We start from the raw sequence: 288,358 nt of genomic DNA, 5'->3' as shown, positions 1-288,358 counted from the left end.
AAAGCTGAAATGACAACAGTCATTTCAATGTGATACAATGCAAATACAATATAATACAATACAATACTACTCCTGTACCACTTAAAAAGTAAATTTTTAAGTGGTACAGGAGCAAGATAGTTTTCACAAGCCTAGATCGCCCTCTTGTGGCTGTAGATGGTAATGTTTGCTCCTTGGTTCATGTTGGTCAATATGAATTACCATTTTAAATCAATGTAGTCACACCTGACTGTAAGTCACAGGATCGGCCAAACTATGAAAAAAAGTGTGACTTATAGTCCGAAAAATACTTCATCTATGGCCTTTCATATGTGATATATTCTTTCCTTTTTATGGAGCAGAGATGCTGTGTGGGGGAGCTGTTAGTGTAAAACAGGGGTTTACTGTTCATTTAAATTAAAAAAGCAAAATGTTACAGATTTTCCGTTTTAAACTGGCTTTAGCTTCTTATGTTAGCAATTAGCATGGGTTGCCATATAAAAAACCTCTGAAGGTGTTTCTGAGAGCCTAAAATAACAATGGAGGAGACAGAAGACACCAAGCTTTGGTTAATATAGTAAACACTCAACTAAACACAGAATATATTGACAGCCCAGACAAGCATCCTCAGTCAATAAAATGCTATGAGCTCATTGTTAGTACTGTTTTTCAAGCATATTGTTTTTTTTTAGCTTGATTTCTGAGGACGATCTGAAGACCCCCACAGTTGTTGACTGGGGACCCACAGATAAAACCGGGTTGTTTTTCCGTTTCTTTTAACACGTCTACATTAATTGCAACCTTTGCACAGCACACGAGTAGAAGCACTAGTAGGTAATATGTTCTTTAAAATTCAACAACATTTGCATGTGTACAAATACTGCCCGCTTAATTCCTATTGATTGCAGTCATGCTGCATATGGCCGGGGCTTCCCTGTACAATCAGATTCTGTTTTTCCTGTTGACACGATGACGGAGATGTTTTTTTGATTCTTGCACTCTGGAACCTGTTATTAAATCGTGCCGTTGTCAGAGGAAAAACACGCATGGTGCAGAAATGCAAGAAAACGTTTCCGTTTTATTGGTCTATACTGGGCCTTAGTCCTGGGTGTCTCCTTTTGGAGGCTGTCCAGGGACACCCACGTCTGCCGGCTTCTTGTTGCCGTTTGGGTCCTCGTCAACAAACTTAGCAGAGGCAATGTCTCTTGCCTCGATTCTGCGTTGATTTGATCAAATTTCAGACTAATTGTCCTCCTATTTTATCCCCCCGAACAAGTGTTTTAAAGGGGACGAATATTGTGGTAACACGACATGCTACTGTTTACGTAAACCATCATCAACAGATGGTTTGATTACTGGAAAACTTTAGCAACATTATAAAACATTATGTGTAAATCTCTATGAAAGTAGAGAGGCGCAAGACAATACCTAAAAACAATATTGTACCGTTAGTTTAGTACTGTCTGAAACAATGTTCCAGTACGAACATTTAAAGATCTTTCGACATTATCGAACTGACTGTAAATAAAATAAATTTCCCAAACAGTAACTGTGGCTGGGAAAAGTTGTGTTCAATGAGGCCCCGTTCTGATGAAGAAACAAAGGTGAGCCTTTACCCAGTTTATCAATTAATCGAGGAATTATTCAATAAATTACTCGATTATTAAAATATTCAGTTGCCCCAGCCTTGGTAAATTGTCAAACTTTTATTGCATCCGACAGCAGTCTGATGGTTGTGTTGATACCTACCAGAATACCTAAAGGACCTCCTTCGTTCTCACAACCCCAAACCCCTCTGCCTACCTCGCTGTTCAGACATGGACAATGGGTGACCGGGTCGTCTCTGCACTGCAAAGTCAAGCTTTCTGCCAGTGCCAGTGTTTATGTTCCCGCAATAAACAAAAATACAAGAGCACTTTAAATGAGCGCTGACTCTTAGCTCTCTGCAGGCAGAGGTAAACACTCGTCACGTCTGTCACCCTTTAATGTTGCCTACAGGAGTTTGTGTCTGTGTGAATTTTTCAGTACAAAAGCAGCGTGCAGAACATACTGTTTTTGTCGGCATATCTAATTTAAATAAAGCCCAGATCGCTCCATGTGTTCTGACGCTGATGGGGCTTTGAGGTGTCACAGCTCATTTTCCAGAAGTGCAGAAATGTAATAATTATCAAGGTTGCAAAGCTAGACTGGAATATGCATATTCATAAAGAGCTTTTCATTGAAACTATAATGCAATTATTCCCCTACTAACAAGTCTGCCGCTGCTTTGAATAAAAAAAGAACCTCAGATTTAATATCTTGTGTTAAAGAAGGAAATCTACCAACTGTGAACGATTTCTGAGCAACACCAGAGAACAGATTGCTGTGTTTATTCATCACGCATTTTAACAACTTAATCCTGAAAGAAAATATTTTTTTTTACAGAAATGCATCAGTTTACATGAGAAAAACCCACCATGAAATATTTTCTTCTGCCCGTCTGATGACAGGAATAATCATCTGACTTGAGAAGAGTTATCAATGTTTGGCACCTCGCAACTAAGGCTGTGGATAAAAATCAATACAAATATCAATGTTTGTTGTAGAAAAGTCCCCGTTGTTCTGTCGGGGGCGTCACCGGGGAGGGGGGGGGGAGGTCTTTGGCACCTCGCAACTAAGGCTGTGGATAAAAATCAATACAAATATCAATGTTTTGAAAAACGATTTGATATCGATATACTGGCTTTCAATATCGATATACCTCCCAACCCCTAGGGGGCGTTATTACAGCGCGCCGTTACTGTTCACAGCGAGGAAGAATTTGCGGGACCGCCGACAGGATTTTAGAAGCTTCTTCGTCCCTAAAAATCAGACGTTTGGACACATTTTTGGTTTCTGTGAAACGTTAAATGCATTGAACCAAATGCACTTTATTTTCCTGTTAATATATCAGTGGCCAATAATTTGAACTTAAATATAATAATTTGCTGGTTTTGTTGATTGAATAACTTTGAGCATTAATTTGGAAGTAATAAATATCGATATTGGAGTCAAATCAAGCTGTGCTATATCGAAAATCGTATTGTATCGTGAGCTATGTATCGAGAATTGTATCGAATCGGCTCATCCTAGATGATACCCAGCCCTTCTCGCAACCACTTTTGAGCATTTTTCTCATGGATAAATTTCACAGACACAAACACCTACAGGTGCTTGGATTCACTTCTATACAGAAAAACTCTGTTATCATCTTCAGCTGTCACTTTATACATGTTGTTTTAAATAATACTGTATATTCTTCAGTGATGGTATCAAGGTGTTGGTTGTTTGTATCTGTAACACTTTATCAGCTGGTTCTGCTGTTCTTATATCTCTCTTTGCAGGTGTAGTAGCAGACTGAGAGGATGTTATATTGCTCTCTACCTCTCCTCTCCTCTTTCTCTTTCACCTTTTCTCCTCTTTTAGCATTTTGTCTCATCTGTTTCTCTCCTTTTTTTCCCTCTTCTACCGTCTTGTTTCAGTGTCCATTGAACATGATATAGTACCAGAATAAAAGCTAATAAAGCTTCTTACATATATAAATCAAGCGGAGCACTATGGTGAAAGCAGTAATGCTCCACCTGTGAAAGAAAAAAATCTGTTGGGCTCTTTTTGGCATTAAGACAACAATTCTTATTGCTTCACTGCCAGACAGGACACAGGTGGAAATTAATTTCCTTTATTTCCACCTGAAAGCTCATTTAAAAATGTATGTTTTTATTAATTTAAATGATTTCTGCTTTTAATTATTTGATTGAAAACATGTCTCAGGTCAGCTATTCAGATGTGTGCCGCTGTTTCCTTACAGCCGAGAATAAAAAAGAATTTAGTGAATGACGTAGAGAGCTAAAAGAAAGCTAGCTGTGTTTGTGTCATATTTAAATAAAAAACAATTAGTGTTTAATGTACTTGTATATACTTAATTTATATAGCTTACACATACTTAAAAAAATCTCTGAGATCATCAGAGGCAGATCTAGGCACACAGATATGAGGGGGCAGGCAGAGATGTTAAGGCAGCATCATTATGTCATCACATTATGCACCAGAAAATGTATGTAGTTTGTGTTTTCTTCATAAAAATAGACTAAGCTGCGTCCAACACCCATGGGAGGGATTGCACTTCAGTTTGGCCTCTTCCCCCGATAACCTGGCCAGCTTGGTGTCCCATCTGAAGCCGACACTCCTGCTGGTATGGCTCTTAGTGTCACCGAGGAGAAAATCGATGCAGAGACACACGGAGCTCTTTAAAAGCAGCTGAGATCAGAGTGGAAAGTGGAAAAAAAGTTTAAAACCGTTGTGTGTTTATCCTCCAAACAGCATCCAGATCTAGAGCCTGGCCGGGGTGAGTTACAGGGGTCTTTCACACGCAGGTCACTGGTGTGACAGTCTGTTAAGCACTGCAGGGACGGGGGACCCGTTTGTTCTGGTGTGATTTAGAAACGCCGCCGCTGCAGGACAGACCCTTAGAATAAAAAACAGGAAAGCATTATGTGGCTGACAGAACAAATAGATGCTGTACTTTACGTTTATTTTTGTTGTTACAAAGCATCTCGCAACATGAACCGTTACTATAAAACGTTGATCGGGACGCTGTTTACTGGGGGGGAGGCTCTCTGCTGCTGACTGAGAACACATCATTCTTCAGAAAAACACAAAGCGAGGAGGAGCGGAGAAGACACAGAGATGCACGGGCGTAACCATCATCGCAGAAGTGAGTGAGGGGGACATATTTATTTCAGAGGTCTATTGACTGATTTATCATCCTCTTGCTTTCAATCACACCTCTCCTTAGTGGCTGAGGAACCACATAATCACCAACAGCCTCAGCACTGCACCGGGGTGATAACTTTAGTTCTTTAAAGGTATACTATGCAACCGGGGTTGATTTTCCAGCGAGGCTCCCTCCAGAGGGCGAAAGTAAAAGTGCACTGTCATAAAGATGCTCAGCTGTTCTGGTTTCTCCGTCAAGCCAGGCGCGGTTGTTTTGAGTTTAGCAGACAGGCGAACGCAACGAAAAGTGGAAAAAACGGCAGTACAAACAATGACTAACACAGTGAAAGTATGAACATCAGGCTTTCCGCAGCGCTATCCGCCTCGCCAGTTTTTTTATTATTATTATTATTATTATTATTATTATTTATTTTTTTATGTTGGCGAGACGCTACCGCCACCGCCTCGCCTCGCCACGGCCGCCGCGGTAGCATCTCCCCAACATAAAAAAAATAAAATAAATAATAATAATAATAATAATAATAATAAAACTCGATATGCTTGCATGTTTATTTGACGTTAACACACGGTTCTTTGTTGTTGCTTTCGCGCGTGCATATAGTGAATGGCAGGGCAAAAACACATGGAGTTCTCGCCGTAAAGCGAGACTTCTGTGTGTGCGGGCCGTGAGCTCTTGCAATTGCAAGTACGGTATTTCCCCCACAGACCCCCAGGGCGGCCGAGAAAACCTTTGTTCGACCTGAAATGACTCATTTAATCATCCAAAACGGTATGGAACACATTAATTAACTGAAAAATGTTGCATAGTATGCCTTTAAATTAACTAAATCTAAAGTTTTAGCTGTCAGATTCTGGTCGAGTTGACACAAAGACCCTCGGACATCTACAGGGTAAGTAACCAGATCATAAGAAGCCAAATGAAAACACTGAATATAAGCAAATTATTACTTATTGCACAATATGAAATATAAGACACATTATTTTTAATTTATTGTCAGGAACATAGAAGGTGACAAAAACACTAAAATCCACATTTTAGTCAAATATAGCAGATGTGAAAAACCAATCAAGATTAATCAAGCTAAAGAAAAACATGCACAGGGCCATCAAGAATATGAGAAATATGATCCCTCTTGTTGATTTTCATCAGAACTCTTGCTGCAGCATTTTGGATCAGCTGAAGGCTTCGAACTGCATTTTGTGGACTTCCTGATAGTAAAGAATTACAATAGTCCAGCCTTGAAGTAACAAATGCATGGACTAGTTTTTCAGCATCACTCCTGGACAGAATGTTTCTAATTTTGGCGATATTCCGGAGGTGAAAAGAATAAACCCTGGAAACCTGTTTAATATGGGATTTAAATGACATGTATTGGTCAAAAATAACACCAAGATTTTTAACTTTATTACCAGAGGCCAAATTAATGCCATCCAGATTAAGTGATTGATTAGGAACTTTATTTTTTGAAGACTCTGGCCCAAAGATTACAACTTCTGTCTTGTCAGAATTTAAATGCAGGAAATTTAAAGTCATCCAGCTTTTGATGTCATCAAGACATGACTGCAGTCGAAGTAATTGATTGGATTCATCAGGATTTATGGATAAATATAGCTGAGTGTCATCAGCATAACAGTGGAAATTAATCCCATGCTGTCTGATAATTTTGCCAATCGGAAGCATATATATAGTAAAGAGAATTGGTCCAAGGACTGAACCCTGTGGTACTCCACAAGTGACCCTAGAGTTTGAGGAAGATTTATTATTAACATGAACAAACTGGAATCTGTCCGACAGATAAGATTTAAACCAGCCTAATGCTTTCCCCTTAATCCCTACAGTATGTTCAAGTCTTTGTAGGAGAATATTGTGATCAACTGTATCAAACGCAGCACTGAGATCTAACAGGACAAGTATAGACACAAGTCCATTATCTGAGGCCATGAGAATATCATTAGTGACCTTCACCAGAGCTGTTTCAGTGCTATGATGAGCTCTGAAGCCTGACTGAAACTCCTCAAGTAGGTCATTACTTTGTAAATGTTCACAAAGTTGATTAGCAACTACTTTCTCAAGAATTTTAGATAAGAAAAGAAGATTAGATATAGGTCTGTAGTTTACTAACTCATCTTGATCAAGAGAAGGTTTCTTAAGTAAAGGTTTAATAACAGCTACTTTAAAAGCCTGTGGTACATATCCATTTACTAAGGATTAATAGATTAATCATGTCTAAAATAGGGCCACTGATCAAAGGGAATACCTCCTTAAATAACTTGATTAGGATTGGATCTATCATGCAAGTAGAAGCTTTAGATGAAGCTAAAATTTTAGATTCTAAAATTTACAATTTCTCAACGTTGTGCTTCAAAGAACACAGCTTTAAATTAAACCAGGGAACCAGCTTTAAATTTTAAAATTGATTAAAGTCTTTTGTTGTCCAACGACCTACGCTGAGTCCAAATAAATCATTGAAGGTAAATAACTAAATATTAATCAATGCCCATTGTGAATGCACTCATCACTGCAGCCCTTTAAAAGGTGTTTTCTTATCAAAGGCCGAGATTGATTCCCACCGTCCCCCTGTATGTTTAGCTCCGCTCGGCTTCTGCTGAACGAGACTCGGTACCTGGAAGCGGGCGTTTTACGTCATCGAGCTTTCTGACAGCAATTTCCTGTCCTTTTAGACTCATAGCAGCTGTAATCATTTAAACCAGAAATGCACAGTTAGAGCGAGTCAAAGGGTAGCTTGAAACAAACAGTAATTATCCTCTATGAGCCACAACCACTCAGCCAACCTGACTTGATATTGTACCTACATTAAGGAGGCACGGCTTCCTGAATATATGAAAATATGTTGGGGTGCTTTAAAGCCCGGCCGTTTCCTGCCTTGCTCTTACAAATGTACTAATAGTTTCTGCCATTTGCTGAAATGCTGAAGGTCAAGATGTACACTTTTAGTCTGGCTTTCTGCTGCGGCTCTCCTTTCCTTTCCCTGCTGATAAAGTGGCGCATCCTCTGTGAGACGGTGTCATGGCAACCCTGTCAGCACCCACAGCTCGGAAACTTAACTTTCCGAGCTGATATTAACGTTCCCTTTTACAGTTTCTGACATCAAAGCAATTATTTTTAGGGTCTTGATAATTTGAAGGACACGTGTTTTTATTTTCCCCCTCGTTTGTTTGAGTTTCTGTGTATTTTTTCTGTGTTCTGCTGGGAGTCGCAGCTATAATGCCAGCCAAGCTCCTTTCGGCTTAACTTGAATAAATTTGAGTTGTCATGGATTCTTGGACCAGTAAGTCGAATAAACCTCTCCATGACGGCCTGTTGCCTCTTGGATTTGTCTCCTGTCTCGCTGTGAGGCCTCGTCGAGGCCTTTGCGTATTCTGCCAGCCAAACAAGATGCCGTCACCTTCTCAGGCGCTCTCTGTCAACTTGTTCTGAAAATAGTCATTAGGCACGGTCGAAGAGCCTCATTAATAGCCAGCTAAAGAGGTCATAAGTTCTTTTTGCATCCTAATGAGAAGTGAAGTCTCACGCTCGGCTGCAGAGCCAGATCACAGCTTCATCACTGTTGAGACCTCAATCAAACACAATGAAATGCCTGTAAGTGTTTCAGATTAGACTGCGCTGACAGGAAGGATGTGCGGTACAATGGGGAAGAAAACGTTGTCAAAATACAAAATTAGAACCAGTTATATCGAGGTGTTCCAAAAAAATGGCGCTTTAAAAATTCCTGATAAACCTTTTCATATGGCATTTGTTTATCTAGGCAACATTTGCATTTAGTAAAATAGGCATTAATCCCCATAAACAATAAAATAAATGCAGTGTAGCCCCTTGGTGAACCGACTCAGTTGTTTTCAGGGAATCAAATACAAACGCTTTAATGGAGCGCAATAAAAGAAGATGGAATGAAATGCGTAATTTCATGACAAAATATAAACCTAAAGATGAAGTAAAACAAAAAAAGCATGTTTTTTGTTGTACAGAGCTCTGGAAAAGTTATAATACCCCTTTTTTGTCATGTTACGACCACAATGTTTGGTTTGGTAAATTGAACTTTTATCTGACAGATGATCAGGTTGTGCATAGTTTTTTGCGGTGGAAGGATAATAGTTTTAATTATTATGATTTTTTTATTTATTTATTTGTTTTACAAATAATAATCTAAAGTGTTGCATGTGTTTTTATTCTACCCCTGTGGCAAACACACACAATTATTAGTGACGACAAAAGAAAAAAAGAATACAAGGGAAGAAAAGTAAACTGTCTAATCTAAAGTTAGTTATAAAGAAAACACCAAGAGTAGAATATAAGAGTAAAAATAAATAAATTAACCCACTTTTTCAACTATACTATTACAACAATATAAAAGGTTTTTAGCCCAACTCGTACCTGCAGTCGAAACAAAAGATGAAACTAAAATGTTCACTGCCTCTGGACACAGTTCTTCTCTCTGGAAAGACGACCATGAACCTCATCAATAAAATTCAGGAACCCAATAAAAGCGAGCTGAAATATTTGGCAAACATCAGACCGCCAACAACCTGTAAAATAGAGGCAATTAAAGTAAAATCTGGAGTAGAAGGGGATTGAATACTTTTCCAAAGCCCTGAATGGTGCATGTGAAGAAGATTCTTTGACACATCGAGCAAACAGGCGCCCTTCATCCCTGCAGCAGCTCACTGCACGGTCCGAAGAGCAAAATTAATCCAGCAAATAAGAATTTATTAACGGCACCCATGAAAACATCAATTAGCTCAAGACCAGGATTTATTGGATTTAAATGAAAGTTGCTTTCAAGAGCCATTATGACGTTTAAGAGTGCAGGGTTGTGTGTTTGTGTCTGTATTTTTAAAGTGCACCTGCACATCAGACCTCCCACGCGTCTCTTTTTAGCCTCGCCACGCAGCGCCCGTCTCAGATATAAGGGGCTTTTAAAATTAAAGCTAGTTAGAGCAGAGATCAAGAAGTCAAGGGGAAAGCACTGTAGTAATTGGCTAGAGAGCAGCGCCTTTTCAGCCTCTGCCGCTGAAGTGATTATGACACCAGTTGCTCGTTTGTAGCGCCGCCCGTCACCTGTGAGCAGCCGGAGGACGTTTTTCTCTGTCTGAGAAACGCTACGTTTTTTTGCTGCAGACATTTTTCATTTAAAACCTTTTCTTTCTGCATTAGAAACGTCGTTTTAAAGCGCTGAACGATTCGCAGCTTCTTATTAAACCCTGCAAGTGGAATTGTTTCAGTCTAGAGCTGCACAATATATAAAATCACAGTCATTTTAATACCAATGTGTTCAATATACGTAATAATAAAAAAAAAAAGACAGCTTGGATCTAATAATTGGTTGTTTAGCATGTGTCATGCATCCACACTTAGCTCACATATATTAATCATGGAACTATATATTTTTGTTGTATTGTAAAACCCTGTTTCTGGTATTCCAGCATGTTAATCACTTTATGCCGCCGCTGCAAATTTAGGCCGAAGCATTGCTGCTGTACGTATTTAAAACAGAACCTTGTCTAGCTTTCCTTACAACAATTTAACAGCCAACAAGAGCATTTAAAACTACTAAATGTGTTTCTGGTGCAGTTATTTTTATTTTTTATTTTTATTTATTTATTTATTTTCACAGATCAAAATAGAAACTCAGAATACATCAATAGAATAAAAAAATAAAAAATGTGATGGAGTGTGACAGAAACCCCTTAGGGCTTATACCAAAGGCCACACCCCTAAACCAACAAAACATCAGGCAGCTCTCATTATGAAAGTCCTTTCATTCAAGAGAGAAAACAGAAAAGACATGTACAGTAACATTATTTTTACATTTTAGCTTTCAGATTTCAGGGAGTCAATGTTTGTAAAATCATAAATCATTGTCTTTTTAGGATAACAGTATTTTTTTCAAAGACTTTCTACCATTTATTTCTGGAGATTCCTTATATTTTCCATATTCATTCCATAGTTTTGCACCACGATGCCGAAAAGAAAATTGCACTTGAGTTTTAATACTTAACGGTAAATGAAAAGACAAAGCTTGTCTAGTATTATAAGAATGCACTTGGCAGTTCTTAACAAAATATTTCTTGAAAGTATCAGGAGACTGACCTTGTTTTATCATAAAAACAAAGGTACATGTTTGATAAATATTAATTTCAAAAATATTCAACAGCTGTAATTTGGAGAAAAGAGGAGCACTAGCTGCATCAACTTTAGAAAATGTTGCTAAACGAACAAAAGCTTTTTGTAAAAGTAGTATTTTTTTTAAATAACTAGATCCCACACAGCCGGATTTCTGGGAAAAGGGATACATTTTTATGCAGTTATGTCTCTCATCCACACGAAAACAGCATTTTACATTCCTAAAAATGGATGATTCTGAAAACTACAGCTGAAGTGGCGATTTATAGATACTCCGGGTGTACGTGAAAAGACGAATGCGTACATTACATACGGGCGGCCATTTTTACAGACAGCCATACAGTGGAGTAAAAATGAAACGCTGTCAAAGAGGTGCTGATTTCTACGTTGTTGCTGTGATTGTTAATAATATATATCTGATCAATGTTAAACTGGACAAATACACTAACCTACGGTAGTTTATTTCCAACAAATGCATTTTCTGTTTTCACCTCGGTGTCGAGACTTCAAAGTAAGAGCGTAAATGCAACGTTGTAAACAGTTCAGTTGGTTCAGAGGCCTTTTATTTGTCTGTGTTAAAAACCCGGCTGCTCCGATACGTTAAGGTGCAAAGGAGAAAAGGATTCCTAAGGTCAGCTGGTTTTACACAAACACAATGCTGTACAACATCGCCTTAGTTTTGAAAGAGTCTGACCGGCTGGCACATTTAAAACAGTCAATTGTGAATTTGTACTGGTTTCTGTGGATGAAAACCTAAAACGATCCTTTGTGTACGGTATTATTTTTAAAAATGATGTGGGGTAGATATTCGTTTTTTTAAAAGGTGCACAAGGCCTTACTGTAGTGCACGCTTCTGTTTAATGATCAAAACGGGACAGTTTTAATCTTCATTTTTATCTCTAGTCAGAAGAAATGTCCTCTGCAAAAAAAATCATATTTGTGTATGTGCCCAAAAGTTTATTTTGCCTTGTAGACAGCTCTTAGTCTTCATTGTAACATTTTATACAGGTAATGATAACATAGAGAGGGATCTTAGACGATTTGGCTTCGCTCAATGTCTCCACATTACCCAGCATCCTCTCTGATGTTCTCCTCAGCTCACCTTTCAGCTTTAGGTCTGAGGACGGAGATCTCTATGGAAGAAGGTTGATTTTGTGTCTAATATTTCATTTTTGTTTCCATTTACCCGCACACTTTGCACTGCTACCCTTTTTTACTATATTTGTAATTAAAGTATCGTAGTGTTTCAAGGAGTTCATGATGCCGTGCACGCTAACATGGTTTCCAGGGGCTTTGGGAGAGACACAGACCCGCAGCGTCACAGATGTTGGCCATGGGGGCTTTTTTGCCAACATGTTTATCCTTTGTTTCGCTCTGAGCAACCTGGATTGTTTGTTTCAGAAAGCTCAATTTTATATCTGTCACACTGTTGCAGATTATAAAAACCCTGAACTCTTGTGCAGAACTAAAATGCAAATGTTCCACTGTGCAACTTTTAGAGACAGAACCAACACAAAGCAGAGGTCCATTCAGCTAAAGTGTCGATGGAAGGAGAAAGGTGTCCTAAAAGGTTTATGTCAGCGGTTTATAATAGTAAGGAGGAGGTTTCATACCCAGATGGTCGATGAATATCGCAAATTTATCGTCACTGCAAAGAATCAGCTGGACGGCATTAAGTGTTGGATAATTATTTAAGCACCCTGCAGTCAGGCTCTCACTGCCCCCCCAATACAATATGTTTGGTGACGTTTATTGTTTGATGCAACATAAAAAGTTAGAGAAGGTAAAGAGATGTTAAGATTTATAAGAAACTACAGCCGAGTTCTTTCATTACCAAAACAGGGGCAGCCTTTTCACTAAAACCTTTGTTTTTTAGTAGCTGGATAGACTACCCATTATCCAGGGTCTAGGTTTGCAGAAAGACATTAACATTTTAATTATTTCTAGGTTTATTGCAAGCTATATCATTTACCAATATTATCACATATCATAACTTTTCCTAATATCGTGCAGCCCAACTGTTTTCTGCATAAACAGACTTTGCACAATAGGAGCTATTGTGCAAAGTCTAAATAATCACAAATACTTGAAAGACATCCATAAGTGTAGAGGTTTTAACAAAATTCAGTAATAATATCTAATCATAAAAACTGCATCATCCTGTTGCCTTTAAATCAGTTTAATACTTTAAAAATGTTGGATACAGTGGTGTTTACTTCATTCAGGTCGATCTGTTGTAGCAGGCCGTCACTAAATGATCAATTCATAGATCATAGTTTAATTTATCATCACTGTTACGGCACAGCTAACATGCTATCATGGGTCAGTGAACAACTGGCTTGCCTTTTGGTTTTTAAATTTATTTTGGGTTAAGATTGTCCATTCTCCCATTAGTTTTGAACTTAGACTTAGACAACTTTATTTGTCATTTTGTATGCACAGAGTGTGTTCAGAACGAAATTTCGATTGCATACAGCTTGAGAATTTCAGTGAATTGCAGTAGATTTCAGAATAAAGTAAATTACAGGATAAAGTGCAACAGTGATTTCACAGTACAGCAATTGAAATGTAAACAATGCAGGACAAATGTGCAGGGGTGATAATACTTTAGCAAGGTAACGAATGTATGCAGCAGTGAAATATCATTTGCCTTCACATTGCAAGGACTATCTGGAGCATTTTCCTGGAAGTTAGAAAAAAATACTGGCTGCATTTCATTGATAAGCTCTGCTTTCCTGTTGGGGGGAAAACCAGCATTCAATCATGAACATTCAGCGGAGGATGTGATTTTGTGTTTCAGGCCAACAAACTCAGAACCAAGACGCTGCGCAACACACTCAACCCCATCTGGAACGAGACCCTGACCTACTACGGCATCACGGACGAGGATATGGTCCGCAAAACTCTCAGGTACGCTCAGCAGGAGGATGGCTGTGTCCGCATGACACGGAGAAATCAGACGCTGGTAATAAATACAAACATGGAGGAAAGTATAGAAACATCTGTGAAAAAAATGAGAAAACAAACGGAGTAAATGGAATTAATGACAGTCGAAAGGGAAGGAGAAAAGACTCAAAAGGGTGAGAAATTGCTTTGAGGAGGCAAACTAAAGTAAATCATAGGAATTAAATTAGCAAGGACAGCAGAATGAAGAGAAAAGAGACTGAAAGGGAAGAATCAGATTAAACCCAGAAAGAGGGAAACGAGGTAAAGTGGGCCAATTAAAGAAAATAACAGGAACCGGGGAGAAAGGGGAAAGAAATGGCCGATAATAAAAAAGGCTAAATGCAGAAAGGGAAGAACAAAGGTCAAAAAAGGTCTAAAAACAGTTGACAAAAACAATTTTTATGTGTGCTTGTCTTTCTCCTGCAGATTTAGGGTGAATAACCATGTTACAGTGTTTACTCTACAACTGCCTTGTTATGTCCATAAATGGGCATCCTTCCTGTTCCTTCAGTTTGTTCCTGTACGTGTGAAAGCTCCCAATCACAACAAGCGAAATGTTTTTGCTCTCCTGCTCGGCTCGGAGGCTCATATGTTTAATTTTATCGTCTTTCCGTTCAATAAGGACACAGAAGGAAAGCCGCGAAGCCAAAAAACTTTTAACTCCCCGTGAAAATGATGACACATTTATGTAATTCAAGTGTTGCTTCGCCTCCACCGGCTCCCTTCTTTTGCACCAAAGCGTTAACAGCGTGTAGTCGAGTGGTTGGAGGTAGGTTATGCAACCATATGCAGAGTTTTCATTTCAGGTGGACTGAGTACAGAGGAGGATGATGGGAGTCGGTGGGAATGTTCTTCACTAAATGCATGAGCTGCTGGACGCTCCAGCTAACACAAGGGGCTCTGCAGCCTGTGGCTCTCTGGACCTTCCACAGTGGAGTTATATTTTTATTATGGTATTTTAATGTAATAATGATAATAAATGTTTTTTCTTGGAATAATTGCTTCTAATTTTCAGAACAGAATGATGCTAAAAGTGCCAGTAATATTTAGTTTTAAATCAATATTTTTCCATTATGTTGGAAACTATGATTTGGTTTTTTTTACGTCATCATCCACAAGTATCAACACCCGTCAATCCTCTTTTTTTTAAACCTCAAAATAGACATAAAAGGGTGTTTCTTTAACGATGACAACATATTTCCTTCAGTAGATCTTTATCAAAAATTATAACTTGTCTTTTTTCAAAAGGCCAGGCAACATTTCAATCTCTACAACACCTCCCTTAGAGTTTAAGACGCCCCCCCCCCCCTCCCCTCTGTAATTGACATTTATTCATTGTTTTGCACTGTTTTGCACATTGTCATTATCACTTTATTTTAGATCTGGAAATATATATATATATATATATATATATATATATATATATATATATATTTTTTTTTTTTTTTTTTTTAGATCTGGAAATATATATATATATTATATATATATATTATATATATATATATATATATATATATATAATTTCCAGATCTAAAATAAAGTGATTATTTATATATTAATATATATATATTATATATATATATTATAATATATATATATTTCCAGATCTAAAATAAGGATATTTATATATTAATATATATATATATATTATATACTAATTTTATATTTATATATATGATTTATAGCTATTATCATATAATATATTATATATATATATTTTTATATATATTATATATCTATCTATATATTATAAATATCTATTATTTTATAATTTCATATATACATATTATTTATATATTATATATATATACTACATATATATATTTATATATATATATATATATATATATGTGTGTGTATGTATATATATGCAGAAAGACCCAGGAGTGTACTCGAACCCAGGACCTTCTTGCTGCAAGGCAACAGCACTACCCACTGTGCAGCCATATATATATATATATATATATATATATATATATATATATATATATATATATATATATATATATATATGTGTACATGTGTACCCCGCCTCTCGCCCAGTGAACGCTGGAAATAGGCACCAGCAACCCCCGCGACCCCATGAGGGATAAAGCGGTTCGGAAAATGGATGGATGGATGTATATGTGTGTGTGTATATATGTATATGTGTGTGTATATATATATATGTATATATATATATATGTATATATGTACTTTGTATATCTGAAGTGTGTAACGCAAATAATTTCCCTCTGGGATTATTAAAGTACTTCTGATTCTAATTTTAAGCTCTGAACGACTTTAATTCAAGTGGACTGAAGTCAAAATGGCTCTTTAGAATGTAAAGCTTGCAGACCCCTGCTTTAACAGAACATTGCAGGTGATGCCGTTCATGCAAGGCCTCCCTTAAACCTTTCACTTAATGAGTTATCAGTTAACATTTATTGTTTAAGACGCACGGCACCTAAACATGAAGCGATGTATTCCGTGTACGTCTACCTCCATAAAGAGACGATGCGTTACATTCCAGCAGGCCGATGCCGTTTTCTGACCCGCGGAGTGGCCGCCTGCCGCTCTTATCGACACCCTGCTGCCACATTAGTGTACGTTACTGATTATTTTGTGTTGCGGAGCGTCGCGCTGAATCACAGCAGCGATCCGAAGCATCAGCATGCAGAGACATGATCTGATCAACCGTTTCAGTGGGCCGCACTCCACGTTCCCAAATAACACAACTCATTTATTTCTGTAAATTGAAACATGATTTCAACACGGCCCTTTCTCGCTGTTATCAGCACCATTATTGATATTGAAAGTCTGATTGCGCGGCATCCCATGCAACCTACAGCCCTATTACATTATGCCGTTGGGCACACAAAGGCGGCGTGTTTTTTTCCCCTCGTATGGCTGCTTATTATGCAGGGAAAAGCACTTGAAACAAGCAGTATTCATCTACACGAGCCTGAGTGCGAATCATGTCATGTCAGGGCAGAGTGCTTACACAGGGGCCGTTCTCTGCATTTATTGGAGACATGCTGCAGGTCTGCTGAGAGCTCCGGTTATTGGTTTCTATTATCACTTTCATCAAATGCTGAGGAGGAATACAGATCCCTGGTCTGAAAAGTTCTCGCTGCTTTTTGTAAGTTCTTTTACCTGTGTGGGATGTCTGTAGAAGCCGTACTTCTACAGCTTTATATAAGCACCCAGACGTTATTCTAGCCTCTTAAAATGGTCTTGGATCAGGATCCAGGTGCTTACAGACTCACGTCTATACAGAAAACTTCCTATTATTATCTTCAGCTCTCACTTTATAAATATTGTATTAAATAATACTGTATATTATTCAATGATGCTATCAAGGCGTTGGTTGTTTGTATCTGTAATACTTTATCAGCTGGTTTTGCTGTTCTTTTTATATCTCTCTTTGCAGGTGAAGAAGCAGACTCAGAGGATGCTATATCGCTCTCTCCCTTTCCTCTCCTAGTTTTCTTTCACCTTTTCTCCTCTTTTAGAATTTTGTCTCACCTGTTTCTCTCCTTTTTTTTCCTCCTCTACCTTCCTGTTTCAGTGTCCATTGAACATGAAATAGTCCCAGAATAAAATCTAATAATTTTCTATATTTCTCTTTGCAGGTGAAGGAGGAGACTCTGAGGATGTATCGTTCTCTCCCTTTTCTCTCCTCTTTCTCTTTCACCTTTTTTGTTCTCTTTTACCTTCTTGTTTCAGTGTCCATATAACATGAAAAACATCCCCTGCATAAATTATAATAAAGCTTCTTGAATATCTAAATCAAGCAGAGCTCTATGGTGAAAGCAGTAATGTTCTGCTTGTAAAAGTAAAATCTGTCGGGCTCTTTTTGGCATTAAGACAACAATTCTTAATGCTGCCAGATTATATATATATATATAGATTATATAATTCTTATTGCTGTCAGACAGGACACTGTAAAAAAAAAGGTGGTCTTGATCAGTAGTTCTTTAGGCTTTCTGAAGATCCCCCAGTTTTTCAGTACAATTTGGCTTCTTTCTCCTCGCTTTCTGTTAAATTTTTGTTAATAAAAATAAATTTTTTCAATTGCGTTTAAAACCAAGAAGCAGATCATCCAATCACAAGGCGGCAACTCAACTCATTTATGCATCTAGACGTGATGAAGAAGACTTGCTGAAGTTCAGACTGAGCATTGGAAAATGGGGAAGAATGGATTTAAGAGACTTTGTATGTTGTTGGTTGGCAGACATTTGATTGGGTTCATAGTTACCTGGTGTGATGATATATTGAGTCGTCTGCATTGTTTACAAAGTTCTGTGGCAGGATTATGATGGATAGATGCATGAGAACATTAGCGCAGTGCTCTGTTAGAAATTATAAGTAGAAATGCTAAAAATGAAGGACTTCCTAGATTATTTCATAGCCTCTGTTACCTGCATCACATTTCATGCTGCTGGATGATGTGCTTACAGACGGAAAAATACTCAAGGACTTCGTTTTTGTGCAGGGAAACCAATTCAGATTGTTCAGTATTTGACCTCCTGATCACCAATCAGAGCCGACAAAAGGAAATTTAGCCGTTTGAAGCGGTGTATTTTTTCTAGAAATATTCTTTAAAGGTGCCGTCCTGTAGTAAAGATGTAAGCTGGGCATGAAGTGTCTCAAAATACGAATCTGTTAACAGACTGAATGTCCCACAGGGCAATTTAATTTAAGCAACGGCGTAAAAAAGAAGAGCACAGAAAGATCTGTTGAAGATGAATAACTGATTTGATGTTAAATGGTTTTTTACATAATCAGGAAGGTTTTTCCACCCAAATGAAACGTCAAAAATCTCTTCTCTTTTGTAAGTATCTGCAGGTCTTTTAATCTGTGCACAGCTTAAAGCTTCCTAACATATAATTATCCCATCATTTCCTGTCATCCTGATTGAGTCTGACAAAGCTCTCCTTTGCTACTTCACTGCAGCGCGACTGCATTTCAGCTGGAAAGGGAAAGTTTTGCCTCAAACTGAATCGCTAACCCTTAAGGCTCATGATGTCCAGCTGGAAGATGAAATGATTTTACGGTTCTTAAACCTCATCTATGCTGCAAAGCATCAATCTGACAATATGAGTTTTACAGTTTTCACTTTTTTTTTTCCTCCATCTTTTCTGATTTTCGTCTCTCAGGATCTCAGTGTGTGATGAGGACAAATTTCGCCACAATGAGTTTATCGGGGAAACGCGGATTCCCCTCAAGAAGCTAAAGCCCAACCAAGTCAAAAACTTCAACAACTGCCTGGAAAAACAGCTGCCAGTAAGTCTATAATCCGTTATGTGTTACGGGGGTGGGGTTTGTGCTGTTATGGTGGACATGGTCATAGACATTATATACGTAGATGCCTCACTGGGCGGGTTCTGCCTATGCTGCAGATGAGTCAGAGCGTCCGCCATGTTGAATGTGGCAAATCTGTTGTTAGATTTAGACACTTAAACATTATCAGAGGGACTTTAATCTCAGAATATACTTAATATTCATAATATTTTTATTTTTGTAATATTACGAGTTTATTTTCGTATCCCTTTGGCTTCATTCTTCTGACTTTATTATCGTAAAGAATAAAAATAATTTAAATAATCTAACCCTATTACTCCAGGACTAAGATAGTTCTGCAAACAGTGACTATTCTGGAAATAACCCCCCTTAATTCTCATAATATGACGTTTTTTATTTTCATAATATTTCCACTTTTGTCTTTTTTTACTTACTTACTTTTTTCTCATATTAGTAATTTCGTCTCTTTAACACTCCCCCAAAAAGTCTGTTGCTATTCTGTGTCTATGCCAGATCTTAAAGGGTGAAATAATGAAAACCACAATGTTTAGATTTAACCAATTGATTTTGATATTCATAACACATCTCTCTCTCTCTCTCTCTATCTATCTATCTATCTATCTATCTATCTATCTATCTATCTATCTATCTATCTATCTATCTATCTATCTATCTATCTTATCTATCTATCTATCTGTGTGTATGTATATATATATATATATATATATATATATATATATATATATATATATATATATATATATATATATGTGTGTGTGTGTGTGTGTGTCTGTTTATTTATATATATATATATATATATATATGTGTGTGTGTGTGTCTGTTTATTTATATATATATATATATATATATATATGTGTGTGTGTATATATATATATACCTCTATACTTGAGGTATATATAAACACACCTATTTATTTATAATACTTTAAAATCTATATATGTGCATCTATATCTAAAAGCATCGATCCAAAGCTCTCTGTTCTGCCAATCTCTATCAATTAATCTATTTTTTTTTTTTTTTTACAAGTATATGTAAGCTCCATCTATATCTTTCTATCTAAATATTTAAAACATATACACAGGGAACATAGACGTTCACTACTTTCTGCCACATACAGTATGGCGGTGACGTCGACGTGCAAACCTGCGCCCAATGAGGCGTCTACATATATATGTCTGTGAACATGGTAAGCAAGAATAATTAACAAAGGGAGTCAGAAAATCAGGAGTTTCACGAGTAATAATAACAATTAAAAATTTTCTTCAGCTGATTTAACTTAACCGAGAATATATAACGATTTTATAATTTCTAACAGCTCTAACTGGCAAAACAAATGAGTAGAAATTAACAACTCATTGATTCTTGTTCCGGTGGAAAAAGAATCCTCCGTTTTAAACGATTCAGTCTTTTTGTGAAAGATTCATCTTCGACAAAATGTATTCATCACAAGTCGCCTTAAACTGGTTGGTTTCTTGAGCATCGTGATGAGTTCACTTTACTCCAAAGGCCTCCAGTGTCCCCGGATGAGAGCAGGTAGGTAGAGCAGCAGATTCACATCCCACAACACCAGCTGCTCCATGCCACAGCAGTGGAGCCTTTTTTCCAGGTTTTACTTTATTCTAACTCTGTTTCCCTTAAACCAAAAACATAGAAACAAAGAGCTAATGACTGGGAGAACAGACAAACGGTCTTTAAAGAATATCCATGGTTCTCTGAATTTTTATGTCTTTAATGTCGAGATTATCGCCACATTGTGTCTCAGGATGGTTATTTAAGCAGTTTGTGCAGCCAAAGACTGAAAGACGGTTTTAAAGATGGCCGAGCTAAGAGTTGGCTCTGTCGGTAGAAACAGAACTGGTACCAATAAACCTCTAGCTCCAGTTTATAGTACAAGCAAGTTTTCTTGACTCTTTAGTGAATGGTTGTGAAATCTAATGATGTCGTATTTACCAAGCTGCATCATATTGAGTCTGTATCCTTATTAGGGCTGTGCATAATACTAAATCGATGCAAAGATTAATATCAATGTTTTTAAAAACGATTTAATATCGATATTCTGGCTTTCAATGTCGATATACCTCCCAACCCCTAGGGGGCGTTATTACAGCGCACCGTTACTGTTCACAGCGAGGAAGTGAGACGAATTTACAGAAGGACAGGATTTTAGAAGCTCCTTCGTCCCTAAAATCAGATATTTGGGACATTTTTGGTTTCTGTGAAACGTTAAATGCATTGAACTAAATGCACTTTATTTTCTTTTTAATATGTCAGTGTTCAATAAATTCAACATAAATATAATATTTGGCTGGTTTTGTTTATTGAATGACTTTGAGCATTAATTTGAAAGTAATAAATATCAATATTGAAGTCAAATCAAGCTGAGCCATATATCGAGAATCGTATCGAATCGGCTCATCCTAGATGATACCCACAGCCCTAATCCTTATACAATGTTTATTTTAGAGCGGTTGAATTTGCTGAACAACTTTTCATGGATTAGGTTAAAGGTTGGAGGCCCACTATCTGGATTTATTCAGGCATTTTTTTTTTTTGTTCGTCTTTATTTAAATTGTTTAAAGCATTTAAAACAAAGAATTAAATCTTAAAGACCAAAACGACAGATTTATTTACACTGTTAAAGATCATTTACACTTAAACATTCCTGTCGCCTAGTTCACTTAAACACGTCTTGACACACGTACTGGCGGTTTGTAGAACTACGCTCAGCGGGCCATTCTTTAGATATAGATGATCCAGATCACACCACTTTAATGTCTTTTAAATTATAAACTGTGTGGGCAGTTTCATAAGGGTGTTCAGTCACAGTTCAATAACACTCCACTCCACTCCTGTGCTCTTGCAACACATAATCCACTCCTGCTCCCCACTTATTGGCTCACAACCTGGTGCTTTAATCTGTTGTGGTTTAAATTAAGTCCTGGTGGAATATACCGCACCCCCATTCCTCTCTGCAGCAACCAGCTTTGTTTCTGTGGAGCACCGAGGCCTTCCTGTTGGCTTGGACGGTGTCTGTTAAAATACCAGATTTAACGCTATATAAATCTGCCCCTGGTTGCAGTGGTTTGCATGCCAGTACCTTTTTAAATTTTATTTTTCCGCATTTAGTCCTCTTGGGGATGACTTTCATGATGAATTTGTACAATCAGGAATAAAGTTCAGCTGCGATTGTAAAATCTTCCTGACATTTTCTGCCTTTAGCTGAAGCCATATTCAACGGCAAATTTACAGACACCAAATCTAGGGTCTATAATCTAGGGTGCATGGATAAATGGATTAACTTTGGTGTCAGACAAAGATAAACCATATAAATACAAGTGATTTCATTTCTCCATAATGCATTTATTCATTAGAAAACTATGTTTTGTATTTACTCAGTTTTACTTTCTTACATAAAACTTGTTGTGATTGGTTTGAAGTACGCCCCGGCCCCCTTGCATGCTTGGGCGTACTTCACTCCACGGAGGTCCGCTCATAAAGGTTCTACGTGCAGAGCTACATTTCTACGACTGCGTACGCGGTGTCACACCATAAACTTCTCGGCGGTAAGGAGTCTTTACATCAAACTGTTTCATATTTAACACTGAGCTTGATGCACTGAGTTGCTCCAAGAAGGTGTTCTCCAGGACGCAGCATCACAGTCTCTCTGTTCTCACTGACAGGTGAAGCCTGCTGGAAAAGAAACAGCTCCAGGTGTTCCACTAGCTAATCACACGTTTTACCATCCATTCTGCCGCTTCGTCCCGCTGGCAGAAAGTCTGGGAATTGTGGGAATTTCCCACTAGAAATGTAGGCAACAGTACGCTGGACTATGAAGGTAAAATGTCCGTGGAGAGTCAGAGCGGAGTCCACTAAGCTCACAGTATGCAGAGTATGTGGGAGCATTTATGCTCCGTGCTAACCTGACCCTAGCCAGATTGATGTCGCTCCGCCTAGCTTCACTCACATCCATCTGGGACCTCTTCCATAGAGAGTGATTTCTCCAACCAATTTTATGGTCTGGCCAATCAGGATGCAGGGCTGGGGTTTCATGGATGTGACGTAGTGGAGATGCGACCATGACGTGAGACTGATTTGATAGCAACAGCGGCTCGCATTGAGGAAGCAAGCGTTAACATCGATGCTGCTATTTCTTCCGTGTTGTCCAATCTACCTAATATTGTTTCATTAAAAGAACATCAGAAAACGCCTCTGAAGGCTTTTGTTGGTGAAAACCATGTTTTCGCCCTTCTCCTGACCAGATTTGGCAAGTTTTGTTTTCCGGGACGCGCCGAGGCGGAGCGGTTAGCAGGAACCATGTTAGAAGGCCTTTAGTCCTCGACGCGGTCGGCCCGGGATCGACTCCGACCCGCGGCGCTTTGCCGCCTGTCTTCCCCCCTCTTCCTGTCAGCTCACTGTGAATAAAACGCCTCTTACTTTCTTCCAAGAGTGACGGCGATTTCTGTCCGGGAATTGTTAACAATTTGTTGATCACGGTGATCTTTTTGGGCCGAATCATAAAGATTTTACAAGCCTTTCGCCAGGTTTGTAAAGACATTTTTTTCCGTATGGCTGAGTATGAGTTTACTCATACTCAGCCATACGGAAAAAAAATGTCTTATTTAATCAGGGTTCCCGCAGATCCTTAAAAAGTCTTAAAAGGCATTGAATTCTGTAACATAAAACTAAGACCTTAATTGGCATTAAAATGTGTCATGTTTTTAGATGAACCCGAACGTAACCACACACAGAGTACAGTTAAAAAGAGAGTTTATTGAAGATGATGAATTGTGGAGGAAGATGACCAGAGTTCAGACCAGGCTGGAGCTGGCGAGCAGGACGGAGCCGGAGCATGAAGACAGCTGGACCAGCAGCACAGCAGCATGGACACTTGGGAACCAGGCTTGATCAGCAGCACAAATGGATGAATACTTGCACAACTGGAGTGAGAGCAGGACCAGAGTCACAGTAGACAGGCGGAGAACTCAGGCTGGATGAGAACAAGATGAGGTGAGCAGCAAAGAGCAAAATCCACAAGAGTAAACAGAAACCAACAGAACGAACCGACAGGGGAGGACTGAATGCAGGGAGCTTAAATAGGGAGGCTGACAGGTGTGCTGAGTACTGGCTGATTAGTGACTGACAGGTGTAGATGATTACTGAGCATGGAATCAGGAGCTGTATGGAAGGTGGAGAGTGCCATGAAATGTCCATGGTGCAGCAGGCAAGGCTGCGCCATGACAAAATGTCTTAAATCAATCTTTCTTAGGTCTTAAAATTGTTACCAGGTCATAAATAGTTTTTATTTTTGTAATCCTTACCAAACAGTAAAATAATTGACACAATTTTAATTTTTTTAATTTACCAAACGGCTCAATGTAACCATTATTGGTTCCGTCCCGATAGCAGAACCAATAAAAACTGTTGCGGCCGGACCATAGCTGCGAAAAAGAGTTGGCACTGGTTATGTAGTGGTTTTAAAAACTGATTTATAGTTTATTTTAGTAGGGAACAAAATAACGTTTGTGAATCCAGTTCAGTAGTTGTTAAAAATATATCTGTAATTTGTGTGTTTTTTAGCTTTCTTCCTATATGGAATGTTTTTCAAAATTTGAAACATGTCTACTGGGCCAGAAAGTAATGGTTTATGTTAAAATAAACATTTGGGTAAAGTTGTCGCAACCAGGTTTATCTTGTTTATCGTGAAGTTGGTCTTAACTTTTTATTTCAAGTGGCATTAAAAAGTCTTAAAAAGTCTTGAATTTAACTTGCCTTATGCTGTAGTAACCCTGTTAATTTTTTGTCCAGTTGTCTCACCCTGCTCGTTGTTCTCCTTTGAACCTTGATCCATTTTGCTGCTCAAACGCCCGCAGGCGAAGCAAAGCTGTGACTTTTACTGGTTCCAGGAACAGTAAAAGCTCAGGGCTCTTGGATAAGAAGGTCTGTCAGAGCGCCGGATGTCGGTCAGTCTGCCGGGACGAGCCGTGGCATCATGTCATGCAGCAGCGCCCAGAGCCTGTCTCGCTGATGGATTTGGCCGAACAGCGGAGCGCGTTGACTGGTGCGATCAGCTCATGAACAAGTCGGAAAGGAGCAGAATAACGACGTGTGGCACAAAAGTCTGACATCTGATTTATTTTAGATTTTAGCAGAGTAGCTGCTGACCAGGATCACATAGAAAGCAGATTTCTATGGCAGCTTTTTTATAACGCAGACGTAAAAACACATGTTGGCACAAAGACTCGGCTCCTCCAACTGGTGCTGAAGAAGAAAAACAACTGCCTAAGTAATCTGGTCATAAATCTGTTTTTTTTTTTTCAGTTGAACCATTAATGGTTTCTGTTAAAAAGGGAGGCTGTTATTGGTAGCTCTCTGTATTATTTTACAAAATAACACCTTAAATTGCAGTTTTTGATGGTATTTAGGTCAGTATTACCCTGTGTAAAAGCTGGGCCTGACCTGAAAGCTCTGCTCTGAGCTGTAACTTTTAGAGCTGTTGCTATTTGTTCCAGTTCATCATTTCTACTCATTTTTAATTATCTAAATCAATAATTTGCCTTTTAGAAAATATATTTTTTTTCTTAAACCATATATGTACAAAGTACCCCCTCCAGATTTAAAAAAAATGAAAGAAAATTAAGACCTTATAACTTACAATAAAAAAAGATTATTCAGAAAGTTTACTATGGAAATAAACAAAACCAGACCTTAGTTTTATTACGAGTGTAACTTCTAAAGGATAAAGAATCAGTCTCTATTAAATCCTTTTATTAAAATTTAATTGCATTAATCATTGAGTTTATCTGGTTTAGCCCTCCTGCATCCCTGGAATATGTCTTATTATTATTATTATTAGTAGTAGTAGTAGTAGTGGTATTTTATATTGCATAACTTTAGCTGTTTTGATGGAAAGTGCATCAAATCTGACCAGGTTGTGTATGTTGGGATTAATAAGAAGTTTTTATTGCTTCTTCTTTTGTTCGTTTTCAGTTTCGTACTAAACTGAACTGCCTTTGTTCATGTATATAAAATATCAATTCTATAACTTTGAATATTGCTGCAAAGTTTATTTCAGTAACTCAAGTCCCTGCACATTCTCTACAAACAGATTAATCACACAAAGAGGATGTTCAATCTTTATCTGTTAATTATGGTGTTTTCTGCTTACAGCTACTTAGCTTAGGCTCAAAAGTTTCTCCCTAATGCTTCCAAATGTAAAAAAACAAACAAACAGCTGATTCACATCAAACACCTGCATTTATCTGACAGGGTGACTTTTGATTTCAATGTTGACACAAGGAAGCATCATGTCTGATTGTTAGATAACTGATGCAGCTCCTGCAGAAACACACATACTTACCTGATAGACTGAGGAGGAAGGTAGTTGTACCTTTTAAGCTGAAGAAAATAAAATATAAATTCAAAGGAATTAGCGTAATGTGTCAACCCAAAGGTGTGGTAGCAGCACCCGCGTGTCACTATGTTGATTTTTGTCCTCAGTGAAACGTTTTCACTGATAATGTCGCTGACATTCATCGTCCTAAGAACATAAACTGATTACGTTGAAGGAGATTTTTGTGCAGCACCACCTTCTTGTCAAATTGTCCCCTCTGAGCTCTGTACCCTTGAAATCATTGATCCTGGTCAGTCAACGAGAGAAAGAAATCTGGACGCTCCAGTTCTGACCTGGTCCTCAAACCGCGGCTTTTATTGTTACTAAATCATCTACAAGTCTTCAACCGTCTAACTGCAGCCACGAAGAACGCAAGTAAACATCTTTAAAAGAGGAATTAGTGAACTGTGAGTCACGACAAAACAAAAAATACAAATAAATGTATATGGAAAACATCTCCGGGTGGTTGGCTAATGCCTTATGTGATGTGTGTGTTTGGGAAGGTAGATTTTATGCTCATGAAATAACAATTTACAGCACAATTGAAAAACAGTAAACCAGGACAGTGCATGTTGTTTAAATGACTTTAAATGTTTAAAGTGAATTGGATTATGCTAGAGAAAAGTCTGCCTTGTTGCCTTAACAGATAACATGTTTATCATTCTGCCCTAGATGTTGGGCCGTCAGGATGAGAAATTTAAATAGGTTTTGATCAATCGTTTATTGAATGAACTGGAGAGAATAAGAAACGCTAAATGAGGTCAAAGCGTCCCATAGAGAGTAAAAAACACCCTGAAGACGAATTACCAGGAGAGCAAATGAGAGTTTATGTATATTTCACTGTATTAAAAAGCAATTAGGTCGCTTTCAATCAGAATGATGTTAGGAGTTGCATTAGAGGTGTCCGGTTATACTCTGCACTTAATTCAATTAATAAACATCCTCCATCCGATCTTAATTGAGTTTGCCTCCAGACTGAAACACAAGTGGCTGGAAAATGTTAAGCCAACAGCGCAGCGCTGCAGCGTTGGAGTGGATTAATGGGAAGTGGAAGACAGGAGTCATTATAAGAGATGGACAGGAGCACAGGTCCATGGAAAAAACTCCATTTAGCTGCTGTCCTTTGGCTGAATGATGGCCTTTTAATTGATGTTCATTTGATTTCTGCAGTTTATTCTTAAAACGCCTGTTGGGAAATCAAATGTGGAGAATGACTTATGGTGCACCTGCAGAGCTAAATGATGACGGCAATTAGAGATCTGTAGCATCTTTTAGCAATTACGTCCGTTAATCCTAGAGAGTATTATTATGATTAACGTTGTCTTGTTAATTCCACCAGACTTTGTCCTTCCACTCAACTTTCCATTAATATGTTTGGATAAAGGACTCTGTGAACAGCCAGCTTCTGTGGCGATCACCTCTCAATGCTTTCCTGCTGGACAGGCGTCACACATCTATATTAAAATGACCTTTTTTGTTGGTAATTAGTCACAAGCCATGATTATCAGCAAAATAAATTCTTGAAATATATAGTTTTATTAAAACAGATAATCTTTTTAAATTGGATCATTGTTCATATAAGTTTTCTATACAAGTTACTTTCCAAAACGTTACTAATAGGTTCTGGAAAGCACTCTATTGGTTTTAGAAAGTTAAAACCATAAGATCCAGAAAATTGTACCCTGTAAGTTTTTAGGAAAGCATCTTATTAAAAAAAAGACTTCCTTTACTTGCGGACCTGTTTTCAGTCTTATCTATTCACAAGTCTTACTGATAATTAATAACTTAATGATATCCTGTAAGCTGGCGGCTATTGCTTTACACCGTGAAAGAATAAATGGAAAGTTTAACTTATGCTAGCTGGAAAAGGCCAGCTCTTTAAGTCCCTGTCATGGAATCATGACTTTATGATATTGTTTCCAGAAAAGTTACTTGTTACTTCTAGGAAAGTACCTACTTGTCCCTGTTTCCTCCCGGATCGTTATGTTTTCTAATTGTTGCCATTTTAGTTTGTAGATTAGATTCTTAGTTAATTCTTGTGTTTATTTTGTATTATTATATCCCCTGCTCCTGTTCATTGCTCTCCTCCCCTCAGTTTCCTCTGCCTTCGTTAGTCTCAGCTGTTGCTCATTTTCCTCCTGATTACCTTCACCCTGTAGCTAAGCTTGTCTGGTTGTTATTGCTCTTTACTTTTTTCGTATATTATTCGGTAGATAGATAGATAGATAGATAGATAGATAGATAGATAGATAGATAGATAGATAGATAGATAGATAGATAGATAGATAGATAGATATCTTTATTGTCATTTTGTATGCACAAAGTGCGTACAGAACGAAATTTCGTTTGCATACAGCTTGAAAAAAGTCACTCTAGAAATCACTCTAAAAATCACAGTAGATTGCACTATTTTTCAGGATAAAGATGCAGCAGCAATTTATATAAACAATTGAAATGAAAACCAATGTAGACAATGCAGGGGAAATAGACGGTGTGCTATTCACATGTTCCTGTCTCCAGAGCTCCTCCATGGGTTCTCCGAGGCTCCCAGCCGGCTTCGGAAATTGCTGCACAGCCGCTGGCCTTCTCTGCTCCGGCACTGCCGTCACCTCTGGCCTCCTGTGCCACAGTTAGTGTCCTGTACTCAGTTTTCTCCCTGTCGCCCTCCTGAAATCAGGGTTTTAGTTTTGTGCCCTCCTTCCTTCTCCCACCTGGTTCAAGGTTACTTTTTATTTTCTGTTTCATTCGCCTCTCTTCCCCCATGTATATAAGCTGCCTGGTTGTCATTGTTCTTGGCTTCCTTCCTGTGTTCTGCCTCATGGTCCGTCACTCGGCCCTTTTCTCTGTTTCTGTAAGTTTCCTTTCCTAATTCCTTCATTAACTCCCTATATTCATCATAAGGCTTCCTGTCTGCACTTTGGTCCTGTTAAAGCCTCACAAAACATGACAAATTCACAACTTCTACCCTTTTAAAGATCTTAAAGATACTTCCAAACAAAAGTTAAAAAAACAAAGCAACTGGACTTGTTTTCCGTAGTTGAAAACGTTTCGCTTCCTCTCCCGAAAGCTTTCTCAATTCAAAAAGTCTGGAGTAATGTGGAGTAACAAGCTTTATACCATTGCCCAACAAAGGCCTTGTAATGGCTTATATAACATGCAAATTCGATCGAAACAGGTCCACCCCTTAGTAATGGGCGGTCTTTGTCCAAAATGTTCACATTTTGAAGACAGATGGTTTGAAAGGGGTGTGAAGGAAGCCATCTACGTTAAGAGAGAAAGACCAACCTTAAACAGAGGAGGAGGCCTTAGGTTCCAACTCTCAAAAACTTACAACACAGCTATAGGATTAATTCCGGCCAACCATCACCTTAACTCTCACCCTCATATGGGTGATCAAAACATTGCTCCTTTAAGCCAAGCCAATAACAACCCTAACGACTCCTCGTTACAAAGGAGTGGACCAGTTTGGGTCCAATCTGCTGGCTTAATGGCTTTAACGACCGCCCATTACTAAGGGGTGGACCTGTTTCGATTGAATTTGCATGTTGTCTAAGCCATTGCAAGGCCTTTGTTGGGCAATGGTATAAAGCTTGTTACTCCTCATTACTCCAGACTTTTTGAATTGAGAAAGCTTCCTGGAGAGGAAGAGAAACGTCTTCAAACTACGGAAAACAAGTCCAGTTGCTTTGTTTTTTACTTTTGTTTGGAATGACCATGACCTGGATGACTGAGAACCTTCACCAGCATCTGAAAGATACAGCTAACAAGTCACCTCATAATATTGCACCATCTCCAAAAATCTCCGGAGAGCTTTAGAAGTAACCAGTAAAGTACCCTTTATGTCAGGGGCCACCAACATGGGGCCCGTGGGCGCCAAGTAGCCCCCGAGGACCACACGTGGTACCTATGTGGCGTTCCCAAGCCTGTTCTAAAGAAAAGTCCAGTCCACCAGTGAGCTGCATCTAAAACTTTATTTTATTCCGTTACTTCCGTTATTTATGTAGATTTTAAAATGACAATATCTATAACAAAGCATGAAAAAAAATATTTATTTTATATAAAGTTAAGGTAAACTCTGACTCTTCTAGTTCAAAAGTACCGGTTGCCCTTCGTATGACACAACACCAATGACGTAGCTCTCAGTTTCAGTTCAGCTACCACTTATCTACAGTATGTCCTATAAAAGTTCCTGCTCCTGGAAAGTGCAACGTATCGCTACCCACTGCAACAAAAACAGCCGAAAGATAACCGTCGTGTTTCTCCTGCTGTACTTTTATAGTTCGTTGCAGACGTCTCATCCCAGCGTCTCGTTTTACTGAAAACCAAGAGGTTAGAAGCAACAGAGGGACCGTTTAGCAGTAAAAACTGAGACTAAGTGGATGTGACAGTAAACCGAGGCCGGGGCTGAAACATGTTGGCATGCCAGATGAGATAGATGGTGAGCGCTCAGGTCCATGGAGACGTCTCGTAAAAGTCATCTGTGATTCATGCGGAGAGAGTCGGTTCCCTGGAGATGTCTGATTAGTACCCCGCTGTGAACACCACGGTACACATTGCTGAGCAACGTCTCCTACAAATGGCTGCGGACATGAACGTCTGTGGGCTTCTCACCAAGCTCGTTACTTCTTCGTTTTACCGTTCATTGTTCTTTTTGGTAATAATGACACTGTTTTAAGATCTAATGACAAATGTGCTTAAATAGTTTAATCCTAACCTGTTTAATAGCTGTAAGCAACAGACTTTTTTCTTCCTTGCTTCTGTCAGTTACAGTAATGAAGATGTGGATTAATAAATAATAGAGTTGAGGCAGTCTTAAATAACTTTAAGTCTTTAAAATAAACTATTTATTGCTAACATAAGTTGTCTTGGATCAACAAAAAGCTGCACAAATGGAGCCGGAACTTTTTTTTTTTATTATTCACAAACAAATAGCTTCACATTTTATGTTTTTGTAAGAATAAAGAGCTAGATTTATTTATTCAAAACTCTGCTAAGATGATGTGAGTTTCACGTTGTTGTCAGGAGCTTGTTTTAAAATATTTCTGTTTTATTGTAGTGTAGACCTTCCAGTTAGTGTCCCACTGGGTAGATGACTGGACTTCAAGTGTTCACTTGAAATATAAATAAAAAATAGATTTATCACATGTTTTGCTTTGCAACATTTTGAAAAACAGCCTAAATTATCTGCAGGCCAGCATTAGGTTTTGAAGATTAGCTCAAGAGTTGACGATATGTTTGAATTATTTGTCCAAAAGTAAACTACTAAATGACTGAATTAATCTGAATGGTGCTGTAGTGCAGGACTGTTGTCCTTGAAGTTTTAGCTCTGGTAGCAAAGATCCAGGTAATAGCATGATGGCAGTGAGACTAAGCAAAGGTTATACACGTTTAAATCTTTAGGAGGTTGATGGACAAATCCAAAGTTCTTATAGTTAAAGTGTTGTTCAGCAGTTCATTATAGATCACATCTTCTAGTATTTTACATTAAAATGTAAACATTTATTGGTTTTCCCTTCATTTCTCTATGGTTTCCTTCCAACTAGCCGGTCCTACTTGTAGCATTTTAAATGATTCTTTGTCAGTTGCTCTTCAGACTTTATAAAGGTGAAAGTTTGACGACTTGGTTTGTTGATTTGGATCTTCAGGCTTTTTGTTACCAGCAGTCACAAAGAGGCCATTTGTTCCCATTTCTTTTAGTAGAATCTATGAAAAATACAAACAATAACAGCGTGATGAACAGAAGCTGCTAGCATACTTTAACTGGTCGCAAAGAGGCGGCCATTTTGTTTTTGAACGATGCAAACTGATAAACTAAACCTTGACAATCCAAAGAGCCATATTAACCCTCTAAATAAAACTGGTTTAAAAGTTGCATGAACTTTGGAAAATAAAAAAAATACAATTATATTTTTTTTAATAAATACAGTGGCCACTCTAGGACATTTGTCATTTTTAAAGAAGCACAATTTTATTTCTATTTTTGGATTTTAAAATACAGGAAAAACATCCCTTTTGCAAAGAGGACAGATATATTTTGTACTTTGGGATGTTTATATTTGTGAAAAAATATTTTATAAAAAGCACATAGTTTCTTGACCTGATGTACTTTTGTTGTCCTTTGGTTGAGGAAATAATTTGAATTGTTACATGAGAAAACCTAAAACCTACATTTGTTATTATAGCTATATTTAAAGACATTAGTTTGTTCCGATGTTATTTAAAGCCATGTGGAAGGTTTAAAGAGCTTCTTGTAGACCTTGGGGCTGTAGGTTGCAGACCCCTGGTCTACAAGACTCTTTAAATTTGTTCAGAACCAGTCTTGTGCTATTTGTGGATAAAAATGTGATTTTATTTTTTTAGATATACCAACTTTGAGCCACAGACAGCTGCTTTCATATTAAAACGTCATTCATTGTCTCTTCTTTACTGTGAGCTGAGCAGCTTCTTTGTTTCTGCTCGCTGGGAAAAGTGTTCTTCTTATTGCCATTTTCCTAAAGAGATGACTTTCACACGCTGTTCATCAGCTGTTGACATTTGTTTTTAGTTTTCATTATTTTAGACTTCTTTTTTCATCGTATCATAAATCCACGTACAACACAGCAAACCTGTCACACTTAGGTAAATGGACTGGATCGAAAATGGGTCAAACAGCTGTCAAAGTCACAATAAATGGTTTAAAAATGGAGAGCATTCATCAAGAACGCTTGTAAAGAATATTAAAAAAAAGCCTGATTGGTTCCAATCAGTTTTTCAGGTTTTCCAAAGTATGAAGAAACGTTTTTTGCACATCAATTTAGACCTGTTTAAAAAAGCTCAGTTTGAATAGCGTTTACCCAACGTTACAGTAAATACATTTTATCATAAAGAATGGTGCAATATGAAGTACGCAGTATGAGGGAAAAAAAGGCTCTTTAATGCACATCAAAAAGCAGAGTGAAAGAAATCAAACCCCGAATGGCCAAATTTCCTCCGGCCCAGACTCTTTCAAGCAGCTCTTGATAAGCCTGAAGTCGTTAAGCTGCTTCGCTTTTTCTCTGCTGATATAAACTTCCTTATTCTGTATAATACATTGGTCTTCTTAAAAGAGCTGAGGTAAAGGAAAACCTAGCGGATATTCACGCAATCAGCAGCGGCCATGGTGTCGCTCGTGAATTACATTAAGTCAGTGAATGTAGCAGAGCGAGAAAAATAACTCACATCCTGCTTTAGGGTCTGAACGCCTGTAAAGTATATATTTTTCTCCATAGAGAGTTTAGAGTACCCTGCATGGGACCAAAACAGCATAAAAGGTTAAATTACGTCCATAGAACATGATTTTATTTTATAGAGGTCAAGCACATGTAATGTCTACTTTGCTATCAACATTAATTCAACTAACAAGCTTAGAGCTGAAGAGGGGAGTTAAAATCCACTTTAAACGAGTGGATGATGACCCATCCAGGTCCTTCTGTTTTTATCCTCACAGATTTAGGCTGCTCATTTAAATAAATGCTGGTTGTATCAAATGCGTGAAACGGAAACATTAATATCAGTTAATTTATTTTTAAAAATCTAATTTTGGTCACTCAATTCATAAAATACCTTCCAAACTGCATCCTGCCCCCTTTTTGCTGCTAAATATCATAATATGCAAATTAGACCTGGAGTCCACAGTGAGGCTTAGGAGCCATTTGTGGCCCCTGGACCGACTTTGAGTCGCCTCCAACGGTAATTCATGATTTGACCCACCAGCACTCACCCAACAGGCGGCCAATGCTGATGGATTTAATTACGGCAAAATTATTTCAAAGTTAAAATCTTCTCCCAATTGAAAATATTCAGTAACACCAAGTATTTGTCTTTTAACCACACATTTTACATTGTTTTTAATTAATTAATTAAATTAATTAATTTATTAGAATTGACTAAATACAGCAAGTGGTTTCAAAGAAATAATGAGCCAAATCCTGTTTTTATTTCTTAGAATAGACCGAGAAACTTTTCAATTGCCTTTCAGTCGAGCCCAAAAGAATTTGCAGGCAGGTTGACCATCTTAGAGCAGAAGTCCAACTTTTTACTGTGATTTACACATCCCTCTCCTACAGAAAATATGACTAATTGGTTTAATTCAAATATTGCATTCTAATATTTTGTGAAGCAGATGTAAAACATATCACCATATAGTTATGTTTTTTAAGTTTTTGGTCCTGAAGTATTTTTGACTCGACAGTTTTGGCCCTCATGGCCCTCTTATCGCACACATTGTATTTATTATTATTATTATTATTATTATTATTATTATTCCTTTATTTAACCAGGAAAAGTCCCATTGAGATTAACAATCTCTTTTTCAAGGGAGTCCTGGCCAAGAAAAAGAGACTGTTAATCTGAAAGGCCTACTGTTATCATTATAAACAGAAACACCTGGTTTTCAAAATAAAAGCTCTTTCCGTTCTTTTCATTTGATATTCTCTCTCATTCAGTGACAAAATACCACCTAAGTCTAAAATTAGATTTAGATAATGGCGCTCTAATGATCCTCAAAATCCTCAGAGTATATTGTAATAATTTGAACACAGAAAGTGGTATTAACTACAAAGACACCTGCAGTCCTTCAAAATAAAAGCACTTCCTGGTTGATTCAATCACCAATTCAACAGGTGTTAGCACCATTTCTCCTTAACAATCATGATTTATGTCACCTTTTTTATAGTTTTAACAATCTACAGCGTTTTGCAATCATTTTTAAACATGTTGAATGAATGTGTCGATAAAGATCATTGTTGATTATCCACGTGTTAAACAAATCGAGTACATGACTGAAAACCCCATAAAGACCCGAGCGTCCTGGTCTTAACAGCCTGGTTTCTGGACCTCCACTGGATCAGTGTCCGCATCACCTTCGTCTTTGTGGTAGGAAAAAAATAAAACTCCGCCACTAATTATGAATCTGGCTCTTCTCCGTGCCTTATGTGAACTTTCCAGGTTGCGTGCCATCTGTGGACTGAGACGAATGTCAGAGGGATTGTGGATATGCGGCGTGACTAATACGGACGCTTTGTAAGAGAAGCAGCAAGTTTAATATTTTTGTCTTCTTCAGGGACAAAACTGATCCTGGACTATAAAAACATTCACACAAAACCCCATGTTGACGTTACGCACACGTCAATCTGTTATCTTCTACATACTGATGAAAATAACTGTTAATAAATTAAAAAAACAGAGACTAACGGGTTACTTTTACACAATGTGTTTTTTATTTTTTTATTTTTAATCTGTGAAATTTATTGTGATGAGGTTGTTGACTCATCCTCAGCACTGGAAATTGCTTCAATCAGTCAATCACTGATTGGCTGATATTCAAGAACCACAAATGTCAAGATAGCAATTAGTTCTCTCACACAATCAGCTAATAATGTGGCACATTTAACAGCTTCTAAAAAGTGACATTTTCCCCTTGATATATAAAATATTATGACCTTTTAACACCTTCTGTTCCTCAGAGGCACCAGCTCCATATTTCTGTGAGCAAATATAATTTTTTCTCTGTGTTTGAGTAAACATCTGTCTATTTCTATTAGGGCTGGGCGATATGGACCAGAAATAATATCTCCATGTTTTTAGGCTGAATGCTGATATACGATATTTATCGCGATATTTTTCTTTTCATATAGTAATTAGAAAAAGGCATCTCTGAATGCCAAAGGCTTTATTATTTAAAATGTCTCACAGGGACATTTTTTAAACAAACACCTTAGGGCTGGACAAAATGGCCAAAACTTATATAACAATATATTTCTTAATTTCTGTCCATACAATATATTTATGATATCAATATAAGTAAAATAAAAGCCTCAGGAAGACTGCCAAAAATCCCCACAAATTCCCCGTGACCAACATATGGCAATAAGTTTTCTATATCAATACAATTTCTCCATTTTAACATTTTAGAAATATTTGCTTTAAAAATTTAAAAACTACTTAAAACCCGTAACATCAGATAGTGTCAATCGCTGTAATCATAGATTGTAATGTATATTGAAATATCGTAAATGTCATATCACTGTTATTGAATAAAGTTATACTGCGATATATATATATATATATATATATATATATTAGGGCTGGGCAACGATTAAAATATTTAATCGCGATTAATTGCCCTGATTAATCGCGATTAATCGCATTGTATTTACAAACTCCAAGAATGAATTCAAAAGTAGTGTAAAGAACACTTTTATTTTAATGTTCTGCTGCCATATGAACAAAAGTGTTGTAACATTTGTAGCACTTATCAGTAACACATATTTAGTGTAAAGCTCAACTTAAACATGTAAAACAAAAAATAGCAATAATAATAAATTAAAGCTTATTGCCACTGACAGGGAATTCTCTTTATGGGGAAAAAATCTACCAAAAACAGGCAATTTCTAAGGTAACCGCAAGGAGCAGCATTACCATTTTATGTTCAATACCAAAGTTTAACTTGGCAGTGGTTACAACTAACTTGTTTCTGTCATATTCCATGCTGGAAGAACTTTAAACTGAAATGCTTGCTAACTCGATATGCTTGCGTTGCTTGCGTTTATTTGACGTTGACACGCGGTTTTTTGTTGTTGCTTTCTCGCGCGCATATAGTGAATGGCAGGGGAAAAACAGGCAAAAACACATGGATACTTTGAAGAGAGAAGCGACTTCACCGACGGCGTCTAAGCAGACCCCCCCCCCCCGCTCCGCTCCGCACAAAACTTGTTCCGTTCGCCAACTCACCGCCTCGCCTCGCCTAAGCTCGCTTGCGGTACCTGCGGGAAACACCGCCTTCCGCATGTCGGCTTTGTTTTTTTCCGGCCAGTATCTTTCTTCCTTTGAATCCGAGGCTTGGCTGACAGCGAGGTTATTGGCGCATTATCGCCACCTACTGTTCTGATTCAAACCCCTACACCGCAGCAACAGACCTTTACAAAATAAAAGCATGTGAGCAACATGCGTTAATGCGCGTTAAAGAAAATATCGCCGTTAATAGTCTAATGAGTTAACGCAAAATTAACGCGTTAACTTGCCCAGCCCTAATATATATATATAGATAGATAGATAGATAGATAGATAGATAGATAGATAGATAGATAGATAGATAGATAGATAGATAGATATTTAGATATAGATAGATATCAGCCTAAAACAGCTGTAACACACTGAAAAATAACACATAGAAGTATAATTATAATGCAACATAGACCATCTTGATATAAACGATATATTTGAATTTTTTTTTATCTCAATATCTTTAAAATCTCGATATGTTGCCCAGACCTAATTTCTATCACCATTTTCTACCCTTCGTATCAGCTGTATCTACTTAAGCAGATACCTCTGAGCGAAGCAGCATTTTACTGAGAAAGGATTAGGACATCATTATGACACCCCATTCAGTACTAATTAAAATCTCTGCATGTTGACGTCTTGTTTTTACTCATCCCAGAAAAAAGGGGGCCTGTCAGAAGGAGAGAATCAGGGCTACAAATCCTGCCATGTGAACCAGCCTTTAGTCCCAATGCTCACTTTCAGCTCTAAGATGTTTGAAGGAGTTCTTGCATGTACAGCTCCTTTAAATTCACCCCACAGCATCTGGAGAGGCCAAGATCTGGGCTTTGACTAGGCCCCCCAGTCACTTCATTTCTTAATGCTCAGCCAGTCCTTGGTGGATTTACTGGTGGGTTTCAGTTCGCTGTCATGCAGCCAAGTTCTTTTCCTAACCTGGTTCTGCTGCTGAGAAGCTGATTGTTGAATAATCTGGCCCTGCTCACTTCAACAGTCAGGAGCGCGCCCAGCTGGATGGTTCCTTCAAAACGTTGAGTAACGAGGGTCTAATCGTCTGGATGGATGGAGGTCCACCAGAGTATCTGGTATGATTGACTAAACCTGAGTTATTCTCGTTTTACTTTCAGGTCAACAAGACAGAAGACAAGTCTTTGGAGGAACGGGGACGGATCATGATTTCTCTGAAGTACAACACCCAGAAGTCTTGCCTGGTGGTGGGCATCATACGCTGCGCTCACCTCGCTGCCATGGACGCCAACGGCTTCTCCGACCCCTACGTCAAGACGTCAGTATTCAGACGCCGGCCTTTTATCTCAAACAGAAACCAGGGTGTCATTTCATCACATGGAGCAAATTTCACAACAATTAGAGCTGCTGCTTTCTCACCAAAATCACCTGCAACTTATGAAAATTTTATCTTCATATAAACCTTATAAAGAGCCACTGAAAATAAATGTAAAATGCTACTTTACTGATATATTTTTGGCTGTATTGATATATTTTATTGCTTCTCTCTGAATAAGCAGCCATAGAATACCTTCATGTTTCACATCTTAGCGGCGGCCATGTTGTTCTTTTATATTGAATTAACTTACTAGGTTTATTGTTGCTAGCGCGTACTCCAGGCTGCCTTACCTGAATGCACTTCTAGTTTAGACATTACAGTCAGGCAGTCTGGTAGACAGCTCAGGGGTCCTCAGGTAGTGACACAGTGTACCGTAATGCTCCTAATATCCATTGAGCGGAGCGACTTCATTGCTAACCAAAGTCGTATTTACACATTTTAACAGATCTTTGAGCGCATTGTACCGCATAAAATCAGTCAGTAAGCACAACTTTAATCATTTGTAAGGTGCACCATAAATTTTTGAGAAGATTTAAGGATTTTAGGTGCTTCTTATAGTCTGAAAAATACGGTAATTCATATTATTATAGATTTATATTTTCATCTGGCAGCAACTCTATTCTCTTAGCTGGGGAAATGTAGCACGACGCTGATACATTTTCTTCCTTTAAAAAAAAAACATTGTTCTGATAAACAGAAAAAGACTAAAACATCAGTTTAATGTAACAAGTCTGCCTTCATGTTTTGATTATTTATTGATTGAGACGAGTGTCACTGAAACATTTGTCTCTAACAGAGAGAGACTGAAGACAAAAGCTCTACAGTGGAAATTGAAAACACCCTGATAAACTGTCCAGTGTTGTCACACAAAAATATCAGGAAAGACAAGTCAAGAAATGCAGCTAATGGATAATAAGTAAGCATCACAAAAATTCAAATGATAAATAGCTAAGGAATGATGATAATAACTAGGTGACAAAACGTTCAAATGTGTAACACTCATTTATTTAACGCCAGTTTAAATTTGAAAATCTTTACAGTTTAGAATTAGAAACAAAGGTTTTGAATGAGGATTTAGAAAATTGTTTCCCAATATTATAAAACTGAGTGAAGAGAAGAAAACCCTCCAACCAGATATTTAATCAATATAAAGACCTGGATAAACTGGCGTCAATTTAGTCATGACAAAGATAAAAACAGCTGAAGTTCAACAATAACTGGTTTTAATTCCTTTTATTATTTTTCTTACAGCATATAAATACCTATTTATAACATTGGGCAAATATTGCATTTGATCAATCTTCAAACTTATATGAATCAGCCATTTTAACAGGTTTCTAGATGGTGAATTAGATGTTGAAACATTTTTAACTGTAACTAAATATTAAAAGACTGGGAGATAATTATTAAGTGTTGAAGTTGTAATCTAGTACAGGTTTGGATCCCAAACCTACAGCAATCCAGGCTCAGAAGTGACCTAGATGTTGTGAATTTGATGAGAAAATGATGAGAGACTTTGACTGGTGCCGAAAAATAAAGACTCGATGAGGAAAATAACTTGTGAACATCTCAGCCAGGAAGATATTTTGGCTTTTTTCTGACATACCAGCCGCAATAAAACAGCCAAAAATGTAAATGTCCACAAAGTTTTGGGATTTGTTCTCTTAAAATAGCTGTGGCACGCGTGGACTGACTTCCCTTCTCATCCGAACGCTGGAAAGCTATTTTTAGCAAACGTGCAAGACAATGTAGAAGTGTTGAAATGGATTATCTGGCAGAGCTGATGTTGTAGCAGAAAAGACGCAGACAGGCTGTGATTATCAGCAGCATGAAAGAAAAAGGCGCGCGCGAGAGGCCACGCGGCGGGCCGCAATTTCAAGGGAGAGTCCTATTTATCGCACCTGAACATTTTTCCCCGCGTCTTTCATCTGGCTGAGCAATGGAAGTGCAATTAATTTCTGACTCTGCTGTGCACACCTCGAGAACAAAAGCAGGACTTGTTTCAGGAGAGAAAGGCTAGCAAAACATTTCTCAGCAGTCCGAGGTTGAGAGAAGCTTCACAGAGCTTGAAGGACGAAGTGCAGGCTTGAGTAGATTTACCGACTGCAGAGGAAATGTGGCCACACTGCAAAAACAGAACTAAAATTAACTAAAAAAATGTAAATGAGTGCATTTATCCTTGATTTGAGCAGGTAAATAAGACTATTTGCCAATGGAGTAAGATTTTTTGCACTTAAAATAGGAACAACTCATCTCCATCATCTTATTTCTAGTCCAACATATCTAATTATCTTATGTTATGGGTCAAAATACTCATTCCATTGGCATATAATCTTATTTACCTGCTCAAATTAAGGACAAATACACTAACTTTTCCCTATTTTTAGTTCTGCACTGCAAAAAGGGAACTAAAAGAAAGTAAAAATTTCTTGAAATGAGTGTATTTTTGCTTAATTTAAGCAGATAAATAACACTACCTGCCAATGGAATAAGATGTTTGCACTTAATACAGGAATAATTCATCTCCATCATCTTATTTCAAGTGCAGGATATCCAATCTATCTTATTTTGGGGGTAAAAATACTCATTCCATTGGCAAATAGTCTTGTTTATTTGCTCAAATCAAGGAAAACTACACTAATTTCAAGAATATTGTACTTATTTTTAGTTCCCTTTTTGCAGTGTGGCAGATAAACGCGGCTACGACGCCTTGCAGTATGTAGCGTTCACAACCCCTTCATCTTCTCAACAGACTGAAGATTATAAATTATTTTATTGCAGTTTCAAGCAAGTAACACTAAGGAGCACAAATGTGAAGAAGAAAGAAAAGCACATATGCAGTATTAATAAAAGCTGGAAAATAATAATAAAGATGTGCATTCATGCACGCACTGCAAAAAGGGAACTAAAAGTAAGTAAATATTTCCTGAAATTTGTGTATTTGCTCTTAATTTGAGCAGGTAGATAAGATTATCTGCCAATGGAATTAATATTTCTACCCATAAAATAAAATAATTAGACATACTGCACTTGAAATAAGATGATGGAGATAAATTGTTTTTATTTTAAGTGCAAAAAATTTTATTTAATTAGCAGATTATTTAACTTGCAGCTCAAATCAAGGACAAATTCACTCATTTCAAGAACATTTTACTAGTTTTACTTCCTTCTTTTGCAGTGCAGATGTAACCGCTTCACCAAAACTGTTTAAATCCTCTCATAATGTGGTTTGATCATGATTGTAGTGCAGGTAAATAGCTTCAGCTCCAACCAAAGCTTTCTAATTGATCTGATGCACGCAGTAAATGCCCAGATAGAATCGTCACATTTTTTTCTTTTAGCATCATAACTTGTGCTGGAAGATTATTTTGCCTGAGGAGGCCACCGGTCCCATCACATGACAACAATTAGGCTCACTGCAGCGTCCTCGTCAGCAACGGCCTCAGCGCCCGCCTCCCTCTGGGCAGAGCTGCTGAGCAATAACCCACTTAGCCTCCCTTAAAGACTCTCTGGCATCTTGGGAAATAACTGAGAGTGTGGGTCCAGTGAACACGGAAAATAGGAAGAATTTCACTGCTGTGAAACTCTGCAGACCTGGTCAATACGAAGCGCTATTAACAGATACTTTATTCAAACGGACAGTTGCTGAACGTGCAGAACGGGAGGCAAACGGGTTTAAATTTGCCTCCAGTGTGAGAAGCAAGCATCCATTCATAAAACGCAGGTCTGTGCACCCGGGGCAACGAGGAATCTGTTTTCAGCGCTGACTCACCGACTGCAGGCGATGCAAGCGCAGAACAAGCAACACCCTGCTGCATGTTTTCAGAACGCCAGCAACACCTCGATAATTACAGGGAACGTGAGGCGGAGCGGGCCGCTTCTGAAACGTGAGCCGCTGCTGCTCACGCTCAGGTTCTGTTTCTCACACTGCAAAAAGGGAACTCAAAGTAGGTAAAATGAGTGTATTTTTCATTGGTTTGAGCTGGTAAATCAGACTATTTGCCAATGGAATGAGATTTTTGCACTTAAAATGAGAACTATTCATCTCCATCATCTTATTTTAAGGCAAGTTTATCTAATTATCTTATTTTAGGGGTAGAAATTCTCATTCCATTGGCAGATAATATTATTTAACTTCTCAAATCAAGGAAAAATATACTAATTTTAAGAAAATGTTACTGTATTTCAGTTTCCTTTTTGCAGTGCAGGATGGTTGTTTGATCCGTTTTATTGTTTATCTGTGCTACGTTTTAATTTCCTCAGTACACGTTTCAAATTTTTCACTGTGGAACAGTATCAGGAAGCATGGGTACCAGCTCGTTAGGAGGGAACCGGCACCACTTACCCGACTAAAACACTTTAACCGTCTGAGCTGACCCACGGATTCCCTCAGAGGAGAACCATCCAGCGAAGCCAGATGTACGCCCCCCAGGGACCCAGAAAGAAGCCCCTGCTTCAAAATCAATTACTACACTGCAAAAAGGGAACTAAAAGTAAGCAAAATATTCTTGAAATGGGTATATTTTTCTTTGATTTGAGCTGCTAAATAAGACTATTTGCCAATGGGATGAGTATTTTTACACTGCAAAAACGGACCTAGAAATAAGTAAAATATTCTTTAAAATGAATGTATTTGTCCTTGATTTGAGCAGGTAAATAAGATGATTTGCCAATGGAATAAGATGTTTGCACTTAAAATAGGAACAACTCATCTTCATCATCTTATTTCAAGTGCAGGATGTCTAAATATCTTATTTTAGGGGTCAAAATACTCATTCCATTGGCAGATAATATTATTTACCTGCTCAAATCAAAGATAAATACACTAACTTTAAGAACATTTTACTTATTTTTAGATCCGTTTTTGCAGTGTACCCCTAAAATAGTATAATTAGATAAACTGCACTTGAAATAAGATGATGGAGATGAATTGTTCTTATTTCAAGTGCAAAAATCTCATTCGATTGGCAAATAGTCTTATTTACCTGCTCAAATCAAGGACAAATACACAAATTTCAGGAAGATTTTACTTACTTTGAGTTCCCTTTTTTTGCAGTGTATCCCAACAAAAGGGACAAGTCGGATGTTTTCTGGAGAAACGTTTGTGTCTAGACAAAGATTGAGTTACTGAGTCACAATGATAAGACGTTTGTTAGGAAGAGTCAAGCTGAGGCTTGGAAACCTAAAAGCATGTCAGGTCAGGCATGGTGGTGGCAGAGTTATGGTAGGGGCTGTTTTTAGCTGCCAGTGGTACAGGAGCTCCGTATAAAGTGGACAGAACTCTCCTCATGCTGCAGATCCACCAGGTTCTGCTGCAGCTTTTTCCCCGTTGCCATCAGACTGTTGAACTGTTGAACTCTGCATCACATTTGCATCTTTATTTAGCATTACAAACATTGCTGATCTTTCTTTATCCATTTGCCTTTTTGCACCATTATTTTTGCACATAAACAAATTCTTCTGTATTCTTGCACACTGTTTTCCTCCTGCGTTGTCACATTGTGATCACTGCTGCACTTTATATTGAAATGTTGCTTTATTCCACCTGCAATCGCATTACACTGTCGTAAGCTGGATGCAACGAAATTTTGCTTTTTATGCACTCTATACAAACAAAATGACAATAAAGTTGTCTAAGTCTAAGAATAATAAGCAAAAAGGATTACCTCCAGGTCCCAAAGACACCAGAGAACCTACCGGTTTAAATCAAACGGTTTCCATAAAGTAGAGCGGTCAGATGTCCAGCAAACAAACATGAGGTGCTAAATAACATTTAACCAAACATCCATAGAGCTGAATGTATGTTTGAGTCTGTTTGGATAATCTTTGTGTGCCTCAGAGAAACAACACGATAAATTCAACCCGCTGCACCCTGTTGTTCAAAATTTAATTAAGATTAATGCTACATTTAATTTATGTAGAAATCCACCTGTCTTATAGTAAAAGCAAACATAAATATGTTGTTTAGAGAATAGAAATACCTTTACTGTCCAACAGTAGGAATATTCGTCTGTGACAGTGGTAGAGAGAAGACTCACACACAAGATTAAATAATAAGATTTTTAAAAAGCTAAAGTTAAGCTGTAAAGCAAAACAAATCTTCTCAGTAAGGGCAAAAAATACTGTGCAATTATTAATAAATAATCCGACATATTCCGGTAAAAATTAAATGTTCAACTTAAAATAGAAGAAAGAAGAAGAAAATGTTGACCCTGAAGATGCCCTCATAAAACATCTAAGACGTTAAACAAGGATTCAAGATTCAAGAAGAGGCTAATTTTACATTAAACTGTAAAAGAGAAATATTTGTGTGTTAAATAAATTACACAATGTACTGTATTAAGATTAATGCTGCATTTGGGTACATTGAGCAGCTTTGAGATCGTTTAATGCTGGAAGGTGAGGCACACTTTCCTCTGTAATCTCATCAGAAACACATAATGATAAACGTTCACGGTTAAAACATCCTTGTGTAAAATAAAACGTCCATCTTGCTTGAGATGAATGGTCTCTAATAACCAGCCAGAGGCTTTTAAAGTCCGTTAATTAGGTGGTTCAGTGGGAACAACGTGCCTCCAGTGTTACCACAGCACCCCCTGCAGGACAGACCGATATAAGCGCGTCTTCTCGTGTCCATAAGAAAAATTAGCAACGCTTCGTACTGCTGGTTACTTTGTGATGCCAGGCTGCTGAAACAAAAGCAGCAATTTTGTCTTTTTTTATAGGACTAACCCTCCGTCTGCTCTGCCTCGTATGCTGCAGGTACCTGAAGCCGGACGAGAACAAAAAGTCGAAGCACAAGACGGCTGTGAAAAAGAAGACTCTCAATCCTGAGTTCAACGAGGTACAGAACCCTGCGGCTCCAGTTTGGGCTGCATTTTCTCTCCGTTTTTGAGCGTGATTGACGCCTGTTTAGGTTTACCGTAACAGCCTCCTGGGAGTTTCAGTATTTTAAGATGAAAAAAGCTGCACAGTTAATATTTTCCTCACTCTCTCGCCCGTCTTTATAACCAAGGCACACCCTGTTTAATCCAGAGGCCCTTTAGCCTTTGAGGTGCTGGTACTGATATCCAGCCAGATGTTGTTTCCTCTGGAGGTCACGGTGCCGGGCGGTTCAGCTCGGAGGCAGCCAACTGTACACAAATGGCCGAACCCTCCCACGTGCCAGCAGCTTGACATTTCCTCTGACATTTTTGCCGCTCGTATTCCTCCTTCACCTCTCGGCCTTTCCGTCAGAGTCCAGCATCCTCCCGGACATCGGGGCATTGATTAAAGGCGAGCAGAAACCTTTAGAGGAACCCCCGGAACCTGGTTTCAAACATTTAAAACTGATGCTGGTTGCATCAACATGGAGCTTTTCTAAATACTGTGGGGGGTTTTTTGGACCATAAGACGCATTAAATATTCTTCCCAAGTGTGTAATATCACTCCACAATGCAAAAAGGGAACTAAAAGTAAGTAAAGTTTTCCTTCACTTGAGCAGGTAAGTAAGATTATTGCATTTAAAATAACAAGAACTCATCTCCATCATCTTATTTCAAATGCAGGATATCTAATAATCTTATTTTAGGGGTAAGAATACTCATTCCAGTGGCAAATAGTCTTATTTAGCTGCTCAAATCATGGAAAGATATACTCATTTCAAATAGATTTTACTTACTTTTAGTTCCCTTTTTGCAATGCGCCCCTCCACGTCCACAGCTCTCTATCCGTCTCTATCAGGAGGACAGAGTAGCTGGACTACACTGCTCTGTTTCTAACATAAGGCCAAAATAAACTTTTATATTGAATTAACTTACTAGGTTTATTGTTGCTAGCGCGTACTCCAGGCTGCCTTACATGAATGCACTTCTAGTTTAGACATTACAGTCAGGCAGTCTGCTAGACAGCTCAGGGGTCCTCAGGTAGTGACACGGTGTACCGTAATGCTCCTAATATCCAGTGAGCTGAGCGGCTTCATTGCTAACCAAAGTCATATTTACACATTTGAACAGATTTTTTAGCACATTGTAACACATAAAATCAGTCAGTAAGAACAACGGTGATCATAGATAAGGCGTATCATAAATTTATGAGAAGATTAAATTGTTTTAAGTGCTTCTTATAGACCAGAAAATACGGTAATGCTACATTATATTTGCAGAGTTAATGTCATCAGGGGTCTGACAAAGTCCTGGAAAGTGGTTTTAATATTATTCTGGTTGGAAAACATGTGGGGGAAACTGAGTTTTGAAAAATGTTTCCAGATAATTATTTTAAAGATTATGAGTTATTATTAACTCATAATATTATGAGTTTTCTGAAAGATAAAAATCCAGAAATATACAAAATATAAGTGTTTATTTTTATAACTGAATTACATTGAAACAACGTGTCTTGAGTTTGACGTTTTAGCCGTCCATCTATTGGAGTTTCAGCTTTTTGGCTGAGAATTCAGATTCAATTCAAAGTTTGGATAAAATTAATAATTTTAACTCAAGGCTTTGCAAGCGAGAAAGATCCAAATCAGTCAAATAGAAGCAAAAACAGGTTAATTTCAATTAATTAGAACATCATCTATAACTTCATTTGTTTCAGTCATTCAGTCCAATGTTTCTTTAGTTGATCTGCACTTTTGTTTCGTCTTCCATTCACGGCCAACATTTTTCCTTCCACTCAATTTTCCATTAATCTCGTGGTTACAGCTGGTGAAAAAACAGTTTCTTTAAAACATTTATTTTGTCTTTGTTTGCTGCACAGCTATCAGGTCTGCAGTCTTCTCATTGACTCTGCATTTCGTAACATTTCTGTGATAAAATCATTATTTTGTTGGACTCTTGTAATAGTCTTGCTTGGTCAGAAACTACATTTTTGGTTTTCATTAACTGGAGCCCACAACCATCAAAATGAGCAGAAATAAACTCCCACTGCATGTAAGAAATAAAATAACACTTTATCACTTGAGATTGATGAAATAAATACACTTTTAATTAATTATATTATAGTTATAATTAAATGATAATTAAATGTATCAATATGTGAATTATTTTCTATTTCCTTCAAGATATAAATCTAAATATCTAAGATGGTTTTATTGAGTTTCCTGGCTGAAAACTCAGATAAACAGCAACAAAAACAAAAAAAAGATTACGTCACTTCTTTACCTTTTTTCCACTTTAAATCAGGGTTTTAAACCGGACCTGTGCTTCTTTAACTGAGAGCGATCTAAAGTGGTTCAGATGTCAAAAGCAGCATTAAAAAAAGCTTTTAGAAACTGAATAAAGGTATCAAAGATCACAAACTGTGCTTTAAAGAAACCATCCTGATAAGAGAAGCTTTTATGTCACAGAGTCTGAAATAGATCTAAGTTGCTCCAGATGGAAACAACGCAGCAGAATAGGTGTTTTTATACATGTATGGACTTTGCAGATAATAAAACATGACTGCTGTTCGAGCGTTTTCACAGTAAAGGTTTTCTTCTGACATTTCTAACGACTGTTAAGAAAACTGCCATAAAAGATCTTGAAATCTGAGCGAAGGGGGGAAAAAAGCCATATTAAAGTGGAGAATGTGAAACTTACTGAAAGCTGCTGCATTTAAAGTTCCTCAGAGGCTCATTTTAACAAAGATAAAGCTCAAAGTGCCGTATTGTCCGACGTTTTTCTCTTTATCCTTTCAACACGTTGCTCTCCACCAACCTGTCGCTCCTCGATGTTTCTTTCTTCATCCAAAATGAAGAGCAGGAGACAGACCAGTGATTCATATGAACTTTAGTGAAAGAAAAAGGGCCGAATCACAATCAGTGCAAAAAAGGTGAGCTAACAATGACCGGCTGATGGAACCTTCTATTGCTGGCAAAAACCGAGAAAAGCAAAATAAAAAAATAAAACCTAGCTTGAAGCTACTCAGTCCAAAAACTGCTCTGCCCCACTGCAAAGCATCATGGGATGCAATTTAATTTAATTTTATTTTATTTATATAGCGCTAATTCACAACATGTCATCTCAAGGCTCTTTCCAAAGTCAGACTCCATCAGATCCTCCAGGTTGGTGAGAAAGTTTCCTCTCTATGGAAACCCAGCAGGTTGCATCAAGTCTCTCCAAGCAGCATTCACTCCTCCTGAAAGAGCGTAGAGCCACAGTGGACAGTCGTCTGCATTGTTGATGGCTTTGCAGCAATCCCTCATACTGAGCATGCATGAAGCGACAGTGGAGAGGAAAACTCCCCTTTAACAGGGAGGAGAACCTCCAGCAGAACCAGAACCAGGCTCAGTGTGAACGCTCATCTGCCTCCACCCACTGGGGCTTAGAGAAGACAGAGCAGAGACTCAGGAAGCTCAGAAGCTCACATTGACCCAGGAGTACTTTCTATGGTAGATGGTAATAGTGGATGATCTGCCTCCCCTGATGATGTCACAGCTAACAGAACGCCAGACCAGGTGTACCTTCTATGAAGAGAAAAATGACAGAGAACAAAAAGTTAAAAGCTGAAATAACAACAAACAATGCAGATTGGAGAGCAGTAGGAAAACTCAGCAGTGACAGAAATAGACCCTGATGTCCTCCAGTAGCCTAAGCCTATAGCAGCATAACTATAGAGGTAGCTCAGGGTAACATGAGCCACTCTAACTAGAAGCTTTGTCACAAAGGAAAGTTTTAAGATTAGTCTTAAAAGTAGACGGGGTGTCTGCCTCACGGACCAAAACTGGGAGTTGGTTCCACAGGAGAGGAGCCTGATAGCTGAAGGATCTGCCTCCCATTCTACTTTTAGAGACTCTAGGAACCACCAGCAGACCTGCAGTCTGAGAGCGAAGTGCTCTGTTAGGAACATACGGGGTAATCAGAGCTCTGATATATGATGGAGCTTGATTATTAAGGGCAATGACCAACAACAGTGAAGGATCACATTCTCCTCTTTTCATTAAATGCATCAAGAGTAATAACACTAACAGAATTTACTTATTTTCTCATTCATTTTTGAGCTTAAGGAGTTTAACAGACAGTAACATTTGAGAGGTGTAAGTATTTTTCACCTGCTGTCTCTTAGCAGCTAAGTTGCAACAATAACTACATAAATGTGCACTAGTGTGAAGAGCACTCGTTAGGTGCCGGGTGCTGATTCAGCACGTATTAGCCACCCACTGCAAACCTATTTTCTCTCTGTCAACCTGTGTTATCTGTGGTATTTTCCACACATCTACCTAAGCAAACGGAAAGAAACCGTGTGTTTGTGACATTATAGAGCCTAAATGATGTTTAAGTCAGCGCCGCTCCCTGACAGCCATGCACTGGACTGAAAATAAGTTTAAAAACTTGTTTGAAAATACTAAATCTGTGTCCGCTAAGTCGGTCTACGCTAACAGTTTTGTCCTGTCCCGACTCCTGCAGGAGTTCTGTTACGACATCAAATATGCAGACCTCACTAAGAAGACTTTGGAGATCACCGTGTGGGACTACGACATTGGAAAGTCAAACGATTTCATTGGTGAGTCTGACGCCGTCAGAGTCTGCAGGTACGTTTCTGCTCTGATTGGTGCGTCCAGCAGCTTCTGTCCAGCTGAGGCTCCTTCTGTGCAGCTTTACCGCTTCAACAGGTCGTTGCTGCATGAAAAAAAACTGATTAAATGTCTTTGGTTCAAAAGTCTGTGATCATGATGAATCACTCTGGAGTTAAATCAGCTTCAGGCTACTAAACAGAGCCCAGCAACAAAATGCAAGACTTTGTCGTGTAATAAGATCGTCTGACCTTTGTTTCAGGGAGTATAAATCATAAATCTATTGGTGCTTTTTTTAATCAATGCTGAATCAGTCATTAATCATTAACAGGAGCGGTAAAAATATGGGCAGTGGGTAACAAGTTATAAAATAACTCCTCCACTTCTTGATCAGCTGTTAGATCTCATTTCTTAAAAATAAAAAATAAAAACAGCTGATAATGTTTGAAGTTTAAAGCCAAAATAACAGATTTTAATCTAAATTTTCACTTTTGAATGAAAAAAAAATCTCCTTAATGGGGGAGATTCCCAACATCAAACATCTGTTCAGAATAATTATAACTGAGCACAATAAGGTGACTGGAGTGTCAAACCAAGATATATTTTACATTTTTAAGGATATTTTTAGTATTTATTCTGATTCTACCCACAAAAAAGTATTTACAAATTATTCACAGTCCCTTTGGGCAGTTTTGACTGCATTTTTTTATTATTATTTTTTACTATTATTAGTATTATTGTTTATTTTTGCTGCAGTTAAAAAGTTGTTTTAAAAAAGACTTGGAAAATCTACGCCGCAAGCTCGTTTTTCAACCGCAACAAAAAAGCATGAACACATTTTAGAATCTGGCAAAACTAGACAGTCTACATCCAACCTGTCTTAGCTTGAGTAATTTTTGCAAAGTAGTATCTGCCACAGATTTAAGTCTTTAGATATTTGCATAACTTCTAGAGACAAACCCCCCAGAAGACATGCAGCTGTAACGGCAGTAAAACGTGGCGCTGCGTACAAATGCAAGCCACACTTTTAAGATTTTAGAACACTGTTCAGCCTTTTCTTTCCCCATTACAATTATTTTCTACTTTATGTTTGTCTATTGCATAAAATCTCTAAAAAAAAAAAAAAATACATAGTTTGAAGTTTTAAACAGACAAAAAGCAAAAGGTTTGCTAGCCTGACTCTCGCCAGATGGATGTAGCTCCGCTGAGCTCCACACGTCCTGCTGGACTCGCTGCCACTGGGAGGGATTTCAACACTACATAAAATGGACGAGCCAATCAGGATCGTCGGGCGGGGTTTTCGTAGCGACTGTTAGGATTCAGACAACAATGGTGGCTCGAAGCGATGAATCAAGGGTGACCAGATGTCCCAGAGTCCCTGTTTTGGATGACCTGTCCCCAGAAATGTCCCCGATTTCAGTGAATCATGATGAAATAAAAAAATTTAGCGCAGCCGGAGGTATTTACCCGGTCCTGCCGCTGCCTGAGCCGAATTAACCTTCTGCACCCGCTTAGCAAAATCAGAGACGTCCGCGGTTTTCATTAGAGAGATCTGGTCACCCGGTAACATCGATGCTGCCGTTTCATCAGAGTTGTCCAACCTGCTTAATGTTAATTCTTTAAAATAACAAAGAAGGCCTGTGTTGGTGGAAACGATGGTGAGTGGTTGAAGCAGCGCCTCAGTAAAGTGGTTTATCCAATCATATGCTAGTATTTTTGATAAGGCCATGTGGAACGACATCCATGTGGCGAGGGTCTGCATGACAGAGTCCAACACTGCAAAAACTAAACTAAAGACAAGTTAAATTTTCTTAAAATAAGTGTATTCGTCCTTGATTTGAGCAGATAAATAAGACTATTTGCCAATAGAATAAGATTTTTCCTCTTAAAATAGGAACAATTCATCTCCATCATCTTATTTCAAGTGCAGGATGTCTAATTATCTTATTTTAGGGGTAAAGATACTCATTCCATTGGCAGATAATCTAATTTACCTGCTCAAATCGAGAACAAATAGACTAACTTTAAGAACATTTTACTTGTTTTTAGATCAGTTTTTGCAGTGAAATAGAAAGTCCTTTCAGAGATCTTTGAGGACTGTTGCTCCTTGACGCGTCCTGTCTGTGCGTCATCTTTCAGGTGGGGTGTCTCTGGGCATCAACGCCAACGGAGAGAGGCTCAAACACTGGTTCGACTGCCTCAAAAACAAGGACAAAAAGATTGAACGCTGGCACACGCTGACCAACGAGTTACCCGGCTCGTTGAACGACTGAAGACCCGACATCCAACCCAAAGGGCCTCCAGCCCCGCCCGGCCGCGCCCCGTCGGCTCTTCCCTCCACCTTTCTCACGTCGGACGTCTAACTTGGGAATATATTTCCTGTCAACAGGGCTCAAATTATATTTTCCACATCTTGCACATTTAAAACACTTCTTGCACGGCGGCTAATGTGTTTCCAGAGAAAAATCGAGTCGTGTCGGGGAACGGCGGGGTTTGTGCCGTTGACTCGTACGCTTTTCAGCTGTCTTTGCATGATCAGTGGAGATAAAAGAAGCAAACGCTCTCTGTTTGATGAGGCCTTTTACAGCAGCTGAATAAATTTCACCAGACAAAAACATTCCTGGACCACCTTAACGTGTGAAATGCAGCAGAAATGTAGGCGGGAAAACTAAAAGAGTAGCAAATTCTTCCTAATGTGCGTCGCATCAAACAAACGTTTCTAGCGTCTAGTGTCGTAACGAAGCCTGTGAGGGGAGATGTTGCCGTTTAATTTTATTGATTTAAAGTTTTACATGACGAAGAAAAGTGCCGTTTAAACATCATCGTCCGAGTCCGACAGTATTTCCTCCTTATTAAAGGGATTAAAATGAGAAGGAAATACACGGTAAGCATGAAAATCATCATCGGTGACAACCCGCTTAAATCTCGCAATGAATCTTTGATCCAAGCCTTCGTTTATAAAGATGGAAAAAATTAAATACTCCAGACATGAACAGTTTCCTATCTTTTTAGCCAAACCATGAAAAAGCTGTTTATTTAATAACACCGTTGCTGGATGTCAGCAGATGTTTTTAAGTGAGACTAAAAACCAACCGCTGACAGATTATGCCACATGTGGGATTTCCCCTTAATCCGCAACTCTGTATAAAACTTTCCTAATCCAAGAGATCTTTTGATCAGATAATCACTGCTGTTTGGTGGACGAAGGGAAATCTGTGGACTTTGAAGAATCTCCTGCACAGAGATCCTTTGGAGAAAGCAATTTATCCATCATTTACACTATCAATCTTATTTTTATCACCACCATAATTACAGCAATGTCATGCTCCCCTGTTCCACATGATATGTTAGGGCTGGACGATAATTCAATAACAATATATATATATATATATATCGATCAATAGACGTACATTATATCAATGATAGAGAAAAAGGGTCAAGGAAAAGTTCAATAGAATAAAAGTTTTCCTTCCTTTTGCAGTTTAGCCATATAGGTTAATATTACAGTCATTAAATCCTCCCAACCAATCACAAACGCAGACCCAGGAAGCCCCGCCCCCTTCAAAGAGTTCAGAAAACACATGTTCTTTTTTCTTTTTGATAAAACTTGCAGTTTTGGTAAAAAGTTGGTTGAATAAAAGGTTGAGTTTGAATTCTGTGTTTGTTCTCTGTCTAAAAATAGGTTGCTAAGCAACAGCATAAAATGGCCAGAGCTGCACTTAAAATATATGTTTTGAATCTGTTGATAATTATCAACATCGATCAACATGATTTCTATTTTATCGATATGCTTTTTTTTCCTATATCGTCCAGCCCTATGATACGTCATCATTCCATATTTGGCCGTCCAGATTTATTTTATTTATAAACTACTAATATCTATAAATTCCTTCTTTCTGTCAGAAACGTTTATGAAAGCGAAACAACAGAGACCCCTGAGATGCACAGAGGGAGGGGCAAGATCATAAAAGTCCCAAAAAACGTTTCAAATTAGGCTTTAAAAACTCAAGAATACCCCCAGATTGTTTACATTAGGCCCTCATTAGTTCCTTTTACAATCTTTTTATTTTTAATTTGCTGGCATTGGTTTGTTCTGTCATTTGTAGTTCTGGCGGGGAATGTGTGCGTCTCTACGCTTTGACAAAACTACAAGCCCCATGATGCAGGGAAGCCATAAACCCGTTCTAAAGGAAATATTCACAGACTCTCAGTGAAACTGGCTTCATTGGGTGTTCAGGCGACTAAAATCAAAACTTCCTTGTTACATTCTTCACTATCAGGGGAGTGCGCGTATTTACTGGATTTTTATGTTATCAGTAACTTCTTCTAAGGTTTACATTGTAGCCATAAAAATGAAGTAATCTGAGTGCAAAAGAAGAGAGGCAACAATTTACTTCAGCTGATTATACGTCTGCTCCAAACTGCAACGGTCGTGTTTTAAATGCCACAAAAAGACGCACACTGCAAAAACTGAACTAAAAACAAGTCACATTTTCTTGAACTTACTGTATTTGTCCTTGATTTGAGTAGGTAAATAAGATGATCTGCCAATGGAATGAGTATTTTGATCCCTAAAATAAGATAACTAGATTTCCTGCACTTGAAATAAGGTGATGAAGATGAGTTGTTCCCATTTTAAGTGCAAAAATCTTATTCCATTGGCAAATCATCTTATTTGCCTGCTCAAATCAAGGACAAATACACTCATTCTAAGAAAATTCAACGTATTTTTAGTTTTGTTTTTGCAGTGCAGAACCGACACAAATTGTGCTGTTTAGTTTATGCATATGAATGTAAATAAAATTATAATTAAAGAGTGACAGACTAAATTTTATCTAAAAATACTGTGTGCTGGACACATTTTCTGCCATTTGCAGCCACAAAGCAATTATGCAAAAAAAAAAAAAAAACAAAATTCAGAAATCTCACAGAGCTGCCCAGGGATGTTAAAAGTCACACATTTATTTGTCATAATTAATTTAGATCACGGGTTTGAAATCAGGCTCCAGAAAGCCGTTGTGGACCCTGATACTAGAGAGTATTATCAATCAGCGCTTGTATTGTTTACACTGACCTGTTCACGCCAAGGCGGGAAACAGGATCTGCCAACAGATCAATGCTGACGTCGCCCCAGAAGGGCAGAGTTTTTAAATATTCCTCTTCATCCCCTCACGTATCAGACAGAATGTACTCCTACCACTCGACCCGCTCCTTTCTCTGAGCAGAACCCGAATAATTTAGCTCTTAATGGTCTACGCTGAGGTCGGAGGGCTGGGATGCACGTCATGTGTTTGTGATCTTACGCCACCTTTTCTGCACGGCCACACTCGTTGTAAATTTCCACCGCGCGCTGAAGCAGACCCAGACAAACCGGGCCGACTGTCCAACGACCGGGGCTCCCGTCGTTTAGGTGACAGCTTCTCGGCCCGTCGTGTTTGTTTTCGGGGGGGGCAGCGTCGACGCTGTCAGCGCGGCCGACTGTTTTACTGATCGCATCATTTTATCTCACTGATTACAGCCGGTCGATAGCCGCCAGCAGCTCTGCTGCCCATTTGCTTAATGATCTCACCTCCTCCGACCACAGCTTCTTTGTTGTTACCGTTTGAATTATTAGATCCCATCCATTCACTTTGACTTTTTTTCTTCGTTATATCACACCTCTACAGCAGCTGGGGATTAAAGTCTTTAATTCATCCCACCAGGCCTCTGTTTTCCCTCAGTGTTAACAGCCTTTCCAGCCGCATTGATTAATGGCCATGAAACCTTGTTGGCATCTCAATATTCTCCTTGACACGGTGATCCCTCTTCCTCTGGTGAATACGTAATGAATACAACCGACACGTGGTTTTGGTTTTGTAACCCGTCTGCCTTTGTGTGCAAGCTCAATATTATGAAACGAAAACAAACAAAACAAAACAAAAAAAAAGTCCTAAATGCATGCATATGTTCATGGTTTTGTCATGAGATGACTTTGCCTAATGTTTGATACTGTTTTCTGTATAAACAAAGAAAATTATATGACTGTGGATGCTCTACAATTACGCTAAGAGTCGGTCTTTCTTCTGGACAACATTTTGTACCTTGGAACACTATCGCATCGCCTGTTTGGCTGCTGTATTGACTATTTGAACGCGTGACTTGATGTGAATTAAAACCCCTCCTTTTGTTGGTTCTCTTTTCTTTTTTAATACTCAGGCACTTGTTTGAAACTTTTCTTTCCGGTTTGTTGAATGTATGAATATAAATGCATTGTATCAAATTATATTTTAGTCCTTTGCCAAACAGAAAGCGTTTTGTGTTTTATTTATTTTTAATTTTTCTCTCCTGGTTTCCGAGGTCGGCTCATGGAGGTGACGGGTCCAGGAGGGAAGCGTAAAGAATTAGATTTCAGTATTTAAGGTCTGGATACGTAGAATGTGACAAATGTTTGTTATATTGTCTAAATGTTGCGTCTGTCCTTCCTTTGTTTTTTCATGTTCCTTGGAAGTATCTTGACCCAAATGCAGAATATCTCACTGCAGAAAGGAACTAAAAGTTGGTAAAAAAAAAATTCTTGAAATGAGTGTATTTGTCCTTGATTTGAGCAGCTAAATAGGATTATCTGCCAATGAAATGAGTATTTTGACCCCTAAAGTAAGATAATTAGATATAATGCACGTAAAATAAGATGGAGATGAGTTGTTCCTAATTTAAGTGCAAAAGTCTTATTCTATTGGCAGATCATTTAAACTTGCTGCTCAAATCAAGAACAAATACACTAATTTCCAGAAGATTTTACTTACTTTTAGTTCACTTTTTGCAGTGCTTAAGTAAAAACGTTCATTAACAACAAAGGGGATTATAGACGCAATAAAAGGTTCTGTAATGTGGCTTCAGCGGTGAGGTTAGATGAAGCAAGAGATGGAACAAGAGAAGATCTCTGAATTGGGTGACTGAAGCTAAATGGCTAGCTGTCGGCGTAGAGGCCGACGGAAAGGATTCAACCTGGGGGGCACAGAGGACATAAAGAATGACCTCCATGACGGTAAGTGGTGGAACATGAAGTCTGTCCAAGTACAATGTGGCTTGACTGGACTAATGAGACCGAACATCAGGCAAAGACTTGATCCAAAGAGTTGTTTTTTTAAGTTTATTTTGGCGCTAAGTTTAAGGCTAGCATGGCTAACAGACACCTAGCGACGTTAGCTTCCCTTTGAGCTCAATTCCCTGTCAGTTTGAGATTATTTTAATGCCTAATATTATGTCGATGGTATTCCCAAATGGGTTCCTCGTATAATGACCATGAATGCTGTTAGAAGTTTTTTAAAGTATTCCATTAACTTTTTTTTTTTTTTTTGCAGTGGGGAGAAGAATATAGCGTTAGCTTAGCTAAGACGTCAAACTGAGTAAAGTCACCTGTTTAAACTGTGAAGTAGAGCCGGGATTAATGAGCTTAGGAGCTTTTTTTTTCTTAAATAAAGAAAATAGATGGTCTTCTGGCTGCATCTTAAATCTTCTGTGCTTAAGTAGAAACCAACAGTTATTTTTTTTCCAGTGTTCCCAGAAAGCACCAACAACGGGCATTAGAGCATCAGAACTGGACCGCTGGGCAATGAAATGATGTGATGAATTACCTTTTCTGTACGGCCAGGTGTGGGTGTGGCTGCATAGGCATGACTACCTAGGGCGCCACCTATTGGAGGGGTGGTGTTGCAAGACCTTTAAAAATTAAAACTAAAATAATGAGAATAATCTGCTGTCCTAACTGGTGCCCTCCCATTTTTTCTGTTAAAAGTGAACAGCCTGTTTTTATTTCTAACTTAGCCCTCAACCTGTTCTGTACTAGAACTTGGTTGATTGATCTCAGCAAAATGTCTTGCCCCCTAAACGAGCTTTAAAAAAGGTGTAAAATATTACTTTTTAACTTTACATGTATTTATAAATTTATGATAAGGGTTTTTAAGATAAATGTGGAAGACTTTTGTGGAAAACTGCTCCAGCTCCTTCATGTTGGATGGTTTTCACTTGTGAACAGCGATCTTTAACCTCAGATTCTCGATTGGATTAAGGTCTGGACTTTTTCAATTCAATAAAATGTTATTTATATAGTGCCAATTCATGATACATGTCACCTCAAGGCTCTTTCCAAAGTCAGACTCCATCAGATCCTCCAGGTTGGTCAGAAAGTTTCCTCTCTAAGGAAACCCAGCAGGTTGCATCAAGTCTCTCCAAGCAGCATTCACTCCTCCTGAAAGAGCGTAGAGCCACAGTGGACAGTCGTCTGCATTGTTGATGGCTTTGCAGCAATCCCTCATACTGAGCATGCATGAAGCGACAGTGGAGAGGAAAACTCCCCTTTAACAGGGAGGAGAACCTTCATCAGAACCAGAACCAGGCTCAGTGTGAACGCTCATCTGCCTCCACCCACTGGGGCTTAGAGAAGACAGAGCAGAGACACAGAAAGCACAGAAGCTCACATTGACCCAGGAGTACTTTCTATGGTAGAGAAGACAGAGCAGAGACACAGAAGGCTCAGAAGCTCACATTGACCTAGGAGTACTTTCTATGTTAGATGGTAATAGTGGATGATCTGCCTCCGCCTGGCCATCCAGATGTTTCCCCTCACACCCTCTCAGGTGTTGCTTTAGCAAAATGCTTCGGGTCGTTCTCCTGCTGGAAAGGTGAACCTCTGTCCCAGATCACAGGCAGACTGACACCAGTGGACACAGAAATGTGTCCACAAGTCATTCCTGTAGACGGAGGTGTGGTTTAATTTCTGCCGTTCATCAGACTCCATGCAAATCGAGCAAACAGCAGGCGGTTCCTGCAGCTTAGTGGACGCCGGTGTTGTGTGTGTTGGCCTGGAGTTCAACAGGAGCTGCTTCACTGCTGTGCTCCGTGTTAATAACAGATCCGCTCATCACGCAAGGCTCTACCTGAAAATTTACAGCTCAGAGAGGCACAACAGAATCACGTTTTTCTACGCTTTTATGTGTCAAGCAGAAATAATTAAATGCACAAAAGCCTCTTTTATTCTGGCAGCACGAAGAACTGATGAAATCTGTGCTTTTTCATCCCGTGTGAAGTCGCACATTTCACCAAGATCTGTTAATTTTTTTTTAATCATCAGCATTACAGAATAGAAATGTTCACTGCAATCTAATGCAAACTAACAAAAAGTTACAACCACAGTCATTGACACAAGAAGAAAGTCTGTTTTAGACAAGAATACCTCCAAATTAGGATTTTATTGCAAAATCTTTTTCTCCTCTTTTAATCCACGCTGAGTTGCTCGCCTGAAATGAAACGTTAAACAACAACAGGTGGCGATTCTTCGTTGCTCGTTTAGCCACCATGGCTACTGTTGTTGTGCAATCAAGCCATGAGGAATAAAATCAGACTGAGTTGGAAACAACGTGAAACTGTTACAGGCACCAAGGGACTGCCTCTCACAGCAGGGGGGCTCACTGTAGAAAGATTTGCTGCCCAAATACAATCTTCCAAACAGATCCTGTGAAGCTAACATCCTAATCAAACCAGCGGTGCTCAGTCTGAGCTGTGCAGGAGAAAGCGGACCTGGGAGCCGAGCCACTATCTTGCAGGAGTTGAGACACCCTCCTTTCAAGCTAGCCGCCTGCGCACACCTGAGAAAACCAGCTCTACGGTGGAACCGGACGCCCGATGCACACGACCAGAGACAACAGGAGAGGTTTGGCCGAGAAATAAACCGGGAAAGCTTAAAATGGTTAAATTAATGTGTTTTCACAATGTTTTTAAAGCTTCACCTTGCTAACATGAAAGCTTCCGTTAGCATTATGGAAACCATGCTATGCTAATGTGGTTTCAGTGTACGGTTATAACAAACTTTATTTCCACAGGACATGTCTCCAAAAAGTAGGGTTTTGTCCCTGAGTGCGTTTGCAAACTGCAATCGGTTTGTTACGTTTCTTTCTGTAGTAATGGCTTCTTCCTCCCTGAGCGGTCTTTCAGCCCATGTGGGTGCAGGACTTGATAACGATACTGTCATGATTTGAGTTTTTGTTGTGGTTTGATCTTGTTCTTTTATGTTATCAGTCAGGGTTTCTGTAAGGTTTCAGTTTGGTTTAACTGCTAGCCCACTTACCTGTCTTAGTTTGTTTTGTGCCATAGTGAGGGCTCTGGGTTTATTAGGTATATTTGATTCTGTGTATGTTATCAGTTTAATTTGCTATTTGTAATAGATTGTGTTTCTTCTACTTTAGTCTTTGTGTTTTGAGTTTCTTCTCGGTTTTTCTGTTATTATGTTTCTGTTTGGATCCCGGCACTGATGGCTGGTTTGATTATTCTGCTCTGCCCCACCCGGCCTGCAATTATCTCTTCCTGGTTTCACCTGGTCCCACCTCCACATAATCCCTGTTCAGTCCGGCCATCAGTGCCAGATCGTCTGCTATAGTTACCGGTGAGCCTGATCCAGCGTCTAATTACCTGTCGATCCTTTCCTGACTTGTGTCCAGCGTTTCTGAGCCATCTTCTTACCTGATTCTTGTTTACCTCACCTGACTCTGTTCATTACTAGTCGAGTTCGGTTTGCTCCTAGTGCTCCTGTGAAGTTTATTCGTTGCCAACCTTGGACCTGCTCTGAGACCCTGGACTGGTTTTTGGATTAAGATTCTTGTTTTCACCTTTTTTGTTGTAATCTGACTGCCTCATCTGTTCTGGTTCCTGTCCCACTATCAGTAACAAAATAAATATATTTTACCAGCATTCCGTTTGTCTGGCTAAATACTGGGTCCTCAATCTTCTGAATCATTACAGTAAACAAACTAAGACAGGTAAGTGGGCTGGCAGGTAAACCAAACTGAACTAAAATCTTACAGAACCCTGAATGATAACAAAAAAGAACACGACCGAAACAAAAACTCAAATCATGACAGATACTCTTACCAGCTTCTCTCTGCAGCCTCATAGAGTCTGCTCCTCTCATACTAGGCATTTTACGTGCATTTTACTTCAAAACACGTACATCTCTGGGACACTGAGCTCCAACCAGCTTCCCTGTCCCAGCTGGGAAAAAAGCTGCTGCATGATGCTGCCACCGCCGTGTTTCTGATACCAGTGCCATCGGAGCAAAGGGGACTGAATATAAAATAGTCACGTTTCAGACTTTAGGCTCTACTTTGTGTTCGTCTGCTACAATAAATAATAAATAAAAATAAATCAATACCATAAATTTAAATTGTATCAAAGTGCAAAAAAAGGTTAAGGGGTGTGAGCACTTTGCCTCTTTATTGTTCAACATTGGGATGTGTTTCTGCCTCTTAAGTGGTTTTAAAATAGGATAACATGGGTAAAGAAAATCAAATGTTTTTTCACAAAGAATTATTAAATTCTGACCCAGATTGTTTAAAATCTTAATTACTAATCACGCCTCTGTAATTACTGCAACACAGGACCTCTGCTAGGAAATGATAAAACCTGAATAGAAACTATAGAGACCAAAGTGGAGTTGCTGTCTGACCGTCCACATTAGAGGATTTTTATTTTATTTTTTGGTGCAGGAAAAAAACTGGACGAAGGCCATTTACCTGACTGTCAGGAGACAGACTCTGCAGATATCGCCAATGTTTGTGATTTATGTGTTTGAAAGCAACCAAAAATGAAGAAATTTGTGCTTTCATCTATCTAACAGATGGAAAATACATAGAATGATGGAACGAGTGCCTCTGGAGGCTCGTTGGATCCTGCAGCCCAACTCTCTGCAGGTAATGAAGAAAAAGAAAACATTACTGCCTGTCAGAAGAGGGATGCAGTAATAAAAACAAGGCAATAAAAATAAAAACACAAATATAAGATTAATAGGTTGCTTTCTCTCTGGTTTTAAGGGTAATATCTTAAGTGGCTGAATTGTAGAAGGGGTTCTTACCTGTTAGTGACTGTGTTTTTACTTGTATTTCTGCTTTATTTAAAAATATACCACTGGTATTGTGACTTCGGGCAACACATGAACACATAATATGGAAGCCCTGGAATAAATTCAGTTTAAGATATTCTCTTTACAGTTCAGGGTTTTTACGTTTATATCAAACGTTGAAGCCATAGCTCCCAGTTTTAGGAAGGATATGTTTTATTTTTACGGCATTTAACGCCTAAAGGAATGAATTACTATAGAGCTCAGAGGATCCTTGAAAAGATGTTTACCCCTCAAAGTTTCCTTTTGTTTCAAATCGTCAAACTAACCTTAATATGAGACAGAGTTAACACTACATGCAGCTTTCGAATAGTCATTTAATAGATTTTTATTATTATTATTATGAATTAGCACTTTAAATACATACATCACAGCCTGACTACTGCCTGATCTGGACAATCAAGAAACCACTAACCTGCTGTGTGACAAAATCAAGTAGGCTAAATTATGTAAAAAAATAAATAATAATAACACATCACAACCCAATATAAAACAATTCAGGACCAAATCAGAAACAAAGATATTGAAATCTGTCAGTCAAAGGGTTATAGAGCGATTTCTGAGGTTCTTGGACTCCATTGAGATTCATAATCCACAAATGGAAAAAAACATGAAAGAGTTTTGCACTTTTCCAGAAGTGGCCGGCCAACCAAAATTACTCCAAGAGTGCATCAGCAAAGACGAGACCTCCGCATGGGGCTGGGCAGAGAATAAGTTACAGTGCTAAAACATAAAACGACTCGTTGTCTTATTTAATGTCCGATCAATCAATTGCAGGGGGAAATCCATCCATCCATCCATTATCCAACACGCTTATCCCTATTGGGGTGCTGGCGCCTATCTCAGCTGTCAATGGGCGAGAGAGTTTATTTTCGCATCCTCCTGACTTTATTCTCGTAAAGAATTAAAATGATTATACGAATCTAACCTGGCCCTATTACTCCAGGACTAAAATAGTTCTGCAAACTGTGACTATTCTGGAAATGTTCCCCCTTAATTGTCATAATATGACGTTTTTCTCATAATGTTACCTCTTTTGTCTTTTTTTTTTTACTTTATTTTCATTTTTTCTCATATTAGTAATTTTATCTCTTTAATACTCCCCCAAAAAGTCTGTTTCTAATCTGTGTCTATACCAGATCTTAAAAGGTTTACACGGTTTTATGAAATAATGAAGACCACAATGTTTAGATTTAACCAATTGATTTTTATATTCATAACACATATATATATTTCTCTCTCTCACTCACTCTCTCTCTCTCTCTTTTTATATATATATATATATATACATCTATAATCTGGACATATACTTACTTATTTAGAATACTTCAAAATCTATATATGCACATCAATCAAAACATCGATCAAAAGCCAATTTGGCTCCTAATCTCTATCAATTAATCTATATATATATATATATATATATATATATATATATATATATATATATATATATATATATATATATATATATATATTTTTTTTTTTTTTTTTTTTTTTTTTTTTTTTTTTACAAGTATATGTAAGCTCCATCTATATCTTTCTATCTGAATACTTAAAACATATATACAGGGAACATAGACATTGACGTACAAACCTGCGCCCAATAAGGCGTTTACGTTTATACTGTCTGTGGTTATCTCACTACCTCAATGTTGTTCCTTACCTGGTACCACTTACCTGGTACCACCACAACGTCAATCCATTTGTATATAAGTCACCTGAATGTACATAAGTCATCCTAAATATCTACTTTATTTCCTTTGTATTTTTTTTTTTTGATACACTGTATATATGTAGACACTCTATATACCTTATGCACTTTTTCCTCCTTTTGGCACCTCTTTTGTTTATTAAGCCGACGAGTAACAAGTGAATTTCTCCACTGTGAGATCAGTAAAGCCTATCTTAACTTAACTTATAAATATCTCTGAACATTTATATCTAACTTCTAAAAATACTACAACAACCAAATTGCACAGTTTACTTCTCCCCCTCAATCCATAATGGACTCTTCCGGAACCTTTAAAAGGTGTTCAGGCCCCCGGGGAATGTTTTAGCCTGAACACCCTGCTGAGCAAGAGACAGAGGTAAGTCGCTCACACAAACACTGAAAACAATCAACAATACTCGTATTATATCAATTGGTTTGTTGACAGGTCATCATCAGTACCAGCTGAGAAGAAACTGCCTAAAACCATCACAACTGAAAATAAAATACTTGAATCACAGCAATTTGTTCCTACACAATATTTTAAAACTGCATGTAAGTGTCCCAGAAAGGGTAATGAAGCTCTTCATTACACAAGCTGCCAAAGATAAAATATAAGATAAGTGAAAATGTTTGGTTGTTCATCACACCGTCCTCCAGGATACTAGAAAGATGGCCGAACAGGCTGGAGTCACTGAGCTATATTATACACTGGAGTGCTGATTTTGACGAAAAACTGAAGTCACTGGCCGCCATCTTGCTACTCCCTACTCTCACAGAATACCATAGCAGTTTTCTGGCTGTGTGAAAACGTTTCACAGGTAATTCTACAGTCAGTGGATGTACTAACACTATCAACTACTAGGAAATTAGGTGCTAAAATATTTTACATGTTATTCATATTAAATATATATATATGTATATATAAGTATGTGTATATGTATGAATCTAGATATATGTATACATATATGTAAATAAATGTTTTTGTATAGTGTTATTTATATATTTATAAATGTTATATATATATATATATATATATATATATATATATATATATATATATATTTAAATAGATAAAATGCAAAATATTTCAGCACATGACTTTCTCACTACTTGATAGTTTTAGAACATAACAAATGTGGAGGAAATTAGGGAGTACCAATATGGCGGCCGGTGGCTTCACAGCGACTCGTTCTAACAGCGGGCGATTAGCACTCCAGTGTATTATATAGCTCAGTGGCTGGAGTGGCGATCTGGAGGGGGGCGTGGTGTGAACTGCCTCCTTTAGATTTAAAGAGACGGTACCTAAACGAGTTGCTCTGAGACGACCCAACACGGGCATAAATGGAGAAAATGGAAGTAAATTAACGAGGAATTCACACCACAGCATCTCAGTTTATATAAACCACAACTGAATGGTTTTAATGTAAAAGAGAAGAACTGAAAAGCATCATATGTCCGCTTTAAGTTTCATTCATCGTTGATACATTTCAGCTGCGCTATCATTATCACTCACACTTTACACAAAAGATTGTGATTGTAATTATCACCCGTCAGCTGGTAGCGTGTCTGCACTCCTGTGAGGTCAAAGCCCACTCAACCAAGCACAATGTTTGCTCAGATCAGCGTTTTGATCTGTCGGGGTGGGAAGTTCGTCTATGACAAAGTCTGAATCCTGCCAGAAGCTCGGTTGTTCTCAGGATTTCATCTGGGTCACAAGGAAGAGATTACAGCTTAACTGGGCTCCCCTTTTTAGCACAAACAAGAGAGCTGGCTGAAATCAGACTGGGTAGCAGAAAGTCTACTGCACAGCCTCCGCTCCAGGCTTCTCAGTTCTTCTGTTTTTATTTTAATTACTATCCAAATGTCAAACCCAGACAATGATTTCATCTAACTCATGACTAAAACCTGGAGCTTGTATAATCCTCCAGCAAAGGCCAAATATCCAAATCGCCTTATGATGGGATTATTTATGATTCATTTGTGTTTTGTTTTTTTTCTGTTTTAGAAAATGTCTGATTCCTTTTCTCCAGGTGGACTCAGACATGAATTACTGATTAATACGTCCAAGCTTAAAACAAATATCATGTTAATCTGCAGTAATGAACACGTCCACATGTTAAAGCTAGAAGGAGCTCAATTTCTAGGTTTTAGTGTCCATGTTTGGAGAGCCAGGCGTCATCCATGGAGTCTTCCTTTCTGCTGGTAAATTCAATCTCCTACTTTCACCTCATGTTAGCAGCAATTATGGGAGTGGTGGTGGTTAAAACAACAATTTTTATTGTTTTAATTTGAAGGTATAATCTGTCTGGTTTTTAAAACAATCCCTCCCCAATATCGTATCTGCAGTAGCAAGTTGGTCATTTCATTTTATAGATCTCAATGTGGTTTAGTCCCAAGAGAACAAAGAATTTAACAAATTTTTTAGACTGAATGACATTAACTGTTTTTTTATCCAATTTTCTTTTTAGCCTGGTGCTTAAAGTCAGTGTTTGAGATATTCACACTGCTGCGTAGTGGTGCGCTAAATTAATTACTAACGACTTCACCGCGTAATAACTACTACAGAAGCCGTGACGTATCATAAATGTCAACATGTCCTCCGTGCATTAGCTACTGCTAATAGCGAATAGCTACGGTCATTGTATGAAATGGTTTTTGACTCTGTTGCCAAGTCTGCTTGTTTTTTTTCTGAAGTCACATATAAATTAAGCGAGTCACGTTTTTTTTTTTTTACTCGTTTCTGAACATGCAGACGCTTCTTTGGGGTCTAATATAACCGACCATAAACACAGGTAGAGAGACCCGGCCTCGATGCGGCGCTACAGACAGTGAATCGGCCGGCTGATATCCCTCCGCCCCGCAGCGTACACACATGCTCACTGGGAGGGAGACGAACAAACGAGTCGTCTCTGCTGGGAGGACAGAGTAGCTGCTGGACCACACAGCTCTGTTTCTAACATAATGCTAAAAATAAACTTCACTGTTATACTGAATTAACTTACCTGTCCAGCAGAAAGCTGCAACTTCCACATCCGTTTTAAATCCCTGCTCCCTCATGAATTATCCCCACCTGGTAATAATAGCTGCGTCAATATAGACTCGTTTCCTCCTGGTTATTACTTCTTTTTCTGTTCTTGGTTATTTACTCTTCCCTCTCACTGGGCAAAGAGTATGGATGGTCGTCAATTTCTACAGAAAACAGCAAATAGAATGATCTAGAATAGAATGGTCTTTGCTTGTTTATACTCCTCCTCCACCAACAACAGCACGTCTTCATATAGAAGACAGATATTTAAAACGGGTAAGGCTGACAAGTTTGTCCCATTTCAGCTGTGTATTTATAAACTATTAATAAAGTTATGGGAATGCTTTAATTTTTGATGTGATATTATTAGACTTTGCCAGAATATGTATTTATAAAAGCAGTGCTTGATTTTTGCTAATTAAAAGCCAAGTCTGTTTAATGAGTTTATATTAATATTGTTGGTCCTACTTCATGTTGTCATCTGGCCTCGTCGTGACGAGTGAAACTGAGCCATGAAAGGTGGTTACACTGAGTCACTCACAGTTAATTCATCATTTAACAAATCAAATCTTCCTTTTAAGACTGCTTTTTGTGTTTACTCGGCTAATCTTTGATATTAAAATGTGTTTAACTTGAAACATTAAATGTGACAAAAACGAAAAAAGTGAAGAAATTAGTAAGGGGGTAATTACCTAACCACTGTACATGGTTACACTGAAAAAAGGGAAGTAAAAGTAAGTAAAATTTTCTTGAAATAAATGTATTTTCCTTGATTTAAGCAGGTAAATAAGACTATTTGCCAATGGAATGAGTATTTGTACCCCTAAAATAAGCTAATTAGATATCCTGCACTTGAAATAAGATGATAGAGAGGAAATGTTCCTATTTTAAGTGCAAAGATCTTATTCCATTGGCAAATAGTCTTATTTACCTGCTTAAATCAAGGAAAAATACATTAACTTCAAGCAAATTTGACTTACTTTTAGTTCCCTTTTTGCAGTGTAGGTAATTAGTGGCATATTCTAAATGTAGCATATTTTCAGTTCGTTTTTGCATAGATGAGGCACCCTGACATTGCAGCCTGTTTCAGACAGTTGTGTGTTATTTATCTGTAGAGTAACAGAGTAATGTAGTCTTAAGTGTCTGCTTTGTTACGTAGAAATTGATTTCCAGATTAAATGTATATAAATCACATCCCAGCAGCATCCTTAGATACGACTTAATGTAATTTGTTTTGTTGACTGTCTGACTGTGGTGTCTGTGTTTCATTGTGTAACCGGATGAGCCATATTTGTGTCTTGGAGACCAAAAAAGAAACGATTTCCAATGATCTTGTGGACAATTTTCCCTCTAAGCTGTCTCTTCCCTCTCTTCTGAACCCGTCTGTGCTGTTGGCATCGTTTGTTTGTCCGCCGGGGCCCAGAGAGCCGCTCAGAAGCGATGCATGAAACACTCGGGGCTTTTTTAGACTTGACCGTCACATCTCATCTGATGCAACCTTGGCTGGCGAGTAAACAATCTGGATTTTTATTTTTCCTCCATTCTGCTACAGCTTTCTGGCAGATTAGTATTTTGGCATCAACATAGACAAGTCAAGGAGTCTATGGTCCATGTTTGTTTAAAACGTCAAGCTCTGAGTTTTCACTGGTTTTATCAAAGCATTAAAGATTGCACGCTGGGTTGGTAGCCTTGCAGCAAGAAGGTCTTTGGTTCAAATCCCAGCCTGGGGTCTGTCTGCATGGAGCTTGCATGTTGTCTCTCTGCATGCACGGTTTCTCTCCGGGTACTCCAGCTTCCTCCCCCAGTCCGAAAACATGACTGTTGGGTTAATTTGCTAGTCTAAATTGTCCTGTGTGAGTGGATGCCTACCTCCTACTTGCATTTTGGTCCTCAAGCATAACGATTTATGACACAAGGAGTAGCACAATAAAAAAAGCATTGGTAATATAATTTTATTTGGCCGCTTATCAAATGTTAAAAGTGAGCCGAGTGTCAAACTCGTTTCTAAATTGGGCCACTTTGGCATCACGACATCATTAAAAATCCCTTTGCATGTGTATAGATGATACTTTTGATTTCAGAATTTCATTTCAGTTCACATAGAAATGTAAAAAAAATGCACAATAACATAAAAGTAGCACCTTAGGCCCAGTTTATACAGTCTATCTGCAAAAAAAAGTTGATATTGGGCCACATTACACTTTAAACTCACCATTTTGCATCACTTTTTCTGGCGGGTTTTATGTGTTGTGGGGGAAACGACATCTAGTGGCAGGAAGCTGTTACTACACAGTTAAAAAAAAATCAACATTCGCTACAGGAGGCACAGTTTTAGCCACTTTCTACACTTTAAAAGGATATATATATCTATTTTATGACATGATATGCCTTTTTTTTTTTTTACTCTTGAGGGCCGTATAAATTGCCTTGACAAGCCAGATTCGGCCCGCGGGCCTTGAGTTTGACACGTGTGGTTTAGACCCTTGGTGTCATTTTCTCCTGTTGCCTTCAATCTGAAAGGTTTCACTGGGGCCTTATATTTCACTCTACTGGCGTCATGTTTTACATGTTTGCTGTTTTTATCAGATATTAACCCTGTTTTGTGATATTTCTGTTATGCAGCACTTTGGTGCAAATTTTTGGATTCATAAAGTGCTTTTTAAAGAAAATTCACATTTTTGTCTCAGTGATCGTTTATAAGCCTGAAACTTTCTGCCAGTCTGTTAGGACTGACAAAATATAATCATATGAAAGATAAAAACATTTAATTCAAGCCTTCATACTAAATGAATAGGGTTAGTTTTAACATATTTAAAAGCAAATAAGTTTTATTGGGGATTTTCTGAATTAGAAATTGGAAAAATTAGTTATTTTATTAGTTGATTTGCGTTTAATATATAAATGTTATACTTTTAATAGATCAACAAGTAGATAGATGGTTTATTTTCAAAATGCAAAATATAAAAACATAAAAAGGAAAAATGGGAGAAAACCTTTTCATCGCTGATTAGACCATATTTATATATGTACCGTTATACAGTACATACAAATTCATCTACATAGACCAGGGCTGTCCAAAGTGCGGCCCGGGGGCCGTTTGTGGCCCCTGTAATGATTTTGGGCGGCCGCACATCTGCATTTCAAAAAAGATTTGGTCCACCAGCACAGGTGGTTAATGTAGATGGAAGATTTTAGTTTTTGATTAGGGCAAAATTATTACAGAAAAGCTCAAATCCTATATTTGAAAATGTTAAGTTCAACACAAAGTATTCATCTTTTAATAAACACACATTTGACATTCTCTTTAATTTAACATTTATTCAATGATATTTAACTACTCAAATGCAGACTTTGGTGCATTAAAATCTGCTTTGAATTATTGAAATTGGCTAATTACAGCAAATGTTTTCAAAGAACAACCGAGCCAAATACTGTTCTTATATTGTTAGACCAAAAAGAGTAATGTTTATTATTGTTACAGTCAAATTAAACTGTTCAAAATAATTTACAAACTGGATGACCATGTTTTAATACGACAAATGAGTGAAACCTTTTTTTTTTATTGTGGATCACAATAATTTACACATCCATTTCCTACAGAAAATCTGACTAATTTATTTATTTGAAATGATAATATTTTGTAGAGCAGGTGAAACATTTAAAAAAATAAATGTGGTTAATTTTTTGGCCCTTGAGTTCCTTTGACTTGACAATTTTGGCCCATGAACCAAAAAGTTTGGACCCGCCTGAAATAAATGTGTATACATAAATATTAATAAATATTTATACATAAATGTTTATAAACATTTCTCCTTTATGATTCATAAGGGAGCACGAAGAAGTAAACGCCTTTCTGGTCACATCCTCCTAAAACAACGACATCGGTCCAAATGACATCCAGAGGTCTCCATCAACAAATTTACACACACTCAACGCTGCAATGTTTAAAAAATTAGTGTTATTATTTTGTGTTTCAAGGACAACTGTGACTTTGAATAATAGGGGGAAAAAATTCACTCAGCCTCCATACAGGTAGCCCAGAGTTATTCATATATAAAACTATGAATCTGTACCTGAGTCATGTATTTTTAGAAGCTAAAATAATAATTCATATTACTTTCCTCAGACTGTGGAAAGTAATATGAATTATTATCTCCTGAAAAGTCTGCAGGCTTAGAGCAGGTTTAAAACAGGAGCTCAGCGTATAGAAAGGGAGCGCCGTGGTCCCAGAGCCTGCATGTACAATTCATCAAAGCGTAACAGACTACAAAAGACAATAAGTTCTTGCTGAGACTTTCAGGTGTAGCCAAGGGGGAGCCACAATGTCAAGGAACAAGCTTTGTGATCAATTTGGAGAGAGTTAATAAAAAGGAAAGGAAGACAAGTCAACAGTAAAATCAGCTTTTAACTTCCTCTTTCCTTGTCGCCTTCCAACAAAGGGATGTGTGTTAAAACATGCATTAGTTGAATCATTGCATCTATTTACCATCATTCTGGGCCTTCATTTGGAAGACCAAGGACTTCTCCATCAGCACTGCAGTTATATTAAAACTGGTCCAACGAATGAACGGCGGTGAACCAGTAACAGCTTCATGAGCAGGCGAGATTTATTAACGCATGTGGGAAGTCAAGGCCGTCTTTTGTCGGCTGATCCAACAGAAACTGCTAAAATAATTTAACAAAAGAATAAATATCGCTTCCCAGTGCTACGTAACTACAGACCAGTTAAAATGGTCTTATCCGTTAGCTGTGGCCTCCTTTGGCAGGATGATCCTCGTTGATACAAAGCAAACATGGTTCAGGATTGGTTTGAGGAGCAGAGCTTCAGCCTGGGTCTCCCTATGCAGTATGTTTATGGTTTAGCTCACGTGTCAAACTCAAGGCCCGCGGGCCGAATCCGGACCCTCAAGAGCAATTTATCCGGCCCTCAAGAGCGAAAAGAGATCATATCATGCCATAAAGTAGAGCCATATATCCTTTAAATTGTATAAAGTGGCTAAAATTGTTCCTCCTGTAGCGAATGTTGATATTTTCTTTAACCATGTAGTAACAGCATCCTGCCACTAGATGTCAGTTTTCACATAAAAAAAACCCCAGAAATGTCCAAAACGAGAAAAAGTGATCCAGAATGATGAGTTTAAAGTGTAACGTGCCCCAATATCCACTTTTTTTGCAGATAAACTGTATAAACTGTGCCTAATGTGCTACTTTTATGTTACTGTGAATTTCTTTTATATTTCTATGTGAACCAAAATTAAATTATGATATCAAAAGTATCATCTATACATGTGCAACCAGCCCTTTAAATGACTTCAAGATGCTAAAGTGGCCCAGTATAGAAATTAGTTTGACACACCTGCAGATAAAGCTGATTAAGCTAATTAGCAAAGTCAAATATGTAGAAGGATTGTTGGGAGATAGATTTTTCTGAGATCTGCACACAGCAGACATTTTTTTGCTGATAGAGGACACGTGGAAATCAGAAACAGCTGTAAATGAAAATGTCTTACCAGAATACGTTTATGTTCAAAAACAACAACTGTGGTCAGCTCAGTGGTCTGGCTGCTGACTCCAGGTAGCTGTAGCACAACGAACTCTGCTGTGTCCCCTTTCCTCAGGTTTGGGTTCTTCCTGCTCCTAAATCCAAGACACCAGTAGTTTTATAATCCTGAGGCCTAAATCACACTGAGCCTGGTTCTGGTTCTGCTGTTAAAGGGGAGTTTTCCTCTCCACTGTCGCTTCATGCATGCTCAGTATGAGGGATTGCTGCAAAGCCATCAACAATGCAGACGACTGTCCACTGTGGCTCTACGCTCTTTCAGGAGGAGTGAATGCTGCTTGGAGAGACTTGATGCAACCTGCTGGGTTTCCTTAGAGAGGAAACTTTCTCACCAACTTGTCTGTTATAATTTAAAAGAAATAGCCTTAAGATGACGTGTTGTGAATTGGTGATGTAGAAATAAACTGAACTCAATTGTATTCAAAGGAGAAACTGATTCAGAATCAGAATTGGAGATACTTTAATAATTCCAGAGGGAAATTACTTTCGTTACACGCTCCAGATATTCAGATATACAAACATTTTTATACATATAAACAACATTCCAAACAAAATAATATAAATATATACCTATATAACTCTCTCTCTATATATAATTATAAATCCAAAATAAAGTGATAGTGACAAGTGATTCTCTTCCCCTTAAAAAGGGTTTGCAAACATTTACTGCTGAATCTTCCTTTTTCTGTGTCTCCAAGTAGACACGCATCTATTTAACATTCCAGTTAAAAATGTCTTTTTTAAACAAAGAAATTAGGTTGATGCTCTGTGTATAACAATAGTCCGTCGGATCAAGCATAGAAGTACAGCTCAGTAAATCTGATTATGTGTCTGATGAGGCTTGTTTGTCAGATCAAAAGTAGATTTAGAAAATAACCTTTAAGCCCAAATCTCTTTTTTAATGTTTTTTTATTGGACTGATGCGTTCTAACCCTAAATGTTTTTCGTTATCTATAAGCGGAAAATCCTAATTGACCGAAACACAGGTTTGAAAACTTCAGTCTGTAATTAAGCCGTCTAATAGGTATCATTTAGTGAATTTAATTACTAAAAAAATTAACTTTTCTATAATATGATATTCACTTCTGGTAATAAAAGCTTTTAAAATTACTTTCTGCTTTGGTAAACATTGGAGAGGCTGATTATGATATTTTATATCGATGACATTTACCCTATAATTTTTTTCATTATACACACAATCGCTCCGATTTACAGGAAAAAATAGAAAATATTCTTGTGGACACTGAGCACTTATACGTGCACACATGTAACAGACGAGTTAACAACGTTATCTCCACAGTCAACAAAGGGAAGCATAAATTAACATTTTCTCCGTCCTTCAGCCGCTCATCACATTATTTATAAAAGACTATAAAGAATTGCTGTTAATAACCTGTAACCCCAGTCGGTCGAGGCAGATGACCGTTCATACTGAGCCCGGTTCTGCCGGAGGTTTTACTTCCCGTTAATGGGGAGTTTTTCTTCCCACTGTCGCTTCATGCTTGCTCAGTATGAGGGATTGCAGCAAAGCCATGGACAATGCAGATGACTCTTCCTGTGGCTCTACGGTTCCCCAGGAGTGAATGCTGGTTGTCGGGACTTTGATGCAATCAACTGGTTTCCTTATATAGGACATTTTTGACCAATCTGTATAATATGATTGAACTTGATTTTGTAAAGTGCCTTGAGATGACATGTTTCATGATTTGACGCTATGTAAATAAAATTGAATTGAATTGAATTGAATATTTGTTAGAAGTTATTTACATATGTTTTGCCTTTTTTTTACCTCTCGTCTGCTTTCAAACAGGCGTCTGAATATCGTCTGCGTGTCACAAACAGGAAACGTTTTCTCTCGTGTGAACCAGTGCAGACACGACAGTCTGAATTATCTCCCTGTTGTGAAGCCGCGGCTCCCGCTCTTATTTGCCTGATGATTAGTTTGTTGTTCGCCGTTACGACTAATTGTTCTTTCCAATTAGAGCCCTGGCGGGAAATGCTGTGAGCTGAGGGGAAAATAAACATAATTCTTCCTAAAAAGAAAGACTGGAGACCCGGTGGTTTTAAAAACGTTCAGCTGAAGCCTATAATAAAAGAAATGTAAAGTTGGGAGGATGAAAAGCGACAAATAAAATATTAAAATTATGTTAAAATGTTGGTGAGTGACAAAGACAATGTTTTTAACCTGATGCTCCAGGTTCGAACCAGGGACATTTTACTGGATCTCAAGGAATTTAAGAAAATATTTAAAATGACTCAGATTCCTACTACAGGTAGAAGTTTTGCTGAACCAGCTCAACTCTTCCCATCCATTGTGACTAAATATTTGTTTCAATGCATAATTTAGTTTTTTTTTCATTGCTGGGGTGTCTTCCTCCATGCAGACAGATGAGCCCCTAACCATGAATAGAGAAAACTTTCTGCCTGCACATGTAAAAAATCTATTCAGTTTATATTCAAACTGCTGATTTTAACGGGAAACCAGTCAAATTAATGGCCCAAAAAAAAGTTATGAAAAACTTAGGACACCCCAGTGAAAGGTTTATTTCTTTAAGAAGTTTGAAGATATAGATTTTTTTCTTTATCTCAGAATAGAGTGATTTAGTTGCCTTTAGATAAGAGAAAATAACATTTTTTAACTTTATTAAACTAAAAGTAACAAGAAAAATATTTTTTTTTTTATTGAAGACAAAGTTAGGACCCTCTTAATTGCAACTGTTACCCCCTTTAGCTGAATTAACAGACCCGGGCTTTGACTAGGCCAGGAGCTTCCATTTCTAAATTCTCAGCCCTTGCTTGTTGGATTTACTGGTATTTTTTTGGGTCATTGTCTTGTTGCAGGGTCCGGTTCTGCTTCCCTCTAGAACGTAGCAGGATTCATGGTGGATTCGACGATGGTGACCGGGCCAGCAAAGCATCCTGGACCCATGATACTTCAGCAGGATGCTGAAAACTCATCTATGCGTTCACCTTTAGTCGAATTGCTTATTGCAGCGGTGTCTTTACAGGGCTGCTGCTAAAGTCCTCAGTAAAACTAAGAAAGTAGAGGACATGGACCCAGTTCTGAAGTCCTGGCTCCCTGTACTTATGAGAATAGACTTTAAATGTTCATTTATAAATCACTGAATGACTTAAAAATACATGAAAGATTTATACATTGTCGTATCAACTTTCCAGACCACTTAGGTTCTTCAGATTCTGGTCTATTCTGCAAACCAGAACCACAATTGGAGAAAAATGCTAAAGTTCTTTTGAATCAAGTTTAAAAACCCCATTTGTTTAGAGTTACCTTTAACTTTCCCATTTAAACTATTAACTGAAACATTAATTTCAGACATTAAGTTACTTTAATTTCCTTTTTGTGCCACTGCAATTAACTTTTGCTTGCTTTTATTTTCCATCGTGTAAATAACTTTGAATTGTTTCGTTGTTTAAATGATACCTCACAGCTGGTACGAGGTTCTGGTTGTGAAATACTGCCTTTGGTTTATGTCCAGCATGTCTCCTTGTACAGGTTTGCTCCCCCAGAAAAGTCAAACTTTCTGCGGTCTCTGATTGTCCAGATATTCACCCTCCTACAGGAACAGTACACTGCAAAAAGGGAACTAAAAGTAGGTAAAATCCTTTTGAAATTAGTGTATTTTTCTTTGATTTGAGCTGGTAAATCATTCTATCTGCCAATGGAATAAGCATTTTGTACTTAAAACAAGAGCAATTCATCTCTATCATCTTATTTCAAGTGTAGGATATCTAATTATCCTATTTTAGGGGTGGAAATTCTCATTCCATTGGCAAATAATCTTATTTAGCTGCTCAAATCAAGGAAAAATATACAAATTTTAAGAAAATTTTACTTACTTTTAGTTCCCTTTTTGCAGTGTAGGCAGAGCTTGCTGTGGGTCCTGTGACGGCGTTTCAGGGTTTTCTGAGACTTTAACGTCTTTCTGTTTTCTCTGAACCTGCTTACATGGCCAAACCTGGGCATGTCTGCGGTTATTTTGAATTATTCACTATTTTCTGTACATAATAAATGGTAATTTCAGAGCTCTTTAAATCCCTTTCCAGTTGTAGACTGTAAGCCTCAGTTGTCTTTCTCTAGGACTCCAGCAGCTCTTGGGATCGCACCAGGATGTTTACTCTCACTTCTAATCCATTCAGTTTCTTTGCACCAATTCACCACACAAGTCATTTCAAGGCACTTTACAGATTCTGTTTGATCAAATCATCCAAAACAGATTAGTCAAAAGGTTTTCTGTCAAAGGAAACTCATTGACTCCTCCTGGATGAGCTTGGAGCCACACTGGACACTTGCTGGTGTTGATTCAACAGTTTTTATTGTGTTTTTATTTTAAAGTGATGACTAAACATGTTAGAAAATCATACACAGGTTGCATATGGTGCAATAATGTTTTCACGTGACTATAATTAAGCCAATCCCTTGATTCAAGTTCAAATAGAGTGCAAACAAATTACACTGTATTCACTGCAATTCCTCGTCCTGACCAAGCATGCGGTGACAGTAGAAAGGAAAAGCTCCTGTAGTAAATGTTTAACTGAGTAAAACTATTGTTTACTTTTCTTAAAAACGCTGAGGTTATTCATAATATATTGTGTAAAAGTGAAATTCATTTAATATAAAAAAATCAACAAGTCCACTTTTATTAGTTCTATTTAATCTTGCAATGAGTTTACTCGTGTGGCCCTCTTGAGATCAGATTAAGCTGAATGTGGCCCCTAAACCAAAATGAGTTTGACACCCCTGCTATAGGTGGTACCAGGTGATCACCATGAAGTCTAACGGGGAAATGAACTTCAGCGTAGGGCCTCATACACTTTAGAGCTGTCTCTGTTCTCTAAAGGAACATGTTTGGATATTTGGGTTTTATGCGACTTTACATAATATATGACTTAACCTCTACAACGCTGCCTGCTGTGGATCATTACCAGTTCCCAGGAAGCAGCCGTTCTCTGCACCTGAGCTGGTCGTCACACACGGAGACTTCCCCAGGAGCTGCTGGTCATCTTCTGCTTTGCCATCATTCAGTCTGTCCTGTGTTTGTCCATCAGTGGCTATGTTTACATGCACAAAACTTTGCGATCAGATTAAAATGTATTTGAATAAAAAAATTTTAAAAAAATTGGATTGTACTGTTTACATGGGCACACAATCATTTAATCTAATCTGTGTGTTTATGCACCTGGATTTATTCAGAATAGAACCACTCTGACATGCGCAGTTATCACAATTTCCTATGAAAACACAGAAGAAGAACCTCCATTTTTGCTGAACAACAAAAAAAGCAGTATTATATGAGTTTTTGTTGTCTTCCTATAGCGCCCAGGCTGGACTTCCACCAGTTTCTAATTACGGGTTAAACATTACTGAATAAATACTAATTTTGAGCTCTTTTAATATTTCGAATAGAGAAGTTGTATCGGGAGCCCCGGCCGTTTTGCTTCCTGGCGTATTTCCGACGTATAAGTGGTGGAAATACGTCATGCATCGGGCGCACATGCACTGGTCAGTTTGCAATATTCAGAATAAGTTGATCCTGACAAGCGTTTACGTCCATGTTGATTGGATTATCAATCGGCATAAACCACCCCTCTCATTTGGAGTACAATTTCTTTCCGGTTGAGTTTAACCTGATCACAATATTCCTATTGGCTTGTTTACGTGATGCATTCTGATTCCGATTACTTTTTTTTTTAAAGTAGCTACTGTGTGGTTTGGGGTTAGCCACAAAACGGGTCCAAATTAAAACAACTAGCTCTGCAGAGAGGACCATCAGTGCTGCTAATATTAATGCAGACTTTTACCTGCAGGGCGGCGCTACAGAGCGGTATTTGCAAAAAAAAAAAAAAAACAGCTGTGTGGGTTCTTGTACTTGCAACTGAGAGGGAACATATTTTTTGTATTTTATCACTAAATAAAGTGAGGATTTAGGGTTAGGTTTAGGATTAAGGTGTCAATTAGGTTTAGGTTAGATATGTCGTATGAATGGTTAGGGATAGGCAATGGAAAAGGTTTTAAATGAATGCCAGAGAAGATTCTCAGTCATCCAGGTCATGATCATTCCAAAAAAAAGTTAAAAAACAAAACAACTGGACTTTTTTCCGAAGTGTGAGGACATTTCGCTTCCCATCCAGAAAGCTTTCCAGAAATTAATTAAATCTTAAATGAATGGAAGACATGGAAAGGTCTTCAGTAGGTATTTGAAACAAGGATATGTGTTTGTATGCATTATATATATGTATGCTGATCGCTGTAATCAAAGTCAACTTCCTTCATTCTGTACACAATCATGGCCAAATAGATGCTTCTGATATAAAAAGTGTCGACACAGGACTGTTATTTCCTTAAATTCAAGCTCATGTCTGGATCATTTACGGCATCTGTGTCAATGAAAACTGCATTACCCAGCATGCCCTGCTGCAGTGCAGACCTACCCCCCTTCGTTTGAATGGCAAGTTGTTTGTTTCACTCCGACCAGCTGCTAACTATTCCAGTCAGTGAGCAAACATGGGGAGCTGTGGTCCTCTGACCAACAAGCTACTGCAGGATTAGTACAGAGTCACTTCCGTTTTCATAGGTTCTCTTCAAAATAAAGGTAGCCTGTTAAAGAGACTGAAATAAATTGTCATCCAAGTTATTTCACTGATCTTGAAAAAGTAGGAAAACCTACTGCATGTTAGGATTGTTGCCATTTTTATTTCTTATATATAATTTGTTCATCTCATTTGGTTTTAACTTTGGTGTTTGGGATTTTTTTTTTTTGTACCTTATTTTGTTTTGTTTGCTATTTTCTGCATCTTTTGTAGGGTTTTTTTTTTTTTTTTTCAAATTTGAGAAATTTCCTTTTCTTTAGGTCTATTCAGTATCTTATTGGACATTTTCTCAATCCTGTCTCTGATAAGTTCATTTTTTTCCCCCATAATCAATTTTAGCCTGTCTCTTGTCTGGTTAACCCAGGCCTAGATAAAGGCTCCCACTGATCCTTTGGCCTGTGACCATACACAAACACATAAACCAAAATGCATCTTGCGATCCAGAAGGAGCACATCTTTTCCAATAACACCCAAATAAATATGAAAAATAAATTAGCTTTCAGTGGTTAAATTAAGACTTAAAGGTAGAGTCGGCTATTTTTCCGGAAGATTCCCCAAGTCCCTTTTTGAATATCCCCCTCTTCCATTCCTCAGGGGGATCACGTGAAAAAAAAATCTCCCAAATCCACTCTGGTCTTTTGTCTTTCTCCTTAGTCCTTCCTCTTCTTCTCTTAAACTTGTACCAGGATTGCTTCTTGTGACTCTCAGCCATATCCAAAGTATTCGGTGAGAGCAGCGGTGCTACAATGAATGGCTAACACTGAAGCTAACTGCTAAGCTAACCAAAGCTAACCATATACATAAACACTAGAAGTGTGCAGCCAGCAAGCGGAAGCTAACAATGAAAGAGCACGCACACTGCTGTTATGTGAGCGCATCAGAATAATGACATGTGGGAGAACCAATAGATAAGGTGATCCACCCGGAACCTGAGGGACAGAGGGGGGTGAGAGCAGAACCAAAACTCTGACAATTCCCTGCCATTCGGTCTAATTGGTAATCCAACAGTATTGCCAGCTATAACCTTAATTATATTAATGAAACAAGAGGGAATATATGGAGCTAAATTGGGGTCATAATGTTTGTTTGAAAAATTACAAATTTGAAATTGAAAAAAAAATGTGAAACTGAAAAAGAATTTAAACTGAAGAGTTATTTTGAAATTGAAAAGAAAAGATTTGAAACGGGGGAAAAAATGCAAAACTTTTTTAGATTCTAATTTTTTTTTTTTTTTTTAACACTTTCAGATTTTTTTAATGCTTCAAACTTTTGGCCCTGTTCTGGCACGGGGGCCGGTGCCTCAGATAGGGCTGGGAATGTTTAGTCCGGCTGGACTAAACATTCCCAGCTGTTTCTTCAAGAACTGTGAACTGTCACAATTTACTTTTCAGCGTAATTTCTTTTTAAGCTTTAAATCTGTTCTATGGAGCCCTTAAAGGGATATTGAAGGGAAATAAAAAAAATAAAAATGTTCTGGTGCTCACCAGTTACTTTCAGTTTCTGATATGCACCAGAAAGTATATATATTTTTTATTATTATTTCCCTTCACTGTCACTTTAGGGCTCCATACTTCTCTTTTCAGTTTCAAAAACACTTTTAGTCACATTTTTTTTTTCAGTTTTAAATCTTTTTTTCAGTTTAAATTTTTTTTTAATTTTTTTCGAACAACCATTAGGACTCTGATTTAGCTCCATAGTATTTTCCGTTTAAAAGCTAAGAACGGTCGATTTATCTGATGTTAGCGGCAGGCTAACAGGCTAGCCAGTTGAACTTTATTCCAGTGACACTGGAATCGTTACAGGTTCTTTTAAAAAACTTCATTAGCTTCAAAAACTGTTTCCAAAAAAAAAAAAAAAAAAAGTCCTTTTGTGAGTATTTAAATCTGGCTAAAACGGTTTGCAAATATTAGCATACATTTTTTTTGAAGCATAAAACAAATATGTTGGTTGTATACTAAATAGTAGCTATATATAGATATTAAACTGTTAATCGGTGTACATAAATTACCCCCAAAAAGTATTAATTTCACGTATTTATGTCCAAAAACAAGATGTTTCGGTTGTTTTTGGGTGGTTTTATTTTGAAAAGCTCAAAGCGGAAAGGGTGTGGGGTTCCGTTGTGGGTTTGACTTCAGGTCCGGGTTTTACCTCAGCTTTCTTTATTCCACCCTACCTCCCCGTTTCTTCCCCTATTTAATGCGTCCCAGCCTGTCGCTTCTGTCTATTTATTTATTTATGCCTTCCTTCCGACTCTGTTTAGTTGTTTTAAGTTTTGAGTTCTGGTCGTTCCTCCAATGAGAAGGCGTAAAAGATGGAGCTTCATATTTTAGAGCACAGCCTGAAAGTGGCGAGTATAGAGAAAGAGGGGATCGAGATTTGCACCCACGGATTAATAAAACTCGCCTTCTTGGCCTCCAAAACGAGGTGGGTAACTTCTGCGTGCATGTTATCCGCGTTAAACTGTTTTATGTGCGTTTTGTTGCTGTTGCTGCTGTTAAGCTAGCCGCCCGCCGCCGGGGGGCTGCCTGTTTACCGGAGCTGCAGCTCCCGGAGTTGCGTTAATGCTCCCAAACATGCCGGTTCTGGGTGTTCTTCTCCGGGCCTGTCCGTGTTCCGGTGGCTCCTTCTGGGGCTCTGCGGGTGGACGCCGGTGGCGGTGTGTGCGCCTGCTCCTGCCCGGATAATTGTAGCCTGATCCGGTGAAGTTCTGCAGGCAGATGAGGGCATTTTAGAGGCGGAAACTTTTCATGTAAAAGCCCCGGTCGCCATGGCCGGATAGAGGAGGATGCGGGCCCCTGGGCTGGAGCCCCCTTAGGGGCCCTGTCACCTTTCATGCATCCAAAATAAAGTTAATTAAGTAAAAGCCACACACCGCAACTCATTTAGATAACATAACATAAAATATGCAGTAAATATGAAATATAAATGTTTCTTTTAAATGGATAAAAGCATGAGAGAAATCTATAAAGCTAAAATAAGAAAATATAAAATGTTAATTTTTATATTTTAAACTCTCGGGAGACGATTATTGTCAAAAAATGCATAAAGTATTTGAAAAATGTTTCATTGTTAACACCAATAATAAGTATTATCATTATCTGAAACTCATTTAAATAAATATATAAAACACACGTTGCAATTCAGGATTCAGAACAACTTTGTTTTAATGCCTTTGTTCACAGCCTTCCAGTCCATATACTTTTATAAAGGAGAATGATGAAAACTATATATATATATATATACACTTTCCTGGTTTGTATATGTATGTATGTATATATATATATATATATATATATATATATATATACACACACACATACACAAGCCAGGAAAGTCACCATTGAGATTAATATTCTCTTTTTCAAAGGAGACCTGGCAAAAAATAAAATTAAAACAAATTAAACAGTTACTACATAACATGTAAGTCATCTTATATAAATAGGGTCCACAGAGACTATATTTAAAAAAGAAAACTGTAAATTGTTACGTCAGACAGAGTTAAAGACACTGACAGTTTAAAGAGGTCAACTCTAAGACTCTAAATCTAGATTTTTATTACCATGCTGCACAACATTTCGCAAATTAATTATTATTTACAACATTATGATGAACTATCAGTGTTGCAAAGAACCGCCTGAGGTGCAATAAATAGCAGCTAATTATAAAAAGAGCCCTGCTTTTAGGGACTTCATGCCAGCCAGTCAGTCATGTCTAATAAATCAGAATATTATTTTAAAAGTTTTACTTTTGTAACCTAATCCATTAAGTAAAACAAATTCGATCAATTACGCAAAGTCTGATGTTTTAAAGCATATTTTTGTTACGATTATTTAATGACATTATTTCATCACACCAATAAATTGTTAACATACAAATATGGGCATAATGAAAATATCTTCAATACCTGCTTAAAGTTTGTTTTCAAAAAGGTATTTTAAATCTGACTAACAAGCCTCATGTGAAAGCATATTTGGATTTATTGAATAAAAACATCTTTTTAGTTGCGTAATTTGTCTGTTTATCACAGGGGTGTCTAAAGTGCAGCCAGGGGCCTTTGGTGTCCCTTGAAACGATTTGTTGCGAACCCCAAACCACAATTTAGCTTTGCTTTGGTGGAACACAAAGTATTTATGCTTTACTAACCATGTTTTTTTTACTTTTATTTATATTTTTTGATTTCATAAATCGAACCTCAGCAACATTTACTCACAATCAGACCTTTTTATTTGATCTTTGCTAAGAAAAAACAGGCGCTGACGTAGAGAGCCGGGTCCATGTCCAGTTCACGTTACCAAGAATTGACAAAATATTTAACAATTGTTGAAGATTATGAGATTACAGAGACCCTTTATAAATATGGAAACTTCTTTGCTTTTAATAAAACACGTTCCATGTTTCAGACCTACGATGATTTACAGAACCCACATCCACAGAAATCTGACCTTCATTCTTTTAAAATGCTTCATGTTTAGTTTATTGTTGAGCTGGTAAAAAAATAAATGACAGTTTTTAATCAGTTAAACCTTTTTATGGACCACCAAAGTCTTCAACCTGATCATTTCGGCCTGCGTGGATAAATTTGTACGTCTCCACGATTTATCACAAGTCATAACGTCAGCGTACTTTAGACCAGATTATACTGGAATAAACATATTTTGATTGGTATTTAACGTTTATGTCTGTTGTAAATTGTCAATATATATTTTTGTCATTGTAATAAAGAAGCGGTAGCATATGTTATGTTACACTTTAAAACAGGGGTGTCAAACTCATTTCTATATGGGGCCACTTTGGCATCATAAAGTCATTAAAAGGGCCGGTAGCACGTGTAAAGACGATACTTTTCATTTCATAATTTCATTCCAGTTCACATAGAAGTATAAAAAATGCACAGTAACATAAAAATAGCAACCTTAGGCCCAGTTTATACAGTTTATCTGCAAGAAAAGTTGATATTGGGGTGAGTTACACTTACAGGTGGCACAGTTTTAGCCACTTTATACACTTTAAAAGGATATATGCCTCTACTTTATGACATGATATACCTTTTTTTTTGGCTCTTGAGGGCCGGAAAATTTACCTTGACGGGCCGGATTCGGCTCGCGGGCCTTGAGTTTGACACCTGTGCTTTAAAAGATTTTCTGATTATTACTATATTTGTTTGGGTTTTTAATCTGTTTTACATCAAACGTTGGACATTTTTTATTTTTTTAACTTTATTGCCTTGAATGCATGTTAACAAGCATTTAGCATCACAGAAAATAGGAAGAGGCAGGCAAACATAAAAGATATATAAACACAAAAGAAATAGGTAAATAATAATAAAATTAAGACAGAGATTGGGTCTAGTCTGTCATGTCTCATCAAGTTCTGTACTCCAGGAGAACAGGGATATTTTAGATTTAAAGAAGCCCTTAATAATAAAAATAGCAACAATAGTAATATATGGATATAGTAAAAGTGTACAAGAGTCCTAAGCACAATATTCAGTAATTGGGGTCCATTTTTTTCAGTTGGACATTTTTTAAAATCTAAATTAGTTTGTAGGGAAAGAGAACCAACTTTTCTCTCTGTTTTTAATAATGTACAGTAATAAATTGGACTTTTTCCTGACAGTTAGCAGATATTTATTGTCAAAGATTTTGTTGAACGTGTTTTTTTTTTTTCCTCAGAATATTTCTCAAACCGATCCACCTTTCAGTGACTCCAGGTGTGATTTTTACTCCGATTTCAGAGTAAACCAAGAGAAATAAATTGCCCCAGGAACGCCGTAGCTGACTCCGTCTTTAACCTGAACGCTTGATCTTAGATTTTCTGCTGAGAAACGATTTTCTAGAAATGTTTTCCTCCGTGGAACGTGACCCAAAACGTTCCAGTAACTCTGCCGGCTGCGGTTCTGCTGCGGTTCTGCTGCTGGTTCTGCTGTTGGTTCTGCTGTTGGTTCTGCTGCTGGTTCTGCTGCTGGTTCTGCTGCGGCGGAGCTCTGTGTGTGACGTCACGGCTAAAACTCAACAATGCTGCTGTGATCAGTGGCTGATTTAAACTCGGGTTAATCTTTACCCGACGGGATCAGAATCAGCTCCAGCTGCTTTGTGCCGTCGGCCTTGATTAGTTCGGCCCTGATGATATCTGAGGTTTTACTTCCTCACCTGATCTGATCAATATTTATCTCAAACTTATTCCCGTTTCTCACATAATGGATCAATTAATCAACCTGGGAGACTTTTTGTCTAATCAAATGTAAGAGAGTTTTTATAGAAGTTAAAGCAAGATGTATGCAAATCAAAAATATGCTAAATAAATAATTATTATAAAACAGCTAAACAGATTTAATTTAATCCAGTGTGTCGATTTCTTTTTTTTTTTTACTACAGTTTAATGTTTTTTAATTGGATGCCTGAGAACATGCTGGAGCAGCAAAAGTTTTGTTCATCTGAACGAACCAAACTAATGCAACACTGCCCCCCCCCCCTTTTTTTTTTGTTGTTGCTGTGCACTGCTGGTCAGCTGGCTGAAAAAGGGCTACTGTGTTTCTAGTAATTACAGAAAAGACCACTTTAGCCGTACCTTTGATTCAAACATTTTATTATAATCGCTTAACTTTTATGTGCCGCTGTCTTCTTCCATTTCTGATGGCGCAAATTAATTTTACAAATTTATTTTGCATATAAAGAATCATTCTAAACTAAAATAAGGCTACATTCTCACTGCAGGTCTTGATGCTCAATTACGATTTTTTTTTTTTTGTTGTTGCTGAAATAGGATTTTTTTTTTTAGGTGATCGTTCATATTACTTGTACCGTATTTTTTGGACTATAAGGTGCACTTAACATCCTTAAATCTTCTCTAAAATTGATGTTGTTCCTTCAATATGTGGACAAAGACGCACAAATACACAATAATTCACTGTACGCCTTTTATAATCCGGTGCGCCTATGGTCTGAGAAATACGGTAAATGCGGCCGTCATCAGACTTCTGTCTGACCGGTTCTAGACCACAAAGCAACCTGCATGCGCGTATAACAGAAGTAACTGTTTACATAAGTAATGGTGAACGTAATTGTTTCTAGAAGTGTTCAATAAAGTTTTGCTAAAAAAACAAAACAAATATCGGCCCACATCTCTCCTTGTTATCATTATAAAGCTGTTGAGCAATGGGAGCCGACTATATTGAAGCCACATCATAGCGAGACGAAGTACGTAAGAAATAAAGCAGCGCAGCTATTAATAACGATCTTTTATGCCATGTGTGGACGTGTAGCGAGGGACGTGGAGGTCGGATAAAATGCATTGAAAAATATCCGATACGTATCAGAATTAGTGGACCAAATCGGATTGTTTTGGGGGACTAAAAGATCGGAATTGAGCCGTTCACCCTACCGTAAAAAAAAAAGACGGATATGGGCAAAAAGATCGGATTAGGGTCGCATTTCCCTGCAGTGCATGGAGCATGCAAATATATTTTTATAGTGCCAACAAGGATCTGGAGCATGTAAATATATTTAGCAGCAGCAGCCGTGTATAATAAATGTCTTTCTGGTCATTTAGCGTAATGATCTCTTTGGTGATCGACTCCAGCAGCCGGTTTCCTGCTTTTCTCTGCTCTCCAGCACAACCTGTGTTGTTATTAGCCACATTCACCTCCAGTGGCTTTACAGCTAAACAGCGAAATGGTTGTTACTCGTTTGGCTCATTAGAGGTCTAATTTCAGCGTAACTTTGACAACTTTCAGCGTAAAAACAGCCCGTTACGCTGGATAAAACCCGGCTTAAGTAATTCTGAAACATCTGTATAACAGCGTTAGCTTAGCATGAAGCGTCATTCAGTGTCTCTTTCTTCTGTGTCTGCCTCACAGGGAACTATACTTTTTTTTTTTTTTGTGTGTTTGTCCTGCTGATTACAGAGCCCGGGAGAGCTCACTATAAGTGATATTTTTTTTTTAGGTCGTGATAATTTGTGAGCACGTTTTCTTTTAATTGAGTCCTCGAATTGATCGAGATCTCGAATATACTATAACGGGCTCATGTTTACATGTGTCAAGACAATATTGAGTGCACGTTTTACATATTGTGGCCACATTTAAGTAGATCGTGCACACAATGTTCTATAACCATGTTCACTAAATTGTGCCCTCGTTTTACTATGCTTAAAATGAGAGCTCAATTTTGTAAAATGAGCTCGCACTATAGTAAAACGAGAGCACAATATAGTAAATTGTGCACACGATTTAGTAAAACGAGCGCACAATGTAGTAAAACGAGCGCACATTCTCTCAACATGCAAAACATTTTGCGATGACCCCTCTAGGGCTGATAAAGAGGTTCTGAGATGTTTTTCTTTCTGAACTCGACATGTTAGCAGAGGCTGTTAATGCAGCGCTGCAGTCTGAAGGAAATGTGAACGGGTCGGTTTTATTATTGTACTGAACTGATTATGTTGAGAATCTCACTTATTTTAAAGTATTATACGTATTTTAGTGTATTTGCAAGCTGTGGACACTAAAACAGGCAGTAAAAAAAACTGCCTTCAAAGCATCAGGTGCTTAAAGTCGCAGACGCTAAACCAAGAACACCAAGGGTCTGAGTTTAGATGGAGTCGTTCCTGATACCAGCAGAATAATGAGTCTATGCAGGCTTTTTAAAAACCTAATTTAATGCAACGCCTACATTTTTTTCTTTTTTTTTGGCTGAAAAAACAAAACACTTCAATCTGTAGATGTTTTATCTTCAGAGTGGTTTGCGCTCTAATGAAGTGTTTAGGTGGATTTGTGTTCTTGTAACCATTAGCCTGGCTTTGATGTAACAATGAGCTTCTGCAGTCTGACTTGGATAAAATGACAGTTTCCTGCAGAAAAAGTTCTCAGAAGTTGTTGTTTAAAACATGTGAGCCGTCTCTTTAAATGCGTCCACATGGACGGTCGTGTGAGCGTTCGTGTTGAATGTGGTTCTGTGTGGTTGCGGTGTTTTTACGCCTGGATTAGCGACTCCTGATTGTTTTTCTGATCTGAGGCTTTCTGCTTTTAGACCCGTCGGTGTTCTGGTGTCCGGTTCATGTCTGAATATGAGCGTCGGTTCAGGTCTGTTAGCTGGAAGTTTTTAAAGAGCATCTGAGCTCCACGATTGAAGTTCCTCCCACACAAAGCTTGATGTTCGGGGCCGTTTTTGTTGTTTTTTTTAAATCCATCCAGAAGGGATTACATAATTTCATATAATTTGACTGGAGGGCCTGGGTTTTTGTACCATTTATTTTTATTAAATTTCTTTGTTTTTCATCTCGTTTCCCTGCCGTTCCTTTGAGGCACCAACCTCAGAGTGGTTCCTCTTTGATGAGCCTCTACAAGTGATTTCTTTCATCTTTAGAGAACAGTCTGTTTTTTTTTTTTTGTTGTTTTTTTTGCAGATATTGATTCGCAGGTTTCTTTTTTTATATAAATATCTCTATCTGCTGTTAAGAATCAAAAACCCCCAGCCCATCTTTTCTTTTTGAACCCATTCACAAAACGAAATTGAAAAAAAAAAAAAAAAAAACCTGAAACGTCCCCAAATGCTCCTTTTCACAGAAACACAATGGAAAGTCAGCAGCAGGTGATTTCATCAAATCCTCGTTGTTGTCAAGCTGTTGGAGGGAAAGCGTGCGTTCTAAAAAGAATCGGCGTGTTTTTCTGCCTCAGAGACCCGGCTTGGGGTATATATTGTGACGACGATAAAAAGTTATACATTCTTTTAAGTATTATTATTATTATTATTATTATTATTATTATTATTATTATTATTATTTATTATTTATTTAAAAACTTTTTTTAGGAAACTATAGCTGTGACTGCAGTCAAAATCCCACAAACATAAATGCTGCTCTTTAAAAAAAAAAAAAACTACAGAGTTTAAAATGGGCAGCTTTAGGACACCTGTTGGATCTAGAAGTGAACTTTAATCGCTAAAGTGCACAGAGTAACTTTATCTAACCTTGTTTTCAGAGTTATTGACAGATGTTGTTGTCATGGAACAATGGAGAAAATAACGGGAAAATCTTGACAATACTGTCAGTTCTGGGTGGTTTCAGACATCAATGAGATTTTATTGTTCTCATTGTGTTAGCAAATTTTATACAACGATAAACGATACGATAAATTAGGGGTGGGTGATATATCGAATATACTCGGTGTATCTCAAGTTTTCCTCCGCGCGATGGTTAAAATGACTGTATAGTGATCATTGAGTGTAAATTTTAATGGCAAGATGGAGCCGCTGTATTTAATTCAGTGTGAGTTTAGTTTTTCCCACATGCAGTGAACGCATCACTCGCTCCTCATCCAAACCAGAAAGCGCTCTGGCGAACACACAACAACGAACCTGTGCGCTTACTTACGTTGACTAGACACCGAGAATTATGGCCACAGTGGGAGCTTCAGGTAAATAAGAAAATGAGTCTGAAGAGAAACAGCGCTGGGTCAATAATCTGGCAGCGGTTTGGATTTCACAAGGATGACGAAAAAAAACGCGGTAATTTGCAAAACATGCCGTAACACCATTGCCACAAAAGGTAGCAGTAGCACAAAGTTGTTCCACTTAAAGTCATCTAGTGCAAAATGAAGAGTCTTGTAAACTCTGCATGTCGACACCCCCCCATGAAGGAAACTTTAATTAAATCAGCCGTAAAACTGGCGTCTTATTTTGCTAAATCCCATATGACAGAAAAAAACGTTTGTTTAAAATTTCCCAGCACCTAAAGAGCGACGGAAATATTTTTGAGATGCTATGAATGCGTAGCTGCGACTGGTCAGTTGATTTTATGGTCATTTGGGATTGTCACATTTTTATTATACAATTTTTTTTTTTTTTTTTTTTTTTATGTCTTAAGCACAAAAGAGCAGCTTTTATTTCAGGTTTATTTTGTGTCAGATTTGTCCTTGGTGTTCCTTTTGGCCGCTGGGATGTTCTGTTTTTTTAAGGTCCAGTGTTGATCACGAAAGAGCTTTAATGTGACAATATTGTAATTTGTGAAAAGCTTCTATGTGCAGCTGTGGTTAAAACAATGGCTAAAATAAAACGTTTTAAATTCATTTTTATTTTGCAATTGCACGTTAATTTGAGATATGCCAATGCAACTTTAGGCACTATTTGGCTTAAAACACTTGTTATTTGAACATATCGCTATATATATATATATATATATATATATATATATATATATATATATATATATATATATATATATATCTATCGTGTATCATGATATAGCTCCAGAAATATCGTGATATTAGATTTTCTTCATATTGCCCACCCCTACGATAAATGCCCGTCCCTATTCCAAACTGCATGGTTTCTCTTATTTTTTTCTCTTTAATATGCGTCATTTAATTATTTAACTTTGTTTTAAACTAGACGTCTTCACCAGATCGTCTGAATCAGCTCCTCGGTATGCAGTAAAGTTCGTCAGAGTTCTGCTAATGACCCGATTTATTGACTCTGTGTGTTGAAGCAGAGACGCAGATAAAAGTTGCAGGACATCAAACCCCGAGGACTGGAGTTGAAAACCACTGTTCTAAACCTGTAGGAGTAGAAATGTTCTTTAATTTAACCATAAAAACTTTATTTTATGAGACTTTGGGTAAAAAAACAACATTCTTTATATGTAAAGAGGGGTGAGACTGGTCCTAGAGCGTCAGTAAAAAGAGCTCCACGGATCAGAAAAGCATGTTTTTAACTCCTTGTGATGATAAAGTTGTTGAAATGGATTGTGACTGGACATGCTGGCCGCTGACGAGCAGAGAGAAGCTCCTCAGAGATAAAGATCCTTGTATAACCGTCAGGTGGTTGGAGCGTGACTCCCAGTGAATGTCAGCACATCTGCAGAATTGGCAAACGGCTCGATAGCGCTAACGACCCGAGGAGGGGGCCGGGCCCTCGTTGGGCTTCTGGCTTGTTTTCTAGAAATATGCCTGATCAATACTAACCTGACAACAGCCAGCTGCATGTCTCGCTCCGCCTAGCTCCACTCACATACATCTGGGACACGGCTCATTGAAAATGATTTCCCCAACCAAATTTTTGGTCTGGCCAATCAGGACGCAGGGCGGGTGTTTCATGGATGTGACGTAGTGGAGAAGCCACCGTGAGATTCCAACAACAATGGCGGCTCGCATCGAGGAAGCAAGCGTTAGCATTGATGCTGCTATTTCTTCCGTGTTGTCCAATCTATCTGATATTGTTTCATTAAAACAACATCAGAGAACGGCTCGGGCGGTCAGCCCGGGATCGACTCCGGCCCGCGGCGCTTTGCCGGCTGTCTTCCCCCCTCTTCTTAGCGCCTCGGCTCGCGGAGCGGGGGGTGGACGACACGTTTTCCGCGGACCGGCTCGCGGAGCGGGGGGGTGGACGACACGTTTTCCGCGGCCGCCTCGCCAAGATAGCGCTGCGGGAAACCCTGCACTACAGCCGCAAACACATAAAAAAAAAATAAAAGTTTTTTTTTTTCCGCGTCGGTCTCATCAGCGTCACGGGTTAGCTTCGGTGTGAGTGGTTGAAATAGCACGTTGATAAAGATGACAGACAAGTGGCTTATCCAATCATATGCAAGGAGTTTTGATAAGGCCCAGCCTTCAGTAAAGGCAATCCCTATGGCCGTGTCCCAGATGTATGTGAGTGGAGCTAGGCGGAGCGATACATGCAGCTGGCTGTTGTCAGGTTAGATCAATACGCCACAGACTGAGACTATTGCCAAAGTAATACTAGTAATGAGTAATAAGGTAATTTTTAGTTTTGGTTTATTATTTAGAAAAATGGTCAAAATGTTTTAGAAGGTCCAAGCTTCAACACTGCAGAACATTTCCATCAGGTCTTTGCTACGGCACAGCAGAAAAAGTACTGCAGTGACTCGAGTTTTCCCTCGGCTGTGTGGAAAAAAACAGTAGGGGCCCTTCCCCCACCTGTTTCTGTGCGTTGCCAGCATTTTGCTTTCTCGACTAACAAATGTAGCCGTTTTTGTAAATATTTCTGGTGCTGTTCAGCAATAGCCTGTAAAGAAGCCATCAGTTGGAATCGGGTGCGTTAAAGTATGAAACGTCTAAATATATATCAAGGTTTAGCTACTGACACCAGGCTAGCCGCCTGAGCTAGCAGCCTGATTATTTAACCAGCTAACAACAACAGTGTTTTGTCACTTTTTAGAAAGCAGGACTTTTCTAAAGTGTAACACTGCACAAGAAAATGCTTAAAAATAAATAGATTTTAGCAGGAGCTAATTCTGTATATGTACATGTTTTATATAACATTAGGTCTGTCACAGTAAACCTCATTAGCTATGTTTACGTGCAGAAAATTTCACGATCAGATTAAAATGTCTACGGATTAAATAACTGATTATATGGGCACACAATCAATTAATCCGATCATAATGTGTGTTTATTATGCACACCACAGAAGAACTTCCATCTTTGCTAAACAACAACAAAAAAAATAGTACCGTATTTTCCGGACTGTAAGTCGCAGTTTTTTTTTATAGTTTGGCCGGGGGTGTGACCTATACTCTGGAGCGACTTATGTGTGAAATTATTACACATTTTTATATCATTACACCTGTTATTTTCACACCAAACCACCAGAGGGCGCTCTAGGCCTATGTTGAATCAGACGTAAGCGACGTAGAAGACGAAGTGCCGCAGCTTCTACGTCCGGAGTTAACGGAGTTTTTTGAAAGTGACACCGAAGATGAAGATTTCACTGGATTTTTAGTTATTTGGAGTGACACGGGCGCTTTGGTTAACTTCTTCGCATGTTATTTATGCTATAGTTATCTGAATAGCTTTTAATATATTATGTTAACATACCAGGCACGTTCTCAGTTGTGTCATATAGCGTAAGCTTACCGTACAATTATTCAGCGTGTTGTTGCCTCCGTTCTATTTTTATTTAAAATTTACTTTTCAAGATGACATGTCTGTTCTTGATGTTGTATATTATCAAATAAATTTCCCCCAAAAATGCGACTTATACTCCAGTGCGACTTATATATGTTTTTTCCTTCTTTATTATGCATTTTATGGCTAGTGCGACTTGTACTCCGGAGCGACTTATAGTCCGGAAAATACGGTAAACCAACCAGTTTTATACAAGTTTATCTTCCGAGCGCCAAGGCTGGATTTGCACAATGTTCTAATTACGATTAAAACATTTAAGACCTCAAAATTGTTATTTATTCTTCAAACAGAGAGGTTTTATCTGGAGCCCCGACAGTTTTGCTTCCCAAAGTATTTCCGCCCCAACATAAACGTCACGTTTAGGTCAGCTCAGTTCCCCGTATTCAAAATAACTTCATCCTGACGAGCGTTTATATGAACTTTGATCTGATTATCAATCGGTTTAAACCACCCCTCTCATTTAGATTAAGTTCATTTCCGATCATCATCTTCCAATTGGCTTGTTTACACAACACATTTTTATTCCGATTTACTTTTGTCCATGTAAACGTAGCTATTGTTGCCTTATGACAATTAGAAATGAACACTTTGAGCTTTGAATCTCTTTTCGGTGCCGTGGTTGAGGATCGTGTAAAGGCTCCGTGTGACGTTCCCTAACACGGTCACTGAATGCCAGTTATGCAAGTCAAACATGCAGAGATCCTCCTAAGGAGGAACATTGTGCATCTCGGCAGCGAATGTCCTCTCTCGTGTTATGTCATTAAGCTCAGCTCACATTAATGTGATAAAAGGAGAATGACTCCGCGCAGACCCCAAGCAACCCTGTGTTCATCGTCTTAATGTCCCGGCGCAACAAAACAAGCTGTAAATCAGAGGGACGTTTGACAGCTCATCTAATTCAAGAAGGAAATACGGCTTTTCCTCGCAGGCAGGAGCCTCTGTGCTGATCTCACCCTGTTGCTTCGCACCTCTCCGCCAAATATAAAGTGTAAATATTCAGCGGCAGGCCGGTGGAGAGCGGGGGGGCCATCACAGGACTGATGATGTTGAGCAGCGTTTCTGCGCATTCTGGTTCTGTTAAAAAAATTTAGTTTGTCTTCAGGCCTGAAAAACATTTTCACACTAAAAAATAACTCTGGCAAGAACAATTAGACCAAAACAGATGAATTTATTTCATTTAAAAAGCACCTTGATGTTGCCTGTTGGTGTAAAAACGTAAACCTTCAGGTATGAAACACGCAAAGATGTCGATTTTCTTTCTTTTTTTACTTAATTTTTATTTAAATTTTTGCAATTTACATAAACATATGCATATAAGCCCACATTTAGTCTGCTGCTCTTCACTTATGATATACTTAAGGCAACTTTAAAAGTATATGCATCAGGTTAAACTTACAAGTAAAGAAGGTTACATGGTTAAATACAAACATAGCTATAGGTGGTAAATTAATTAGCAACGCAAATGAAGATAAATGAGTGAAATAAAATAATTAAATAAAAATAGGAGAAATATAAAATATATTTAAAAAAATATATAAATAATGAGAATCTTACTGCATTAGTATGGTCATGACCGCTTTTCATCTGTTAACAAATGTCTTTTTGAAGCCTCAGGCAAGATGTTCCTTTAATTGAACCCGTTAAAACGTCTCAAAAGAGAACCTGATTCACATCTGGAAGTAAAAGTACCAGAACAGAACAAAAATGGAGAGTTTTTGAATTATTTGTGTTTACCAGGGCGCAACGGTACACAAACATCACGGTTCGGTTTGTTTTCCGTTCACTTGAATAACGGCAAATAAAAAGTGGCCACTGCAGAACTGGCTGGAGATTTGTGTTGATTTCCTTCATTAATAAAGGATAGATGATGCGAGAATAAATCCAAATAAGAAATAAAAGCCGTAAATCCCCTTGGAGTTGGTTTGATATTTACACAACCCAGTAAATTTTATGTGCAAAGTTCAGCGTTCTGGACCGCATCCTGCGTCGCCGCCATCTTGGATGGGTCTCTCCTACTCTAGTCTGGCATAGCAGCCAACGGGAGTAAAAGCAGAGGGAGTAACTTTACCCGTGTTTTCTGCAGCTTACGGTTACAATAACCGGGGATAACTACTGAACGTAGATCATGTGGTGTAGATCACCATTTAGGGCTGAGATTGGGTCTGAAGATGAGTTTTTACTTGGTGAGATTATTGCAGAAACCCAACAGATGGACCATAATGTTATGCTTATTGATTTGTTATCTCTGTATTTCACAAACTAAGGCTGAATCACGTTGCCAAATTAACTATTCTGGAGTTACAGAGTACAAACACATGCAAGAAGCCTTTGTCAAGGGTCTTAAGCTCTAGTCCTAGTTGCAAGCAGGGTAGTGTAAGACACTGGAATGACCTGTAAATTTTAAACAACACTGCCAGGCCTTTAAAAAACTGTGTGCACACCGCGCACAATTAAGGAGAAATTATTGTTGGTGTGTAGAGAAGTCTCAGGATCCTACATGTAAGAGAGGGGGAAATAAATTCAAATGAACAATCCAACTTTTTTATCATTTCTTTATAAAATGTATTAATTTATACGGTGGCGTAGTTCGCCTCTGTTAGTCCTCCCCAGGGCAGCTGTGGCTGCTAGCATAGCTCACCACTGGGTGAATGGGTGAATGACTGTAGTGTGAAGCTTTTTGGGGTTTCGTCGAACTTGATAAGGTGCTATACAAGTACAATTTATTCTGTATTAATATGTAATACCATATGTCTGTTTTTAAGAACATAAAACAGTTTTTCAGCATGATAGCACGTTTTTATTTAAATATTTAATATTATGCCATATCACATGTCTGTCTGTGTTAAATGGCATAAAACAAAGTATTTCAGTATGAAATCATGTAATAATACATTATAATACATTAATTTGCAATTTGTCTGTCTATTAAAGAGCATACATTTATGAAATTTAAAAATTTCATAAAATGTATTTTAGCTTGAAAACATGTTTTTTTTTTTTATGTGTAACATTATTTTGTATCATAACCACAACTCTGCCATTTGTAACAAACCAAACCATGTAAAAATCAGGTTATGTTTTATTTTAGTTGAGCTAACGGCGTCCTCGGTAAAAATAAATGCACTGGAGGCGCGTGAGAGACCCATCCAAGATGGCGGCCATGCTGAAACGTCAGCTCCAGCAGGCAGCGGCAGTCTACCTTTATAATGTCTATGGGAGTCCTCTCTGTTTAATTTTCCCGTTTTAAAGCTTCCCTACAGCAACATCCTGCATGTGTTCAGGTATAAAACAATTTGGATATTTTTAGCAGGAATGGGACACCTGTAACTGATCTATGACGATAGAGATCGTGTTTCTCTTTGAACTGTTTTTAAATCAAAAGCAAAAGACAAAACAATGGTGCTAAAGCCAGCCTCGGTGTGTTGTTTCTTGATTGGTGGAAAGTAAAAACCGCTATAGACTCAACTAGGTTGTTTTGTACTAAAATGTCAATAATCCCCCACAAAAGTGGTCATAAAACTGACGTAAAGACAGTTTTTCATAGAAATGTGATTTCTAATTGAAACCCATCGGGTTAATCATGTCTGAGTGGCATGTATTTGTGTTAGGAGCACAAACTAATCAACACTGGTTAAACAGATAATTAAAAAAATAAACAATTTGGCCAAATAAGAACAAAGTCCAACTACCCAATCGAAGCTTCGACAACAACTTTGTCTATTTTCTCTAAGGAATTATAGTTAATAAATCACATGAAAGCCAGTTTGAAGTTGTAGTTGTTGTGAAAGCCTCGCTGTGGTTGAATAAATTAAATGACCAGGTTTGTATTTTAAAATATTCCTTTTCGTCTTGTTCAGCTCGTGGGCCGGTGTTCTTCTTCTTCTCCTGATCTTTGACATTCCTCTCACAGCAGGGATCCTCTCCAGGTTGCCGGGTAGCTTCCTACTGGATGCAGAACGGCTCTGTGATTTATTAAAGACCTGGATTATTATTATTATTATTATTATTATTATTATGACAAGACGATTAATGGCAGCTTTTCCATCTGTTTTGATCAATAGCTGTTTAATTTCCCAGCTATCTGATGGTTCCCTTTTTTTTTGAATATTTAATGGAACACAGGCAGCTTTAATTCATGGCGATTTTATGTAACTAAAATTAAGTTCCTCACAGCTAATATTCCCCATTTGTCTTTTCTGTCGCAGATGTAAGTTCTTCAGTTTGACGGAGACTCCAGAGGACTACACCATCATTGTGGACGAGGAAGGGTTTAAAGGTGAGGGCCTCTCTTTGTGGGTCTTTAAAGTCACTGTGGCAACCACAGATTGGGCTGCAGAACAGGATCACATTGTGTTTTTTCTCTGATTGCGTCCGCCCCCGGCTTGGGCCGCCACTGTTTGAGCACACTTTGTCGTTATAGATGTGAGGCCAATTGGCCGCTCGTCGTTCTTTGTGGTCGGCTGAGTGAATGAATCGATGTCATTACGCTGCCTTTTCCACAGTGGCCCTCCTTGGTTACTCTGGAGACCACATGCTGGGTGTTGCGTAACTGCTGCAGGTATTTTACACTGATCAGTGCCTCGGGGGTCTGTGTGTGTGTGTGTTTTGTTGGACCAAGGAACGGGGCGAAACGCAAGCAAGCTGTGTCAGATAGCATCGGGTAAACAGGCCGGACGTTTCTGACCCGAACACGGACGAAACGATGCACGTTGCTCATGGGTTGTGAGGTTCAAAACTACGAGGGAAGCACTAGTTTCTCAGCCTCTTTATTGAACGAACATGCTGTTAATCTGAGGCTTGGTTAAATATTGCCAGCCTATTATGACCAAAAGCTTTTATTTATTTATTTTTTTAAGGCTTTACTCTGAAACCTCTTTTTCAACCTTGGCAAATGTTGAAAAAGCTGCACCAATGACGCCTTTTTTCCATTGTAGGGACTCTTCGCCATTTACCCAGGATTTTTAGAAGCACTAGTTTCTCAGCCTCTTTATTGAACGAACCTGCTGTTAATCTGAGGCTTGGTTAAATATTGCTTAGACTTAGACAGCTTTATTTGTCATTTTGTATGCACAAAGTGGGTACAGAACGAAATTTCGTTTGCATACAGCTTGAAAAATCACAGTAAATTGCACTAAATTTCAGGATAAAGATGCAGCAGCGATTTATGTAAACAATTTAGATGTAAACAATGCAGGGGAAATTCACAGTGTGCTATTCACGGTATCCAGGAGAGTATTATTAAAACCGTGTAATATACGAATGTGGTACAGAGTCCATTTGCCAGCCTATTATGACCAAAAGCTTGCTTTATTTTTATTTTTTTTTTTTTTTTTTTAAGCTTTACTCTGAAACCTCTTTTTCAACCTTGGCAAATGTCGTCATCTCAGCTGCACCAATGACGCCTTTTTTCCATTGTAGGGACTCTTCGCCATTTACCCAGGATTTTTAAAGCTCTCTGAATGTTTCAAGACAATTTAACCTGAGATATTTTAGTTTTCATGCTTTCCTTGATTAAAAAAAATATCCTGATCTGGTGGTAGGACCTTCAGGTTTTGATTTGTGCACCCTTACTTACAGTGTTTTCCCGCTCAGCCATCATATTTAAGACCATGTCGTTTTTGCTTTCTTTTTTACACGAGATTCATATCTAAGCGTACTTTTTCTTAGTGTGAATGAACAAAAGGAAGAAGACCTAGGCCATTTGTGCGTTCTCCATCTTGTTTTGTGAACAAACGACGGGAAACAGGCTTTTGAGTCGGCTATTGTTTGTTTGGCCTTTTGTTTCCCAATATCGCCACCCGCTGGCCTGGAGGTGTAGTGCAGCTTTCTTCATGATTTCCCCACATGTCATCAAGCTGATTTTTAAATACTTTTTCCACTTTCCTGTCAGACCAGTGGAAACAGAAAGCACACAAAGGCTTTTAGGTCTGACTACAACTTTATTTGCAGACTAAAAAAAAAAGAAGATAAATTTGCATGTTTGGGGAAAAAAGATTTCCCTTCTTTACCTGCTGTCATTCATAAGGTTCTGATTAATTTAATTTTTTTAACTGAACATCCCGACTGTCTTCCCCCCCCAGAGCTTCCTCAGTCAAACCTCATCAGTGTTGCCGACGCCACATGGCTGGCCCTCAACGTGGTGTCAGGTGGCGGCAACGCTTCCAGCTCGCAGCCCATCGGCGTCACCAAAATCGCTAAATCTGTCATCGCGCCGCTGGCCGACCACAACATTTCTGTTTTCATGCTGTCAACGTATCAGACCGACTTCATCCTGGTGAGTTTCCTATCCTACTTTTTACAGCACTCAGGTAAATTATTTAAAGTAAAGTGAAGACTTCCTTGTGATCTTTTGAAGCAGACCTGCTCAGTAGTTCCTCTGGCTTTTCTCTAGACATGTTAACGTTTTTAGTTAGACTTTTAATACATGATCAGTCATTTTAAAGCCAATCCTTGTCCCTGAATACGGCAGCATGTTAGGCAGTCCATGCTTGGTCGTTTAGAAAAAGAGCAAGTAGGGCCTAAATAAGGGGTGTCAAACATACGGCCCGCCGAACAATTTTGTCCGGCCCGGTGGCTAAATACATTATCATTATTCAAAAAAAATCCAGTGTCCTGTCTGGCAATGTAGCAATAAAAATGTTCTTAATGCCAAAAAGAGCTTATCAGATTTGACATTCACAAGTGGAGCAGTACAGCTTTTGCCATAGTGCTCCGCTTTATTTATGAATGTGAATAGTTTTATTATGATTCATGCGGGGAATATCTCAAATGATATGGACACTACAATGGGAAAGTAGGAGAGGAAAATAAGAACAAGAAGAAAAAAAGAAAAGGTGAAAGAAAGAGGAGATAAAAGGAAGAGAATGATAAAACAATTATTGAAAAAAAAACATGTACTTCGTTTAATTGAAAATCTGCAGTTCCTATATTGTCCACGAGGGGCGCTGTGTTTTAATCAGCAGATGGTAGCACTGAGCTTCAGATGTGGAAAATTGATTTTAAATAATTTCTTAATTTTTATCTGTTTGATGTATTTTGTCATGCAGGACAGTGTTTTTAAGTTCCAAAAAATGTGAATAAATGTTTTTCAACATTGTACAATCACTGTGATCAGTTCTTATCCATAATGCACTTAAGTAAATGTTTAACTGAGTAAAAGTATTGTTTACTTTTCTTAAAAATGCTGAGGTTATTCATAATTTGTGTAAAAGTGAAATTCATTTAATATAAAAATCAACAAGTCCACTTTTATTCTATTTAATCTTGCAATGAGTTTACTCGTGTGGCCCTCTTGAGATCAGATTAAACTGAATGCGGCCCCTAAACCAAAATGAGTTTGACACCCCTGGCCTAAATTAAGTAAGAAGTCTGGAAATCTGAGTCAAGCAGGAAGAAATATCCTGCGAACACCTGATTGAAACCTACGAGCTGCATCCTCCTTCATGTCAGATTTTCAGCTAATTGCATCAGGGATCTGCTCCGAGCACCTTGTGGTTTGCTGTGGTGAAGGAGTGGTGGTTCGGGCAGGAACATGCATGGATTACAATATTTGCAGATGACACTGTGATTGGTAATGAGACAGAGAAACGGGTGAACGTATGCCTGGAAAGGTGAATAGTGGAAGACGAGTGAAGTCAGTTGAAGCAAACAGAATCTATGAGTGGAAATCAGAGAGATGCTGAAGGTGGAAAAGTTTAAGTACCTGAGGTTAAGTGTCCGAAACGGCAGGCAGTCCACAGGAGAGGTGAAAACATCATGGTAGACTCTGTGGAGATGAGGATCAGGGCAGATTTATGATAGAAGCTGTAATCCCTGAAAAGAGCAGCCCGTTCTCCTCAAAAAAAGACTTTACCTTTTAATTTATGTTTAAAACTTAATTATGAACATAAGAAAATCAATTCAGATCTTTAAAGCAACTTGATGCTTACAATAATAAAAAAAAGAAACTAGCAGTAAAAGTTCATCCTATCTAAGGTTTTGATATTCTCCTTTACAGGTACGTCTCAACAAATTTAAATATTGTTTGATTTTTATTTAAAATTTGAAAATGATTTCCTATCGAGCGATATTTCAAGCTATTTTGGCTTAATGCTGATGGAAACCCAAAACTCGCTTTCCTAGAAACTCAGAATATCGAAGACCAACGGAGAAATATTTCTTTACACCATCCTTGTTTAAGAAGCTCGTTGTTCAGTGTTATATCCAACATTGTAACAGAAAGTTTAGTGGAAGGAAAACATGTGTTGAAAATAAGCACGGATTAAACCGCCTTGGCAAGGTCTTAATTACCGAAATAATTAAACTTTTGGTGAGGTTCTACTTTGAGACGAGTCTTTTATTTAAATTATTTTAATCATCCACGGACGCTCCTGTGCTGCAGCGCTCGGCGGTCAGTTTAGGGAACTCAAAGAAAGCACTCGGATGTGATTGAGGCGATGAAAACGCTCTGCAGAGATGGCGACGTTCTATTTTCAAACCTTCGTGGTGATTTGATCAGAACTGGTTGTCGTCGCACACGGAGGCACAGAAGCTGATGGGTGTGTTTTCTCAGAGCTCACAGCTGATCAGCTTTGCAGCCCGCTGTAACTGTTGCATTATTTGTCTGTTATGCAACCACTGGCAGCGCAGTTGTTTACATCCACAGAGGCTGACATGAAAAAAAGGCAATAACAGTGGATGTAATGTACCGGCTGGAGCTGACTGTCTGATTTTAAATTAGAAGGAAATCCTCTCTTATACCCAGGCCTCTCAGGCCAGAGGGAGTCTTTATTTTTACCGCCTCGCTCTTGTGGAAAAACAAGGTCTGATGACCTGTTCCAGCTTTTCTTTTCTTTTTTTTTCTTTTTTTCAAATGAGGGGAAAAATAAAGGCTGTGTGCATGTTTATAATCTGTTACATAAAGAGGATCAGCAGCTCAGCTTCTTGGAAACCAAGGTACCAAACTCAGACCTGCTTTCTGTCTCCACACTGGCTGTTTTAGATAAAAAGGGAGAAATGTTTACTGCACTGTTCCCATTTATATTGTTGTACTTTAGCTGTTGACCGGATCTTTGTGGAAACTAAAAGACAAAATGGATTGAAATTAGTTTTTGCTGCTTTGTTGCTTTGTGTTACATCTATTATTGAATTTATAGCCTAAAGTGTCCCTATGAAGTCACCAGATTGAAGAAGTATGGAGTTTGATTGTGTCTTCTTATATTTCTGGAATAAAATTAACATTTGGTACAGAAAAATCTTTACATTTCCAGACTTTATTCTCTTTCCTATAATCTAAAATCACAACAGAATAATCTTATAAAGAGTTTTTTTTTTGTTGGTCTGTCTGTAAATGAGACGGACACTAAAAGTGAGTTTATGACTGGTTCTCAAACTGTGGGGCGTGGACCATCAGGGGGTCGTAAAGCCATGATTAGGGGCCAGAACAGCCTTTTTTTTTTTTTTTTTTTTCTTTCAGACAAAATCAGTGTCTCAGATTACAAATTTTGCTTTTAAACAATCTGAAATTTATTGGAGGAAAATCCAGTCAACATTTTAAAACTCAAACTGCAGGAACGACGGATCCATTTCTTTATGTAAGCTGTGAAAAGTCCGAAGCCAACTTCATTCACACAGAGAAACTAGACATTATTGTGGTTTTTGTGACCAAAAAACATGTTTAAATGTAAGTCTATTGGGAAAATTGACAATGACCCCAAAGATTAGACATTGTAACAGTTTAACAACTCTTTAAATACCTGTTTTATAGAGAAAATCTTTTATTGGTGTCTTTGCTAGAATAGTCCCTGCTTGTTTCCAAGCGAGTGGTGCGTTAATCTCTGTTTTCACTAGTGCAACAACTTCAGTTACCCTAGAATTATCCGTTTATCTCAACATTTCTGTCTTTTTCTTTTTTTCTTGGGTCATTTTTCGGCTGCAGGTTCGAGAACGAGACCTGCCGATGGTCATGCACACGCTGTCTTCCGAGTTCACGCTGTTCCGGGTGGTCAACGGAGAAACGGTCGCTGCGCACAATCTGGGCGTCACCAACGGGTTTGTGAAGCCAAAGCTTGGTAGGTGCTTTTCCTCCTCGGAGAATACTTTTTATTTTGTGATACAAAAAAGCTAATGGCTGCTGTGCAAAAACGGCCATTAAGATTATACAACCGTACGACAGTGGGGGCAATTATACAAATATAATAGATATCACATAAATCAACCACTTTGAGTAGTAATCCTCAAATATATCCTTCTCCAGCTTCAGTTTAAAGGTAATCCTTTACATTTTGAAAATATTATGAATCTGATCTATCCACTCATTTTAATGTAGGTGTTTTAGAACTCAACCAGTTTCGACCGTTTTAGCAGCGACTAATAATACTGTCATTAGGAAAACATCCGCTTTTCAAAAGTGCAATACAGAGCTCCAAAATACTTTATACAACAGTTGTATCTTATTAAAAAAAAGGTTTGGAGAAAATATCTATCTCTCTATCTATTATCTATGTCAATTATCTATCTCTACCTCTATATCTTTATCTATTTTCTGTCTCTATTTTCTCTCTATCTCTTTTTCTCTCTCTCTCTATCTGTCTGTCATCTATCTGTCTATCATCTTATATATATCTCTATTATCTATCTCTATCTCTATCTTTATCTCTTTCTTTATATCTCTATCTTTATATCTCTATTTTTATCTCTATATCTCTATCTTTATCTCTATATCTCTATCTTTATCTCTATATCTTTATCTCTATCTTTATCTCTATATCTCTATCTTTATCTCTATATCTTTATCTCTTTATCTCTATATCTTTATCTCTCTCTCTATATCTCTATCTTTTTATCTTTATCTTTTTATCTCTCTCTATCTCTTTATCTCTATCTTTATCTCTTTATCTCTATCTTTATCTCTTTATCTCTATCTTTATCTCTATATCTCTATATCTTTATCTCTATATCTTTATCTCTATCTCTTTATCTCTATCTCTTTATCTCTATCTCTTTATCTCTATCTCTTTATCTCTATATCTCAATCTTTATCTCTATATCTCTATCTTTATCTCTATATCTTTTTATCTCTATATCTTTATCTGTATCTTTTTATCTCTATCTTTATCTCTATATCTTTATCTTTATCTCTATCTCTATATCTTTATCTCTATATCTCTCTATTTCCCCCCCCCCCCCCCCATCTGGCTGAGTTCCCTCTCTCCTGGGTCTCTTGTCATGGACCGCTGCTGTTTACAGAATCTGTCCCAGTCCTCTATTGTAAATACAACGTCACCATCTGTTTCCCACCTTCTCTTTATGTAATAACTATCATAATTCCTTGTATGTGTCATGAATTGGTGCTATATAAATACAATTTAATAGAATTCCTTAAATCCTGAAGGCCTAAATACAACTTTGAGATTATATTTTTTTGATACGGAGGGTCTTCATAAGCATTCTGAAAAACCTCCAAAAAAATTACCTTTTAACAAAATGTATATTTTGATAATTGTTTTTATAACAAAATCTCTAAGATGCAAGTACCTAAAATGGTCCTGATATGTTAATCCAAACTTGTCTTTAAGGTTGTGGCTGCTGTTTTTGTGAGAATTGCTGTTTTTCTTCAGTTTTCTGGGGGGGGGTTCATCTATAAAACTTGCTTTGTTTATTCTTCAGGTTAGCAGATGGCAGGACTGACTTCTCTAGCTGCTGTTTTGTGTCATTTCTCAGTGCCCCGGCCCATCATCCACCCTCTGTCCAGCCCCAGCAACATGTTCTGTGTGACCAGCCTGGATCCGGACACGCTGCCCTCTGTGGCCACGTTGCTCATGGACGTCATGTTCTACTCTGGAGGGTAAGACGCCTGCGCTGGTCAGATGAACCAGAGTCTCCATAAACGCTCATCTGAAGGTTTTTGGTTAAGCGTAAACAAAAAGCAGTTTTCTGAGGTTTCTGGACCTCAGGAAGATAAAATGTTGCAGCATTCACTAATTTTTTTTTAACTAAACGTAAATAAATTATAGTGATGACCCTTTAAAATCTGTGATTAATTCAATGTTTTCCAGTTTGAAGCAGGACACGCAGAGGAAACTTTCTCACTGACCAAAAAAACAACCACTTCTCACAACATTTAAATTTCCTGCTTTGACTCTCAAATTTTTTTCTATTGCAGTGAAACGAGATGCGCCTGAAATGTAGCTTCTACATAAAAGTATTTTCTCCAACATTTGACTCGCAATAAAAACAATGGACACCCTCGTTGGAATGAAAGCCATACGATTTTTGCCAAAAAAAAAAAAAAAAAAATAAAAATATATATATATATATATATATATATATTAGGGCTGGGCAACGATTAATCAGTGCGATTAATCGCGATTAAATATTTTAATCGCGATTAATCGCGATTAATCGCATTGTATTTACAAACTCCAAGAATGAATTCAAAAGTAGTGTAAAGAGCACTTTTATTTTAATGTTCTGCTGCCATATGAACAAAAGTGTTGTAACATTTGTAGCACTTATCAGTAACACATATTTAGTGTAAAGCTCAACTTAAACATGTAAAACAAAAAATAGCAATAATAATAAATTAAAGCTTATTGCCACTGACAGGGAATTCTCTTTATGGGGAAAAAATCTACCAAAAACAGGCAATTTCTGAGGTAACAGCAGGGAGCAGCGTTACCATTTTATGTTCAATACCAAAGTTTAACTTGGCAGTGGTTACAACTAACTTGTTTCTGTCATATTCCATGCAGGAAGAACTTTAAACTGAAATGCTTGCTAACTCGATATGCTTGCGTTTATTTTCACGTTGACACGCGGTTTTTTGTTGTTGCTTTCTCGCGCGCATATAGTGAATGGCAGGGAAAAACAGGCAAAAACACATGGATACTTTGAAACGAGAAGCAACTTCACCGACGGCGTCGATGCAGACCCCCCCCGCTCCGCACAAAACTTGTTCCGGCCGCCAACTCACCGCCTCGCCTCGCCTAAGCTCGCTCGCGGTACCTGCGGGAAACACCGCCTTCCGCATGTCAGCTTTGTTTTTTTCCGGCCAGCACCTTTCTTCCTCTTTGAATCTGAGGCTGGGCTGACAGCTAGGTTATTGGCGCATTATCGCCACCTACTGTTCTGATTCAAACCCCTACACCGCAGCAACAGACATTCACAAAATAAAAGCATGTGAGCAACATGCGTTAACGCGCGTTAAAGAAAATATCGCGTTAATAGTCTAATGAGTTAAACGCGAAATTAACGCGTTAACTTGCCCAGCCTAATATATATAATATATATATATATATATATATATATATATATATATATATATATATATATATATATATATATATATATATATATATATATATATATATATATATATATATATATATATATATATATATATATATATATATATATATAATCAACAATAATTACAATTTAATTAGGACTTTGCTCTGTAATAACCACAAGCAACGAAAAGGGCCTGCAGATAAAGATGTTTTGTAAACAAGGACTGTTTAAAACAACAAATTTAACTGTTTTTATTAATCAGAATATTATTATTTAACAGAATAACTTGTTGAGTTGGACATCAGTCCTTGTTAAACATAAAGATCAACCAACTAACAAGTCTATGTGTTAAACAGTCTGACCGCTAGTTAATGCTGTGGTGAGTTCCTGAAAGTTTCTGGTAAAAATGATGATTATATAAACTCTAAAACAAATATTAAAACTAGATTATCTCACTCCCTTCCATGTGGAGCAAACCCAGTTTAAATTATTACGACACTTAAAGAACGCGTCTGATCCATTAATTGTTACAGAGCCAAGAATTGCAGACCTCTGCAATTTGGAAAAAAAGTGGGTTTTTTTAAATTGTGATTATAGTGAATATGCGATTAATTTGTGCAGCCCTACTCTAAATGCAAATTTTAATCTCATGTTCAAAACTCTACAGATTCCAAAATGGTCTTTTATTTAGCAGAAATGGAAAGTAAAATAGAGCAGCGGTGTGTGTGTGTATATATATATATATATATAAAATAAATAAATAAATCTGCTCCCACAGGATTCAAGAGCAGCAGGAGCTTCAGCAATTTCCAGGTGTAAGTTAATGCAATGCCAGGGCGGAAAGAGATCTTAGAGAAGCAACAGTTGCTGCCCAGGAATCCAGGAAGAGTCATAAAACCTTTTCTTAACAGCTTTAAGTCTTGTTGTTCTGCAAAAACAACCTTTATGTGTTAAGAAAGCTGCCAATCCGTTCTTGATTAGATGCTCCAACATCAGCGTTTGGGCTTAATGCAAAAACTTTAAATAACTCAAGAGCTCAAGGCTGGACTCCTCAGGTGACTCGGTTAATATTCGGTTGATATTCATGAGAAGAAAATGAAAAATGCGCTCGTTAACGAGGTAGAGACATGTGACAATCGGCACAAACGCCGCCCACCGTCCGTCAGGCACGGCGGTGGAGGAGTGATGGAAGAGGTCACGGTCCAGTGGACGGTCTCCAAGATCTCCAAACCATCATGGATTTATCTCTGTATAAACTTGCATATTCATGGCCGTATTTACTAAAACTTGCATTTTCATAGCTGCTCTTGTGAAGCCGTATTTACTAATAGAGATACGAATTCGTTGGACTGGTTTTTTTTTTTATGGATCTATTATCAAAACTATTTGGAGCTGAAGCTGCATAAAAAATTATCTGGATATGTTTGTGACGGGGTTTCTCCTCCTCCTCCAGGTCTAAAGAGGTGGGAGCGTCCTGCGAGGACTCGAGCCACATCCGCTTCTTCTCCTTCTCCCTGATCGAGGGCTACATCTCGCTGGTCATGGACGAGCAGACGGCTCAGAGGTGAGCTTAAAAAAAATAAAATAAAAAATGATGTTTTTATTTCTGAAGAGCCCACGCTTGTTTTCCTAAGATGTTGTTTTTCTTCCCATCTTCCACTAAAGGGGTCGTTACGTTGATGTCGGGGGAATAAATTCATGATTGTTATTTGAGGGGGTGATTAGTTTGTTGCTAAGCGATAGCGGACGTCTCGGGTAGACGCGGTGCGCTTAAATCACAGTGGGTGTCCTTCTGACTCATTCCTTCTCCACCGAGTCCACCCCCCCCCCCCCCCCCCCCCACGTCTACGCCCTCGTTAAGCCAACAGGCCGCGAGGAAATGTCTCCGGCTTCATGTCCCACCTCGTCCCCCAGCAGCCCAATCAAAGCCCGACCATTCAGAAGCAGAAAGACACGCGTCGTTAATATCTTACCTGAAACCATAATGCCGTAGAATAAAAACATGGAACAAACTGATGGTTTCTTCTTTAGTTTCTGCAGGATGTGGGTCAGAATTGTCCCCATGTTTTATATGAAAGACGTAATGTGTTGCCTTAAAGGGATAGGTCACCTATTTGTTAGTGTTTTAGGTTTATTTTTAGGGGTTTAATTGGATAATCTACCTGCTGCTCATCCACCCCTGCTTTAATCACTGAATATCTAAATTTTATCTTATCTCTACTGCATGAAAGGGTCAAAAGGGGGAAAAAAATTAAAATATTGTATTGTGGATATAGATTTCTGTGTCTCATTCAAATTCTGTGTCTCATTGAAAGATTTGGTCTTTTTATTTTAGCAATTCTGAAAGATGCTTGAAGATTAAACGTCATTCAACTGTCTGGAATCATTTTTCAGCCATTCTCCAAGTCTAAATTATTATTATTATTATTATTATTATTATTATTATTATTATTATTATTATTATTATTATTATTATTATTATTATTATTATTATTATTAAGGGTAGTATTTAAACTAACACAAGGTTGAAGTAAATTCTCATCTCCACAAAATAAGGCTATATAATACGTGCTCATCTAACCGCTTCAGCAAAAAATATTTTAATTAGACTTTCATGTGAAGTCTGAACATTAAGCATACAAAACTCATTCTGAAGTCTGCGAACACCCAGCTAAACGTTATATTATTTAGCATAAAGACTAGTTGTTGTTTCCTGCATGTAGTGAAGGAAAAAACAAGTTCTCAGAGTGGAAAACATCTCTCTGACTCTCCATAAACCTCACTGGCTCCCTATTACAGCTAAACCGCTCCATTTGGGTCAGATCAATTCAGTTGTACTATTTTCCGAATGCCAATATTTACGTTATTTTACAGAGCAGCTAAATGCAGACTGTTGAGACTGGGCGGGTAGTTTAAAAACCAGCCACTGTTGTTGACTGTTTAGCTTTTATTGAGGAGTAAATGATGTGAAAATCATCCCCTAACGAGCTTTTTAATTATTCATGAGTGGCGCTGTGACCTTGTGTTTCCACAAGACTGAGAACAGTCACATCAAAGAGTTCAATAAAAAAAATTAAAAACAAGGTAAGTTTTAGTCAAATGAAGACAAAATATTATGTTGAAATGTATAAAACTGTATGTAACAGCTTCTATTAGGGATTATCGCAGTGAACTGAAAAATGGGCAGAATGAATGTGGCTGACGGCTGTAATTTCATTTCAATTCATTCAACGCAACGATTCTTCTAATAGAAACCAGTTCAAGTCTTTTTAAAACATGAAGATTTCTCTGAAAGTGTGTATTTATTTTGTGGCGCAGAGTAACTCTGCCTCCGGATGTAAGGCTGGACGGCTTCAGACCTACTCTGCAGCTTCTCTTTCGTTTAGAAACACATGAAATAAAAAAAATAAAAAGATTCAAACAAGTGTTAAAAAAAAAAAAAAATAAAAGTATGGACTAGCAGATTTCTTCCTCTTGCTTTCTTGTCTCACTTAAATGTTTCAGATCATCAAAGTTTAATATCAGGAAATGCAAAATACAGTTATTATAATGATTTAATTTATGGAGGGATTAAACTACCTAAATGTTTCAAGAGTTAAAAATCTAAAAACTGGCCGTGCCGACCTTGGTAGAAACTAGAAACTACTTTCATCGAATCTTTGTGATAACTGACGGGTTTGTGATAACGTCACTGCAGGAATATTGACCCACTCTGCTTTGCAGAATAGTTGTAATTCAGTCTCATTTCCGCCTGTTTAACTGCTTTTAAAGGGAAACGTCTAATAAATCACTGGATTTCTTCTGCTGTTCCTTCAAGGTTTCCAAACAACGTGCTCTTCACCAGCGCCTCTGGCGAGCTCTGGAAAATGGTTCGGATTGGAGGACAACCTTTAGGCTTTGGTGAGAGTTGTTCCTGTGGTTGTTTTTTAAATGATGAGACGACAACCGTCACCGTCTTCTTCTCAGAGGCATCAATTATCGTCTTATTTTGCAGATGAATGTGGCATCGTGGCTCAAATATCAGAACCTCTGGCAACGGCTGACATTCCAGCTTACTACATCAGTACCTTCAAGTTTGACCACGCCCTGGTAAGACCTTCCTGTTATCTGCTGGACTCACTCACTGCTGTGGCAGCCTGAAGAACAGCTCTGTGCAAAAATACTTTCATTTTTCAAAGCTTCTCACAGCTTTTCTGCTTCTGCTGACTTTATGTTGAACCTCAGCTACAGAGTCTTCCTAGAGCTTCACAATATATCAAATTACAATCAATGCAATGTCAAAACCAGCAATATATGGCAGGATATTTCAAGCATTATACATGCAAATAATATATCTGATCTTTTGGATGGACGTTTGCTGTCCTCAAGACCTGCGCCGTGTGTATATTTGGTAGCCAAAATGCTAATGCTCCTAAAAATAAAAAAGTGACATTGAGACAAAGAAAACGTCAGGAAAGAGTTGATCAGTTTTTATTATCATAGTTACATGGTTTTATAACATCTTGCAGCCATAATAAAAGTAAAAATCATCATATTTTGGTCACCAGACGATTTCTCAAACCGCCTCAATTCAGTGTTCTTCCGTCCTCCAGATGTTTTCTAGAAACTTCGGCTGCCTTCCAGCAATTTGCATTTGTGTTTACATTGAATAGCAACAATTTTAAACACTAGTACTTATAGTCAGCAATTATTCCAGAAGTTTCCCCAAGTCCCTTTTACAATCACTGTGCATGTACAAAACCGTCTTACCTTGGTCTTTCACTCTTCACTGGGATCTCGAGGGGAAAAAAAAAAAATCTCCTAAATCCACTCTGGTCTTATTTCTTTCTACTGAGGCCTTCCTCTTCTTCTCATAAACTTGAACACTGTTCACTTCTTTCCACTCTCAGCCATGTTCAACGTCTACGGTGAGAGCACCGGAGCTACAATGAACGGCTAACACTGAAGCTAACCGCTAAGCTAACTGCTAACCTAGCTGCTAAGCTATTCAGACACAAAAACACTAGGACCAAAACTCTGACCAATCACTGCCATTCGGTCCAAACGGCAGGGATTGGCTGCTTATACCACGGTCAGTTATGAAATAAATAAATTATTCATAAAAAGCTGCTAAGAGAACTATTTAATATCCTGTTGTGACCTGTTGCCATGGTAAGCAACGTCAACTGTCTTGCTGTTAGCAGCTAACGTTTGAGTCAGCGCAATAATTTAGAGCAATCAGGCTTTTTTTTTTTTTATTATAGGTGTCCTATAACACTTTTTTTACCGGACACCCTGCAGCCAATCAGAATCAAGTCTTCACCCGGATCGTGGTGTAAAGTGTTTCTGAACAGGATTACAGACTTTTAAAGATTATAGCTTTAAAGGGGACTAGTCAAATTAGCAGACCCTTTTAGCTTATATTTCATTTGTGTTTTTGCTCTACTTGTTTGTATCCCAAGAGCTTTTGTGTATTTGCCGTAGTGCTTTTATTATTGTACAGTCCCAGTACGTGACTAGGCCCCTTTAAGGCTTATTGCAGGGATCATGAGTCCTATTTCGTATAATAAACAGCCTCCTGGTTGCGTCGGAGGATGAACTCTCTGATGTTTTGGGTCCCATAAAGATGTTCTCTATAAAATCAGTTCAGCATCACCTTAGATCCATCACTGGCGATTTACTGCCACGAATACAGAATCACAGGTTTCTGTTTTTGCTTCTCTTCCAGGTTCCAGAAGAAAACATCCAAAGCGTGATCAGAGCTCTGCGGACTGAGAGCACGGCGGCACAGTGAGGAAACCAGCAGAACGATCCCCCCCCCCCCTTTCTTTTTTTTTTTCTTTCCTTCTTCTTCTTTCAGTCATTTCGTTCAAACATTTATCATGCCCAACAAGTGCCAAGAGTGTGTCGGTGGGTTGCTGTGGATCAGCTCAGGGAGGAAGGAAGGAGGAGGAGTCTGAAAGTGAGGGATACCTTTGCTGCCATCACTTTTCTTTTATCCTCTTTTCCTTTCCTGGAGCCCCCCCACTGCCTGTCACTGCTTTAGTTTACTAAACTTGATGGTTCTTTACCTCTAAAAGCTGCTTCCTCCCACTCCCTGACCCCTCCAGCACCATACTGTAAAACCTGCAGAAGTCCTCTCCAGGAGGAATGACGAATGTACTCCAAATCTAAAAAAAATATTTAGTAAGCTCTCCATACTGTAACCCCCCCCCCCACCCCACCCCACCCCACCTGCTCATTTTATCCTTCGTTAAAAAAAAAACCAGCAACGATCTGACTGAGTCCTTCACACCTGAGCGTTATTATGGGATGTTTGGTCTGGGGACACATGAAGGATGTTTGGTGAAGTCACACTGTGAGCAACCTGGCTGTTTGGGGTTTTTTTCGCAACAGAACCACAATTCAAATAAAACTTTTTCTTTATATCTGAGCTTTTTGAAGGCAGGAATTATGAGGCGTTCTGTTGGTCGAGTCGAACTAAAATCTAACGGCATTAATTAAAACTACTTTTTAAAATTGAACGTGAAAGACGTGTAGTTCCTACATATCTACTAATAAAGGACACTCCATTGTTGCATCGTCACGCTTCAGCGCTCTAAGGTCTATTTTACGCCTCCCTCTAAAAGGTTATCCTTTCAGAAAACTTGCTTACTTTTCAGAATTTACGAGTTACTTTCGAAGGTTGTAACATTTACTGTCATACCTAACAGGTCAGTTTCCCCGAATCTAAACCAGGAACCTTTTTAAGGAGAAGGTGTCAAAACGGATCTTCACCAAATGCCCAGCAGGTGGCGTAGTTGTATAAGAAATGTAAACGCTACACGGTAAAATGTTCACTGTGAATCTTTTAAACACCTTTGAACTGCTAGCATTCCCTTTTCGTGTCAGTCGCATGGAAATATTTTTCATTTAGCCTCAAAAACTCACCTTGCTCCGCTAAGTGCTTATTCTTTAAATGCCGTATCAGGTTTGTCGTGTTGAAGGACTTCGAGGTGTTTTAGTTTCTGGACCTGGCCTGTATAACAAGGTGATTTGTAGCAATATAAGTCTCAGTTAATAAGTTGTGGTCCGTCAACGTAAACATGAACTTCCTACAGTAGAGGTTCTATAATTCAATACAAAAGAATTCAGCCAACAGTGTGTTCACTGCAAAAACTGAACTAAAAATAAGTAAAATTTTCTTAATTAGTGTATCTGTCCTTTATTTGAGCAGCTACATAAGACTATTTGCCAATGGAATAAGATTTTAGCTCTTAAAATAGGAACAACTCATCTCCATCGTCTTATTTCAAGTGCAGGGTGTCTATTTATCTTATTTTAGGGGTCAAAATACTCATTCCATTGGCAGATAATATAATTTACCTGCTCAAATCAAGGACAAAAACCAAAATTTTAAGAACATTTTACTTATTTTAAGGTCTGTTTTTGCAGTGTTTAACGCTAACCGTAGTGTCTGAGTCGGGAACGGCTGGCCTGCATGTTGGATGGAGATGAACAGCCGCCGGGTTTTACTGACAGACACCTGCACAGGTACGAGTGACCAAAATACCCAAAAATATTTAAAATGTTTTGATCAATTACTGCAGAACAAGGTGAGCCTCTGGTGGTAGACGATTAATCGCAGCTGAAGGTTTGTCGTACTAATGCAGAAACAGGCGTTCATATGAGCCTCGGATCATTTCTCTCCTGAAAATGGCAAAAATTGCCTGGAGCTATCCAAAACGTCTCATTTCCTTTAACCTTTCTGAATGTTTAATGTCAAAAATGTGCATCAGAAGCAGCAGATGGAAACACAGCTATCAGGGTTGTAAAAAAGGAATAAAATAAAATAAAAACTTCAAAGAGTAGGAGATAAATAACTCCTGCACTACAAAAATGGATCTAAAAATAAGTAAAATGTTCTTAAAGTTAGTGTTTTTGTCCTTGATTTGAGCTTGTAAATCAGATTATCTGCCAATGAAATGAGAATTTTAACCCCTAAAATAAGATAATTAGACATCCTGCACTTAATATAAGTTGATGAGTTGTTCCTGTTTTAAGTGCAAAAATCTTATTCCACTGACAGATCATCTTATTTACCTGCTCAAATCAAGGACAAATACACTCATTTTAGGAACATTTTACTTATTTTTAGTTCCGTTTTTGCAGTGTGTTGATTTTAAAAATGCACAAAAACATCACTCGACAATAACATTTCTAAATAAATGAGGTGCTTCTCATCCAGCTTTGACCTTTTCACTCTTACACCTTTCATGACAAGTAAAAGGAGCATCGATTGCATATTAAAATAATTTTACTATCGACTTAAAGAGGCTGAAAACTGAACGTTTCTCTGCACCATTTTTAGACTTTAACACCAGACCAGACCAACATCGTCTCTAACCCAAACCTCTCACCCGACTGTATTCCTCCGGTTTCCTGTTGCTCGCAGTGTGAAGCCGCGCAGTCAAAATAAATTACTGAGCCACTTTGAAAACACGCTGAACATAAGCTACGGTTCACGCAGGGGAAGCAACGCCTCTCCCTGGTGTCCATTTAGGTCTTGAAGCCGCCCCTCTCCGGCTCCTGTCTGCACTTTAATGCAGGTTCCTCTACTCCCCTCCAAAGACCTGCTGTACTGATGTGAAAACAGAGGGGGGCTGATTTCCTTTACAATGATCCCGTCTACATGGAAGTGGTCATAATGTTTTCCTTTCTTCTCCCTGACTCTCAGATCTGATTACACTCCCTGACAAAAGCCTCGTCACTTATCCGTCTTGTATTAACGGCTTATAATCCGAGTTTTAATTAATCCAGTGGTTTTAGAAATGGCTCGTATGAAAACTAAAACCCTCCCAAATTATGTTCAATACACTAAAATAAGTTTGCTTCACTGAAGGATTGATAGAAAGGTCTGATTATGGCAAGACAAACGTTTTGTACCCAATCCTAGATTCCAGCCTCATCTGCGATCACTAATTGATTAATCAATTAGTGGGTGTGTATTATGCTGAGGTGGCGGACGCCTTCAACGTGTCTCAGCGTCAAGTACGAAGAAGAAGAAGAGTTGAAGAGACTGGAGATGTTGGACCGTGTGTTGGCTCGACAATCCAAGGCCAGCGCCTTTAACGCCATCACTGCAAAAACAGAACTAGAAATAAGTAAAATTTACTCGAAATGAGTGTATTTGTCCTTGATTTGAGCAGATAAATGAGATTATCTGCCAAAGGAATGAGTAATTTTACCCTTAAAATAAGAATTAGATATAATGCACTTAAAATAAGTTGATGGAGATGATTTCTTCCTATTTTAAGTGCAAAAGTGTTATTTACCTGCTCAAACAAAGTAAAAATACACTCGTTTCAAGAAACTTAACTTATTTTTAAGTTCTGTTTTTGCAATGTGTGCAGGCCTGGTCACCTCAAGTCCCCGTGTCAACCAGACCAGCTTGGAGACGTCTGCCTCAAAACCGCCTCGAATCAGTGCCCAGAAACCAGCACCAAATAAAAATAAAATAAAATAAAAAAAACGTGTGCTGTTGGCCAAGGCCCAGCCCGCTAAAAGGATGGTGGCTGCAAAAGTGGCAGAAGGTCGATTTCTCAGACAAATCTGCGGTTAAATTACATCAGACACTGCAAAAAGGGAACTAAAAGTTAGTAAAATATTCTTGAAGTTAGTGTATTTTTCCTTGATTTGGGCAGGTAAATAAGATTATTTGCCAATGGAATGAGTATTTTGATGCCTGAAATAAGATAATTAGACATCCTGCACTTGAAATAAGACGATGGAGATCAATTGTTCCTATTTGAAGTGCAACAATCTTATTCCATTGGCAAATAGTCTTATTTACCTGCCTAAACCAATGAAAAATACACTAATTTCAGGAAAATTTTACTTACTTTTAGTTCCCTTTTTGCAGTGCATCCGCTGCAAATACTGCATTAACCCGAGATTCACCCACAAATCAGGAAAAATCACGGTCTGGGGTTACATCCCGTATAGGGGGGGGGGGGGGGGGGTGCGAGATTTTCAGGGTGGAAGGCAATATTAATAGCCTAAAATATCAAGAAGTATTAGCTGCCGCTTACGTTCCCAAACATAGAAGGTGTCAGGTTTTACAGCAGGATGGCGCTCCAGCCCGGTCCCCAGACATCATGGAGCGTCTCTGGGCTGGAAGGAAGGAGGAATCATAGGAGAACGAAAACAAAGAATCATGATGAACTCTGGGAGGCTTGGAAGACGACTTTCTTTGCTATTCCTGATGATTTCATCAATAAAATGTACGAATCACTGTCGAACCGCATGGATGCAGCCCTTCAAGCTCATGGAAGTCATACAAGATATTAAAAATGGATCTCACAGCATCGCTACTTAATTCACTGATGTTATGCAACACATTTTTGCATTTGAGGTAAATTATTTGTTACATTTTCACATTACACTGTGTTCATTAAATGATTAATCCTTCAGTGAAGCAAACCTACACTGCAAAAACAGACTAAACTAGGCTAAAAATAAGTTAAAATTTTCTTGAAATTACTGTATTTGTACTTTATTTGAGTAGGTAGATAAGATAATCTGCCAATTGAATAAGATTTTTGCACTTAAAATAGGAAGATCTTATCTCCATCAACTTATTTCAAGTGCATTATATCTAATTATCTTATTTTAGGTGTAAAATTACTCTTTCCATTGGCAGATCCTATTATTTACCTGTTCAAATCAAGGACAAATGCACTAATTTCAAGAAATTTTACTTATTTTTAGTTCTGTTTTTGCAGTGTAATTATGTATTGAACATAATTTGGGTTTTTTAGCTTTCATATGAGCCATTTCTAAAACCAATAAATTAATTGAAAGTCAGGTTGTTTCTACAAAATGGATAAGTGACACGACTTTTGTCAGGGACTGTAGTAGAAATCCTCGTTATCAGTGTTAAACCTTGAGGAAGGTGACTTTGTTTTCTGATTGCATTTCAAAGAAACATGTTAAAAGCTTTTCATTTGGAGCTTCTTGTGTGAAAACAAAATAAACAAGCTGTTTTTTGTTACTTGTTACTGTCTTTTTTTTTATTACCTGACGGGCGTTCTTCACTCTCAGCTTCCAGTCTGATCTCAGATCCAGTCTCCAGATTTACTAGTGAAGAGAAAAAGGCAAATTTAACCTTAAAGGAGGAAAGTAGGGCAATATAAAAGCTGTTTTGGCTTAATGTTTATTTTTAATCTAGCTCCCTATGAGGCGAGGGAAATAAAACCTCATCACCTGTTGGTCCAGCGCCTCCTGCAGGTGTCAGCTGGCAGCAGACGGCTCCAGGTCCGGTTCGCTGCTGAAAGGCAGAACCGCTGCTGACAGGAGGCTTTCTGATGGAAAGTGTTAAGTTCACGGGTTCAAATCCGCCTCAAATCAAAAATAAATCTGTGAGGTGACAGTCGTTTAGAAGCACGATGCAAAAGTATTCACACCCCTGGAAGTTTTCGTTAACAGCAGCTTTATTTACTCGGTTTGAGCACAAACAAGGAATTTGACTTTGGTTCCACTTTGCCGTCAATGAAGGGGAAAAAAAGGATGTGAAATAAGCATTTTTATCAGATTTTACATTTTGTCACATTATGAAATTTTCACACATTTTATTGGGCTTTCAACACAAAGTAGAGCTTAACTGGAGAGGCAGGACAAACATTTACGTTATAACTTTTTTTTATAGCACTGAAAAAAATAGGGGCGGAGTCTGACAAATAAATACAAGATCAACTGATTCAGAATCAAATGATTCAGGATAAAGTGATTCAGAATCAATTGACTCAGAATCAAATGACGATCCAGAACCTAATGATTCAGAATCAGATGATTCAGAACTTATTGATTCAGAATCAAATTATTCCAAACCTAATGATTCAGAACCTAAGGATTCAGAATCAAATGAATCTGAACCTAAGGACTCAGAATCAAGTGATTCAGAACCTAAGGATTCAGAATCAGCTTATTCAGAACCTATTGATTCAGAATCAAATGATTCCAAACCTAATGATTCAGAACCCAAGGATTCAGAATCAAATGATCCAGGACCAGTTGCCTAGATCAATTGATTCAGGATCAAATGATTCAGGATGCATTGCTTAAGGATCAAATTATTCTGAATCAATGAATTCAGAATGAAATGATTCAGTGAACTAACAGGTTTCATTTAACACTTGACTCAGCTGCTTGGTGCCGACTCTGCAGAGGTTCTCAGAAACTGACCAACAGAAGAAAAACCCTTATAAAAATATATATCTATGGCCAAAATGGAGCAAACTTCATTAACATCAGAACATACTTATTAGATAATTTTTCTTATCTACTTCCAGAAGGTTTATTAAAGTAACGATTTGCTAAAAGTCTGAGAGACAGATGGCATAAACAGACGTTTCCATTCAGCTGCGATAAAACCTTTCTCTGGTGGATAAGGACCCGTCCAACCATCACGGCCGGTGCTGCTCTCCCTGAATCTGGCCACGAACACTAAATCCTGACGTACCAAAGAACCGAAGCTGGACTCTTCAGAACCAGCTAGCTTCTCCAGCTTTATCTGGATCAGGCAGGAAATGTTGAAACCTCGTTTTTCAGAAGAAACCGTTTGGTGCTTCTTCTACTTCCTTCCCTGCGGCACCATCTCACGTAAACCGAAACTTTACCGAGACATTTAAATCCAGCAAAAAGTCCGGTTCAGGAGACGACGGGACCGGTTCTCCACATTTAGAACATACAGAACTGGCTGAGGTCCACCTTCTCCCTCCCTGACGTCACCGGATGGATCCGAGCTCCGATCCGCAGTCAGCAGCGAGTCTCACAGGAGGGACTTCACCAGCGCCACCATGTGGTCCACGCCGCACGCTACATCCACCACCTGACCCGGGACAGTCACCTTGTGGAGAGAGATGCAGCGATCAGAGGAGGAATCCTGAGGGAGCGTTTATGAACCTCGACGCCCTCGAACCGTTTAAATGCTAACGGACGTCTGTGAAGGTAAACTGAAAGTCTCTCTGGAGGGACGAGCTGATGCGCAGATTTATAACCCAGACGACGTTTTCAGCCGTGAAACGTAAAGTCCTGGAGGCTTCAAACAACATTCAGGGATAAAATGGTTTCTCTGATCCTTCGCCTGTTCACTAAATATTGTCTCAGTCAGGGACAAGAAGTGAGGAACCTGGTGGTCAGTGACTCCAGTTTATCGTTCCAGTGCCAAGCACTGAGCTATATAATACACTGTAGTGCTAATCACCGTCTGTTAGAACGAGTCGCTGTGAAGCCACCAGCCGCCATATTGGTACTCCCTATTTCCCCCCAGTAACTAGGGAATATGTGCGCTACAGCATCGAATAACGAGGATTTTCTCATGTTCAGGGGGGGCTTAAAACTTTTAAAATGTCAAATGCCATATACTTTTATGTTATGTTCTAAAACTATCAAGTACTGAGATACTCATGTGCTAAAATATTTTGCATTTTATTTATAAATATATATATATATATATATATATATATCTCATTTATAAATATATAAATAATAGACAAAAACATATATTTACATATATGTGTACATATACTAGTGTTGCGCCAATGCCATTTTTTGGCCCCGATACCTGGCTGTGCAGCATTGGCCGATACCAATACCATCTGTTTGAAATTGATGTGTGCGTATATGAAGAACTGCATACTACTTAGGGTAGTAGAACTTTTTTTGCCTACCTGGAATGGGTGACAATAGTTTAATAAACTTTTGGCTCTCAAATGCCATAATAGTGCAACTTTCATGAACTTATATAACATGTATAAAACTAGTCAGGAGAGAGAAGGCTGCGTTTAAGTGACATACAAACATAAAAATGGTATCAGTGCCTATTTGTTGGTACTCGCTGATACCGATAACACAATTTTAGTGCTGGATCGGCGCCCCGGCCGATACTGGTATCGGTGCAACACTAATATATACACATACTTATATATACATATATATAATATGAATAACATGTAAAATATTTCAGCACCTAATTTCCTAGTGGTTCATAGTGTTAGTACATCCACTGACTGTAGAATTACCTGTGAAACGTTTTCTCTCAGCCAGAAAACTGCTTGTTGCTGCAACCAAATACTGTGGGATTCTGTGAGAGTAGGGAGCAGCAAGATGGCGGCCAGTGACTTCAGTTTTCCGGCGAAATCAGCACTCCAGTGTATTATATAGCTCAGTGGTACCGACAGAGCCAGCTCCCTGGATGTGAGCCGGTGTCTGTATGTAAACCTCTGAATTTCAAAGGAATTAATAAAAAGTTCCCTCTCTAATTAGTTATTTCTGACACAAATCATTTTTGCTAATCATAACTGACCTAAAAACAGAAAAACTTTATTATTTTAGGTCAAACTGTGAGTTTTATTCAGAACTAAACGGGGCATCAAGTAATAAACATATAACAGCCAGTCAAATGTTGCATCCAAGCAGTCGGGCGTGTAACAAAGACAAAGCAAAACCCTAAATCCCTTAGATGTGAACAACAAAAGTGAAATATTTTACACGAACAGGAAAGGCGGCGTGATCAAAGCTCTTACTCGCCAGGGGAAGAACTGGTCGTCTGTCTTCCCGATGCCCAGGCAGCCTCTCACGTTCTTCCCCCAAACGAACAGCTCGCCTCCATCTGAAAACCAACAGACCGGTCGTTTGTCTCGATTAGATGCTCCGTGGCAGCTTGCTGCAGCCGTGCGTTTAGGTGCAACACTGCATAAAGGGAACTAAAAGTAAGTAAAAATGTCTTGAAATTAGTGTATTTTTTCTTGATTAGAGCAGGTAAATAAGACTATTTGCCAATGAAATTAGCATTTTTACCCCTAAAATAAGATAATTAGACATCCTGCACTTGAAATAAGATCATGGAGATGAATTGTTCCTATTTTAAATGTAAAAATCTTATTCCATTGGCAAATAGTCTTATTTACCTGCTCTAATCAAGGAAAAATACACTACTTTCTAGAAAATTTTACTTACTTTCAGTTCCCTTTTTGCAGTGAACATTCCTGCTGTTATGTTGGTAAATGCACCTCAATAAATAACTCATTTAACAAGAGAAACGTAGAGCCATCAGGGTGATTAGATAGATAGATAGATAGATAGATAGATAGATAGATAGATAGATAGATAGATAGATAGATAGATAGATAGATAGATAGATAGATAGATAGATAGATAGATAGATAGATAGATAGATAGATAGATAGATATTTGAATCAATTTGAAGGTTACGGCTTAAAAGCTTAAAGGAAGGCACAGCATTCAGTTTTTCAGAGCATCAGGATATTATATTAGAATAATAAATTCAATTCAATTTTATTTATATAGCGCCAGTTCATGAAACATGTCATCTCAAGGCACTTTCCAAAGTCAAATTCAATCATATTATACAGATTGGTCATGAAGTTTCCTTTCTATGTCCCAGTATGAGGGATTGCTTTCTTTCGGTTCTCCTCCCTGTTAAAGGGGAGTTTTCCTCTCCACTGTCGCTTCATGCATGCTCAGTATGAGGGATTGCTGCAAAGCCATCAACAATGCAGACGACTGTCCACTGTGGCTCTACGCTCTTTCAGGAGGAGTGAATGCTGCTTGGAGAGACTTGATGCAACCTGCTGGGTTTCCTTAGAGAGGAAACTTTCTGACCAACCTGGAGGATCTGATGGAATTTGACTTTGGAAAGTGCCTTGAGATGACATGTTTCATGAATTGGTGCTATATAAATAAAATTTAACTGAATTGGACCCAAGGTTCAAGGAGATGTTCTGGAGGAGTCTCACCTGTCACGGCAGCAAAATGGCTTAAACCACACCGGACTGTGATGACGGCCACCGTCGGGTTGAACTCGGAGCGTCCGAACAGCGTGGGAGGAATCATCTCCGGCGTCGAAGACTCGGATAGCTTTGGTCCTTTTCCCAGAATGCCGTAGCCCCAAACAAACACTTCTCCCTTTTCTGAAGGTGAGTCAGAACCAGATTAGATGCGCCGACCTGAACGGATCCGCGTCTTTAAACGTTTTCCCTCGATGCGGCCGAAGGAACGGTGGCCTCACCGTTGAGAACGGCCACCTGGGTCCCTCCACACGCGGCCTGGACCACCTTCCCACAGCCTCTCAGCGGGAGATGACGCGGAGAGTTCATCTGAACCGGGAGCACAAAACAGCCTTCATGCCTCCACATCTGGACTGGACTCTGCACCACATTCGCATATTTGCACATTTGCATCACTGCATCTCTATCTAGCATTACAAATGCTGCCGAACTCTTAGTTTCTAAATGCATTCTTGCACAAATGCCCTTTGCACAATTTTTTGTTTTAAAAATGCTCACCTGTACACTGTGATCGCACACTGTCTCTTCCTCCTGCATTGTTTACATTTCAATTGTTTATTTTTTTAAATCACTGCTGCACCTTATACTGTAATTTACTGTAATTTACAAGCTGTATGCAACGAAATTTTGTTCTGTACGCACTCTGCATACAAAATGACAAATAAAGTTGTCTAAGTCTAAAAACAATCGGTTCACTTCATCAACAATATCTTAGTCACATTTTTCTCCTTTCAAACCTAGAGGTTCGGTCCAGGGGTCCGTTCTTCATACGTCGCTAACTCAGTTAGCAGGATTTCATTGTTGACGATTTGGCATGATCTTGGATCGTTTGGTTCTTCGAAAGACTTCCTGCACTTGTTGTCATAGCAACAAGTGCGCCAGCTTAAGCCTGCTCCAGAGCAGGCTTATTTCATGTAAACAAGATTAGATCACGGCTGTATAAGCGGAGGAGATAGGGAAGTCTGTCATAAACAGACAAGCACATCATTTAACAGTGGCTTTTAAAGAGGAAAAAGTGGTGTTAGAGCCATAAATAAAAAATATTTAAATTATTTGTATGATGGGTTGCTTTTTATTTTTATCATATTCAGTAAGAAGATTTGTTGGGCCATTTTATTGTGAAGTTTAGTTTACTTTGAAAGGCTTGCTTCCTGTCGAGCCGTATATTGTATTAGAAAAAACTATGGTTGGATTATCTAGACACGGAGCAATACAGTTTTACCGTGTAAACTGTGGATGACTTGGAAAAGGAAGATTTTCATTTTTTTATGGATAAAGATTTTTTTTTTGTTAAAATTCACAGTTTGCATGTGTTCTTTACTTCCCGTGTCTAAGGAATGACACTGAAATTTGGATCTCTTGACATAACAAGTGCCTTTTTAAAATAAAGTATAATAATTAAAGGCTACCATTTTGTAGAATATTTTTGTATTTCACTTTTACTTGTTCCCATGTTCTAGTGGGTCCCGTGGAGGCTCTGATATAAAATAACAAAGTAAATATGAAATTATTAAAATGCAAAAATACATACTGTAGAAAGTGATAGAAACATCTACCATGGACAGTATTTACGCATTAATTTGTCTGCTGCTTTTTGCCAGCCCTCTCTCCTGGCTTTAACAGATTTGAGGTGTTTTAATTAATGACTCATATTCGGCATAACCTTCCATTAAAAGCTCTTGTTCTGCTTGGGAGAAAAACTGTGGGCGTTTTTTGTTCATGCTGAACAGCCAATAGCAGCGCTGCTGATCATTGTTTCTACTATCGATACATTTCCCCTTTTAAACAAACGCATGAACGCGCAGTTATCTCAGATAACTCAATCCAGCCATACTAATCATAAACAACAGGCGTGTTCAAAGAACCCAATTAGCCGGATCAGGATTAGCCGGATGAAATCATCTTGGATGTGTCATTTGATCTCGGATGTTTTAAGCAACGTACGAAGAATGGGCCCCTGAACTACTTTGGTCCAGAGTGCAGCCCGTGTTTACTTCCTGGTTCCTGAGCCAATCAGATGAGAGTTCCCAGGGTTCCTAACACAGAGCGCAGCATTTTGTACTTTATGTTGGCTAAAGAGCAGCAGTCCGCTGACATGGAAGCCAGAAAGAGAAGCGGACCAGAAATGGGACAGAATGGACCATTATGGACACGTCTGTCAGTAAAAATTCACAACAGCAACACACCATTTAAAAAATGCACATTAGATTGTTGTGATTGACAAGCTGTAGTACCGATTTGAGCCACAAGGTGTCATAATTACTTAGAGCTCCTTTAAATGAACGTTTAAAGAAACCTTAAATGGGCCGTTGTGAGGCTTCCTGCAGCAGTCTGGGGTTCAATTCCTAACTTCAAGACCAAAGGCCCTCCATTAGTTGTTAAAAGTGTTTCTAATCAACTTTTGTAATAAATACTGAATTAATCGCACAATTTTTATTTTATTTTGACGTCCTCGGAACCTGCATCCGGTTCTTCAAGCAAATGAGCCTAAAGTCAGAAGCAGCTTTACAAGTTAAATTAATATATCAATATATCTTTTTTTCCTTCATCTGATTTTTTTCAAATTATAAACCAACTTCTGCAATATTTGTTTTTTTTTTAATAATTTCTAAACGGAAATTTTATTTATTTAAGAGCAAACTTTAAATAAACAAGTTAAAATTTTTCAGACAGGACCACCTTCAAATTATAAACCAACTTCTGCAATATTTGTTTTTTTTTATTAATTTCTAAACGGAAATTTTATTTATTTAAGAGCAAACTTTAAATACACAAGTTTAAATTGTTCAGACAGGATGTTTTCTAACATTTCTAACAAATCTAACACTAATCCAAGTTAAAGTTTGCAACGTTTGATTGGTTCTGCACGTTTATCTTGAACGATTGATGATAAAACCTCAACGACTGCACTGCAAAAATGGATCTAAAAATAAGTAAAATGTTCTTAAGGTTAGTGTATTTGTCCTTGATTTGAGCAGGTAAATAAGATTATCTGCCAATGGAATGAGAATTTTAACCCCTAAAATAAGATAATTAGACATCCTGCATTTGAAATAAGATGATGGAGATGAATTGTTCCTATTTTAAGTGCAAAAATCTCATTCCATTGGCAAATCATCTTATTTACCTGCTCAAATCAAGAAAAGATACTCATTTTAAGAACATTTTACTTATTTTTAGTTCCGTTTTTGCAGTGTGATAAACTGAGTTTTACATCAACACACCTAACCCTTAACAGGAAGTTAGGAAAAACAGAAACCTCCCTGGCGTCTTGGCTGAAGCTTAAAATATCAGCCCAGAAACTCTTCCTCTACCTGAGCAATGCTCTCCTCTCACCTGCGTGGACTCGGTGGCCGAGGCCAGCTGCCGGTACTCGGAGTTTCCCCAGCCGAACAGCTGACCGTCTCTGGAAACGGCCAGGCTGCAGTCGCCATACGTGCTGATCTGCTGCACCTCCACGCCGGCCAGGTCGCCTCCCAGCTCCACCGGGCAGGAGCTGACGTCGTGGTGGCCCAGACCTGCGATGAAGACCAGACTTTAATTAAAAACACCTTCAAGTATAAAATCCTTTGCAGGAAACTTTTACGACCACAAATTCAGTTTATTTTACAGGGATTTTATGTGAAGGTGTGCAATGCTCTCCTCTTTAGTCTCATTCCTCCAAATTAAATCCTGTGCAAAATATTCCCTTCATCGGTTCGGCTGATTAGTAAACAGACCCCTGTGTGCCGTGCATTAGTATTTATCCCCCTGAGTAAGAAGTTCATAGAACCGGCTTTCACTGCAGTTACCACAGCAGCTCTTGGTACGTCTCTACCGGCTTTACACGTCTATAAAACTAAACCATCCTTCATTGGGAAACACCTCTAACGCAGTCAGACTGGATGGAGAACATCTAAACACGAGTTTTGTTTAAATAATTTATTAAAAGAAGCTGTTGCAGAGTTCCTCGGTGCTCTAAGGAACGTTACACATTTGCACATATGCTATATGCTGCTGAAATGCTGAAGCCACAAATAGACTATTGCTTACAGTGTTACATTTCTATTGTTTACATAAATCGCTGCTGCATCTGGATACGTGAATAGCACACCATTTCCCATGCATTGTTTACATTGTTACATTGTTTTTCATCTCAATTGTTCACATAAATCGCTGCTGCATCTTTATCCTGAAAAATAGTGCAATCTACTGTGATTTTTAGAGTGATTCTTTTGAAGCTGTATGCAAACGAAATTTCATCCTGTACGCACTTTGTGCACACAAAATAACAATAAAGATATCTATCTATCGCAGATCCTTCCTCCCAGCAGCTGTCAGACTTTTACTGCTTCCAACAAATCCAAAAAGTGTTCACCTCCATATTTTAGTCATTTCTATTCATTTCTTATAGTCTGCCCTACTCAGTAGCACCTTCTTTAATTTCTTTAGTGCGCTACTTTTAACTAGGGCTGGACAATAATTCCATAACAATATCAAATTAATTTGCCTTGCTGCCCTTCTGCTCACCGCGGGGGCAGATACCCTCCCAGGCCCTGCTGCCAATGCTGAGCAAGCTCTGCAGTGGCGGTAACCCAAGCCTGAGGACACATTACAGCTGCTAAATGTTGGAAGTTATAATAATTATTATTACATTTTAAAAGCATTTACTGCACCTTGAAGACAGCTGGTAAAGGGTGTATTTAAATGTAGGATTGTCACAACTATCAAACAAAGCTAATATAGTTTGACCAATGAACTTCTCGGTCAGAATAGCAACAAAGACGTGAATCCGTAACTTCTTCTCTTTAGATTTCAAAGCTAGAACCGTCTGGATGGCACTGACCCGTCTGACCGTCGGCTCCCCAGCCACAGGAGAACACTTTCCCCGTGTCGGTGAGGAACAAGCTGTGGTCCTGGCCGCACGCCACCTGCCGAACAGAACCCAGAATCAGGAGCTTCCTTCACACGGCAGGGAACGTCCGGCAGCGAGACGGAAACCACGACGATATTCAGAGACCGCTCACCTGGACCAGCCTGCTGCCGAAGCCTTCGATCCTGTGGATCACGTGGCTGCCGCTGAGGAAACAGGAGAAATGCTAACAATGTGCTCAGCGATAAGGGAGAACAGCGCCATCAGGAGGCGCCCCATAGTCACTGCAGGCCCTCTTTACATTTGTCCTACATTAGATTCATCTAAAGCCAGAAGACCCTGACAGTGAAGTAGGGCTGAACGATTTTGGAAAATATTTTCCAATTTTCTTAATATTGCGATTTTTTTCCCAGTTTAATTTATAATGTCTTTTTAAAGATATACAAACAACAAATCAATTTGTTTCCTCGCCATGTGGATTAGTTGCTAAAAGACCTGCAGCATCTAAACTCAGAGCAGAAATGATCGTGTTCTGACTACAATATATTTCAACCTAAATTGCAATTTTGACTTTTCTCCGCATTAACCACAAGCAACAAAAATGTTCTCTAAATAAAGACGTTTGTAAACAAGGACTATTTAAATAAAGAACTTTTAATGTTTCTATTGATCAGAATATTATTCAAGAGAACAGCTTTTAATTGACTTGGACATCAATCCTTGTTGAACATAAAGTGCAACCAACAAGCAAGTCTATGTATTAAAGTGATTGATCTGTACTTAATGCTATGTATGATTATATAAACTCTAAAACAAGTAATAAAATTAGATTATCTCACTGCTGCAACTGTCTTCCCTTCCATGTGGAGGCAAACCCACTTTAAACATTTTATCAACACCTAATGGACGTGTCTAATTCCCTGATTGTTACAGAGCCAAAAATTGCAGACCTCTGCGATTTGGAAATTGCGTTTTTTTAAATCGCGATTATATTGAAAATGCGATTAATTGTTCAGCCCTACAGTGAAGGTATTTAAACAATACATTATAGAGTCTCTGCACTTTTTAATGCTCATCTAAACATTTCTTAGAAGACACTGCAGGCTGAAAACAACAACAACAACAACTGTATGGAAACTTATAAAAACCAAAAATATTGATGAACACTGCTGGAAAACATGGAAACAAGGAAGTCCAGCTGCGTTAATTGAAATATAAAGGACACAAAGGACATTTCTGCACAGGACTAGATATCAGACCAGGAAGGTAAAACGTAACAGTTTTGCTTCTGTAGACAAAAATAAAGTGATAATTTAAAAAGGAGAAATAAACGAAATTTTAGATACAGTTGATCACTTCTGCCTATTTTCATTTTGATGCTGATGATACTGTTTTGTATTGAGCTGCCAACATAATAAAACATGCTAATGAAAAGCTACAAGCAGCTTCCGATGTGCTACAGTCTAATTTAAACAATGGAAATGCTCATAAATCTAAAGTAATGTATTCCAATTCCAAGATAATGTCCAATTCACAGTTGTTGCAGCCCATTAATACTTCTCAGGGCTCTCCAGTCGAAGTAGTGTCTCAATATAAACATTTAGGTTTTATTATTGATGATTCTCTGGGTTTTGCTGCCTATATTCAACAGTCCCCAATTGAACTTGGGTTTTTATTTTAGAATTCAACGTTTGTCTTTTGAGGCTAGAAGGCGTCGTGTCATCGCCTCTTGGACTATGGCGATGTAATTTATATGCATGCATGTTCACACTGGTTGCATATGTTGGATTCTCTGTATCGTTGTCGTCTATATTCCCATGTTGGATGGATTTCCTTCTCCACCCGTAGACTCTGTCACTGGTATAATTACATTTACAAAGCCATCTTTGGTTTACTTCCCTTTTATCTTCTCTCCCTTGTTAATAGAAAATAGTCAGAAGGCTATTCTCTGCGTTTGAATGAGTTAATTTTACTAAATGTATGGAAGTTTCACTCTGATTTTGCAGCTCCCTCAGACTGGAATGAACTGCAGAAGGATTTGGTCTCTTGATGCATTTAAACAGATTTTTAAGCCAGTTTATATATAAGGTAAAGGATTTGCCTAATTTTTAAATCGTTTTCTGCCAAAATTGTATCTTTAATGTATTTCCATGTCTGTAGTTTTTGATTTGAAGTCGTGTGCTGCTGCCATTCTTGGTCTCTCTTGAAAAAAGAGATTTTTAACCTACCTGGATAAATAATGGTTACCTACATACCCCATTGCAGATCAAAATATTGCTATAAGCATTATAAAGTTATGAGTTTGACAACAGGGCATTAAAAATATGCTTTTAGGCGGAACCACAGACCTGTAGACCTCCTCATCGACTATCCTCCTCCCACACTGGCCGTAGGCGTTGTTCCCCATACTGAACACTGAAGACAGACAGCAGACAGGACTCAGAATGCAACAGGATTCATCATTAGGGAATAAAAAAAATAAAATAAATAAATTCATGTTTTATTTGCCTCTGCAGGAGCTTCACGTTAGCTGACCTAATAAACTACGTAGACTTTAATTAGGGCATTAATGTTTAAATCAATTGGAAAACATGAAAGTGGAGTTAGTTTCGGCAACATACACTGCAAAAACGGATCTAAAAATAAGTAAAATGTTCTTAAAGTTAGTGTTTTAATCCTTGATTTGAGCAGGTAAATAAGATTTTCTGCCAATGGAATGAGTATTTTGACCCCTAAAATAAGATAATTAGACTTCCTGCACTTGAAATAAGATGATGGAGATGGATTGTTCCTATTTTAAGTGCAAAAATCTTATTCCATTGGCAAATCATCTTATTTACCTGCTCAAATCAAGGACAAACACACTCATTTTAAATAATATTCTACTTATTTCTAGCTTCGTTTTGGCAATGTAGGTGAAAAATAGAGAAAACTAAATAATTCACTACCTGATGATATTCACCAGAACATTGGTTTGGGTCGGCCACGACTCCTGATTCTGATTTTCTAATTAAAAAAAAAAGAAGCTCAGACCCAGAGGACTGGTGTGGACCTGTTACCTCCCTCCTGGTCGGTGAGGACCAGGGAGTGGGCGCGGCCGCAGGAGACCTGGACCACCCTGGTCTGCTGAGGCTGGGCGAGAGGCAGGGCCACGGGGGACGGCTCCAGGACGTAATCGTAGCTTTTATCTGGACAGAGAGAATGATGGGGAACGCTTCCTCGTCAGAAATTCACTACCTGGCAATATGTCTCAAAGTAACAACAGAGCAAAACAACTTGTTCGTTTTTTAGTTTTTTCCCCGTTTTCTTTTCTTTTAAAGGGACAGTGTGTAACTAATTTGGCTCTTAATTAGCAAAAATCAAGTATTGCTTTTCTAAATACACATTCTGCCAAAGTCTAAGAACATCACAACAAAAAAATGAAAGCTTTCTCATAACTTAGAATTAGTAGTTTATAAATACTTAGGTGGCGTCTTCATTTCGGATTTCAGCAACAACAAAAAAAAGTGCAGAAATAAATGTGCAATTTGACGTATTAGTTTGGATCTATTTAACGTACAGGCAAAATAAAAATGGAGATTTATCATAAAGTGACAAATCAATGTTTGATTTCACTCCCTGGCCGACTAATTAAAGCGACTAAAGCATTAAAAAGGTTTCATGGTTAATGTTTGAGTTTTTGTTTCTCCTGAGTTTAAAGCAAGAAAATAGAGAATATTCAATATTTTCTGAGATACTGAATTTAGGGTGTCAGTTACAATCAAAATAAAAACTGTTGAAATATATCAGTGTGTGTGTGTGTGTAATTAATGAATATAATATACAAGTTTCATTTTGTAATTAAACATTTTGGAATTACTAAAAAAAAATTATTTACTTTTTCATCATATTCTAATTATATGACCCATAATTAGATAACTATATATCAGGAGGTCCCAACAGTTCACTGCTCTCATCAACTCTGTGAACAAAAATATAAAGTTCACAAGGAAGGATGTTCACGTCCCAAAAGTCGACTCCGTCAAGTAATAATAGATAATTAGATATCCTGAACTTGAAATAAGATGATAGAGATGAGTTGTTTCTGTTTTAAGTCCAAAAATCTTATACTATTGGCAAATCATCTTATTTACCTGCTCAAATCAAGGACAAATACATAAATTATATGTATTTCTAGTTCTGTTTTTGCAGTGAAAACGTTTCAGCAGAGAAGAAGCCGCTCAGAGGACCAACTTAACTTCTTTAGCTCCACCTGGATTATTGGGACGCATCAGGACGTTATAAAAGCAGCTTTGTTCCTGCGGCTGTAATCGAACTGAACAACATTTAACGGACCATATAGTCCATTTCTATTTTAATAATTTGTTCTGTATTTATTCTAATGATTCAACTTGGCTTGGTTTTATTTCTGGTATGTTTAGATGTTTCCGTCCTCTAAAATGTCCTGATTGTCCAACCTTTGAGTACTAGGAGTACTTTTTCTTAAAAATATGTTGTTTTTTTTGGGGGTCTGCTGTGTGTTAGTTTTTACAAAGTGTGTTTAAAGCAATCCCTTCTCACTGTAAAGCAATTCTGCCTCTGGGTATCGATAAAATAACCAGAACCTGAGACACAAGGAGAGTCTGAAAAAGCCCGACTGTGTCCCTGCAGAGAATCAGACGCTGCCTGCGTTAGAAAGGTTTTATCTTCTGGAATTGGCCAACGTGTGTTCAGATATTATCTGTTAGATATTATTACATTAAAACAAAATGTCTAAGAGGAGGAGGCGGCGGCGGTGGTATCTTACGCCGGCTGTGCTGGGTGCGCTGGAAGCCCAGCTGGGAGTCCTTGTTCAGACCCATACCCCAAAGTTTGGTCACATCTTGGGATGAAGAGGCCATGAGAGTGAAGCCATAACCGCAGGCAGCAGAAGAAATCTGCAACAGAAGAGCAAAAGTCTTAAAATCATACTAAAAAAATCTAACCTTTGTTCACGTTACATGAATGTGAAGAGGATGGAAATCAGCACAAGGCTTTGAAACGTTCCTATGAATAAAGATCTGAGTTCTGCATCAGCCGCCATCAGTAGATCTGTTGTACACTGCAAAAACGGATCTAAAAATAAGTAAAATGTTCTTAAAGTTAGTGTTTTAATCCTTGATTTGAGCAGATAAATAAGATTTTCTGCAAATGGATTGAGTAATTTGACCCCTAAAATAAGATAATTAGATATCCTGCACTTGAAATAAGATGATGGAGATGAATTGTTCCTATTTTAAGTGCAAAAATCTTATTCCATTGGCAAATCATCTTATTTACCTGCTCAAATCAAGAACAGATACACTCATTTTAAATAATAGTTTACTTATTTCTAGTTCCGTTTTGGCAATGTAGAAAAACTTCATGGCAGCACTACACTGCAAAAAAGGCAACAAAACGTAAGTAAAATATTCTAGAAATCAGTATATTCTTCCTCGATTTGAGCAGGTAAACAAGATTATCTGCCAATGGAATGAGTATTTTTACCCCTAAAATAAGATAGTTAGATACACTGCACTTTAAATAAGATGACTGAGGTGAGTTGTTCCTATTTTAGGTGCAACATCTCATTCCACTGGCAGATAAACTTATTTACCTGCTGAAATAGAGGAGAAATACACTCATTTCAAGAACATTTTACTTACTTTTAGTTACTTTTTGCAGTGAAGGCTCCGTTAAACTAGAGATCTTTCTCTGTGCTTTGCTGCAGAACACCTACGGCTCAAACAGGTGGATGGAGAGCATCTAAGAACATCAGTTTTCAACTCTTCTCAACAGGTTTTACGTCTAGGCTTTGACTAGGCCATTCTAACATGTATTTTCCTTCTAAGCTCCTCACTGCAGCTCTGGCTGCATGTTTAGGGTTGTTATTTTGCTGGAAGATGAACCTCTGCCCAAGTCTCAAGTGTTGCCTCGTTTTGACACTACTAATTATCCCCAGCATGTCGTAGGGATAGTTTCCTAACCATTTACTTTTCTCACACATAGAAAGTACTCCTGGGTCAATGTGAGCTTCTGTGCTTTCTGTGTCTCTGCTCTGTCTTCTCTAAGCCCCAGTGGGTCGAGGCAGATGAGCGTTCACACTGAGCCTGGTTCTGGTTCTGCTGGAGGTTCTCCTCCCTGTTAAAGGGGAGTTTTCCTCTCCACTGTCGCTTCATGCACGCTCAGTATGAGGGATTGCTGCAAAGCCATCAACAATGCAGACGACTGTCCACTGTGGCTCTACGCTCTTTCAGGAGGAGTGAATGCTGCTTGGAGAGACTTGATGCAACCTGCTGGGTTTCCTTAGACCAGGGGTGTCAAACTAATTTCTTTATTGGGTCACTTTGGCATCATGAAGTCATTAAAAGGGCCGTTTGCATGTGTATCGCTGAAACTTTTTATTTCATAATTTCATTCCAGTTCACATAAAAATGTAAAAAAAAAAAAAAAAAAAATGTACAGTAACATAAAAGTAGCACCTTAGGCCCTGTTTATACAGTTTATCTGCAAAAAAAATTATATTATGGTGAGTTACACTTTAAACTCCTCATTCTGCATCACTTTTTCTCTTTTTGGACATTTCTGGGTTGTTTTAATGTGTTGAGGGAAAAGAAATGACATCTAGTGGCAGGATGATGTTACTACATAGTTTAAAAAAAACATCATTCGCTACAGGAGGCACAGTTTTAGCTACTTTATACAATTTAAAATGATATATGCCTCTACTTTATGGCTCATGTAGGCCAAAATGTTTTGGTCTCATCCGACTAAAACTCCTTTGCTGCGTCTCCAACACAGCTTCTAGAAAGCAGGACTTATGGTTGTCCTTTAACGATGTCTTTATTCTTGACATTTTTCCATTAAAAGATTTATGGAGAGCAAACCTTTTAGCCTGAGCATCATTTCTCTGCAGCTCCTCCAGAGCCACCATGGTCCTCCTGGTTCTCTGATTAAAGCTCTTTTCTCCCAGCCTGTCAGTCCAGGTGGACATCCATGTCTTGGTGTACGGCTGGGCGATAAATTGATTTTATCGATTAATTCAAATTTGCAACTCGTGAAGATTTAATTTTGAAAAAAATCAACATTCTTTTATTGCCATCGCACTCCCCTGGTTTTCCATGAAACTTTGCACTATTCAAGTCCTGAAAGGGGAATTGTTTTGGTAATAGCACGAAATGGAAAATATATTGTCAAAACCTTTTTACCCTGAGACGAGGCACTTTAAGTTATTAATTTACTTATTTTTTAAGTTGGTGTGAAGTAAAGCCTGTTCTTAGCAAACAATTTAGTGTTATATTTTCATCATTTACTATGGCAGCCGCCATCTTGCTTTATAAGTGTGTTTTACACTGCAAAAAGAGAACAAAAAGTAAGTAACATTTTCTTGAAATGAGGGTATTTGTCCTTCATTTGAGCAGGTAAATAAGACTATCTGCCGGTGGAATTAGGTTTTCTGACCCCTAAAATAAGATAATTAAATAATCTTCACATGGAATAAGATGACGGACATTACTTGTTTCTATTTTAAGTGCAAAAATCTTATTCTATTGGCAGATCATCTTATTTATCTGCTCAAATCAAGGACAGATACACTTATTTTAAGAAAATGTTACTTACTTTTAGTTCGTTTTTGCAGTGTATAAGGTGCACTTTGAATTCAGCTCATTTTCCAGATGAGATCATTGAAATAAAAAGTATGTTTTTAAAAATAATTTCAACCGTTTTTTTATAAAAAAAAAAATCAATTAGATTCGGTAAAAAAGATCAGATTTGATTTTTAAGCCATTTCGCTCTACTTGGTGGGTCTCCAGGAGGTCCATCCTCTCTAGGTCCAGATTATGAATGGATCAGAGCTCTGGGAGATGTTGTAGAACCTGAAACTGCTTTAAACCGAACCAGAACTTCCTCCCTGACCCGTCTGTTGGGTTCCTTGGTCTCCATGATGCTGCTTGTTCTATAATGTTCTCTAAGAATCTCTGAGGTTCTTAGAGAACAGAACCAGACCTGCTGGATTTGTCCTGAAATGAAACTGAATTTACCACCTGGGTTGTGTCCCGAAGGCAAATTGCTGCAATGGATTTTATTTAGAGGCGTTTTCCTTCAACTTTACAATAAATAACTAAACTACTAAACTCCTGATAAAACACAGGCAGGTTTGCTGTTCCAATTAAACTGTTTCCCAATTATACCAAACAATTAATTTGTTCGCCCAGCTGATGACTGAGCCCACACAGACAGTAAAACTGCTGCAGGAGGTTCTGGGTGATAAAACATTTGCCCTTTTGCGCCGTAATGAATTAACGCTGTAAGCAGAGAGCTGCTGGAAATGACTGTGAGTTTAACCTTTTTAAGCATAACTCGAAAGTCAAACCCATTTGAAATTAAAGTAGAAATAAGCTCACCTTTACAATCTTTGTCACAGATTTTTGAAAATATGTTGGAACAAAACGACGATAAAACTAAAACATTGAGTCTGTGGAGGAAACTGTAGGCACATTTTAAAAGATTTTTTTAAAATCATATTTGATGCTTGGCTGTACAGTGGGTATCAGTCCACTGCAAAAACTGAACTAAAAATAACTAAAATTTTCTTGAAATCAGTTCATTTATCCTTGATTTGAGCAGGCAAATAAGATGATCTGCCAACAGAATAAGGTTAATGCACTTAAAATAGGAACAACTCATCTTTATCATCTTACTTCAAGTGCAAGATGTCTAATTATCTTATTTTAGGGGTCAAAATACTCATCCCATTGGCAGATAATCTTATTTACCTGCTCAAATCAAGGATAAATTAACTGATTTCAAGAAAATTTTAGTTATTTTTAGTTCTGTTTTTGCAGTGTAGCGGGTACACTGCAAAAACGGAGCTAAAAATAAAGTCAAATTTTCTTAAAAATTAGTGTATTTGTCCTTGATTTGAGCAGCTAAATAAGATTATCTGCTGATGGAATGAGTATTTTGACCCCTAAAATAAGATAATTAGACATCTTGCACTTGAAGTAAGATGATAAAGATGAGTTGTTCCTATTTTAAGTGCAAAAAAATCTCATTCCATTGGCAAACCATCTTATTTACCTGCTCAAATCAAGGACAAATACACTAATTTCAAGAAAATTTGACTTATTTTTAGCTCCGTTTTTGCAGTGTAGGTTGTGGGTTCAAATCCAACCCTGGGTCTTTCTGTATGGAGTCTGCATGTTCTCCCTGTGCATGCGTGGGTTCTCTCCGGGTACTCCTGCTTCCTCCCACAGTCCAAAAACACATGACTGTTAGGTTAATTGGCCTCTCTAAATTCTCCTGGTTTACCTGCTCTGCGGTCTCCAGGCGGTACGGAGTCAGCTGGTACTTGCGGGGTCTCTTCCTGCCGCTGTCAGGCACCACGAAGCTGGGAATGCCCAGCGCGCCGGTGAAGCTGAAGCCCCACACAAACACTTTGTGGGTGGGCTTTCTGTGTTCGCCCACGTACTGAAAGACCGGGCCGCCGCTCTTCTCCTGAGGTCTGGACCCTCTGCTCAGTGTGGCGTAAGCGCACAGACGAAGGGCCGGACGCAGGCGGCGAGGGCCGAGGCGGACACATGCCAGAGCCATCCTGCAGACAGGAGCAAAGGAGCCCAGATAACGTTAAAGAAGATTAAAAGTGTCATCTTAGAAAAATAACCCTTTATATACACATCAGGCTGAACTGTAAACAGCTGTTTCTAATTAATATCAGCGTTACCATAGGGATGAACAATAATTCAATATCAATATATATCGCAATATAACTTTATTTAATAAAAGGTGATGACATTTCTGATATTTCAATATACATTTTTCACTGACTGACGTTCTGGGTTTTATTTTTTTTAAAAGCAAATATTTCTAAAATGTTATATTGTAGTTTTATATACATAGTAAAATAATCATCATATGTTTGTACAGGTATCTGTTGTAGTATGCTTGCCAGTCATTTTGTTAATATTGACCAAAATTAAGAAATATATCGTGATATAGGTTTTGGCCTATATATAATGTTAAACAAGTTAATCAAACACAGTGGCAGGCAGCCTACTGCTCCCTTATTAGTGGATTAAATGCAGGGAACACATTTTACTGGGATGTACCAATTGCATTCCCAAATAAAGATGATTATTATCAATAAGAACAACATTTGGAAAACACACTTAAAAACACTAAACACTAAAAATAAAAATTATTAAATGAAACTGCGGTCAATAAACAGGTACAACTTATTGAAAGCTCCACAATCCCAACTGGTTAAGGTAAAGTCAAAGTTTCTCTAAACTGTTTGAAGGTCTGAATGTTTCTGTTGTAAAAAATGGCTGAGGTGCAGATCTCAGGTTTCCCTCCTTAATCTCTGACCGCAGAGCAAGGCACTCCCACACCTGCACACCTGGATTCAAAGCTTGGCTCCCTCATTGGTCTCAGTAGAAACAGGTGACACGCTGAGGAGATCATTTGTTTCAGGCGTGTTGAAGCTGAGCTCACGAAGACAGTCTTAATGAAAACACACCTGCGCAAACTATCCGGTTTTGTTGCTTTAAATTTATCGCTGAATCTGCAACCAACAGTTTGAATATCCAAAAACATCGAGTTCAAACATTCTTAACGTTTTCCAACAGCTGACAATTGACACGCGAAGCACCCCCCAACAATTTAGGATGAAATTATCCCAATTAAGGGAATTCAAAAATAATTAAAATGGTTTAATAGATTGTATCGATGCCGAACTATACAAAAGCTATACTTCAAGTGTATGAATCATTTAAATGTGTTCTAATCAAACCCTACTTTTAGGAGCATGTAAATAAATCTTAAATTGGCATAAAAATGTATGGAATTCCACAAAGCGCTCCGCGTTTTAGCAAAGGAGCCTCTGAACTCACCTACAGTGATTGATTAAGCGGCGTTTCTTCCCGTCCAGCTGCCAAATATAAAATCTAAACAATGTGTTGTATGTAACACAAGGATAGAAGATGTTTTACTGCCATTAAAATTTTGTTTTAGCTCCATGAGACAGAAAAGCAATCATTTCCGGTACGACTCTCCTCAGAGTAAAAATGTGTTCCAGTCACGGACCACAGCGCCACCTGCTGGAGGGGAGTAACCAACGGCACGTCTCTGGATTTGACATTACTAACGTCAAATCCATAGTCAAGAGTATAAATAATAGTTTTATTATTGTTGTTGTTAAATAAATCCCAGAACTGGGCTATAAAATGTTGTTGAACCAATCAGTGTGTAAAATAAAAGTAAAATCAAGTTCATATCAACATCCCAATAACAGAAAATAACACAAATAAATAATATAAGGGAAATAACGCACAACTACTGCCAAAATAAGATTAAAAATGCCTGTAAATGCAATTTGAAGCTCCCTGCATACAAAAGCAGAAATAACCAACAAATAAAGAAATTATTAGATAAACCTGTGAGCAGAGAGGGGCAACATATAAGAAAATGAAAAACAAAAAAGTTGATGTATGGCGATAATAATAAAAAAAATGGAAAGCGTTCCAACAGGATGCAAAGTTTAAGCATAACGATAGAAACCTCCACAATTGAGCACAAAAGCAACAAGCATGAATGAAGACCAAAGTGAAAGCAAATTATTTTTAACCTGATCAGGATTTTACATCTTCTACACTTCCAAGTAAAATTGTAAATTATGTGTGTGCATCTATTTTCTTACATTAAATGTTTTCCTTTTCGAAAAACATTTTTGCAGCACAGAATAAGACTAGAGAAGCACACCTGCGTTCGCTTCCACTCTGCAGAATCAACCTAATGTGCTCTCGTGCCGGATTAGAGCTGATCTGGAAACTAGTTAATGCTGCAGGACAGTCGGTCAGGTGAGCGTCTGACCTTCACCTCACGGCTCATCGGCCTACATCAACAGAGGCTGGCTGAGGTGCCAGGTGAGTCAGGCTGAAGCTCCTCACCTGAGTCACCTGATGCTGCAGCTGTCTGTGCATGGAAGGACGCCACCCATGGAGATAGAGGCTACTTAAAGTCTGTCAACAGGTCAGGCAGAAACTCCTCCAGGGGGGCATCTGAGTGTATTTTCCCATTAAGTATAGTTGTTTATGTTTGCTCTGGTTGTTTCAGGATAAATGACCCTTGACAAGCAGAAAAGGCCTAAAAATTACTCATATTCAGAGAAGAAAAAAGCGTATGCTGTTGACATCAGGTGATCAAAGTCCCAGAAATCATTGCAACATGACACTGTTTAATTTCTTCTTGGTTCCACAGTACACCATGACAAATAAACAGTAAGAATCAAATCATAAAAAAATGGCAAAATAAACAAAAAAGCATCCAAATACAAATAAGAATGTTTATTGGAACAGAAATATCCCAAAAAAAATTAAACTTCTTATAAAATCCTTATTAGATTATAGATATTTTTGAGTGCTCAAATCCAATTCACCTGCTCTGAGTCACCAAAATATCTAAAAGACGTTTTTAAATTATCACTAACTAAATCAATCTATTGTGAACTTCCCAAACATTTTTAGGGCTCTTTCACAACAAGTGTAAAAATATAAAAAATGTATAATCTTAGCAGCAATGTAGCATCTTTACAGCTCGGGCTCCCATGACTGTCCTGCAGGACCTTGTTGTCCGTCACGCTGCAGCTGAAGAAGCATGCTGAGAAGCTGCACATCACTCTGCACCACATTAGGAAACATTGTGATATGCGATTATATTTGTAAATGTTTCAATAACAATATACTTTGTGATAAATGCAGAACAAATTAAAGGAGAGCCTTGATGCAACCTGCTGGGTTTCCCTAGAGAGGAAACTTTCTGACCAACCTGGAGGATCTGATGGAGATGACTTTGGAAAGAGCCTTGAGGTGACATGTATCATGAATTGGCGCAATATAAATAAAACTGAATTGAATTGAATTAACATTTATTGCACTGCAGTCAGTTCTTTGCCTTATGCACATTGAGATATTGAGATATTGAGATATTGTGATAACGATAAAGTTGCAATTTATTGTGCAGCCCTAACTCTCCCCCTGCAGCTCTTTGGACTCACTAAGCATCGCATCACAAAGAGCAACACAAAGCATCAGGTGCATGAAAGTATCTAGTGGACTCTAGACGTGTTCTCCGTAGGGACAAATTGTCCCTCTCTGTCTAGGATGAGTCTGGGTTCGTATAGAATAGGACTTCCTTTTGTGCAGTTTGGTGCCAGACGGGTTTAAGGTGTTGGGCTGCAGACCAAAACCTTTTGGGTCATTTGTATGAACAGTTTGCCCCTTCCTCTGACACCACGACTGCACATCAGAACACAAAGCAAAGTCCATAAAGACGTGGGTGAGCAGGTTTGGTTGGCCCGCAGACCCAGACGGCCTTTTAGGATGAATCAGAGCAGAGAGTGTGAGGCAAGGCAGGTTAAGCCAAATGGCGCCAGTCACACTCAAGGCAATCCAAAACGATAAAAACCTTTCGTCTTTAAAAAGAATAAAAAGCAAAGAATGTTCAAGAGGGCATTTAATTGTCAGCCTCATGATTTCGTCAAATATTTTCCCTCCTGGTATAAAGGAACCAGCAGTTTCTGCACATCTCAGGTTTCCAGGGAGTTTGTTTCAGAGCCGAGGACGGTGGCGGCTCAGTGCTGCCTCACCTCGTTTAGTTCTGGTACCGGGAACTTTGAAGACCAGAGGGGTCTACATGGTTCCTACTTGTAGAGCAGGGGTGTCAAACATACGGCCCGTGGGCCAGTTCAGGCCCGCCGAACAATTTTGTCCGGCCCGGTGGCTAAATACATTATCATTATTCAAAAAAAATAATAATTTTTATTTATTTAATTTTTATCCAGTGTCCTGTTTGGCAATGTGGCAATAAGAATTGTTGTCTTAATGCCAAAAAGAGCTCATCAGATTTGACTTTCACAAGTGGAGCAGTACTGCTTTTGCCATAGTGCTCCGCCTGATTTATGAATTTGAATAGTTTTATTATGATTCATGTGGGGATTATCTCAAATGATATGGACACTACAATGGGAAAGTAGGAGAGGAAAGGAAGAACAGGAAGGAGAAAAGAAAAAGTGAAAGAAAGAGGAGATAAAAGGAAGAGAATGATAAAACAATTATTGAAAAAAACATGTACTTTGTTTAATTGAAAATCTGCAGTTCCTATATTGTCCACGGGGGGCGCTGTGTTTTAATCATCAGATGGTAGCACTGAGCTTCAGATGCGGAAAATTGATTTTAAATAATTTCTTAATTTTTATCTGTTTGATGTATTTTGTCATGCAGGACAGCGTTTTTAAGTTCCAAAAAATGTGAATAAATGTTTTTCAACATTGTACAATCACTGTGATCAGTTCTTATGCATAATGCACTTAAGTAAATGTTTAACTGAGTAAAAGTATTGTTTACTTTTCTTAAAAACGCTGAGGTTACTCATAATATATTGTGTAAAAGTGAAATTCATTTAATACAAAAATCAACAAGTCCACTTTTATTAGTTCTATTTAATCTTGCAATGAGTTTACTCGTGTGGCCCTCTTGAGATCAGATTAAGCTGAATGCGGCCCCTCAACCAAAATGAGTTTGACACCCCTGGTGTAGAGGTAACTCAGAAAATGTATTGCAGCCAAAGGCCATTTAATGCTTTAGAGGAAATTTAGAGATCTATGCTTTGAGATCTACCAACCAGAGTTGGTTTTGATATGATCCGTTTCCTCAGTGTTGGTCGGGACTCTGACTTATTTTTTGATCCAGGACTCTTCCTGGGGAAGATTGGTTTGCTGAATGAGCACCATCACAACGTACCAACCCGCCCCGTCCTAAAAGCAGGTATCCGCCGAGAAGTAGAGGCTCTAATCCTTTAAGAGGATGAACTGTGAGATCCAGAGGGAGGGGTTCAGGATATACTGTCCGTCCACGGGGGCCTGCACACGGCATTTCTGCTAACTTAGCAGACTGAGTGTGCGTCTGGTTGAAACCTGCTGGTCGAGTCGTTATTGTTATGCCTCTATGGAGCAGGAACGAGGATGCAGGCTGAGGACACCTGAGGAAAACTCAGATCAGCATGAACCTAAGGAGAAGTGAGAGCACGGCGAGTTAAGGTGAGTCACACCGTCAGAGACACGACACTTATCTGTTAAAATAAAAACGCTTTGGGCTCAAAAACATTAGGAAATATGTCTGAAAAGTCTGCATAAAGCCAGTTTTAAGTGTAACATATCTTAGCTGCTTTCAACAATAACCGTACTCATATATAGTCATTATTAATACATATTTGCATTGTGTTAACACATTAAAGGAATTATTTACCTTTTTGGCCAAAAATCTGCATTAATACATGCAGCACCTCTGCAACTGTGTGAACCTTTCCACGTTTTGTCATGTCATAACTACAAAACACAAAGTATGCAACAGACTCATACATGAGTGGAAGCAAAATTGTACACGGTTTCAAAAAGTCTAAAAATGTTGCGTGCAAAAGTATTCAGTCGCCCTGATTCACTGCTTTGCAGAGCCTCCTTTTGCAGCAGTGACGTCTCCAACAGCTTCTTCGCAGCTACAGACGGATATTTTCTTTACTAAAGTAGCCCAGGCTCTGTCAGATTGAAAGGAGAGGGTCTGTAAACATCAATTTTCAAGTCTTTGCCACAGATTCACAGCTGGATTTAGGTCTGGACGTGGACGAGGCCGCTTGACCACAGGAATATCCTTCAATCTGAATCTGCTGGTGAAGATTCTCAGTCATCCGTTTACGTTAAGAGAGAAAAAACAACTTTAAACAGAGGAGGAGGACTCAGGTTTCAACTTTCAAAAAACTTACAACACAGCAACAGGTTTGATTCCTCCAGTTTTCACCTCAATCCTCACCTCCACGCAGGTGATCACAACATATCACCTGTAAACCAGACCAATAATGACCCTAACGACTCCTCATTACTAAGTAGTGGACCAGTTTGGGTTAATTTGCATATTATCTAAACCATAACAAGGCCTTTGATGTTATTCCAAAAAAAGGAAAAAAACAAAGCAACTGGACTTGTTTTCCGTAGTTGAAGACGTTTCGCTTCCTCTCCAGGAAGCTTTCTCAATTCAAAAAGTCTAGAGTAATGTGCAGTAACAAGCTTTATACTACTGCCCAAACAAAGGCCTTGTAATGGCTTAGATAACATGCAAATTCAATCGAAACAGGTCCACCCCTTAGTAATGGGCGGTCGTTAAAGACATTAAGCCAGCAGACTGAACCGAAACCGGTCCACTCCTCTGTAACGAGGACTCGTTAGGGTCGTTATTGGCCTGGTTTAAAGGAACAATGTTTTGATCACCCATATGAGGGTGAGAATTGAGGTGATGATTGGCTGGAATTAATCCTATAGCTGTGTTGTAAGTTTTTGAGAGTCGGAACCTAAGGCCTCCTTCTCTGTTTAAAGTTGTTTTTTCTCTCTTAACGTAGATGGCTTCCTTCCTTCAAACCATCTGTCTTCTTTGTTCAAAATGTGAACATTTTGGTCCTCAAAAGAGGACCAAAATTGAAAACAAGTCGGAAAACACGGAAAACAAGTCCAGTTTCTTTGTTTTTCCTTTATTTGGAATGACCATGACCTCGATGACTGAGAATCTTCACCAGCATAGGACTTTGATGGGCAGTACTATAAAGCTTGGAGCTCCACACTATTCCAGACATTTGAATTGAGAAAGCTTTCTGGATGGGAAGCGAAACGTCTTCAAACTTCAGAAAAAAGTCCAGTTGTTTTGTTTTTTTATTTTTATTTTTTTGGTTTAATCTGAATCGTTCCACAGTAGCTCTGTTTGCACGTTTGGAGTTGTTGTTCTTCTGGAAGGTTTCCCTCGGCCCCAGTTAAAATCTTTCACAGCAACTAGCAGGTTTAACTTCCTGGATCGGCCAAAACGTGCCCAGCTTTGCTGTTCCTGCTGTACGGGAACATGCCCACAGCATGATGCTGCCACCACCATGTGTCATCATCAGTGCTAGTTTGTTGTCACACAGGCTAAAGAGCCCAGGTTAGCCTCATTTGACCAGAACACCTTCTTCCTCAGGTTCTTCCTGTGTTTTCTACACGGCATTTAAGAAACTGTGAACAGGACTTGTTTGTGTTTAATGTAGTTTCTATTCTTTCTGGTCAACTATTAGTCATCCTGATCTCTGCAGCTCCTCCAGAGCCACCATGGTCCTCCTGCTTCTCTGATTAAAGCTCTCCTGGTCCAGCCTGTCAGTCCAGGTGGACGTCCATGTCCTGGTGGGTCTGCAGGAGGTCCATCCTCTCTCCAGGTCCACATGATGGATGGATCAGAGCTCTGGGATGTTGTTGTAGAACCGGACCCTGGTTTAAACTGGACCAGAACTTTCTCCCTGACCCGTCTGCTGGGTTCCTATGATGCCGCTTGTTCTCCTTCAAAGAACATCTGCATCAACACTGAGATTAACTGCACTATTTTGCCATTTCAGGTTTTCATTTGTAAAAACCTTTGAAAACCGTGTGTCATTTCTACTTCCTCGTCCCACTGAAGCACCATTTCATGTCATGGTTGGTGGTTGTAATGTGACAAAATGCTTATTACTATAAAAAGGTTCAAACTTTGCAAGAAACCGTAGTTTCCAAAAGGCAATCTATGGTTATTTTCATTTTTAGTAAAAGATTGTTAAACGTAATCATGATTTCTAAAAACGGCATTTGGACAAATGGAGACAAAATGTAATGCTATGTATTTAATTTATATAACTTGGTGCATTTCCCCCAAAAACATTTAGACATTGATTCTGAAAGCATACTTAAAACTTCCCTCAAAAAAAGTAGTTATATTGTGACAGATTAAAGGTTGCATTAAAAGTGTTCAACATCTTTTCTTTAAAAGTGACAGCAGGTGCTAAAACACTAACGCTGATCTTTGTCCATGTCCAGTCAGCGTCCTCCGTCCTTCCGCACCGCCATGCCTGCGTTGGAGGTGATCTGCAGCCTGATTGGCTGGCTGTGTCTCTACCTGTTGTTCTGCTTCGCCTTCTCTCAGCGAGGGCCCGAGTGGAACTGTCGCCTGGTCACTTTGACCCACGGGGTCCTCATAGTGCTGCTGACGGCGTACGTCGTGTTTGTCGACGGTCCCTGGCCCTTCACACATGCAGGTCAGCCGCGCGAAAACACAGAATCCATCAGGGCGCCTCAGTTTGGCGGCAAACACATGGAGCCAAAACAGCGCTCAGCGACATTAAAAAGTCAGTAAAGTTTTAATGCCAGTAAAGAGATCTGGCATTGAAAAATCAAACATTGAACAAATTAAACGTTGAAAAATCACTCGAAATGGCATCGAAAAAGAGATTTGGCATTGAAAAATCAAACATTTAACAAATTAAACGTTGAAAAATCACTCGAAATGGCACCGAAAAAGAGATCTGGCATTAAAAAGTCAAACATTGTTAGACAGTAAAAATTTTGATGATGATGATATTCTCATTTTATGCTGCAGTTTTATTCAATGAGAGATGTTTTCAGCTATGATGTCACTACAAGCTGGCGCTGTTTTGTCGTAGGGGGCGTGACTAAACTAATGGCACCTTCACGGACGCTCCGTTTTTCCGGTAGGCTACTCATCATCTACCTGCTGTCACTGGTTTATCTCCATGTCACTACAACCATTATCTGTATAAGCTAATGAACATAATATTAATGAAAATAAAACCCTTTCCTGTGGTCGAGCAGCAGTACTTGACCGGAGCTTTCCATAAGTTCACAGCAAGTAGATGACGAGGAGTCTCAGAAAAACGGAGGGTCCATGAAGGGGCCTTCAGTTTAGCCCCGCCCCCGACGGCAAAACAGCACCAGCTTGTAGTGAGACTGAAAATATCTAATTCAATAAAAGCTGCAGCATAAAATAAGAATATCATCATGTTTTTTACTTTCTAACAATGCTTGACTTTTCCATGTCTAATTTTCTAAAGCCAAATCTCCTTTTCTATGTCATTGCAAGTGATTTTTCAATGTTTAATTTTTCAATGTTTTATTTTTCAATGTTTGATTTTTCAGTGTTTGATTTGACAACAATGCCAAATCTCTTTTCAACGTCGCTGCAATCTGTCATTGTTTTAGCTCCATACAAACATGGCAGACATTTGGTCAAAGCAAGACAAGATGAATTTGTTTTGAAAGGCTTTTAAAAAAATTAAATTAAAAAAATTCCAGCTGCTAATTTTACATGAATCTGCAGAAACTCTATGCAGGAGAAACAACACATTCAAAGATAAGTTTGATGGTAGACCCGAGAATACTGGCGGCAAGCCACTGATGTTTAGTATTAATTCAGGTTCCTACACTACATCATGCATAATTTAATCAGATTTATCTGTTTATGTCTTAAAAGCATTTGCCAAGGATAAGAGGTAGAGCTATATGTCAAACCTAAAACCTTTAGGTTCTTCATATCTACAGAAACAGATTACATTAGAATCCTGCAAATCTAGCATTCACTTCAGTCAAGGATTGTTTCTGTTTAATAAACATCTAACATTTGTTTTTTCTAGTGGGGTTATCTGGAATAGCAATGAGCAAACAGTATCTCACTTGCAGTCAGTTTCCGAAATTAACTTCCTGAAATTCACCGGCCATGTTGGTCAGTAGATGTAAGAATCAACCCGCTAGGCATATTTTTTACCGGCCAAAATAATAATTCTGATTGACTCCTGCTAAAGATCTCCACATAATCCCGCTACGTAATTAGCCTGAGCTAAACGCTAGCTGTTAGCAAACGGACAGGACGTAGTTGCTGTCGTTTTCACGTGCGAGTCTTTGTGTACGTTTGTTGTCATACGAACATAAAGAAGCATCCACCCACATGACGACTGCAAAACACGATTTATTTGGTGCAAACATTTACTCGTTATGTGGCAGCTAGCCCTCTGAAATATACTCGCCAAACGGAAAAATTAGCATTTGGCGTTAATTTCAGACCCTGCTGTCAGTAGATGATAGTTGGAGTAATTTAAGTTTGGAGGATCAGGCTCAAGTTCTCCGTGTAATGTTAAGCTAACAGCGACTAGAAAGCAAAGCTTAGACATTTCAGTTTTAAAAAATAACGCACAGGGAGTTTGATTGGAAAGAAAAATTGTGTTATTTTAGCGCCACGTTCATCTCCTCAAAATTTGGTAGGACATCTCATTTTTGTTAGAGGAACAGTGGAGGAACCCACATATTTTGGGATTCTTACAAAGCCATGGAGTTGTTGAAATATGTGCAAATAGATATAAAGAGTGTTCTGGGGATTGGTGTGAATTTGGACTGGTGCACATACTGGGAATAGTGGCCAGGGATATAGTAGACAAAGATTATAAATACAGAGAATTTTACTTCTGACGGCCATCAAAGGTATTATATCTACATGGGTGAGACCGAATCCTCCCAAAATCACTCAATGGAGAGATAAAATTTAAAAGGTCTAGATTATGAAAAAAAAAAAATTACAGCTTAAGTTGGAGACCGTTGAATCTAAACAGAAACCAAAAGTTAGATTTATAATCTAGCTGACACCTCTATGTACATATCACATACTTCATGTTTGTATTCTCCTCCTCTTTGTACCATTGTCTCTATTTTATTGCAGTTTTTTGTTTATTTATGTAGTTTGTTGAATTTGGAGAAGGGTATATTTATGAGATGTGAGTTGTTTTTTTTCAGTATACTTGCACCACATATAAAAAGGTTTAATTACATATTTTTCAACTGCTAAGTCTCACCATTTAAATGAATGCTTGTTTAGATGAGAAGTAACAAGGATGCAACGTGTGAACTGGAGCAATGCTGGAATGTTACACATGTTTGCATACGACAGTTTTGTGAGATAAAAAAGTAAAAAATATATATATATAATGGCATGCAAAGACGTCTAACATGCTTTTTCCCCCATTTGCTGCGATGGGGGTATTAAGTAGCCTCGTGAGACCATCCTGATCTCGCGAGCTTTCAAGGTTTTACTCGCAGATCAGTCTGGCTACTCTCCGTTAAAGAAAATTTGGAGCCGTTCACCAAACGAACGTCCAATCAGCGTTGGCTTTGAGGCGGGTTGAGGTGTGACGCAACGAGGAGCGACAGTTCAGTCTAAAGAACATGGCGGCTTCAGCCGATGAAACTAGCGTTAGCGTGGCTATCAAGCAAGTTTTATCGGAATTACAGAGTATTTCTTTGCTGAGCTAATGAGCCTTTACCTGCAGCAGCAAGAGTAGCTTGGCTTGTGGTTGTGAAGCATGTTGACGAGTACGTCATATGCTTCGTTGATCTGATTGGTTTATTTGGCTTGACTATCACCAACATAGGCCAATCAGCTAACCAGTATTTTCGCCCCTTCCCAAAATTACTTCAACGGAAGGTTTCCAGATGGATATGCGGAGCAAATCTATCTGCCGGCGTCAGGTTAGGTATTAAGGCCCATTCATACCCTACGTTTGGTCTACACGTCCGTATTTCTGTCCGTACGTTCTATCCGTTGACTCATTCATACCTCCGTCCGTTGAGGTGTGCAATAACCAATATTTCCTGTAGGTGGCAGTGCTGGGCGCTCCCTAATTGCGGCCCACTTGGACTTTACGACATCCCCTGTCATGGCCGCCTCCGCGATTTCCTGAAAGCTATTCATGACTTTTTGTTTGTCCCTGTGCCCCGGACATGACACATCATATATGTGTGGGTAGTTGCGGACAATCTCCGAAAGTCGTTCCTCAAAACCCGCCATTGTTTAAAGCCCAGAATTCTAACCTTCTTCGTGATTTTGTTGACATTTTGTACTACAAACTCAATAGCGCCCCCACTGTTTCCGGTAGTATTGCTCCGTATTGATCCGTTTCGTCCGTAATCGTAAGCTCCCAATTTTCGCGTCAAAATACGGACGAAATCGACGGTTAGAACGTACGAAACACTCCACACATATCCGTCTTTTACGTGAGGTATGAATGGGCCTTTAGTTTGACAGCAGGTTAAGATACTGACTGCTCATCCCAGCTCCACACAACCCAAAATAGAAAAATGAACCTCCGTTTAATTGTTTTGAACAAACATGATGACTGTATCTCAGCCTTAAAGGATTTGTTGTGTTTAACACAGGATGTTTCTCTCCTCTCTGCAGGCACAGAAAACACCGAGCTCCAGGTATTCGCCTTGGCCGTCTGCCTCGGCTACTTCTTCTTCGACATGGGTTGGTGCGTGTGCTACCGGAGCGAGGGCCCCGTCATGCTGGCGCACCACGCCGCCAGCATCTCCGGCATCCTCCTGGCGCTGCTGATGGGCGTGTCGGGCTGCGAAACCTGCGGCGTCATCTTTGGCAGCGAGCTCACCAACCCCCTGCTGCAGACGCGCTGGTTCCTCCGCCGGCTGGGCCTCTACGACAGCCTGCTGGGAGACGCCGTGGACCTGCTCTTCATCCTGCTGTTCGCCACGGTGCGCGTCGGCGTGGGGACGGTCATGTTCTACTGCGAGCTCACCTCGCCCAGGACGTTGCTGATAATGAAGCTCGGCGGCGTGGTCATGTACCTGCTGGCCTGGGTGTTCATGGTGGACATAGCCAGGTTCGGCTACAAGAAAAGCAAGGCCAAGTACAGGAAGTGGATGGACAACCACAAGCTGGCAGGCGCCAACGAAGAAAAAACGGTTGGACTTACGAACAAAAGGGACTGAGAAGCTAAAAGACTGTGAGATTATATAATTCAGGTTTTCTCTGTGGATTTACGACCAGTAGTAGTTTCCCCGCCTGTAGTACAGGGGTCTCCATCTCCAGTACTTGACCCCCTCTGCAGGTTTTATAGAAGCGTTGCTGCACTGACAGACCTGAACCAAAAGGCCGAAGCACCTCAGCTGCTTGTCGTCGACTCCACCAGACGGGTGATAATTCATTTAAGTTGGCGAACACAGAGGCCTTCAAGAACATACGGAAGAGGATTAGGGCCACTCAAAAAAAAAAAAAGTTACTCAATTCTGACTTTTTTCTCAGAATTCTGGCTTTTTTCTCAGGATTCTGAGATTAAAGTCAAAATTCTGACTTTAATCTCAGAATCCTGACTTTAATCTCGGAATTCTGAGAAAAAAGTCAGAATTCTGACTTTAATCTCAGAATTCTGTGAAAAAAGTCAGTATTCTGACGTTAATCTCAGAATTCTGAGAAAAAAGAATTCTGAAGAATTCTCGATTTAAGAAATTAAGAATTTCTTAAATCGAGATTAAAGTCAGAATTCTGACTTAAATTGAGATTAAAGTCAGAATTCTGACTTTTTTCGCAGGATTCTGAGATTAAAGTCAGAATTCTGACTTTAATCTCAGAATTCTGACTTTAATCTCAGAATCCTGCGAAAAAAGTCAGAATTCTGAGAAAAAAGTCAGAATTTTGAGAAAAAAGTCAGAATTGAGTAGACTTTTTTTTTTTTTTGAGTGGCCCTAATCCTCTTCCGTAAGAACAGGAGCTGGTAAAGTGACATAAATTCTCAGAGACATGAAGGCTACCGCTGCTCAGAAACCATATTTTAGTGAGTGAAAATGTAAATATTTACATCGATGGGACATGATGCTAACCAATTAAATTTTATTTATATAGCACCAATTCACAACACATCATCTCAAGTCTCTTTCCAAAGTCAGACTCCATCAGATCCTCCAGGTTGGTGAGAAAGTTTCCTCTCTAAGGAAACCCAGCAGGTTGCATCAAGTCTCTCCAAGCAGCATTCACTCCTCCTGAAAGAGCGTAGAGCCACAGTGGACAGTCGTCTGCATTGTTGATGGCTTTGCAGCAATCCCTCATACTGAGCATGCATGAAGCAACAGTGGAGAGGAAAACTCCGCTTTAACGGGAAGGAACCAACTACTCATTCACAGGACACGGTGTCACCAACAGTCCTCAGGGATAATCTGATTTGATTTTCACATGAAAAAACATTTTAAGCTGTTGCAGAAATAAATAAAAAAAAACTGACGCAGAATCCAAAGGTTTACCCATTTCTACGTTGATTGAGAAAGACGCAGCCTGCAGCGTTGACATTGAGTCTCTTATCCCAGATTGGGCCGCAGGGGCAACAGGAGGGAAACTTTCTGTCCCTTCGGCTCAATCCCAAATTGTTTCTAGGCCAGATGGGATCTGCAGTCCTTCCCGTCGGTTCTTGGTTCCCCCCTGGGGTCTCGTCCCAGTGATCGGCGCTCATCTGACTCCTTTATATGCGGAGGAGCAGCAGCTCTACTCCACGCCTCCAGCCAGATGATATAAACCACAACAAGGGAACTAAAAGTAAGTAAAATTGTCTTGAAATGAGTGTATTTGCCCATAATTTGAGCTGGTTAATAAGATTATCTGCCAATGAAATGAGTATTTTTACCCCTAAAATAAGCTAGACACGATCCCGCTCACATCCTGCAATCACTGTTACCGTTTCAGAATCCCCGTTTGCAGACTTAACAGACACTAATTTGTCCCTTCCTCAATCAGATTGTAAAATAAAGCAGGTATATAGTATCTCGTCATGATGCTCTGGTCTCATCTGCTGGTCTCATTATGTGTGAATGTGTCAGCTTTTATCGAGCCATATCCGCTTACTTTATTCTATTCAGATTATTTTTATTGTTCGTAGTGTATTTAATTGTTGAAGCAGCTTTGTTTACCTCCATGGGGACAATAAAGTATCTATCCATCTATCTATCTATCTATCTATCTATCTATCTATCTATCTATCTATCTATCTATCTATCTATCTATCTGAGTTGTTCCTGTTTTAAATTAGACTTAGACAACTTTATTTGTCATTTTGTATGCACAGAGTGCGTACAGAACGAAATTTCATTGCATACAGCTTGAAAAATTGCAGAAGAATTGAATTTACAGTATGAGGTGCAGCAGTGATTTTAAAGTGTAAACATCTGATTCATTTAAACTTGCTGTTCAAATCAGGGACAAATACACTCATTTCCAGAAGATTTTACTTATTTTTAGTTCCCTTCTTCCAGTGAACTAGTATCCTATCTCACCAGGAAGCCACTTGGGGGTCTGGGCACCGCTTATACACTACAAAAAGGAACTAAAAGTTAGTAAAATTAGCTTAAAATGACCGTATTTGTCCTTGATTTGAGCAGCTAAATAAGATTATCTGCCAATGGAACTGGTATTTTGACCCCTAAAGATAATTAGATATAAGAGACGTAAAATAAGATGATGGAGATGAGTTGTTCCTGTTTTAAGTGCAAAAATCTTATTCTGTTGGCAGATCATTTAAACTTGCTGCTCAAATCAAGAACAAATACACTAATTTCTAGAAGATTTTACTTACTTTTAGCTCACTTCTTGCCAGAGCAGAGGAGACCTGTGTGGGACGGCTACAGTTATATCGTTAAGCAATAAAAAGCAACGTGCGTGGAACGGATTAACACAGTTGGATAATAAATCTTTAAGTAGTTCGTGTTGGTACATTACATGACGTCATGGTGCAAAACAACAGAGGATAAAACCACAGACGGAGCCGATACACTTTAAGCCGTCATTTTACAATAAACATCTTTACATTACAAACACACTCAGTCCTTTATATAGCTTTCTTTCTTTTTTTTTGTTTGCACAAAAGGAAATGAAGGCAACAGTGGGATCGGTGCAGTCTTATGGCCGGTGAGTCCAACCTTCAGAGAGAAGTCCAAAAACATTAAACCGACCGAATCGATGGAGCTTAATTACCTCCATGCAGCCAGAAGCACTATGAGCCCAAATAACGGCGAGTTTTAGGGAGCAGAAAGCTCCAGTAAACTGTGTTTACTACTAAAACGGCTCTGATTCAGGATTCTGGATCATCTGTGAGCTATAAAAACCCTGCTGAGTAAATAATCACTCTCCTGTCCCCCATATCTGACGTTCTTGTTTTATTTCAAACGCGAAGAATCTGTTAAAAAAAAAACATCTCTGGAATGTAGAGTAGCTGAGATCCTCTCCTCCTGCGATACATTTTCCATTAATCCATCAGTCCTACGACATTCATAACGTAGGCGAAGAGGCGTGAGATCAGCCGGCTGCTAAACGTTAAAACGAGTAAATCAAAAACAAACAGGCTAAAAAAACAAACAAACAGACAAAGACGACATTTATTCTGAGAAAAATGTTCCTTCAGGAAAGAGAAGGGGGACCGGGCTGGGGGGAGAAAGAAGTCTGGGCGTCTCTGCGGTCCGGATAAAACCAGCATCTCCTCACGAATCGTATAAAATCAAATAAAAAGTCCTGCTGTGACCGAGCGCTTTTAAAAGGATCACTTTCCTGTTCCACTGCTTTTAAAAAGCTTTTAAAAAACTCTATGAGGAGCAAATAGAGTAAAAAAACAACCCAGAGTTGGAAACAATGAACAAAATAATCACGTTTGGCTATTTCAACCTGCCTTTTAGAAACATAAATACTGGATGTACATGCAGATACGCTTATGTACATATTGTTTTTACTTATAAAGTTTAGCTGGAACGCGTGAAGTCAAACGGCTCGTTTGTGCAGGTGTTCTCGGCCAATTAAGCCGACTGTGTTTAACAAGGAAAGATTACGGTTCCAACGACTTCAGCCGCATTTAGAATAAGTTACAATTCAAACAGTATAATCATACAAAACATGGTCAGAATGTATTTTCAATAATGTTTTTTTTCCAAGTTAGCTCCACATGATTTTACACCTGCATCCCATTATGCGCTTAAATACCGAATCAGTACCTAATTTAATTATTATTTTTTACTTTTTTTGATATTTTGCAGTTAAATCTTAAACATTTTTTTAAAAAAGCAAACGTCAATGTCAAATTCATCATAAAATGTCGCCTATCTGAATCCCATTAAGTCACTGATTATGTTAATTGCTGCTTTAATATCAGCCTTTTTAATATTGCTTTTCATTTCAGGCTATTTTCTTTCTTTGAGCTGATTTTTTTCATGCATTTTTCCAAATTCTTTTTATGTAGTTATTTTTTTTTTTTTACATATGTTGAACAAGTTTAGAATTTTTAAGATAAATTTAAAGTAATGTTTTCAACTTTAAACCACTAGGGGGCAGTGCAGCAGACAAAAACTACGACTTGATGGTTTTACATTGAATAAATAACTAATCATTACCTTAAATTAGATGTTTTCGTTTGTTTCTTTTTCATATATTTTCTTTTAATTTTTTTTACATTGTTTAAAAAAAACCCTGAATAATATAATTTAAAAACCAAACTTTTCCAAACCCCATTAAATCACTGCACTGCTGCTTCCAACTCCTTGGAAAAAAAGACATAATTATCCTACGAACCACACACATTTTGGCAAAGGCCGTATGATGGAGCCGCTGTCGCCTTGTAGCAAAAAGGTCCTGGGTTCGAATCCCTGCCTAGGGTGTTTCTGCGCGGAGAGTGTTTTATAGACAATGGATGATTTGGTAGGGAGGAGGTGTTCAAGGTCGCTTTTGATGGCAATGCTTGAATTTTTTTAATTCTCACAAGGAAATTAGTTTTTGTAAAGCCTTGGGCTGACTCCATTTAGACAAAGGTCCGACACATGAAGGGTTAACATCAGGAAGTCTGACATCAGGAAGGATCCCAGCGGTGCAAAATGAAACGTGGGAAAACTGGACTCGCCATGTCTGCTTTCAGTGCTCGTCGTTTGTCTAAAATCATTTCCTGCCAGAAGAAACTAACCAAACGGAGGAATAAAACTACCCAGAATTCAAGAGTTTGGCATCAGGTATGAACAGTTTCTACCGTAACTCTCACTTCTGCTTGACTGAATTCACAAGAAACAACGGAGTATTTCAGTTTGTCAGCCTCAGGATTGCTGGAAAGTCCATAATCCAGAAACATCCGAATCCTTTTATCTATGAAGAAATACCATCGTTGGATGGCTGCAGTCTGACACTTTTATTTCCACGCAGGTTTTATTTTATGCTGACGGTGTCTTCATGGAGTCCTGAACTCAAGTTTTCCGTCTCATCCATCCAGTGTTTACGATCATTTAAATGATTGATTTTATAGCAAAAAAAAAGAAAAAAAAAAAAGATTAATTATCCTCCGCTCCAGCTTATTGAGGCTTGTTGAGTTAATACTGACTGCGGTAAACGACTCTGTCCAGTGAGACGCGTCTGCAGCAGCGGTGCAGTAGAAACCTCCGTGTTTCCTGGGGTTAAAGTGAAGCAGAGCGACCCAAAGCCGATCAGGTCTACGATCACTGGAGTCCCTCTGAAACAAAGCAGACGCAGCGTTTGACAGCGCAGCTAAAAGGTGAGGATGTGTGCAGCACTGAGGGATGAAACCCACCGTTGTTGTCGTCTGAGTCTGTGGTTCCGTCGCTGTGGATCCGCTGCAGGTCGTTGTACTTCTGCTCCACGTCCTGCAAGTATGTCGTCACAACAAAACAGTTAATAACGGCAACAGAGGTCTCTGTGTGTAAATCTGGACACATAAAACTTTCCTTTGTGACAAAGCTTATTGTCAGAGTGGTTCATGTTACCCCGAGCTACCTCTATAGTTATGCTGCTATAGGCTTAGGCTGCTGGAGGACATCAGGGTCTATTTCTCTCACTCTGCTGAGTTCTCCTACTGCTCTCCAATCTGCATTGTTTGTTGTTATTTCAGCTTTTAACTTTTTGTTCTCTGTCATTTTTCTCTTCATAGAAGGTACACCTGGTCTGGTGTTCTGTTAGCTGTGACATCATCAGGGGAGGCAGATCATCCTCTATTACCATCTAACATAGAAAGTACTCCTGGATCAATGTGAGCTTCTGTGCTGTGTCCACAGTTGGCGGAGCATTTTATTTTGAAAGATCTTATTTTGAAAAACGTCAACTTCCACCACCTTCATTCGACACACGTCTGCAGTTCAATCACCTCTACAGTCACTGCAACTGAACCACAGCATACTTCATTCTCATATGCCATTTATTTTATTCTATAACCTGCTGTTTACAGAAATATTTTTTTGTCCTCTAAACAAGACTTAGATGACTTCACTTCATAAATGTGGTTGGACCCTCTGAATCTGCTGGCGGTTTATTTGCCATCTCTGAGAAAGATGGCATATATATATATATATATATATATATATATATATATATATATATATATATATATACTCTGTGAGAGTAGGGAGTAGCAAGATGGCGGCCAGTGACTTCAGTTTTTCGGCAAAATCAGCACTCCAGTGAATAAAAAGAGATCAGTGGTCACTACCTGATAGGACCCCTGAGCTGTCTACAAGACTGCCTGACTGTAATGTCTAAACTAGAAGCAGCCTGGAGTACCGCTAGCAACAATAAACCTAGTAAGTTAATTTTATTTAAAAGTTACGTTTATTATGGCCTATAGTCAGAAACAGGGCAGTGTAGTCCAGCTACTCTGTCCTCCCCACAGAGACTGATAGAGAGCTGTGGACGTGGAGGAGTGATATTACACACTTGGGAAGAATATTTAATGCTCCTTATGGTCTGAAAAATACAGTATTTAAGCTTGGAGAAGGCAACACCGCGGAGAGATGCTGCTGGTAACCAGGAAAAAACAGAGTGGAGTTTTAGGTGTACAAATATTCTCATATCAGTCAAGTGGAATGGATTTGTTCAAGGGTCGTCGTATTTTTGTAAATGTGAGGGGATGTGAATAATTTTGAGCCTAAAACTATATTGCTTGAAGAACATTAAGATGTTTAAATATTTAAAATAAAGAAAGTAAATACACCTTTTTGGCTCATTTATTCATCTTCTGACGGTAAAGTCAGTAAGTTAAACACTGAAATGTGTTTAGCCGCATGTCATCATTCAACCGCTGGTTGTCTAGGTGGTGTCCAGAAAACGACGTGGGCTACATTGATAACTGGAGAACTTTCTGGGGAAAACCTGGTCTGATCCGGAGAGACGGCATCCATCCTACTTTGGATGGTGCAGCTCTTCTTTCTAGGAATCTGGCCGGATTTATTAGTCCTCCTAAATGCTGACAACCCAGGGTCCAGACCAGGAAGCAGAGCCGTAGTTTAACACACCTCTCTGCAGCTTCTGTACTGTTACCCACCCATTACCCTATTGAGACGGTGTCTTTCCCACGGCCAAAACTTAACAGATCAAAAACTTATCTAAAAGGAACAAATCATAAAAACCTAATAAAAATCAATATGGCTCACCTTGAACCTAAAAATAAAATAATAAAATGTGGTCTATTAAATATAAGGTCTCTCCCTCCAAAGACTTTGTTAGTTAATGAATTGATTTCTGATAATCAGATTGATTTGTTTTGTCTCACAGAAACCTGGCTACAAGAGGACTACGTTAGTATAAATGAGTCAACCCCCTCCAGTTATTCAAATTTCCACATTCCCAGATCTGTGGGAAGAGGAGGAGGAGTGGCAACTATCTTTCAGTCTGATTAATTAATTAGTCCCAGGCCAACTAATAATTACAGTTCTTTTGAACATTTAACCCTCAGTTTCCCTCATCCAAACTGCAAAGCAATAAAACCTCTTCTGTTTGTTGTTTTGTATCGTCCACCAGGCCCTTACACTCAGTTTTTGGATGAGTTGTCAGATTTCTTATCTGATTTGGTGTTAAATACTGATAAGGTTATTATAGTGGGTGATTTTAACATCCATCATGACACAGAATGTGATAACCTTAGTGTAGCCTTTAAAACTATCCTAGATTCAATTGGTTTTGCTCAAAATGTGCATGAACCGACGCACTCTCGGCTCCATACTTTAGACCTTGTTCTGACATATGGCATTGATTGTGAAGAATTAACAGTATTCTCTCACAACCCTGTCCTGTCTGATCATTTTTTAATAACATTTGAGTTTAATCTAACTGAATTCTCCACCCCCAAAAGAGGGTTCCATTATAGTAGATTTTTATCGGATAATGCTGTATCAAAACTTAAAGAGTCTGTCCCCTTTTTAATATCCTCAGTATTGCAGAAATGCCCTGTAGATGGCAGCATTGCTGTTTCTTCCCATTCACAAATCGATACCTTTGCTAACAATGTGACTTCCTCATTGCGTTCTGCATTAGACAATGTAGCTCCCTTGAAAATTGATGATTATTCACAGGAAGCTGGCTCCTTGGTTTAATTCAGAGCTGCGTTCCTTGAAGCACAATGTTAGGAAATTGGAGAGAAAATGGCGCTCTACACACCAAGAGGAATCCTACTTAATCTGGAGGGACAGACTATTGTTGTATAACAAGACCCTCCGCAGAGTTAGAGCAGCATATTTTTCATCATTAATTGAAGAGAATAAAAATAATCCTAGATTTCTCTTTAGTACAGTTGCCAAACTTACCCAGAGCCACAGCTCTGTTGATCCATCCATTCCCTTAGCTCTTAGTAGTAATGATTTTATGGGATTCTTCATAAATAAAATTGATGCCATTAAAAATAAAATAATTGGCATCCTCCCAAACATGATTACCTCGTCCTCAGTAAGTGAGGCAGCATTGGAGGAATCTTTAGAATCTGTGCAGTGTTTGAACTGTTTAGAAGCAGTAGAGCTTTCTGAGCTATCTAAAATTTTAGCTTCATCTAAACCTTCTACCTGTATGTTAGACCCAATCCCAACCAAGTTGTTTAAGGACATATTCCCTTTGATCAGTGGCACTATTTTAGACATGATTAATCTATCCTTAGTAAATGGATATGTACCACAGGTTTTGAAAGTAGCTGTTATTAAACCTTTACTTAAGAAACCTTCTCTTGATCAAGATGAGTTAGTAAATTACAGACCTATATCTAATCTTCTTTTCTTATCTAAAATTCTTGAGAAAGTAGTTGCTAATCAACTTTGTGAACATTTACAAAGTAATGACCTACTTGAGGAGTTTCAGTCAGGCTTCAGAGCTCATCATAGCACTGAAACAGCTCTGGTGAAGGTCACTAATGATATTCTCATGGCCTCAGATAATGGACTTGTGTCTATACTTGTCCTGTTAGATCTCAGTGCTGCGTTTGATACAGTTGATCACAATATTCTCCTACAAAGACTTGAACATACTGTAGGGATTAAGGGGAAAGCATTAGGCTGGTTTAAATCTTATCTGTCAGACAGATTCCAATTTGTTCATGTTAATAATAAATCTTCCTCAAACTCTAGGGTCACCTGTGGAGTACCACAGGGTTCAGTCCTTGGACCAATTCTCTTTACTATATATATGCTTCCGATAGGCAAAATTATCAGACAGCATGGGATTAATTTCCACTGTTATGCTGATGATACTCAGCTATATTTATCCATAAATCCTGATGAATCCAATCAATTACTTCGACTGCAGTCATGTCTTGATGACATCAAAAGCTGGATGACTTTAAATTTCCTGCATCTAAATTCTGACAAGACCGAAGTTTTAATCTTTGGGCCAGAGTCCTCAAAAAATAAACTTCTTAACCAATCACTTAATCTGGGTGGCATTAACCTGGCCTCTGGTAATAAAGTAAAAAATCTTGGTGTTATTTTTGACCAAGACATGTCATTTAAATCCCATATTAAACAGGTTTCCAGAGTTTCCTTTTTTCACCTCCGGAATATCGCCAAAATTAGAAACATTCTGTCCAGGAGTGATGCTGAAAAACTGGTCCATGCATTTGTTACTTCAAGGCTGGATTATTGTAATTCTTTACTATCAGGAAGTCGACAAAATGCAGTTCAAAGCCTTCAGCTGATCCAAAATGCTGCAGCAAGAGTTCTGATGAAAATCAACAAGAGGGATCATATTTCTCCAATTTTAGCTTCCCTTCATTGGCTTCCTGTTAAATCAAGAATAGAATTTAAAATTCTTCTTCTAACGTATAAAGCCCTTAATAATCAAACTCCATCATATATCAGAGCTCTGATTACCCCGTATGTTCCTAACAGAGCACTTCGCTCTCAGACTGCAGGTCTGCTGGTGGTTCCTAGAGTCTCTAAAAGTAGAATGGGAGGCAGATCCTTTAGCTATCAGGCTCCTCTCCTGTGGAACCAACTCCCAGTTTTGGTCCGTGAGGCAGACACCCCGTCTACTTTTAAGACTAGGCTTAAAACTTTTCTTTTTGACAAAAATTATAACTAGTGACTCATGTTACTCTCAGCTACCTTTATAGTTTTACTGCTATAGGCTTAGGTTACTGGAGTATATCAGGATCTAATTTTCTCACTATATTGAGTTCTACTGTTCTTCAATTATGCATTATGTGTTGTCATTTCTGCTTTAACTTTCTGTTCTCTCTCTTTTCTCTTCATAGTAGGTACACCTGGTCTGGCGTTCTGTTAACTGTGACATCATCCAGAGAAGACGGCTCACCTGCTACTACCATCTAATGTAGAACAGATTACTAGATCAATGTGTGCTTCTGTGCTTTTTTGTTTCTCTTGTTGTGTCTCTGTTCTGTCTTCTGTAACCCCAGGCGGTCGAGGCAGATGACCGTTCATACTGAGCCCGGTTCTGCCGGAGGTTTTTTTTCCCCGTTAATGGGTGGTTTTTCTTCCCACTGTCGCTTCATGCTTGCTCAGTATGAGGGATTGCAGCAAAGCCATGTACAATGCAGATGACTCTCCCTGTGGCTCTACGGTTCCCCAGGAGTGAATGCTGCTTGTCGGGACTTTGATGCAATCAACTGGTTTCCTTATATAGGACATTTTTGACCAATCTGTATAATCTGACCCAATCTGTATAATATGATTGAACTTGACTTTGTAAAGTGCCTTGAGATGACATGTTTCATGATTTGGCGCTATATAAATAAAATTGAATTGAATTGAATTAATTGTCACCAATCCGGTTTATAAATAGATCAAAACCCCCTTTAAATGTGACAAATAGACACAGACGGACTCCTGCTAACGAGTTTCTCTCCTCGTTACCTTCAGGTACTGCAGGTCGGCCTGCAGGAGGCGCAGGTGGGTCATCAGCCGCCTGCTCAGGTCGGGGCCGGCGCCCCCTGCCTGCGAGGAGGAGGACAGCAGCTTCCTCATGTCGATGCCGACGTCGTCGTCGGCGCTGCTCTCTCCGGAGCCCGCCTCAAAGTCCAGACCCACGAAACCATCTGGTTAAAGCGGCAGATCAGACGGCTTCAGAAATCTGGACCAAAGCGTCTCGACTTCACAGGAGAGACGACTTACTGTTAGCTTCAGGCTCCGCTGGGAGGACAGAGGAGGGCTGCGGGTCGTCATTCTCTGGACTCTCGTCATGGGCAGCAGACGGGCCCTCGGGGCTCCCAGGTTGGCTCTCAGGGGCCCCGACGGGTTTGTTCCCGTCCGTCTCCTCCTCTGCTTCTCTGCTCATCATGTGGGAGTAGAGAGTCTCCTTCAGCATGGCCACTGCAACAGAAGACGTGGTCAGCGCGCTCCGTCTGGACCACTGAGCTATATAATACACTGGAGTGCTGATTTTGCCAAAAAACTGAAGTCAATGGCCGCCATCTTGCTCTAAAATAGGTGCCTGCACTACATTTGAGTGTATCCAGCTGAAATCTCCCTCCGCCGTAGGAGCCGACGGTAGTAAAGGCAGACAGAGCAACTCTGCCCGTATTTTCTGCAGTTTACGGTGCAATAACCGGTGATAACTGCTGAAAGTAGATTACATGGTGCAGAATACCATGTCTATCATTGTTTAAGAGGCAAAGAAAATATATCGGCATGAAAACAGGTATTTATTTACACATTTGTTTACACATGGTGTAAACATCAGGGCGTCATGATTAGTCATTTAGCCATTATAGTCCGGAGTTTAACATTTGGCACCAGGATGTTTTCATTCCAATTCTGAAAAGTGCTTGAAAAATAACAAAATAAAAATATTTTTTGTACAAGCATGTATTTTATTAGTGTCATTTATTGCAAAATTGCATATTAAAATGCCCCAACAGGCTATTACACTTTCAGAAATAAAAGGATAAAACATGGGATTAATTTGCGATTAATCTCGAGTTAACTATCGACATTATGATTAATCGCGATTAAAATTTTTAATCGTTTGACAGCACTAATATATATATATATATATATATATATATATATATATATATATATATATATATATATATATATATATATATATATATATATATATGTATATATATATATAAATAAAATGCTAAATATTCAGTACTTGATAGTTTTAGAATATAACATAAAAGTATATGGCATTTGACATTTTAAAAGTCTTAAGCCCCCCCTGAACATGAGAAAATCCTCGTTATTCGATGCTGTAGCGCACGTATTCCCTAGTTACTGGGGAGAAATAGGGAGTACCAATATGGCGGCTGGTGGCTTCACAGCGACTCGTTCTAACAGCGGTGATTAGCACTCCAGTGGATAATATATCTCAGTGGTCTGGACCCTCTGCACCACCGGGGACAGAAACCTGGCGCTCACATGTCCGCAGAGCCTCTTCGGCTTTGGAGGAGGGCGACGTAAACTCCATGTCCTCCACTGCTACGGCGATGCCCTGACGAGAGCCTTCCTGCAGGAGGCGGTCTGCCAGCTGCCCGTCCAGGAAGTCCTCCAGCTCCGTTTCGTCCACCTCGTCTTCCTCCTCCTGCCGCGCTGCGCCTGGCAGCTCCTCTTCCTCCTCATCTTCAGATTTCAAGCCATCAAAGGGGTTGGTTGAAGCCTGGCTGTCAGGAGAACACGGCCCATCTTTGTCTGGGGCACATAAAAAAAAAAAAATAAAACGTTTTGGTAATTTAAAACATATTTATTTATAATAATATTAAAATAAAATCAACAAGTCCGCACTTAGTGGTGACATTAAAGCTTTGAAGACGTTATGGGAAAAGGACATTGGAACTGTGATAAAGGATGAAGAATGGTCTAAAATTATATCAGAAAATGGAAAATGTAGAAGTAAATGTATATAATACAAGATACTACAAAGATACTGCTGGACTTCATTATCATGCCGGGGTTATTCTAACTCACTGGAAAACACAAACTGCTCCAAATATTATCGAATGGGCCAATAAGATGACTACACTGCAAAAACCGAACTAAAAATAAGTAAAATGTTCTTAAAATGAGTGAATCTTTCCTTGATTTGAGCAGGTAAATAAGATTATTTGCCAATGGAATAAGATTTTTGCACTTAAATCAGGAACAACTCATCTCCATCATCTTATTTCAAGTGCAGGATGTCTAATTATCTTATTTTAGGGTCATATTACTCATTCCATTTGCAAATAATCTTATTTAGCTGCTCAAATCAAGGATAAATACACTAACTTTTAAGTTACATTTTGATACGTTTTTGCAGTGTAAAATGGCTTCATATGAGTGCATGCTCAGCAAGTTAAAAGAAAAGGGATACAACTGTAGTTTCAGTATCACGATAAATTATTCTCAGGATGGGAAATGATTCCAACAACATATTAATACATTTTGACCCTTTTGGAGGTTTGGGTTGTCTGGGTCGGGGTTTTAGGCCTCCGCATTTGACCGACTGTATTTAAACTTGAGGACCACAGGAGGTCAGTATGCCTTCACTGCAAAAATGGATCTAAAAATAAGTAAAACGTTCTTAAAGGTAGTGTATTTTCCTAGATTTGAGCAGATAAATAAAATTATCTGCCAATGGAATGAGTATTTTGACCCCTAAAATAAGATAATTAGGCATCCTGCACTTGAAATAAGATGATGGAGATGAGTTGTTCCTATATTAAGTACAAAAATCTTATTCAATTGGCAAATCATCTTATTTACCTGCTCAAATCAAGGATAAATGCACTCGTTTTAAGTTAAATTTTTAGTTCTGTTTTTTTGCAGTGTAAAACTGAAGGCACACTGCAAAAAGGGAACTCAAAGTAGGTAAAATCCTCTTGAAATTAATGTATTTTCCATTGGTTTGAGCTGGTAAATCAGACTATTTGCCAATGGAATGAGATTTTTGCACTTAAAATGAGAACAATGTATCTCCATCATCTTATTTTAAGTGCAGGATGTCTAATTATCTTATTTTACTAGAAATTCTCATTCCATTGGCAAAAAGTCTTATTTAACTGCTCAAATCAAGGAAAAATATACAAATTTTAAGAAAATGTTACTTTATTTCAGTTTCCTTTTGCAGTGCATGTATTTCTTCACGTATATTTGAATCTTTTCATATAATAACAATAAATAAAGGCTCCAGAAACCTCGCATCAACGGATACCTGACGGATGGAGGCTCTCGCTCAGCGCCTCGCTGGGCTCGCAGCTCTGTTTGGGCATCTCTCGGTTCAGGAGCTCCACAGCGACCCGTTCGGCTCTGAAACACACAAACACACACGCTGTGAGCCTCACACGCTGTGAGCCTCACACGCTGTGAGCCTCACACGCTGTGAGCCTCACACGCTGTGAGCCTCACGCGCTGTGAGCCTCACACGGACACGGCGGTGGAGCGTCGTGGCGGGCATCGGCGGACTCACTCTGACTGAGCCGGGGGCCGGATGACGTGGTGAGGTTTGGCCTTCATGGCGTCGGCACACTGCGTGATCAGAAACTGCCACCTGGATGGACAGAGGTGACCCGGGTGACCAGGTGAGACGGGCGAACGCCACGCAGCAAGCTTCGTGTGGGCAAAACACTCACGTTCTCCTGTCGGACACCGTCTGAGCCATCAGCTCGTACATCTGGACGCCGTTCTCGGACATGGACAGGACGAAGAAGGCCTTGTTCTCTGAAGAGGACAGTTGGTTACTGAGGAGCAAATCTGCCTGCAGGAATTATGCTTTGGTGACAAAAAGTACGTTTTGACAATAAGACACAACTCATTTGGGACATAAACGGTGCCAGGGCCGGCCCGAGGCACAAGCGAACTAAGCGGCTGCTTGGGGCCCCCCTGGCCATCTTTTTTTTTTTTTTTTTTTACAATTAAATAACCTAAACAAGTGATATAAATGAATGAATGAATGATGATGAAATAATTTATTTAATATGTTTTGTGACAGTTTGCATTCAGAAGTTTTAATAAAATCGTTTATTTATTTATTTTGTATTAATACATAACCTCACTGTATTTGATTATAATATGCCCTATAACATTATAGCGTGACATTTGTGTCAATGATCTTCTAGCATAGGTGATTCTGCGTGTTGGGAGGGAGGGCCCCCTAATAAAATTTCGCTTAGAGCCCCCAAGAGGCTCGGGCCGGCACTGAACTGGGTACAACAATCACACTTTATAGCTTAAATAAAGTCAGTGGATCTGCCTGGAAAGGTGTGTAACTGTGGTAATGGTATGAAGCAGTGTTTCGCTCTTTGCCCACAGAATGCTGTAACTATAAATCGATGGTTTAAAGGTATATCGCCACGTTATATTCTTAAAAAGACCAAAAAACGTTGGATCATGATAAAATAAGGTTATATACACCAAGCTTCCATCCTGATAATGTTTTGATGGTCCTTTATGTGGATAAATAGCCCCACAATGGGCACAATGAACAAAAATAAACAGACGTGGCGCCATCTAGTGACAGTATCACAAAACTGTCATAATGCCGGTGTGCCTAATTTATAAATCAAAATTAAATAATGACAAACCAAGCCTGACCCTCTGCAATGCCTCACAGTAAAGCAGCGTGATTAAAAACCAACGTTATTAATTAAATAAACTGATCTACAGCAACTTTAAGAGCCTCATATCAGAACATTTACTCACATCAGTCAACTCTGCGTCACATCTGAGCCTCGGCAGGTTTAGTATCTGCTTCAGTAAACACCAACGTTCAGACTGGATTCCTAGAGACTTTCCAGGCTTTTCCCTCCAGGAATAATATTTCTTTATAAAAATTTTTCCACTGGATCTTACACCATTTTTTATTGTTTCGCTGGGAGATGCTAATAGCCATTAGCCGCTTCCTTGTTTAACCCCTGCTGCGCATGCGCGGTACGTACTTACCGCTAATATTGTAAATAAACACAAACTAACACGCCAGCAGGACCTGATGATCTTTCATAAAAACTTTGAATGCAATCAGAGTGAGCCACTGACGAATAAATAAAAAAAAGTCAAATAATGTGGCTATGCACCTTTAAGATTTCAACACTGAAATTCACCATAAAGTCTGAGCTTTAGACTATTTTAAACTGATGTGTCTGACTTAAAATGTTGAAGAAATTCAACTAGCTTCAAATGTTTACTATGTTCCTTCCACCAAACACCATTTAAAAATTCCTGGTAAATAAGAGAGTACCATGTCTCCTTTTTTTCTGGGGTAACTTTCTACGCTTGTAATTATTTTTAACGCTGCTCAATGCAACGACAGGTGGTGGTTTAATGAAACCAGAAAACTACCCTGGTTCCACAAAAAAAGGTTCTTGGAGTGGAAAACAAAGCTAAAGCTAATGTTGCTAAGCTCTTATGTTGTGATCCATTTGCGGTTGGAAATCCGGGCTTCCGATCGGAAAAATCAGCTGTAATGGCCGCTATAGTCGGACTTTCCCCTCGGAAAGTCAGAGAAATCTTTTAAGGACGATTGTTGGATCCAACATGACAGCTCCTTGCATCAACAACAGTGAGCTGTGATAAAAAATATTATTTTACAAGACACCGTTGTTAAGAGTGCGTCTAAAATCCATATTACATGGGTAACTCTGAACGCATGTGGAAAAGTACAGCCTAAAAGACATTTATAATGGGTACTACGAACAAAACGACAGCTTTCCTAGCCGCTATTTTCATTTTCTGAGGCAAATGGAATGCAACATAAGTTCTTCTGTAGACATGAACTACCTCTGGCACCCTCCAGGGGGCGCCGCAGACTCCTCTCTAACATGAATTCCCACAGCCCACTGAGCTATATTATACACTGGAGTGCTAATAGCCGCTGTTAGAACGAGTCGCTTTGAAGCCACCAGCCGCCATATTGGTACTCCCTATTTCCCTCCAGTAACCAGGGAATATGTGCGCTACAGCATCGAATAACGAGGATTTTCTCATGTTCAGGGGGGGCTTAAGACTTTTAAAATGTCAAATGCCATATAGTTTTATGTTATGTTCTAAATAGGGCTGGGCAAGTTAACGCGTTAATTTCGCGTTAATTCATTACACTATTAACGGCGATATTTATTTTATCGCGCATTAACGCATGTTGCTCATATGCTTTCAGTCAGTGTCAGTCAGCAGGCGCGCTGACTGCAGCGCGCTGACTGCAGCGCGCTCTCACGGCAGCACTCTGGTGCTCCCCCTCCCCTCTCGTACATGGCTCAGCGGCGCCAGCCAATCAGCACGCAGGCTCAGCCTGGCCCGCCCACTCACCTCTCACACAAACTTAACAAAGAAACAGCTGAGAGAGACCGCAGCAGCGAAAAAACATGAACAGAGGAAGTAGCACCGTTTGGCTTTATTTTAATACCGTAAATGAAATCAAGCTGTATGTTTTGTAAAAAGCCGGTTCATTTCAGTGGAAACACAACAAATTTATCTAAGCACGTGAAAAAACATCAAAACGTCGAGCCCCAGAAACGGAGAGAGGAGACGAAACTTTTCTCATTGCCCCGACAGACCCACAGACGTCTCTGACTGAGGCGTTTCAGTCCTCCAGGGAACATCCAGGTAGATCAGTGGATGGATGGATGGATGGATGGATGGATGTTACTGGAGCCCACACATAACATGTAATTAAGACCTTGAAAGAACCCAGTACATATATTAAAAAGTGTTATTTAAGATAAGATAACATTAGCTAATCCTTTTTTTATCCCACGACGGGGAAATTTATAGGATTAAAGCAACAGGCAGGTGCACACAACACAGACAAAATTACATAAGGATTGAAATATATAAGAGGTGGATTAGCGAAAAAACACTGAACATAACATTATTATTATTATTATTATTATTATTATTATTATTATTATTTAATTGTAATAATAAAATAAAAACCACAAAACCCAAAAGGTCAACAGTTTCATGATACATCAAGCTTAGGGACTGGCTAATATACAGCAGGTCAAAAAAGGCCATATTTTGGCTGCAGTGCTTGCTGTTCTCCATCCATCCATCCATTTTCCAAACCGCTTCTCCCTCATGGGGTCGCGGGGGGTGCTGGTGCCTATCTCCAGCGTTCACTGGGCGAGAGGCGGGGTACACCCTGGACAGGTCGCCAGTCTGTCGCAGGGCAACACAGAGAGACAAACAGGACAAACAACCATTCACACACACCTAAGGACAATTTGGAGAAGCCAATTAACCTAACAGTCATGTTTTTGGTCTGTGGGAGGAAGCCGGAGTACCCGGAGAGAACCCACGCATGCACAGGGAGAACATGCAAACTCCATGCAGAAAGACCCAGGGGTGTACTCGAACCCAGGACCTTCTTGCTGCAAGGCAACAGCGCTACCCACTGCGCCACTGTGCAGCCCTTGCTGTTCTCTTATGAAGAAAAGATCAAGTAGTGCACTAAATTCAATAGATGGGTTGAAAATATCCAGTATAAAATAAGTGCTACAAATGTTACAACACTTTTGTTCATATGGCAGCAGAACATTAAAATAAAAGTGCTCTTTACACTACTTTTGAATTCATTCTTGGAGTTTGTAAATACAATGCGATTAATCGCGATTAATCGCGATTAATCAGGGCGATTAATCGCGATTAAATATTTTAATCGTTGCCCAGCCCTAGTTCTAAAACTATCAAGTAATGAGAAAGTCATGTGCTGAAATATTTTGCATTTTATTTAGTTATTTATATATATATATATATATATATAACATTTATAAATATATAAATAACAATATACAAAAACATATATTAACATATATACATATACACATACTTACTATATACATATATATATACTTACTATATATATATATATATATATATATATATATATATATATATATATATATATATATATATATATATATATATATATTTAATAAGAATAACATGTAAAATATTTCAGCACCTAATTTCCTAGTAGTTGATAGTGTTAGTACATCCACTGACTGTAGAATTACCTGTGAAACGTTTTCACTCAGCCAGAAAACTGCTTGTTATAGCAACCAAATCCTATGGGATTCTGTGAGAGTAGGGAGTAGCAAGATGGCGGCCAGTGACTTCAGTTTTTCGGCAAAATCAGCACTCCAGTGTATAATATAGCTCAGTGCCACAGCCTTGGCACAAAGTTAGAGGCATTTAGAGGTGACTTACCAGTTGCTACAGGGCGAACCAGGACGGTGCTGAGCTTGATGACGGGGCTGAAGCTGTGCTTGGCGTCCTGAACGCTCGTCATGTTCTTGCCGTGAAACTTCAGAACCAGACGCTCATCCTGTTTCTGAAGTAAAACCATGATGTCCTCCAAGAGAAGCGTGTAAAGCTCTGAAAGGACAGCATGGAATCTCATTTGCATTAATACGTTTTTCACGTTCTGTCTTCTGTGACAAATATTTTTAAATCTAACTAGAGCTTAACGTGTATTTTTCTTGAACGTTTGATGCGTTTATTTACCAATTGTCTTGTCTTTATTGACTTTCCAGGAGAGGGGACCCTCATGTACCATCGCTCTCTTGGTCAGATCCAGATTCTGGAAAAAAAAAAAAACCTGTTCATTGTAGTTATTTCCTTGACAGTTAATTGATCAAATGATCAATTAAACAACCGTGCTTTATGATTAGACCTTTAGTTTTTATAAAGAAATGGAAAGTAAGCACCAACGTAGAACCAAAATGCCTGTTCTGTCTGATCGTGGACATTTCTATATTGGGCCATTTTGGCATCATGAAGTCATTAAAAGGCCCGTTTGCACCTGTATAGATGATACTTTTGATTTCATAATTTCATTTCAGTTCACATAAAAATTCACAGTAACATAAAAGTAGCACCTTAGTCCCAGTTTATACAGTTTGTCTGCAAAAAAAGTTCATGTTAGGGTGAGTTACAGTTTAAACTAAAAATTCTGCATCACTTCCTCTCTTTTTGGAAATTTCTGGGTTGTTTTAATCATGTGTTGTGGGAAAACTGACATCTAGTGGCAGGATGCTGTTACTACATGGTATAAAAAAAAATCAGTGAGTTTGACACGTGTGGTCTAGAAGATCTGATTTGTCTAATTTGATGTTTTTGTAGAAACAAGGTGATAAATGTATGTAGAATAGATACAACCTATTTAAAAGGTCTTCATATCAACAGTATATTTAAAACAAATCGGTATCAATCCTCTGAAAGTCATTAGGACAGGAGAGTAAGCTCCACAGTGGGGCCAAGTGAAAGGATCCTGTTCAGGTTGGTTCATAAACAGTTCAACAGATGCGTGTTTATGACTGATTATGAGGTAGAGTATGATGATTTCTACTGGTTGGTTGGTGCCTGCTACCTTTAAAATTGAACCATGAAGCTAATTGAACATATAGGAAGATAACACAAATAACTGGGGAGGAAATGTAAATTTAATAATTTTGAACCGTCAGCTTCTCTTCCATGAATGAAAACGGACCCTAAAAATAATATGTACTGTAAACCATGAAAGGGCCCAAGATAGAGCCTTGTGGAACTTCACAACTAGGTTGAGACCACGGAGAAACCACAAAAGACTTCTTCATGGCTAAAAATCCATCAATATTTAAAGTTTCACCTATTCATTAAAAGGTTTCGTACCCTCAGCTCCAGGATCACAGGGTTTTCACACTGTTTCAGAGACGAGACGTCTAGTCTTCGCTGATACTCCACTAGCCTCTGTTGAGAAAAAAAAATTTAATTATTAAACTCTTTCCCATGGAGAATCAAGTATCACTACGGGTACAGCGTCTAACTTTACATAAAATAAGGTCCTCACTCACGCTGCAGTGTTTCTCATCCTCCTCCTCCCCATTGACCTAAAGAAGCTGTTCTCTCACTGGGACAGCGCGACTAAATTCTGCCACAAGTGTCGAGACGCGTGTTTTTTCTGTGTACCTTCCAAGCTGCAGTCTGAAGCTGATTAATAATAGCTGGTTTTAAGTTTTGAGATGTGTGTAACATTTGTTACCACTGTGTTGTTTTTAATCATGTAAATGGAGGAAGAAAGAACAATATCGGCTTCAAGAATCGCCCCCCCCAAAAAAAAAAAAAAAAAAAAAAAAAAAAAAAAAATCGGCAGGATATATAGGGTATGTTTGGACGATAATTCAATTACAATATATATCAATTGATAGCCGTATATTGGTGATAGAAAAAAGGGTCAATAAAAAGTTCAATAGAACTAGTTTCCCTTCATTTTGTATTCTAGCCTATCATGTAGGTTAATATTACCATCAGTAAATCCTCCCAACCAATCACAATGCAGATCCAGGAAGCTCCGCCCCCTTCAAAGGGTTCAGAGATTATGTGTTCTTTTTTCTTTTTTTAAAAACTTAAAGTTTTGGTAAAAAGTCGGTTGAATAAAGGTTTGAGTTTGAATTCAGTGTTTGCGTGTATCAGTGTCTAAAAATAGGTAATTAAGCAAGAGCATAAAATGGCCAGAGGTGCACTTAAAATATATGTTGTTGATTGTTGATATCGATGAATATGATTTCTATTTTATCAATATGCCTATTTTTCTAAATCGTCCAGCCCTAATATTGGGTATCGGTCGTATCGCCGTCAGTCTTAAAACACCTGTTTCTCTATTTCATAGCAAATGTACGTGTTTTATCCAGCTGTGCGCTTTACTTTATGACAACAAACAGCCTGAGAGCAAGACGTCGATTCTTTTAGTGAAACAAAAGTCCAGTTATTCTGGAACGGTCGACATTGGCTGGGGACCAGAAGTGAGACCAAAACACACAAATAAAGAAAAACACAAACGTGATTCAGTCAAAGCCAGATTAACCTCACGACTCAATTGATGTGAAAATATGACTTTTACTTTAAACAGTTATGAGACCCTTTGATAACAGATTAAACAACCGTTTATTATTGAACATCTTTCCTTATTTTTCGGCGTGTTCACCTGTTTGTTTTCAGCCTCCTTCACCGCCTGGTTGACGTGGTTGAGGATCTTTTTGCAGCACTCTTCGGCTCTCTTCACCTTCTGCCTCTCCTCACCATCCTCTGTAAAAAAAAAAAAAAATAATCAACAACACTGCAAAAACTGATCTAAAAATAAGTAAAATGTTCTTAAAGTTAGTGTATTTATCCTTGATTTGAGCAGGTAAATAAGATTATCTGCCAATGGAATTAGTATTTTGACCCCTTAAAATAAGATAATTAGACATCCTGCACTTGAAATAAGATGATTGAGATGAATCGTTCCTATTCTAAGTGCAAAATTCTTATTCCATTGGCAGATCATCTTATTTACCTGTTAAAATCAAGGACAAATACACACATTTTAAGAACATTTTACTTATTTCTAGTTCCGTTTTTGCAGTAAACAACTTCACAAGGAACCAAAATGTTAAAGTTCCCCTTTAAACATGCATAAAGTCAGACTCCTACCTGTGTATTTTGCTATATTGTCCAGTAGGAGTGGGTATTTGGTCACTCTTTGCATTTCCACAGGAATGATGTCTTTCAGCTGCAGTCTGCGGCACAAGCGGTTGCTCTCAGCTTCCTGAAAATTAAAAAACATCTGAAGTGACTTCAAAGTCGTCCATTGCGAAACAAACGGGAGAATAATTCAGTTAATTTCTGTTTGGTCGGAGGTAAACTCTGAGCCGACCTGCACGAACACGTTGAACCGCTGGTCCTTCTTCTGCCTGGTCTTGATGAGCTCCAGCGCAGACGGCTGGTTGCTGCAGAACGTTCCCACCGCCCGTTTGATCTTCTCCTCTTCCTCCTCGCTGAACTGAGAAATCACGTTCAAATCATTTGACGTGGCTGCATTTTATCCTGATATCATTTGAGATCTCAGCTGTTTCTGCTAAACCTTGGAATAACACATTAAGAGGAACAACACCGTCACAACTAAGGGTCCATTCATACCCTACGTTTGGCCTACACGTCCGTATTTCTGTCCGTACGTTCTATCCGTTGACTCCTTCATATCTCCGTCCGTTGAGGTGCGCAATAACCGATATGTCCTCTAGGTGGCAGTGCTGGGCGCCAATGATTCGTCATTGATCAAACATGGCGACAGTCCAACACGTGATTTTGTTGTATTTGCTCCGTAAGTAAACTTTTTGTTTGTCCCTGTGCCCCGGACACGACACATCATATATGTGTGGGTAGTTGCGGACAAGCTCCGCAAGTCGTTCCTCGAGTCCCGCCATTGTTTAAAGCCCAGAATTATAACCTCCTTCGTGATTTTGTTGACATTTTGTACTACAAACTCAATAGCGCCCCCACCGTTTCCAGTAGTGTTGCTCCGTATTGATCCGTTTCGTCCGTAATCGTAAGCTCCCAATTTTCGTGTCAAAATACGGACCAAATCGACGGTTAGAACATATGAAACACTCCACACGTATCCGTCTTTTACGTGAGGTATGAATGGGCCTTAAGTGGGAAAAGCCTGGACTGTCCCAGAAGTTGCTTTGATGGAGATTTGACATTAGTTTACAGGACTTTGTACATAAATTCCACAACTTAAAGGTCACTTTTTTCAGGAAGTAAAGGTTACTTTCATATAACTTAGGTGTTACTTTCCTGAATTTACACATAGAGGAGGAGGCCTTAGGTTCCAACTCTCAAAAACTTACAACACAGCTATAAGATTAATTCCAGCCAATCATCACCTTAACTCTCACCCTCATTCAGGTGATTAAAACATTGTTCCTTTAAGCCAGGCCAATAACAACCCTAACGATTCCTCGTTACAGAGAAGTGGACCAGTTTCGGTTCAGTCTGCTGGCTTAATGGCTTTAACGACCACCCATTACTAAGGGGTGGACCTGTTTCTGTTGAATCTGCATGTTATTTAAGCCATTACAAGGCCTTTGTTGGGCAGTAGTATAAAGCTTGGTACTCCACATTACTCCAGACTTTTTGAATTGAGAAAGCTTCCTAGAGAGGAAGAGAAATGTCTTCAAACTACGGAAAACAAGTCCAGTTGCTTTGTTTTTTTACTTTTTTTGGAATGACCATGACCTGGATGACTGAGAATCTTCACCAGCGAATTTACACATTGTTTCAAACACTCTGTACTTTGGAGAGTTTATAGGCTACGTTCTCTGGAACATACATGTTACATTCTGGACCTTACACATTGTTTCCAGAACTTACAAAAGCACTTCCCAGGAACGTAAATTACTATCCTTAAACGAAAACGTCACATTCCCTGAACGTACCGGGTCGTTTCCAGATTTCAGAAGTTACTTTCCCGCTTATTTAGGGAACCTTCCAGAGCTGAAAAGTCACTTTAATCAAAGTCATATTTAAGAAGTAAAAGTTTACGTTCTGAAAGGTTAAAATGATGCAACCCCTGGATCTTAAATGTGACTTACACTGAATTTATTTGGTACTTTCTCTGAACCCAGAGGTTATCTTCCACATATTAAAAGGCCCGTTTTCAATGTGGTGGCATTTTGTCTAAAATCTAAAGGTTACTTCTTGAAACAAGGAGATTTTTTTTTCTTTTGCAGACTATAAATGCTATCCATCAAACCATAATATGTTTTTTTTACACTTTGTCTGGTAGGTTTCTCCAATTAATATTTACTTGAGGTGTAAGGGTATAAACCAATTTGGTAAGTATACAGATTCTAGGTGCATTTTCAGTAAAGCTACGCTTTAATCAAGAAAAATAAAAAAAATTTGGGAAGCAGCTCCAATTTCTGAAACAGATTTGATTTTGTTCTAGTGGAGGCTTAATTAGATTTTGTTATTGAATGGATAAAGAATAATATAAACAGGCATAACCGACACCTGGACAGATTATACAACAATATAAATACTGCACTGCAAAAATGGATCTAAGAATAAGTAAAATATTCTTAAAGTTAGTGTATTTCTCCTTGATTTGTGCAGGTAAATAAGATTATCTGCCAAAGGAATGAGTATTTTGACCCCTAAAATAAGATAATTAGACATCCTGGACTTGAAATAAGATGATGGAGATGAGTTGTTCCTATTTGAAGGGCAAAAATCTTATTCCATTGGCAAATCATCTTATTTACCTGCTCAAATCCAGGACAAATACACTAATTTTAAGAACATTTTACTTATTTTTAGTTTTTGCAGTGTGAAAATAGTCAGAGTGGATGTTTAGATATATATCTAAATAAGACTGAGCCCATTGTTGAGAATAAATCACTTTGGAGTTGTTTTGATATTTAGACAGCCTGGTGTCCCAGCTGTACCTGAATGCAGCACGAGCAGCTGTGGGGAAATCCCCTCTCATCAATGGAGGGACCTGATGTTTGGGCTGCAGGTTGCCATTTGGACCTCGGCTGATTTTTCTCCAGAACCAGGGATGTTTGCATGCAGTGATTCAGTTTCAGCGTAGAGCGACCCATTTACCTTCCTGCTGTTAGGAAACGCTGACCTACAGTTCTGGTCCGGTCCACCTTCCTTCCTCTACTGTAGCTGCATGACAAACCTGCATGTTCCCAGAGGTCAGTGATCGCTGGGAGTCTGTTCTGGTTGGTTCTGGTGTCGCTTTTTTAAAGCTTCCCTACAGAACGCTGCGCTGCTGCACTGAGTTCCCCCACAGAAACACCCTGAATGTGTTCAGGTAGAAAAAGTTGCTGTTTTTATTTGGTACACGTGGTACCTAACCGGCAGGGCGGTACCGGCTGTTTTCGGTAGCAATACATGGACCGTTACACCCGTAGTATTTACAGTGAAGTCTCATTTTTAACACATTCAATTTAATTCAATTGTATTTATATAGCGGCGATTCCTCGCGACCCCATGAGGGATAAAGCGAGTAAGAAAATGGACGAATGGATGGATGGATAGCGCCAATTCATGACACACATCATCTCAAGGCTCTTTCCAAAGTAAAATTCAATCAGATCCTCCAGGTTGGTGAGAAAGTTTCCTCTCTAAGGAAACCCAGCAGGTTGCATCAAGTCTCTCCAAGCAGCATTCACTCCTCCTGAAAGAGCGTAGAGCCACAGTGGACAGTCGTCTGCATTGTTGATGGCTTTGCAGCACACTGCAAAAACAGATCTAAAAATAAGTAAAATGTTCTTAAAGTTAGTGTATTTATCCTTGATTTGAGCAGGTAAATAAGATTATTTGCCAATGGAATGAGTATTTTGACCCCTAAAATAAGATAATTAGACATCCTGCACTTGAAATAAGATGATGGAGATGAGTTGTTCCTATTTTAAGTGCAAAAATCTTGTTCCATTGGCAAATCATCTTATTTACCTGCTCAAATCAAGGACAAATACACACATTTTAAGAACATTTTACTTATTTTAAGTTCCGTTTTTGCAGTGCAATCCCTCATACTGAGCATGCATGAAGCGACAGTGGAGAGGAAAACTCCCCTTTAACAGGGAGGAGAACCTCCACCAGAACCAGGCTCAGTGTGAATGCTTATCTGCCTCGACCCACTGGGGGTTACATAAAGCTAAGAAATTAAAAAACATCTTAAATATGAATTGTAAGAGAATAAAGACAAAAAAGACAAAAGAAAAAGAAGAAATTCTACAAGAGAAAAACAGTTTTTAACCAATATTGCAGAGAATATCATAGCAACAGGTAGTGTCTGAGATTTCTGATCATTTCACATTAAAAGTTGCCTTAAAGGAAAAATGATCTTTAACATAATGTAACATGGATGGAGGCCAGTCTTACCCACGCCAAGAGATCATCTCCAATCTGACCAATCACAGAGGTCTCACTCCTCTTCCTGATGGCGGTCATTTGCTCTGTTATGGAAACTGTAACACACAGCGACAGGCGAGCCTCATTGTTATGGGTGGCATCTTTATCGGCAAAACGTTAATGTCAATGTCAACTTTATTTATAAAGCACTTTAAAAACAGGCTGTAACGCCACCAACGTGCTGTACAGCTTTAATAAAAACACCAATGAACTAAGCACATTTGAATGAAACACAATAAATAAGAACAAGTAGGACAGATAGTTTACAAAATCAGACCTTATTTAAATGCCAAGGAATATAAATGAGTTTTCAGGAGGGATTTAAAATGTTCCACACTTTGGGCAGCCAATGCAGAGAAGGCAACACTGGGGTGATGTGTTGCAGTCAGGAGTTGAGCTGCAGCGTTTTGAATCATTTGGAGACGCTGTAGAAAGGATTGATCCACGTTTTTATATAATGAGGTGCAGTAATGAAAACATGGATCATTTTCTCAAAGACTTTAGTGCAGAAGCTAGATTTCCCCTTTGCTAGAAGGCACAGATTAAAGAAGCTTGATTTCACAACGTAACTTATCTAACTTCAAACAACTATCATAAATTACAACAAATATTCCTAACAGTAGGTTGATATAAAAGGGTCTATGGACCCAAGAAATTCATTAGGTTTACTAATTAGGCTCTTTTGTCCAAACATTATAACTTGAGTTTTATTTTTTATTCAAGTGAAGAAAGTTTTTGGTCCATCCATGATCTAACTTCCACTAAACAGCTTGTTAAAGACTGTAGGGAAGTTTTATTTTTAAACTTCTTCAGGGGCATGTATATTTGTACGTCGTCTAAAAAGAGGTGAAAAGAGATGTCACAATTTCTTAAAATGTGTCCAAGAGGCAACAGGTACAATATAAATAAAAAAAATTTAAATTAAATAAAAAAAAATTATTTACCTGCTCAAATCGAGGATAAATACACTAACGTCAAGAAAATCTGAATTACTTTCAGCTCCCTTTTTACAGTGTGCAACAAGAGAGGACAAGAAATTAGAGCGATTAGGTGTGGTTTAAAACTATTACATTGTTACATTTTATCCACCCTGTATTGAAATTGAGCTCGACCTTTCATTTGTTTAAATTATCTAATTAAGGCTGTATAACATACACTGCAAAAACATAACTAAAATAAGTAATATTCTCTTAAAATAAGTGTATCTGTCCTTGATCTGAGCAGGTAAATAATATGATCTGCCAATGGAATAAGATTTTTGCAGTTAAAATAGGATCAACTCATCTCCATCATCTTTATTCAAGTGTAGGATGTCTAATTATCTTATTTTAGGGGTCAAAATACTCATCCCATTGGCAGATAATATTATTTACCTACTGGAATCTAGGACAAAAACACACATTTTAAGAACATTCTACTTATTTTAGATCCGTTTTTGCTGTGTAGCATTTAAGTAACAACTTAAATGAATAATATGATTCACAATTAGGTAATGAAGCCCAGGATAACATAAAGCACTGAACGTTTAAGCTGTACAGGCACCGCAGAAAACAACAAGAGTCACAAGATTCACATGTTTTTAAAGGCTGTGGATGTTTCTCAGCGAGTGCAGCTGCTGATTTCAGCCCTGCGTCACCAGAGAGCCTCTAATGTAATGCGGTGACATTACCATGCAGCTGAATGATTTCCTCCAGGTTAATGAAGATGTGCTTGATGTCGTCAGGCGGAAGGATGCCGTGTCTGTTCAGCCTCTGGCAGAAGATGCAGTCCAGGACGCGCAGCATGCGCAGGTGAGCCCGCTCCGTGTAGAACAGCTCTAAGAGACGGAAACATGAACCCAGTTTGGTTACAGGCTGCGTTTCTGCAGAGCTGGAGATCAGGGATGCGCTGATATCAACATCCAACGTTAATATTGCTGTTATTTGACTTTATTACATAACTAAAATAAACATTCCATGTTATAAAAATGGGAAATAATTAATGAGAAGGGGTAGAAAGAAGAAACTTTCTTATATACACTGCAAAAACTGAACTAAAAATAAGTAAAATTTTCTTAAAATTAGTGTATCTGTCCTTGACTTGAGGAGCTAAATAAGATGATTTGCCAATGGAATAAGATTTTTGCACTTAAAATGAGAACAACTCATGTCCATCATCTTACTTCAAGTGCAGTGTATCTAATTATCTTATTTTAGGGGTCAAAATACTCATTCCATTGGCAGATAATATTATTATAACAAAAACTCAAATTTTAAGATCATTTTACTTATTTAAGGTCTGTTTTTGCAGTATAGTTGCCTCTCTCTCCTTGCTTACTCACAGAACCAGTACCGATCTGGTACACTGCAAAAACAGATCTAAAAATAGGTAAAATGTTGTGTATTTGTCCTTAATTTGAGCAGGTAAATAAGATTATCTGCCAATAGAATGACTATTTTGACCCCTAAAATAAGAAAATTAGACATCCATCACTTGAAATAAGATGATTGAGATGAATTGTTCCCATTTTAAGTGCAAAATTCTTATTCCATTGGCAGATCATATTTTCCTGCTCAAATCAAGGACAAACACACACATTTTAAGAACATTGTACTTATTTCCAGTTCAGTTTATGCAGTGTAAAACGTAACGATACCAACGTTAGTGCCCAAATATCGAGCGTCCCTGCAGGAAATGATGTCGCCTCACCATTGATGACTTCCTGCCGCTTGATTTCCTTTGAAGTGAGACTCGCCAAGACGCCTCGGCTGACGAGTCTCTGCCAGTTCAGGGGGTCCTCCTCGCTCTCCACCTCTCCTGCCTGGTCGTCCTCGCTTTGGATGTCAGACTGAACCTCCATCCTATTGCCGGTCAGAAACGATTTTAAAAATCCCTTTTCAAGAAATAGATTTGTATACAAACTATTTAAACTCATTTTATTGAAACAGACTTCTGCTATGAAGAAGTATTATAACCTTACTGATTACTACCAGACCTGTAAAAAAATAAATAAAAAAAATCACAAAATCACTTAAATAGGACCTGTTTAACAACAGGAAGTAGGCTAAATGATCTCAAATAGCGTCACATCACGCACCGACCAAAAGGAATACAGGTGAGAAACTAAATAAATTACATCTACTGCTTTGAAAAGGCTTGCAAAGCCATTTCTCAGGCTTTGGGACTTCTATGGAGTTAATTTTGTTCCATTATTGTTGCAGGCACACGTTTTGTAAAAGAAAGTTTTGAAAAAAAAATGCAATTCAGTGATGAAATTTTGAAATTGAGAGTAACTTTACAGTTTTCTCAGGGTTTTATTTTTTCAAAAAGTTATTTTATATATTATTTTTTAAAATTCTTCCCCTCAAATTTTTTACAGATTTTATATTTTCAATTTTTATTTTTTCAAAGTTCTCTTTTTCAGATCGGGTTTTAAGAATTGCATTCTTTTCAAATTGCGTTTTACAGATTACATTCTAATCTGGGGCTTTCCTCTGGAGTGAGGAGCGAAGACGCATTTCTATTGGTTTAAATGGACGTTTTCATCGGTCAATATGCGCGTTAAGAGCGAGAAGTGAAGAGAATATAATCTGTAAAACGCAATTTGAAAAAAATTCAATCCGTAAAATTTTATCTGAAAGAGAAGTTTGAAAAAATAAATAATTAAAATATAAAATCTGTAAAAAATTCAAGGAAATATAAACTTTCTTTATTCCTTAATAAATTAAATCATAATTTCAAAACAGATTTTTGTGTTTACTCAGGTTATCTTTGTCTGGTAAAAAAAAATAAAAATTGGAAAACATTTTTCACAGCGCTGAATGTCTAACAATTTAGGTCTTTTGGTTTGTGAATTCAATCATAAAAACATGTTTGAAGTTAACCTATTTCTTGCGTATTTAACATTATTTGTTCACAATCATAGACATTTTCTTTTTCAAAAGTTTCCTCGGAGCCGAAGCCAAACACCATCTTCATGTTAAAAGCTTAAATTCAAAAGAATAAAAATGGCGAGGTTCAAAAACTACAGCAAGAGCGGTTCGGGGGTAAAACCCGAGGCTTATTTACCTGAAGGCGTCCTGGTCGTCCTCTCGGTGGTCCAGATTGGACGGGCCGAAGTCAAACTGGGTGCTGGTCGGACTGGAGAGGCCGTCCTGGTGTTCTCCAGACTGCAGACCATCGCTGAGTCTTGGCTGGACGCAGAACGGAGAAACACCTGAAGAGCAAAGAGTTTGTTTTAAAAAATATCACGTTTGTAGCTTTTCTACGCGCTGCTTCTGCGTTTCAGCTCGTCTTTTTTTGTTAAATAAAATCACAGTTTGTCATTAACAAGAGATAATTAACTTAATTTTCATACTGACTCAGTTTAAGGACAACGTGAGTTTTTGTTACGTCTGGAACTGTAAATTACTTTTATAGGATACTGCAGACTTCCTGAACCCGCCGGTGAAAAATAAAAAACGTTAAATCTTACTGGAGTCCGTCTCCTGGCCGGTGGAGTCAGACGAGCCGGGACCCAGGGAGCCGGCGGAGACAACGGACTGGCTGCTGGTGTCCGATCCCTGGCTCAGCTGGTTCGCTCGGCTTCTTCCAGAGTTGGTGGCGGGATGGTCGACCGGTTCTGGGATGACGAAGGCCGGCTGAGGCTTCGGGGAGCGCTGCTTATTCAGCTCCACAGCTTTACCCACTGAACACACAATAATAATAATAAAAAACACGCAAAGAGCAAAGCATTTGTGTTTATTAATAGTTACATTCAACGAGGCCAATGAAGAGATGTCAAATAATTACCGGCACATTTCATTGATTGTTCGTTATTTAGAGCTAGAAATAAACAGACGGATGACCTAACATTTACAGGATGCAGATTTCTAAGCTCTGCTTTTAAAACTAACAATGTAAAATATTATAAAACAATAGACATGTAAGCTTTTACTTAATTGGTTAAAATTAAAAATAAATCAATTAATTCTAAATATATCCTCAAATAATTTAATAAATACATTAGTAAATAAACTAAATAAATACATAATAAGATAAATCTGCAATTCGCTGTTTAAGTCCAACAAATGTGTTGTTATTACAAACTCAATGAGTGCTTAATTTTAAGCGGTTGGGATTTCTTAATTGACCAAGGATAATCATGAATATATTTTCCATGAACAGATCAGCTGTATACCACTCATAACCCCATTTATGACAATTAAATAACGACAATAAAAAATAAGTAACCTGAAATAGTTTACCATAAGAATCAACTTAAATAGTTAACATTGAAGTTAAATAAATTATTTAATAAATACACCATAATTACTTTTTATAATTTTGACCTGTTTGTTATTTTAAAATAATGTATTTAATACTTTACAATTATTATTATTATTATTATTATTATTATTATTATTATTATTATTATTATTATTATTATTATTATTATTATTATAGCTTCTGGTCTGAGGTGCATCATGAAGTAATTTCATATGACAAATTTGTCTCTAACGCAGAGAACAGCCATTAAATACATTCACATTTAAGGAGAAAATATTCATCTTCACTTTGATTTTCTATTCATCAGTAAATGAAAAGGATTAGCTACTACTTATATTTTCTCTGCTGGGTCTAAAATAGTAACCTGACTCCGCCAGATAGATTTGCTCCGCATATCCATCTGGAAACCTTCCGTTGAAGTAACTTTGGGAAGGGGCGAAAATACTGGTTAGCTGATTGGCCTATGTTGGTGATAGACGGGCCAAATAAACCAATCAGATTCGGCGTCGCTCTGTTACGAGCGACGACGAAAACACAACCACAAGCCAAGCTACTCTTGCTGCTGCAGGTAAAGGCTCGTTAGCTCAGCAAAGAAATACTCTGTAATTCCGATAAAACTTGCTCGATAGCCACGCTAACGCTAGTTTCATCGGCTGAAGCCGCCATGTTCTTTAGACTGAACTGACGCGCTTCCCGTTGCGTCACACCTCAACCCGCCTCAAAGCCAACGCTGATTGGACGTTCGTTTGGTGAACGGCTCCAAATTTTCTTTAACGGAGGGTAGCCAGACTGATCTGCGAGTGAAACCTTGAAAGCTCGCGAGATCAGGATGGTCTCACGAGGCTACTAAAATAGCTAACAAGTCCCAGATTCAGAATAATTAGTTAAAGTGTCCCTCTCCTCTCACAAATTAGCCTCATAACTTTATGAGAAAAAAGCAACAACAGGTAGGTTTCTTCTCTCAGCTTTCTTAAATATAATTGATTAGAAGTACTGTATTTTTCAGAATATGAGTCAAAAATGCATCATAAAGAGGAAAAAAAAACATATATAAGTCGCACCGGACTATACGCATTTATTTAGACATTTCACACAATCCAAGATTAAAAACTGACATTTAATCTGGTAAACTAACTTATTAATTAACACAGCTGCATTCACAGCTGGCTGAATTATACGGAACATCCCTGGGAGGATGAATGGAGGAAATTAGCATAACGTTACGCTGAATGTTGGCAAAATGATGCTGAAATTAGACCGTGTTTTAGTTTTCACAAGCCTTGAGCGCCCTCTTGTGGCTGTAGACGGTAATGTTTACTCCTTGGTCCATGCTGGTCTATATGAGTCACCATTTAAATTTGGTGACCAAACTATTAAAAAAAGTGCGACTTACAAATCCTTTTATCAATATTGTGATTGAATTTTCGTTTTCTATTTCTGCTGATTTTCTGCCCCCACCCCGGTGTGAGCACCTGAAACAGGCGTTGATGAGTAAACGGGAGTTTGCCTCACCTGAGGTTGAGTCCACTCTGCTCGGACGCCGCTGAGGAACAAGGATGTTCGAGAACCGAGACCTCTTTAACTTTTCGTCACCATCCTTTTCAGGCTTGGTACCTCTCTAATTGCAAAAAACAAAAAAAACAAAAAATGGGGAGAATAGAACATCAGATGAAAGGGGGAATTTACTGGCTTCCTGCAGAATAGGGAAAATTACGAGAATAAGGAGGAAAAAGGGGCTGCACCTTAATTTTGAGCAGGAAATTCATGCGTGCACGTTTTTGTTCCAGACTGCGAGGCTCTTTTACTTTCACCCCCAGGTGCTTCATATAGGTCAGAATCACATACTGCATAGTTTGCCTGCACGAATTAAATAGAAAACAATTTTTTTAGATGACATAAAAAGAAAAACATTTGCACCCTTGCATTCAAATGTTTCAGATCATTAGTCAAAAATAAAGCTGATGTAAACGATGATTTTATCAATAAGTTCACATTTGTTTCGATTAAACTTCACTTGTTTCGGTTACACACCCAGGCCTGATTAACACTAGAACAGAAAATGGACATCGAACCCTTCTGACAACATGAAGTAGGCTAAAACATCTTAAAAAGCAACACATCATGTCCAAATCTAATCCTCCTGGTGCGCAACCATCCACTGAGCTGACTCTAAAATGTTGTTTTATTTGTTTGAAATTACATTATTTTAAAAAAAAAGCATAAAAATGTGTTTATTTTACATAAAGTTAAGCTGAACTCTGAATCTTCTAGTTCAAAGGTCCGTACTAGTAGCCCTTCGTATGACACAAAACCAATGAAGTAGCTCTCAGCTTTAAAAATGATGGAGATGAGTTGTTCTTATTTTAAGTGAAAAATCTCATTCCATTGGCAAATAATCTTATTTACCTACTCAAATCAAGGACAAATACAATGATTTCAAGACAATTTGACTTATTTTTAGTTTTGTTTTTTGCAGTGTATAAGTTTGAAGGTCTATTCCTTTATTTCACAAAGGGCCTGGCTGATTTAATTACCTTTTTTCTATTAATGAATTAAATCACAATTGAAAAGCAGTTTCTTAAATGTCCTCAGATTATTATGGTATTAAAGTATATTTGACGATTTCAACCATTTAAGGGTGATGAAAAAGCAAAAATAGAAGAAGTCTGAATAGTTTTGGTGATAGACTGCTGCATCCTAGATGCTCTAAGGAGCGTTTCTGCAGGTCCTTCCTCCCAGCTGCTGCTAGACTTTATAATCTGCTGCTCACAACAGACTCAATAATTGTTTACATCATTGTAATCGTTGCACAGGTTCTGATCCAACCATTAATTGTTTACACTGTTCCCCAGATACTAAGGTAACCTTAGCTACTTAGGGATGCTGCTGCACTATTTTGCACATTGCATATTGTAGCATTGTGTTTTATTTAAATAGGCTGCAGTTTATTTCATTTTATCTTCGACTGTTAGAGTTTCTTTAGAGCTAATTTTAGATTAGACTAGTTTATTCTTTTTTCATCACTAATAATTGTGTGTAATTGTCGGAGTGTTTCTTACTGTCACTCCCGAATTTCTTATTCTTAAAAGTTTTGCTTCCCCACTAATTTCTCTAAACTTTTCGTTAAGCAGACTAACGGAACTTGAATGCAATTAAAGGTGCTTTTGATTCACAGCACTGTAGGCCAACAACTAGAAACCAGGTCCAGTCCTGGATGAAGATTTTGTCTCAGTAGTACAAAGAAATAAAATAGACTAAACTTCACTACATTAGTACTTTAGGATTTTATGACACGCAGGAAGGTTAACACAAAAGTATCTAAAACAGGCACAATGTCATCAGATTACATATTTCCTGAGCAACAAGGCAAAACTTTACACCATAAAATTGGAAATTAGAAAACAGAACTGAAACTTTTTAAAAACAACTTCTCAACAGATTTATCCGACTGTCCAGCAGCCGACTGATGGTGATGAACGTAAAGAAGAAAGTCCCTCTTCTCACCACTTCTCCTCTTCTGAGGACTGAGTCGTCGGCCTGCAACAACACGCACACGTTACCATCGGCAGATAAAGGAGTGGCCTGTTTTTTTTCCCGTTTATGCGCTCAGCCACTCACAGGATGTCCTCAATCTTGGTGAGGATGTGTTCGGCACAGGAGCATTCCTTCTCCAGCGCCGGCTGGTCTTTCCCTCGCTCCGAGTCCAGCCTGGACAGCTCGTCTTCGGCCAGCGTCAGACCCATGCTGCGCTTCTGCCTGCACGCACAGACCCCCGGTTCAATTCCCGCTCGCAGACTCAGAAAACCTGAGAATGTGTCCGCGGGCCGTTACCTGAAGTCCTCCAGGTTCTTATTGAGGTCCGACAGAAGGGAGTCCTGTAACACCTGAGTGTACTGTTTACACAGCTCCTCTGGGATCAGCTCCAGCCTCCGCTTCTCTAAAACAAACAAAAAACAGTCAACAGTAATTTACGCTCACTGAACGCACCGGTGAGGTAAAAAAAATAAAAAAACGTTTAGTAAAAGAATGCACTGATCCAATGCAAAGAAGACATATTAAGGTAAAGTTAGCATTAGAGGCAGGTTCCATGAAGCCAAAATTTATACTGCAGGATTAAATATGTGCTCTTCTTTGTGTTCAAGCATCATTAAATCATCCTGCACACCACTTTTGGAAATGTCCTGCATTAATTATGGAGGGACAAAAAAAAAAATCCAATAAATAATAATTACTTTGTTAAATAAAAATAATAATAATTATATATATATATATATATATATATATATATATATATATATATATATATATATATATATATATATATATATATATATATATGTACACAAACACACACACACACACACATTTAAATAAAATATTTTGCAATAAACATAAATCATTAAAAAATGCACTGATCCAATGCAAAGAAGACATGTTAAATTAAAATTAGCATTAGAGGCAGGTTCCACAAAGCCAAAATTTAGTGGAGGGCCAAAAGAGTACAAATCCAATAAATAATATTTACTTTGTTAAATAAAAAAAAAAAAAAATAAAAAAAAATAAAAAAAAAAATATATATATATATATATATATATAAGCAACCATTTTGCATTAAACATAAAGCAATAAAAAATGCACTGATCCAATGCAAAGAAGACATATTAAATTAAAATTAGCATTGAAGAAAACAGTTAATTCATGATTTACAAAGGGGGGTAATAACCTTTTGACATAGGGGCAGGTTAGTTTGCATGTTTACCTTCCCTTTAATTAATGAAATCATCATCATTAGAAAACTGCACTTTGACGAAACATATTTCAAATTTTGTTTTAATATATGTTACATTTTCTTTACAGGACATTATTTGTGCTTATTGGGCAATAATTGACGTGCAGTCACAGCCACACAGTTACCTGAAAAAGACTGAAACTGTATATAGTCTTTTATCATCACTTATATCATTATCACACAATACAATACATTGTGATTAAATTATAAGTCCATTTCGCCCACCCCTAATCTGAAACATTTACCAGAAAAACATTTAACAAAAGTAAAAAAAAAAAAAGGAAAAAGAAAAAACAGAAGGAACTCTATAAGATGGTACCTACTTTATTATAAATCTATAAAAATCTTTAAAATAGAATCATAGATACATGATAATATTTTGGCCTCTTACCAAATTCTGCTGCAATTGTTTCAGGAACTGGTACTTTCAGATTCTGGAAAATACAAAAACATAAAAGAGTAAGAATTACGTCCGCAAAATAGGGAAAGAATCGAGAAAATGAAGCGGAAATTCAAACTTACTGCTGTTTTATCTAAGAAGAGGGAGTGGAACTCCATAAAGAAACGACGACTTTCCTTGGAGCTGGTCTGCTTGTGCATTTCAGCGTAGAGATAACAAAGCTGAACAGAGGAAGAAACGCTCCTTAAGTTTTATTTTATTCTATTTTGTAGTTGACACATCAAAATAACCAACAATAATGGTCGCCCCCCCAGGACTCTATATAAGGAACACTCTCTATTGTAAACTTTGACATTTTCAAGTGTTTTCTTATCAAACACTTCCTCTTTTCTAAAAACAGTTGTTATAACGGAAAAAAAAACATTTATTTATATTTAAAATGTATACATGGAGAGCAAAGTGGAGCTGAAATTGAATTCCTTGTTTCTTTTTTCATATATATATATATATATATATCTATATATCTATATATATATATATATATATATATATATATATATATCTATATCTATATCTATATCTATATCTATATATATATATATATATATATATATATATATATATATATATATATATATATACACACACACACTTTGCACTAAACATATTACGGTATTAATTTCATAATTTCTTATTTCCCGTGCTAAAGTCTGACATAAATTAGAACTGTTCACATGGCATCAAATGAACCCCAGCCTTTGGTTAAACTCCACACCACTTTGTATAAATCAGTGTTATTGGGTAAGTAAATGTATAATTGGCAGCACATTTCTATGAAATACTGAAATTAATTCAAATTATTAAAGAAAAATTAAAGAAAATACTAATATAAAACTTAACATGGAATAAATACAAATCATATGATTTTTTTCACATTTACGTAAGTATTTAATACACTATTCAAGGTCTGTATTTACAGTTTTGTTAAAAAAATTATTACACAACTAAGTGTTAATTTATCAACTCGTTTATTGAACTGTGGCCCTTTAAATTTTTCATAGTCAACATATTGACATTGTCAATGTATTATTTAATATTATATAGAAAGAAACCTAATATTAATACAATAAGTCAGCAATACAAATTCTTTATCAAGTTCCTTGAAACTTTCTTTCTTTCTTGAGACCCAACAAGTAACAAGACATTATTTATAAAACATCATATTACAAATAGTTTAATTATATTTCCATATAATTGTGGAATGCTTTAGAAATGCTTTCAGGGATTAAATTACAACAATAACATGTAGAAAATCACTAGTTTATCCTTTAGAAATTTCTAAATTAGTTAGATTACCTTTTAATATAGCACCCCTGTATGTCCTGATTTTATTGTTTAATAATATAATTATTATTAACAAATAATTGCACTGTTAAATTACAGGAAAGGCAGTGATCTGCGTTGGCGTGCGTACCAGAGGAGCAGGCTCAAACTGCGACACCACATGATGAAGGAAGACCGCCAGATGAGCCGGTCGGGACTTGAGCAAGTCGATACTCTGAAAACAGCTGAACTCGCCATTAATCTGAGGATGGAAATCCGTTTAGCAGATAATTACGATGTGGCTCACTTTCTCTGAGGAGTAAACGCAGCTGTTAACCAAACTCTACCTGTTGATACACAAACTCATCGTCCTCCGCTCCGATTATCTGGGGGTTTATGGTGTACGGAGGACTCGCTGCAGACGACTGAAGACTGGAGTCCTAATTGACACACAATTAAAGATTTTAAACACAAGATCGTTAACATTTGAGGTTTCAATTGGAAAAGCAGAAAAATGTTCGCAGCTCTAATCAGAGGTTTTGCAGAAACCTCAAAGGCTTCGTTCACACTGCAGGTTTTGATGCTCTGTAGTTCCAAAGACAATAGGTCTGCTGGTGGTTCCTAGAGTCTCTAAAAGTAGAATGGGAGGCAGATCCTTTAGCTATCAGGCTCCTCTCCTGTGGAACCAACTCCCAGTTTTGGTCCATGAGGCAGACACCCCGTCTACTTTTAAGACTAATCTTAAAACTTTCCTTTTTGACAAAGCTTCTAGTCAGAGTGGCTCGTGTTACCCTGAGCTACCTTTATAGTTTTACTCCTATAGGCTTAGGCTGCTGGAGGATATCAGGGTCTAATTCTCTCACTCTATAGAGTTCTACTGTTCTTCAATTATGCATTATGTGTCTATTTGTTTTTGTTATTATTTCAAGTAAACGGCTACCTCCGTTTGGCTGACGTCACTTCCTGTTTGCGGTAAGGCGTATTGTATCACTTCCTGTTTTCACTGCGTGAGCAACGGTTTGTTGCTCCAGATTCTCTCGCTTTTATCTTTAATCTCTTTGCTGTAACATCTGTTTCTAACACATAAGCACTTTTAAAACATTTTCTGTTGCTGCACATCACGCTTGGGAACTCCTCGTGTTTCACGGTTTGCTCTCTTGGCGTGGTAGAAGGGCGCTAGCCTAGCTTTAGCCTAGCCTAGCTTTAGCTCCACAATGGCTTCCTCTCCTACTATTACTTCAGCTTCTCCGTCTCTAAGTCTCCCCTTATCTCCTGCTCTCTGTGTCAGATGTTTAGCTATTCCTCTGCCTCCTTTAGTGATAATGGTACTTGTAATAAATGTAGTGTTTTTGTAGCTTTGGAGGCGAGGGTGTCAGAATTAGAGTCCCGGCTCCGTGCTATGGAAAGACCAGCTGATAGCCGCCCCTCTGCTAGCGCGGAGCCACATAGACCTAGCGTTAGTTCACTTAGTGGTCCTCCAGAAGTACCCGAGCAGCCGGGTAAGCAGGCCGGCTGGGTGACAGTTCGTAGGAAGCATAGCTCTAGATTTCAGCCCCCAGTTCACCACCAACCCGTCTGCGTTTCAAACAAATTTTCCCCACTCAGCGACACACCCGCTGAGAAGCCGATCCTGGTTATTGGGAGCTCAATAGTCAGAAACGTGGCACTAGAGACACCAGGGACCATAGTTAAATGCCTGCCAGGGGCCAGAACGGGCGACATAGAATCTTACCTAAAACTGCTGGCTAAGGATAAGCGTAAATACAGTAAGATTGTTATTCACGCTGGCGGTAATGACACCCGATCACGCCGATCGGAGGTCACTAAAGTTGGTGTTGCTTCGGTGTGTGAGTTTGCTAAAGCAATGTCGGACTCCGTAATTTTCTCTGGTACCCTGCCTGATTTGACCAGTGATGACATGTTTAGCCGCATGTCATCATTCAACCGCTGGTTGTCTAGGTGGTGTCCTGAAAACGACGTGGGCTACATTGATAACTGGAGAACTTTCTGGGGAAAACCTGGTCTGATCCGGAGAGACGGCATCCATCCTACTTTGGATGGTGCAGCTCTTCTTTCTAGAAATCTGGCCGGATTTATTAGTCCTTTACGTTAGTATAAATGAGTCAACTCCCTCCAATTATTCAAATTTCCACATTCCCAGATCTGTGGGAAGAGGAGGAGGAGTGGCAACCATCTTTCAGTCTGATTTATTAATTAGTCCCAAGCCAATTAATAACTACAGTTCTTTTGAACATTTAACCCTCAGTTTCCCTCATCCAAACTGCAAAGCAATAAAACCTCTTCTGTTTGTTGTTTTGTATCGTCCACCAGGCCCTTACACTCAGTTTTTGGATGAGTTGTCAGATTTCTTATCTGATTTGGTGTTAAATACTGATAAGGCTATTATAGTGGGTGATTTTAACATCCATCTTGACACAGAATGTGATAACCTTAGTGTAGCCTTTAAAACTATCCTAGATTCAATTGGTTTTGCTCAAAATGTGCATAAACCAACGCACTCTTGGCTCCATACTTTAGACCTTGTGCTGACATATGGCATTGATTGTGAAGAATTAACAGTATTTCCTCACAACCCTGTCCTATCTGATCATTTTTTAATAACATTTGAGTTTAATCTAACTGAGTTCTCCACCCCCAAAAGAGGGTTCCATTATAGTAGATCTTTATCGGATAATGCTGTATCAAAACTTAAAGAGTCTGTCCCCTTTTTAATATCCTCCGTATTGCAGAAATGCCCTGTAGATGGCAGCAATGTTGTTTCTTCCAATTCACAAATAGATGTCTTTGTAAACGGTATGACTTCGTCATTGCGTTCTGCATTAGACAATGTAGCTCCCTTGAAAAAGAAGGTGATTATTCACAGGAAGCTGGCTCCTTGGTTTAATTCAGAGCTGCGTTCCTTGAAGCACAATGTTAGGAAATTGGAGAGAAAATGGCGCTCTACACACCAAGAGGAATCCTACTTAATCTGGAAGAACAGTCTATTGTTGTATAACAAGACCCTTCGCAGAGTTAGAGCAGCATATTTTTCATCATTAATTGAGGAGAATAAGAATAATCCTAGATTTCTCTTCAGTACAGTTGCCAAACTTACCCAGAGCCACAGCTCTGTTGATCCATCCATTCCCTTAGCTCTTAGCAGTAATGATTTTATGGGATTCTTCATAAATAAAATTGATTCCATTAAAAATAAAATAATTGGCATCCTCCCAAACATGATTACCTCATCCTCAGTAAGTGAGGCAGCATTGGAGGAATCCTTAGAACCTGCGCAGTGTCTGAACTGTTTAAAAGCAGTAGAGCTTTCTGAGCTATCTAAAATTTTAGCTTCATCTAAACCTTCTACCTGTATGTTAGACCCAATCCCAACCAAGTTGTTTAAGGAGGTATTCCCTCTGATCAGTGGCCCTATTTTAGACATGATTAATCTATCCTTGGTAAATGGATATGTACCACAGGCTTTTAAAGTAGCTGTTATTAAACCTTTACTTAAGAAACCATCTCTTGATCAAGATGAGTTAGTAAATTACAGACCTATATCTAATCTTCTTTTCTTATCTAAAATTCTTGAGAAAGTAGTTGCTAATCAACTATGTGAACATTTACAAAGTAATGACCTACTTGAGGAGTTTCAGTCAGGCTTCAGAGCTCATCATAGCACTGAAACAGCTCTGGTGAAGGTCACCAATGATATTCTCATGGCCTCAGATAATGGACTTGTGTCTATACTTGTCCTGTTAGATCTCAGTGCTGCATTTGATACAGTTGATCACAATATTCTCCTACAAAGACTTGAGCATACTGTAGGGATTAAGGGAAAAGCATTAGGCTGGTTTAAATCTTATCTGTCGGACAGATTCCAGTTTGTTCATGTTAATAATAAATCTTCCTCAAACTCTAGGGTCACTTGTGGAGTACCACAGGGTTCAGTCCTTGGACCAATTCTATTTACTATATATATGCTTCCGATTGGCAAAATTATCAGACAGCATGGGATTAATTTCCACTGTTATGACACTCAGCTATATTTATCCATAAATCCTGATGAATCCAATCAGTTACTTCGACTGTAGTCATGTCTTGATGACATCAAAAGCTGGATGACTTTAAATTTCGTGCATTTATATTCTGACAAGACAGAAGTTGTAATCTTTGGGCCAGAGTCTTAAAAAAATAAAGTTCTTAATCAATCCCTTAATCTGGATGGCATTAACTTGGCCTCTGGTAATAAAGTTAAAAATCTTGGTGTTGTTTTCGACCAAGACATGTCATTTAAATCCCATATTAAACAGGTTTCCAGAGTTTCCTTTTTTCACCTCCGGAATATCGCCAAAATTAGAAACATTCTGTCCAGGAGTGATGCTGAAAAACTATTCCATGCATTTGTTACTTCAAGGCTGGACTATTGTAATTCTTTACTATCAGGAAGTCCACAAAATGCAGTTCGAAGTCTTCAGCTGATTCAAAATGCTGCGGCAAGAGTTCTGATGAAAATCAACAAGAGGGATCATATGTCTCCAATTTTAGCTTCCCTTCATTGGCTTCCTGTTAAATCAACAATAGAATTTAAAATTCTCCTTTTAACGTATAAAGCCCTTAATAATCAAGCTCCATCATATATCAGAGCTCTGATTACCCCGTATGTTCCTAACAGAGCACTTCGCTCTCAGACTGCAGGTCTGCTGGTGGTTCCTAGAGTCTCTAAAAGTAGAATGGGAGGCAGATCCTTTAGCTATCAGGCTCCTCTCCTGTGGAACCAACTCCCAGTTTTGGTCCGTGAGGCAGACACCCTATCTATTTTTAAGACTAATGTTAAAACTTTCCTTTTTGACAAAGCTTATAGTTAGAGTGGCTCATACCCTGAGCAATCTCTATAGTTGTGCTGTGATAGGCCTAGGCTGCTAGAGGACATCAGGGTCTAATTTTCTCACTCTACTGATTTCTACTGTTCTTCAGTCTACTGTTCTCCAGTTTTGCATTGTATTACATTGAAATGACTGTCGTCATTTCAGCTTTTAACTTTTTACTCTCTCTCTTTTTCTTCATAGTAGGTACACCTGGTCTGGCGTTCTGTTAACTGTGACATCATCCAGAGAAGACGGCTCACCCGCTACTGCCATCTAATGTAGAACAGATTACTAGATCAATGTGTGCTTCTGTGCTTTTTTGTTTCTCTTGTTGTGTCTCTGTTCTGTCTTCTGTAACCCCAGTCGGTCGAGGCAGATGACCGTTCATACTGAGCCCGGTTCTGCCGGAGGTTTTTCCTTCCCTTTAATGGGTGGTTTTTCTTCCCACTGTCGCTTCATGCTTGCTCAGTATGAGGGATTGCAGCAAAGCCATGTACAATGCAGACGACTCTTCCTGTGGCTCTACGCTTCCCCAGGAGTGAATGCTGCTTGTCGGGACTTTGATGCAATCAACTGGTTTCCTTATATAGGACATTTTTGACCAATCTGTATAATCTGACCCAATCTGTATAATATGATTGAACTTGACTTTGTAAAGTGTCTTGAGATGACATGTTTCATGATTTGGCGCTATATAAATAAAATTGAATTGAATTATTTCTGCTTTAACTTTCTGTTCTCTCTCTTTTTTCTTCATTGTAGGTACACCGGGTCTGGCGTTCTGTTAACTATGACATCATCCAGAGAAGACGGCTCACCCGCTACTACCATCTAATGTAGAACAGATTACTGGATCAATGTGTGCTTCTGTGCTTTTTGTCTCTCTTGTTGTGTCTCTGCTCTGTCTTCTGTAACCCCCAGTCGGTCGAGGCAGATGACCGTTCATACTGAGCCCGGTTCTGCCGGAGGTTTTCCTTCCCGTTGATGGGGAGTTTTTCTTCCCACTGTCGCTCCCAATATGAGGGATTGCTGCAAAGCCATGTACAATGCAGACGACTCTCCCTGTGGCTCTACGGTTCCCCAGGAGTGAATGCTGCTTGTCGGGATTTTGATGCAATCAACTGGTTTCCTTATAAAGGAAATTTTTGACCAATCTGTATAGTCTGACCCAATCTGTATAATATGATTGAACTTGAAAGTGCCTTGAGATGACATGTTTCATGATTTGGCGCTATATAAATAAAATTGAATTGAATTGAATGTTTCATCACATATATGTAGTTGACTTTGGAAAGCTTAAAAAAAGCATGATAGAAAAACTTTAAAGGTTTATGTGCCAGAACCTTCACAGGAACCTGCAGGTTACATACTCAACTAGTAGACTGCAATGTCCACAACTTGAAAAAGAAATTGGTGACTTTCACAGAACATATAGATTTTTTTTTTTTACTAATTATCCATAACTTGCAGGTTACTTTCCAAAACCCTACACAAGGTACTTTTCCAGAAATGCACTTCTCGAGAATCTCCTGGGCCTGACCTGTAAATTACAGGAAAGTGAGGTTTGTGTTACATTTTGCTAAACAAAACTCAGCTATGCTGGTTATTCAAAAAATTATTTTTCTTATTGTTTCCATAAAAACAATCATGTCAGTTTCTGATTTTTCAGTCCAAGGTTTTTTAATTGAGGAGATCGATGAGATGTTGATGCCCGCAACATCAAAATATTTTCTTTCTCATCCTTCACTAATGCAAAAAAAGTACAGGCACATCTCCAAAAATTGTAATATTGCGTAAAAGTCATCTCAGAAAGTGAAATTCACATTAAATAGTCAAAATTAGAAGACTGTGAAAACATGTATTACTGGCAACTCATGATGTCACACCCTAATCAGCTAATGGACTCAAAACACCTACGAAGGTTTCCTGAGCCTCTAAACGGTCTCACTCTGGGTCAGTAAGCGGCGCAACCCAATGAGGGCGACTGTCGACTGGACAGATGTCCAGAAGACACAAGGAGGGGAAGCCTCAGCAGCCAACAGACAAATCCTACACATGAGCTACCAGCATCTTACCTGGACTAAGGAGAAAAGGAACATAACTGTTGCTAAATGGCCCAATATCCTGTTTTCAGATGGAAGTAAATCCTGCATTTGATTTGGTCCCAGAGTTTTAAGGCACCGCTGAGAGCCCCATAAATAGACATACTTTTGAGTAGACTGATATTTGTGCTTAAAACATCCCTTTTTGATTGGTCTAATGTGATATTCAAATTTTCTGAGACACTAAATTGTGGCTTTTCTTTACCTGTAAGCGATTATGCACTGCAAAAAAGGTGACTGAAAGTAAGTAAAATGATCTTGAAATGAGTGTATTTGCCCTTGATTTGAGCAGCGAAAGGAAAAGGATCTGCCAGAGGATTAAGGTTTTTGCAATAAAATAGGAGCAGTTTGTCGAATTATCTTATTTTATGGGTCAAAACACTCATTCCATTGGCAGAAAATCTCATTTACCTGCTGAAATTAAGGACAAATACACTCGTTTCAAGAAGATTTTACTAACTTTAGGTTCCTTTTCTTGCAGCACTGCAAAAACAGAACTAACAATAAGTTAAAAGTTTCTTGAAACGAGTGTATTTGTACTTTACTTGAGCAGGTAAATAAGATAATCTGCCAATGGAATAAGATTTTTCCACTTAAAATAGGAAGAACTCAACTCCATCAACTTATATTAAGTGCAGTTTATGTCTAATTATCTTATTTTAGGGGTAAAATTACTCTTTCCATTGGCAGATAATCTCATTTACCTGCTCAAATCAAGGACAAATACACTCGTTTCAAGAAAAATTTTGCTTATTTTTAGTTTACAAAACAAAATAAAGCCTGAAATATTTTACTCTATGTGTAATCAACCTCTAAAATAGCCTTTTCACTTTCTAAAATGACTGACACGTTTTATGCAATACTTTATTTACCTGTATATAATAGTAGTAAAAGGCAAATATAATTTTGTAAGGGCAGTACATAAACTTTTAGGGCGTTAGGTGATTTAGATCACACTAGTGGCCACCCAGACTAATGTGTTTGTACGATTATCTCATGTTGCCAAGGTAAACCCAGGAAAATGAGTAAGCATCAGTCTATGTCGCTCCTATCCCTCTAATCTCTGTTCCTAATTGTCGCTGTTGATTTGGCAGAGTTGCTGTTTCTTTTGGGGCACAGTAGGCAATGTTTGATCATTTCAGTGGAGTGGACTAATTAGAGCTCACTGTGGGCTTTTGGGAAGGGGCGTAGCCTCCCTAGGTCGTGCTTTTACAGGAAGTGTGTAAATATGCAGAAGCAAATAGTACTTCCCTTGAGATTTTATGGGAACTTTTAGCTTCCTGGTGTTTATATACAGTCTGTGGTAATGTCTGTCGTCTAATTCTATGTGACTTCTGCCTTTCTCAGACACCCACAATGCATTTTGTACATCTTTTTATAGGTGTCCTTTTTTGTGCAAGTGTCAAATGTGGTAAAACTACTTGTTTGAGATTAACATCACCTTTATCCAGTTTGTCAAGCTGAGAGGTACGAGTCGATGTTATAAGATTTTGCGTTCATCTTAATTCAGTCAGCAAAAAGCAACAGGTGAGGATGTTGCATTACTTTATGCTACATATTACTTTATCTAGCATTAAACTGAAGAAAAAACACACTTCTGTATAATATATCACTGACTTACTTGCAGTAAGACATGTTTTTATTGCTTTTGTTGAGCACAATAACAGCACGAGTATATTAAGATAGTCACTAAAGCACACCACACTAAACTAATGAAAAACTGTGCTAAAAACTATTGTAATCAGCAGTTAGATTGTATAGAAGGAGACAACAACAAATGACAAGTTCACCATTCATATAATAACATGTTGTATTTATTCCATAGTGTTGAAACAAGGGCCAGTATTTTCTATTATTTTGTCACTAGCGGCTTGCTGTAAATGCTTTGCAATGCCTCACATAGTTTGATAAACATTAAAAAAAATAAGCCACCAGGAAATGGTTATTCCCGTTGCTGGTCAACCTTTTCCTATGAATATGCTATACATCGTTCACAGTATTCTGGTGATCTATTTTTTCACAATACTCAATTCAATATTTTCTGTGACATTGAAATATGGGTTTTCATTCTTTGTTTGATAAGAATGACTTAAAAGCTTTTGTTTGACATTTGGATAACTGAAGGAAATGCTGTCAAGTTATTTTATAGGGTGCATTGACATCTGCCCAGTTTTGTCCACTTTAAACAGACCAAAATTCGTTTAAAGCATTCGGCCAAACAATCGGACGGGGACCCACTTTTTAAAGGGGGTCTCGATTCACTTCTGAATGGCCTGTGGTGCAGTTCGCTTCAGGTGTGATGACGAAACTGCCTCAATGTGACCCAACAACAGAAAACATTAGCCCCAATTATGTACGGGACATTGTGAGGGAAAATTGCAGTACCACTCCGGTCCAGCGGGTGGTGGTAAGAAGACAGCAGTCAAACAGACAAATGCAGAGAAGTTTTATCCATATCCTGCCACCCATCTGGACTCCTGAGATACAGGAGGACAACACGCAACTGATGGTGTTACATCTCCTTAGCCCCTTTTACACCGGCCCCAAATCTCGGCGTGGCGAGAACGAAAGGGACGATTTTTTATTTTATTTATTTATTTATTTTTGTGTTTTTCGGGGCTCTAGTGGCTCGCTTATTAGCACAGTAGGCTGACAGGAAGGGGGGTGGAAGAGGGGGAGAGACATGCGGCAAAGGACCACTGGTCGGATACGAACCTGGGTCGGCCGCGCTAACCACTGCGCCCCAACGCACGGCCAACGATTTTTAAATACAGTCACTGCGGCTACTGAACTACCTGATAACATCATCACTGTCGAACTATGGCTGCGAGAGCTATCTGCCATAGTTCACAGTCTAACACACACACACATAACACTAAAACACACACACACACACACACCGCCTCTACTGTGCTTTCTTCCCTTACTCTGCTGCTTTCTGTCTTTAGCTACATCATGGCCGACAACACGCTGCAGCGGCGGGGGTTTCCCCCTGCAGCCTCCCTGGAGAGACCAGTCTGTCATTGGGTCTCTGCCGCTCCCAACAAGTCAGAGGAGAATTAAAATTAATCCTGATGAACCGACTGCACAGATTAAGTTTGGAGGTGTATTTCTCGCCTAAAAAGAACTTTTTTAAATTAAGGTTATAAAATCCATAGGTGTGTAAACTCATCTTCTTACTGCTCCTTAGTACCCCCTTGAGTCGGACAGTTTTTCTTGCTGTACGCAAACCTGCCCCCTCAACAAGCCCAGGAAAGCAGAGAAAAGTACTGGGTGGCTTGAGGGACCAAAGCCCCAGGAAAGTAAAGCCCTAGGAAAGTGAAATTAGCCGGGTAAATGTGTATGGAAATGCTACCCGAGATTTGAAAAGCCCCAGGCATTTGAGTGACAGTATTTTTGGACTTGACAAGCCACCATACACTGCAAAAACAGAACTAAAAAAAGGTAATATATTCTTAAAATTTGTGTATTTTTCCTTGATTTGAGCAGGTAAATAAGATGATCTGCCAATAGAATAAGATTTTTCCACATAAAATAGGAACATTTCATCACCATCATCTTATTTCAAGTGCAGGATGTCTAATTATCTTATTTTAGGGGCCAAAATACTCATTCCATTGGCAGATAATCGTATTTTCCTGCTCAAATCTAGGACAAAAACACAAATTTTAAGAACGTTTTACTTATTTTTAGATCCGTTTTTGCAGTGTAGCAGTGAACAGTACTGAAATCAAACCTGCTGCTTACCAACGCTGCTGCTAGCATGCTAGCGGACTCGTTCGGCTTGCAGGACGCATTCGCCGACGCTGTTCCAAGATTTTAAATAAAATGTTTCCTGCGTTGAATTCGCCTCTTTTGCCACTCACAAAGACTTAGCCGCTGTAGTAACCGGCACAAATATGCAAAACAGAGGTGCTGTAATCAGGATTTCCATGGTAGCTCCCCCCACACACACATTTATGGGTCTGTGCTACGTCCTAACCTAGTCATCTCTGTCCAATGGGACCAACAATCGTCACACATGTGGCTTTGTTTACAAAGTTATAGTTCACTTGCAAAAAGCAATGATAAAGCAACCGGCACCAAACAAGTGGACCAAAGTGCTTTCCTGGTGTGAATACCTCCTTAGTTTCCTTCAAGAAACTATTTCCAGCCGGACCTGAGACGTCTTCTTCCCATCACCACGTAAGTGGGTCGTCACTGAGCCATGTTGGCAAGTAGGTGTGAAGTGGGAGGCAGCTGTCCAATTTAGCCAAAGGCACTGCTGTCGCTGCCTGGCTCTGCGACATCAGCTTCACGTGTAGACGTGACAAAACCAGCTTCACAGGCTCATTTGTTAAACGCCAATGTGGATCAAAAAATCTAACTTGATTCTCTGCAGTGTCAGAGAACCTTGTTGAGTGGCAGATTGAGTATACCCTGGTGTAGACCCAACTCACTTGTAACTCAGAAAAGTTTGCAACAGGTTAGAAGAAGACTCACAGTAACATTGAAATTGTGCTGATTTGAGCGAAATGATTCTACTTCATCATCAGAAAAGAAATGGAGAAGGAGACGGGGAATGTGTGCATTTGGTGTGTGTCTTACAGTGTCAGGGGTGTCTTCGGTGTCGGGGGACGAGCAGAAATTCAAGTCATCCCCGCGGCTCACGTCTGGACTATGAAGGGGCGATTCCCTTTTTCCAGGCGTCTCTGGAGCGGGAATGCTGTGCTGCTAATCCACACAGACAACGACACACATGTATAAACATCACCACACATAAAAAAAAAAGAAAAAAAGAAACAACAGCAAAAGCTGAACCCAAAGGATTGTTTAGTCTGGTGCTGAACATTGGGAAATCCCCCAGAGATCGCTAAGTAGGACCATTTCTTCTCTATTTTTAGATGCCGTGATAAAAGGGCTTTTATCATAAAGGAGCTTGTGTAAGCAGTGAGCTCGCCTTTAAAGCTACAGCTCTGGCTACAGCTTGGGACCAGAAAAACTAAAGATCACGCCTGTAAACCTGTAACAGTGATTTTAATTATCGACGTACTTCTTAGCAGTGTCCCCTTATGGACCAAACATTTCCGTGACAAGTGAGAAAAATAAGCAGCAGGTCAGAACGATGCTTGAAGTCAATTATTTTGTGCCAACAGTAGAAGTTTTTTGGGAACTTTTACTGTGTTGGGTCTCGTTTCTACACCCCCACCTCCCCACAGTGGGCTAAACCTGTTGGCAGCCTGGAGAGAAAACTGCTGCGAAAAAAATCCACCAAAAAAAAGACCAAGAGAGCCTTAGAAAATACAAAAAGCTGCTTTTAAATGATGAGTTACGTCACCAAACAAAAAGCTATTCAATAATAAAAAAAGTGATTGCCCATCTTAAATCATGTATTAAGTGTGACTTTTAAATCTGAATTTAATTTACACTGCAAAAAATAGAACTCATAATACAAAATTATTTCTTGAAATGAGAGTATTTTTCCTTGATTTGAGCAGGTAAATAAGATTATTTGCCAATGGAATACGATTTTTGCACTTAAAATAGGAACAATTTATCTCCATCATCTTATTTCAAGTGAAGTATATCTAATTATCTTATTTTAAGGGTAAAAATACTCATCTCATTGGCAAACAATCTTATTTACCTGCTCAAATCAAGGACAAATACACTAATTTCAAGAAAATTTTACTTATTAAGAACACACAAATGTACAGCAGACTTTTCAGCCTGCCACTCCCAAAGTAACAGTGACAGAGATTGGCGACCCCCTGTTTGCGTGTTTTTTCCTTCTGTGGCGGGAAATAATGAGTGAAGTCGTATTTTATTAAGAACTCTTACAAAAAAAGTGCACCCTTCCCCCTTTAACAAAACAAGAATAAGGAAATACTCTTTTTTTTTTTCATCTCGCGACCCCCACTAAAGCACTCCACACCAAAGTAATGCAAGAATGGCTTCTCAGTGATCTAAAGCAGCAGCGGAGAAGTAGCGTTAGATATTTGGAAAGCCAAAGGGCCACAACTTGTGGAATACCCACTGGTTTCTAAATGATCCTTTTCATCTCCTCGTGTAACGCTGTTCAGTATCATTTGGCGATTGCGTAAAGTCTGTCCTCTTTGGGGACGACTCCACCCTGGAGAGGTCAGCATCACAGGGCAACACAAGGGGGGCAAACAACCATTCAGACACTCTCAGACTCTCAAACCTAAACCCAGTTCAGGGTCTCTAAATAAGAGAGAGAAGCAAACCATGCAGAGGGAGAACAAGAACCTAGGACCTTCTCACACTGCAAAAATTGACCTAAAAATAAGACATTTTTTCTTGAAATTAAAGTATTTTCCTTGATTTGAGCAGGTAAATAGGACTATTTGCCATTGGAATAAGATTTTTGCACTTAAAACAGGAACAACTCATCTCCATTGTCTTATTTCAAGTGCAGTTTATCTAATTATCTTATTTTAGTGGTAAAAATACTCATTCCATTGGCAGATGATCTTATTTACCTGCTCAAATCAAGGAAAATACTTTAATACACTCAGATAAACTCATTTTAAGAAAATTTTACTTATTTTTGGTTCTCTTTTTGCAGTGCCGTGGTAACAGCTGTTACTGTCTACCGTCCCAGGCCCAAGAAATCCTGGTAATTGGGAAAAGTTATTCATTGCTTTTTGTAATGTTAAGTTCCTTATGCCTCCCACTTTGCTGCTGGTACATCAGCGTTCTCCTTCTGTGGGACAATAAAGGACATTTCTATTAGGCCTGGGCGATTAAACTGAAAATTTACCAACACCGAAATTTACAAAAACGATCAACGTAATTTTGCTCACGTCTGCATTTTTGTTATTTTTGTCTTTGTATAGGTAGGCCGTGTTCCTGTCCTTTTAAGATGCTGCGCCACGTGTACGGTCTGTAATCCCGTGGCTCCAACCCATCCAGTTTCAACGAGTTAAAAATGGAGGAAATTTCATGTTTTCATGTTTTAGCGGCGGTGGAGCTGGTCGATGAGGAAGAGGAGCAGCTGTTAAATACGTTGCAGCCGCATCTGATCTCTGGTTCATTCGCACGATGGAGCCGTTCATTAGTCTGACTGTACATCTTGTCGAAACTGCGCACCAGAGCCCTCGAGACGGCATGTTTTCCAGCCGATAACACGAAGACGGTTGGACAAGGTTTAAGCGTGATGCTGTCTGCATGGGACATCAAAGAAGAGGACCTTGTTGTCAGTATTATTACTGACAGCGGCGCAAACTCAGGTAAGAGAGCACATCTTAATGGAGTTATCTTTGAATAATGTTGACCACAGGCGCGGTCGCTCCATAAAGGTTATTATTAATGAAAGCTAAAACTATTGCTCAGTATTCAATGCGGGTACGAGGGCATCGTCGAGGAAGTGTTGAGAGATTATTTCATAAAACATCACGGTAATTCATTTTGTTCACAAAGGGACTGATATCGGACTTTTTGGACTTATCAGACCCTGAAGACTACTTGCACGCTTTAAGCTTCTTATCATAATATTGATTTTAGGCCATAATGCCCAGCCCTGATTTCTATTCTATTCTATTCTATTCTGATCTTCTACTTAACTTCTGCAGCAAACCTTGTTACACAAAGCCCGCTGTCTTAGATTATCCTCACTAATCTCAGACTCCGAATCTGGCTGAAGACCTTCAGAGTGACATAAAACAAACAGCCTTTTTGATATTTAACCAGCATGAAACACCAATAATCTTACCACTAGCATTTACTTAAGTTTCAGAATCTGATGATCTTGTTGCTGATTTATTTACATTTCCTGATGTTCAGCTGTACTTACAGGATCTTTGTTGGCTAGCGGGCCGTCTTCACCACTCAAAGGTGCGGCCTGTTCCTTCAGGGGAGGCCCATCATCTTCATCATCATCATCATCACATATCCTGGACCCCGAAACCTCTTCCTGTAACAGTTGGCAAGCCTCAGGAGAAGCAGGGAACCCCACTTATTGATAAACATTGTGAACAATATCCTCGAGGGCCTTAATTAGAGCTTTTACACTTTTTCCAAGTTAGTTGTGTCATTTGTTGTCCAACTTTCAACCTCATTGCAGAAATGATTTTATTTTATTGAAACACCAGTTTGTTTGATTTGTTCTTTTCACTGCAAAAAAAGGAAACTAACAATAAGTACAATTTTCTTCAAATTAGTGTATTCTTCCTTGATTTGAGCAGATAAATAAGACTATTTGCCAATGGTATGAGTATTTTTACCTCAAAAATAAGATAATTAGATATTCTGCATTTGAAATAAGACGATGGAGATGAATCGTTTCTATTTTAGGGGTGAAAATACTCAATCCACTGGCAAATAGTCTTATTTATCTGCTCAAATCAAGGAAAAATATGCTAATTTCAAGACAATTTTGCTTACTTTTAGGTCCCTTTTTGCAGAGAAAATCAAGTCACTTCACTGCAAAAACGGATTTAAGAATTTGTAAAATGTTCTTAAAGTTAGTGTATTTGTCCTTTATTTGAGCAGGTAAATAAGATTATTTGCCAATGGAATGAGTATTTTGACCCCTAATATAAAGATAATTAGACATCCTGCACTTGAAATAAGATGATGGAGATGAGTTGTTCCTATTTTAAGTGCAGAAATACACACATTTTAAGAACATTTTACTTAATTCAAGTTCTGTTTTTGCAGTGTTTAGACTATTTGGAGACTTTGCAAGTTTTTCTTTCTTCTGTGTTGTTTTGTCCATTAAGTCGACTTTTATAATCAGCTGTAATTCTAGTTTATCTGGGTGACAGTAGCTTGATTGTTTGGGAACGGTGGCCCATTCTTACCCCATCAGACAGAGTGCAGGTGATGTGGTTCTGGGGGCTGCAGGACTGGCTCCCACTGAAAAAGCTGCTCTGCTCCCCGCCTGACGGTGTGGGCGAGTTTGGGGCTGAAAGACAGGGAGGCGTGTCGGCTTCACCATGTTTCTCCTGCTCTTCCTTCGCCTCTTCCAGGGGCATCTGGGGAAATTCTGGGGGCCTACCCAGGACCGTCAGGGCAACATAGGAACCCGCTGAGAGATAGCAAGATAAAAAAAAATTAAAAAATCAGCATCTTTCACAGTTAAATAATTTAAAGAAACTATATGTAACCTGGTCAACATTTAAAATGAACAGTAGTTAAGCATAAAATATAAAAAAGTTTTTTTATTTTATTTATCAGCTGCAATGTGCTGATGATTTTTGTATGTGCTTATTTGAACTTCTCAGAGGTAATTGACAGTCATCACTGTAAAAAGGGAACTAAAAGTAAGAAAACTTTTTTTAAATGACTGTATTTGTCCTTGATCAGCCAATGGAATAAGTTTTTTGACCCCTAAAATGAGATAATTGGATATATTGCTCTTATTCCATTGGCAGATAATTTAAACTTATAGCTCAAATCAAGGACAAATACACTTATTTCAAGAAGATTCTACTTACTTTTAGCTCCCTTTTTGCAGTGAAATAAGTGGACGAGTTTGTTTGATTTACTTATTTCTAAAAATAGTCTTTTTTCCCCATGAACACAAGGCAAATAATATAATCTTGTTTATAGAACATAAACAAGAGCCAGTCAAAACACTGTATTGGTTGCTCTGACCACATTTCTAACCAGTTAATCGTCTGCATGCAAGAAAACCCACTAGCTGGAGGTAAATACTTACATTTGATCAACTTCACAACCTCTATGTGGTTTGAATGAGTAACTAAAGTCCCGTTAACCTGTTGAAAAAGAAAAAAACTGAGATTTAACAGTGTTTTTAACAGGCGAGAGGTTGTGTTGTCCATGCAACTCCTTATAAATTGTTTTTTCATCGTGCACAGTAGTATCTTATTGTAGGTCTGACTGTGTGAGCGTATGGTTGTTTGTCCTGTGATACACTGGCAACCTGTCCAGGGTGAACCCCGCCTCTCACCTAATGACCACTGGAGATGGAATATCTTACGTTAAGGTATTATGTTAGTGGAAAAATTTGGAAAGTAAAAAAGGTGCTAATGTTACGCTAACACACGGGATAACACAAAGCTAATCCTCACACTGCAAAAACGAAAGAAAAAATAAGTCAAATTTTCTTGAAATGAGTGAATTTTTTCTTGATTTGAGCTGGTAAATAAGACAATTTGCCAATGGAATAAGATTTTTGCACTTAAAATAAGAACAACTCATCTCCTTCAGTTATTTAGAGGGCAGAATATCTAATTATCTTATTTTAGGAATCTGAATTCTCGTTCCATTGGCAGATCATGTTGTTTACCTGCTCAAATCAAGGACAAACACACTCATTTCAAGAAAATGTAACCTATTTTTAGTTCTGTTTTTGCAGTGCATCTATCTGGTTTCTAACTTTGTGAATTTTAAGATAACTCGCAATCAGTTTGACAACTGAAAAATGATATGAAGCAACAATAAAAATTGTATCGCCTTATTGGACACAAACATACAGTAAACAGTTGAAAGCCAAAAAAAGTTGCTAAGCTGATGCTAAGCTAATACTACTCTGCTACTACACTTCTGGCATAACACAAACTAAAGCAGCTGAAACCTGTTTTGACACACAAACAATGTAAATAGATTAGTTGGGTTTTGCAAAAATCATCTGTCTAGCCACTATTTTCTGTCTATACGAGATTATGTCATGGGTGTAACTCAGGAAGGAAACCCAGACATCCCCCTTCCCAGCAACACTGTCCTACTTAATCTGGGGAATCCCAAAGTGTTTGTTCCCAAATAGAAAGTGATATAAGGCCTGTTGATAGAAAAAAATATAGAAACAATGTTTGTATATTCAAGAATGTAGGGCTGGACGATAGTCCAATAACAATATATATCCATCAATAGACGTATATCGATGATAGAAAAAAAAGGTCAATAAAAAGTTCAATAGAATAACAGTTTTTCTTCCTTTTGCATTCTATCATGTAGGTTAATATTACAGTCATTATATCCTCTCAACCAATCACAACGCAGACCAAGGAACTAAGCTCCGCCCCCTTTAAAGAGTTCAGAGAGCATGCGTTCTTTTTTCTTTTTTTAAAAACTTGTAGATTTGGTAAAAAGTTGGTTGAATTAAGGGTTGCGTTTTAATTCAGTGTTTGTGTGTTCTTTATTTACAAATAAGTCGCTAAGCAAGAGCATAAAATTGCCAGGGCTGCACTTAAAATATATGTTTTGAATTTGTTAATTATTGATATGGATCAATATGATTTCAGTTTTATCAATATGTTTTTTTTCTATATCGTCCAGCCCTACAAGAATGTCTTAAATATTTTTTTAATATATGAAGGATAAAATAATCCACTGGGATAAACATCTGGATCAGAGATCAGCTTGAACTGATGATAAAATGTGGCATCACAAAGTTAAAATTTAGGGCTTTATGATGAAGCTTTTGCCTCAGCCATGGCGAGAATGACGATAAGGACTTTATAGTGCAAAACCACAGACGTTTGACCGCAGTGAAATACTTTTTTTTTGTTAGTGCAAAACAGACATTTAAATGTAACATATAATCCAAGGGTTGTGACACTGATGTACATAAATTAAAATACAATACAATCACCATTTGCATCAGGTTTAAATTAAATCTTCCCTTACAGTTGTGATAAACTACTGTTACTCCACTTTTCCTCAAATTTCTCTTGTTGTAATCTGATATTAAATGTTATTCTCTCTAGCATGAATATATCATGTAGTGAAATCATTTTTATAAATTGGCTATTGCATATTCGTGTTGCCGTGAACAACTTTTTCAACTGAACACTCTTTAGAGACAAAACTTTTACAGCTTTTCAGCGTGTGTAAAACGTGGGAAAGCCTCGCTAAATTTGTGGATCTGATTTAGGTTATTAAACACAGGGTGTCGTCTTTGTATAGAAAACCGAAAAGTCCTTTTTCTTTTCTTTTGTTTCCTTTAGGCATGGTATAAATAGCATAAATAGCAAAATGATATTTTGGGTTGACCCACTGCGTTCAAAGTTGTCCTTAATATTAATGTCGTTGCTCTTTCATTTTGACTTTTCTCTGGACTTCCTTGGAGAAAACCGTCCGTTTTCTTCTCTTATTTCTGCTTTACTCCGCTCTGCTCACACCTACTCCTGGACAGGGAAGAAAAAGCCAGTCTGGTACTGAAAAACTAAGTAAAATGCTTGTAAAATGGGTGAAACCCTCTAGAGCTGAGCCAAAAGGAGCGTATGCTTCCCTTGTAGCTATTGGGGTCATTGTCCTGCAGGAGAGTGAACATCTTCCCTAATCTCAAGCTTTCTTCAGCGTCTAATAGGGTTTTTCCTCTTTCAATGATTGTTCTGTAATTAGGTCCACCCATCTTCCCATCAGCTGTGTCCACCCTCCTTGTCCATGTTACAACAAAAGCCTCCCCTCATAATCATGCTGCCACCACCGTGTGACAACAACATAACTTCCCAACAGCACTGCAAAAAGAGAACTAAAAGGAAGTAAAATGTTCTTGAAATGAGTGTATTTTTCCTTGATTTCAGTAGCTAAATAAGATTATTTGCCAATGGAATAAGATTTTTGCACTTAAAACAGGAACAACTCATCTCCATCATCTCATTTCAAGGGCAGGATATCCAATTATCTTATTGTAGGGGTAATAAATACTCATTCCACTGGCAAATAACCTTATTTAGCTGCTCAAATCAAGGGGAAAAAACTAATTTCAAGAAAAGTTTACTTACTTTTAGTTCCCTTTTTGCAGTGTGGATATGTTCAACATTTAACAGAATACTTTTGGAAGGCGCTGTATACACTGCAAAAAGGGAACAAAAGTAAATTTTCTTGAAATTAGAGTATTTTTGCTTAATTTGAGCAGATACATAACACTACTTGCCAATGGAATAAGGTTTTTATATAGGAACAACTCATCTCCATCATCTTATTTCAAGTGCAGGATATCTAATCTATCTTATTTTAGGGGTAAAAATATTCATTCCACTGGCAAATAGTCTTATTTATTTGCTTAAATCAAGGAAAGCTACACTCATTTCAAGAACATTTTACTTATTTTTTGTTCCCTTTTTGCAGTGTAGAAATATGCCAAGTGATAACAAAAGAAGAGGAAGATGAGAGACAGCAAGCTTTTCTTACTGCAGTGCTAATTTCACTTTTTATTACAGTTAAAACACATTGTTTTAACTGATCTTAAATTAGGCAATAAAAAAAATACTGAGGAGTTTTTTGATCGTGGAGCTCATTTCTTAACTGCTTATTGGTGTTTATAAGCTCCTGACAGGTTAGAGTTCCCACTTCCTTTTTCTGGCCAAGCTAAAAGTGGGCGCTGAGATAGCACCAATTCTATAATTTATTTATCCTGCAAAGTTACTTCATTTATCCTGCAAAGTTATTTTATTATCATGCAAAGTTACTTCATTTATCCTGCAAAGTTATTTTATTATCTTGCAAAGTTACTTTATTATCCTGCAAAGTTACTTTATTATTTTGCAAAGTTACTTTATTATCCTGCAAAGTTACTTTATTTTCCTGCTAAGTTACTTTATTATCCTGCAAAATTACTTTATTATCCTGCAAAGTTACTTTATTTTCCTGCTAAGTTACTTTATTATCCTGCAAAGTTACTTTATTTTACTGCAAAGTTACTTTATTTTACTGCAAAGTTACTTTATTATCTTGCAAAGTTACTTTATTATCCTGCAAAGTTACTTTATTTTCCTGCTAAGTTACTTTATTATCCTGCAAAGTTACTTTATTATCCTGCAAAGTTACTTTATTATCCTGCAAAGTTACTTTATTATCCTGCAAAGTTACTTTATTTTACTGCAAAGTTACTTTATTTTACTGCAAAGTTACTTTATTATCCTGCAAAGTTACTTTATTATTTTGCAAAGTTACTTTATTATCCTGCAAAGTTACTTTATTTTCCTGCTAAGTTACTTTATTATCCTGCAAAATTACTTTATTATCCTGCAAAGTTACTTTATTTTCCTGCTAAGTTACTTTATTATCCTGCAAAGTTACTTTATTTTACTGCAAAGTTACTTTATTTTCCTGCAAAGTTACTTTATTATCTTGCAAAGTTACTTTATTATCCTGCAAAGTTACTTTATTTTCCTGCTAAGTTACTTTATTATCCTGCAAAATTACTTTATTATCCTGCAAAGTTACTTTATTATCCTGCAAAGTTACTTTATTCTGGAATCCACTGCAAATTACTGAAATTCTCAAGCTGTATGCAAATGAAATTTTGTTCTGTACGCACTCTGTGCATACAAAATGACAATAAAGTTTGTCTAAGTCTAAGTCTAAGTCTATGGGGCCAGAGTCGGTGAAAAAAGCATTGCTAAGGAAGCGGACGCACGCTGGAAGTGGTTGAAGGGGAAAAAGCCCTCTTAGAATTTGGGGCAGGAAAATGGCTTAAAGAAATGAATGACACAAACCTTGATAATCCTATCCCCTGTTTGGACACCAGCTCGCATTGCAGCTCCATCTGTAACAGAGCAACAAGCCGAGTGAGAGTCGCTGCTTCCATAAATGTGCTGCGACGTTTGTCTCCTGTCAGCCTTACCTTCTTTAACCAGCTGCACAAACACGGGGTTGTCTCCACTCACTGTCAGACCGAAACCATTTTCATCTCTTTGGATTATCACACAGCGCTGGACAAGACCTGCCGTTTTACGACAAAGACATTTAAGTGGGTTAAATTCTACGAAGACCAGTGAAGAAAATTAACAAAAGTGTAACTGGGATCCCTTGTTTGTGCGTCTGTAGTCTTTTGGTGTTACTTGTGGGGGCAAAAAAAAAAAAGACTTTGCAGGAAATGACAAAATGACAACCTCAGAAATAGCCGCCACCAAGAACCACCGAGGCTCAATCTGATTGTGAACTGGATGATAATAAAACTTCGTCACCACTGTCCACAGTAATGTCATATTTAGTTCAACATGGACTGAGAGGGTTCCAAAATTAAATATACAGTAAAAAAAAAAAAAAAAAAAAGAACAAGCCAGTCCTTTTTTTAGTAATGCAAGATATATATCTTTGTCTCACCTGTTGGGTCAAATTCATGTTTAAGGGAGACAGAGGATTTCCCATTCTTAGTTTTTTTGTCTGTGAGGTCCTTTTTGAGAATGCTTGGGGTCCTGTGGAGACAAGATGACAAATTCACTGATATATCACAGAAATGTCGCATATTTTTTATTTTTATTTATTTTTGACATACTAAATCTGATAAATCCTCCCTTTTATGAAAGTCACTACTTTGTAACCAAATCACAAGAATTCTGTTATATGGTTCAGAAAAAGTTATATAGAAATGTTGCGCAAAATAAACCAGAATGCACCATGGTTTGAAAAATAGCCCTATGGTATTACAAACATTAGCATGCTAAGCAATTATTATGATTACAATTTTTATTCTCAAATTATTTTCTCCAAAAAATTCATCACATGGTAAAATCAAGGTTCTGTACCAAGACTTTGCCATACACTGGTCTAAATAAACCATAATGCACCATGGCCTGGACTAACCTAGTATGGAAATACTAACATTAACATGCCCATGCTAACATGAACATTATTGTGATCCTAGCTTTAATTTTTTTTTATTTCATAATAACGCAATTTCCAATTCGCAGAGTCTGCAATTTTTGGCTATGTAACAATTAGGGAATTAGACACGTCCATTAGGTGTTGGTAAAATGTTTAAAGTGGGTTTGCCTCCACATGGAAGGGAAGACAGTTGCAGCAGTGAGATAATCTAATTTTATTACTTGTTTTAGAGTTTATATAATCATACATAGCATTAAGTACTGGTCAATCAGTTTAATACATAGACTTGCTTGTTGGTTGCACTTTATGTTTGACAAGAATTGATGTCCAAATCAACTAAAAGCTGTTCTCTTGAATAATATTCTGATTAATAGAAACATTAAAAGTTCTTGTTTTAAATAGTCCTTGTTTACAAACGTCTTCATTTAGACGCCATTTTTTTTGCTTGTGGTTAACGCAGAGAAAAGTCAAAATTGCAATTTTGGTTGAAATATATCGTAGGCAGAACACAATCATTTCTGCTCTGAGTTTAGATGCTGTGGGTCTTTTAGCAACTAATCTGCACAGCGAGGAAACTGGGCACGACATCCAGGCAGTGCAGACGAGACGTTCTGGCACTGGGAGCTTCAACAAGGCAGATAAATATAGGCAGGTGACAGGTGAGCTGAGTTTAGTGGCAGCAGCAGGTGGAACTAATTGGTAGTAATTAAGCATAATTTCTGCGACAGACTGGCGACCTGTCCAGGGTGGACCCCGCCTCTCGCCTATTGACAGCTGGAGATAGGCACCAGCAACCCTCAGGACCCCAATAGGGATAGACATGTTAGAAGATGGATGGATGGAAGTGTAGTTTGCTTAACCCTATTTCCTCTCCATTTCAACGTGGAGAGGAAATGTAAAGTCTTGACAGCACAAAGCCCAAATCATGACAGGGAGCTATTTTGAAAAATGAAATCGATAGACATTTCAGTCTGTGGTGTGCCAGGACAGTAAAGCTATAGCTGCAAAGGTTTCCAGCTGTAACAGCAGCAATAGGCTGTTTTCCAACGCATTGAGCCCAGATGGCCTGAGTCCAAGTACACACCACGCTGTAGATTTTTATTTGCAAAAAAATAAAATAAAAAATGTTTTCAACCCATTAAAGACAGTCCGCTTGACAATTATGCACTACTTTGTGACGTCGTATCACGTAAAATCCCAGGATAAAACACACCGAGGCTTGCAGTCATAAAAATGAAAAAACATGGAAAAGTTTCAGGTGTGCGAGTACTTTTGTTAGGCGCTGTGGTTCCTGCTGTAATCTTGCTTGCTTGAGTGGATATAGTGCAACAAAAGCTCTGAGCGACGTGTGGGAAAAAAAGAGATGCTCGACTAGTTGTAGCATAACGGTGATAACTGCGGGCCTTAAAGGATTTAATATACTGCTGTTGAAACTTAAGTTTTAGCAGATCACAACGCAGAAATCTTTATATTGTTTTGTGTCTGAAAAAATAGCTTTATAAGACCTTAAGAATAAAAAAAAACTAAACTTTGTATTTGTTACCGTTTACCCGATATAACTTTTTTGATAATTTAAAAGGTGGAGGTTCATTTATTAATAGCAGTGGCTCCCTCTCCTCGTTCCCCTTTACTCCTCCTCCTCCTCCTCATTCCAAACGAGGGGATTTTGTTTGTCCTGCAGCTCCTCCCTGGACAATGGGGGCCCTGGAGTTCAAACAATGGCTCCCACGTCAGAGCCTACTTACTATACGGAGACTTTGTGGGACAGATTCCCGGAAACAGCGACCAGGGTTTTTGGCATGGCTTTAGCTTCCTGAACATGGAACAAGGCTGAAAAATAAAACGGGAGGGGGGGTTCTGGAGGGAGGAAGGAGGTGTCTGTGAGGGAAGGCCGAGGCCTACGTTGTGGAAACTTTAACAAAGCTTGCAGAGTGAAGGATCCTGTCTGAATAGGGAAAAGTGGAGGGAATAAATTAAATGTTGAAATAACACATTCAGGGAATTAGAACAATTTTCCTTCGTGTTTAGACTAAACATTAGAAGATGTTTAGTCTAGATTTTAGCCTCACAATCAGAGACAAAAAGACAGAACTGAGCTCGAGCTGAATAAGGGGAACCGAAAGGTAGTGACCTTAAAATTTGAAGGCCCACTCCAAGAGCCTCCTTGCTGTGGCTGGAGCAGATTAGACGCTGATAAAACATGCCGATGGAAGGACCGACGGCATCCTGCTCCGTGGGTGACAGCCTAACATTGAAGGATGTGAAGGAGCCTTTCAGCTTCAACCGTCCATCAGTCGTCTAAACACGCTTATGCTTGCAGGGTTGTGGGGCAGAGTTTGCTCTGAACGGGTCTCCAGTCAGTAACAGGACAAACAACCATGCACACCACATCCCTAAGAGCAATCTAAGCCAAGGGGGGGGGGGGGGGGGGGGGGGGTAAATAGTTACATTTACTCAGTTACCTTTACTTAAGTAACTGAACAAAATGTGCTTCTTACTTTTACTTGAGTAAATATCATGAAGTATTGTTACTCTTAGTTGAGTGAAATGTCTGGCTACTCTGTCCACCGTGAGTAACTTTACTGAATAATGAACAAACTTGTTTCAACCAAAATGCACCAGAGAGACTCGTCTACAGTTTATATTAATGGTGAGACTTCTTGTTTCTACACAAGTTTTGTTGTTTTAATGCTATTTTCTATCTGCTGACCTCATGGAGCCATTAACAGGTGAAGTAACCGTACAGTAAACAGCAGGTATTGTTACTGGAAGCACTTTGCACTGTTCTAATTTACTTTACACACATTAACTGCTTGGTTTCATACGTTTTATGTTGAAAAACATTGTTTAGAAAAGTGTTTCTTCTGCCTGACTTACTTTGTAATTGTTATTGTTTGTAAAAAAAATTATGTTAGTCATAAAAATACCAGAATTTGTACATAATTGAATACTTTTGCCTGACCAATTACATAATTTTTACATATTAAATTAGTTTGTAATGAATATTTACTCAGTACTTGAGTAGCCTTCTTACCAAATACTCTTATTTGAGTAATTATTTCTTTGTTGAGTACTTTTTACTTTGACTTGAAGTAGTGCTACTCTTACTTGAGCGAGAATTCTGGCTACTTTACCCACCTCTGAGTCTAAGAGACCAATTAACCTAACAGTCAAGTTTTTGGACTGAGGGAGGAAGCCAAAGAGAATCCATGCATGAATGAAAACATCCAAACTCCATGCACAGAGGTCACAGGACTTTCTAGCTGCAAGGCAACAGCACTGTCGTCTTTAGCACATTCACATTATCTCTCTTGAGATTTGTCCAAAAAAAAAAAAAAAGTCTTGAAGGACCAGCGTTTGTATGCGTCTGCTCTCTCTTCACGAACCCAGGTTGGTAACCTGAGTTGTTCACACTGAAGTGGGTTTTGCAAGACGTTTCTTCCTCTTAAAAGGGAAGTTGTTCCTTTCCACTATCACCACCTGCTTGACTACGGAGCTAAAACCGTGACATTGAAAAGAGATTTGGCATTGTAAAAGTCAAACATTGAAAAGTCAAACATTGTTAGAAAGTAAAAACTTATGATGATATTCTCATTTTATGCTGCAGCTTTTATTGAATGAGATATTTTCAGTGTCACTACAAGCTGGCGCTGTTTTGCCGTTGGGGGCGGGGCTAAACTGAAGGCCCCTTCACGGACCCTCCGTTTTTCTGGTACTCCTCATCATCTACCTGCAGTGAACTTCTGGAAAGCTCCGGTCATATTCCACTGCTTGACCAAAGGAAAGGGTTTTATTTTCATTAATATTATCTTCATTAGCTTATACAGCTAATGATTGTAGTGACATGGAGCTAAACCAATGACAGCAGGTAGATGATGAGTACTGGAAAAACGGAGGGTCCATGAAGGGGCATCAGTTTAGCCCCGCCCCCGACAATAAAACAGTGCCAGCTTGTAGTGACGTCATAGCTGAAGGAGCTCTGCAGTGACACTGAAAACATTTCATTGAATAAAACTGCAGCATAAAATGAGAATATGATCATAAATGTTTACTTTCTAACAATGTTTGACATTTCAATGTTTGTTTTTTCAATGCCAAATCTAATCGTCGCTGCAAGCTGTCACTGTTTTAGCTCCATACTTGACCACGTCATTCAGGTCTGTGTGTGCAGACCATCGTATTGTTGCACGTATAACAACAATAAACCATGGCTCCCTTCACATCTGAGACAGCTGCACAGACAGAAGGAACAGGCTTACAGCAGAGGTGACCGGGCCCTGTACAAACAGGCCGGGGAAAAACTGACCAAGGAGATCAAGACAGCAAAGAGAAACTAGAGCAAGAAGCTTTTCAGCTAAAGTCTGGAGTGCTTTGAGAAAGATCACAGCTTCCAGGAGCCTGTCCACCCTAACTTGACTCTAGCCATATGGATTTCGCTCCGCCTAGCTCCACTTACATCCATCTGGGACCTCTCCATAGGAATTGCCTTTATTGAAGGCTGGGCCTTATCAAAAATCCTTGCATATGATTGGATAAGCCACTTGTCCGTCATCTTTATCGACGTGCTATTTCAACCACTCACACCGAAGCTAACCTGTGACACTGTGAGAGCGACGCAGGAAAAAAACCAAACTTTTTTTTTATGTGTTTGCGGCTCTAGTGGCACGTGTTTTATTGACAGTGAGCTGACAGGAAGAGGGGGGAAGCCAGGCGGCAAAGCACCGCGGGTCGGAGTCGATCCCGGGCCGACCGCATTGAGGACTAAAGGCCTCCTAACATGGTTCGCGCTAACCGCTAACCGCTCCGCCACGGGCGCGCCCCGAAAAACAAAACTTGTCAAATGCGGTCGGGAGAAGGGCGAAAACATGGTTTCCACCAACAAAAGCCTTCAGAGGCGTTCTCTGATGTTCTTTTAATGAAACAATATTAGGTAGATTGGACAACACGGAAGAAATAGCAGCATCAATGTTAACGCTTGCTTCCTCAACGAGCCGCCATTGCTATCAAAACAGTCTCACGTCACGGTCGCGTCTCCACTACGTCACATCTATGAAACTCCAGTCCTGCGTCCTGATTGGCCAGACCATAAAATTGGTTGGAGAAATCACTCTCTATGGGAGAGGTCCCAGATGGATGTGAGTGAAGCTAGGCAGAGCGAAATCCATATGGCTAGAGTCAGGTTATGTCCACCCACCCTGAGCAGAATACTAGCTTGGCAGCAACAGTTTCAGCTGCAGGTTTTGAAAAGCAGGTATTCACGCCTTCCACCAATCTGACCCTAAGGCCTTGTCCACACAAAAATATGGTTGGGCTGCATCCGACAAACTCTTTAGTCGGACAGGAGGTCCCGTTCAGACAAACAGGCCACAAAACCGACAACATCTGAAACCAGCTCCGCGTAACAAAGTGACATGTCTGCACAGGCGAGCCAAAGTAGACCTCGGCTCTCTCCTAACACGCACGGGCTAACACAAACGAGAATGACGGACGTGAGAGTTGCAGTTGTGTTTCAGTTCTATTTATTGTAGGGCTGGACGATGTAGGAAAAAAAAAAACATATTGATAAAATAAAAATCATATTGATCGATATTGATAATTATCAACAAATTCAAAACATATATTTTAAGTGCAGCTCTGGTCATTTTATGCTGTTGCTTAGCAACCTAATTTTAGATACATACACACAAACACTGAATTCAAACTCAATCCTTTATTCAACCAACTTTTTACCAAAACTGCAAGTCTTTAAAAAAGAAAAAAAGAACGTGTGCTCTCTAAACTCTTTGAAGGGGGCGGAGCTTCCTGGGTCTGCACTGTGATTGGTTGGGAAGATGTAATGACTGTAATATTAACCTACATGGCTAGAATGCATAAGGAAGGAAAACTTGTATTCTATTGAACTTTTTACTGACCCTTATTTTCTATCATATATGTCTATTGATCAATATATATTGCTATTTAATTATCGTCCAGCACTAATTTATTGTGGGTTTTACAACAACACATTTAGCTCTTCTACTGTGTTTGTATGGACCTCCTTGTCGTTGGTCCACACAAACGGCTCGTTTCGCCCTGCTCTTCTTTCTTCTTTAATTCACTGGCAGCGTTACAGCGCCATTCACTGGTGTGGCATAGGTATTACAACGCCTACCGAGACTCCTTCAGCTTAGTGCGGTTTCATATTTACACTCAAACCGTTCTGTGGGGATACAGTATTCAGTCCTGTGTGGATTTGGCCTATAGCTCCCCATGCAACACTCACTCTGCTCTTCATCTCTGAGGAAGATGGCTATTTGAGTGTCAAGAGACCAGGAAACCCACCAGGACAAGATAAGCTTGAGAGCTTGCACTGACCAATTGGTCCAACAGGTTTCTGAAGCTGTGTTATGTTCCCTTTTGCTTCAAACTTTCCACCATCATCCGGTTTCCAAAGAAACACATCTTCATGGGGTTAAATGACTACAGACCTGACAGCGCTGACGTCTATGCTCATTAAATCCTTTGAGTGACTGGTATTGAAGCATCCGAAGGATATCACAGGACAGTTTGAAGAATAGATTTAACTTTTTTTTGGCACTAGTGGTCTTTATTTGACACAAAACTGACAGAAAATGGGGCTGAGAGGGAGCGGGGGAAGACATACAAGGGTCCAGGGACCGGGACCCGAGCCTGGGTGGTGTGCTGTAACCCTGCACCACCGCTGCCCCCAGAAAAAGGTTTACTTTAAACCAGTAAGGCTATAGATTATGACTTTACTGACCCAGTTTAAAGCTTCCTGACTTTCCAACATTAAATGGCAAAGAAACAATGATTTAATAAAATCACAGACTGTATGTGGACTCTTTCAGATTAATTGGAGAATCAGGGTTTTTAACGAACTATGAGCATCAGTAGAGGAAAAAAAAATAGCCTCAAGGTTCAAAATGAAATTCAGCAGCTCTTTACATAATTTTCATGATTGTAAAGATCTAAGTAAATGAAAGTTGAAGCAAACAATTTCCCTTTTGCAGAAAATTATCACACTTGCTATATCTTGGATAAATAGAAAGTTTAAGTCATATATCCCTGGAGCCAGTCTGTAGTTATATCTGCTGCTCTTGATTTTCTTTGCTTGTTTTGTGCCTCGGATGCCAAAAATACCAGACCATTCCTCCGGGATGATAACAGGGCAAGACTAAGCTCCAGGACGCCAGGAGAGCTGGAAGTCCAACAACCTAAAAACCTTCAGGAAGTAAATACAGCACAACTGAAAAACAACAGGTTTTTCAGTAATCTTTTTTTTATACGTAAGCTTTGCTTCTTTACATTCTGCTTGCTTGCATTTTTTTTGTTCTTGTGTTTGTTTGTTTTACAAGGGACTAAGTGAACAATTTCTGAAGTTGGTTTTTCTACATACATGCGAGGGTCCAGTGTTTCAGATTAGCATCATTATTTCCTTTGTTGTTCTTAGAACAGATGAGAAACCACATTGTTAGGAGGAGTAAAATTTGAAGCTATAAAAGCAGCAAGCCAGGTCACCTACTTTACAGTAGTTTAACGCCAGTATGGCGTTTAGGTGTCTGTGCTGTAAAACACTGGACGGCTGCACTGTAAGATGTCCTGAAAGAAACTTTTTGAGATGTTATCTAGAGTTGTTTCAAGAACCAGTGATTTTGAAAAGCAACAAATCCTCCTGAAAAGGCTAAATCTGTCATGTGAAGCGTAATCTTACTGTTGCCAGCAGTTGACTTCCTCTGCTGTAACAAATCTAAGCTACTAATAAGAGTTCTGTGTGTGAAGGTGAGTGCTTTAGGCTTGACACGCTATTTGAAACTCTTATTTTGAAGAATAAAAGAAAGTAGTTCATCTGTTGTGCAATGCTGTTATGACAGAATCTGCTAATAAAAGACTGCAACACTGATCAGGGCTTCCTGTAGGATTTTTTTTAAACTCAGGGGGTGTTTTTTTTTTGTGTGTGTGTGTTTTTCTGGGGGAGTTTTCTGGGGGGAGGGGGGATAATGTCATCATTTAATTTCCATATCTGTTCATACATTTGGGACACAGGCAAAAAAAGGGATTAAGAACTTTGATTAAATGTGTTCAGAACTACTAATGTCCTTCATGAATTGATTTATGAATTTTAATACATTACCTCAATCTACACTACATAAACCAAACTGTAGCAAAAAGACAGATATCAGAGGGACATAAAGTGAACGAGGTGAATAAGCGATTGAAGCTGCGTGTGAATCAAATTCAAGGAATCATTTTAGTGCAAAAGTTTCACACACAAAAAATACTATTTTAAAAACTAGATTTACGTGACGAGGCAGCAGCAGCTGTGGTGTGCCTGTGAGACAGCGCTGAGGGAAGCAGGAACGCTCATAGCAGCTCTCGCTGCTTCCTCAATACAGTGATTCTAGAACGGCTAGTGCTTTCTGTAAAGTCGCCATTAAAAAAAAAAAGTCATCAAAAGTTATTGATGCTAGTCCTTTTTTAAAAAACAAAATTGCTTGAGGTGTCTGAAAAGTTGCTAAAAGGGCAACATTGGACAGTCCTCTCTGGTTTAACTTCTCTCCAGATAGTAGCACTCCGCGCTAGTGTTGGTTTTTCAAAATAAAATACATTTTCACTTCGGATTATGAATAGTATATGTGCGCAAATATGATACATAATATAGGGCAGATGGCCGTCCACACTGACCCTCGTTCTGCTGGAGGTTTCTTCCTGTTAAAGGGGAGTTTTCCTCTCCACTGTCACTTCATGCATGCTCAGTATGAGGGATTGCTGCAAAGCCAACGACTCAATGGCACCGACCGTCCACTGTGGCTCTACGCTCTTTCAGGAGGATTGAATGCTGCAAGACACTCATGTAATCTGCCTGGTTTCCTTAAATAGAAACCTTTTGACCAATCTGTCTGAACTGATTCTGTAAAGTGCCCTGAGATTACGTCTGTCGTAAATCGGCACTATATAAACAAACTGATTTGATTGCTCTTCCAGGCAGGTGGGACTTGTGGAGCGCACGACTGCCGTCTGTCCTCTCAACAGATCCTTCCACCTGAGCTGTGGCAGGCCCGCCAGCTTTGGTGGACAGTCGAGGACAATAAAATGATCTCTTCTGTCTGAGATGTTCAAAGTGAATTTAATTATTTCTCTTTCTTTTCATTCTTGAGTCAGACTCGGGGATTTCCCCCAAATACCATGAATGCCCTGATGTGTCACTGCTAGTTATAAATAAATGGTGTGGTTGATTATTAGAGCTTCCCAAAGTAACTCCTGTCATGTTATCTTTACCGTCTGACATGATTTGGCTACAACTATGAGCGTCTAAATTCAATATAAGCTTGTGAACTCAGCAATGACTTCATAGAAAAAACGTAAATCATTAACAACCATCCTAATTTATTGTAGAGCTTCTGTACTATAAGATAATTTAAAAAGGTGAAAAGACTTTACAGTTAAGAACAAAAACAAAACAAGGAAACGTTGAGCCGAAGTCTCACTGTGCTCGCTCTGTATTTACTGGCTGGGTTGTTCAGGAAGGCAGCAGATCTGATGACCCTTATGGACATTTTTCAGCTGTGATGTCACCACTTCCTGTCATGAGGAGGGGGGTGGGAGTCGGTTACTTTAAAAAACAAAGATCCTCTGAGCGTTTCAGCTGCGTTTGAATGAAAAAGGACTTATAAAACAAATGGGATTAAAGACTCAACCTGACTCCTTCCTTCTTCCCTGATGTCTTGCTCCAGGAACAGAGCAGGGCGGATCGATGCCTACATTCAGCCAATAATTTCATTATAAATTGCCAGATCAAGCGAGGAAGGGAAGTGGCATCTCAACAGGCTGTATGACTAAGAGACAGTAGGTGTTGACCAGCACTAAACATTCAAACCTTGACCTGACTGAAGCTAGGAGGCCGCGGCAGCCGTAGGCAGGCAGACACGATGCATCCCCACAGAGACGCAATGCTGCCGATACAGAGGCAGGTTGATGGTGAAGCACAGGGAGAGACGCAGGGTACTGACCATGCAAAGCCATCAGCAATGCAGACGACTGTCCACTGTGGCTCTACGCTCTTTCAGGAGGAGTGAATGCTGCTTGGAGAGACTTGATGCAACCTGCTGGGTTTCCTTAGAGAGGAAACTTTCTGACCCAATCTGGATAATCTGATCCAATCTATATGATCTGATTGAATTTAACTTTGGAAAGAGCCTTTAGATGACGTGTGATGTGAATTGGTACTATATAAATTGAACTGAATTGAATTGAACCGACCCCTAAACTAGGGCTGGACCATAATTCAATAACAATAAATATCAATCGAAAGACGTATATCTATGATAGAAAAAAGGTCAATAAAAAGTTCAATAGAATAACAGTTTTCCTTCCTTTTTTGCATTCTAGCCCATCATGTAGGTTAATACTACAGTCATTACATCCTCCCAACCAATCACAAACACAGATCCAGGAAGCTCCGTCACCAAGCTCCGCCCCCTTTAAAGAGTTCAAAAAGCACGTTCGTTTTTTTTTTTTTAAATACTTGCAGTTTTGTTAAAAAGTTGATTGCATATTGGGTTAAGTTCAGTGTTTGTGTGTTCTGTGTCTAAAAGTAGGTCACTAAGCAACAGCATAAAATGACCAGGGCTGCACTTAACAATAAATGTTTTGAATTGGTTGAAAGTTATTGATATCAATCAATTATTGATATCAATCAAGCCTGCAACCCAGCAGCCAGGCAGCTGTAAAAGCATCCGGCAGCAGAAACGCCCAAAACCGAGGACGAGGAACTCCCCAAGCGCCCCAAACCCACAGGGTGGGCATCGGTAATTCATTTCACCAGACTGATCAGCTCCAGCAGGACCCCCAACTGGGCCTCAGTCCGTCCCCACAACGCAATCTAACCCGGTTTTAAATAAATCTCTCCTGAATGCATAATCTAAAGAGCTGTTTTTCCAAGCCTAGTTGCCAATGTCTTGCAGATGGTTTGAAGATCTGCATTCATGAGAGATATTGGGCGGCAGCTGGATGGCAGAGTGTCTTTTTCAGGCCTGAGCATCAGACTGATGTTGGTTCAGTGCATATTTGGTGAGTAATGATGTTTCCTGAATTTCTTTAATCATCCATCCATGGGAACACGGGGTCCAGCGGAGACCAGAACTTCCTGTAGCATTCTGCAGTGAAAGCGTGGAGCGTTGCTATTGGCCATGCCGTTGTGGAGCCCAGTTGCTGCTAAAGCAAACTCCAGCAACATTTCTTTTCAGCAGATTAATATAATTAGAAAGTCTGAGCAAAGATTTTTGTAGAAATCTCCAGACGTTTTATTCATTTCTTAAGGATCACTTTTTGATTCAGCGATTGTTGCTTTGACCGGGGATCCCCATGTTAGAGCCACAAACTTTAATGTATTCTATGGTATTTCTGACCCATCCATAGTATCTCTGGCTGTATGTTCAGGGTCACTGGGAACCACCATCCCAGTCTCAGGTCTGTAGCAGCCTCTAACAGGTTTCCTTCCAGGATATTCCTGCATTTAGCTCCAACCATTTTGATAGAAACTCTGTCCAGCTTCCCAGCCTCTGCTGAAGAAAAGCCTCCCCTCACCATGATGCTGCCACCACCATGTTTCACTGTTAAAATGGCGTGTTGAGGGATCAGTGTAACAAACAGCGTTTTGCAAGTTGGCCAAAATGCTTCATTTTGGTCTGAGATGGTTTGAGGATCTTTTCCCACATGTTTGCTGGCTCTCCTACATTGATTGTGACAAAGTGCAAACAGGAATCCCCACGTCTTCTCGTGGCTAACAACAGATTTCTTCTTGCCACTTGTTCATAAAGGCCAGATTTGTGGAGTGCATGACTGATAGTTGTCCCAAGATTATTTTGGTGGGAATTTATAGATGGTAAAATACTTTCCATATAACCCTTGCCTTATACCTCCAAAAGGAGTTGAAGTTAACATGAATGAAGCTAAATCTAGGACAACTGTTGCTAATTCTCCTAAACACGTCACATATGAGCAGCGCAATAAATACCTCAAAGGCAGCTCACTTCTCCTCATGCAGAAGCACTTGAACAAGATCCAAACTGTGACTTAACGCCTGCTGGAGTTCGGATGTTAATGTAACTAAGCAACTCTCCGCGACACGAGCTTGAGCAATACTCTGAATATAGCTCAATGAAATCAAAAAATGCCTGCAGGTAGTTTGGAGATTCACAGAGACGTGAAAGTGACCGCGGTGGGCCAGAGAGGAAACAGAACCTTCACAATCAAATGTCAACGGTGACATTCAAGTTCTGTTCATTTAGAGAAAAACACAAAATGCTTCCAATGCAAAAAAGACAAAAATAGTTCATCTACTGTGCTGTAAAGAGTCCGATATCCATTTCCAGATGGGAGACGCAGACATCGTTAGGGTGTTCGGTAATGGTGGCAACTCATTTCTGTACTCTTCCGTTTGTAGCCTTCACAATGAGTGCGACACACCCAACGATGCCGACACTGAACCCCTGTGACCAACAGTTTCACCAACTGTACGATACAGCATCCCGACATCATTCAAACCCAGAATGGAACCCAATAAAATCCAACAGGTCCAGGTAGGTAAGTGTGATGCATCTGTGTCAACATGTCTCCATTTTTGGTGACCTAAACTCATTGTTTTAACCAACTGTCAGATGACCCAGCAACTGCCTGAAATACGATTGCTCCACTTGTGACGAGATCACGCTATTCTGTCTGGTTTATGTCTCACAGTGCCCTGCAAAAGTATTCACCCCCATTAAACCTTTTAATCATGTCACAAACCTTAATGTAGTTTAATGGAGTTAAATGGTTAACCTGACTTCTGCCAGATGCATTTCGCTCCGCCTAGCTTCACTCACATACATCTGGGACATCTCCCATTGAAAGTGATTTCTCCAACCAATTTTATTGTCCAGCCAATCAGGACGCAGGGCTGGAATTTCATAGATGTGACGTAGTGGAGACGCGACCGTGACGTGAGACTGTTTTGATTCAGACAGCAATGGCGGCTCGTCGAGGAAGCAAGCGTTAACATTGATGCTGCTATTTCTTCTGTGTTGTCCAATCTACCTAATATTGTTTCATTAAAAGAACATCAGAGAACGCCTCTGAAGGCTTTTGTTGGTGGAAACCATGTTTTCGCCCTTCTTCCGACCGGATTTGGCAAGTTTTGTTTTCCGGGGCTCGGTTAGCGGTTAGCGCAAACTATATTAGGAGGCCTTTAGTCCTTAACGCGGTCGGCCCGGGATCGACTCCGACCCGCGGCGCTTTGCCGCCTGTCTTCCCCTCTCTTCCTGTCAGCTCACTGTCAATAAAACGCCACTAGAGCCGCAAACACATAAAAAAAAAAAGTTTTTTTTGTCCTGCGTCGCTCTCATCAGCGTCACGGATTAGCTTCGGTGTGAGTGGTTGAAATAGCACGCCGATAAAGATGACAGACAAGTGGCTTATCCAATCATATGCAAGAATTTTTGATAAGGCCCAGTATTCAATAAAGGCAATTCCTATGGAGAGGTCCCAGATGGATATGAGTGAAGCTAGGCGGAGCGAAATCCATCTGGCGGAGTCAGGTTATTAAATGGTACATTTGAAACAAACTCTGGTTCGTTCCACCCCGTCAGGTATCGTTGAAATGTTAACTTTTACTATACGGTTAGTTTGTGTAGAAGTGAACAGAACAAATGCAGAGAACGGTACCACCATGGTCATTGGACCAGCTTTTGGTACCTTGGCAGTGTGTGCTGGTACCAAGTTGTGAATCATCATCTAAAGCTCGTCAGCAGAAGGAAGTAGGAAGTAATCGTAAATGTCCTGGTAGATGGCTGCGTTGACTGCGGACTTCGGAAAAACCCACTGGACCAGAACCAGCAGATGACATGGCGCCCCAGATCATCACTAGCCGAGTTTCCATAAACGGGTTTTTTTTAATGCACGTTTTGAAGTATTGCATTAGAAAAGGTTGGCGCAATTGGCAAAATTCAAAACAACTTCCTCAATTTCACAAAATAAATTTTTACGCTGGCTTCGGGTGTTTTTTGGCTTTTTTGAAAAAGAGTTACTGCGCAAAACAGGAGATGGAAACACATTTGGCGAATAATTTCTGATGTGGCGAAAATTTAATTCACACGACTGCTCAGCTGTTTCCTGGATGTCCTCATAACAAGTATAGAACCGCATTTCTTTCTCTATGTCTCCGGGCTGCAGGAAACATGACCAACACTAGCTGACATGACAGAACAATTACAACTTGCCCGATAGCAACACATTCCTGAAAACCTCTCTCCATTTGATTTTAGACCATGCTAACAGGCAACCTCTACTTCCCGTTTATTATAGCCATGACGTCAACTTCTGATGAAAATACACTTTGCCTTGGCTTGCTTATTCACTCCAAGCCAGTGGATGGAAACCTGCCTAATTTACATGTTCTTTTTTTTCCCCCTCTCTTCTTATTTACGTCATTTTTAAAGTTTGCTCAGAATTTGACTGTGGAAACTGTGGAAACTTCACCCTGGACTTGAAGCTGCAGGGATTCTAGCCCTCTCTGGTCTTCCTCCAGACTCCAGGATCTCAGTTTCCACATGAAATGCATTTCACTTTCATCTGAGAAGAGGACTTTGGACCACAGAGCAACAATCCTGTTCTGTTTCTCCTCAGCCCAGGTAAGACGCTTGTAGCCCATGTCTAGCATTCGTCTGTGCATAGTTGCTCTTAATCCACAGACTTCAGCCTTAGTCCACTCCAAGGGAAGCGCCACCAAATTCTTGAATGGATTTTGCTTGACAATACTCAAAGCTGCAGTCATCCCTGTTCCACCAATTTCAATGATACTTTTTTCCTTCCACTCAATTTTCTATGAATATGTTTGGCTACTGAGCTCTATGAAAATCCAGCCTCTTTAGCTATTACCTTTTACCTATTAAGTGACAATATTCAAAATATGTTTTGCTTTACTTGCATAACATTAAATCTCGATGGGATATGTGGGAGTTTGAGGTTATGAATTTGAAAATATATATAAAAAGCATGTAAACACCTTTGGAAGGCAACGTAAACCTGCCAGCTCCTCTGTTCTGCATGATGAGCAAATCTCACGATTCCTTCTCAGTTCTTAATTGCTTTTGCTATCATGGATTTTTTTCTCCTGTCAGTTTGAGGCTGGTGAACTAGAAAAAACGACGAAGATCAGCCTCACCTTCCTGCTTTATGTCCTCATAAAGGTGTTGGGACACGTTCTGTACATCTACAGTAGGAAATTAAAATCAAATAAAGATTTTATTCTTCCGCTGAATGACTGTGACTTTAGTGCAGTTTTAGTGCATAATGTCCACCAGACGGAGGTTTTTACGAAATAAAGAGAAGAAGCTGCAAAAGAAATGTAGGCATCTAAAAATGCTAGAATTTTACTTCACACTGGGAGAGATTTTTGACCAGAAAGGGTTGACTGCCTCCCCCCCGCCCCGGTCTGGAGTCAGTCTCTGCCTCAAGTGGAGAAGTTTAAGTATTTTGGTGTCTTGGTGGAGCAAGAGATGGACAGACAGTGATATAGCAGGTGGTTTATGGATGGATGGATGGATGGATGGATGGATTGGTGAATGGATGGATGGATTAATGGATGGATGGATTGAAGGATGGATGGATGGATGGATGGATTGGTGAATGGATGGATGGATTAATGGATGGATGGATTGAAGGATGGATGGATGGATGGATGGATGGATGGATAAATGGACGGACGGATGGATGGATGGATGGATGGATGGATGGATGGATGGATTAAAGGATTGACGGATGGATGGATTGACGGATGGATGGATGGATGGATAAATGGACGGACGGATGGATGGACGGATGGATGGATGGATGGATTGAAGGATTGACGGATGGATTGAAGGATGGATGGATAAATGGACGGACGGATGGATGGATGGATGGATGGATGGATGGATGGACGGACGGATGGATGGATGGATGGATTGGTGAATAGATGGATGGATTAATGGATGGATGGATGGATGGATGGATGGATTGAAGGATTGACGGATGGATGGATGGATAAATGGACGGACGGATGGATGGATGGATTGAAGGATTGATGGATGGATGGATGGATGGATGGATAAATGGACGGACGGATGGATGGACGGATGGATGGATGGATGGATTGAAGGATTGATGGATGGATGGATGGATGGATGGATAAATGGACGGACGGATGGATGGACGGATGGATGGATGGATTGAAGGATTGACGGACGGATGGATGGATGGATAAATGGACGAATGGATGGATGGACGGATGGATGGATGGATGGTTAAATGTTAAATCATTAAATAGCGTTTCTTAGATTGATACATTTACATAAATAAAATAACAATCTTGCTCATAGCAGCACTTCTGATTTGTTTATTCTAACATGTTTACTAAAAGCTGGTTGGTTTTATTTAAAACCTCATTAAATCTTTCCATGTAGACCCGCCGTGAGCTGCAGCGCTCTGCTTGGACCAGGCTTCCGCCGCAGAGTCGCGTCAGAAAGAGCAGAAACTAAACAGGATCTTCATGCAGAAGTCAGAAAAGGCCCATTGTTGTAAAGAGCCGCCCAGCTTCTGCCTCCAGCCTAAATCTAGACATCTAAGAAATCAAGTGACTCTCTGAGTGTCCGGCCACCAGGCAAGCCCATATTTGTGCCTCAAAGAAAACTCCTGATAACAGACGGTAAATAAATATGAAAATAAAGACACAGGGACTCTAAATATTAATGTTGTTCTGGTGATATTTTAACTTTCCAGCAGTTCAACGCCAACAAACTTCACCAACGGAATATTTATTTATATTCAATCTAAAACTGTTTTCCCACTGCTCTGTCAGTGACGCTGCAGTCCTGCTGCTTAGGAAATATTCTGGAGAAATCTGCAATCAATCGGGCTCTTATTTCTTATATTGTGTAAAATGAAAGTAATGTTTTCATACACTTCCCAAAATTATTTTTGACTGACTATTTTTAGGGACGTGGGAACACAAAAGTCTGTTTCTTTTAAGTGTCTTTTTATCTTCGCAAAGTATCAGCTTTAGTGACTAATACCCGTCTCTTTAAAAGGAAACTCGTCCTCAAATGTACTTTTTGTTTTTTCGCTAATAAAAAATTTACATAAATGTCTCTTTAAAAGGAAACTCGTCCTCAAATGTACTTTTTGTTTTTTCGCTAATAAAAAATTTACATAAATGTCTTTTAGTGCTGTCATTATTTTGAGAAATGACTGCATATTTGTTGAAATCCTGCTTTTGGGTCTGAAACTCCTAAGGTTTAACGGGTCTTTTGCATTTTGAACTAGCATTGCTATTGGCTGAAAAGTTATCGTGACATCACCCAGAAAACCTGACCGCAGCAGCTCTGTTGTCGCGGCGTACCAAGCCGCTCCGTCTCCTACGTTCCTAAGTTGTGCGATCCCTCAATCGGTTTTCAGGTTGCTGGTTATTACAAAGTGTTTTGTGCTCTTGTGTGCTAGAATGTAGTGCATTGCCTTTAATGTGGAGCTCTGGAAGCTCGCGCATGGACCCATCCTGTCCTCCACTGCCTCAGCAGCACCGGCTTGAGGCAATCGCTGAGTCAGCACCTTCAGCCAGCGGCTCGAAGTGATAAGGTTCTGCACCAATCCCCCCCCGCCGAAAGACCGATCTGTGGCAAAACCACCAGATGTTTTAAGATGTCACTTTCCCTTGTCCTAACCGCAACGCAGAGCCGCCCACTTTCGTACCATTTTTTAAAACCTTTCTGGGGGCGGGGTTACACCTTTAACTCCACCCCCAGACACATTTTTAGTTAGAAGAAACCTTTATTTGTCATTGCATACCCACATTCCAATGAAATTTGTCTTCTGCAGCTAACCCATCCCTTCGGGAGCAGCAGGCAGCTAGCACAGCGCCCGGGGGTCTTGCTCAGGGAGACAGTGGCAGTCTGCAGGAATCGAACCGGGTACTTGCAACCTGCTGCTCTAACCACTAGGACACCACCGCACTTAACATCACTCCTACGATTTACACCAAATAGGTGCAAGTGTCCCACTTATTTAGCAATGCAGAGGGTCGGCAAAGTGATCAAACCTCTTAAAATGTTCCAATTTATCTACGCTGAAACCGTTAAATCACATTTAATTGTATTCTCATGCTCAATGAACAAATATTAAAATTGTAAATCTATGGCCTGTGTTAAAATTAAACCTTAACGAGCGGACCCTGAAGGGATGGGAGCTTTAAGGTGGATCAGTTTGCTTATGCCTTGAGCCGGCTGGGTGTAAAACCATAAGAGAGGTGACAGATGTCACTTTTTATTTAATTCCAGCAGGTCAAACACGTCTTAGTGTGTTTAATAAGTAAAAAAAAAAAAAGTGATGTTAAACTCCTACCTGTCAGGGAGTGCTGGCTGTGTGCCACTCATTGGGCTTCCCTGGTCAGCTTCCGCAGACTTCACCCAAATAACATTTTCATAACAGCTGCTTTATTGTGTCTCCATCGGCTCGGAGCGCATCCCCAACCAGCCCAGCTCTCCTCAGACACAAGCTTGTCGGAGCTTCTCCTCTCATTGATGTGAAACCAGCTGAGGACCCAGGAGAAGTCGCAGGAATCCTTTCGGGTGTCAGAGTTTCAGAAAGCAGCCGCTGCTTGCATCAGAAGAGACATCTGGAAAAACTTTAGCGCTCAGGCCATTAAATGAGGTTTTTTTTTTCACTCTCCTCGGATAACCTTCGTGTTGAAAGTGGAGAAAATCCTTCATTTTCCCCCAGGAAACACTTCCATGTTGACCCTCCTGTCTTTTCCTGGCGTCCCGGGGAAAATGACGTCAAACTCGGGCTTGTAAAAGTCCAAATTAAGTTTCTGCTGTAATGTCCGCTGCGCGTCCTGCTTTGCGCTGGTCTGCAGGGGTTCGGTTCCGACGCGGTTCCTCCGGCAGATGGATGGTCGCTTTAATGTTCAGGCAGCCCCGGCTGTGGCTCCGCTGAAGCATGATGCAAATGGAAAAAGGAAACGCTTTGCGCCCCCTCCCCAGAAACGCTGAAAAGTGAAGAAAACCCACCTTCCTCCCGGTGCGTTCACGGACTCCTCCGACTTTTCTAAACTCTCAGATTTTAACTTGTCTGAGGAGCTTGATTGAAAAAAAAAAAAAAAAGTGACTGCGCATTGAAAATAGGTAACAAAAATATATCACAATTAAGCAAAAATAAATGTATATAAGTAATAAGAAAGTATTAGTAATGAAATTATAATAAACTGTAGGAATCATTTTTAAAGTAGATATGAACTTTAAAAAATATAATTTATAAATATTCAAGTTATATGTAAAAATAAAACATTGAAACAAATGTATCCTTTAGCAATAATAAATAACTTCATTGAGTCAGATTTTTAGATACACTTTAATAAAAAAAATTAATAATCATAATTACAGTTTACATATTTTTTTATAAGAAACTACATTACTATTTATGATTGTGTTTAAAATAATTTTAAGTTCTTGTAACAATTTTTATCAATATAATTATTACAGAATTTGTGTTCATATAATAATTTATGTATACAAATTTTTTTATTAAATTATATGTATTCATTGCAGTGTTAAATAAATGTTCTAGCAGTTATTAGAATTTATTTTAGTATTAAGTATAATACTAATTTGTTTTTTTTATTTTTATCAATGTTTGATCTTTAAATATTAAATAATAATAATAATGACAATAAATTACAATATCTTTTATATCTGTTATTTCTAGTGCTTGTTTTTCTTTTTCCCTAATTTGAAATCAATTATTTATCTGAGTTCTATAAATCATATTTGAGGAGTTAGTTTTTATTTAGTGTCAAAATAAATATTTTACAGTAATTTTGAAGTTATTCTATTTTCTGAATTTCATTTATTAATTCTAGTTTGTTTTTATTTTTCACATAAATAGTTATAAATATCTTTAAGTGGCTATTAGTCCTTATTACTTTTTTAAAAAAAACATTTGTGTTTACAATCAACACAAATGTTCAGAATATTTTCTTTCAGAATATTTTTTTTCCTAATTGCAATAATATGAACTTTGTTTCATAAATCAGCTTAGAAGAATAAAGTTGTTCATTACAGCTTTAAAATTTATGCAGAATATATGACTTTGTAATTTTCTTCTAAAAGTGTATGTATGGTATACTAAGGTATAAGTATAAATGCAAACTTTTAAAACATTTTTTTATGTATCATAGTGGCCTTTAAAATAGTTTAAAACATATTTTTGACAGTGATTTTTTTTTTATGTTTTGGGATTTTAACAACTCATCACATTTTATTTATGTGATAAACAACACAAAGTCGTGCACTAATGTGAAGTGGAAAGAAGATGATGCAAGAGTTTTAAAATCTTCTTCAGAAAGTGTGGCAAGTGTGGCATTTATTTGTGATCAGACGCCCTGACTCAATACTTTATAGAATCACCTTTTATTGAATTTACAGCTGCAAGTATTTTGGAGTTATTCTTTAAACGCTTTAGACACGTAGACATGAAAATGTCAATATCTTCTCCTTTGAAAGGTGATTCAAGTTCAACCAGATGGGATGGGAAGCTTCTCGGAACATCGGTTTTCAGGTATCTCCACAGATTCTTGACGTTAGGTGTGGACTTTGACTAGGCCATTCTAACAGATGCCAAACCACACTGCTTGCTGCATCTTAATTCGTGAGGAAGGCACTGTGATTATGTCTTCATTAGATGGGAGGTATGAGAGGGAGAGGATAATTATATGTGCAAAACAAGCAGGGACATCCGTCAGCATTAGAGATCCTGAGGTGAGGAGGAGAGGAAGGTGGATGGTCTTTGAAGGTTATTCAATATAACATAGAATGTAGGTACAGGTTTTAGTCTCAAAGCCGTAAAGCAACACCAAGGATGCGATCTGGCCTAAAATACCAGAGAAGATGCCAGATAATTTTCCTCACATGGGTGGTTATCAGGCCTTCCTCTCAGTTCCTGCTTTTTGTTGTTTTCTCTGACAATAGTGATTTACATGGAATTTAAAAAATCTATTTGTGTTTTATCTGACCAGATAGATTTTCATAGCCTTTATAACCAAGACTTTCCTCTGGGCACTCCTTCATAAAAGGCAGATTTATGGGTTGCACTACCAGTAGCTGTGCTGTCGCCGGATTCTACTTTTGGATCTCCACAGGTGTCCAAGCTGCTTCTCTGAGATGCTCTGATCAACACGCTGTTCTTGACTCCTGGAGGCAATTGTTTGCGATGGGTTTTAGTTGGGGATATCAGAGTAAAGGTGGCTGAACACAAAACGCACAGCACATTTTTTTGATTTTTATTTGCAAATGTTTTGAAACCTTTCTATCCTTTCTCTTCTATATTCTCTTCAAATATTAACTACTTTTTGTTGAACTATTACATATTATTCCAATAAAATATGTTGAAATGTGTGGTTGTAATGTGACAAAATGAAGAAAAAAAAAAAAAAAAAAAAAGGTTAAAGGAGTATGAATAGTTACACACGCTGTTCTATAATGCAAAAGTTCATAAAAAAACAGGTAAATCTCAGTAAATTGAACTATGCATTCAGATGAAACTTGTTTGCAAAGATTGAAGGTACACTTTGAAAATAACAACCTGTAAACTAGAATTAAACACACTTCAAGCCCACGTCTGTATTAAAGACGTTATTATTATTATTATTATTATTATTATTTATTTTTTTCAGAATCAGAATCAAGTTTAATCGGCAAGTAGGTTTGCACATACAGGAATTTGACTTGGTGTTGATGGTGCAGACAAAAATAAGAATACAATAAAATGAAATAAAATTGAATAAAATCAATATATATACAGAAGTAATATACATTCAGTAAACTGTGCGTTAATTATTATTATTATTATTATTATTACTATTATCATTATTATTATTATTATTATTATTATCTAAAATGCTAATGTTGTGCTTTAATTAGCCATTGGTGGAAAATCTGATTAACAGTAAGAAAGGCTTGAAAACAATGGGCTTTGTTTAGTGAAATCAGCTACATTTCAATAATAATCTAATTTATTGAGACGTAGCTATATACACTGCCAATATAGAACTAAAAATAAGAAAAACTTTCTTGAAATTAGAGTATTTTTCCTTGATTTGAGCAGGCAAATGAAATTATTTGCCAATGGAATAAGATTTTTGTACTTAAAATAGGAACAACTCACCTCCATCATCTTATTTCAAGTGCATTATGTCTAATTATCTTTTTTTAGGGGTAAAAATACTCATTCCAGTGGCAGATAATCAAATTTACCTGCTCAAATCAAGGGCAAATACATTAATTTCAAGAAAATTCTACTTTTTTTAGTTCTCTTTTTGCAGTGTGAAGTACCCCAGTAAACGCTGGTCGGTACAGTCGCCTGCCTGTAGGTGGCAGCACCACGCTTGTCCAGCACAACCAGCCCTCAGCATCTTCCGGTGAAGAAGACATTTTCAGGCCAGCCGTTGCAGCCGAACAGTCAATATAAACATTGGCACCTCCGAGGATTTCTGAGCGTTTTTATCAACATAAATGTAGCTTTTTTTCCTGCTCTTTTACTACAGATTTGCAGAATGACGCGGTGAAATGTGCAGGTTTTCTCACTGAGCCTTGATTGTGTGAATTATGATCGTACGGAGGCCTTGATGTCCAGCTAACCTAACGGAAGGTAAGAATTGATTCGGTTCATAGAAACAGTTAGCTGGCTAACCAAACGTCGCTGGTGAAACTGGTTTCTGCTCACATTTAACACATTAGCCTAAGACCAACCTAGGAATCACTTGAAAATATCACCAGATAAGTTTAATAAATCCGTTTTTCTGCGGTTTGCTGCAGCGCAGCGGAGGTTTTGATGCGTTTTTTTGACCCGGACTGCGAGGGAGTCGTTGTTCGCTGCAGAACTCGCCTCACAGGATCATTGTCTTTTAATTAGTTCTGCATCAGGTTTACAATGCAACCCTTGCAGATCACCATTTGGAAATGTGATATTGGTAGCCTGTTGTGTGATTTTGGGCCTAAATGTTTTGTGGTGCAGACGGCTGTTTGGGCCTGGTTCTGCCAGGGAGGCCCGGTTCAGGGCTGCCTTCAGCTGTTACTGACAGCTTAAAACCTGCAGCAAGCACCAGCGTTTCATGGCCAGTTCAAATATTCACAAAATATAACACAAACCAAGATGTTCTGCACTATTACTGATGACATGTACAGAGTTTAATCTGACAGCAGCAGTTATAATGAGGTGGGTTTAACTGGAAGAATTTGGCCCGGGTGGGATTGTGGGTGTTTTAGTCTTTAGATTCATGTCTTTATATTGTATATGTATATATATTTTTTATCAAAGATGAAGTTTATTTCAACCTTTCTGTTTTCCTGACAACCATTGAGCTGCTGTTTTGAAAGTTAAGGAATTTTCTTGAGGCGGTTTTTAGAGACGCACCGATCCGATACCTGGATCGGATATCGGCTCCGATATTTACTAATTAGCTGGATATCGGATGATTGCTGCCGATCCAGCATTGCGATCCAGTCGTTTCTTCTTTTTATTAATATCAAACATAGTGATACATTTACGGCGACATACTCACTTCTATTCTATGTTAGCAACGGCCGTCATGCAAAGCGCGCACTATGATATAGAAGAAAAGCATATTGATAAAATAGAAATCAGATTGATCAATATCGACAATTATCAAAAAATATAAAACATGGCAAAGTATACGATTATTTCATCCAACAGTATCGGTATTGGCCCAAAATGCTCAGCCCAGCTATCGTATCAGTTTGGATCGGAAAAAAACTGAATCGGGGCATCTTTAGTAGTTCTGCTTCGTTTTCCCGTCTGTTGGTCTATTGTGCAAAGACCAGTAGGTCTGGGCAATATATGGAGATTTTTTTTAAAAAGAGATATAAGATGAGACTATATGGTTCATAATGAGATGATCTATCTTACGTGTAGAATTATATTTTTATGTTTTCTAGTAAGTTATTCTTCAGCTGTTTCTCATATTTGTCTACAGCTGTTTGTTAAGCGATGAGCCTGGGAGACATTTGGGATGAAGCTTTGATTCAGAGATGCCTTTTTATAATTACTTTATGGAGAAAAAAAAAGCATATAGACAAATACCATATGTCGGGATTCAGCGTAAAAATATCGATATATAATTTTTTTTGGGTCCCTGTCGCCCAGCCCAACCAACAAGTCCCACTGGCAGTGAACTATATGTTCATCAAAGCTTATTTCCATAAACCTTCATCCACTTTTTACTTCTTATTTCAAAGCACTCAGAGTCTCTGTATGAAATATGACTGCACAATTAAATACATTTGCAATATAATCACAATGAAAAAAAAATCCAAATCACAGAGCTCTTGAATTTTTGGCTATGCAACAATTAATGGATAAGACACGTCCTTTAGGTGTGAGTAATAATTTAATTTAATTGCTTTATTGTCCCCCATGGGTGAAAATACGTTTCTTTGCAACCTATCAAGAGAAATAAAGACATGGGAGACAGGTTCACTGAGGGCATGATGCCTTTTGCAGAGAAAAGAAAAGGAAGACAGTGGGATGGGTTTGCTCCACATGGGAGGGAAGAGAGTTGCAGCAAAGAGATAATCTAGTTTTATTATTTGTTTGAGAGTTTATATAATCATACTTTTTACCAGAAACGTTCAGGAATCTCACCACAGCATTAATTAGCGGTCAGACTGTTTAACACATAGACTTGTTGATTGGTTTCACTTTATGTTTAACAAGGATCAATGTCCAACTCAACAAGCTGTTCTATTTAATAATAATATTCTGATTAATAAAAACTGTTACAATTCTTGTTTTAAACAGTCCTTGTTTTTGTTGCTTTGTAGTTAATGCAGAGAAAGGTCAAAATTAATTTGCAATTACGGATGAAATATATTGCAATTTAGATTTTTGGCTAAATCGTACAGCTCTAGTCTGAATTAGATTCAGGTTAAAATTAGTTCAAGGCAGCATTGAGAAGAAACATGTACAGCAGAAACTCTTAGCTGCTTTCTAAACCTCAATTTTTAGGAAACCGCAGCTCTGGGTGCGACGTTTGTAAGCAACGTTTCTTTCTCTGAAACCTTCTAATCGGTAAAACTCAAAGACATCGGAGGCTGCGATCTTACAGAGTCGGTTCCTGTTGTCTTCCTGGGGTGTAGTGATTGGATGACTGACCTCTCAGGTGTCCGTTCTTCCCTCAGCCAATGATCCAACTGGAGAAACCAGTGCTGACTGGCACCATGCCGGTGGTGTGGCCCACCATCCTGGACCTGGGGCGGGACGAGTGTAAAAGAATTCTCCGTAAACTTGGTAAGGTGGACAGAAAAGGAAAAGGGAAACAATTACTAACAGTACTACATGAAGCAGCTTTACTCTGTGTCAACCTCTTCATTTTTTTTAAATTGTTGCAGAATTGGAAGCGTACGCTGGAGTTATCAGCGCCCTGCGAGCTCAGGGAGACCTGACGAAGGACAAGAAAGACCTCCTGGGAGGACTAACTAAAATGCTTGGGTATTTACTTCATGCACCTTCCAAATGTTGCACATTTAAAGGGAAAAGGCAGAGTTTGCATAGATTTAAAATGCTTTTGTTTGTCCTCGTTCTACAAGCATCTCAACGGAGCGTCATCGAGCAGAGGTCCGCAGGGCCGTTAACGACGAGCGCCTCACCACCATCGCCTATCAGTGAGTTCAGATCTGTGGGAGCTTGGAGTGTTTCTCCATTCCAGTGGAAGTTCAACACAGAATAAGAGTGGGCTGATCATTGGACCCAATATATAATAAAACAAACGCGCATGAGATGTCTTAATGTGTTGAGAATTACTACAGCCGTCAAAAAAGACGTGTTAAAAAGCAGCATATTAATATCAACGACACGGTTCCCACAGTCTTTAAAGGTGTGGGTTTTGGGTTTGGTATTTTCCAGGGCTGTATACGTATATAAAAATAGAAAATAAAACATATAAAGCTGTTTGTTATAAGAATCCTCCGCTTATTCCATTTTTTTCTGGGGTAAAATAAATACCTTTCGATTCAAACTAAAATGCTTTGCAAATAAAGGATGTTCCTGTGTGAACCTCTGCAGCCAATTTGTGAACAGTAACTGTTTATTTTAATAATTTGACAAAACAAATGTAATATTGTGCAGAAGAAGACTTGTAAATAAATCATAAACCTGTACGTAAACGCACTAAAACATCTTTCCCTCCATCAGTTCCTTCCTTTCTGTCAATAGTTGGTGATTTCAGTTGAGTTGTAGTTTCTTATGTTATTCTGAATCTTTCTGTTTTCTTCTGTATGGCTGTTTTTCCACAGATTGACACATTTTTATTTTATTTTAAACAGTGTTAAAATGGAAACAACTGTGGCCTGTCACTCACTGCTGCTCTGCCTTTTTCCCAGCATGTCCGGCCCCAACAACTCGTCCGAATGGTCCATTGAAGGACGGCGACTTGTTCCCTTGATGCCGAGGCTGGTGCCTCAGACGGCCTTCACGGCCACGGCCAACGCTGTGGCCAGTGCCACAGCCAATCAGAACGCCTCCTTTCTGTTGCCGGCTGAAACGGGAAACAAGGAAGGTAAAAGAACAGGGAACCTCTGCCGAATCCGTCTTCTGTTGTTTCTGCTCCGACAGTCAGGCAGAAAACTTTGAGGGGAACTAAAACTGTGTTTTTTTTTTATAGGGCTGAACGACTTTGGAAAATAATCTAATTGCGATTTTTTTTTTTTCTTAATATTGCGATTTAATGCGATTTATTCTTTTTTTTTTCCAGTTTAATTTATCATGTGTTTTAAAATGTATACAAAAACAAATCAATTTGTTTCCTCACCATGTGGATTAGTTGCTAAAAGACCCACAGCATCTAAACTCAGAGCAGAAATTATTGCGTTCTGCCTACAATATATTTCAACCAAAATTTCAATTTTGACTTTTCTCTGCATTAACCACAAGCAACAAAAATGGCCTCTAGATAAAGATGTTTGTAAACAAGGACTATTTTAAATATGAACTTTTAATGTTTCTATTGATCAGAATATTATTCAAGAGAACAGCTTTTAATTTAATTGGACATCAATCCTTGTTGAACATAAAGTGCAACCAACAAGCAAGTCTATGTATTAAACTGATTGACCAGTACTTAATGCTTTGTATGATTATTTAAACTCTAAAACAAGTAATAAAATTAGATTATCTCACTGCTGCAACTGTCTTCCCTTCCATGTGGAGGTAAACCCACTTTAAACATTTTACCAACACCTAATGGACGTGGCTAATTCACTAATTGTTACATAGCCAAAAATTGCAGACCTCTGCGATTTGGAAATTGCGTTTTTTTAAATCACGATTATATTGAAAATGCGATTAATTGTTCAGCCCTAGTTTTTTAATTCCTGCATGTTAAATAAATATGTTGCTTTTTATTTTATTTATTTTTTACAGTGGTTGTTTGTTACTCCTACACGAGCACCAGCTCTACAGCCACCAGCGCCACGGCATCAAGCGGAGGCGTGGGAACAACGGTGAAATCTCAGAGACCGGCCAGCCCGTCATCCAACGTGGTGGTGCTGCCGAGCGGGAGCACCGTCTACGTGAAAAGTCAGTGTCCACCTCCAGTCCGTGTGAATGCTGTGCGCTTACGACCTCTGAAGCAGTAGAATCTAAAAACCAATTATCTGAGCAAAGAAATAACCGTTAATGGTGGATTTGTTAGGACAGAGGTCAGGTAGCGTAAACCTGAAGTGAAAGCCAGAATTCTCCTAAAATCACTTTCAAGTTACTCCTGAAGAAATCCGTCCGTCAATGCGCTCTGTGGTTTTTGCCCAATTCTAACTTTACATCTTTATAAATATCTGCAGTACATTCATTGTAAATATTTCTATTTGTACTTCATAGATGAATTTAGAACATGGAAAATCTGTAGAAATTCGGTTTTGCTCAGTTATTTTTCGCCCTTAGTGCACATGCAGATCAGATTAGAAGCTCCTTGTTTCATTATTTAAATTTAATTATAACAACAGCAATAAGGAAACTAAACTTAAAAAAAAAAATCTTTTAGTATCTTATATTGAAACCTCTTAGAAGAGTCCACACACAAGAGTGATCAACAGAAATATTTAGTAAAAATGCTGTGACTGACCTGCAGGGGGCACTAGAACCTTTCCTAATTCTTTGGGGAAGTTTTTTCTGCCATAATCATAAATCTGATTGAATTTCTTCTATTTAAACTTACTTTTAACAAGACTGAAACATTAAAGAGTTACACCACAGGTCAGCAACCTGTGGCTCTTTGGACCTTCCACAATGGTTCTTAATTACTTTGGCTAAAAATTATGAAGAACCAACGATTTGTTTAAAATAAATGTATAATAACAAATTCAGTTTTTAACTGTTTTTCTGTGGAATAATTGGGTTGAATTTCCACAACAGAATGACAATAACCAGTGAGATTTATTGGATCTATTTTTCTTGTAATCAGGTTGGAAACTATGTGCTTTTATATAATCTCCACAAACATCAACAACCCTCAGAAAAAAATTTATCCATCCTCTTTTTGCTAAAGTTTTATGTTTTTCCTTCTTTTAAAACCAATAAATAGAAATAAAACGGCGGTTCTTTAAACACGCCAAAAAATGTCCGACAGTAGATGTTTGTCTGGGGCCGTAAAAATATCGATATATGAATATATTGAGGCCCCCAGAGGATCACGTGATCCTTGGTGTCAGAGCAAACTTGGCTTATTGGTTGTTCCTCGCAGGTGTGAGCTGTTCCGACGATGACGAAAAGCCTCGCAAACGAAGACGCACAAACTCGTCCAGCTCGTCCCCGGTGATGCTGAAGGACGTCACCAAGATGTCCCCGCCGGTATCCAAGAACATCACGGTGCCGGTGAGCGGCAGCCCCAAGATGAGCAACATCATGCAGAGCATCGCCAACTCCCTGCCGCCTCACCTGTCCCCCGTCAAAATCACCTTCACCAAACCCACCATCCAGACCACCAGCAACGCCACGCAGAAGGTGAGCGCCGTTTCTGTTCGTATGGCTCAAAGATTTTCCCCACATGGTTAAACAGATCCTTTAGCTATCAGGCTCCTCTCCTGTGGAACCAACTCCCAGTTTTGGTCCGTGAGGCAGACACCCCGTCTACTTTTAAGACTAATCTTAAAACTTTCCTTTCTGACAAAGTTTATAGTCAGAGTGGCTCATGTTACCCTGAGCTATCTCTATAGTTGTGCTGCTATAGGCTTAGGCTGCTGGAGGACATCAGGGTCTATTTCTCTCTCTCTGCTGAGTTCTCCTACTGCTCTCCAGTTTTCATTGTTTGTTGTTATTTCATCTTAACTTTTTGATCTCTGTCATTTTTCTCTTCATAGAAGGTACACCTGGTCTGGCGTTCTGGTAGCTGTGACATCATATGGGGAGGCAGATCATCCACTATTACCATATAAGATAGAAAGTACTCCTGGGTCAATGTGAGCTTCTGTGCTTTCTGTGTCTCTGCTCTGTCTTCTCTAACATAGAAAGTACTCCTGGGTCAATGTGAGCTTCTGTGCTTTCTGTGTCTCTGCTCTGTCGTCTCTAAGCCCCAGTGGGTGGAGGCAGATGAGCGTTCACACTGAGCCTGGTTCTGGTTCTGCTGGAGGTTCTCGTCCCTGTTAAAGGGGAGTTTTCCTCTCCACTGTCGCTTCATGCATGCTCAGTATGAGGGATTGCTGCAAAGCCATCAACAATGCAGACGACTGTCCACTGTGGCTCTACGCTCTTTCAGGAGGAGTGAATGCTGCTTGGAGAGACTTGATGCAACCTGCTGGATTTCCTTAGAGAGGAAACTTTCTGACCAACCTGGAGGATCTGATGGAGTCTGACTTTGGAAAGAGCCTTGAGATGACGTGCTTCATGAATCAGCGCTATATGAATAAAATTTAATTGAATTAAACCTCTCGTGTTTCACCAGGTGATCATCGTGACGACTTCCCCCAGCTCCGGCTTCGTACCCAACATCCTGTCCAAGTCTCACGCCCATAGCGCCGCCGCCATGGCCAAACTGGGCTCCACCTCCATTCTGACGACCCCCACCCAGAAACAGACTGTGGTCTTCCCGGCCAGCTCCACCACCTCGTCCAACACCGTAGCTGTGACGACGGTGGTGTCCTCTACTCCGTCGGTGGTGATGTCCACTGTGGCCCAATGTAGGTTGTTCTACTTGGATTTACTTGCTGGACATAAACCTAGAGTAGCAATGCACCAATCAGGCTTTTTTTTTTATCAGGCCAGTACCAAATTTTCGGATCACTTCTAAGGATTATGAAACTCAGCACAATGCTACTACCGTATGTTTCGGACTATAAGTCGCTCTGGAATATAAATCGCATTTATTTAGAAATTTATTTCACACAATCCAAGACTGAAAACTAACATTTAATCTAGTAAGGCAATTTATTCAATTACAGAACTGCATCCACAACCGGCTAAATACCATGGAACATACCTGGGAGGTTGAATGGAGTAAATTAGCACAACAAGCCAGCAACTTCAACCGGGAAAGTTCTCCTCAGAGCATTTCGGTCTAATTACGCTGAAAAGAGTCCATGAACATAACGATGCTACATGCTAAAGCTAACAGTACGACACGGATGTTTCAGAGTAACATAAAGCTCATGTGCATCAGAGAAGTTGTAACCCGCCCTGACAACAGAGCTGTAAGCTAGCGCTAGCTGCTATTAGCTTCATGGACAGCCCAGTAACAGGTTCTGTCTCGGTCTGGTTCCTTTGCTCTGCTGCGTGAATGCAGACTGAAACAATTAAACAACATATGTACACGTGTCAGTCTTTGTTGTTTATTTATAAGTTAATGTTTTAATACATTTTTAAGTGGTACAGGAGCAGCATATAATTTTCACAAGCCTAGAGCGCCTTCTTGTGGCTATAGACGGGAATACTTACTACTTGGCTCATCTTGGTCAGTATGAATTAACATTTAAAATCGATATATAAGTCGCACCTGACTAAATTGCAGGATTGGCCAATCTATGAAAAAAGTGTGGCCTATAGTCCGAAAAATATGGTAATTTAATACAGGTGGTTTGCACCAATCTGACTTCTGTGGGCTTCGGGTTTTTCCAATTTCTCGTTTCTTTGAGGTTTAACCAGCAGATTAAGTTTTTTGTTTCTAAATTAGATAAAATAGCTACGTGATCTTTTAGCTTCGAATCAAACAATTCAATTCAATTCAATTCAATTTTATTTATATAGCGCCAAATCATGAAACATGTCATCTCAAGGCACTTTACAAAGTCAAGTTCAATCATATTATACAGATTGGGTCAGATTATACAGATTGGTCAAAAATGTCCTATATAAGGAAACCAGTTGATTGCATCAAAGTCCCGACAAGCAGCATTCACTCCTGGGGAACCGTAGAGCCACAGGAAGAGTCATCTGCATTGTACATGGCTTTGCTGCAATCCCTCATACTGAGCAAGCATGAAGCGACAGTGGGAAGAAAAACCACCCATTAACGGGGAAAAAAACCTCCGGCAGAACCGGGCTCAGTATGAACGGTCATCTGCCTCGACCGACTGGGGTTACAGAAGACAGAACAGAGACACAACGAGAGAAACAAAAAAGCACAGAAGCACACATTGATCTAGTAATCTGTTCTACATTAGATGGTAGTAGCGGGTGATCCGTCTTCTCTGGATGATGTCACAGTTAACAGAACGCCAGACCAGGTGTACCTACTATGAAGAAAAAGAGAGAGAACAGAAAGTTAAAGCAGAAATGACAACACATAATGCATAATTGAAGAACAGTAGAACTCAATATAGTGAGAAAATTAGATCCTGATATACTCCAGTAACCTAAGCCTATAGCAGTAAAACTATAAAGGTAGCTGAGAGTAACATGAGTCACTAGTTATAATTTTTGTCAAAAAGAAAAGTTTTAAGCCTAGTCTTAAAAGTAGACAGGGTGTCTGCCTCACGGACCAAAACTGGGAGTTGGTTCCACAGGAGAGGAGCCTGATAGCTAAAGGATCTGCCTCCCATTCTACTTTTAGAGACTCTAGGAACCACCAGCAGACCTGCAGTCTGAGAGCGAAGTGCTCTGTTAGGAACATACGGGGTAATCAGAGCTCTGATATATGATGGAGTTTGATTATGAAGGGCTTTATACGTTAGAAGAAGAATTTTAAATTCTATTCTTGATTTAACAGGAAGCCAATGAAGGGAAGCTAAAATTGGAGAAATATGATCCCTCTTGTTGATTTTCATCAGAACTCTTGCTGCAGCATTTTGGATCAGCTGAAGGCTTTGAACTGCATTTTGTGGAATTCCTGATAGTAAAGAATTACAATAGTCCAGCCTTGAAGTAACAAATGCATGGACTAGTTTTTCAGCATCACTCCTGGACAGAATGTTTCTAATTTTGGCGATATTCCGGAGGTGAAAAAAGGAAACTCTGGAAACCTGTTTAATGTGGGATTTAAATGACATGTCTTGGTCAAAAATAACACCAAGATTTTTTACTTTATTACCAGAGGCCAGGTTAATGCCACCCAGATTAAGTGATTGGTTAAGAAGTTTATTTTTTGAGGACTCTGGCCCAAAGATTAAAACTTCGGTCTTGTCAGAATTTAGAACAGAAAACAGAAAAATAAATCATCCCCATTAATGGGGATTCCATCCATCCATCCATCCATTTTCCGAACCGCTTTATCCCTCATGGGGTCGCGGGGGTGCTGGTGCCTATCTCCAGCGTTCACTGGGCGAGAGGCGGGGTACACCCTGGACAGATCGCCAGTCTGTCGCAGGGCAACACAGAGACAAACAGGACAAACAACCATTCACGCACACACTCACACCTAAGGACAATTTGGAGAAACCAATTAACCTAACAGTCATGTTTTTGGTCTGTGGGAGGAAGCCGGAGTACCCGGAGAGAACCCACGCATGCACAGGGAGAACATGCAAACTCCATGCAGAAAGACCCAGGGGTGTACTTGAACCCAGGACCTTCTTGCTGCAAGGCAACAGCGCTACCCACTGCGCCACTGTGCAGCAGTGTTCTTAGTTTTGATGTAGTTAAAGTTAAAGAAAATATAAAATAAGAAAATTAGATTTTTAACTATTTGAAAAAAAGTTGATTTTAAAAGGAGAAATCAAGAAAGACTTATTTTAATAGTTGAGTTAAACTGAACCACGGTGTTCTGCGTTCTTTGATAGCAGTGTTTATAAATATAAATGCAGATCAGCTGCTTCTAAAATGGTCCTCATTAAAGCCTGGTGGTCCTTCTAGGTGCAGCTTCTGCAGGAGTGAAGGTTGCTTCAGCGAGACTGCCATCGCCAAAGACCCTGGTGGGCTCCCCCACTCAGATCCTGGCCCAGTTTCCCAAACAGCAGTCGCCCAAGCAGCTGCAGCAGAGCTCGCCGTTAGGAGCGTCGGGTATCAGTCAGGCCCAGACCTCCACCACCACGCCGCCAGGAGCCAAACCCACCATCCAGATCAAACAGGAGTCCGGTGAGATGTTAACTTTTCTCTTTTTCTCTTCTTTCCATATTCCTATCTCGATTTTTTTATTTTATTTTTTTTTATTTCACCTTCCTTTATTTCACAAACTATTCCTCTTTCTTCTTGTCTCTCTGTAGATATCTTTTTATTTGGCAAAAACATTTTATGCGCCTTTTTGGCTTGTATTCAATTTAAAATAACATAATTTTTTTCATTTTTATGAAAGTAATATATCCTGTATTCACATTTTATTAAAATTACATTTTATTAAAATGAAAATATTTATTTCTTTGATTTCTTTTATTAAAATGAAAATATTTATTTCTTTGATAGTATAAAGGTATTTATTCAATATACAATATTTACATTGTGATTAGATTTTATTTCATGAATATGTACGGTCAAATTTTATATTTTATTAATCGTTGTAATATAAATACTCCATATTATTTATTTAGCTGATATTTTTATTAAAATGTTACTATTGTTATTTTCTGATATTTCAAATACATTTTTGAAACAAAAGTATGTATTTTAATATATTCCGAAATATTTTCTTGAATAAATTTGTATATATTCTGTATAATTATTGGTTAATTTATATAATTAATGAATAAATAGTTATTTACAAATTAATTTAATTGATATTAACACATTTTTTATTTAAATATAGTCCATCTTAAATGTATTTGCATAAATATTATCTCATATTTGTGAGTTTTATTTATTAGTCTACTTATTTAACTGATGTTTATGTATTTTCTCATGTGTATGTGAACATATTCTCAGCTATAATCTGTGCAGCGGTCTGTCTGTACTCAATCACTGCACTTTGCGTCTCCAGGGGTGAAGATAATCACTCAGCAGGTACAGCCCAGTAAAATCCTGCCCAAACCGTCCTCTGTGGCTCTGTCCAGCAGCAGCTCGTCGCCCATCATGGTCGTCAGCAGCAACGGCACCATCATGACCACCAAGCTGGTCACGCAGCCCACAGGTCAGGCTCCAAACTTTCCACTCATGCAGCCATCTTTAGATTTATGTACGGCTTTTAACAAAGAGAACGAACCCAGAGATGTATTTACTGACGTTTTATCTCTATGTGCAGCCACCCAGGCAACTTACACGAGACCCACAGTAAGTCCCAGTATTGGCGCCAGAATATCAGCCTCCAGTGGAGGGACCACCTACGTCAAGACCACCAGTGGCAGCATCATCACTGTGGTGCCCAAGTCTCTGGCCACGCTGGGTGGGAAGATCATCAGCAGCAACATCGTGTCTGGTGTGTTTACGTTCTCCTGCTTCGACGTGTCCGTCAGCTTCCTCTTGGGCTCAAAAGTGAAGTTGTTTCTTCTTCTGCTGTAGGCACGACGACAAAGATCACCACCATCCCCATGACGTCCAAGCCCAACGTGATCGTGGTGCAGAAAACTACGGGCAAAGGAGCGACCATCCAGGGACTGCCGGGCAAGAATGTGGTGACGACGCTGTTAAACGCCGGCGTAAGTCAACCGGTTCAGAGCCGTGAAGCTCCTGAGTAAAGAAAAATTCAGTTAAACAACTAGAGACGATATCCAAAGCATCTATTCTGGGCTTCTCGGCTGCAGCACCAGAACTTCCCATTGAGCTTGAGGACTGCAGATGAAACCTTTTCTTCGTAATATTACTCTAATATAAAGTGAAACTCACTCAAAAATCCATTTTTTTCTGCAGATCAGCTGTATAAACCGGGACTAAAGGTGCTTCTTTGACGTCTTTAAATTTCCATGTGAACTCATTTAGTTCTCCGTCTTTGTCTCAGTGCTGCCCTCCCAGGAAAGCATTTTAGTTTTCATGCTAAAAATAAAAACTGCCCTCCTGTGGCAGCTAAAATTAGTTCTTCGTAGAAGAATGAGCCAATTTTCCAATTACTGCAGTTGTTGCTGCAGTTGTTGCTGCAACCGATTTTTAGGTATTGAGGCAAAAACTAATTTCATGTTGGGCCGGGTTGGTTTGGGGAGCGTTTGTCCCTTAATGCATGAAGTCCTCATTTTAAAAAGTCCATTTCGTATTTATTTGGGTAACCATTGGTTAAACAAATTAATTTTATCTGAAACATTTCAGCGTGACAAAATAAAGCAGAAGCGGCTCTTTTCAGGAACCGGATGGTGTCACTGTGCAGATGACGGTCTGAAAATACCAGCTAGATGATTTATGCCTTTTAAGCTATTTATAAATGGAAAAACAATAATAGCATGTTGAGTTAGCCGCTATGCAAATAACAATCTAAGCCGGGCTGGTTCGGGACTTCCTGGAAAGCCTGGATTTACGTTTCTCCTCTCCCTGTTTTGAATGCAAACAAATTACGTGAGCTATTTAGCATTTCTACGTTGTCTTTACTGGGGAATTTCACGAAGAGATACGTTCAGTTCTTCAGAAAGCCCCTAACGTTTGGCAGACTGAAGCCTTCCTGTGGAATCTGGTTATTCTCCCGGGTTTGGGTGGGGGGGGGGCGTCATCCATCAGTAATAGCTCAGTATTGTCAACTTTACCCACTTGTTTATTTCTCCCGCTCTCAGATCCTCCGCGGACATTTCACAGTTACAGACGGGGTTAAGATAATTAATGGATGTTAATCAGAGGCTGGCCCCCGTTTTCTGTCCAGCAGCTCATGTTGGAGCACTTCCTGCTTCCTGCTGCTGACAAGCTTCATGGAGATGCTCATTTCATTGGTTCTTCTTTTGCCACGGTGCTGCTGTGCTTCATTGGGCTGCAAACCGGCCTGACCAGAACCTCGTAGAGAATCTACGGGGTTCTGGTCCAGAGGAAGATGAGGCACCAGAACCAACGATGCAGATGACCTGAAGGACGCAATCAGAACAGCTGGGCTTCCTGAACATCTCAGCAGAACCACAGGCTGATCGCCTCCATGCTGCATTGATGCAAAAGGAGCCCAGACCACCAATCAGAGCACAGAAATTAACAAACTTTTTTTATATCCGTTAAAAATATCCTTTCTTATTGATCTGACGTAGTTTTATAATTTTACGAGACTGTGAATTTTTGGGTTTATACTATCTTCAACACGTTTTCATCAAAAATTACAGTAAAGGCTTGAAATATTTCACTCTGTCTGATAAATCTATCTAATGTGGGAGTTTTACTTTCAGTATTGAGTGGCGGAAAGTATTGAACTTTTTCAAAGCGTAAATCTCTGCAGGAAACTAGAAGCTATAGTTCTCTTTTAAATAAATACAAATTTTCTCCCTAAAGGTTGTAGCAGCACAAATATATGTTTACTAAATAGCCAAGTGATCCCACTGGGTTGCTTTTGATTTGCAACATGATAAATGTATATTACTGCCAATTATCTGAATCTCTGATTGAAATATTTTAATACTTTGTACATCGCAGGGGGAGAAGAGCCTGCAGGCGGTTCAGGGGACCAAACCCGCCATCATCACCACCTCCAGGCCCATCACCAAGATGATCGTCACCCAACCCAAAGGCATAAGCTGCGGATCTCAGTCCACCGCCACCAAGATCATCCCGACCAAGATTGTTTACGGCCAGCAGGGCAAGACGCAGGTGGGCGCTGCTCCGTCAGTCCGGCTAAAAAGCAAAGCCGTCGGTGCTCACAGGGTGAAGTGACGTGTGAACGGCTGGACGCTGCAGCTCTGTAAAGGAAGCAAGTTTAACCTTTTTGAAGAAGTGCAGGATGAGACAAAAGTTTATTCTGAAGAAGTTCTAGCAAACCGTCTGCTGTTGATGTTTCCAGAGAAGCGAGAGTCGGTGAACTAAAATTAGCATGAGAACAAAAAAAATCCCCGGCGCTATAAGCACAGTAATGTATACACTGATGTGCTTAGGCACTTTGCCCTTCCTCACTTCACTTCCTAAATTAAAGGAGAGAGAGACGAGCCGAACAGATACGGCATGAGATTCTCACCGTCTGCCGTCCTGGAGTGAAATTCACAGTTTTACTGTCTTTTTAAACAAAAATAAATCTATTTAAAACCGAGGAAAGATTATTCCTGCTGCTGCTATAATAATTTAAAATAAGTTACTCTATCCTTCTTACACCTGCAGAAAACACGAGTCACTGCAGCTCGTTCTTTGGCATCTCATTAAAAGGATTTAAAAATGTGCGACTGGCATGAAATTCAAGTGGTTTAAAACCTTAACTCTAACACCTTCATACCCCGATGCTGCTTAGTTCTGGTAGTTTCTGAATTATTTAATTTATGATGAATGATTAGGCCTGGCCTGGCTCAGAAAGGGTCAGAGTTCATGGTTCAACATTAAGAGGGAGGCAAAATGGGGGGGGGGGGGGAGGCTCTAAGGTCAAAAGCACTAAAATACAACCGGATGATCTCAAAGATTCTCAGAACAACTTTTAGTTGTTTTTTCTTTAATATTAGAAATTGTTTTCTGCCTTTTGTCTATTTGGGTTTCCTTTGTCTGATATTTAAATTTGTCTGATCTGAAACATTTACGAATGACAATGAAGCAAAGACAGAAAAGGGAGGTGAATAGTATTTCACAGCTCGGGGGATAAAAATTACATAATTCAGACAAACTCTAGCATCCAAACAGTTTTTTTTTCTTCACATTTTCACATTTTAGAGTAAAATGATGAGCAAAGAGTTGGTGGTGAGCTTAGTTGTTGAGACGGTCGTATCGTAACTAAGCAAGAACAGTCGAGAGCCGAATTTAGTAAATCTTTTTCTGCTTTATAACTTTGTTTAAATTAAAAATCCTTAAAATGTCTGTAAAATGCGTTAAATTAGAGGAATTCTGTGATCATTGGGGCACATGGAGAAGTTCAGACTAGTCTGAATATTAAAGCTGGGCAGGATGACTTATAGTAACTTTTATAAAGTTATTGAAGTTGCACACAGAAATGTAAACATTTTTTTTCCTCTCATCTGGATTTTCGTCTGTATGCGACTGCTTAATATGGAGGGCTAAAGATTTGGACTCAGGAAAATAAATTAGGCTATATTAAGAAAAGAGTCTTGGCTACGAGTTCGGATTTGATTGCAGAAGAGTCGCTCCTTCGTGCTTCTGCTGAGGCTTCTTTTGCAGCTTTGATGCTAGCTGTGCTTCCTACAGTTACACAGAAAATTAAAAGTCCAAACGGGCTGACGTCTGCAGCAACAGAACCAGCGTCGGTGCCGGTTGGCCAGGTCGTAGCCGGGTCATGACACACGGAAACGACTCGGTCTGCAGAGGCCATAGGTCGACGCAGTTGGTTGTGAGACGTGTAAACTTTAAGAAAATAGAGAAACCAGCGGCCATTTTGGCTCAATTGTGCATAAAATAAAGTTTTGTAATGAGACTAAGATTGTTCTGAGCACCACTTGGTGTATTTTCAGCCCGCCGACACCGACAGAAGTTTTATGCGGATCTCCTGCGGCCCTCATTACCGACTTCATAACAGAAACTGATTTCACAGAAATGCTTTGGACAACTTGCAAACAACCACCGAAACTTTATCGGGTGTTATAAGACGAAACGACAACTGAAGTTATTCTCAATCCCCAAATTTTTACCGCTATGTTTTTCTATGAGGGAGTTTCACATCGATGACACGGTCGGTTCTGGTGACAGGGTAAATCCCGTCTCGCTGGGTTTGTTTGTTTGTTTGGCTTTTGTCCTACAGTAGAACCGAAGATGAGCCGCGATGGCAGTAAAAATAGACGGTACTAAAACATAAAATATTCCCCCCCCTATTTTCTGCAGACAGTAAGTCACCCTTTCGATGTCTTACGATAGGAGTCTAAAGTTCGTAAAGGTCTGAGATTTTAGTCATCAAGGGAAAATGAGGTCAGTGAGTCGGCTGGCTGTGCAGATCGCTGTACAGTGTATGTTCTGTACGCGCCGCCCACAGTCATGATCCACTCTGCGGTTTCAGTCCAACCCTAAATTAGATCTCTGTAAAATCACCTCAGATATTTCTAATCATTCTGGGTTTCAGCTACAGAAAAAAAAAAATGCTTTCAGTGACGATAACGGTCTCAGTTTCCAGTTTCTGTGATATTAAAACTGGTTTTCCACACAGATTATTTACTCATTTAGATCTGTGGCCTGACATTTAATACCACACAGGGGTGATGGTCATAAACTATCGGTTTTGCTTACATCATGGATCACCGGTAAAGCTTGATTTCTAAAGAAGTCAGAAGTTTTACTATCCGGTGAATTCGTGTTTGTGACGATCCAGCAGCAAAGAGCAAATCTCAGATGCCTCGATGCAGGAGTCATAAGTCAGTCAGAGCAACATGGAGACCCACAGTTTACAGAGACCAGGACTCCATCCGAATATCTCTAATTATATAATTATAGCTCCTGTTCCTGTTCCTTTAATGGGGTCAGAACTCTATCATGGGAGGAAAGGAGCTTCGAACTGCTGTGCCGAATCCGGACAGCCTTTAACTCCGACGTCATTACATGATGGGAGTCAGATCTGGGCCTACAGCCTTCTGAATGAGCTACAAAGTGCTGCTCATTTGTCTCCGGACATTTTGGTTGATTTCCATATGCGTGATGTCACACAAAGGATTGTGGGATACCTTAAGGCTTCTTAGCGCCAGTAAGGGACATCATGGGGTTTTAAGGCTAAACTAGCTTCTTTTCCTACCTCCTTCCACTGAGCTATATTATACACCAGAGTGCTAATAGCCGCTGTTAGAACGAGTCGCTGTGAAGCCACCAGCCGCCATATTGGTACTCCCTATTTTCCTCCAGTAACTAGGGAATATGTGCGCTACAGCATCGAATAACGAGGATATTCTCATGTTCAGGGGGGGCTTAAACCTTTTAAAATGTCAAATGCCATATAGTTTTGTTATGTTCTAAAAATGTCAAGTACTGAGAAAGTCGTGTGCTGAAATATTTTGCATTTTATTAATTTAAATATATATGTTTAACATCTATAAATATATAAATAACAATATACAAAAACATATTTACATATGTGTATACATATATATATATATATATATATATATATATACATATACACATACTTATATATACATATATATACATTTAATATGAATAACGTGTAAAATATTTCAGAACCTAATTTCCTAGTAGTTGATAGTGTTAGTACATCCACTGACTGTAGAATTACCTTTGAAACATTTTCACACAGCCAGAAAACTGCTTGTTGTTGCAACCAAATCCTATGGGATTCTGTGAGAGTAGGGAGTAGCAAGATGGCGGCCAGTGACTTCAGTTTTTCGGCAAAATCAGCACTCCAGTGTATTATATAGCAGCAGCAATGACTTTTAACCTTGGGGTGGTCCCATCAACAACAAAAAAAGTATTTTTTTGAGACTAACTGAACATACTAATTTTCACCAATTTATGCATAAATGAGATCAACCTAAAGTCCAAAAGATCTTCTGCCCCTTAAATGTCATCTTAACAAGTAGAGGCTCTCTGTTCTTAAAAGCGATTTAAACTTAAAATAACTTTAAATGTGACGGCGGGATGGAGCGAGCGAGGCGATATTTCTCTGCCTGGTCCTTTGGTTATAATTTTTAGACAAAGAGAGCGTTATTTGGGATTATCACCGTTTATGCCACAGTTATGGAACGAAGAGCCAAACTGCTCCCTCAGATGAAGGGAAATCGCTAAGAACCGAGGAGCCAGAGACTTAAAGCCCCAATGAACCGGAAACCGTCCACAGGGAAGCCAGGTTTAAATCTCCATGGGCCGACAAGAGGGCCAAGAATGAAAGAAGGAAGGAAAGCCCCTGAAATTTTCAGCTGGCCTCATGGAAAAGCAAATGGGCTTCTGATCAGACAAAGCAAACACTGAGCTGATTGTGTTTGGAGGAGCAAAGGTCAGGCTTTTAAACAGCAGCGTACTATAACAACTATCAGGCACGATGGTTGTTGCTATTGGTAACGGCACATTTCACAAGGTTTTCACTATGGCCATCTACAATAACTCTGAGGAATGGATTCATGTGAGTTTTGAATTAGGATGGAGGCGTTTGAGTCCAGGAGGAAGGTTTGGCGTTGAGTCACGGGGGCTGATCGGGCCGAGGAGAGCTTAGCGGGAAGTCCAGTAAGCTTCAGTGTCCTGAGGAAGAAGAGCCGTTGTTGGGCCTTCTTCACCAGGTGGGAGGTGTTTACAGACCAGGAGAGGTCAGAGATGTGGATGCCCAGGAACCTAAAGCCACCACCTCCCTCTGTATGCCAGTGTTGTAGTAAAGTCACTATGCCTCGAGTCCGAGTCCAGGTTCGAGTCTCCAGTGTTCAAGTCCAAGTCAAGTCCGAGTCATTAAAAAAAATCTGAGTTGAGTCCGAGTCAAGTCACTATTGATCAAGTCGAGTCCAAGTTCCGCACTAAAGTAAGCATAGCCTTTAAACAAAAAAAATCCACACTGCACTAATAATTTAGATATTAAAATCATACACCAAATAATATTCTAATGACATATTAAAATTATAGCCTAATGATATAAAAAAAAAAGTCGAGTCTTTTTCTCAATTTCCGAGTCAGAATGATCTGAATGTAGGAGTCCAAGTCCAAGTTCGAGTCATCAGTGCTCAAGTCCAAGTCAAGTCACGAGTCTCTAAATTTAGCTCATGACTCGGACTCGAGTTTGAGTCTTGGACTCGACTAACACAACACTGCTTTATGCAGAGAGGAGCGTGTTCAGTCCTCCTGTGGTCTATTATGACCTCCTTGGTGTTGCTGGTTGTTCCTCATCGTTGTTGGAGATGAGACCCACCGCCATGGTGTCGTCCGCTATTTGTTAAACTTTGACCAGTTGCTTTTTTTCCCCCCTTTTCCTGAAGACTTTAAACCATTAAATAAATAAAAAGATGTGCTGCCGGTTCCTTTTTATAGAGGTAATAGTTTTAAATCCAGCAGAAGTCTGAGGTGTTAAAAGTTTATTCTGTTAGGAATCAAAGCACACGTCCTGAATGTTCATCTGATTTGTACTAAACCCAAAACCCCAGTGCATTATGGTTAGTGCTGATTGTTGGTTGATGTTTTTATAAACTTCGTACGGCGACGGGTCTTGGAATCAGATGTTTCACCATTTTTCACATGATCAGAACCAGTGGAGCTTCCTTTGGTGGACGAGGTTGCTCCTCACAGCGAGGAACTCTCCTGAACGCTTCGTTTCCCTCCAGGTTCTCATCAAGCCGAAGCCGGTTTTCCAGACGGCGGTGGTGAGCGAACAGACCCGGCAGCTGGTCACCGAGACGCTGCAGCAGGTGACCCGCTCCGCCGAGGCCAGCCAGGCTCAGACCGCGGGGCAGGACGGATCTGTGAAGGACGACGCCGGGGGTCCGCCGGAGGCCACCGGCTTAAGCGGCGAGGCCTCCCACAGCGGCGCCCAGGGTAGAGTTTCCCTGCCATGTTTCACGTTTTACAGCTTTGCTTTAAACCCGCCGCACTAACGGGCGTCAGGGTGTGTCGTTCCTCAGATCCGCAGCCTGTCGTGCACATGGTGTCCTCCAGAGAGCAGGACTGGACGGAGCAGGAAGTGGTCATGGAGTCGACGCCTACCATTTTCTACCAGGACGTGACGGGTTCGGATTCCCAGTCCGCCGCCTCCACCATCAAAGCCCTGCTGGAGCTGCAGCAGACCACAGGTGAGCGTTATGGAGGTGCTGCCGATGTGACGCTTTATCGTGTTTATCGTCTGTGTTGACAGCTCACCTGAATGACCTCATCCAAACAGCATTGATCGATTCATGTGGACGCCCTGGAAGGATTTAAACTTTTATTTTCATGGTTTTATGAACTGCGGAGCCCTGCTCTCTGTTGAAGGCCCCGCTTTGCCAGCGCAGATATCTGCAGGTCGGGGGTTTTCAGCGCCTCAGGGAAGTATGCTGTGGAATATTTGAAGGAGGGAACTATTTTTCACACCTAAGTGGAGTCACGCGTGATCCTGCATTCATAACTGGCAGAGACCTTCATCTAAGCTTGGCAGAAAAATCCCCGAAAACCTGAAATGCAGTAAGAGGACATGAAAGCTCACCTGATTGATTTTTTTTTTTTTTTTTTGTGATTTCCAGACATTTGTTTGTGAACATGTCCCTCGTCGGCACTTGTTCCAGTCTGGACTTTGGGCCGTTGCAGAACATTGATTCTTCTCATTTTCAGCGATTCTGTTGCAGATTAGCTGCTGGGTTTGGATCCAGTTTGGGTCGAGCTTCACCTCTCAGACAGAAGGTCTGCAGAGGAGACTAAATTATTCTGTGGCTGCCAAAATAAGCCCAAATCATCACCCCACCACCGCCGTGCATGAACGTGGGGATGAGTTCTGATATTGTGTGCATGGTTCCACCCAACATGGAGCTGTGTATTATGGCCAAAATCACTGAACCGTAAGACTGCGGTAAAACTTCACAAACCAAAGCTGGGCTACTATATTCTTTTTAGAAAACTGGATTTTGCTGTGATTAGATCACAGATAATCCGGAAATCCAAACTACGCCAGAACTGCTGCCATTTTTGCAGATTTAAAAATTAAAAGCCTTTCTGGATCGCTGAGCAAATAATCCCCTAATTTCCCTCTGGATGTTTCCGTGACTCGTTGTAGAGTTTGTATGCAAACAAACTAAAATTATCTTCTAATTATGGGGCGTTGTGATCCAAATTAAAATTAAAATGAAGGCTAAAGCTTCCCAGGATGCAGCGGTAATGGTGACCGTGTAGTTCACGCAGCAACACCAACTATACAAGGGTTCTGATTTAGAAGAAAGGACCCAAACCTGCAGCATCTTTACCCCCAGTGTCCAGTAAAGGCCGACTCCTCTGGTTTGATGTATTTTCAGCTCTGACAAGCTGGAGATTCTGGATCCAAATGGTTTGCTGCAGGCCAGAAGCTCTCAGTCCGTCCCGTTGTAGATCACTGATTACTTGGTTCCCTCCAAAACCAATAGAACAACAGCGCAATTACCAGAAAGCAGACACTGTTTCACTACATTGAACAGTGTCATGTTGGATTTGGATCGGTGCCATCTCTGTTTATAAAGAGCCAAAAAATTTTAACTTATTCTTTTCCTCAAATCTAGAACTGAATACCTGAAAATATAGACGCCTAGCATTGTGAAAACTTGGGTTTTCACAATGCTATAAATTCCAAAGTGGACATCAATACTAAGAAAAATACTCAACACTAAATGCCATTGTTTGAGGAATTTTTAATTTTTTTTAAGATTCTGGGTACTTTCTGGTTAAGAGCAAATAATATGATTAGTTAAAATATGACAAATTTAAGTTCAACTTCCTTAATTAGGACAAAAAAAGAAAACAAGTAGGTGACAATTGAGTAATATATCATTAAGTTTCACTTCCCTGTTTGGAAACAGGTGTTGGTGTCCTGTATTGGAAGTATGTACGTTTGATTCAGTCGTGCAGTTATTTTATTTTATTATAAGAGCTTATCTTTACTTTGTGTTTACTGTGTGCTTCCATTTCAAAGCTTTTTACCACTGAGGGACAAATAAAGGATGCTTCTATAGCCAAAAATGTCTTTCAAAACCAACATGGATCAGGCACATACAAAACATAATTTTACCGTGTAAATAAGGATCTAGTCCATGCAAACGTATTCACCAGCAGTCCCATATAATTTCTGCCTGTTTAAGGTAATTTTCTGTTATATTGTCTTCAGTGATCGACTCCAGCTGCAGGGCAGGTTGCTACAGGTTCCTGCTTTTTTTTCTGCTCTAATTGTCATCTTTATTATTTTCCACATTAGCCACCAATGCCGTTAAAACTAAGTTAAGGAGAGGAGTTTGCTTCCTTGCTTCACAACTTATTAGCAGACTGAGTCGTCAGAACTCAGTGATTGGGTCGGTGAAGCTGATATTTAAACGGATAATGTTACCGACCTTTTTTAAGCTGCTCTCAAGCATCAGCGTTGTAGCGATAGCATGTAGCATTAGCTTGTAGCTAGCAGTTAGCAACGTTGAGCATTTTGTTTTTTGTGTCTTGTCCGTCTGCCTTTTAGGAAAAGTTCCTCTGGACGCTTTTGTGTTTGTCTTGTTAATAAAGAAGGTCTTGTATGTTTTCTGGCTGATCTTGACGTGTTAGAGTTTAAACTTCCAGCAGCCGATCGTTGTTGGGAGACGCGGCTGCAGGGAGGCTGTCTCCGTTGTTGCTGCAATTTAGGCAAATGTGAATGAGTCTGTTTCTATTGATTATGATGCAAAATGAGAATCTTTTTAGTGATTTTTATTTTTGATTATATCGATTATTTTAAAACCCTACCGGGAAAAAATTCAAACGTTTCAAGTGCAAAAAGAGCTGGCCTTCCTGTCCCTGCAGTGTTGAAGGGAGCTGTATCTGAATCGCTAAAGTCAACGACAAAATGAATAAAGATTATGTAGGAATTAAGTCTAAGTGGCATCTGTGTGGAACCAAACCGGATTCCAGAGTCAGTAGCTGATGCTTCCCTCCTCTGTCAGCAGTGAAGGAGAAGGCAGAGTCCAAACCGAAGCCGCCCACCATCGACCTGAGCCAGATGGCCGTGCCCATCCAGCTGCCCCAGGAGAAGGCCGGTCCAGAGTCTCCAAAACCTTTGACCTCAGAGGCCGAAACCAGCTCTGACCACGCCGCGGCAGGTGATCCTAAAAAAAACACACACACCTTGCTTCCTCCTTCGGCCTGCCAGCTACTTCGGGGTTCTACGTACTTCCTGTTTTATCGCCTGTCTCTTTAAGCGGGCAGTCAGCTGTGTGTGGAAGTGTGAATCCTCTCATGCCTTGTCGTGATGTCATCCGACCGCCTGACTCTCGTCTCCACCACAGGCAAACCCAGCAGAGCGGGCGCACCCTCGCAGCAGGAGGACGCCGCCGTGATGCCGACCGCTCAGCAGCCGCCGAAGCCTTTCAAAAGCGGCGGCGGCGGCGGCCACGTCACCGTGCTAACCAAGACGGTCACAGCCTCCCCTGCAGCCGCGCCGTCACACCTGGTGAGAGGAGGAGATCGCACGTTTAATGCATTTATTAACAGCTTAAAGTAAAAAAAAAAAAAGCCCAAATCCTCAAACTGATCTGAATTTGATGCAAAAATATATAATCATGTCAATCAATCATGATGGATTCAAGTTTAATCACATGTTTTTAGCATCTAAGCTGCTTAAATTATAATATAGAGATATTAGCCTCCCCTTTCATTTCCTAACCAAGAAAAAAACAACAACTTTGACATTATAGTATTTTATCTGAATATGAAAAGCAGGTTAAAGCTTGTTTTACCAAGAAAGGAAACTAGAGACTAAGTAATTTATTTAGCGCCAACAGTTTGAGGTTTCTGTCTCGGCAACAGAACAAAGAGAAGATTTTTAACTAAATTTTTCAGAACTGCAAAATCCCACAAACCATTCAGAACAGTCCACAGGAAGCACATTTCTGCTTTCATGGGAACTCTTTTTACCACTTCCACTGAGACGGGTCTGTGAACCGCCACCTGGGATCAAATCTGAGCCGTGCGCTGAGCTGGGATGAAATGGAAAATATATATAATCTGCAGATCAACAAGTGGAAACTGCTATCATGGACCCGCCTGCAGGTTCATGATATTCTGAGACTTATTTTAAAGATTTCATCTAGAAAAAAGGCAGTTTTACCTAATTCTCAGTGCGTCTTCGGAGCATTTATCAGTTTTTAGAAGCAGACACGGTGTCGTAAATATTAGTGGAGAAATAATGCTGTGGTCATTTGGGTCACAGATCAAAACTTGGATTTCAGACGGAGATCACATCCGACGGCAACTTGTTCCAGTAGAAACCAGTAGATGCTGATGTATGTGTCTTGTTTTAATGAGATTCTATGACGTGCAAGAAAAACGTTAATTCCAGCGGTACTTTTTAACGTCTTGTACATGTTTGCCGCTTTAATTAGTCCGCTGAACCCAAAGCGCTTCACACCACAGTCATTCACACCGTGACGGTGGTGAGCTATGCTAGCAGCCACAGCTGCCCTGGGGCGGACTGACAGAGGCGAGGCTGCCAGCAGGCGATTTGTGTGGAGTGTCTTGCCCAACGACTGAGCGGGGGATCGAACCAGCAAGCCGCCAATTGCAATATCTAATAGTATATAAAATGATATTTCAATAATCATATAAATTAATATTTGGTTATAAATGTTTTGTAATAAGCGCTGAGGTCATGTAGCAAAAGGTCCTGGGTTCGAGTCCAACCCTGGGCATTCCTGCATGGATTGCATGTTCTCCCTGTGCATGCATGGGTTCTCTCTGGGTACTCTGGCTTCCTCCCACAGTCCAAAAACATGACTGTTAGGTTAATTGGCCTCTAAATTCTCCTTAGGTGTGCGTGAATGGTTGTTTGTCCTGTCTGTCTCTGTGTTGCCCTGCGATGGACTGTCGCTCTGTCCAGTGACAGCTGGACATCGGCACCAGCACCCCTCACGACCCCAGCAGGGATAGGCGTGTTAGAAAATGGATGGATGGATGTTTTGTAATAATCTCTCATTGCTTTCTTTATCCCGTTTGTTTCTGAGTTGAGTTTGGATGTTTGGTTTCAGCCCACAGAAAGTCCCAGGAAAGCGGAGACCGTCGTAGAGGTGGCCGAGCTGGAGGGCGACACCTTGGACCCGCAGACAGGCTTGTTCTACCGCTCCAACAAGCCTCCCTCAGATCCCGTCAACCAAACAACTCGCCCTGTGGCAGCTCAGCCGCCGCCGCCCATGAGCCCGGCCGAGCAGATCCGACCCATTCCCACCCCTCTGCAGCAGCCGCCGCCTCCCCCACAGCTGCAGAGCAAACCTCAGATCAGCCAGCCTTCCTCCTCTTCCACTCCTCCCCTCATTAAGAAAATCCCTAAACCACAGGAGCCGATCACGCCCAAACCTCAAACCTTAACCCCGAGCCCCCACAAAGACAGAGCCCCGGCTGTACAGACCCAGACCGCGGCAAAGACCCCAACGCCCAGTACGCCAACCAAGACCCTGGTTACACCACAGCTCCCCAAGTTACAGCAAGCGCCATCGTCCCATCACCGGCCTCTGCACGCCCCCATGTCACATCCGCCGCCCCTGCAGGCGCACCACCCTGTCGGCACCGACAAGCCTGCGTCCGGCCAGGTGAGTGTTGCTCCACGTGCGGCGGGTAAATCCCCAGAGGCAGCTGACAGTGGCTTCCCCCACCCCCGCCCACACATATTTACATTCATTAGTCACATGACGAAGGTAGTGTGTGTGTTTTCGGTGCCGGAGTTTCCCAACCTTCCCGCGGGAGACAATAAAGCCTTTTCATGTTTATCCATAATCAGAAACCCAGGAAGAAATGTATGCCCTTGGTATATAGTGCTATAAGTATGCATACCTCTTATTATTATTATTTTTTTTTTAAACAACCAAAATTTTTAAGGTGTGTCAGTTTATTACATAAATTCCCCATAAAACAAAGTGGTGCATAATTGTGAAGTGAAACAAACAGATGGAATATTTGTTTTTCACATTTTCCCTTTCAGGGATCGCCACAGCAAGTCATTCAATAAAATTGTATTTATATGGCACCAATTTTCCATAACACGTCGTCTCAAGGCTCTTTCCAAAGTCAGACTCCATCAGATCCTCCAGGTTGGTGAGAAAGTTTCCTCTCTAAGGAAACCCAGCAGGTTGCATCAAGTCTCTCCAAGCAGCATTCACTCCTCCTGAAAGAGCGTAGAGCCACAGTGGACAGTCGTCTGCATTGTTGATGGCTTTGCAGCAATCCCTCATACTGAGCATGCATGAAGCGACAGTGGAGAGGAAAACTCCCCTTTAACAGGGAGGAGAACCTCCAGCAGAACCAGAACCAGGCTCAGTGTGAACGCTCATCTGCCTCCACCCACTGGGGCTTAGAGAAGACAGAGCAGAGACACAGAAAGCACAGAAGCTCACATTGACCCAGGAGTACTTTCTATGTTAGATGGTAATAGAGGATGATCTGCCTCTCCTGATGATGTCACAGCTAACAGAACGCCAGACCAGGTGTACCTTCTATGAAGAGAAAAATGACAGAGAACAAAAAGTTAAAAGCTGAAATAACAACAAACAATGCAGAATTGGAGAGCAGTAGGAGAACTCAGCAGAGAGAGAGAAATAGACCCTGATGTCCTCCAGCAGCCTAAGCCTATAGCAGCATAACTATAGAGATAGCTCAGGGTAACATGAACCACTCTGACTATAAGCTTTGTTAAAAAGGAAAGTTTTAAGATTAGTCTTAAAAGTAGACGGGGTGTCTGCCTCACGGACCAAAACTGGGAGTTGGTTCCACAGGAGAGGAGCCTGATAGCTAAAGGATCTGCCTCCATCTAACCTGTCGCCTGCATTTTCTTCACACCAACTACCTTCATGTCCTTTTATTTCATCCATAAATTTCTTATTTCACTATTTTTTTTCCCTTTCATTTGTTTTTACCCCTTTGTTACCTCTAAATAAAGTCCGGATGCAACCTATTACCTTCCGCTTTCAACTAACTAGGAAATTGAGTCCTCCTGTGTGTGTAATTTAATCTTCAGCTGTTCTGTGATCAGTATCATGAAGACCAGGGAACCAAAGTCAAGGAGAAAGTTCTGGATCAGTTAAAAGTAGGATTGGTTTTAAAAACACAACCCAGCTTTGAACGTCTCCCAGAGGACCTCCTGCAGACCCACCAGGACATGGACGTCCACCTGGACTGACGGGCTGGACCAAGAGAGCTTTAATCAGAGAAGAAGCCAAGACGACCATGGTGGCCCAGGAGGAGCAGCAGAGATCCCCTGGGCAGGTGGAAGAATCTGTTGACCAGGTTGGCATAGAGAAAGCCAATAAAGTCCAGTTTGCAGTTTGTCACAAAGAAGCTGCTCTGCTTAAATAAAACCTAAACTGATCTTTTTACCTGCCTGCAAAGTAAAACTGGACATTACTGTGCATGGGGAGGCTGGTCAGAGTTGATGAAGCAAAGTACACAACAACCCAGGCGGCAGAAGACTGGAGACCACGGGGGAGGTTCACCTTCCTACAGGACGATGGCCCTAAACACACAGCCTGGGCTACACCACCATGGCTTAGATCAAGGAATATTCATGTGTTAGAATGGCCCAGTCAAAGTCCACACCTAAGTCCTACTGAGAATCTGGTGAGACTTGAAGAGTAATGTTTACAGACACTTTCCTTCTAATCTGACAGAATTTTAGCTGTTTTGTAAAGAACAATGGAAAAAGATTTCAGTCTATAATTTGTGAAGCTGCACCTGAAGTGAAAGTTGGTGCTACTAAGTGTTGACTCAAGCTTGCTAAGCAAATAAATGTTAATACTATCAATTTCATTCAACTTGACATTTGCTTTGTCACATAAAATCATAAAAAGAATCAATTATAATTGCTACAGCCAGTGGTTGTCGGGTCCTAACAATTATCATGACATATTGTGCTAATATAAGGGGTATGCATACTTTTACAAGGCACTGCTGTGAAGGGGTGGGTATTGCCAAAGAAGTCACGATTTGATTCGAATCACGATTCACATGCCACGATCCGATTCTATCACGATGCATCACGATACTTGAATTATTGCGATGCATTGTGATATTTTCACTGAACACTGTTAGAAAAAAATACAGCCATTACCAGTGGCTGACTGGCTGTGTATGGATAGTGTCTTCAATTGATACATAACTGAAAGAAACTGAATTTATACATAGCTGTATTTATTGAAACGACTTTTGGAGGTATTGCCATGAAAACACATATTACTATTACTGGAGTGGACACACTGACAAAAAGTGCTTGGGATTTATAAAACTTAAAATAACAAAATAAGGATAATCAGTGTCGTTTACATGGCCTCAGTGGTCCTTTAAACCAATGAAGTTTTATTCCACTTGTTTTTGGCTGATGTTCGCCAACCATTCATGCAATTTTATTTATACATTTTTTTTAAATTAATAATCGATACTTGGCGTCAAGAATCGATGCAGTAGATCGCAAAAATTAGAATCGCGATGCATCGTCATGACGATTATTTTGCACACCCCTACTGCTGTGTATTAGTAGTGTTTTGGACTTTCGTCACTAATCGGTACAACCGCAGTAACACTAATGTAGTAAACATGCTGAGTTTTTGCTTGTGAATGTCTCCACGCAGCAGCCGATCATCACTCAGAGCGCCACCGTCACCAAGATCACCTTCGGAAGCTCCCACCACCCGACGCCGGGCTTCAGCAGTGGCGAGGCGGCGGCTAAGCTGATCCCAGAGTCCAGCTCGGGGCCGTCGGCGGACAAGCCGTCGGTGTCAGACATCCTGAAGATCTCCATGATGGAGGCCGAGATCGACCCGAGCACGGAGCCCATGGTCGTGGACTCCTCCAGCGACTGCGGCCCTCTGGGGAAAACCCTGGACGTCCAGTCCGTGTCGGGAACGCTGGACTCGGGCCAGTTCATCAGCAGCTCCGGCGCCGACATGCGCCACTCCCACACCAAGTCCCAGCAGTTCGGCCTCGCCGCCCAGAGCAGCAAGGACGACCTGGAGGTCATCGAGGTGAGTTTCTGGTTACAGAGGCGCGGCGGTAATAAATCACACGGCCGGACCTGTCAGCGGGTCTGTCACGTACCGACTTCTTCCCCGAGACGTCGGCTGATGATGACGATGCTGACAGGAGGGGCCGTCTGAGGATCTGTCAAGTTCTAATACAGCGCTGGCAGAAAATGGGTCTCTAGATTAAAGGTTTAGAAAAACATTCAAGTGTCCCTCAGGGCTGGAGAAGTTAAATATAAAAGGCATCAGGTTTGTATTTACAGACATTTCCCTCCAGCCCATTCTGTAAAAGTCTGAATCCATCCATTCATCCATCAATCCTAAATATTTATTCATCCATCCATTAATCCTTCAATCAAATTGTTCTTCTTCCATCGTTCCACCCATCCAGCTGTGACTCTATCCCATTGTTCATCATCAGACATCCTTCCAGTCGTCCTTTATCCGTATTTCTAGCCACCCGTTGGTCGAATCGTTCCTCGTCTGTCCAATTTGTCTTCATCCGTCCTCCAGTCCATCTTTCCAGTCGTCTACCAACCAACCAAGTTCCACATTTAAAGCCTGACCACTGTAGAAATGTCTGCCATAAATTCATAGTGATGGACACGCCTGAGAAATCCAGACACGACTTCTTAAGAGTTTAACATCAACCTACAGGTGCTGCTCATATAATTAGAATGTCATGAAAAAGTTTATTTTATTTCTCAGTAATTTCATTAGAAAAGTGAATCTTGTATATTATATTCATTCAGTAAACACAGACTGATATATTTCAAGGGCTTATTTCTTTTAATTTTGATGATTATAACCGACAAGTAATAAAAAACCTCAAATTCAGGATCTCAGAAAATTTGAATTTAACTTAAAGTACTTCTTGATTGTGAGATCATGCAAGTTGCTAAATGTTAGAAAGTTCACATTATTATGACCTGAGGAAAAAAAATTAAATATTTTATGAAAAAGTGGATTTTTAAGGCTTTTTAGCTCAAGGCTCATAAAAAAAATGTTGCATGAGCGATGACTTAATTCGTGGGTAGGCGTCGATCTGTTGACATGGTAACAAGATACTTCCTGGTTGCAAACTGGCTTTCTCAAAGACAAATAGACGGATTAAACATGGCTAAAGCGTGTGTGGCTTATGGTTGGTCAAATACCAACAAGGATAATGTCTCTTTACACACATTTCCGAACCCAGCGGTCGCCGAGGGACTATTTTAAGTCCTTAAAAAAACTTTTAATGGCGCAATCACGATCTTAATGCTACATTTTTTTTAAAATATGGTCACTAATGTATGTATTTACGAGTTGGTCGATCTCAGAATCAAGAAGTACTTTAAGACCAAAACAAAACAAAAAAAAAGATTTCCAGAGATGTTTGCCACCTGAACAGCGTGAACATGAAAACTATGATCATGTCCAGCACTCAGTAGCCGGGGCTCCTTTTCCCCTGGATTACTGCAGCCATGTGGCGTGGCATGGAGTCCATCAGTCTGTGGCGCTGCTCAGGTGTTCTGATGGTGGCCTTCAGCTCTCCTGCATTGTCAGGTCTGGCGTATCGCAGCTTCCTGTTCACAATACCTCATAGATTTACTATGGAGTTAAGGTCAGGCGAGTTTGCTGGCCAACTAAAAACAGCTAACCAGGTACTGGGAGCGTTGGCGCTGTGTCCAGGTGCCAAGTCCTGTTGGAAAATGAAATCTGCATCTCCATAAAGTTGGTCAGCAGTCAGGGAGCATGAAATGCTTTAAAACTTCCTGGGTGGGTTGATCTTTGTCCTCAGAAAACACAGTGGACCAAGGTGCAGTCATCCCTGTTGCTTGAACACTTTTTTTCTACCACATATTTTACTTCGCCTCTGTTAATGTGCTTGGACACAGATCTGTGAACAGCCGGCCTCTCTAGCAGTGACCTTTATGTCTTCTCCATCGTTGTGTCGCCTACAGAACTACACTGAGAGCATTTAAAGGCCTTTGCAGGAGTTGGGAGTTAATTAGCTGATTAAAGTCTGGCACCAGATGTCTTCAGTATTGGCAGTTTTCACAGTATTCAAATTTTCTGATATGCTGAATTTGGGGTTTTCATTAGTTGTTAGTTATCATAAACACTTGAAAATATATCACTGTGTGTAATGAATGAATATAATATACAAGTTTCACTATTTCAATGGAATCTACTTTTTCAATGGAATCTACCTGTATAAAATTCTGTGAAAAACTGCAATTAGGAGAGAAATGGAACATAAAAGCTTTATGTAATCCATATGATGTTAGTGCCAGCATAGTTTTACTATGTCAGTGTTTAGCTAATGGTTGTCGTTACCAGAAGCAGAACTAAAACCTTCATGTAATCCACACAGGTGATCCCTCAGTTCTCCATCCTGCCTGACTCCAGCCAGTCCAACGTGGTAGTGGAGCCCAGCGGCTTCCTGGAGATCACCAACTACACCAGCCAGCAGCTGGAGGAGGACAGCCCCATGGAGCAGGAGGTGGACAGCAGCAACGACGAGGCGACGGCCGCCAGCCCCGCGGAGCAGCCGTAGGCCGAGACTTCCACACGAGCGAGGCACTTCTTCACTTTGAACCAGCAGACTGATGAGCCGTTACGGCGGAGTGTGTAAAATATTAGGTTGTTAGATCCCTTGTCTCTCCACATGTGGTTCTTATTACTGGAGGTGTGAGCGAGGTAAAAGGATTAGCTTTAGTTCAAAACAGCTGGAAAACCTTCCAGCGTGTTAGCTTACTCGAACGACTTTGTGAGACCTTTATACATTTATAACCTGGAGGTTTTTCAGAATATTTGTGTCCACTTTGCATCGTCATATCATCGGAAAAACCTTCTGACACCTTTGGGATTTAGGACTTCGGCAAAGGGAACAAAGCTGGAAGCGGATTTAACCCTTCTGGGACTCGAAGCAGACTGAAATGGACCTGGAGGACGGATTCAGTCCAACACATGTGACTTAAACAGGAAAAAAAATAAAGTTTGTTGTAAAGTTTATTCTGAAGTTTAAGATAAAAGCTCCACTGAAGGTATGCATTTGTCTCTGCATAGTGTGTTTTAGGTGCATTTATTTTCTACTTTTTCAAACTACAGGACTAGTTGTGAAAAAAACTTTAATCTGCACAATAAATCAGATGAGTAAAACCTAACGCTATGTTGGTTGCAACAGGTTTTTGTTTTAAACAATTCATCTCTTTTTACACAAAAGCAGTAAAGTTACCTAAAAGTATGCAGGTTTTTCTATTGCAATCACCAATGCTTAAAATTCCCTGTGGACGTGTGATTACAGTATTTATTTATTATTCTAATTCTAAATTTTTGGATGCGTGATCAGTAACATGAACCCTCAGCAGGAAGTAAAACCGAAGTGAGCTGGTTAAAGCGATATCTTATTTTTCTTTTTTAATTCTATTAATCTGGTGGTGAAGGAGACTTCAACAGGGGGAACAGTAAACAACCACCATTTTAATTATTCTACAATAAGTTTTTGAAATGAGGAAAAATGTAAAACAACATAAATGACATTTATTCAACAGCATGTTATGTGTAAAACAATGTAGAAAGCGCATAGTCAAAATAGAGCTAAAATAATATTACTAATGCTTTCTGTTGTGGAAATTCAATGCAATGAATTATTCAACAAAAAAAACGCTAAAACATGCCTTTGTTGTTACATGTATATTTGAAAAACATTAATTAGTTCTTTAAAAATTTTAGCAACTGTAAAGACAGACCTATATCTTTTATCTCATATCCGTCAGTAAGGAAAACATAACAGAGAAAGCTCGGAACATGGAGCTCAGATTACTTTACAATAAAAACTTGTCGGTAATTTTTAAAAACGGATTTCCCTTCCCTAACTGTAGGCTGCATTTATTTTTCAGCAACAGCTCCAACAGTTTAATCGGCTGTTTTTAACCTCATGTTTCTTTATCATCGTAATAAAGTGAATCTGTTGGGGTGAGGGGGACTGAGCATGCGCAGGAGTTAAACCGCTCTATGGGCCGAGCCGCACAGCAGCAGCATATCAACACATAATTAACATAATTCCCACGCCCCAGAGGCCAGGAACCAGTTCTTTATGCGGTTCCGCCAACTTATTAAACTGAAGAACATTCACGCTAACATTAGCACCTAAATCAGAAGCCAACTAAATACAGCTAACTAGCACCTAAATGACAATCAGAAGCCAGCTAATACAGCTAACTAATGGAAGGGAACTATGAAGCCAAAAGTTCAGCGTTTGTTCCTGAAAAAACATTTTATATTTATCACAGTAGATAAAAAGAGCTAACAAAAATGGGAAATCTTACCGTTTTTTGCAGTTAAAACGCATTATTTCAGTCACTCGAGGGTTTGCTGAAGCTCAGAGACGGAGAAGAGGGCGCGCTTGTCTCTATGGCAACACAACGGCAGTAGTGCTGCCCAAAAATGTGCCTGTTTAAAAAAAACAGCAGCGCGCCTAAATGTAATACTTTTTTGGGACAAATTGTCACTTATATATCAGTTCATACCTTAGGCATCTGATCCAAACGTTTGGCACGTTTGGATCGTCAAGCGAGAATAAACCAAACGTTGAGTAACCACATATCCTAAATGTCCCATCATTGGTGACCTTAATTATCCTATTAGTGGGATTTTTTTCTGACTACAAATTGTTAACTTGTGTCCAACCATGTTCAGATGAAGAGGTCTTTTGGATGAGAAGGTGAAACGTCTTCAGAAAGCAAGAAGTATAGTAACCTTTTAGCACTTAGGATTAACTTTCCTGATTCAATATAATTCTGGTTAACTGTCTTGGCTGAGAAGAATAGAACCAGACGCACCTTTTATTTAAAGTGACTAATTGATGTGTGGAAAAATATAGACCTCTTAAAGCTGCATTGTTTTTTAATGCAAAATGGTAGCATGAGCCAGCATTAACAAGCAGGCGGAATCACAAAACATCTAAGAGCAAAAGAAATGTCGCCAGCTGAAGCAAGAAGCATAATTTCTAAAACAATTTGTTTTCTTTTGTTAAACCTTTTACAGTTCCATGAAAAGCGGACTGGCCCCCTCACAGATTTATTTAGCTCATGAAACTAATTTTGATGGGAGACAAAAATAACTTGAGTGCATTATGATCTTCTTAAAAATTGCCTGTACTTGATGTACAAGATTAGCGATGTGAATTTGATTAAATAGGAGGGGTTATCTATTTTTTGTTGTTTTGCACATTCGCATAGAACAAAAACATTAAAGCTCCAGAAACGATTGTTTCAGGTTTTAACCAAAAAAGGTTAAAAAAAAATAATTGATCATAACCTGGATGACTGAGAATCTTCACCAACATATTCAGGTTTTAACATCCAAAATGAATGAAACCTGTGACTTTTTGTCCTGAGATGACTAAAATGCACAAAAGAAACTTTCAGGCTCTTATATAACGTTACCTCAAAACCTCATAGCTTGAGAGTTTGCCACGTATGTAATTTTAAAACACAAAGTTGAGTTTTACACAGTGCAGTGAGACATCATATATTTACTTAAACTTGGCCCTGAAATCAGCTTCAGCAGCCAAAGATATATATTTAAAAAAAAAAAAAAGTCTTGAATGCACTCCTGCTGAGAGTAATAAAAACATTTACTGCCTTGTAGAGCGAGAGGTTCATGATGGTTGGAGACTGTGAGGTTGCTGTCAGAGGTTTGTTGTCTCAGCTTTCTTGTAAAAACCTTACAGCACACTCCATGCTGGCGTTTTTCCTCCTCGCGCTGAAAGTGATCCAGCCTTCGGAGGCTGATGCGTTGACCTCAACCTGAACACATGTGGCTTTATTTAGGAGCATGGTGACTTATCAACCCTCAGGCCTGAACCCCTGCTCAGGAAAACCATGACTGAGTCTGACAGGATATCACAGTTTACGCTTTCTGTTGACTCACCTGAACAAGAAACAGCTACGCGAGACTGGTGAACACTTCAGTACAAACCCAAGAACATTTTCATCTTATAAGAGAAAGACATACAGCAGCAACATAAAGCTGCTCGTAATTGTGTTGTGGGAGTAAAATAGTATATGGTTTTTTTTGTTTTTTTTTATAAGTGGTGTGTGTTTGCATTCAGTCCCCTTTACTGTGCAACTCCAAAGTCAAATCCGGTCACTTAATTAGTGGACAGAGACACTTGTTTGTAATATAATTGAATTATAAATGCAGCTGTTCTGTTTCTGGCCTCAGAGTTTCATTAGAGAACAAGCAGTGTCATAAAGACCAAGGAACCCAGGTTTAAAGCAGAGCCAGGTTCTGAAACAATCTCCCAGAGATCTGATAAATCAGAATCAGAAACACTTTAATAATCCCAGGGGGAAATTATTTTTGTTACACGGTCCAGATATACAAACAAAATATATATATATATATATATATATATATATATATATATATATATTTTTTTTTTTATATATATATACAACATTCCACACTAAAAATATAAATCAACCCATGGTTTTAACTTGGAGAGGGGATGGACCACCTGCAGACCAGCATGGCCATGGTTGTTCACTTTGGAGGTTCTAAGGAGATCCACAGCTTAGGTGGAAAATCTGTCACCAAGAACATCTGTTTTGGAAAGCTGGTAAACACACAAACCGAAAGATTTCCAGCATGAATTGCCACAAACATAAACATAAAATCCCAAAGCAATATATTAAACTCTGTGGTTGTGTCGTGACAACATGTGACAACCTCAAGACCTTTTATAAGACAGTGTAAAAATAAACTGAATTTATGATAAATAAATAAAAGTTGTTTTGAGTTTTAGTGTTGAAATGAGCTGAATTACCCAATGACATTTAAGAAAAAAAAGCGTTATTTCCTGAGTAAAGAAGTTACTTATGAAAGAAAAGAAACAATCTGACCTACAGTGATGCTGCTTTACTTATTCTGGAGCCTCTAAACGACTAGCAGAGCTAAATAAATCAGAACATTTGAAGGTAGTTTAGGTTGAAATTTAAAACCTGCTACCTGCAGAAAAACAGCTGGATAGGTCCTTTAAGCTTTATATCAGGAGAAAAGCTGAAATAGTTGGATTTTGGATCCTCTTGTTGACTGTATCTGAGTTAAGGAACAAGGGAACCTGAAGAAAACGGAAATGACTGCAGCGCTGCGTGGTGTTATCACACGATACCTTCATACTCACAGGTTCAGACTGATAAGGAGATACGTTTTTTTTCATGAGATTAAAATGTCTCAGAGCTGAAATACGGCCGGAGACAGTTTGGTGTTTGGTGGTCTGTTAGTCTGCATGAAGCTTTATGGGTGAACAGAATCACAGAACCGGGTAGGAGTTTCCTCCAACATGTCTGTCATTAATCATGGAGGCTGGAGCAGCATTCCTCTGGCCTGGGTTGGCTTGATTTACTTTATTTTTGTCTGAATACAGGATTAGCTGTTTGGTACTTCCCAGAAAGCCAGAGGTGGGCTTAGTCATCTTGGGGCCCAAGGACTAAAGACAGACATGGGCCCCTTAGGTTCTTAGACATACATGTTTATTGTTGCTTGACGCTACAGGTTGAAGGGACGTCTGCAGTTTGTCTTTAAGAGCAAGAGGATCTCTGCGCTGCTGTGACCCGTTTCACTGATGGCTGGGGTGCATTTCCAAGCTTTTATTACATACCATTGTTCATTTAATAGTGAAATATTGGGGTCTTACAACATTTTGATAACTTTTGGATGCAAGTTGTTTGGCGAGTTGTTGCAATTTATCCAGCCATGCCTCCAAATAACTCTTCTAAGTGATTTTCTTCCGAGTCAGAATGCATTTCATAAATGCAGAAATAAGGTTACAGATTTGAAAAACAATATTTATATGAGCGCTTATACTTTTTAGGATTTTTCAAAGTGTATATTCTAACTTTAATTGGTTGGATATACATTGCAGATATTTAAAAAAAATCTTCTTAGTAAAATAACATTTTAGAGACCCTTCAAATTAGGAGATAGGAATATTGCTTTTTTATATGACTATGTATAAAAAGATATATACTCTGTGTGTATGGTTTAAATAAATCAACTTGGGTGCAGCCATGGCACAAAAAAATAAAATATAAAAAAACTTGGATTTTAACAAAAAAATCAAGCTTTATTGTCACAATATAATAAGATAAAAAGTTTTGCCTCTCGAAATGATGTCTATAAAACACGTTTTATGTATTTACCGCCATGAGTTTTGGTAGTAGACAAAACAAAATTCAATACCTCAATTTTTATATGTTACATTTTTAATTTATTAGTTAATGTATAAAATCAAACTTAATGTTCAAGGGTTGGCTCCAATGCAGTGTGTAGAATACTATTAAAGAATATTATGCCCCCTCACACTTAAATGTCTCACTTCACTGTTTCAAATAATCAAACAATGTTTTTAATAGCACACAAAGATGACAAAGTCTAATTCCATCAGATCCTCCAGGTTGGTGAGAAAGTTTCCTCTCTAAGGAAACCCAGCAGGTTGCATCAAGTCTCTCCAAGCAGCATTCACTCCTCCTGAAAGAGCGTAGAGCCACAGTGGACAGTCGTCTGCATTGTTGATGGCTTTGCAGCAATCCCTCATACTGAGCATGCATGAAGCGACAGTGGAGAGGAAAACTCCCCTTTAACAGGGAGGAGAACCTCCAGCAGAACCAGAACCAGGCTCAGTGTGAACGCTCATCTGCCTCCACCCACTGGGGCTTAGAGAAGACAGAGCAGAGACACAGAAAGCACAGAAGCTCACATTGACCCAGGAGTACTTTCTATGTTAGAGAAGACAGAGCAGAGACACAGAAAGCACAGAAGCTCACATTGACCCAGGAGTACTTTCTATGTTAGATGGTAATAGAGGATGATCTGCCTCCCCTGATGACGTCACAGCTAACAGAAGGCCGGAAGTACAGTCACTCAGTGCAATAGAGTTCACAGTGACTATTTTTATGTATGAATGTATGTATGGGGAGGGGGGGGGGGTAAGTGGGAGTATAGCAGTCTGATGACAGGAAGAATGAAGCTGAATAGTCCATGTCTGGGGAGGTAGAGGTATTTTTGGTTGTCTGAGCCCTGGTCAGGCAGCGTCTGCCAGCAGTGTCATGGAGGGAGGGAAGTGTTGCCGCGGTGATTCTCTCCGCTGTCCTCACCTCTCTCTCCACATTTCCAGTCTGAGGCGTTACAGGCGCCAACCAGGCAGAGATGCATCTGCTCAGGACGCGGTCTATTGTCCCCCTGTGGAAAGTAGTGAGGTTTGCTCTTCTCACCCGACGCAGAAAGTTACACCTGAAGTAAAACTACCACAGCGTTTCAGAGAAAGAACATGAAGCAAACAGGCGGCGGCGGTGGTATGATGGTCTGGGGCTGCTTCAGGACCTGGGGACTTGTTCTAATTGATGGAGTAATTAAGACTCCAGGAGGAGATCCTAAAGCAGAATTAAAAGCATTCAGTTTGTGACTTTAAGCTTGACTGCACCTACGCACATCTCAGAATGACTAATAAAATAACAGTGAGATAAAATAAAATGTTGGTTTTGAAGGGGACTGTTCAGTGTCTGGATTTAAATCCAGTTAAGATGCTGAAGCCTGACCTTAAAAAACATTGTTTATGCTTAATAAATACAGCCATGCTTTGAAAACTGGCTTTTGTATTTACCCAGGACACATTTGTCTGAAATTTTAATTTCTTTGAAAATCTGAAACATTTACAATAAACAAAAACAGAAGAAATGTTTAAAGATGCACAGTTCAAAGTGTCCATTGTGAAATCAAACCATTCGTTTTGAATTTCAGCTCAGATTTGTTTTTGACCAACTTTTGAGTTGATTTCCAGACTCTTCTTGCTTTGTTTCTCTTAAACTCCTGCTTTCTTCTATTACAGCATCTCTTTGTAGATTTCCTGACTACGTTGCAGATGTTTTGCTCGCTTAAGGGAAAAACTCTTAGGGACAGATCTAAGACAGTTAAATTTATTTAACTCGGTTCTTCGTGTGAAAATAATAAACATCAGTGAGCATCGATGTTACCTTATGAGTAAAATATTCATTATCCAGCCAAAGGGCTGAATTTAATTGCTTTTTTAATCAATAAAAGAACTCCTTTGTTTGGTGTGTGGACAATAAAATGAGAAGTTTTGGCCCATTTGTGTGTTGATCTCAGAAGCATATAACCACGGTCCAGCTCATTTAAAATGCTGAAACAAAATGTTCTTGGCAAAGAGCAGTCGAGTTGAGTAAATCTGCAGTTTTTGTTTGTTTGTTGTGGGAACGTCCATTTACTGGTGCATCTCCAAAAATTAGAGAAAAAAGACTCCACTTTGCTTTTTTACTCATGTCAAAAAGTGAAACTGATCAATTAAATTGATATTTAATTGATTAATTAAACAGAGCAAAATACTTCAATATTAATTTCTTGCAATTTTGATGATTATTGTAAAAAGGTTATATATTGGGAAAATCTCACCCTAACCAGCTTATTAACTCCAAACACCTTGAAAAATTTCCCGCCTTTAAATGGTCTCCCAGTCGGTGTCAGTAGGCGACACAATCATAATTAAAGATCGACGATACAGTTTTTAGGGCCAATACCGATACAAGATAAGTGCTGCACATTTTTTGGGGGCCGATTCTTGATTAGATAATTTTCTGTAAAGTTAGACGCTGTGCGAGTAGTGATTGGTAATTGTTTTCATGTGCATACAGGATTCTCCATGAGTATAAACAGACTACAGCGGGGGCACCTCGTCAGGTGGAGATCAGACTAGGAAATTACTCGAGCAAGAGTAAAAAAATATTTTTTGTAAGAAGGCTACTCAAGTACTGAGTAAATATTTATAACAAACTCATTTAATATTTAAAATGATGTAATTGGTCGGGCAAAATATTAAATTATGTACAAATTCTCGTATTTTAACGACCAACATAAAAACATTACAAACAATAACAATTACAAAGTAAGTCAGGCAGAAGAAACACTTTTCTAAACAATGTTTTTCAACATAAAACGTATGGAACTAAGCAGTTAATGTGTGCAAAGTAAGTTAGGACAGTGCAAAATACTTCCAGTAACAATATCTGCTGTTTACTGTACGGTTTCTTCACCTGTAAATGGCTCCATGAGGTCAGCAGATAGAAAATAGCATTAAAACAACAAAACTTGTGTAGAAACAAGAAGTCTCACCTTAATATAAACTGTAGACGAGTCTCTCTGGTGCATTTTGGTTGAAACATGTTTGTTCTTTATTCAGTAAAGTTACTCACAGTGGACAGAGTAGCCAGACATTTCACTCAACTAAGAGTAGCGATACTTCTTCATGATATTTACTCAAGTAAAAGTAAGAACTACAGTGCAACAGAACTACTTTTATAAGTAAATTCATAAAAAGTTACTGTGCCGCATTGATGCAGTAATTCACGCAAAAGGAGCCCAGACCTGGAACGGAGGGCACAGAAATTAAGATACTTTTCAGAAACCTGACATTTCTGCCTAACATATCTTTATTGATCTTATGTAATATTCCCATTTTCTGAAACACTGAATTTTAGGTTTTCATTCCCTGTAAACCATAATCATCACAATGACAACAAATATTTAAATCTGCATGTAATGAATTTATATAAAATATGAGTTTCAGTTTCTGAAATGAGGGCCAGAAAATATTGAACTTTTTAACCAAAATTGTACTTTTTTTCAGATCTAGTCCCTCTGTGGACTCTTTAATCCGAGGGGACCTGGATACAAATCCCGGCTACGTCAGAAATGGCGTCCGGCATAAAAACTGTGTGCGTTGCAAGCTGTAATGATTGCTGTGGCGATCCCTGAATAAGGGAGCTGCTAAAAGGAGTGAATTTACCCACTGAGAGATCATAAAAGGTGATTTTTCCTGTTCTGGCTGCTGCCCTCCATGATGTTCACCCACAGGTTCAGATGCAGACGCAACATGTGACCTGACGCACACATAGGAGCTCATCAGCTGCATGTTCCCGCAGGAAGCCGGGTGTCAACCTCTGGCCTTTCCCATAATCTTTGCAGATAAATAGGGACAGTAAGTGCTCAGTGGGAGTTGCTGGAGATGAATAACAAGACGCGGTCTGCTTCCAGTTTGTCTGTCAGTAAAGCTGGAGATCATGGAGCAAGGTTCAGACCGCCTTTATGAACATGGAGAGGGCAACATGCACATTCATCTCTGCAGCGATACTCCCTCGCATGGGTTCCTGACATGAAACAGAGCCAAAATAAGCGCTGAATTGCACGCTGTATTTACATTAACATGTTCTGGTATGACCTGAATGCAGCAAAGACTGGTTTTAGCAGCACATAGAAAGGCGATAATGTAAATATGTTGGAGCTGGAGCTTTTTTTGGGGGGGCTGGGTTAAAGAGAAAACAAGTTTGTCATAATGAAGATGAAAAACATCTGAACGAGCAGATTCGTGGTCCCCTAAAAAACAAGCCAGTAGCTGCATGTAGCTTCATTATAAGGTCATGTTTGTAGTTATAAGTATTGTCCTAAGTTTTCAATAGACATAATCTTGTCACCATCTGAGGGTGAAATAAAATTACTTCTCATTTTGTAAAGTGCGTTGTTAATTTTAGTTAAAGAAAAAAAAAGTTAGCTGAAGGCACTTTACAAGGTGGTAAATGGCTTGTACTTGTCATTCAACCTTTCACAAACACATTACAAAAGAGAAAGATGTCAGATTCTCATCCAGGAACATTTAATGAAATGAAACGAGGTTCGCCTATTTTTTGTGTTCATATCATCAGGATCACTGAATTCCTCATCGTCTGACCCTCTACACGTTAAAGCTATAGTTTGTAATCCTGTTCAGAAACACTTTTTGTAATACTGGGTAATATGTTGCTTCCATCCTGAAAGTAGTAAATACATTACGTATTCACAAAAAGGAGGTTAAACTTTGTTTTCTGTGGGAGCTACAGGACTGTAGCTCTGGAAAAGGTTTGCATTTTCAGTTTCAAATTTGTAATTTTTTTGAACAAACATGATGACCCCAATTTAGCTCCATATGTATTCCCTCTTGTTTCATTAATATAATTATGGTTATAGTTGGTAATCCTGTTGGATTAGCTATTGGACCGAATGGCAGGGATTGGTCAGAGGTTAGGTTCCTGCTCTCATCCTTCTCTGTCTCTTGAGTTCTGGGTTTATCACCTTTTCTATTGGTTGTCCCACAAGCCAATCATTCTGAGGCGCTCACGTAACGCCAGTGTCCGTGCTCGTTCCTCCGTAGTTTCTGCTTGCTGGCTGCGCATCCTCAATTCTAGTGTTTATGTATCCGGCTATTTTAGCGGTTAGCTTAGCGGCTATCTTAGCGGCTAGCTTAGCGGCTAGTTTAGCGGCTAGCTTAGCGACTAGCTTCGCAGTTAACGGTTCATTGTAGCTCCACTGCTCTCATCGTAGACTTTGAACATAGCTGAGAGTGACAAGAAGCAAACCATGTTCAAGTTTATGAAAAGAAGAGGAAGAATTCAATAAAAAGTAAGACCAGAGTCTTGTGCATGCGCAGTTATTCCAAAAGGGACTGGGGGGGAATCGCCGACCCTAGCTTTAAGGTGGAGATTTAACGGAAGTCTGTACAATACAGTGGAGTCAAATTCAGTTTAATGTGCCTCTAGGTAAAACGTTCTCTTTATAAGGAACCCCAGCATGACACTTTGAGTGATTTGACTTTACAGCCATGGAAATGGAGGATTTTTCCTACCTGGGTTTGGGATCGGTCTCAGCCTGAAACAGAGGAGTTTGTGTCTCTTATTCACAAACGATAAGCAAGGAGATGGACAGATTTTAGCCGCCCATTTATGTCCAGATCCTCTGTGATGGTAACGGGACATCGATCATGGCTCAAAGACCCAGAGAGATCCCTGAAACAATCAGAAAAGACTTTCCCCCTTGTTGTGGGTGGGTTCTGCTGCTCCAAACCTTGAGCCAGTTTAAGAAGTTTGGAGACCTTCTGCCTTTTGAGGCTTACTGGGCCCATCCCAGCAGGAGGAGACAGAATTTTTCCCGGAGAGATTAAATATCTTTTTTGGACTCTTTGAGACCACCCTGTCTTGGATGGACAGTGTGACCCTGGCTGTTTAGCATTTGTTGGAAGGATGTTGACTTTCTGTTTTCATCCATGAACCCATTCAGAACCACCTGGAGCTTAACCTCCCCAACAACACCGTTTCTGCTGTGGACTCCTTCAGGTTCCTGGGAGCCCCTCTTTCTCTGGACCAGAGATGGTCCTCACTCATAAGCTGTGTCTCAATTCGGCGGCTGCGTCCTTCGAAGGACCCAGCCTACTCAGCCTTAGGAGGACCCAGCCATCGGAGGATGCTCCGGAGGATCCTCAGCCGTTGGTAAATGGGACGGTCTAGCCTTTGGAGCACTTCCTGGTTGCGACACGACGTCATCACGTCTACCCCAAGCCCGGCGAAAACAGCACCAGCGCCGATAAACGACGCAAAAAAATGGATATTGAATTATTTTTTATTTATTTACTTGTTATTGGTGGAGGAGAGTCGGTTTAGCCGGCTTCGGCGGCAGTAAAACCGGCGACAAATTTTTCTCAGGCTGGAGGAGCGCAGTGGAGAGGTAACATTTACCTGCTATTATTTTCACCCACAGGGACCTGCTAATGATCATAATATACCAGTTATTAAACAAACGCTTGTCAGCAGATTGATGAATATGTTTAAATATAAAATGTTATATTTATTTGTAAGACTTGATATAGGCTTATGTTTGTAACTTTAGTAATTTGAATTGAATAGTTAAATGTGTACAAACCCTGTAAATAACTGACTTAAATCACTACTTTCACTATCACTAATGTTGTGTTGAGAAGCCAAACTAATATTGAGAAATAAATCATTATTTGTCTAAATTGTTATCCCCTTACTGCCTGGTTTTATTTGTAATTATATAACGAAAAAATAATACAGGAAATATAAATCTAAATATAAAAACGTAAAAAAAAAAGTTAAATAGGGGATCTAGATGAAGTAAAATAAGTAAAGGCCAGAATTGTTTGGTCACAAATTAGCAACACCAGGCGTTAAGGGGTTAACATTCACTAGAATTATATCAGCTAAAATTACATTGCTATCATCTAATCCTGTTGTTCTTAATCTTCATGTCTCTATCCAGACAAGGCCGATGTACCGCTGCATCAACTTAAATGCACAACATCTGCCTGGGAGCCGGTGATCATGGCCCCAGACGATGAAGTGCAGGACGACAAGCCAGAGGATGAGGAGGGGGAGAACGTGTTGGAGGCAGTCGGTGGTGCTCCCTGGCGGGACCAGCTGTCTGCCGAGGTGTCTGCCCTGGAGGAGGTTCTACCCGACCACGATTACATTTAGATGGCAAGTATAATCACTTTTTAGCTTTTCTCATGTAAGGGTTATGAAAACAGTTGTAGTAAAGTCATTTTCTGCGTCGTCTTAAACATTTTTAGGAACATGGCAGCCGTCGATTGGGTCAGCCCTGCAAACCCTGATGGACGATGTGGTGAACAGTGGAGAGAGGCATCCCCCACCCCCCAGATGATGTCCCACTCGCAGTGATAAGACTCCAAGGTCATCTGTGTGGCATCCCATCCAGTCCAGCAGCACCACCAGGGACTCCTGCTCAGTCAAAATTGTGTATATATGTATATATATATATATATATATATATATATATATATATATATATATATATATATATATATATATATATATATAGTGTGTTCTTTAGTAATATTTATTTTATATCTTCTGTAAATAGTTAAAATGTTTTTGATAGTTTATTGTAAATACTTGTTTCCCTAAAAATAAATTGATGTTATCACTGAGAAGTTGTTCTAAGTTTACTTAAATTGTAAAGAAGTGATGAAACAGATGATGTAAAAGGTTAAAAGACTTTAAGAACACACAGACAACAATAACTTTTATAAACAATTTAATAATTTAATTTAACAATAACAGCAACACAGAACCTGAGGATAAACCATGGCCAGTTGGCAGCAGTTTGCTTCCCACTGGCCCCCTGCCCTGTCCCTGGATCTTTGCATTCCTAAAGTAGAGGAAAACAATTTGTGTCAACAGATGCAATTTTCTGTAGTGTTTCTTTGAAGCTAGAAAAAAGGAGTGTTATATATATATATATATATATATATATATGTGTGTGTGTGTGTGTGTATTTCATTACATTAGCCAAACCTGAACATACTTTGTATTTTTTTTCCAAGTTGTCCCACTTTTTTTGGCCTGTTGTGGCTCAACTTCACCCTCCAGACCCGTTTTTTGCAGGATTGTTCTAAACAAGAGAAACGAGAAGAGATAAACACACAAGGATCCCTACTATCACAACTATAAGATTAAAAAAAAAGTAACATCTGGGCATCATTTGATGTGATCAAAAGATTATATTTGTACGTTGGTGTTTGAACAGGACTTCTTTGAACTTGTGTGACTTTTACATATAAATGCAACATGTATATGGAATTATGCCTCAACTCTTACCTCCATCCGACTGTGGCAGTGTTTTTGGCCCCGGTAAAGAGGTGGTCATTTTGCCCACGGAGTTTTATCAACTCATCTGTATGCTCCCTGTTCCCTAGAACAAAATGACATGTAAAGCATATTTCTGTTATGTCAACAGGAAAAATGACTGTTCTGTATAATTATGCCAGTACTGTTCTTCAAGTGAATTATACTTTAAACCTTATTATACTGTACTGTAAATTAACTATACATTATTGAGTATTCAAACAAAACGTTTGCAGTATTGACAGCCCAGCACAGCTGGACTGATGTTATTTCTTCAGCTGCATTAAGCTTTGACAGTTCTAATCACTTATAATAAACTGTATGAGAATAAATTGATCGGATTTGTGAGGGACATGGCTATCAGCACAGTTACAATAAGATGTAGGTTAAAATAAAAAATTGTGACATTTTTATTCAGTCTTTTAATGTTGCTAAAAGTCTCGTATCAACAGATTAGCTCTAAGCTTTAGCTATAGCTGGTCCTACAAATTCCGGTGGCTCCGTTACCGTCATGTATTTTAATAATGTTCAGTTAAAAAAATAAAAACAAACTACTTACATAGCTGTACTCAGCACTACTGCCAGCGCTGCTGCTGCTTTCCATTAGTCTTGATGAAAATCCGCCTTCTTTCTTCTTCTTAAACTACTAAAAAAAAAAGCGAGCAAAGCACCTTGGGAAATCTTATGGCAGGCAAGGCCAGTAAGGATGGTCGCGGTGCATCCTCAGAATTCGGGGAAAAGGAGGACGCATTTGAAGGCTGCATTTTAAGCGTCCTCAGAATTTTTGCCAAATGGGACAGCCTCCGCGCATCGTTGTGACGTCACCGGCCTTAAAATGCGTCCTTCGAAGGACGCAGCCGCCGAATTGAGACACAGCTATAGATGCCGTTCAGCAGAGACCGGACTTCCTGCGGTATCTCAGGAAGTCCAACCTTCTCCAGGAGCTGCCGGTCATCTTCTCAATGTGTGGTTTGGCTCATCCATGACACAGGCCCGGTCCAGATTGCAACCAGCAATGACGTCTGCAGAGAGGATCATCCGTGCTGACCTTCCATCCTTTAATCTGCATTTAATCAAACCTTTTTATTCCCATATAAGGAAATCAAGATGCTTTTATGTGTTTGCCACAGATGGTGAGACCCATTTCTTACTTTCTACCCTGAAGGTCTCTTCATACCTGAGTCAGCAGCTCCTCCTTTGATCAGGTCTCCTCTTACAGCACATTTCCTCTGATCTCAGCAGGACTAAGCGAGAACTCCAGCTCTAATTATGACTCAATGGCCGCTCACAGGGGAGAGGAAAAGTGACGGAGGTCTGTTTCCAATCTGGGAACCACAAATATTTTCCATTCGCTTCCTCTGATTCTATCGCGTTTCATCTAATAAACAACTAATTTAAAAAGAAAAAAAAGGTGGCGGCGTTTTACAAAAACAGGAAGACTCTTTTGAAAGGAGACGATGGCTTTTGGTGGAGCAGCAGCTGTGAAGCTGGTAAAACTCCACCTGAACTTTGTTTTTGTCTGTGTTTGAGTGACACAGACGCTCCAATCTGGTGCCTGTACTGCAGATTTGGTTTGGGACGAACTCGGTTCTCCCTCAGAGGGTGAACGATTGCGACCCAAGTTCTCCCTGAGGACCAGACGCTAACATTATGGTCTGTTTGTTTAACTTTGCTCTGGAGGCCTGATGTAGTGCTGGAAAAATAACCAGAGCCTGCAGAGCAAAGGTCTTATTTATTTGTTTTTGGGCAACCGAGTTCGTAAAGAAGGAACTTTCTGTACGTTTCCACAGCTGCTCTGATGTAATTAATATTTACTGATGCATTGAGACACTTTTTTTCTGTCCGCTCCTTTGTTGCACAATTCAGGAGTCCTGTTGTTTCTGCCTGACTAAAAATAAACTGAGGGAATTATGGTCTTGTTGGTGAAGATTCTCTGTCATCCAGGTCAAGATCAAAACACGTCAAAGATGCTCTCCAAACCTGTGGATACCTTAACTGGGCTTTTGTCAAATCAGCAAGGAAATCCAAGAGACACGTCGCAGAACAAAACGTAGAGAAGAACAAGCGCAGAGACATTGTCATCCCTTATGTTGCTGGAGTCTCTGAAAAACGCAGGAAGATCTCTAAACACAAGATCCTAGAACATTTCAAACCAAACAGGACCCTCAGAGAGAGGCTGGTGCATCCTAAGGACAAAACCCCCAAACCTAAGATGAGCAGAGTGGTGTCTGCAGTTCAGTTCAGGGGAGGAATGTTCTGATCTTTATATTGGAGAAACCACACAACCTCTCCACAGACACATGGCTCAGCACAGGAGAGCTACCTCCTCAGGACAAGACTCTTCTGTCCACCTACACCTTAAGGACAAAGGACACTCTGAGGACCAAAATGTTCACATTTTGGACAGAGAAAGATGGTTTGAGAGAGGGGTGAAGGAAGCCATTTACGTAAAGCGAGAAAAAACAACTTTAAACAGAGGAGGAGGGCTCAGGTTTCAACTTTCAAAAACCACAACATTTAACTTATGAGCCAGGCTAACGATGAACCTAACGAGGAGCCTAACGAGGAGCCTAACGAGGAGCCTAACGAGGAGCCTAACGAGGAGCCTAACGACTCTCCATTGTTGTAGCGATCAGTTCCAGGTGAATCTGCAGGTGAATCTAAGTTCTAATGAGGCCTCGTCTGCACGTCTATAAAGCTTTGAACTCCTCACTACTCCAGACATTTTGAAGTGAGAAGGCTTCCTGGATGGGAATAGAATAGAATAGAATAGAATAGAATTCAACTTTATTGTCATTGCACTGTCACAAGTACAAAGCAACGAAATGTGGTTTGCATCTATCCAGAAGTGCTATGCAGGATATAAATATTATTTATAAGTATGTATAAGTAAAAAGTAATAGTAGGAGACTATAAAATGTTGTGTATATATATAAATATGGGAGCTATATGCACAGATTATACAGAATATAATAAATATGGGAGCTATATGCACAGATTATACAGAATATAATAAATATGGGAGCTATATGCACAGATTATACAGAATATAATAAATATGGGAGCTATATGCACAGATTATACAGAATATAATAAATATGGGAGCTTTATGCACAGATTATACAGAATATACAGGAATGTTAGGAAAAGGATTATATATGTATTAGCAGGTTTATAATACAAGATAAATAATGGCAGATAAGATTTACAAAATCTATACAGATTGTATACAAATTGTGTATGTGTGTGAGGGGAACAGTCCATGGTACATCTTAAGGTTCAGAATAGAAGTCCAGTTATTTAATTTTTTAACCTTTTTTTTTAAGTGCTCTTATAGCAGGTTTTTGAGTCAGGCAGCGGCTAAAAATCAGGGACACAAACACTTTGTGTAAAATAAAAACAAGAAAGCAGCACATAAGCAAACTAAACTGGCGACTTTTGGTTTGATTGTTTTGTATCATGCTGCTAATTTTGTTGGTCTGGAATGAAAATCATTACAGAGTTCTCAGAGGTGGTTATTGGTTTTAACATCATGGAAAAACAGCTCCATCTAAATGCTGGAGAGTTACTTCAGCTTCATGCCTGTTCACACTTGCAGCTTGTTGTTTGTTTTGGTTTAAACCAGGGATGGCATGAGGTGATTGTGACAGCCGGTTGGGTTTAAGCCAGAGTCAGAATGAGGAAAACACATCTGTTGGGTTTAATTGCTTTTGCAATTCTCGTCCTCAAGGGCCAATTCCTGCAGGTTTTAGATCGGGTTTTTCTCTAACACACCTGAATCATATTTAAATTATCTTTTTTTTTATTATTCCTTATCAGCTTTCAACTCATAAGGAATAAAGTGACCATTAATTATACATTAATCAGTTTACTCATATTTTCAAAATAAAACCTTTTTACATTTATATATTCAACCCACTCTTCCAGCATGACATAAACCATCCCTGTCTATTCTTTATAAATGCTGTCATCGCTTCCATTTTATAAATATCCAGTAGTATTTCCCACCATGTTGTCAAATTTGGTACTTTCTATGATAACCATTTATTAGTTATACACTTCTTACTGGCCACTAACAAAATACCAAATAGAAATGTATCATTCTCATCCAAGCCTGTGGTACATTTGCAAATAAAAATCGTATTTATAACAAAAGGGATTACACATTTAAAAATAGCTTGCAGTGTTCTATGAATATTTTTCCAATATTGTTTAATTAATGAACAGTCCCACATATTATGAAAGTAATTCGCTCATTGATTTCCACATTTCCTCCAACAGACAGGGTGATTTCCATCATAATGTGACTTCTGATATGGAGTAATAAAGTATCTAATTAAGGTTTTCCATCCAAAGTCTCTCCATTTCTATGAGGAAGTACATTTCCATCGATGTCTTTGTATTGAAGTCCATTCCTCCTCACATATGTTTATTCCTGCTTCTTTCTCCCATATTGCCTTAACAGTGCCAGTTGAGCATGGCACGGGATTTGACAAAAACTTTCTTGTAAATGATCTATTAACTAAAAATGGTTGGGTAAACGTCATATTAGTGTTCATAACTCTTCTTAGTCGTTAGATGTAGACATTGTTTGGAGTCAGAAAATATACGTGGTAGGTTTGGGCATTTATAAGTGTTAGAAAAATGTAATTCAAGTTTGTACATTTTAGGGAGTGGTGACCTTGTGGCTAATTAGAGTAAGATGCTCCCTGAAGGATGGGTTAAACAGGACACATTTCACAGGAATGGATATTACAATGACAAATAAAGATGATTATCGTCATTACTATTCATTAGCGTTTAAAACACTTGTTGCTTGTTGGATTTAGGCAATTGCTAGGGTTGGGAAAACATCCTATTGGTGAAGTTTAGGAAGATGTGATTTTGGCAAGGTCAGTACATTAGTTGGTACCGTTTATATTACATTTCTCACTGGTTAGGCTTAGAAATTTATTGGGGTTAGGGAAAAATATTTGCTTTATTAACACATGTTAGGGTTTGAAAAAACCTTAATGGTTAGAACTTGGGTTGTTCATTTTGAACATTCAATTCAATTAAATTTTATTCATATAGCGCCAATTCATGAAACATGTCATCTCAAGGCTCTTTCCAAAGTAAAATTCAATGAAATCCTCCAGGTTGGTGAGAAAGTTTCCTCTCTAAGGAAACCCAGCAGGTTGCATCAAGTCTCTCCAAGCAGCATTCACTCCTCCTGAAAGAGCGTAGAGCCACAGTGGACAGTCGTCTGCATTGTTGATGGCTTTGCAGCAATCCCTCATACTGAGCATGCATGAAGCGACAGTGGAGAGGAAAACTCCCCTTTAACAGGGAGGAGAACCTCCAGCAGAACCAGAACCAGGCTCAGTGTGAACGCTCATCTGCCTCCACCCACTGGGGCTTAGAGAAGACAGAGCAGAGACACAATGAAATTTAGTTGTATCATATATATATATATATATATATATATATATTATTATTATTATTTTAGTTTTTATTTTATTTTTTTCGTTTCTTTGTCATATGTTTCCGAACTGTGTAATATTTACGATAAATTACTTCCTGGTGAAAAATTAAACAAATCCTTGAAATACCTGTGTTCCAACTGACCGGGTATTAAATCAAACTCTGACTTTGTGAACGCAGCTCAGGAAAAAAAAACATCCTTGAACTCATAAAAGTCTTTTTTTTTTCTAATTTAGAGGTTTTGGTGTAAAAACCTTGTGGGGTAAAATGAAAACTGTGGTCACGAATGACTGAAAACCAAACCGCGGGACAACACTAAACAAACCAGCCAAACCTCAGATGTTCTCCCAACAAACTGTAAACCAGCATCTAGTAGCTCCTGCAGAAGTTTATCACTTTATCACTGATGCTATAAAATAAAGTCAACTGAATAAGCAGAGCATAAGCTCTGCATTTGTTAATTAAGCTCGCCGAGAGACATCATTTCTACTCATGTAAACACAGTCTAGACGGGTCCGGATTCCAGATTAAACAGATGCAGGTCACTCCTGGTATTTCCTGTAAACCCACCATGCAGCACTTCCCTTCTGTAGCAAAACTTTCTGTTTTGAAAACACCAGCATTGCAAGAAGGCTGTATTTTAATCAAGGGCAAACCCTGCTGTCTCACCACATCTGGAAACCAAAGCCACGTTTCTCTATTAACTTTTTAATCAAGCACTTTTCCCTGACAGTGATAAAGAGTCTTTTCCCCCTTGCTGATGTAAAACAGGATGGCTGGTTGATGACTTCCTGTACCACCCTGGACTGTAAATTAGGTCCAGTAACTCCCTCCTGGGAGGCGAAGCGGGTGGAGGCTCTGACTCACTGATGGTGAAAGCTTTTTGTTTGACAGCCCAGATAAAGCTGCTCATGGACAGCAGATCTTTCTCAGTAAATTAGGAAAAAAAACACTGTCAGGGCAGAACATTTTTACAATAATAGAACAGTTAAATACATGTGGCATTAAAAAGTTAAGTTGGATTTGATTAATTAAAGTTTAACTGAACAAGCGCGACCGCACTGAGAGTGACACGTTTTGGAGTTAAAGGTTTCGTTGTTTGAATTTAAACACATTTCCAGACTAGCCTCTGATGTCACCATGAACATCACAGGCACCGTAAACTCTGAGGCAGAACAAATGCAATTAAACAGAACATGTTCTGATAGAAAATGTGGATCTGAGAGGGTGTTAGCTCTCAAGTAAACCAGTAAGAGGAGAAAGAAAATGGGCTTAACCAAACTTTTTCAGCTTTAACTTTTGACTTAATGCTCAGACATAACAGGCCTGATGGTTCTACTGTACTTTATTACTTTAACTTGTCAAACTTGACAAGTGATATATTTCTCACTGAACCTCCATGACCCCCAGTGCATTCTGGGTAATGTCATACCCAGATATTATCAGCACACAGACTTTCATGGAGCATCAACAGCAACTAAAAACTACTGGATTTGTCTAAACCTCCTTTAACACCAGTTTTAACTAAAGATATTCCTTTATTCTACTTGCTGCATCTCAATGACTGCAAATAAAATTAATGCAATTTATTTCTTGTTATGTTGGGATATATAAAGCAGAAAAAACAAACATGGAGCATGTTTCTCCTCCTTGGCTCTCTAGCTGGGAAATTTTCTACATCACCTTAACACGACTTTAAGTTTAAATACCAACAAAACTATTCGTTAGGGCAGTATCATAATAGCAAAAAAGAGAATTTGCAGACTTTTCCAGTCAAGAGGAAGTTGCATTATACAGAGTTAGCATTAACTATGTTCCTCACATAAAGCTGTGATGTATTCAAACACACACTCTTATCAAGGGAATTCACCTTCTGCTGTCGACTGATATACAGCGACTTCTCAGTGGTAAGTTTACAATTTTCCCATTTAAACAAGCCACCCAAATGCAGCACTGCAATGTGAAACTTACACAACTGAAAAAGTACCTCTGTTTTGAATGTGTTGCGTTAACGTACGCATATATTGTGTTAATGTATTACCAAATTCCCCAATAAAGAAGTAGCAGCTACTAATAGGGGAAAAATATGCACCAGCATCGAGAGCTTCCTGCAAAGGTCCTCATACAGGAGTCTATGTTAAAACGTCCAATCTCTCTCTATAGTGTTGGGATATAGAGTAAATGTGGTAGATAATGCAAAGCTGTGAAATGGAAAGGTGAAGATAGTTTTCCAGTTTTTGTTAAAGTTGGCATATGCAAAACCCTGTATTTAAAGCCTTTAAATGCATTTTGTTGTGTACTTGAAGTGTCCAGAAATACAGAAAATGGCCTCCTTTAGATTTAAAGAGACAGCACCAAAACAACTTGCTCAGTTTTACCCAGAACAAGGGTAAAAAGGGGGAATGTGGAGGTAAATTATAGGAATTTAGACCAAAGCATTGCAGTTCTACTTTTTATAGACCATCTTATGTGTCTTTTTAACACATATCTGAAAGTTGTGGATAAAAATTCAAAGTATTGGTCCATGACAAAACTAGGACCTGCAAACATGATGATAGAATAATGTTAATTAATTAAGAAACTTAGTTTAAAAAAAAAAAACACTCTAACTCAAGCAACTCTAGAATCTCAGAAATCTTCTGATGGCCGCAGACTCTGGTCACTGTTATGCAGATGATACCCAGCTCTATCTTTTATGTAAACCAAGTTTACACTCCAAGCCTCTTCCCTTACCTCCTACCTATCCAAAATAATGTCCCGGACATTATTTTGGATAGGCAGTTTAAGGATAGGCAACTTCCTTAAACTGAAAAGTGATAAAAACTGAGATCCTCCTCGTAGGAACCAAATATATATCATCCAAAGCTGACAGTTAGGTCCTCGTCTTCTGTTCACTTCACTGTTCCTCCTTCCCTCCTCAGGACCACGGGGAGCAGAGCTTTCTCCCACTCTGCTCTCAAACTCTGGATCTCTCTCCCGCTAGCCATTCGTAATATTGACACCCTCTACCAGTTCAAGTCTAAACTCAAAACCCATCTGTTCAAAAGTGAATACCCTGAGATTGCCAATTCGGTGCAACTTTTGTTTGTTGTTCTATCTTTATCGTTCTGCTTGTTCTGTGCAGTGTTGGTGAGTGTTCTGAAAGGCGCTTTTTAAATTAAATGTATCATTATCAGGAGAGGCAACAATGATATAGATGATAAAGTCAGTGGCATAGCTGCAGTGGCATGGTTGTTGCCTTGCACCAAGAAGGTCCGGGAATGTCAAACGTCTCTCTGGGTCCTCCGGCTTCCTCATACAGTCCAAAAACACGACCGTCAGGTTAACTGATCTCTGCAAAAAGGCCTTTGGTGTGAGTGTGTGTCTCTATGTTGTACTGTGATGGACTGGTGACCTGTTCAGGACGGACCGCCTTTTGCCCGCTAACCGCTACAGATAGGCACCAGATCACCCCTTCCTACAAGGATAAGTTAAAACATAAATTGATGGATTTTACAAAGCAAGAATAGCTTTGCCATATCTATTGATTACTTATTTTTTTCCAAATAAGTCATCTTACAAGTGTGATAGTCAGTTTTTAAATTACATGTTGGCAAAATGATATAAAAAGGTACAGTCTCTAACCAGATGTA

The 288,358-nt window shown here is 39.0% G+C and overlaps 6 protein-coding genes and 2 long non-coding RNA genes across 12 annotated transcripts in view; 5 read left to right on the top strand and 3 right to left on the bottom strand.

Annotated features, from left to right (window-relative positions):
* The window catches only part of doc2b (double C2-like domains, beta), a 228,646-nt gene extending 175,637 nt beyond the window's left edge, over positions 1-53,009 (top strand). For both annotated transcript variants that reach the window (XM_036142767.1, XM_021317502.2), the window contains 6 exons: positions 13,674-13,783; positions 18,961-19,087; positions 38,441-38,598; positions 45,421-45,502; positions 50,025-50,121; positions 52,271-53,009. In XM_036142767.1, the coding sequence (XP_035998660.1) occupies positions 13,674-13,783; positions 18,961-19,087; positions 38,441-38,598; positions 45,421-45,502; positions 50,025-50,121; positions 52,271-52,404 (708 nt within the window). In that variant the 3' untranslated portion in view covers positions 52,405-53,009. The remainder of the gene's footprint in view (positions 1-13,673; positions 13,784-18,960; positions 19,088-38,440; positions 38,599-45,420; positions 45,503-50,024; positions 50,122-52,270) is intronic.
* A 28,062-nt stretch (positions 53,010-81,071) lies between these two features.
* Positions 81,072-112,344, top strand: castor2 (cytosolic arginine sensor for mTORC1 subunit 2). The gene is made up of 9 exons (XM_036142766.1): positions 81,072-81,389; positions 97,086-97,156; positions 98,961-99,154; positions 102,797-102,929; positions 104,581-104,704; positions 107,603-107,713; positions 109,967-110,049; positions 110,144-110,238; positions 111,857-112,344. The coding sequence occupies exons 1-9, from the start codon at positions 81,277-81,279 to the stop codon at positions 111,920-111,922; spliced, it is 990 nt and encodes a 329-aa protein (XP_035998659.1). The 5' UTR covers positions 81,072-81,276; the 3' UTR covers positions 111,923-112,344.
* A 5,233-nt stretch (positions 112,345-117,577) lies between these two features.
* On the bottom strand, positions 117,578-137,893 carry rcc1l (RCC1 like). 2 transcript variants are annotated; one of them, XM_036142764.1, is made up of 12 exons: positions 137,718-137,892; positions 136,138-136,420; positions 131,615-131,744; positions 129,888-130,016; positions 129,177-129,243; positions 126,983-127,034; positions 126,802-126,886; positions 125,313-125,494; positions 122,198-122,285; positions 121,926-122,099; positions 120,693-120,778; positions 117,578-119,014 (listed from the first exon to the last, which is right to left on the bottom strand). In XM_036142764.1, exons 2-12 carry the CDS (start codon positions 136,417-136,419, stop codon positions 118,937-118,939), a joined length of 1,353 nt encoding a protein of 450 aa, XP_035998657.1. In that variant the 5' UTR covers position 136,420; positions 137,718-137,892; the 3' UTR covers positions 117,578-118,936. The 2 variants fall into 2 exon arrangements, with proteins under 2 accessions (XP_035998657.1, XP_021173190.2); XM_021317515.2 differs by lacking the exon at positions 129,888-130,016 and having other exon boundaries at positions 137,718-137,893.
* Positions 137,894-141,703: 3,810 nt separating this feature from the next.
* Positions 141,704-149,771, top strand: tlcd5b (TLC domain containing 5b). The gene is made up of 3 exons (XM_012864245.3): positions 141,704-141,919; positions 144,737-144,954; positions 148,938-149,771. Exons 2-3 carry the CDS (start codon positions 144,765-144,767, stop codon positions 149,483-149,485), a joined length of 738 nt encoding a protein of 245 aa, XP_012719699.2. The 5' UTR covers positions 141,704-141,919; positions 144,737-144,764; the 3' UTR covers positions 149,486-149,771.
* Positions 149,772-153,784: 4,013 nt separating this feature from the next.
* Positions 153,785-229,758, bottom strand: arhgef12b (Rho guanine nucleotide exchange factor (GEF) 12b). Of its 2 annotated transcripts, none has more exons than XM_036142762.1 (36): positions 229,094-229,758; positions 210,185-210,276; positions 209,703-209,801; positions 209,575-209,624; positions 204,828-204,885; positions 203,968-204,194; positions 202,959-203,078; positions 199,751-199,876; positions 188,541-188,633; positions 188,345-188,455; positions 186,993-187,091; positions 186,862-186,904; positions 185,513-185,618; positions 185,300-185,437; positions 185,186-185,218; positions 183,424-183,538; positions 183,194-183,299; positions 180,888-181,100; positions 180,482-180,629; positions 179,123-179,274; positions 178,104-178,250; positions 176,405-176,490; positions 172,380-172,505; positions 172,157-172,271; positions 171,669-171,769; positions 170,357-170,434; positions 169,211-169,286; positions 168,914-169,081; positions 164,344-164,431; positions 164,181-164,261; positions 163,926-164,020; positions 162,155-162,424; positions 160,901-161,098; positions 160,643-160,824; positions 155,092-155,164; positions 153,785-155,013 (listed from the first exon to the last, which is right to left on the bottom strand). In XM_036142762.1, the coding sequence occupies exons 1-36, from the start codon at positions 229,123-229,125 to the stop codon at positions 155,000-155,002; spliced, it is 4,059 nt and encodes a 1,352-aa protein (XP_035998655.1). In that variant the 5' UTR covers positions 229,126-229,758; the 3' UTR covers positions 153,785-154,999. The 2 variants fall into 2 exon arrangements, with proteins under 2 accessions (XP_035998655.1, XP_035998656.1); XM_036142763.1 differs by having other exon boundaries at positions 199,751-199,873.
* Positions 229,759-233,159: 3,401 nt separating this feature from the next.
* Positions 233,160-265,880, top strand: emsy (EMSY transcriptional repressor, BRCA2 interacting). Of its 2 annotated transcripts, none has more exons than XM_012864353.3 (20): positions 233,160-233,395; positions 235,945-236,053; positions 236,155-236,254; positions 236,353-236,427; positions 237,145-237,320; positions 238,184-238,339; positions 239,499-239,758; positions 240,696-240,930; positions 244,037-244,258; positions 245,094-245,243; positions 245,355-245,528; positions 245,612-245,748; positions 247,640-247,813; positions 253,387-253,597; positions 253,684-253,851; positions 256,681-256,833; positions 257,020-257,183; positions 258,757-259,314; positions 262,342-262,734; positions 265,088-265,880. In XM_012864353.3, the coding sequence occupies exons 2-20, from the start codon at positions 235,948-235,950 to the stop codon at positions 265,268-265,270; spliced, it is 3,795 nt and encodes a 1,264-aa protein (XP_012719807.2). In that variant the 5' UTR covers positions 233,160-233,395; positions 235,945-235,947; the 3' UTR covers positions 265,271-265,880. The 2 variants fall into 2 exon arrangements, with proteins under 2 accessions (XP_012719807.2, XP_012719797.2); XM_012864343.3 differs by having other exon boundaries at positions 256,678-256,833.
* An 11,169-nt stretch (positions 265,881-277,049) lies between these two features.
* Positions 277,050-278,272, top strand: LOC118564498. The gene is made up of 2 exons (XR_004931885.1): positions 277,050-277,323; positions 277,879-278,272. It is a non-coding gene; the product is annotated as an uncharacterized LOC118564498 (long non-coding RNA).
* Positions 278,273-278,756: 484 nt separating this feature from the next.
* LOC118564447 lies at positions 278,757-279,326 on the bottom strand. Its single transcript, XR_004931854.1, has 3 exons — positions 279,237-279,326; positions 278,944-279,030; positions 278,757-278,787 (listed from the first exon to the last, which is right to left on the bottom strand). It is a non-coding gene; the product is annotated as an uncharacterized LOC118564447 (long non-coding RNA).
* Between the last annotated feature and the right edge of the window lie 9,032 nt (positions 279,327-288,358).

The sequence above is a fragment of the Fundulus heteroclitus genome, chromosome 11, assembly GCF_011125445.2.
Source record: "Fundulus heteroclitus isolate FHET01 chromosome 11, MU-UCD_Fhet_4.1, whole genome shotgun sequence".
Classification (NCBI taxonomy): Eukaryota; Metazoa; Chordata; class Actinopteri; order Cyprinodontiformes; family Fundulidae; genus Fundulus; species Fundulus heteroclitus.
This window is presented reverse-complemented; position numbering and strand designations above follow the sequence as displayed.

Excerpts from the sequence above, each read along its gene's own strand:
- tlcd5b (XM_012864245.3), top strand. The coding sequence starts at position 144,765 with ATGCCTGCGTTGGAGGTGATCTGCAGCCTGATTGGCTGGCTGTGTCTC. Across the intron at positions 144,955-148,937 it reads CTGGCCCTTCACACATGCAG|GCACAGAAAACACCGAGCTC; the intron begins GTCAGCCGCGCG and ends TCCTCTCTGCAG.
- rcc1l (XM_036142764.1), bottom strand. The coding sequence starts at position 136,419 with ATGGCTCTGGCATGTGTCCGCCTCGGCCCTCGCCGCCTGCGTCCGGCC. Across the intron at positions 130,017-131,614 it reads GCGCACCCAGCACAGCCGGC|ATAAAAGCTACGATTACGTC; the intron begins GTAAGATACCAC and ends CTCTCTGTCCAG. Across the intron at positions 129,244-129,887 it reads CCTCACCGACCAGGAGGGAG|TGTTCAGTATGGGGAACAAC; the intron begins GTAACAGGTCCA and ends GTCTGTCTTCAG.
- emsy (XM_012864343.3), top strand. The coding sequence starts at position 235,948 with ATGATCCAACTGGAGAAACCAGTGCTGACTGGCACCATGCCGGTGGTG. Across the intron at positions 247,814-253,386 it reads GCCAGCAGGGCAAGACGCAG|GTTCTCATCAAGCCGAAGCC; the intron begins GTGGGCGCTGCT and ends GTTTCCCTCCAG. Across the intron at positions 253,852-256,677 it reads GGAGCTGCAGCAGACCACAG|CAGTGAAGGAGAAGGCAGAG; the intron begins GTGAGCGTTATG and ends CTCCTCTGTCAG.
- castor2 (XM_036142766.1), top strand. The coding sequence starts at position 81,277 with ATGGAGCTTCATATTTTAGAGCACAGCCTGAAAGTGGCGAGTATAGAG. Across the intron at positions 81,390-97,085 it reads TTCTTGGCCTCCAAAACGAG|ATGTAAGTTCTTCAGTTTGA; the intron begins GTGGGTAACTTC and ends TTTCTGTCGCAG. Across the intron at positions 102,930-104,580 it reads GTTTGTGAAGCCAAAGCTTG|TGCCCCGGCCCATCATCCAC; the intron begins GTAGGTGCTTTT and ends GTCATTTCTCAG.
- arhgef12b (XM_036142762.1), bottom strand. The coding sequence starts at position 229,125 with ATGAGTGGCACACAGCCAGCACTCCCTGACAG. Across the intron at positions 203,079-203,967 it reads CCTGCACTCTGTCTGATGGG|GAAGAGGTTTCGGGGTCCAG; the intron begins GTAAGAATGGGC and ends CAACTGTTACAG. Across the intron at positions 183,539-185,185 it reads TCCTCAGAAGAGGAGAAGTG|GCAAACTATGCAGTATGTGA; the intron begins GTGAGAAGAGGG and ends TAATTCGTGCAG.